Source organism: Tinamus guttatus, unplaced genomic scaffold (genome assembly GCF_059628265.1).
Source record: "Tinamus guttatus ecotype Peru unplaced genomic scaffold, ASM5962826v1 Tinamus_guttatus_pri_ptg000522l, whole genome shotgun sequence".
Classification (NCBI taxonomy): Eukaryota; Metazoa; Chordata; class Aves; order Tinamiformes; family Tinamidae; genus Tinamus; species Tinamus guttatus.
In genome coordinates, this window is record NW_028289056.1 from 1,493,816 (window position 1) to 1,777,227 (window position 283,412).

General features: G+C 49.5%; 7 protein-coding genes and 1 non-coding gene across 8 annotated transcripts; 4 read left to right on the forward strand and 4 right to left on the reverse strand.

The window, feature by feature from the left end:
- Positions 1-527: 527 nt before the first annotated feature.
- MIS18BP1 (MIS18 binding protein 1) lies at positions 528-16,083 on the forward strand. Its single transcript, XM_088533792.1, has 16 exons — positions 528-870; positions 2,702-2,944; positions 3,052-3,560; positions 3,867-3,943; positions 5,258-5,388; positions 5,877-5,967; positions 6,346-6,512; positions 7,670-7,836; positions 8,742-8,829; positions 9,469-10,282; positions 11,526-11,698; positions 12,275-12,417; positions 13,667-13,809; positions 14,895-14,976; positions 15,647-15,707; positions 15,972-16,083. The coding sequence occupies exons 1-16, from the start codon at positions 528-530 to the stop codon at positions 16,067-16,069; spliced, it is 3,330 nt and encodes a 1,109-aa protein (XP_088389918.1). The 3' UTR covers positions 16,070-16,083.
- Positions 16,084-17,367: 1,284 nt separating this feature from the next.
- FANCM (FA complementation group M) lies at positions 17,368-80,384 on the reverse strand. The gene is given in 24 exon segments (XM_088533794.1): positions 17,368-17,497; positions 18,210-18,501; positions 19,686-20,078; positions 20,646-21,216; positions 22,271-22,377; positions 23,389-23,545; positions 24,758-24,886; positions 25,403-25,471; positions 25,575-25,654; positions 26,864-26,975; positions 26,978-28,738; positions 39,519-39,671; positions 40,313-40,470; positions 44,486-44,720; positions 48,801-49,007; positions 49,619-49,803; positions 54,397-54,498; positions 55,034-55,162; positions 56,514-56,646; positions 57,455-57,586; positions 76,954-77,112; positions 77,907-77,984; positions 79,354-79,526; positions 79,937-80,384. Coding segments are annotated over 24 exon segments (6,093 nt in total).
- LOC104569544 (heme-binding protein 1) lies at positions 63,481-72,460 on the forward strand. The gene is made up of 5 exons (XM_088533764.1): positions 63,481-63,729; positions 68,537-68,628; positions 69,777-69,918; positions 71,374-71,557; positions 71,948-72,460. Exons 1-5 carry the CDS (start codon positions 63,501-63,503, stop codon positions 72,117-72,119), a joined length of 819 nt encoding a protein of 272 aa, XP_088389890.1. The 5' UTR covers positions 63,481-63,500; the 3' UTR covers positions 72,120-72,460.
- Positions 80,385-81,472: 1,088 nt separating the features above from the next.
- Positions 81,473-84,354, forward strand: FKBP3 (FKBP prolyl isomerase 3). The gene is made up of 7 exons (XM_088533806.1): positions 81,473-81,577; positions 81,781-81,882; positions 81,953-82,057; positions 82,143-82,278; positions 82,726-82,793; positions 83,197-83,294; positions 84,204-84,354. Exons 1-7 carry the CDS (start codon positions 81,473-81,475, stop codon positions 84,256-84,258), a joined length of 669 nt encoding a protein of 222 aa, XP_088389932.1. The 3' UTR covers positions 84,259-84,354.
- A 1,164-nt stretch (positions 84,355-85,518) lies between these two features.
- On the reverse strand, positions 85,519-103,084 carry PRPF39 (pre-mRNA processing factor 39). Its single transcript, XM_088533777.1, has 15 exons — positions 103,037-103,084; positions 99,446-99,542; positions 99,056-99,316; positions 97,740-97,865; positions 96,982-97,100; positions 96,105-96,272; positions 95,598-95,769; positions 94,928-95,035; positions 92,711-92,875; positions 92,266-92,392; positions 91,904-92,172; positions 91,128-91,312; positions 89,683-89,757; positions 88,128-88,245; positions 85,519-85,807 (listed from the first exon to the last, which is right to left on the reverse strand). The coding sequence occupies exons 2-15, from the start codon at positions 99,503-99,505 to the stop codon at positions 85,757-85,759; spliced, it is 2,004 nt and encodes a 667-aa protein (XP_088389903.1). The 5' UTR covers positions 99,506-99,542; positions 103,037-103,084; the 3' UTR covers positions 85,519-85,756.
- LOC148592799 (small nucleolar RNA SNORD127) lies at positions 91,746-91,831 on the reverse strand. Its single transcript, XR_015913889.1, has one exon. It is a non-coding gene; the product is annotated as a small nucleolar RNA SNORD127 (small nucleolar RNA).
- Positions 103,085-103,695: 611 nt separating the features above from the next.
- TOGARAM1 (TOG array regulator of axonemal microtubules 1) lies at positions 103,696-135,958 on the reverse strand. Its single transcript, XM_088533795.1, has 23 exons — positions 135,889-135,958; positions 133,806-134,908; positions 126,899-127,055; positions 125,609-125,782; positions 123,775-124,002; positions 122,183-122,346; positions 120,631-120,830; positions 118,753-118,853; positions 117,635-117,802; positions 117,035-117,133; positions 116,791-116,927; positions 115,920-116,088; positions 115,484-115,612; positions 114,138-114,291; positions 113,469-113,574; positions 112,841-113,076; positions 109,803-109,961; positions 109,238-109,364; positions 108,859-108,977; positions 107,302-107,491; positions 105,874-106,093; positions 105,229-105,315; positions 103,696-103,960 (listed from the first exon to the last, which is right to left on the reverse strand). The coding sequence occupies exons 1-23, from the start codon at positions 135,956-135,958 to the stop codon at positions 103,707-103,709; spliced, it is 4,551 nt and encodes a 1,516-aa protein (XP_088389921.1). The 3' UTR covers positions 103,696-103,706.
- A 686-nt stretch (positions 135,959-136,644) lies between these two features.
- KLHL28 (kelch like family member 28) lies at positions 136,645-144,510 on the forward strand. The gene is made up of 4 exons (XM_088533770.1): positions 136,645-137,632; positions 139,750-140,193; positions 142,677-142,885; positions 143,594-144,510. Exons 1-4 carry the CDS (start codon positions 136,734-136,736, stop codon positions 143,755-143,757), a joined length of 1,716 nt encoding a protein of 571 aa, XP_088389896.1. The 5' UTR covers positions 136,645-136,733; the 3' UTR covers positions 143,758-144,510.
- The last annotated feature ends 138,902 nt before the right edge of the window (positions 144,511-283,412 follow it).

Consider the following 283,412-nt stretch of genomic DNA (forward strand, 5'->3'; position numbering starts at 1 on the left):
CTGGACCCGCGCAGTTCTGGGGGGGACGGGGCACCCTCTCTCCATTCCAGACCCCATTCCGAAGGCCCGTGCCGCCCAGCGAGGCTGTCGCAGCTCTGCTCCCTCCCGGGCTCGCGCAGGTGACGCCGGTTAGTCCTGCACGAGTCACTTCGCTCCCTCACTTTCACAGCTCGCTCCGTGGCAGCCCGGCTGCACAAGCGTCCTTGCAGGAGCGCCCGGTCCGGGCCCACACGAAGCGCTTCCCGGGGCGTTTTCCTTCGCGCTTCCCGGAGCGTTTTCCTTCGCGCTTCCCGGAGCGTTTTCCTTCGCGCTCCCCTTCGCGACCCCAACGGCCCCGACGGCCGCGCGCGGCGCCCTCAGCGCGGGGGGCGGGGCCTCGGGCTGCCCCGCCCCCCGTCGTCTCCGCCGCTCCGGGCTCCCTCCCGCCCGCTGACGTCACCGCTGACGCCACGCTCTCGCCGCCAATGGGCGCGGGCGGCTCGCGCTCAAACGCGCGCGGCGGGAGCGGCGCTGAGGCGGGAGCGGCCATGGCGGGGAGCAGCGCCCGTCGCGGCGCCTTTCCCTTCAAATCGATCCCGTTGAGCAGCATCCCCGACGGCACCCTCACGCCGCTCAAGGACCTCCTGAAGGCCCACGCGGCCGCCGAGCCCCAGGGCCGCGCCATGCGGCCGGCGGCGGGGCCCAGCTGTGTCTTACAGTCCACGCTGCTGCCGGGCGGCGGCGGCGGCGCCGACATGGAGCGGCTGGAGCTCAGCGAGATCCCCGGCGTTGCCACGGCCCGCCGGCCGCGAGACCCGGCGGCGCTGAAGCGGCGCGCGGCGGAGCCGCCGCACTACGAGTCGCCCGCCAAGCTGGTGCCGCCCGCCCGGGGCCTCGCCCCGCCGCCGCCCGCGGCCCCCGCGCCGCGCACAGGTCGGTGCCGCCGCGGCGCGCGGGGGGAACGCGGCGGCCTTGGAGCGGGACAGTCACCCCCGCCCCCTCATGACCGCAACGGAGGGAGGAGGCCTCCGTAGATGGCGGATTTCTGCGCTAAAACGCGTTTGTGCCGCATATTTCCACTCTTCCCTCCCTTCCTTCGCATTGGCGGGCTCTCCCCTACGAACTCTTCCTCCTTCCCTCGCTGTGTCTCGTTCCCCGCCTCGGCGTGGATGGGGCGGCCCTCGGTGGCCCCTGTCAAGCCCGCCTAAGGCCCAAGGCCGTCTCGGCCTGTCCTGCCGCCAGCCTGGGGAAGGGCAGGGGCGGCGGGAGGCTTCTCCCGGTAAAAGCCTTCCTGGGCAATCCGCTCAGCTCCCTGCGCTTGGAAGCGTTTTCCTGCCTTAGTGACTCCCCCCCAGAGCATTTTTACAATCCAGACCACTCGGCTGAGCTCCTGCACCAAACCTTTACCAGGTTTGGTGGGGTTAGCGAGCTGTCCCATTTGCCAGCGCTCCTCTTGCTGTGTACACAGGAGCATCGCCCGAGCGCTCCGTGGGCTTTACCAGGGCCATGCCAGGGAGAGCTGCCACCGGGGGTGACCCGCTCTGCCCCGAAAGAACGAGCTAGTGTGGAAAATACTGCCTAGCTTTACAGCTGTGTATTATAAAGTTCTCCTAGGTGGCCTCGTTGCAATTCAAGTCCCTTATTACTCTTGCAATCCCTATTGGATATAATTAAAAAGGAGATCAGGCTGTTATTTTCTGTGATAAGTGCAAACTCTTAAACTCTTATATACTTCTTAACCCTGGCTTTCCAAGTGGCACACTTCTGCTTGCATCGTTGTCCCTCAAATTGATAATGACTCTTCAACTGAACTCAGCCCTGTCGAGGGCTTGATAATGCTGTGGTATTGGTCTCTATCCCTTGGTATTGGTCCATATCCCTTCTGCACATTCCCTTAGTCCCCTCTGGGTCAGGTTATGGCCCTGCCATGTGTATATCTCTATGATTCTGGGGACACATTTTTTTTTTACGTGTGGCAAAGCAACATCTGGTTTGCAGGGAGAAGGGAAAGGCCTTATTGCTAAGGAAAATATATGGGAACAAATTAATAGAATCACAGAATGCTCAAGGTTGGCAGGGACCTCTCAAGGTCACCTAGTCCAACCCCTGCACACGCAGGGTCACCTAGAGCACGTGGCACAGGACTGCGTCCAAGCGGGTTTGAAGATCTCCAGAGAAGGAGACTCCACAACCTCTCTGGGCAGCCTGTTCCAGGGCTCTGGCACCCTCACTGGGAAGAAATTTTTCCTTAAGTTCCTGTGGAACTTTTGGTGTTTCAGTTTCCGGCTGTTTCCTCTAGTTCTGTCAGTGGCCACCAGTGAAAAGAGGCCGCCCCATCCTCCTCACTGCCTCCCTTGAGGTACTTCTAGACACTGCTCAGGTCCCCTCTCAGCCTTCTCTTCTCCAGCTGAACAGGCCCAGCTCCCTCAGCCTCTCCTCATAGGGCAGATGTTCCAGGCCCCTGATCATCCTTGTGGCCCTGCGCTGGACTCTCTCCAGCAGCTCCACATCCCTCTTGTCCTGTGGAGCCCAGAACTGGACACAATACTCCAGATGTGGCCTCACCAGGGCTGAGTAGAGAGGCAGGATCACCTCCCTCGACCTGCTGGAGACGCTCTTCTTAACGCACCCCAGGATCCCATTGGCCTTCTTGGCCACAAGGGCAACTGCTGCCTCATGGTCAACTTGTTGTCCACCATGATGCCCAGGTCTTTCTCTGCAGAGCTGAATTGTTGTAAAATGCAACCTAGCATCTTAAGAAGTATGTGTTTTGCTTTTTTTTTCTTCTCCTGTGTGAAAATGTTCTTCCCAAATCCAAAGGATTTTTTTTTTTTTCCCTCAGAATTGCCTTGCACCCAGATTCCTCAGAAGAGACCCGTGAATCGGTTAGCTGTAGACCCTCTTGTACGAGAATCTCCTCAGAAGTTCTTCCTGCGTATGAAACGGAAACTGCAGCAGCAGAAAGGTGGGTGATACTGCTCTTAATAACATTTCTGAAGCTTCCTTGAGATCAGGGCTTCTGCCGTGGTTTGTGTGCTGTGGCAGACAAAGGATTTTTATTTTTATGTGCAGATCCAATACTTTCTAACTCAGTTAAGGAGAATATTCTTCCCTCCACAGCTGCAGAAAAGCCATCAGACAAACCTGCTTTTACTGAGCAGCTCCACAAAGCTCATACAGACTCTGTGACCACTGGTAATGACAATCAGGATAACTTCATCATGGAATCGCTTGATGCTGATGATGAATTGTCTCAGAATACAGTGACTAATACTGTGAATAGAAATTCCCTCCCTTCTGAAAGTGGGGATCTGCTAGAAGAAAGGTATGGACGTGGAGAAACAAAACATGGTAACTTTCTTCAAGAAAGAAGACAATTGCGACCAAGTAGTCCGCAACCAGCTCGTGGAGTAGAAAAGGCACCGGAGACTAATTCTCCGAACCCCCCGCAGTGCTTATGTAGCATTATGCTCTCTTCTCCCAAAGTCTACATACCAAGGAAGGAGAAACCAAGAGAAGACTCCAAGGCCTCTTCGGATAAACCTCATACAGATAAAACATCTGGCAATGGAAGTAAACAGGTGGGAGAACTTAATACTCTAGGGGATTTGGCTATCTCAAAGCTTCCTGGGGGCTGCTCATAGCTCACAGTTCTGGGGGATTTGGTTTTGTTTTTCTGTTGTTGGTTTTGACTTGCTAGAAGTCAATGTTAAATTATAAAAGTGCTTTCAGTAATTTATGACATCACTTGTTCATTAGCTTCTAGCTTGATTGTTTCTCCATAAATGTTTAATAGTCATTTTTAATTTCTCTGACTTGGAACATTTTGCCTGAAAACCTTTTCAATCTAACTCTTTAAAAATGATATGTCTTTATTTTTGTCACAGCGAAAAGCTTGCCTAACCAGCTGGAGAATCAAAGTGATCAGTAATAACACTGCAATATGTGTTGAAGGAGAGCGAACGTAAGTGTCGTGTGTGGGGTGTTGCTTTTTATTTGTTTGGGGGTTTTGTTGTGTGTGGTTTTTTTTTTTTGACACTTAAATGCATAGCTTTTAGTTATATAGCTTTTATAGCTTAGATTCTGAACAGTTTAGCATGTCCATCTCATGGAATATCTGTGGTTCTGAAACTTGTATTTCCTGAAGTATCTTGGTAGCCACTGGGAGCCATTTCACCAGGTCGGAGGGCTACCTGAGCCAGGGCTGTCACAGTTCTGCTGCCCCTGGCCCCAGGGACACGGCCTTTGGCTCATGTCCTCGCTCTTCTGCAGCAGTGACATCTCTCAGACTTGGCTCTTCTTTAAGCTGACTCCCACCTTGCTGCCACCTGTGTGGGCCTGCCCTGCTGCTTGTGCTGGCAGCAGAACCCTGTGCAGTAGCTGATCCAGCTGAGCAGAACTTCTTTTTGGTTAAGGTTTTGATCAGGCTGTTTCTTGTAGCTATTTGAATGCCAATGCCAAAGCAAAGGAGAGGATGGTGGCTCTGCATGGGCCTGTCCCTTCTGGCAACAGCTTGCACTAAGGTTCTCAACGATCCTGTGAAAATGTAGCCTAGGAGAAGCATATTCTGCTCTTTGCCTGCTGCTACAGATAGCCACTTATCTGCTTAAGAGGTAACCCAGAACCTCACTCAACAGTAGTGCTACTACTTAAAGGAAGTAGTTTGGTACTCCTACTGAGACCAAGACATTTCAAGAGACCAAGACATTTCAGGAGACCATCTATCCTGTACATGGCACTTTCCAAACAACTGTTACCTTCCTTTTACTGCTAGCAACATGTCTTCATTTTGCTGCTGCATATCTGGTATTTGCTAATATGTACTATGCCTGATCTGCTTTCTAGACTCTCTGAATGGAGTTGGGTTCATATTTTGTGAAGTTTTGGTCTTTGATACTGTTCTATACCTTAAGTTGTTGTAAAAGTGTATTTAGAAAGAATTATATTGTTTTATATTTTAATATTTGGATCTCTTTTCCTTCTCAGAGAAGTCTCCTAACTATTTTTTTAACAATTCTACTGTTTTCTATTTTCAATTCTACTATTTTCAGTTCTATTCTAATGCCCATTCCAGGAAAAGGGAAGATTCATTTGGCTTTGAACACCAAGGTGGGGCAGCATTTCTGTAGCACTTTCAAGGCCTTATGCTTTGTTTCCTTGCCTGTATCACTCAAACTGCATAACACTCCTGGTCCGATATGGAATTTTAATGTTGTAATTTTTTTCTTTTATGACAAGCATTTTATTTCTTTCTTTTCATGTTATCCCTGTTTATTAGAGATATGAAAGATCTGCCCTGGCATAGTAATGCGATTGTAGAACGTATAGCACGCAACCAAGTTAAAACACTATCTGGCAGTATCTACTTACTGCAAGGAAAGATAGATTCTGCTTCAATGAGAAAAGAAGGTAAGGCACTTGCTGCTACTATTACACTGCAAACTTGAGTACAGCTTAAATAAATGTAGAGATGCATGTGGGGAGAAGCCTGTTTTCTTAGAGAACTGAGTCTCACCACCTCATATGTAAAACCTGAGGAATGAGGCTTGATGGATGTTTCCATTGGAGTATGAGCTTAGTGCTTGGGAGCAGACAAAACCAATCTGGGTACTGGGAAGGAATATAAAAGGAACACACTTTTCCTCACTTAAATGTGCTGCAGAGCCCTCTCACAGGGGTCACTGCTCCCAGTTAAGTGTCCTGGCCAGCAGTGAGCCCACAAGCTGCTGTGGGCACGCACCCACGCGCTTCCCTGCAGGACCAGGGCTATGGGACACCCCGATACCCGTGGGAGTGCTACAGGCCAAACAGCTGGCTCAGGAAGGCCAGTGCTCCAGTGGTGCTGTTCTTCCTTCTCTGTTGCAACTGTTAATGCTGCTCTTTTTTATTTTGAACAGGTTTCCCGTATCAATTCATCAAAAGATTTATGTATGGCTTTTCCAAGAAGTGGAAGGAATATGTTGAGGATTTACTTGAGACAATACGATGGTAACTTCAGAGATGTAGTTTCATTGTGATGCTCTCTTTAGCATTAGTTAAATTATACCCCACTTTTAAGTATGTGATACTAGAAGGCAATAAGGGTGTTAGGTGTGTGTGACACCTGTGTTCAGGCAAGTCCTGGTCGGTGCTTGGAAGGACACCCTTCTACAAACAGCCTTCATTCCAGGGGCTTGTTCCTGCGGTCCCTGCTTGCGTGGCCTCGGCAAGCAGGAGAGCTTTGGCTCCACTCGTGTAGGGGTCCGTTGTGTCTGTGGATGCAGTGGTTTTGCTGGGATGAGAACAAGGCTTTGAATGCACAAGAGCTGCTGACATGTTAAAAGAATGAGATGTTTACATTTTTTTTTTTCTCCACCAAATCACTAGGAAAGAACATAAGCAAACTAATGATGAGGATGAAGATGAAGAGACTGAAAATGACTTGATGAATACAAACGTACGGAAAAATGCAAAAGATTCAGCAGGAGCCCGAAAGAAATCTTCAACTAGAGACACAACTTATGAAGTATTACCGAAGAATGATAAAACCAGTAGTGGGTATTTATACTTCTTTGAAAATTAAAAACTGGTGTTTCTCTTCATCTGCTTTTTCTGGCAAAAAGATATGTAACATGGTTCATCTCTGTTCCCATCTTGTTAATTAGTTGTATGGAAGTGGTAACAAACCACTAGCTTTAGCTTTGATATGTTAAGTTGTTCACTTAGTGCTCTTGATCACTGCAGTCTGACTTGATAATTGCTTATTTTCTAGTTTGCTGACAGACAGTATCTGTAAAAACAGTTTTGTGGCTCTTCAGAGGAATAACCCTGGGAAAGGGGCAGAGTCTGGCTTGCCCTGTTGCAGGGGAAAGGCTGCGGCTTCCAAGGCACTTGCTCTGCAGGCAGAGTTGAGTGCAGTTCCGTGCCGGGGGAGCTCTCCCAGGCTGCTCCTTTTTGGCAGAGGGGGTTTTAACACCAACTTGGCCCTGGAGCTGGTTTGTTTTGCAGCTTCTCAGCCTCACTGACCCAGTAGTGGGTAGGAAGTAAGAGTGAGCATTGGCGGATGAGCCCAACAGCGTATGGGAAATTCCTTAACTAGGTCTAGTTTTATAATTTAGTGTAATAATTTCCAAAGGAAGTTATAAAGTTCTAACTCAAGAATCTAATCAAGAGGCTTTTTCCTTCTCTTGCAAGAGCAAGCCTGGCTTTTCTTTAAGGACACAGATTACTTTTGTTTTTAGCCTTGACTTCTTTTTGATATCTTGTCATAGGGTCCAACAGGCCTCTGTTCAAAATTGAAAGTATCTGTTAATAGTCTAATATTCCTGGTAATACTAAGAAAAGCTGCTTTTCTCATTTCTGTGAGGATTTGTGTGATAATTTTTCATATCACTTTGTTTTCCTGTATGACTTTTAGATTATTCCTAGCCTTCTAAATCATCTGAAAAAAAGAAGCTTCATGAAGTATAAACTTCATTGTTGTGAAAGTTATTCAGTCATTAAACTATGCTTATTTCTAACCTGAACTCTTTTAAAACTATTAATTTGTGTTAAGTTTTCTGTTTCCATGCAGACAGTACAAATTAACTTTCCTTATTCACATGTTATTCTTATGCTTGGGAAGCCTGCAAAGAGATGGACTGTCAGTACAATGTTTGGGGCAAAATTATATTTCTTGTTGCCCCTCCCCCTTTCTTTTTCCCCCCTCTAGATAAAACACCAAAGCACAATCGTCTATCAAATGACCAGAACGAAATTTATACTCGCAGTGGTCGTCTTGTTAAACCACCATTAAGTTTCTGGTGTGGACAACGTGAATTTGTTGATCAGGATCTAAATGTTACTATAGAAGCAGGTGGAGTAGATTATTTGAGTATGGTAAGATTACTTTGTCTCTTTACCTGGTGGTTTAAATGTGTAATTCTTTTTTCTTGAAATGTTGATTTAAAACAAAACAAAACCCTAGGTTTCAGTTCTTTGTAAGTGCTTGAAGATGCAGGAACACAAAACATTTTTTTTTAAAAAAAAAAAAGCCTTAATCTTTTCAGTTACTTTCTGAAAGATGGGATTAGTAGAAACTACTTGTGGGAAAAAATGAGGGTTTTGGAAAGTGAGTATATCAAACAAGAAGCTGCATGTAGGTACTGATGGGGGCCCTGGAGATAGTACCAAGATACCCTGCTTGGCTATTAAAATGCTTATTCCCGCTGTCCTTTAATCACATGAGGGATGCCAGTGCTGTGGGTGAGTTTTTCTGAAGCAATCTCACTCCTCCTTTCTGCATACATCTTCATTAGGACCAAGTATTTTCTCACTTGTGGAAACCATCTCTGCTCTCATCTGTCTCAATCACTCCTGACCTATGGTGGCACTTTACGCTAGCCTGATAACACTCTTGATACTGAACAAAGGAAAGCAGCATTATTGGGGTGGCTGTGCACGGAGCTGTTGTCTTGAAGATCAGCTGGCCCTTTTGGAGTGGGGAGTGCACTAACGCTTCAGTGTTAGTGAAGATTTATGTCTGGCTTATCACTAACTCATGCCTCTCAACCTTGAGACTTTAACCTGCTTTTTGTATAAAAGGGAGCCTGGCTAACCTGCTTTGGTCGCATGCCTATAACTAAGCATCATTGTTGATCAAATACTAAATAGCAGATACTGGGCTATGGAGGTGACTTTTAAATCTCTCCACTCTGTAAATATTTGGCTTTTTCAGAGTTGGTATCAGTACACTTGCTATGTAATCTCTAGCAGGAGTTTAGATTTACTGTTTTATTTTGAAGTTGTATAGTAGTGAAAAACCCCAAAGCAAGAAGAAAAACAGAATGGAATCAGTGAAGACAAGGGAAGAAACAAAAAGCCAACATAAAGGTAAAAAACCTTGTAATTTTACATGTTATTGACAGGACTTGGTGTGATTATGAATTTGGTGTTGGTGCGGTATGGTGGTGTCCTGTTAGTACTAAAAAGAGTAAATAACTATTTAATGGTCACTTGATTTTTCCTATAAGTAATTTCTAAAAAATCCCTTTATTGACATAATAGGAATGAGCAGATTTTCTTCCCAAAAATGGGAGTGAAAAGACATTGTTTGGCTTCCCTGGCGTCGTGGCTGCCGCGCGGGGCGGCCCTTGGCGGGTGCTGCCCCGGGTGGGCGCAGAGCCCCGGTCTCGGGGCACGGCAGCGCGTGCCCGAGGGCAGGGACAGGCCTTTGCCAACCCCTCCGCGAGGGCTGGGAAGGAGGCCGAGAGCCCAGGGAGCTCCCCTGGGTGCTGGTGTTGCTCACGCTCTGTTGGCCCACGTTAGGCACCCCTGGCAGCAGAGATGAGTTTGGAGGTGCTCAGGGGCTGGGTCTTTGAAGTGGGCTGCCAGGTTAGCCCCGCTGCCCTTCTCTGGCACGGGACGGGGCAGCGCTGAATGTGGGTTAATGTCGAGCATCACTGATGTGCCAGAGAGCACAGGAGTGACTTACGTGACTTTATTTGGTAATACTGATGTGCTCTCTTCCAGGGAAAAACCATGAGAAAAAAGTAAGCTCCAAGACAGAGCCCAAGTCCGCTGGGAGCAAGGGGACCAGGCACTATGTTTCAGATAATGAAAGTGATAGTGCAGCTGCTACTAATAAAGCAAAACTTTTTGTTAAGTTGACTCCCTTAAATATTAAAGGACAAAACCACCAAAAACATAATAGCCAAGCTACAAGAATGAGGAAGAAAGGGAAGGGGAGAGAATGTGTGGAATTGGACACACATAAGCAGTCCTGTGTGTACTCTCTAAGGTCAGTTAAACAACTTCAAGACAAGAATTCAGCAAAAGAACCCTCAAGAGAAGATGAGGAAGAGGAATCCAGCGAAGATGTCCCTCTGTCAATCAAAAGGGTAACCAAGCCCCTGTCGTCCCGGGAGACTCGGCACTCCCGATCCCCGTGCGACCCGCGGCGGTCCCGGGATGCCAAGAAGGCCCCAGGCGAGCGCGGGGCAGCGCACAGCGAGGCCTCCTCGGAGCTGCTGCCGGGGCAAACGCCTTCCACGAGCTCCGGCAGCGCTCGCTCCTCCAGGACACTGAGGCCGAGGAGCAGAACCAACCCTCCCCTCTACACGTTTGACTCCGAAAGTGAGCTCGAAACGAGCGAGGAGCGACTCGAAGTGAAAGGAAGGAAATCAAAAGTATCTATGAAAAAAACGAACTGCGCAGCTGCCAACACTAGCAAATCTTCAGCAGCAAAATCAAGAGAAGCAGAGACAGAAAAGGTCCAGAAGTCTCTTGAGCTTTTCCCAGGGAGCGCTGATGATTGGACTCAAAAGGAATTACAGAAGCTATACAGGCAAGTAGTTACTTTCTTGCTATGGCACACTTCCTTATGGACATCAGCAAGGAAAATATACTTGAATCTTAAATTTAGGCTATCCTTCAGAATTCTGCTTTACATTGTGAAATGTGGAAAATTCATTTTTTCACTTTTTTTAAAGGCTTACTTTTTTAACTCCTTTCTTTAAAAACAAAACAAAAAAACACAAATTTAGAAAAATAGTGAAGTAAAGGAAACAGTAGCTACATTTTGTGAGCTGTTACGTGAGCCTCAGGAACCTTTATCTGGGTAAAGAGGAACGCTACAAAAACCCAGAAATCCCTGGATCAGTACTTCCCTACCTGTTTTTTTTTTTTTTTTTTTTTTTTTTAACACGTTTTTATTTCCTTTTATGAAAGGAATAGACATTCCTATAAGTAAAACTGAAAAAGCATGAGAAAGTGAATGATATGCTAAACATACTGAGAGAGCTAGTAAGGTAGTAAAATGTTAGGAAAAGTGTAGTCAAAAATTAAACATGTAGGAAGTTGTTCAGGTTTCATAAAGGGGCCCCAAACCCAGGAATGTTGAACTACTGTACTCTGGCAGTACTTAAACCAGCTCCTGGGCAGTATTTAATACAGTACACTGTATGCATTTGGGTTTTTTGAACCTGAAAGGTTGTGAGCTTGTGTCTCAGTGAAAATACTATAACTGCTGCAAGCAAGAAAGAAATTTCTCATGAAACTGAGGCACTAGCATGACTTGTCAAGGTGAATATTTGCACCTTTCAAAGTGTCCAGATGCAGAGCCAGGACAGTCTGTGCGGGGTGTTCCCCCCGCTGCCTGTCAGGGTGGTGTGACCCGGGTGCTCCGCCAGGACAGTCTGCGCGGGGTGTTCCCCTGCTGCCTGTCAGGGTGGTGTGACCCGGGTGCTCTGCCAGGACAGTCTGCGCAGGGTGTTCCCCTGCTGCCTGTCAGGGTGGTGTGACCCGGGTGCTCTGCCAGGACAGTCTGCGCGGGGTGTTCTCCCCGCCGCCTGTCAGGGTGGCGTGACCCGGGTGCTCCGCCAGGACAGTCTGCGCGGGGTGTTCTCCCCGCCGCCTGTCAGGGTGGCGTGACCCGGGTGCTCTGCCAGGACAGTCTGCGCGGGGTGTTCCCCTGCTGCCTGTCAGGGTGGTGTGACCCGGGTGCTCCCCCAGGACAGTCTGCGCGGGGTGTTCCCCCCGCTGCCTGTCAGGGTGGCACGGTGCAGGTCACGGGTGTTGTTCCCTCGCAGGGCCATGGCAGCGTTTCCCAAGCACAGGAGTGGCTTCTGGCTGGAGGTGGCCCTGGCCGTGGGCTCGCGCTCGGCCGAGGAGTGTCACCGCAAGTACATGGAGCAGCAGCAGGCAAAGGGCACCCGGAGACGCACCGCACAGGCCACGGCTTCGCGGAAAACGGAGGAGAAAGGTACGTACTTCACTGGGAACTTTAAATCAGAGTGTTCTCTGTCCAGAAGAGATGACCTAGGTTGCCCAGTCCTTGGGCTTTAAGGACAGAGAAGGGCACTGTGGCATCTTGTCCATCCCGTGTAACAGCAGCTGCGGGGCTTGCAGCACAGGCGCTGACGTCCCTTCTGCCCTGCAGGCAGCTCTGGGCCAGGTGAGGTCCTGCCCGGGCTGTGTGCGTGGCTGCAGCCCTCGTGCCACAGCACTGCAGCAGAGCTCTGCCCAGCGCGCTTCCACCTCCCCCGCCTTCCTTCACACCCACGTGCATGGGTAGTTCTGTTGAAATGCTAACAAAATCGGTGATGGTCAATATTTGCAAAGGCTGTGGGAGGCTCTAGCATAAACTTTTAATTAAAACATACTGCAGAAATTTCCTCTGAAGGCATAAATTTATATAGATTCAGATGTGCCATAAGAAACCTCCAACGGGACAGGATTTTGTTTCTCTAATGCAGAATGCAATTGATTAAATTGTTACTGCTTTTAAATCCTAAAAACTAATGTCTTTGAATAATTACCACACTTTTGATTAATGTAGATAAGAAAGAGCCAGTTATGGTAACTGCTAAAGTAGGAACCTTCAAGAGAAAGCAGCAGATGAGGGACTTCCTGGAGCACATGCCAAAGGACAACCACGATGACATCTTCACTGCGACGCCCTTCCAGAACAGAAAAGTCAAGGTAAATCTGGGGAAGCAGCGTACGTAGCGCCTGCCTGCTGGTTCCGCGCCGTTCCCGTGCTGAAGAGCTGCGCGTTCTGCTGAGCACCAAGCAGCACTGCTCATGTTGGTGACGCTGGAGTGTGGCCTGGTGCCCTCCGAGCGCGGGGGAGGCCTGGGGACACTCCACGGCCCCGGCTGCCTCTGGGGCTGCTCTCTGCAGCCCCTGCTGCCCGAAGGGGCTCTAACGGGGTGCCAGGTTAAGGAGAGCTGTCCCCGCTGTGTCCTCAGGAGTGCTGCTGCCCTCCTGCTCCTGCCTTGCAAGTTGCTTATTCACCTGCTCGCGTGGTTCATGGGCTGGAAAAGCCTTTTGCCCCGAGCTGCCTGCACTTCTTATTCTGGCCTGCACCCAGAACTGCAGTGCTACTTTAGTAGCACTAACTTGATCCCTTTCTGTAAACTCCAGGGTCCCCATAACCATTATGTGCAGTTTGGCTGCTAAACAATTGATGCATCTGTGTCCAAGATGCCCTGGTTTTGCAGCGGGATCTTCCAGGATCCATCCAATACTGTGTCCTAGCCCCTGGGTTCGAATTCCTTTTGCCCAGCTCAATCTGTGCAAAACCAGCCGGGCTCCTCCTGGAGCTCCTGCTGAGCGCACCCTGCGCTTGCCACCTGCTCAGCCTTGGTGGCCGCCAGGCCCCGTGTCCCAGTTGTCACCCTGTGTGTCTGGTCACGCACTTTGCTTCTGCTCTGAGTCTTTTCAGTTCTTCTGTATCTTCTCAGAGTGAAAGGGCTAGAAGTTCACTGGTCAATGCTGAATTCTCCCTGATCAGTAATGGTCAGCTCCAAGGTTGTAACTTTCATCTGAAGTTATTTTCTGAACGTGTGCTAGCACCAGAAAGTCAGCAAAGAGCTGGGCATCTACAAGAAGAGTAGGAAGAAGGTGGCAGAGGCCTCATTCTGCTGCCGTATGAGGTCCTCGAGTATGTGTCTCCTTAGCACTGTGTGCAGTTGTGGCTCCCATGCCCCTGAGGAGTCAGAAAAAGGTGACTGAGCTCACAGCGGGAACGGAGCACCTCCCTCCTGAGAAGAGGTCTGGGGCTCCTCGTCTTGGAAAAGAGGAAGCTGGGGAAGAGGGATAGAGCCAAGGTGCTCGGAGCCCTAGGGAGCGCTCGCCGTCGCTGCAGGCAGAGGCAGAGCTGCAGGAAGCTTCCCGAGGAGCTTTTTGCTGAACACAAGTTACTGACTGTGCTAATGTGGCTTTACAGCTGCCGCTGCTCGCGGGGAGCCAAGACGACACCAACTTCGCGCTCACGGACAACCCCGTGACGCCGTCGTCGGTCCTGTTCCCGCTGCAGCAGACGCCGCAGTGCGAGCACATCAGCCCGGGGATGCTGGAGCCCATCAACAGGTAGGGGCCAAGGCCAGCGGGCTGCTCCTGGGCGAGCGCAGCCGGGAGCCGCTTCCTCCTGCCGCTCTTCTTGCTTGCCCCTATATCTCTCTTCCGTGTTCATTCTACTGACAGTTACTGGCTTCAAAGTTCCTGTTCTCTTCTGACTAGCAGAACTAAAATTACTGGGCATGCAGGTTTAACTTCCACACTTGAGCTGTCCTGCCGATCAGCCCTGACCTGGGAAACGGAGAGCTAAATCCATAATTTAAGAGGAGATGGACTGAAGTTTATATGGATCAGGGAAGTGAAGGTGCTAAAGTCAAAGTCCATATCTTCTTCCTGATTTAGAGTGGTGATGCAGGAGGTAGTAGGAATGAATTCTAAATAAAAAAAATAAACATGGCATTTGGAAGATTTTAATTTGGCTGTTTTTTATGTCTGAAATCTGGTCAAGCTAGAAATAGTACAAATAGGCTAGCATTTCCTTCCTCATTTTCTGAGTTTTTTGCCTCTTTGTAGAAGGTAGAAGCAAGTTACTAATTCACCTCCAGGCTCAGAGCATGCATTGTAAATACTGCAGTGGCTTAAGTATTTGTTTAGAGAAAATTATTCCATTCAACTGTGTTCAGTCTGAGCTACTAAATGAACTAGGGACTTCCCCCAAAAATTCTCAACTAAACATCCTTTTACACTCAGGATGGTGATTTAGGCTTTGAACTTGGCAGATGTTTCATTGCTCACTTTCTGTATTAAATGTGCTGAGCCCTGTTGCTTCAGACTTTACTGAAAAGCTTGATTCTTCCACATTGGCGGGGGGAAAAAGTAATTTTATCCAGTCTGCAAGGAAGTAACATCTTTGGTAAGGACAAATTCTCTCACACCTAGATCACATGTTTGAATTCTTGATATAACAGATCACTTCTATATTGAGGCATTTTCCCCAAACTATTATTATACTTGTTGATTGAGCATCAGTGGTTCTTAATGACCATGCTCATTTTCTTCCTGAATTAGAGCTGAGTGAATAATAGCTGCACCTTTACCAAGCAGCTTCACTCCACCAGGCACTCTGGCCATGCCAAATACCCTGTTTTTGTTTGCAGGAATGACTGTGACAGGCACGTGTTCCGAATGCAGAACATGTATGGCAAGAAAAGCACCTGGGACAACATCAGGAAGAAATCGGTAACGTCGCTGGGCTTCACCTCTGGCTGCGTCCTCTGGCGGGCAACGTTTTGCTGAACAGTGGGCAAAAAGCACTGGGGTAACAGCCGTATTCAAGAGATGCTCTTGACTAAAAATTTTTCTCCAAAACCTATGTATTTTGGAGAAAAATCTTACTAGACAAGAGCTAATTGCAGATATGATTAAGTACAAAAGCAGTTATAAACTTGGCGGGGGGGAGGGTGGGAAAAGACAAATTTGATCTTTAGCTGCATGAAGCTACTGTTATGCACTCCTCTACCTTCAGAGAGGAAGCAAAATTCCCCCTTATACCACCTAGTCCATGACTGATGCATTTATCCATTTAATATCTTGGATTTAGAAAGTCTCATGCTTTTTGAGGTATTTCCCAAAACTACTCTATTTTTTAACTAAACACTAAGTTTTATGTAAAAAACTGAGGTCTAAAAGTAGGAAAATTGGCCAGTGCTTCTAGATCAGTACCATTTTCTATATTCATTGAATATAGAAATATATTCTATGAATATAGAAAACATTTTATATTCACTGAAAATGCAGTAGAGCAACAGGATACTTCCAGTCTGTTGCAGTACCAAGTCTTTGCCTGTTGTTGTTTCGACATTCACACAGTGTTGCAGCTGTTTAACAATCTTCCTTTCCTGTTGCTCAGGCAGGAGCTGTACCTGCTACCCCAGCTTCACGCAGAACCACCAAGTTCACTTTTGATAAAAGTAAGCACTTGTTTCCTGCCTCCAGTTCTGGCTTATTCCCTGATTGATGCATTTCCTCCCCACCCAGATCTCTGGTTCTGCCATTGATTTGTCTGGTTGCAGATATCCCCAAATATTAAGCTAGACACAGTCTTAAATTTTTCAGCAGTCTTGGGTTGTCTTTAGCATTTTTGCTTTTGGAATTTAAAAATAAATTATAAACAGAAGGGCATTAAATTACAGGCACAGACCCTCACACTGTCCCCACTGTTTTTCTTGTTGCAGATGTGCAGCAGACCTCGGCTATAGGGCAGCTCTTTACACCCAAGGCAGCATATTCATCATCAGAAGAGGAAGAAGATTCTTATTTTTCTGCTGACTAAATTTCCTGGATTTTAATAGGTCAACAGTTCTATACCCTTTCTTACACAGCACAGTTGAACTGAAGCCTTTAGCTATCCCTATACATGATATTCTTGTGGGTGTCAGTTAGTTCAGTTTGGAAATCTTGGTCTGCAGTTATGAGTGTTAAAATACTTGTCTTGCTGCTTTGTCAGTGATGGTTGTACCTTTTCATGTGTACCAAGTGCCACTGTCTTTGCTTGGCTTCTTCCTTTGAGATACCTTTTCTTCTTTCCCCAGGGAAGATTGAGTATCCCTCTTCCCTTCCTGGCAAAGTTTTTGATTGTTTTATTTTAAAGTTAAGAAAAACTTAAAAAGTCTGTAACAACTTGGCCTTATTTTATATTTTCCTCTAAGGTGAGCTAAGCTGACTCTCTTTAGTAATAAAAAGGTACCAAGTATCTGACAGCATCTTTGTGAAGGGGTAGAGGAAACAATTTTTTGAAGTTGAAAGTCTTAAGCAGTCTCTTAAATGCATTTTCATCTTAAAATTACAGGAAGCCCTGTCTCATACGCTGAGTAGTAAGAACAAAGAAAAAGCTTTGAGCAGATACTGCCTAAAGGAGTGATGTGGAGAAGAAGGGTGGGGGGGGGGGGGAAACAAACCTTCTCAGCTTTTGGTGGGGACCAGCCCTCCAGGCTGCCCTGCTCCAAGCTTTGAGCTTCCCCCTCGCTCCTGGAGCTGTGGCCATGACAGCTCTAGAAGGCACAGCCAAAACCGCTGCCAGCACCAGGGCCAGCCTGAGCTCTTTGGTGTTCTTGCAGAGGAGGGGGCTGCATCCTGCCCTGCTCTGTCCCCAACGCAGGGGTTCCAGGCCTCCCTGAGCATTCAGCCCCCAGATTGCAGCAGGCTCCGCTGGCTCACGCCTGCTCGGCCCAGGTCCCGGCTCCCCTTGGGGCAGGCAGGGACGCGGGGACCCACCGTCCTTTTCCCAGGCAGCCACGGCGTGGCAGCACAGCGCTGCAGCGTGGCTGGGCAGGGTTTGGGGACAGCCACTGCCAGCAAGAAGCAGCTCTTGTCCCTCTGCCCTCACCTGCTCCTACAGCCGGGGTCAGGTCGCAACACGGCCACGGACCAGGCGCCTGCGCCGGGGCAGCTGCTGCAGGGACAGGGACACGGCCCCGCACACCTGGAGAAAACCCTGCACGGGTGCAACGCGCCACACAGCGCCCTGCCCTTTCTGCAGGGATTTATTTACATCTTCTACAGAGAATCCGACCTACATAAAGTGCAGTTGAAAGGAGGCAGCCCCCCAGGCGGGAGGCCGGGGCTCCGTCCTCAGCTCCTGGCGCCGGGGCGGAGGGCCGGGGGCAGCATCTGCTCGTCGAAGCCGTAGCGCAGGTAGCGCACGATCTCCTCGCCCTTCTGCTGGCTCACGCGGGCGGCGGCGGCCACGTCCCGCGGGGAGCTGCAACACACCAGGACACCCCCTCGCACGGCCGCTCCGAGCTCCCGGGGACGACACGGAGCCGGGCGGGAAACTCCCTGCCGGGGAGAGCGTCCAGGGCCACAGCTGAGGCCGCACGGCACCCTGCAGGGCTCCAGGGATGGGGCTGCACCGGGACGAGCAGGAGAGCGGCACTGAAAAGGGGAGTGGGGCAGGAGGGACAAACTTCACCTCTTAGGCCGAGGACAGGGCAGATGTGGAGACAGCAGAGCCGTGGGGGAGCAGTGAGGCACAAATGGGCAGCTCAGGGCAATCCTGCCTCCCCTGCAGGCAGCAGGTGCTCCAGGGTGAGACCGAGAAGAAGGGGAGTCAGGGGAGGTTCCCCCTCACCCTGGTCAGCCCCGGGCTGCTTCCCACGAGGAGGCAGCGACGGTCCCAGCCCTGCTGAGGACCAAGCACCTCCGCTAAGCCCAGCCCAGCTACAAGTTGGGGAATGACTAGGGAGACTGGCAGCCTTTCCAAGCACCGTCACTGCTTCCCTCTGCTCCATCACCCCCCCACAGCAGCCACAAAGGCCTCATTGGTGACACAGTGCAAGCCTGATGGCTGGGGTGAAGTCAGAGAGATGGGAAAGGGGCAGGAAGAGGCGCTACAACCTCGAACCAGACAAATTCACCGCTGTGAGGTGTGAGCACCTCCCCATACGGGCAGGTCACCTGCTTGGTGCTGTTACCTGTTGGCCATCTTCTTCACGGAGTCAAAGGAGTGGCACAGGTTGAGCGCGGCCAAGTAGCTGATGTTGGGGATACTCAAGTAGAAGTTGAGCATCTCCTGCCTGTGGCCCTCCACTTCGGCTGGCACCTCGATGGCAGCGTTTTTCCTCTGCTCCACCAAGGCCAGGTCTTTCAGCAAAGCAGCAGTTTCCTCTTGGCAGGAACTAAAAAGGATTCGGATCCCAGCCTGGACCAAGGCAGAGAGCACTCCATCATAGTACTGAGTCCTCTGGAAAAATCTGGATGTTTCCCCTGAGAGTTACAACAGAAAAACTCAGTGAGACTTATCTGTAAACCCTGAATTATGGTGAAGAAATTGAACATCTGTTAAACAATGAATAGCCACCAGGACAGACTAGAGAGGTTTTGTAAAGCCACAAGCAGAAAGTGCTTGAACGGTGGCTTCAAGGGTGGGCAGAAAGGCAACGCAAAGGAAGCGAGGGCAGCGGAGCGTCCTCGGGGCAGTCTGCGTCTTTGGTGACCAGCTCCAGCACCACGTTCACAGTTACTCTAGCACAGATACGACATCTAGGTCATAAAAACAAAGCTACATCCACAATAACTATTTCAATAGCAGGGTTTTGTATCCCCAGATGTCTGTAGTTTATCTGAAGCCGCGAGCTCGAGTTTCATCTTTTTTAAAGCAGGGGCAGGACTTCTTTAAATTACTTAATTTTCTAGATGGCATTGGGAATAGGCAACATTAGGAAAATCACTTGACTACATAATGCAATTAAAGCAAAGGGCTAGTCCAGACTGTAAGAATTAATTGAAGAAATAGCCCAGATTTCCCAGGTGGGATTATCAAGGCGTATCTGAGAATCTCTTCTGCACTTGCTGACATGAAGCAATAACTCAAACAGAGATTTTCCAAAGTAACTCCTTGGACACGGACTCTTTTGTCTTTTTTTCTAAAAAACTGATTACATGCAGCTGATTATATTCCAGTTATTCAAGTACCAGCTAGTATATATTTTAATCCCTACTTTTCCTTTTTTACTACCCTTTGAAGGTAGATTTAATACCTAGCATGGCTTGCTCAGGTGCTACCATTCCCACTGGTTCCACAGGGGAGAACTTTCCGGCGCAATCTGACAGAGCACTTCTTGTTTTCTCCCAAGTTAACTTCTACTTCAGTGCAAGCACCTTCCTCACTCCATCATTCTTGCCCTCTTTATCCTGAAGATGATTTTTGGCATATTAACTCAGCAACCATAATACGGTTACCTTGCTTTCCCTTGCTCCAGTAGAAAGTCCTCTTTAAGCAACTGTGGATGTCAGTGTATACCAAGTACCCTCAACACAAAGCAAACAACTGTAATGTTTAACCTGTGATCTTAATGCAAGGCTCCTATGGAGCTGGAAAATGGGTTTAGACCGTTATTTTGCATGGAGCTGGTGTGGCCCCTGGCATGGAGCTCCCAGGGAACACCCACCTGCTTTAACCCTGTCCTTTTCCACAATCACACATATCCTCTCAAAGATGCTCTGCAGGCGCTGGATCCTCTGGATAACCTTGGTCCTGTTGGCAGCGTTCAGCAATTCCGACTGGCACCTCCTTTCCACCGCCATGCGGTTGCTCACGACGTAGTCGCTGCTGCTCAGCGAGCACACGTGCACCCTGACGCCGTGGGCGGCCTTCAGCGAGGAGATGACGGCCGGGCCCGAGGAGATCTCGCGAGCGTCCACCAGGACGCAGAGGGGAGCCGGTCCCTGCGGCGCGGCGCGGCTCGCGGCTGCCCAGGGCGTCCCGGCAGCGGCTGGAGGGCTCGTCCGGGCGCTCCTCAAGGAACTTTCCGCCTGCAAATGTGGAGAATCGCACGGTATTTCTAAGGGAACTCAGGAGTGCAAGGCCAAAGAACAACACGCCAAATAAATAAATAAATCTCTCAAATTAGCTGAGCATATAACTAGTCAGTGGCTTAAATCACAGGCATGTGCAGCATTCACTAACACTAATAAATTCAACAAAAAGTTGAATGCTGTAAGCAAGAAGTCAGACAGAAAAACATGCGCAGAAGTTCAGGAATCACATCTCCTCAGACTATGCAGGTTTTTAGTTTAGGACAGTGAAGAAGAATTTTATAACCACAAAAGCAAAGTCTTCCCAACCCCAGGTTGCTGGAACCTCTCTGCTAAGTGAAACCAATCCGTACTGCTCCACGCCGGCCGGCTGACCAGCAGCATCTAATCCTCAGCCCTCATTCACCCATCACTAGGACCGTCTCCAGCTCTACTGCAAGCGCCGAAGGTCCCTGCACCAGGGAAAGGGCGTCACTGTAAAGCTGGACGTGGCGCTGCCCGCGCGGAGCACGGCCGCGGGGCTCGGGACGAGGCCCCCACGCTGCTGCAGCAAAGCGGGAGGCGAGAGCCAAGCCTGTGTTTCCAATTAACACCAACCTCAGCGGGAGCCCCCGAATCCTCCTTCCTGGAATCAGGACCAGTGACGGTTGATGAGGAACATCTGCTCCCGACTCGACTTTCTGGGTGAAAATCAAGTGTTTCAGACACTGAAGCCTTCAGGCCAAGAAGCGCCTGACCCTTATTCTCCAGGGGCTGACGAGCACGGACTTCTCCAGCAACTTCTTTGTGCTGTGCTGAAGGGCCCGACGGCAGCGGTGTGGGTAACTGAGCATTTCCCTGTTGCGTCCTGCCACGACCTGTCCCCACGGGCTTCTCCTCACCCACGCTCGCCTCTTCCCCACTGGAGTCATCGAGGACGATAATTCGGGACGGTTTCTTCTTCGGCGCGGGAGCGGCGGAGCCCTCTCCCATCTTGGCCTGGTTCAGCTTTTTCCTACGGCGAGTGAGGTACTGTTTGCTTCCCTTAGCAGAACTCTCACCGATCAGGAGATCAAAATCCACACACACTTCCTCCTCACTAGATCCACTTCTGTGGCAAGTTTCCTCTTGCTCCTCTCCAACACAGAAACTGTCTTCTGTGTAAGCCTCATCTTGCTCAGGAATCTGGGAGGAAAAGTTTGAAATTCTATTAACCCTGCTCTTGCCTTGTGTATCACTGTCTCAGGGCATCCTGTGCACAGGGACCACAGAGCAAAGATGGTCATGAAACAATCTAGCCTTTTCATCAAATACAGACCTCTAATTTTGCAGTGCTGAAGGTGATACAGAATATTTTATTTATATATTTATATACATGCAGGATACAGAAGGAGACCTTGCTGGGACAGAGGGGACTGCCAACCATTCTGAGCATCCAGTTTTCCAATTTTATCAATTACCTACCGTGCTCGGGCTCTGAGAAACGAGAATGGAAAGTTAAAGGCACATAGGGAAAAAGGCAGTGCCAGCAGCGGTTCATGTCCTGGCACGTGCAGCGCAGGGTAAGGCAGAACCAAGTGCAGGCTCCTGCCCACCCCGAGCAGGGCACGGGCAGCCCCGCGGGCCGTGACGCGATGCGGGCACCGGGGCTCAGGAGACGGGAGCGCCGCCCCACGCGCTGCTTCACTCCCTCCTGCTTCCAAACCACGTGCCAGGAGTTGACCTCCAGTTTGTCCAGAGCCAGCGGGACCCCCCTCTCAGCATCGGTGCTTGTCTGGCCTCAAGAGCTCAGGGCAACCCTCCCTGCAGGGGTGACAGGGCCCGAGCTGTCTGCTACCCCTACCCTGCAGAACTGCTTCTCTCCTGAACCTGCAGCCAGCTGGAAACCCCCCCGGCCCAAAGGAACCTTCCTGGCAAGATGCAAGTCAGCACGTTGTGTGACAGCGGCAGGCAGCAGAGGGGCACGAAGGGCTGGCGCAGAGCCCGGCGTGGAGCTGAGCCCCCTCCCGCTGCTCAGCGGAGATGGAAAGGGCCACGGCTGGGACCCTCTCCCGACAAACTGCCCGACACCCCTCTCCAGCAGGAACCTCTCTGCTTTCGCCACCGTGCACCCGTGGGGCAGCTTTTTAGACTGAGACATCAAAAGGAAGCCAAAAGGCACACCCCAAAGTAAGACTGAAACCTAAATGGTTCTGTGCAAACTGAACTGCACACAGACGGCACTCGGGTTATCTCATACCTGTGAGAAAATCGCCCTGCTGCTGAATCCCCGGTGAACCATCTTGTATCTGTTGCCAAGGGCTGGACTACGCACCGATTCCAAGTAAACTCCTTGCATCTCAGACTCTGAATTAAAAGAAAGAAAAGAGAATAAAGTTTTTTATAAATAATTATTTCTTTCATTATTTTGTTACATTATGTTTTCCACAATAAACAATTTCATGATAAGCTCCCCAAAAATCTGTATTTCACAAAAAAAAGGGGGGGAGGCGGGGGGGAAGAATTGGAATTCTCCAGAGGCCTGTAAAGATCCCAGCAGGACAAAGGCCTGGCCTCCCCGGGGAGCCTTCCTCAGAGCTGCCCTGAAGCAGCAATGCTCAGCAGACAGCACAGGCTGCTCCGAGCAGAGGGAAGAGCCCTGGCCCCCGAACACGGACCCAGCGCCTCCCTCCCCCACGGTGCCAGCCCTTCCCAAGCAGAAAGGACAACTTGTTCCAGGGGCGAGAGGGGTGGGCCTACACACAGGATCTTACAAGGAACAGTTCTCAGGGAGGAAGGAAAAGCCTCAGTAAAAACTGCTGAGAACCCCTTTAATGGGAAGAAGAGCTTTTGCATTTCCCATTATCCAAAAAAAAAAAAAGGGGGAAGACAAGGTTCATTAATGCAGTTCACCTCAGCCCCAAATAAAAGCATGAATTCCATCTGTGACAGTGTCAGCACTGTAACTTTACCTTCACATTTCAGACCCTTATTTCAGATCTCTCTCTACCAAAGCCCCGAAAGGCTCCGAGGTTTCTCAGTGCAGGGGGAGCTGCCTCTGTGCAGCCCCACGGGCGCCCGTGGGCTGGTGCTCAGCACAGGGCCAGCTCCCAGGCTCCACATCCTCCGGGAACTCACTGGAGCCTGCACAGAGCTACTGCACCGCAGAGGCCTTTGGGGAGGCACCTGCACACGGAACCCCCGGGAACACCAACGCAGAAGGCACGAACAGAGCATGGAGATGCTGGGTTTAGCACAGCCGAGAGCTCACTGCTTCTAAACTGACACGTGCAGTAACTGACAGAATGACCCTGCCTGCTGTGCACCACCTCACTGATACCTCCCATCTTAAAACCATCAGAATTTTTCTTCATTCACCATTTAATACTTGGGTGAACTCTGAATCATCATTGAGAAACTGGGCAAGTGAAGAGTTCAGCTCATTCTCTGAATCATCACTCTCATCAGATGAAACGCAATCCACATCTTGCTGGGAAAGCTCAGCTTCTTCCTCCAAAAACTGCCTCGCTGCATCCTAAAAAAAGAAGAAAATGCAAACGTTTCGAGTTAGAGAAGTTGGCTCCCAATTAATTAATGTTGCATGTGAGATCCTCAGCCACATCCGTGCAGGACTTCAGAAGATAACTAGTGACCAGACGTGGTAGGAAACAGAACCCAGCACAAGGGAAGCGATGCTAAGAACACAAAGCTCAGTGAAATATCTGAAAGAGCCCGAAGATCAGTCCCACCACAGCAGAAGGTGAAGCTGGAGCCAATGCACAAACGTTACCCAAAGGGTGCGTGTGTGTTGGATCAAGCATGAAAAAACACACAGTGTGCCTCGTAGTGCCCATTGCTGCAATCCCCTCCTGGAGGAATGCATGCCTACCCAAGAGCTTTTCCGTTTACTCTGGATATACACTCCCAGCTCCGCATTCTGGCAAGCTCTTGATGCACTGGTGGATTCAAGTATGAAACACTGCGCTAAGACTTAAGCTTTGGGTGGAGGGAAGCATCTACTCTCTTGAGATGTCCCAAGCCGAAACCACTAGAGTAGGTAATATATTCATATCTCAAGTGTCCTAATAGCGTAAGTTATAGCAAAGAACCTGAGTTTCTCAGATCTAACTAACCTTTGTGTATCTCCCTACTTGCAGTGTAAATTTTTTTTTTTTTTGCATCAGAATGTTATTATGCAGGGACCTGGGGACTCCTCTAAAGTCAGGCAATGGAGGTGAGAGCTGAAATCATTATCCAATGTTCCCAGGTCTCATCTCATCTCCAGTGTGGAGCTAACTTGTGTGAAACAGATATTAACACCAACAGTAATAAATGATGTCCTAAAAGTGAACTGCTGCCCAGCTGCACATCTATTGTTATATCACAGGACTTTAAGATTCTACATAATGCCATAAAAATAGATACATACACACGCAGGCACCGGAATGACTCTATGACACGGTAAGTGTTTGTCCTAAGAATGTGAAATGAGTGTTGAGTTTTTTTGGCTTTTTATAAGGTTTTAAATTTAGACAAATTAGAAAATAGTTGGAGTTTACTCTTGCAGTTTGGACACAAAGTAGAATAACACCAGTTCTAGCTTTGGTTCTTTTCTGAAACGTTGCAAACATCTATACTTACAGACGCAGAGCTCTGGCAAAGCACTTCAGTCACCTAAATGACAACTCAGTGCAAACAGCTCCAACTTTGCCCTTTGGAGTGCTCGGAAGGGCGCGCACGCTCCTACCTTGCGTGTGCGGCTGCTCTTGACCCTCTGCCGTTTCGCACCTCGCGGCTGTTTCTCCTTGCAGGCTGCTGCGCTGCTGTCCCGGGTGCTCCCGGGAAAATCCACGCTCTCGTCGCTGGACACATCTGACTAGAGGAACCAGCCACAGGCACTTTAATAAACAAGGCTGAGGCAAGCAAAGCATTCTAATTACACAGATATCCTTCATCTTTTTTCCATCAATGTCTGAATTTTCAAGCTTGAAATTGCAAAACAATACAATAATGCTAACCATTCTATTAAATAGAAAAGTAGCAGATATTTAGAAAGGAACAAGAAAATGTGTTGTGGGGAAGAAAAACCACGCTAAGTGTGATATGAACAATTTGTTGACTCAAAGCTTGCTGGAATAAAGGTTATTTTAGTGCCTCTCTCAAAGGCTGAGCTCTTATGCCTACAGCAATAATTCACTGCCAAACAAGTACAAATTAATCTTGGGGAATTTGGGAAAGAACTGAAGGAAGGAAAAGATTACATTCAGATAGCACAAAATCTTTTTAGTAAGAGCGCTTGCCTACTGATTGGAGGAAGATTAAACGTTTAAAAATATAATCCCTAAACAAGCTTGTACTATTTTTCCTCCATCTCCCCAAAGTGCACACTCACCATACTAAGGGGGTGTCTACGTTTTCTGATGGCACGAACCGGTGATTCAAAATCACTGTCATTCATAACCTACATAAACAGAAAAGAGTATAATTGCAGAGAGGACTTTTGCTTCTATGTGTGGGCTTTCTCGTCCTCTTTGCTTTTCATCTCCCCCCACAGCAAGACTCACATCAGGAGACTTCAAAACATTTTCTTTTTTCCTATTTTTCACGCGGATAACAACCTCTTCTTCACTTTCACTGCTTGTTCCTACAGAAAAACAGCACACAGCCTTTGTAAGAAACGTATTGTTCACCACACAATATTGCTGCAGCCAACCGCCTCTTACAAAACCTGCCTCTTACAAAAGCACCCACAGGAGAGATTGCTTATTGATCCAGGTGGCCAACGCTGCTCCCGTTGGCCTTGTTAACCACAATAAATAAGCTCCAGCTGAGAGGGAGGATAAATCCTGTTTACAGAATGGCTCTGAGTGATGACCACGGGCAGGAGCAGTAAAGCAAAGGGAAGGTGGAAAACTCTGCGGAAGGGATGGAGCTGCTCTAAGGGGGATAAGAGCCACGAGCCTGGCAGGACGGGGGAAGCTCCCTTCCAGCTCTAGCTCTCGCTGACTTGAATTTCTTCACGGAAAAGCACGGCCGGGCACTGAAACGGAGGGGCCCAACCCGCGACAGCAGCTGGAGCGGAGGGCAGTGCCTGCCGCGCTGCAGGCGCGAGGCCTGAGGGCCCCTGCACGCCCGCACCACCAGTTTGGGGTGCTTTATCAAATACACTTCAAAATTTATGGGTTCCTTATAGTCCACAAACTGAGCGTGATGATTCAGGAAACACTGCGGCTTTGAGCAAACAGGAGGATTCAGGAAATCTACCGACCAGCAGACAAATTCAAAGACGATCAGAAAAAGATGCCTTACCAACCAAACAAGCTATTTGCACTTAATTTCAGTGTTTAAGGACCATAACAAAATCATTTGGGGAAGTTCAGAAAGCCCATTCCCAGGAAGGGAAAGGGGAAGGGATCCACTAGTGTCTGCAGTATAACAGGGCAACGTGATGTGAATAAGATACGCAAGGACTAAGAAAGGGTTTGAAAGACAGCTACAGGCCACACAGTTGTATGGATCATACGTAGCTGCGCTGGGAGCACTCGCAGAGAGATTTCAGACACCAGTCCAGAGCACTCTATCTGATGTGTATGTATGTGCATAGCAACAATACACGTGTGTATATGTCTTCCAGCCTCAAATGGCTGGTTAGTACATGGGATGTGTTAGAAGATGTGATGTTTCTGGAAGGTCTCCTCAATGAGCCAGTTTTTGGTATTATAACCACCACGGTGGTTGTAAGGAACCTCCTTCTAAACTGGTCAAAACTTAGCTGAAGATTCAAGAGAAAGTAGATTCTCCATTCTTATTTAAGCACAAAGCTAGCAACTAAGATTACCGCTGAAATCCCTACCCTCGATAGGAAGTGCATGAGCAATATGCTGGTTTGCACCTTCTCGGATTTCAGTTCTTCCCGAGGGACAATCAAGCGCATCCAAGACTGAACTCTCAAAGTGAGAGTGTTTCTAAGCGGTCCCGTATCTACCTTTTCTGTAAGCGCCATCTCCTGAATCTCCTGCCTGACACTAGAGCAAACATTCACAGCAATTCTTTGGATACCTTCGACGGGCAGGAGCTTTCTCCCTGCTGGGGCAGGGAGTGACACAGCCAAGGCTGCAGGCGAGCCCCTTCCCGCGCTGTCTCCTGGCCTCCGAGCAGCAGCCCCAGCGTCCCGCAGCATTTCCGTGTGCCTTGGCCTCCAGCCCCGGGAGGGCAACGGTGTCGAACTGTTCTCAAGGCTTCCACAGTCCCGTCTGGGTGGTGTTTGAAGCCTGCAGTTATCATTCGGTAATTTATCCTCAGCAGATTGAACAGCTGCATAATCGCCACCGGTTGCTTTTTGGACACTATTAGCATTCCCATCTTCCAAGTGTTCATTCTCGCACTCTTCGAAGGAGAAGCCCAGATCAAAGGTAACAGAAAACAGCTCCTGAGAGCAGTCGTCCAGGCCGCCCTCGTCCAGGAGCGGCTCAGCCGCGCTGGCGGGAACAGCCCGCTCGGAGCCTGCTCCCGACACGGCACCTGCGTCTGGCGTGACCAAGGGCTTTGCATTTGCAGCACAAAAATCATCGCTTATATCATAGATGTGTTCGTCTTCAAATAAATGTATACTCTTCTCTCCATCAGCAACCACTCTTTTCTCATTAATTGGAAGAACTTCTCTATCTTCCTGAAAGCAGCATCTTTTGGATGGGTTGTTTGCTGGAGTGTGATTTATGGTTAGTGTTTTCTCAGGAATTTCTGTGAGTTCTTCACCGTCAAGCACAGCGTCAAAGCTGTCACTCCAGGGAGGCTCCTCCTCGGCTCTCCCAGCAGCAGCCTCAGGAGGTGACGCATTCTTTGCAGGACAGCTCTTTACAGAGACGCACAGTTCTCGGGTGCCTCGCAGTGCAGGAGGATTTTCCAATGGCAGTGGTGAACAATCAGCTTTGGAAGAAGCAGGGGAGACTTCGTCCTGCAGTCTGCCTGGGGAACTGCTGGGAACAGCATTTTGAACAGGACAAATCGCTGCTTCTCCACTTCCCAAGGAGCTTTCAAAATCATCAAGCTGATTCAGAGAGGGAGGAGGTTGTGATAGAAGCCTTTGCACACCAGAGAATACTTCTTTTAACCAAGGAGATTCCTCAGATGGTGTCACAGGTGCAAATGAATCTAACTGTGATTCAGGAAGGTAAAACAAGTCGGCAGAAACAGGTGACTTCTCACTTGTAACACTACCATAACCTGAATCTGCACGGCTGGCGCCCAGCGAGCTATACACGTTATCTACAGATTTACCTTCCTTTATTAGGGCACTTTCATGATTTACAGCACTTTCACAGCTGTCACATAGGTCAGTAAAATCATTTAAGTCAAACGTCACCTTCTCTATTTCATCATCTTCCTGGCTGCCCTGATCAGTATTTTCATCCTGTGCAAGCGCCCTTGCTGTGGCAGAATCTAAAGCACAGGCTTCTGTGGGCACTGCAGGTGCTTCTGAATTTAAACCCAAAGTTCTGAGTGTCTTTGTGTTTGTTATTTTAAAATCAGAAATTAATTCAGTCTCAGCATCATTTATATAAGGCAAAAGTGCTTTTGCTTTTGACCTGTGCACCAGGGTTTTTCCAGCTGATTGTGCTTTCTGACCAAACGTGGTGCTGGGCTTGGAAAAGGGGCTTCTATTCCTTTGGACGTTAACATCCTCAATATGCAAGTAAGGCTGAAGCTCCCGTTCATAGCTGCAATCTCCCTGTTGAAAAAAGAAAGTGCAATATTTATCATGAACACACACAGACTTATACCTGTTAGTAGGAGATAAGTGTCAGGCTTTCTGCCAAAATTTGTTAAGAAGGAAAACAAAACAAAACAGTAAAATCTTTTGCATTCAAGTTCACAAGTTTCAAACAAATACCTGTTGGAAGCTTAACTGCAAATCTGTGCTTGGGTAGTCACACCTGAATGACTAAGATGAGCAGAAGCAGCCAAGCACAGTTAGAGATGGCATTTAGCAGAGCTGCAGTGCACAGTGCTCTGCACAGGCAAACTAAAATACCACCTGACTCAAGTGCGAGTGAGCCTGCAGTTCTCAGGCTCCTTTCTCTTCATACGGCCATTTTTGCTACTGGGATGAATGTTACATTATGAACTTCTAACATATGCAGAAGGTATTTTTTTCAATTGATATTTATTAGTCTTACATTCATAAATACACTTATATGCCTTTTAAAATAAACTTAATATTGGACTTCTAAATAAATGCAGTATTACAGTTCTAGAAATAACATAATATGATATTCTACAATTTACAGCAAATCTACTGGCCCTGCTTAAAGGGAATCAGCTCTAAAATATCCTTGAAAAAGGCAGCTGCAGATTTTGCCGTGACTCCCTACTGGGTACCGTTGGGAAACCTCGTGAGAACTGCCTGGATCGAGAAGTCGTCACAGAGCTGTTCTTGACATGACTCTGCCCCAGCGACTGACACGATAAATCCATAAATGTGTGACCCGGGAATGGAGAGGGGATCTTTCCTGAAAGAGCCTGTGGAGAGACGGAGCAGGCAGAGCTCCCACGGGGCACAGCTGGAGCTGCTGCTACCTGCCCGCAGCTTCTCGGGGAGCCGGGGAAGCCCCTCGAGGAAATAAGAGCAGCCTTATTGCAGCCTCGGGAAGCAGCCGGCAAAGCCAGGCCATGCCAGGCAGACAGGGCAGAGCCCTCAGCCAGCCCTGGCAGCTTGGTGCGAGCCTAATTCCTGCAAACACCATCACATCGCCCATCACATCCCCCAGCCCGAGGTCCCCGACGGGAGGCGTCAGCAGACGAGCCAGGATCAGCACAGCTTGCTCACTCTCCTCCCTCGTAGGAAGTAAAGTGACACTCAATGTTTAGATTTGAACACCGCCTTCGCATGCAGAAGGCCCCAAAGGATCCCAGGCTGAATAAACAACGTGGGAACACGCTGTTTTGGGGCCAGGGCAACGAACCCTGTTTGCGCTCACGACCTCCGTGCCCCAGGGCCGTCCCCTGCCCGTTCTGCAAGGCCGGCAGGGCAGAGCAGGGAAGGAGGCTCCGCGCAGGGAGCTCCAAATGCCTCCTGCTCCCACGGGCAAGGAAGGAGGGCAAGGAAGGAGCAGCCAGGGCACCGCTGCGGCCGCCGGCGCCTCGACGAGCGTGGCCAAGGCCACGGGCAGCGGGAGCGCGGCCAGCAGCGCCCCACGCTGCCAGCGCGGCCCACAGGGCAAGGACGCAAAAGGGATTAAAAGACGATTTTGGCATCGGCAGCTTCCACATGATTAGTTTCTTTCAACCTCAGTCAAAACGAAGAATGCAGATATGGAACTCTTCATACAGAGTAAGAGCAATAACAAACAGCAATCAAAAAGCCCTGGGCAAATTAACTTCCTAAATGTCATCTGAGGGGACCGCATGCTTTGCTGACAAGATAACGGTGCTGACAACGATGCGCTTAGATTTCTCTAAGCAACACGATTGGATGTTACACAATGTTTTGATTCAGTATCCAAGCACTACACAAGCACAACATATATTAAGTGGATTAAAGACTGATTAGCTGCCAAACCACTAAACCACGAAGCGCTGTTCACCAGCCCATCCACTTCTGCTGGGCCCAGCACAGATCATTCTTGGCCCTACATTTTCCGCATTTAGATCAGTGACCCAAATAAAAGAAATTCAGCACTGATGAGACTTGCAAAAAAAGATAGAGGAGGCTGAACAATAATTCAAATGATCTCTGGATCAGGGGTCAACTAGGGAAAAGAAAAAAATCTCTGCTTTAATATGGTCAAACCTGAAGCTGTACATTTAGGAACAAATCACAGACCCGTATCATGACATCTCAGAGACCTAAAGAAACTCAGGAATGAATTCCTGACCTGCTAATAACAGTATGTAACCTCTGGCTTACAGCACACCACATAATTCAGGAACTAGGGCATGGAAAATATGGTGCCTTTTCTTTTAGAAATCCTGGGGAGATTTGGAAAGCCAGAGGTCTCTAACTTCATAAATTTGCAGAAGCTATAATAAATAATCAGTGGACGAGTCTTCTTCAGAAAAGGTTGGTATTACTTTTGAAATAAACCTCATCGGTTTCAAACCCATTAGATTTCTGCAAAGGGGCCAACAAGCAGAAACACGAGCGTGCTCCCAGGCACACAGTCTGCTTGGCTTTCAGAAAGGGTTTCCAAGGCTCTGCCTGTCTGAGGATGCAACAGGGCTTTGCAGAATCACACGTGGCCTAGGAACAGCCGGTAGGAACGAGCTGTTCACCACCGCTTCCAGGACAAGAGCTGGATCAGAAGGACAACCGCCCACATCCACGGCAGAGAAATCCAGCGAGTCACTAAATGCCCCCTTGGAAATCACGTCCACCTCGGGAGTTTCCTGAGGCAGAAAGCGGGTGGGAGAGGCTTAAAGAATGTCACTCCTACCATGTCCCCTGTGGGGACAACAACCAAATTGCCCACATTCAAGCTGAAGTACCTTAAAGACAGCCACCACACCTGCAGTACGGTGCATGAACATGCATTGCCACAATCAGAGGCATTGCATTACAGCAAGGGAACGGCACGTTCCAGCGGGACACGAGTGCCCGTGGGACAGGCAGAGGAGGGCACCAGCAGCTTCCCCTGCCACCAACCACTGCCCAAAGCTGACGGGGGCTCCGGGCAGCCTGAAGCCGTGCAAGTTCCTGCAAACACATCTCAGTGCCAGAGGCTCCAGAGGTTCAATCCACACAGCTCGCCAGGGAAAGGCAAGGGCCGACCTAACTGCAGGCTTTGTCCTTAAATTTGTGTTTACAAGATTTCTGTCCTTTACTGGAAGCCCAAATTACATTCGGCACAACTATCTCAAGAACAAGCAAAAAAATCAACAAGTCATATCAGAAAATAAGTATTAGTCATATCTAGCTCTATTTATGCATATGAACCTTCATTTCTAAAATTACATTGACTACTTTTGGCCTGTAACAGGATTGATAGCCACAGGAAAGAAATAAAAGCTGTGTGTGAAGAAAACAGGCCAGAAGACAAATTTAGCTTCGAGGGCAAACGTTAGTAACCTAATTTCAGGCTTACAAGGGCTTACATAACTGTTCTAATTTGCTTTATTCCACGCGGTTGTACAAAACACTCTCTCCTGTACAAAGGACTTTCTCCTCGAACGTCTCGTCGCTGCGGATGGCGTGCGAGGCCACGGCTGCAGCCAGCACCCCAACCTGCAGGCTCCATCTGTGCGCTGAGCCCTTCCGCCGCGCACCAAGTAGGTCAGGCAGGAGCGGAAACGGCCCCTCGCATTAAAGCGATGACCTTGCTTGGAATTACTAGGGCAGCTCAAAGAGCAACGGCTTTCTTAATATAGAAAATAAAAAAGACAACTTTTAAATACTTAAACTTTACATTTTTAAGGACTTCATATGTATGTACACATATGTGTGTGTGTCTGTATACTTATATATGCAAATAAAGTTTTGCTTATCCCAATTTCACACTCCAGCATTTAAATTTAAGGAAGCTCATGTCAGAAGCGAAATTAACACCACCCTCTCCATCCTCATAAGCTGCTTTGGATATATACATATATTTTTAAAAACTAGATTCAGATGTCTGCTAAAACCCTGCTGGTTTTGCTATTTGAAAATGAAAATGTAAGTCTGTAAATAGATGCTTATACACATTTTGCCAATTTCAACTTTCATAATTTAAATCTTGATTGAAACTAGGGTAAAACCATCAGAATAACTGGCATTCAAGTCTGGTCTGACTCAAAACCTGAAAAATCTGTTTTCTGAACTGTTTATTGGTTAGATTTTGGACAGAAATGTGTTTGTATTTTTAGTTTTAACATCAAGCATTAAACCCTAATAAGGAATAAGTGCAGGTAATGTAGTTAAGTGGGGTTTTTCCTCAAGTGTTGTTTTAACATGCATCTTAATAATAATAATTACAACATGAAGGGTGGTGGTTTTCACTGAGGCTTTTGCCCAAGCAGAGCAGACAGATTATAGACATAGGGGAATATGCTGATCTGCTATTTGAATGACGAGGTTGCAGATTGATCCACTCCCCGCAAGCACATATTTTTGTGGGACTAAGACCATTTTTGGGGCTGGATTTACTCCGTCCTTGGCTGAGCTGCTCTACTCGGAAGCTCCCGAGGATGCTGAACCGCCCGCAGGCCGTTCCCTGCGGCCCCTGCCTGCCCTGGAGGGACGGCGCTGCCCCGGCACCCGGCTCCCCTGGCTGGGCAGCGCGCACAATAAAACGCTCCACGGCTTAACATGAACGCCTTCGCTATTTGGTATTGCCCAGGAATAAGACTGGAGGGAAAGAAAAGGACAAAACTCGCACAGTTGCCAGAGAGCAGCTGCTTTAACCCACGTGTTGCCTCTGTCCAGTGAGAGAGAGGCCATGTAAAAATAAGGATGCTACAAAAATAATCTTGCTGTGGATGTAATTTCCAGTTCTCACCTGTTCCTAGAAGGAATGGTCAACTCCGGCACCCTGCTCCAAAACCAAAGGCCGTGACCGACACCTCCCGCTCCTGTGACACCCAGGGCTGCTTATCCATCACCAGCTCCTGGCATTCTGGAGGAGATCCTCTCTGCTCCTGGCCCCTGGCCACTATGCACTTCTCTTCTTGTCCCTTTTCGGTATATTAATTTCAGGGAGTATTTGACTACACAACAAATACAGCTAAAAAAATCAGGAACATTTATTAGCAAAATATGGTGCACCCGTGCAATCACGGAAACAGGTATCATTAAGAGGGTACAGAGGCAGAGTGGATGTTCAGGGACATCTGAAATGTTAAAACAATCAATTAATCTGTGGTTCAGCAACGGCTTCACTTACTTACAAACATTCTGGGCTAGGGAGAGCCAGGCAGTACTGTAGGTGTCCAACCTGCAACCACAGATTGCTTGGTTAGCTAACCTCACAGATATGTTATAGCCAGCATTTGTTATTTGATTTCTTTTGCCTGTGTGCAAAAGATGCTTAATTTTGTGTTAAGCACTGCAAAAATAAACGGAAGGGTCCTCCTCCCCCCAAGTAAAGGTTGCGGGGGGATAGAGAGCAGTGATTTGGATATCAACATATAATTTCCATCAAAACAGACAGCAAAGGCATTCCGGAAGCCCACCAGCCATAAACATATCCTAAAAATTACGGCATTTCTATATCAACATTAAAAATATAAACAGCACAGCTATAGCCAAGAAAACACCAACCTATTGCATCTAAAAGTAGCTTTCCAATTACAATAGTGCTCCAGTGTTCCAAATAAACAGCACTGTACTGCACTAAGCCTTATCCCTGCAAGCCACTGCAGGACACAGAAAAACAGTGCTGAGATATTATACCCCACATAATGCTCTGCTACCCTCCCGACCATGGGGAGGGCGAAGAAGCACCGACACCCTGGGGATGGGCGCCAGGGCAGGCAGGGAGCTGGACACGCGGTGGAACGGCCACGTAACCCGGAGCGCACACGGAGCTCCTCTGTAGGTTAAGGTGCCACCCTAGGGCACCTACTCGGTATTTGTGTTTGTTTTCCAAGCATGGAATGGAATATTAAGGCATCCCTGCAGAGAACCAAGGCTAGGCTGGAAGGAGCACGTGTAGCTGAGGCCGAGGGCTGGGGAGGCTTTGGCAGTGCTGCCCAGGAGCAGCGAGTGCTCCCAGCACAGGCGGCCCCATCCCGTGTCCCGGAGCAGCGAGTGCTCCAAGGACAGGTGGCCCCGGTCCCATCCCGTGTCCCGGAGCAGCGAGTGCTCCCAGCACAGGCGGCTCCATCCCGTGCCCCGGAGCAGCGAGTGCTCCCAGCACAGGCGGCCCCATCCCGTGTCCCGGAGCAGTGAGTGCTCCAAGGACAGGTGGCCCCGGTCCCATCCCGGTGTCCCACCAGCTGCACTAGCCCTGGCCCTGCCACAGCGACAGCCCAGCCCGCTGCCAGAGCACAAAACTCCCCAGGATTATCGGGAAAAACACAGAGCACCTGCAGCTTCGGGTCTGAGCAATCTAAACAAGCCTTAATTGGAGTTCAGACTTGAACCATCTGGCAACAAGATCAAAAAAAAAATCAATATAGCACAAAAACTGTTTTAATTGGAGGCCAAGGTTTCCAGCCTTGCCGGTTCTCCCTCCCGCAGCCTTAGCGCAAGAAGGACGCGAGCAGCTTTCCTGCCCTGCCCCGCTCTGCACTGGGCTCCCCAGGCTGCTGGACCTGCTGTGGGTGCCTGTCCCCTGCTCCGTGAGCCGCAGCGCCCGAAAAGGGCTCCCGGAGCCCCGGCCAAACCCGCGCTTGCACCGACCCGTTACCCAGCTCTCGTTAACACCACAGCAAAGCGGCACTTGCTGTCCTAAATTGTTTGACCCTGGCTGGGCAAGAAGTCTTGCCATATTTAATATTAGATTTTTCTGACCAAAGTCATACTATCGCCAATGAGGGTCTATTCTTTTCACTGTCCTTACTTGAATTTCTTTCAACTTTGTGTTCAGGATCTCTTGGGAACAAAAAACAGCTGGCTGGAAACCTTGTATTTTCCCCAAGAAGTATATGCAGGTTAAAGCTTTTAAACCAGGGAGAGTAACTTCTGCCTCCTTGCAATTTGAGGACCCTCTGAGACGGTTTTCCCTTTGCCAGGCATTTCATCTAACGAATCGCTCCAAGGCAGATGACACAGGCAGCTTTAGAGGCAGCTCCTTGGGATCATCTTCCAAACTCTGCCTCCCAGGTGTTGCTGTCACAGGTAACAGAGCCAGCCCTGCCTGCGGGAGCCCTTCCCCTGCCTCTCCAGGAAGGATATCGGCTTTGGCTGTAACGGGCCGCTTGGAGCGGGGAGATGGACACTCACAGTGACACCATTTGACAACATCACGACTTCTAAAGAGTCGCTAAGAGTTGTCTAATTCCCAGGGAAAAAAAAAAAAAACACTTTAGTATTTCCTGTTATTGATATTGAGACAAATACATTTTCAGTAAAAATGATTAGTTTGCCCTGACCTTGTGTCCAAACAGTACAATTTAATTTTCAAAATGCTTAAAAGCCACTGAATTATTTTGCATAAGGACAACTTGATTTGTTACCATGTTACACAAAAATCCCTGCCAGCAGTGTGCTGAAAATCCATCCCCATCTGCCCAGCTCTTGTTGCTGTAGTAATAAAGCCACCCAGGCATTAAAGGCTTTTCTGCAGTGGATGTGCCTGTTCCACGGTTCATACTTGGGGTCTCTCTTTTCCTTGTTTTTCCTGAATGCGCCAATTTATTCTCCTAGTTATTAAAAATATATAAATGCAATATAAAAATAACAATTATCCCAAAAATTTTAACTTATTTTTGAAAAGATTATGCAATTCATTGATTTTTTTAAAAAAATCTATTGTGCAAAAACACCTGTAAACGAGGTTTCTTGAAAATCTTTTTTTTTTCAGAACGCCTGCATCCAAGGAGTTTAGAAAGCACTGGGCTTGTATGAGCAATATCCTGACGGGTGGGCTGGACATGCTAGAATGCTACATGTTATATTTCTTCCAGTTTTAGGTTTAAATTGTAAGCTGAAAACCAAACCGTTAATACTCAGGTTTTCAGGACAATGTCCCAATAAGTGCAAAAACACAGGGATCAATGATGCAGGCCTGCCTCTTCTGAAGGGAGCTGGTTCTGGGGCGAGGAGCGCTGCACGCTGCCCACCGCGGCTCCAGCAAGGCTCCCGACACGGTCCCGCAGCAGGGTCCTCCTCGGTGACCGCACGAGGACACAGCTCCCTCAGCGGGGCTGCCCATGACACTGCGGGGACGGCAGCTGGCTCCCTTGGGCAGGGGCCTCGCGGGCTGGCAGACACCCCAGGACCCAAACCGGAGGCAGCAGCGTCCCTTGGGGCACAGGCTGCTCACACCCGGCCGCAGCAGCGGGACCAGCACGAGCGACTCTTCCCCTGTCCCACACCATGAGACCACATCTCAAGTGCTTCATCCAACCTTAGGCCCTCCAACACAAGAACTATTTTGTCAGACCGTAGCAAGCCCTGAGGAGGCCGCAAGCCTGTCCTGGGGCTGGAGCACAAGGATGCGCTGCAGGAAGGTGAGGGGAACGACGTGTTCATCCTTAAGAAGAGAAGGATCTTACTGCCATCTCCAGCTACCCAGTGTGAGGGGACAGGGAAGATGCAGCCAGAACTCCTGCAGGTGAACAGTGGAGGGCCAGAGCTAATAGAAACAACGAGAATCAAGGGAATTCCAATTAGATATTAGAAGGATTTTTTTTTCACCAAGAGCGTAGTCAAATTCTAGACACGGGCCCACCGAAGCTGTAGAATTGCCATCCTAGGGGAGGCCGAAAAATGCCTTGGCAAGACCCTGGGCAGCCTGATCTGTGCTGGCCCTGCACTGAGAAAAGGACTTGGCCCGAGACCTCCAGAAGCCCAAACTAAATTGATCACTCCTAGCAGTCACAACCTCCAACTGCAGCAGAGATGAGTGCTGGGGAGAGGCAGGGGCACGCACCAAGAGAGGCAAGTTAGAACAGAGGCGATTCGAATAACAGTGCATCTATCCTTGTGTAGAAATCTACGGGAGAGCTTTGATGGCCTGGAACCTTGACAGCGTGGTCTAAGTGTACGAACGACCGGCAAGAATTCAGCAGGGTGGAGCGACGTGTCACGCTGCCACCTCTCCTGTGCCGCAGTCACTGGGTGCTCGAGGCATGGGAACGGCCTCCGATTACACGTTTCTCCTGATGAGAAATTTAGCGTCTCCACCTATGACTGGTTAAAAAGCAGAGGGAAAACTGGCTGAAGACCAATCCAGATAACGACTGAAATGCTGAGCAGAGAAGCGGCTGGGACACACAGGGCCAGCTGCGCTCTCTGACCCTGACAACATCAGCTGCAGTGCATCACACGTAGGTGGCATTTAGATGTTCAGTTACAAACAGCTGAAATCAACTGTTCACCATGTGCCGTCCGCCAACAGACCTATCCCTCCCTTTCTGATGTATTTCTTCCAAGATTTTCCCAAGAAGGTGGGCGGCCTCGGGAACGCTGCAGCGCGGTGCACACGGGGCCGCTCTGGAAGCCCTGCAGGAAGGACCTTGTGCCACAAGCAGCTCCTGGCACAGCCCTGCACCAGCGCCTCCCGCCCCGGCCGGCACAGCTCTCTCCTCATCTCCTGCCAGCGTTGGGGGAAGACGACGGATGCCTTCCTTGGTGATCAACAATTTTGTTATCGAAATTATTAAAGGTGCCACATATGGGTTTCTCATCTATGACAGCCTGGAAGGTGTACAAGAACTGGACAGACCACCTGTGCTAACACACGTTCCTAGCAGAAACCCAACTCTCCAATACTGCGAGTGCCTAATTTGGTGGGAGGGAGGGAAGCCCTCGATTAGAAGATCACTTCTAAATTTGTAACCCTTTTCTCCTCCTGGCTTCTTCCAGCATACTGTACCAAGATCCCCTCACAGGGCTCCCTCCCCAGCATCCCGGGCAGGTGCAGGTCCTCAAGGAGGCCCAAGAGGCCCCGTTCTGCGCCGGCGCCAGGAGCTCGGCCGCGCTCCCGAGGCCGCCTGCGCTCCTCCGTTAACGCACCGTCCGAGCAAGGGGCACAACCGCAGCGGCCCTGCGCTCTTCCCCGGTTCCTGCGTTTATTCAGGAAACTCTGGCAGCCTAGCAACGGATTCTCATGACCTGAAAAGCTTCAGCGCACTAAAAAGCAGCGTGTGTGGAACATGCAGAGCTAAACTGGAGGAAAAGCGGTGTAATGTGAATGTCCACAGTCCTCAGGTGCTGCTGACAGACCTGTTTCTACACGCATTTTTCCTACAGACATCAGGTACAGGTGCTATCTACAAATAAACAAAACAAAACTCCCAAAATTGTTTTGAGAATAAAATTCTCATCTCCCAAATGGTTCTTGTCCATTCTTGTTTCACTACACTCCTCTTATCCTGTAATTCTTAGGGGCAATTAGGTTTTTAACTAGAGCTTATACAAAAAAAAAAACTAAAAATCCTCAAAACACAAGCATATTAAACAAGCAACCTACATTCATTATTTTTATTGGATGTATTTAATGCCCATACATGATACAAAATTGCTTTTGATTCCTATTATACTCTGGAATAATACTACTACTACTCTTAGTGACTTTATTCTTTAGTGTGATTCGTTCTTATATCTTACATCTTTTGCAAAGGATTGATGTTTGGATCCATTAAAATAAGAATATTTGTGGGTGTTCTTTTTTTCTTTTTAGGAAAACATGTTTTTAAACAATTTCTGTAGGAAAGATTCATAATAACAGAACACAAGTGACAGACATTCTGTAAACAAAATTAAATGCACATTGCCTCCTTCATAATGCTTGACTTAGCCCAATGAAAACATAACTAACCTTTGTTGCAGCTGATGAGACAGGAGAGCTCTCATTACTTGTTAAATATTCTAAGTGTGCATTAAATACATATGCGTGCTTGCACACAGCAAGGCTTGAGCACCCTACCTGTTCGTGTCTCATCTGCTCTATCATTTCCATAACGCTGATAAAACTGTAGCAACGATCCGAGTGGTCAACCATAGCGGTAGGGAAAGGACGATTCTGCCAAATCCTCCACTCACACAAGGACAGTTCACGAGTTCCCTCCTCTTTAGGCTTCTGCAGTTTGGAATTCAAATAGCAAGGGGATTTTAATCAAGAAATTGTTCACCTTGTTCAATTGTTCAATGTCTACTTCAGGAACAATAAACAATAAATAATCTGAATGCAGGAAAGTTTGTAAACATTATCAGGACAACTTCAGCCTGGTCTAAAATGAAAACAAATGTTTTGTGTGATCATGGTTCTTAATCAAAGATGCGTTGTTTCAAATGGTGAAACAACAGATATAATTTCTCTGGATCAGCACAGGGCTTGCAGAACTGGAGTTTTTCTTTTTGGAACATTATCACAGTTATATAAACAAAGGAATTAAAAAGTATGGATAAAATACCATCATAAATAAACAGCATTCTGTATGAAATTTAGGATGCAAAATAGAAACTGAGTACTGGGAGATTACTCTTTTCAAAAGAAAAAAAAGACAGAAAAGGGACCCAAAAGGCGACTCAAAAGGGGACCCAAAAGGGACAGTATTCTGTTTTCAGACATTTAATTCCTAATTTTTAACTTCAAAAAACAATATACAATTCTGAAAATTGCATTTTTAAGACATCTTTCAAATTCATAGCTAATCTTGTTATCTAATGTTTCCTCTAGCTCTCCTATCAAAGGCAACATTATATTTAGTTTTAACTCACTGGTGCTTCCTCCAGGTTTTCTATGGTTTCAAACTGAATTTGTGGCAATTTCAACTCCTTAACTCCATCACTTTCTTTAAGCCTGTAAAGTCTGTCCCATATTTCAAATTCCTCAGATGACAGAGACCAGTTCTCATGACTGTGTGTTTCCTTAGTGCCTAGGAGGGAAAAAGAAAGAAAACATTTGGGGAAAATAAGTTCTACTTTAAGAAAAGAATAAACAATGAGAACTTTGTGTGGTACCAGTCAAAAAAAAAAAATCCATACTTTCTGCCACAGCCAAAACCAGATATATACAATCTGCTGTTAGAAACAAAATATCAAAACATAGCTCTATGTATTATAAACTGGGATACATCGGTCCATAAATCCATTGTTTTGGGGGAGACCTCATATAAACAAATACAGAGGTATATAAGGATGTGTCAAACCCATGCAGCCTGTGAACAGCACAGCGATCAGGACACAAGGAAAACACATGGTGTAAGTTTGTAGATGTGTTTCTCAAAGGCCTTGGGGAACACTGCAAATATTTTTCAAAGAGTTTTCTTAATATGAAAAACACCTCTTTAAGTACAGGCAATGCCACCAATTTGCTCTGCCGTAGGTATTTTCTCATGCATCCCCCCGCGTGCTGGAGGCAGCTGGTGCAGACAGGGCCCCGGTGCCGCTTGGCTCGAGCCCCGGCAGCTCCAGAGCCCGAGAGGGGCCGGAGGCACCTGCAGCCCGACGGCGGCTCCGGCTCAACCGCTACCGCCCTCCTCGAGGCAGGGAACCACGGCAGGTCCCTACGGGCAGCCACGGATGCAGAGCATGGAATACCCAAAGCACCGGCGTTAAAGAGCAGCTGGAACGCGGCTGCTCTGAGCCCGCACATATGAAGTTCGGGGAAAAACAATTAGGTTAATTTGGCATTCACCTCAGAAAGGATTTGGATGAACCTGTAGCCAACACCCTCTTCCGAATTAATGCCGCTTAAGAGGAATCAGTTTGTATCCCTCAATCCGCTCAAACGATACCTGCTGGAGCCGATGGCGTGACAACGTCTGCTAGGACTCAAACCCAGATCCCGCAAGGTGCTGAGAACTAATGACCGCCAAAACATTTTAAAGCTAATGTTTAAAAAAATAAGAGCGTGCAAGATAACCATTACTGCTAAATATTTCTGACCGAACTCGAGGAGATGTTATATATTTCCTAACTACCACAAGAATGTAGCAGAGAAGGAGAGAGACCTGAGAACAGCCTGTCTCTGGTCAAGGATGGAGCAGGAACGGAGCGGCTCTCCCCATGTCCTCCGCGAGAAACACCGCGAGAAACTGCCTCAAGGCAGGTGATGGTGCACGTTATCAGTTATCGTTCCTGCCCTCTCACACCAAAGCCTTCCCCGCTGCTGCTCTGCGCTGCTCAGAGGAGCCAATGCCACGTACCCCAGCAGGGCCACAATGTCACCGAGCGAGAGCCAACTAAAATGGAGACAATCGGGGACCCAGGCCTGCTAGCAACAAACAGGGAAATGCAATTTCAGATTTAGTGGCTGGTGGGACCAGAGAAACTCTTATATTTTCTATGTTCAGTAATTATAAATTGGAGGATTCATTCTTAGCAGAAAGATGTGTAACTAGGAGAGTTCTGCAGCGCCCTCCAAAACAGCAGCTCGACAAAAATCTGAGCAAGTTGCCTACTGAAATAGGCAGGTATTTGTACTAAATCAGGGATCCTGACATTCAAATCAAGTAGTATAAATTCTGCAAATTATGATGCGTGTTGTTTTTACACAAAGCCACTATTCAGAGCACTGAAACTCACTGTGTGGATGAAGAGCTCTCAAAACTAAAAGCAAACTTCAGAAAGATGCAGAGACATTTCAAAAACAGGCGTATTAAAGTATCAGAAATGAGCAGAGAGGAACATCTACAGCAGCACTGCTCAGTTTGTAGGTAAGCTTAGTGCAACCAACACTGGAGCAAAGGCAGGAAGTCTCCATTTGGGTGATCAGACTCAACACTTGGGGAATGGAAATTATTGAGATGTGGCTGTTGCATTAATACTGCCAAGATCAGCCGTAGTTATTTACATTACGTTGTGTGGACAGCTAAGCTGCATGCTAACAATTAATTGCAAAGTGCCAGAAATTCTTATTCAGCTCTCAGAAAAAAAAAAAGCCCACCGAATGCAGCGTGTTGGGCTGCTGCAGGGCTCTGCTGGCTCCCGGGGCGCAACACGTCCTGGTCACGTTCTTTAAACACAAAACCATTCCTCTTGCTTCTATGCTCGTTTTACTACACTGCCTAAGAAGCCCCTCAGCTTTAGCAAATAAGAGAGAACGAAAAAGACCATCTACAACATATTCACAACTGATTTTCCAACATGGCAGGGAGCACTACAGTAGCAACAAGAAAAATAAAATAGAGGCTTTTCTCTTCAAGATTTATCTCGAGTGTGGCCATCATCAGAAGCAGATTGTCACTTGCTTCAGGCAGCAAAGAACAGGACTTTGATGAATCCATACAAAGCTGGTGCTCAAGATGAGCAGAAGTTCCAAGAATTTGCTCTCGCGTAGCACCTGCGAGACAGCAGTCAGCCGCGTCCCTCCGTGTCCACCCGCGCTCCAGCTGAGCTCCAACCCGTCACACTGGGGACTGCAGCCTCTGAAGCGCTGTTCCCTCTGCAGGGATGTGCTCAGCGCACGGTCCACCTCATGCACTCGCTGCCTCTCATTTCAGCTTCCTGCGACAGATGTTCAGAAACGTTCTGAGATGCTGTTTCTGCCTCCAGGTTTTGCTCCCTTACTTCCCCGCAGGCCGCGTGCCTGTTTGCACGAGCCCAGTGCTGCCTCCTGCTCTGGAACGTGGGGAGATGCTGGAAGCGCCTTGTGCACGAGCCCAGCGCTGCATCCCGCTCCAGGACACGGGGAGACACCGGGAGTGGGATGCTGGGAGGCACCAGGAGCGCCTTGTGCACGAGCCCAGCGCTGCATCCCGCTCCAGGACACGGGGAGACACCGGGAGCGGGATGCGGGGAGGCACCGGGAGCACCTCGTGCACGAGCCCAGCGCTGCTGCCCGCTCCAGGACACGGGGAGACACCGGGAGCGGGATGCGGGGAGGCACCGGGAGCGCCTCGGCGCTGCCCGGCGAGGCTGACCCTGCACACCACGGAGCAGCCTCGGAGCAGCACCAAGCTCCCTCCTCGACAGCTCTACCCTGCTCAATGGGAGATGACATGAGCAAGCCACAGGGAAAGCTGCTTTTTTTTTCCTGCATTATTTCATAGCTTGCTTCCCCTTCCTCTGCTCAGCCTTTTGCTTTCATTGGACAATCTTCAGAAAAAGATCAGATGTATATTTTGATAACAAGAAATTTAAGCTCAGAAGCCCTTAAGAACATTAACCCTTAGGTCTAACTACACGAATACTGAAACACAAAGCTACTGAAGGAGTTCCTTCCTTCACAATAGTTCCTATTGGTCTTTAATACTAGCATAAATCTAGCATGAAAATTTCCAAGTATTTGCAGAACATGAGCTTTTTCCTCCTATCACAGAAGTTATATTTAGATCACTGAGTAGTCCAGTGTCACATGAGGGGATCAGCTGAGAAGCAATTTCTCTTTTTAGACTTTTCTCTAGCACTGGCAGTTCATAAACTACTCTTGCTTCCTCCTTTTTTCCCCCTTCCCCAATAATTCTTTACTTTTAATGCGTTTCTGTACTACCGGCATTTGCAAAGTTAGAAAGAAGCCATTCCTTGCATTAATAAAATTGCTAAGCCCAACTGCTACAGATAAACAACAGACTCAGTACAGAATAATCACTAAACATTTAGTGACAAATATGTCATCCAGCGCAGGTTGTCAGAAGCCTCCAAGGGCATCACTAACATTTGCCTCTTCCAACTGAGCAGCAAGTGGAGTTTCTGGCCCTCACTCACTGGAGAAAATGAAGCAAACATCTGTTTGGAAGCACAGACATTTAGGACAGAACTGTGATCCGAGGCACAGAGGGTGGAATCCAAGCAGCCGCCAGCACAATATCCCCACGGAAAGGTTACAGTGACAGAAAGGACACTTTCACTACAGACCGGGGCCTGGTGAGCACGCAGCTTGGATATGCTGCAATATAACATGAGATTGCAGCTTACACAGTGCTTACAGAAACACCATAATCCTCTTACCAGTGACACAGGAAAAGAGAGCAGATTTATTCTGCAGAGAGCTGGATCTCCTCTCTTTGGAGCGCGCTCTCGAATTGTCTGGCTCGTATTTTTCTGTAGTGATGAACATCTTATGCAGCTTTGGATTTATGCCTTCTGGAATCATACGTGGGCTATGCTGGTAAAAGTGAAGAGTTTTGTTTTCCACAATGGCTTTGTGAATGCTCCTCTTGTTCGACTGGCTTTGATTATATGTCTGCAAAAGACAGAGCAAGTCAGGTGCTGGTGAACAGTTTTCCAGGCAGAACTTTACCAAAAGCAAAAGCGCCCCTGAGGACCCAGGAGGCTTCTCGGCAGTGCACCACGTTCCAGCATGAAGCTGCAAAATCTTTTACAAACACAAGCAGAACAAAATAGGACACAAACGCAGGGAACCCAAGCACATGCCCCCTCTAAGGGAGGCCGCTCAGGTCACTGCAAGCTCCTCGCAGTACGACCCAACCTACGGCAACGAAAACGGGGAAGAAAGGGGATGGCGAAACAGAGAAATAGGGGCGCACTGAAAATACCCGAGTTGCTACCTTAAAAAAAGGAGAACTAGTAACTGCTTTTTTTGATGTTTCCATTACCTAGATCAGATTAAATGTGGATAATCATCTTTGTGTCTAAGTAAAACATTCAAAGCAGTTGTGGTAAAAGAAATAACAAAAAAAAGACTGTTCCTTAAATTGCAAGTGTGTCATAGACTATGAAAGCCTTAAAATACACCAGGCAAAACAAAACCCTTGATGTAGAGCTACTCATAGGCTGAACACAGATCAGAATTGGCACAGCACTGAGAAGAACGGAACACAGAGCCCGTGCCAGGAGGGATCCAGGATCCGCCACGGATCCAGGGTGAGGCAAGCGAGATGACCACAGCCTCAGAAAGGAGGCCAGGCCGAGGGAGGCACAGGGCCACTGCCCTTGTCACCTGCGCCGCCAGCCCTCCAGCTGCGCTCCCCTCGCCCTGGGAACACAAACACGGGCACTGATGGAGACGGGAAGGCGCCCGCGCTTGGAGACGGGAAGGCGCCCGCGCTTCCCGCCCTGCTGCTCCGGGAAGGCTCCTCCGAGCCGGGCACGCCGTGGTGCCCTGTGCCCGGACCTGCTCACAGACGGGCTTAGGAAACTGCAGCAAGGCAGGTGCACAAAGGTGCTCTGAGCACCCGGGAGGGCGGCTAACGGCTGGCTGCGCCAAACCATCCCAGCCGCAGGCCGGTACTTTGGTTTTGAGCCTAACACAGGCACAAAGGGCTCTACAGTACGCAACCCCCTGCTTCCCAGCATTGGGAAAAGCTTTTCCCGTTGCTCCACAGATGGTGCCAGCAGGGCTGACAAGCTGGAGAGGCCCTGGCCTCCCCCATGGACTCTGGGCCTTCACATTTGCATCCATCCAAACCTCTGCTCGCGGCTCCCCTCGGGGCTCAAGCACCTTTACGGGAGTTAATGTGAGAGCACCTGATACTTAGCTACGAGTTACGTGAAACAGGAGAACCTCCACGTTACCAAGAGAGCTGGAAGGAAACTATATTGAAAAAGAAAAAAGGCAATATTCTTTGTCAATAAAAGTTTGATGATGTCAAAACAAACTATTACATAAAATGACTGTTCTACCTGGGGGGAGGTTGTGCGTCAAGGGTTTCTGAGTGAGCTGGAGAACAGCATGGCAACTGCATAAAGGGAAACTTCATGGGATTTAAGGGGCCATGTTAATACCCGCTTGCAGACTGCAGCTTCTAAATGCAACCGGTCTTCCTAAGTAGCACGTGAAAATGTCTATTAAAGACACTATTCACATTTATTGTGTTTACCTCGATGGATCCTTCAAAAAAGCTTGCTTTCCCCGGGGAGGATTCTTTAAGCCCCTCACCTGGAATTAAACCTCTGCTACCTACAAGTTTAAATTGGAGGCACAATCCCAATGGGAACAGATGAAAGAACAGGACGGATTCTGAGCTTACACTTGGCATACACAGATCTCAGGCTTCCCCTCATGGAACGGGATCCAACTAAGATCGCAGCCAGCGACACAAACCCCAGGCGTGCCCAGGCCAGAAGGGGATTTCGTGCCGAGCAGCGAGGTGCACGCGAGGACACTTCCACGCCAAGAGGGGACAGGAGATGGTGAAGCTGCAAGGCTGCTGGTGCGTACTGCAGAGCAGGAGGCCTCGTCCCCACCGCGCAGCGGAGGCCCCGCAGCACGTTCGCTTCCCGAGGGGCAGCCTGCAGCCCAAGAAGATTAACTAACTATACCCCGAGGCGAGCGCCGAGCTCCAGGAATTTAGCAAAAGTAGCTTTCCACTAAGCTGATCTCGTCAGGCCTCACACGCAAGACGCTGCGACTAAGCGCTCGTCTGAGCGCGCGGTGTCGTCAGCAGAGCAGCCCGCGGCCTCCGCTGCCTCCACACGCCATTCTGCAGCCTGGCAACACAGAGGAAAAACCCAAAACCTTCCTCTCGGTTTCAGTTATTTAAAAAAGGAGAATGAAGGCTTAAACACCTTAACGCTGAGAAAGCATGCGGATTTTGGGAATACTGCAGGCGTTCCTGTCCCAAGAGTTAAAACGCTGCTAGAGAGGCCGGGGCTGCCACGGTGTCAAGCCTAGGGAACAGAGCTGTCCAGAAGGGGCTGGAGACACCCCGCTAACCTGAGGAGGCTGGAAACACCCTGCTCTCCCCAGAGCTCCCTGCAAGGGGCTGCAGTGCCCTGCGCTCCCCAGAGCTCTCCCTGCAAGGGGCTGCAGTGCCCTGCTCTCCTCAGAGCTCCCTGCAAGGGGCTGCAGTGCCCTGCTCTCCCCAGAGCTCTCCCTGCAAGGGGCTGCAGTGCCCTGCTCTCCCCAGAGCTCCCTGCAAGGGGCTGCAGTGCCCTGCTCTCCTCAGAGCTCCCTGCAAGGGGCTGCAGTGCCCTGCTCTCCTCAGAGCTCCCTGCAAGGGGCTGCAGTCCCCTGCTCTCCCCAGAGCTCCCTGCAAGGGGCTGCAGTGCCCTGCGCTCCCCAGAGCTCTCCCTGCAAGGGGCTGCAGTGCCCTGCTCTCCCCAGAGCTCCCTGCAAGGGGCTGCAGTGCCCTGCTCTCCCCAGAGCTCTCCCTGGAAGGGGCTGCAGTGCCCTGCTCTCCCCAGAGCTCCCTGCAAGGGGCTGCAGTGCCCTGCTCTCCTCAGAGCTCCCTGCAAGGGGCTGCAGTGCCCTGCTCTCCTCAGAGCTCCCTGCAAGGGGCTGCAGTCCCCTGCTCTCCCCAGAGCTCCCTGCAAGGGGCTGCAGTGCCCTGCGCTCCCCAGAGCTCTCCCTGCAAGGGGCTGCAGTGCCCTGCGCTCCCCAGAGCTCTCCCTGCAAGGGGCTGCAGTGCCCTGCTCTCCCCAGAGCTCCCTGCAAGGGGCTGCAGTGCCCTGCTCTCCCCAGAGCTCTCCCTGGAAGGGGCTGCAGTGCCCTGCTCTCCCCAGAGCTCCCTGCAAGGGGCTGCAGTGCCCTGCTCTCCTCAGAGCTCTCCCTGCAAGGGGCTGCAGTGCCCTGCTCTCCCCAGAGCTCCCTGCAAGGGGCTGCAGTGCCCTGCTCTCCCCAGAGCTCCCTGCAAGGGGCTGCAGTGCCCTGCGCTCCCCAGAGCTCTCCCTGCAAGGGGCTGCAGTGCCCTGCTCTCCTCAGAGCTCCCTGCAAGGGGCTGCAGTGTCCTGCTCTCCCCAGAGCTCCCTGCAAGGGGCTGCAGTGCCCTGCTCTCCTCAGAGCTCCCTGCAAGGGGCTGCCGTGCCCTGCTCTCCTCAGAGCTCCCTGCAAGGGGCTGCAGTGCCCTGCTCTCCCCAGAGCTCCCTGCAAGGGGCTGCAGTGCCCTGCTCTCCTCAGAGCTCCCTGCAAGGGGCTGCCGTGCCCTGCTCTCCCCAGAGCTCCCTGCAAGGGGCTGCAGTGCCCTGCTCTCCCCAGAGCTCTCCCTGCAAGGGGCTGCAGTGCCCTGCTCTCCCCAGAGCTCTCCCTGCAAGGGGCTGCAGTGTCCTGCTCTCCCCAGAGCTCCCTGCAAGGGGCTGCAGTGCCCTGCTCTCCCCAGAGCTCCCTGCAAGGGGCTGCCGTGCCCTGCTCTCCCCAGAGCTCCCTGCAAGGGGCTGCAGTGTCCTGCTCTCCCCAGAGCTCCCTGCAAGGGGCTGCAGTGTCCTGCTCTCCCCAGGGCTCTCTTTGGAAGGGGCTGCCGTGCCCTGCTCTCCCCAGAGCTCTCCCTGCAAGGGGCTGCAGTGCCCTGCTCTCTCTGGAAGGGGCTGCCGTGCCCTGCTCTCTCTGGAAGCGGCTGCCGTGCCCTGCTCTCCCCACGCCGCTCACCCGCTCTTCCCGCCCCTCCGCCAGGATAACCACGATCCGGCCTTCCCGCTTGCGCCCCGTGCGGCCCATGCGCTGCACGAGGCGGATCGGGCTCTTCTGCGCGTCGAAGCAGATGATGAGATCCACCTCTCCGATGTCCAAGCCTTCCTCCCCAACGCAGGTGGAGACCAGGGTGTTATAGCCACCTTCGCGGAAGCGCTTTACCACCTGAATGGGGGATTACAGAGACATCCAACACGTTAGCGAGCTCACACACGTGTAGCAGTGCTCAGAAGCTGAAAAACTGAACTGCATTTTACGGTTACGAATGTGCAGTCAGTTTTTCCAAGTTTGTCAACTACTGCATTCAGAACTGATGATCAAAATACAACACGTGAATTTTATCAGCATCCAATTCTTTTCTTAAAGAGAAAGCATACCTTATTCTGAGTTCAAAATTTATGTTCTCAGCTTTACAATTAAGTACTTCTGTTTAAAAAGCGTTATTACATCAAAATTTAAGGATATCGCTTCTGCATTTACAACAAAAAATCCCCTAAGCAAACGTCTTTCAACAAGCAAATATTTTTCAACATTTTAAAATGCGTAAAATTCAGCATTGCCTAGTATTGTAATTGTATAAAATACTTGCATTTATATATTTGGCTCAGCGAGTATAATCTCAAATACTCCAGGAGCCATTGCATTACCCAGGAATTCACGACTGATACTCCAAGGTTGTGTGTCTGCCATAGACCTGTATCAACAACTCATGCAATCGCTTACACAACGAACACTCTCTCAAACACCATTTCCTGTAACAAATCCCATCCCTCTACCTCAAGCTGCTCCTTCTGGGTGAAGCCTCTGGTGCTCTTCCCTGTGGAATGGCCCACGAAGGTCATGACTCGGACAACGGGACAGAGCCGCGAGAGCATCTCCGCGATTTCTTGCACGCTGTCTCGAAACGATGAGAAGATCATTACCCTGGTATCCACCGATTCGTTTTCAGGTGTGCTTTGATCTGTTTAAATAAATAATGCAAGGAAAGGTCATCCCCTAGGTTACAAATTCACAGCTCTCATCCGGCTCCAGGGCTGGGAGATTTTGTCCAAATATACTCACTTACAAAAACTTTAAAAAATGTATTAAAACAAAATCTAAATAGGTCAATCCAAAGTATCAGTAGTTGATATTAACAGTCAGGAACGTCTCAGGCTGAGGAGACAAACCTCCCTGCTCTCAGAAGATGCTCCAAGACACCGGCTCCTCCCTGCAACCAGCAGTGTTCAGTTTGGCACATTTGCACCAGCTGTGCGGAGAATTTCTCTGAGGTTCATTATTAACATTGCTCTGGAAAGCTCAAGTTTGCAAATAAGTGTCTTGAAGTAAAGCTTAAACAGCTGCTTCCAAGGAGATGCTAATGTGATTTTTAAAGCTGCTACCCCCGTGCCCCGAGGCACCTCGGCGGTTGTCAGTGTGCGGCTGTGTCCATGGACGGCTGTTGTGGGTCTGCGGGAGCAGAGCGGCATCAGCAGTCTGGGATTAGCTGCAAAGTCACCTCCACTTCTACAATTTAGGGTCGTCACGACAGCAGAAAAAGAAACGTCCAAAATCTCCTTTATCTACCCAAATCCACCGGGATCTCTTCCATCTCAAAGATCTGTCATCACCGTTCTTTGTGTTACTCATTTTCACAGTGAAAATAACTTCTGCCTCAAAGAAAAACAACTGTGGACTGATTCACCCTGAAGCTGCAGATAGCAGGACATTTAAAGCAGCTGAGAAAGCGAAATACTGTGCCTCTCTAGCCTGCAGATGGTTTATCTGGACAGCAGCATTAGTCACAGCCACATGTTGCAAGTGGGCAAAAATGCAGCTATTTCCTTAACATCTCTTCAAACAGCAGTTATTTCCCGCTCAGGCATTCAGCTATCAGCCAAACACCACAAGGAAAATAAAATTTCACAAAAAAAAAAACAGGACATTAGCTTTAAAAGATTTTAACAAGACGCCTACCAATTCCTAAAGCCCCCGGTGGTTTCCAGGCCCAGGAGGGTATCATCAACTACTGCACAGCCTCACGGCCTACTCAGACTTAGCACCAGGAGGAATCAAACAGAGTTCAGGAGATAAAGAGCTCCCTCACTACACACTTCTCCAAAAAAGACCTTTACCTCTTCAACAGTGAAAGAAAATTTGGACAAAGAATCCGTTTTCTCAAGTCTGACTCTACAAAAAGCTGTTTTCCTGAATACATGAAGAACAGGCCCTTGGTGTTGACCACAGTCACACGCTACGCCTACAGCTGCGGTAGCGAGGTGTTTCCTGGAGTTAAAGTCCAAGTATGATTTAAATACATACATACACACACACATATAGACACATACACCATATACAACTCTGACCAGCTAACAAAACTCCCAGTCTCCCCTTTCATTCTGCAAGGAGATGCACAGAAATGCTTTGAGCAGCTCAAGCCATCTTTACTGCCTCAAAGAGACAAGCTGCAACTAAGCATCTTCCCCATTTCTTCCTCAGGAAACCCTGAAGTCCCTGGGGGATTAGGACACCCGCTGCCTCGGGACAACGCTCCAGCCAAGGGGGCTGCCAACCAAGGGGGCTGCCGGAGGCGTCCCGGCGCGCTGGCCGCCTGCGGGAGCTGCTCCGCGGTTCCAACGGCTGGTGACACTGCAGGCACGGGTCAAGCAAGGCCTTGAAACAAACAGCGCGGATGAGCACGGTTCTCACCCGGGAACCGGGGAGTTACAACGCTGCTATCCTGCGTTCTCCATAATTTGCCGTGCTGAGCAGACGGATAGGCCGTATACTCTAGAATAAGCGCAGGTTGGATGCATTCTACTTACCTGAGTTCATTTTATTTTCTGCCACCAGCTTCATGTTAAAAAAATAGATATGGATATATGGAATAATGGTGTTGAGCATATCCTCATCACTTGAATAGCCATAACGTTCAGTAGCATCTGCTTTTGTACTGTGAAAGGTCTTGTAGGGCTGCCCTTTCCTCCTTGACCTCACCTGAAAGCAGCCGTGGAAAGCTCAAGGCACTCGCAGCCCATGACGAACCTGGGAAGCGATGCAGGTGCGGCAGAGTAGCCGGGAAGCCACCGCTTCCAAAGCCCTGGTCCCGCAGCGCTGCCCTGAGCTGCTGCCGAGCGCAGGGCGCCACGGCGGCGAGCGCGGCGCGAGGGGCCGGCATTGAGGTCGGCAGGGACCTCTAGGGATCATCCAGTCCAGCCCCTGCTCCAGCAGGGACACCCAGAGCACAGGGCGGCATCCAGGCGGGTTGGAGATCTCCAGAGAAGGAGCCTCCACGGCCTCTCTGGGCAGCCTGTCTAGGGTTTTGTTCCAGAGCCTTCTGAGGGAGCAAAGATCCGTGCAATTAAGTTTGGAATTTTAATAAGCACTCAGGTTTTTATCGACGGGCTTGAGCCAAAGCCCTGTCTGGAGGAGGGCGAAAGGAGGACACGGGTGTGTTCGCGCTCAGCCCAGGAACACGCTCGGGCGCAGCCGCCTGCGCGCGGGGGCTTCGGGATTACTCGCAAGGAACCGGGAGCCGGGGTGGAGGAGCAGCTCTGCGGCTGCTGCACAGATATTATCAAAGATGCTGTGACACAATGAATGACAAGCCAAATAAATAAGATGACACTGTATTTCTGTCCATTGCCCAATACATTGGGTTTGGAAAAGCAAAACTTTGCGATTAGATTGAATGTTGAAGTGTTTTCTGACCTTGCATTATAGGCACAGACTTCACGATCAGCTGCTCGTCCTTGTTTCAAATTTAACTATATGGATCTAGAGAACTGGTGCGAGGAAACTGCTTCCTACTCCCTTTGGCCCAGACAAAAAAGGGATGAGAAAGGAGAATGTAAAAAAGGGTTTTTAATTCCAGTCTGAGGCTTGAGAGGTTGTCACTCCTAGGAGCTGGCTGTGCATCAGGAACTCATCCATACAGTCTCCATTCATTTGAAAACAGAGAAGGAAGTGTATGTAATATTAAAACCAGCTATCATACAGGAAAGCTGGAATATTGGTAGTGGTGGCAAAACAAATGTATTTGCCAGCATCACTAAAAAGCAATTACTTATATGTGTGGGAGGAAGGGAATTAACTTGTAGCTTCACAGAGAATTTTAATTATATGTTTCCCATTCCTATATGCATATAGAAATGACAAAAATTGTATGAAATAAAAAATACCAGCAGCACAAGACTTAACAATTTTTCCATGCTCAAACCCATGAGCTTAATTCTACCCATCTTCATTCAGTTATTTTAGTATCAGGTTAAACAAAATACTAGAAGAATTACATATCTTTATACAGCAGATTAAAAGAAAAATCCATGCTTTGATGACAAAAACTCTAGCATAATCTAACTGCTGTAATAATCAAGATATATAAAATATCTGGAAGCATCTTAAAGCTAAATGTCAAAATGAAACACTCGAAAGATTCTTTTAAGGCCTTTTTACATAAAAATATTTTTCATTTCAGATAAGCACAAATATCCATGTATTACTGATAGTAAGAAACATTTTATGTAGCAGTCCAAACCTATTGGTTGTTTTAGAAGCAAAAGCAGCAAAACAAAACCTCCTTCCTAGTTTGCCATAGTAGAAGCCGCCTCCCTCAAGGATTCACGCCGGAATTTCTATACTGTATCACACAGTAGTTCTCATTCCTTATGAATAATCAGGAGCAGGAAAGTTAATTCACACTGAAACTCTATCCAGTGTATTACATGGTAATAATCAATTTGATGCAACATTCACCTGGATCCACACACCTTATGTACAGCAACTCCCAAGTCGAGCGAGGACTAAGGAGCCACATCATCCCCAGAGAGCCCCCAAGGTTGAGGAGGTCTCTGCGCTGGGCAAAGGCTCTTCCTGGGGCTCAGCTGCTGGGCCCTTGGCCCATCCTCATCCTCACGCACAGCACGGAGACACGGAGAGCCCAGCTGGGCACACGGAGCACCGTCCCCACCAGGAACACCCACAGACCCCTTCCTCTCACATCTACTTCTTATAGGTGCTGCTAGCAAGACATCTCCAAGGAAAAGGTGTAAGACGCTCCAGTACTAAGAACTGAGGGATTTTTTTCCCCCAAGACATTCAATTTCTTTCTTTGAAATTACAGGACAAGATTGAAGAATAAAAGGGATTATTTTGCTACTGTAATTTCTCAACACTGTAGGGATAACCGGTCTATAAAAAAAATCTGAGAGTATATTTTAAATTAAGATAGAATATCTTTCTTCTAAGTACAACCATTTTGGAACTTAATGCAGCTTAACTATTTAAATTAATCAAAACACATACTTCTCATTAGCAGGTATTTTGTATTTGTCCTTTAAGTAGTCATACAACTATTGATTTATGCCCCTTCACATAATCTCCAGCATTTTATCCTTAAACTCTATAAATAGGTTACAGCTTTTTTCTTTTCCTCAAGCAAGTTACCAAGACATCTTCTATTTTTTTTAAACAACAAACAAGCCCCGTATTCCAGATAGGTACACTACAAACACTAATGTAAATATATATTCACACACATATATACATACTTGACAAAAAACAATTTAGCACTTACCAGAACATCCTCGTTTCCAGGATTCAAAGTGCTTTACTACAATTTCCTCCAATTTCCTTAATTTTGGATGACTGTAAATGAATTCTTTTTTGTTTTCAGACACTGGAAAGGACACAAAGCAATTTAAGATAAGTGCACCTGCAGTATCTATACAGGCTCAGTGAACTGCATTTTCTTGCATTCTGACTCTGAGTCAGACATAAAAATTCTCAACGCTAGTTCTAATTAAGTTCACCTAAACAAAAACTTCAGTGAATTACAGAAAAAAAAAAAGTAAAAATGTATTATTATTTTGCTATGACCACATTGTAAAGATACATTGTCAGTCTAATTATATTTAAGAGTTAAATAATATTTTACCCTAATATTTTAATTCAAATTAAAAGCTTCCAATACGCAACACTCATTTGAAGGTCGCTAGAATGACTAAAAGAAGATAAAAAGAAAAGTGAGTCTGCTGAAAACTGAACTTTGAATGAAGAACATGAGCCAGGCATCACCATGAACGCCTTGGTGCATCCACAGAGCCTGCAGCAGCAATTCCTGTTTCATTTAACAGCGACTCTGCTCCGGCAGAGATGGAATTAGGGAAGAGGCAGCGGAGTAAATGGTGGGTCGTGGAAAGGGAAGCACTGACCTGGGCCGTCCTTGCGCAGACCCCCGTTTGCTGCAGTCAGGGACGCGTCTGCAAACATGTCCCTGAGCTGCTGGTACAGCTGCAGGAAGTCCTCGTTGCGGCCAAGTTCGTTTCTTGTACGACTTAATCCTTTGTAAAACGTTTAAATATCTTAGTATTCAACCTCCAGAGTGTATCTAATTTTTGCTACACAAAAGACAGGCTTCTTTGAAGCAACCAGCTCTTTTTGAGAGCTAAAATGTACATGTCAGCTTTAAAAAACAAACATTGTTAGTACCCTTTTTATATTTTTCATATTAATGTATTTTTCAGGTAAGACACCGATATAGAATTTAAACACAAAAATTATATGGATAGAAAAGCAACCTTGGCTCTATTAAGAAACTGAGAAGTTTTATGTCAGCTGCTTTACATCAAAAAAACTCTACAACTACCATCAATGCTTCCAAGGACCCAAAGAAAAGGGAGCTCATTGCAAAAAACAAACCAACCAACCAACCAACAGTTCTTGGATGATTTTACGACAATGCTGGAAAGAATGTTGTCCTGCTGGAAGCAGAAGCCCAGCTCACCAAAACCTGCACGCAGGACACAGCCCCTTCCGTCAGGGACCTGTTGGCCGGGGCCAGGCACTCGGGAGCTGGGAAACTCTGAGGGCTCTTTAGTGCCGAGGGCCAACAGAAGCACGATGCGCTCAGAAATGGCAAAATCTGCACGTGCAAGAGTAATAAAATGCAAAATACCAACGGTATAATCACAAGGGTTATTAGCAAATGCATCTATATGTTGTATATTATGCAGTATCATTAATAAATATTATATGCCGTGCTAATATCCATACTTTGCTCCGCACACAGCCCATGCACAGGGTATAACGCACAGCGGGCGCTGCAGCGCACGGCCCCCCGCAGCGGAACCTCCTCGGGAAGGCGGGAAAGGCCTCGCAGGGGAAGCAAAGCTCCTCCTCGGAGCACGGAGCAGGCCTTGTGCACGCCACAAAACACAAGGACAGGAGGAGCTACACGCGCTTCAGCAGCGAGAGGGAAGATGTTGCGTGCTCAGTGTAAAAATCCTGGAGTGATAACTCTAAATTTGTATTTAAAAAGTCTTTTGGCAAAAATACTTAAAACTGTAACTATTTTTACTAAGAACATGAGCTAACAAAGAGAGGAATTGCTTTAAAAGGTCACACCCTTCCTTGATTTAATTTAATTTGTTCATTTGTTTAGTTTTCTCTCCTAAGATACTGCTATCACTTACCCCAAATTCTATTTGTCTTCCCCATTTTCAAAACTGCTCCCATACTGTATAACTATTTTTAACATTGAATGACATATTTCCAAAGGGGACGAAGAAGAATTAAAAAAAAAAAAAAGTTAAATTTGCAACCTAGTCATTACATTAAATATTTTGATCAAAAGTATTTATACACGAGGTAAATTATGGGTCAAAAGGAAGGATGCTTCTGAAGACTCTTCACCTTTTGATCCATCCATAATTCCACAAAGGTAGATAAATAATGATCGTAACCCCATCTGCAGCAGTAGCTCATAACCATGATATAAACTAATACAAAGTGCAAAATCTCCTTCAATTGTGCCTTGCAGCATTCCCTGTGAAAACAAAAATGACACATTAGATTTCAAAAGTCAATAAGCAGCAGGAATCATATTACAATTCTTATGACAAAAAATAGATTATCATCTGAAAAATGGTACCAAGGAAAAACAATAATGTACAGTACGTGTTTTGTCTGTCAAAAACTCCAGAAAAGGGGTCAGGGAATTCCTGGGGATCAGCCATGGCAATTTTCTCCTGCCATTCAAATTATTTCCAAAATATTTGTATTAGCTTCCCTGGTTAGCTCATTACTTTTCCAATGAAATAAGCTTCCAATGAAAGGCAAAATCTGACAGCTGAACCATCCATCAATATTTGACAAAACTAGGGATTTCTGTCATGTCTATCTAGGCCACCAAGCTTAAGTAAGGGTAGTTGTCTTTGCTCCTGTGAACCATATTTCCCAATATTGTTTTAAGGTACACTTTGTTGTTGTTGTTTTAAGGCAATATTCTAAGTTTTCACCTCCTCAGCAGTTCACCTCAAGTTTCACTCCTCCGTGGCAATTTACAGAAAAACAGGGGGAGCAATGTTGTTTTGAGGTCAAGGTACAGTGCGGGCAGTCAGGAAGTGCACTGCAAGTTCTTACTGTAATTCCAGCTTGCAAATGAACTTCTTTGCTTATTCTCTAAACTTTCCTATATTAGCATCAAGAAATGTGGAACAAGCAAGTGTATGTTATCCCAAGGCTACAAATGGAATATTACAATGGAAATATAAGTTAAAACATTCCAATAAACTTTGTAAACTATGAAATATCACTACTTGCCATGCTAAAACCACAAAAATTAATATATTTACCGCATTTTGTGAAGAAGGGTTTTTTCTAAATTGGTCCCTTGCTAGAATTATCTGATACTTCGTAAGGCTGGGAATCTCCCGCCTCGCTAAAACTCCTATTTTAATCAGGCGGCCAGCAAATGTTTCTAGCACCTGCAAACAGAACAAAAAGCATACATGAGACACGAAGGCAAGGATGACATTGTTAGAAAGGGCTGAATATCCTTATTCCTATTCTTGTCAATATATAAAATAGAACACAAGGGGCTCGTTTCTTTCCTCTGGACGGTATTTTCCCCTCTCTCGTGGGGACCGCTGCTTTCCACGCGTTTTCTAGCAGGTCACCAGCCTGCAGCAGGTCTGCAGGAAGCCGCTGCAGCGCATGCGCAGTGGTTGCAGGAAGCCGCTCCAATGCACATGCAGCAGCTGCAGGAAGCCGCTCAAATGCACATGCAGCGGTTGCAGGAAGCCTCTCCAATGCACATGCAGCAGCTGCAGGAGGCCGCTGCAGCTCCGCAGCGGTTGCAGGAAGCCGCTCCAATGCACATGCAGCAGCTGCAGGAGGCCGCTGCAGCTCCGCAGCGGTTGCAGGAAGCCTCTCCAATGCACATGCAGCAGCTGCAGGAAGCCGCTCAAATGCACATGCAGCGGTTGCAGGAAGCCTCTCCAATGCACATGCAGCAGCTGCAGGAGGCCGCTGCAGCTCCGCAGCGGTGCAGCCCGCAGGCGTGCGCGCGCGGAGGGGCCCGGCAGGCCATGGCCGCTGCGCGGGTGCTGCGCGGGTGCTGCGCGGGGCCTTGTCTCCTTCGCGCTGCGTCCCGCGAGGGGAACGAGGGAAGTGACCCGCACTAACTCACCCTAATCCTGTTTTTCCTCTCTGCTCCCCAGCCTCAGGTGGTCGGGATTTTTTTCAGGACTTAGTTTTGCCTGAGTGCTAACTCGGCAGTAATTGGACTAATGAGATCGGCACTACGGAAATGACTAAATCTGCTGGCCCACCTGGCTAACGGTCCCAAACACGCACTGGTGTGCCCAGCACCACCGCACGCTCCTGCACTTAGCCTGACAGACACACTGCTTCATCCCTGCTCACGCGCAGCATTCCCGGGTTTCCTGAGCCTTTTAAGGGCAGTTGGGCTGAAGCAGCGTCGGGAGGAAAGAGGGCAACACACAGCAAAGCCCTGAATGCCTATTCCTTTCTTTGCTCTTCTTTCAGCTCACTGAAAAGCGAGTCCAACCAGAACAGCAAGTGCAAGTTTGGGACTCAGAGCAAAACTTCAGCTTTTGAACTCAAAACGGCCCAGCAGGAAAAAAAAAAACAAATCTAAAATACAGTGCATGTTCTAACACCAAGTAACACCCCTCTATTTATGCTCTCCACACTTCTAGAGTGTTTGGGGTTCCTGCAGTCTGTTGAGATGCGTTAAGATTCTCAGCAACCACTGCCTCTGTGTGCCCCTCTCTGCAGCAGCCGCTTGGTCCGTCTGGTTTCATTCCTCCCACAACCCGGCCCTGCTTCAGCCTCCTGCTCCGGGTACGGTGCCCGCCTGGCACCGAGTGGGAAGCCCCGAGGAGACGGGCGGGAATGACCACAGCTGCAGCTGCGTTAATCCCGATGGCATCAACAACACAGAGGGCTTCGGAACGGGATGGCGCGAAGGCAGCAGCTCCGCTGGGAACAGGAGGCACTGGGGAATTTCCACAGCGCAGGCTCCGCGTCCGCAGATCCCTCAGGAACAGCGAGCTGGAGCCAACAGGCTGAGCAGATCAGGGCAGGGAGAGGCCGGGGGGTAACGAAGCCGAAACCCTGCCAGCCCCCGAGCGCTCGGCGGCAGCCCGGCCTGCTCCCGCTCCGCGCGCGGCGCCGCTCCGTACCGCGGCGCACGGCAAGGAGTGACGGAGCGGGAGCGGAACGCGGCGCAGCCACCGCCCCGGGACGGGGTGATGGGCCCCAGGCAGCCCCGGGCACGAGGAAGGGGCGCCCTGCAGAGCGCCCACTGCTCGGCGCCCGCGGCACACGCAGGGACGCGCGTTCACGCCGCGGCACACGCAGGGACGCGCATTCTCACCGCGTTCTCACCACGCTCGCCCCACAGCACACACAGGCACGTGCGTTCTCGCTGCGTTCTCGCCACGCTCGCCCCACAGCACACGCACAGACGCGCGTTCTCGCCACGTTCTCACCACGCTCGCCCCACGGCACACGCACAGACGCGCGTTCTCGCCGCGCTCGCCCCACGGCACACGCAGGGACGCGCGTTCTCACCGCGCTCGCCCCACGGCACACGCAGGGACGCGCGTTCTCGCCGCGGCACACGCAGGGACGCGCATTCTCAACGCGTTCTCACCACGCTCGCCCCACGGCACACGCACAGACGCGCGTTCTCGCCACGTTCTCGCCACGCTCGCCCCACGGCACACGCAGGGACGCGCGTTCTCGCCACGTTCTCACCACGCTTGCCCCACAGCACACACGGACGCGCGTTCTCGCCGCGCTGCCCAAGGGCGCACGCGGGTCCCGCGTGACGCCTGGCTCGCCAGCCAGAACCGACAGCATTGCTAAGGAGTGCCAGAGGAAGGAAAAAATCCAGGTTTGTTTGAAAATGCCATCACAACCATCCACCAAGAAAACAGCGTAAAGGTTTAATGTTCCAAACCTGGTCTTTTCCAAGCAGTTTGCTATGCTGCTTTTAAATATAGCTTTTACTCGGGGTAAAAGCTTGGTGTTTTTTGTTTCAATGGGATACCATTAAAATTGCAATTTGCCCTCTCCCCAGCAGTTCAGCGATGAGGATACCAGAGCTACCGCAAATCAGCTTACACTATAGAAACGGAATCAGCCTCTGAATACAAAAATATTTCCTCAAAAAAGGAACGAGTTTTGCATTAAAAGGCAATGCTCACCCCAGTGCGATCCTGCAGCCCAGGTGTATTACGCCTCGCACTGCTTGCATAGCTCTTTCCTAAAATTTTCCATTCCACCTATTTTTATGTTTCATCTCTTGACCTGGTTTATAACATTTAAGAAAATTATATTGCCACAGTGTGCTCGATGTACAACCCCTGTCTGATTTAATCATCTCCCACAAAACGAACCCAGGAAGACTATTATGAAAGACAGCAGGTTCCAGTCACCTGTAGCTTCCAAACTAATCAGGAACAGTAAACATAACCTACTTAGAGGAGGCAGGGAAACGAGCACTACTCAAAGTGATTGCATTTTGCTTCTTTCCATACTTTTATTCTAATTAAAAAGATAATACTTCTGGAAAGTCTCGTCAATCTTTCCAGAACATTTAAGTGTTATGTTACTCGTTTAAAAACAGAACTGTAGCATTCGTTTATACGAATTGCTTGCTAGCACTAATGCCTTTTTTCGAACCTCCCTAAAATGAGCTGGTAAAGCTGACATAGCTCCGAGCGGCACATGGCAGAGGACCTGTGCAGCTGCCCCGTGCTATCCCGTGGTGTTTGCTGCCTTTCTGCAGCTGCTGCTGCACTGCCCTGGGAGCTGCGGAAGCCGCAGCCCCCGGCAGCCTTTGTTTGCTCTCAGCACAAACAAAGAACCGAGGCTCCAAATCTAGTCCCTGGAGACCAGCCGGAAACAAAAGATCTGCCCTCCTTGTTTCACTGCAGGGCTACAACGCTCATGGCTTTTCAGGAGCCAAACCAAAAGGGTTTGGGCTGCACAGAGCGAGGTGCCCTGGGGGGTGGCAGCCGCGGCACCCCGGCTCCTGAACGCAGCCCCCAAGGATCCACAGCCCTGGGAGGCGCTGGGAACGCCGCTCCGCAGGGAGCTCTCCCGGGATCCCTCACCGAGGCGCCCCGGGGCACGCGCACAGATCGGGGCAGGCTGAACAGGCCCCATGAATGCAAGGAAGGGGGGACAGCGAGGGGCCAGCCTCCAAACCAGCTGCGTTATGGCAGGGAGGACACGCTAGGAGCTACCACCAGCGCTACAGTTTGGTTACTCTCCTTGTATAATCTCAGAATCGGGATAGAAGAGCCGCACGCACGAGGGAGAAAAGTGCTATTTTATGTAAGCTTTGGCCTGACACTTACTTATCTTTCCAACAAGATACAGAGCAACGGCGATACAGAAGGGTGCAGTGCTGTTGTTTTTAAAACTTACTCCTTATTTCTTCCAAACTAACAGTGGTCAACTTAGCAGTGATCCTGCTCCTTTGCCAGTTTTACCACATTAACTCATTTGGACCTTCACAGTCTCCCCATGCTCCAAGAATTCTTCCCTGGAAACTGAGGCTGGTGACCGGAAAGCCACATTTCATCCTCTTTCAACATTTAGTTTTTCTCTTCTTATAACATTTTTCACTTAGAAAGACAGCCCACATTTTTTACTTTTGAATTCATTTGGCTAAGGAGTGTTTTCACTTCCCGTTACAAACAGGGATAAAGCAAAAATCAGCGTTTTCAACTGTAATTAGTAACAGGCAGCTATTCTATTAGTCCAAGCTGACAGCATGCCTAGACACAGACCATAACGCGTCTTCGGTACTATATCGAGGTTAGCTCTTTTTGTTTAATTTAAGCGGCCCCCAACACAAAACCAAATCACAAGAGCAGTCACTTCTGACCGATCGATCGAGTACGATCTTAAGGTTTTAAGGATTTAGTGGCACTTCTCACCTGCTGAGAAACTAGGCTGTGATTAAAGCCAAACTTTCTGCTTTCCTCATCCCAGCACCGACGCTTAGCAATCCTCCAAAAAGAAACGGTTCTGCCTGAGCACCGTTTTATTCCGGCAGTACCTGGAGGGAACGGGAGCTTCCCGAGGAGCGGTGCCGGCGGGATGTGGCATTCCCTCGTGCAGCGGTGGTAACAGCACCAGAAGTTACACACGCTCTGTCCACAGAAACGAGCGCAGTGCAAACTCCGTAAATTCAGTTAGGTCCGATTAAGTTAAGCCCAGTTAAGTCTGTGATTTGGACCTGTCGTGACTTACTTCAAGACATCTACCCGGAGCAAGGTAGCTGCCCCGCAACAAAGTTCAGCAGCATCTTTAAGAAGCTGTGAATGATGCTTTAAAACGATGTAAACAACAACAACAGCCCCCCAAATGCAGCCCATTTCTGCACATTTCAGTGAATTTTGTGATTTTATACACCAGGGAGCTGGCCATGAAATCAACACGTAAGGAAGCACCATCTCCAAGCAGCTGCCAAGGGTTTGCCTTCCCTGTGGACGTTCAGGTCCATCAGTCTGTGGTGCTGACAAGGGGTCGGACGTCCTCCATGCAGAACCACCTGGATCAATTACCTCAGCAAAGGAAGTAGAAGAAAAGCTTCACTTTTCTTCAAACAAAACAAAAGTATTACTAATAACAACAATAATACTACTACTAATAATAATAAAAAGCTAAATTCAGTCAGTAAGAAGGGTGCTTTGAGGACATTCCTGCTGGCCTGCGTGTGCAGCTCTCAGAGGAGCAATGTTCTCCGCTGGCCTCTCGGCCGGGAGCAGGAACACACACTTCATGGGAACAGCGGCACTTCAGCCGGGACTGGGTCCCCTCCTTCCTAAAGCGGGTAACGCTCCACTGTCCCCCCATGAGCTGCACCTGGTACCAGGTTACAGAGACTGAGGCAAAGATAACGGGCGGAAAAAGGAGGGGGGATATTGAGCATCCCAGCACAGAAAGCCAAGCGTTGGATCCCTACACTCTGGTCTCCAAATCAGTTTTTCCACTGAAGATTCTCAACCCCAGCAGCTTTCCCATTCCTCCTGAGCACGGAGGATCGCGGTGCCTCTTGCTAAGCCACCATTCAGGCAGCCAGAGAGACCCCCGCCAGCGGATCCCCCGGCTCCAACGCGGACCCGCTCCAAGCCCAGCCTTCCCAGGACAGGGCTGCCCGAGGGGCTCTGCGGGGACGCTGCAGCGCAGCCCCCGAGCAGGCTGGAGGGAGGGCGGGCGGCGGCACCGCGCGCTCCCGGCACGGCCCGGCCCGGCCCGGCACGGCCCCGCCCCGCCCCGCGCTCCAATCCCGGGCAGGACGGGCCCTTCTTAAGGCGCCGCCAGCGCCGCGCCGCTGATCGCAGCGGGCCGGCCATGGAGACGGGCGGCTGCCGCATGGGCGGCGCGGAGCCCGCCGCGGCGCCCGCGATGATCACGCTTGAGGACCTGGACGGCATGGCCGAGGAGAGCCCCGACTCCGCGTACCACAGCAACGGCAGCAGCCTCGAGGAGGAGGCCGAGCGCATGGAGGACGAGGAGCAGGAGCGGCTGCTCAGCTACTGGCAGAGCGTGGGCCGGGGGCACCAGGTGGACGTGCCCCGCGGTAAGAGACCGACCCCCTCCGCCCCTTGTCCTGTCCCTGCCCGTCCCCCCCTTCCACACCGCGGCCGGGCCCGCGGGTCACCCCCGGCTCTGGCCGGGCCAGCAGGTCAACCCCTCCCGCTGGGGCCCGCGGCCGGGCCAGCAGGTCAACCCGCTGCGGTAGCGCGGGCAGCCCCTCTCTGTGCCCCAGAACGGCCGGGGAGGGAGCACAGCTCTGATATGCGGCGTGACGCCCTGTCCAGCCCGTCCCTGCTCCAGCTGCCCCGAGGCTCCCTGCCCAAAGGGCACGCAGCAGTCGAGTCCAACAGAGCGCAGGGCTGCTCTGCCGACCAGGGGCCTCCAGCCCTATGTTGTTAGCAAGGAGCAGTTCACGTTCAATGGCTAGACAGTCTTTCCGATTCTTTTGTAATGAGTCCGTAACTCCTCCCAACAAGCAAAGAGTAACTGCAAACTTGCCTTTCCCCCCCACTCCCAAAATTGTAACACTTGATTCAGAAGCCTTAACTTCTCACCACGAGATAACACAGACAGAGATTTTCAGCACCTCAGCTGTTGAGCTAAACCACCTTCAAGGAGGGACAGAAGTGGGGAAGAAAGGTCCTCCCCCTCTCCCCCAACCCAGTTGCTTGTCCTACTTGAGGTCTCCAAGACCTCAGAAAAATCTTAGGCTGCAGCAGACACTGCCACAATTAAACACCCAGGAATTTAAAGCCTCTTTCTATATCCCAACAGTATATGATCTTATTTTCCCCCTCCTTTTCAAGTCATGCCCGAAGCATCATCTTTCTAATGCTTTAACAAAGGAAGTTAATTAGCAATTACTTTTTTTTTTAAAGACCCTAAAACCTGTGTATGAACAGAGTTTGGCAGGTCCTTGCGGTCCCCACTGCAGGTGTTTCTGAGCAGCGAGCTGCTTTGTAGTGCTAAGCAAATAGTTAAACAAAAAACCCCACACACCCCAAGTGGTGTTTCTGATACTCTGTGACTCTTTTACTAGTTCTGCAGGCTGCACTAACAGAGAGACTAGGACAGTCCATAATCAAAACAGCAGGAAGAGTCAGGTATTGCACTTTGCAAATGGGAAATAAAACAGATCAGAGTCTTGTGGCCTCAGAAAAACAGCCCAGAAACAGTGAGTGCATCAGGACACTTGTGGCTACTTGCTCCCTTAGCACAGAGAAGAAGAAAGGACGAGCGCAGGAGCTGAGGGGACTGCCAGGAGCCCCTCTCTTTCTCGTCACAGTGACATTATTACAGGCAGCAGCAGTTAGCTTGCATGCCCAATATAAGGTCCCGCTGTCTGTTCATTTGGGCTGTTTCCTGGGATTAGGTGCCAGAGGATACTTAGGAGCACTTTAACTCCCACGGGCTTTGGCACCTCTTGTGCTGTGGTGACAACACCTCAAAGATTTGCCTTTTAGCTTTTGTTAATGCTTTTAAGAACGACAGGAACATCATAAGCCTTCTAAAGAACCACACCATTTCATGAGATTTTGACACCAATTTATCAATTATTTTCTGGCCTATCAATTTATCACTGTTAAGAGCAGCTTAACCCTATAGACTGGCTCCATGGACTATACCAAGCTTCTCAACAGAGGGTGGTATAAAGATATAATCTTTCTTGCTTGAAAAAATCCATTTCCTTTTATCCACTACCAGTAGAAGCAGTCAAATTTCTCTAATTTCAATATAAGAGTAACAAACAAGCTCAGAAATGAAAATCAGGCACTCGCTGAAGCATGAAGTTGTCCAGGAAGGTCCGGGCACAAAGCAGGACGCTCTGGGCCCAGGTGTCCTGGCTCCAGATGGAGCTTTGGGTTTGAGCGGCCCGTGTTTTCCCTCCCATGCAGAGGCTGCTGGAGAGCCCCGGGACGGGCTCGTCACGGACGCGTGGGGATATCCGGGCTCCGCGGGGGCAGCCTGCGTCCCCGAGCTGCTCCGCAGACGCACCATGCACCGTCCAGCGGGTCGTTTCCGCGCAGATTTGGTGCCCAGCCTTTACCCTAAAGGCTGGCAGGAACCATCAAGCCCTTGGGGCCTTTACGCCAAGGTGCGGCGGCAGGAACGTGCCCTTGGGTGGCAGCGGGCTGATGGGGCCCTCGCGCACCCTGCGCCTCCCAAACTCGCTGCTCTGGGCAAGCCGCACCAATGCGCCTTACCCCGTAAACCCCTCGGCCAAGATTTGCTGCTTTCGTAACGCCTATCTATAGTGCCAGCTGTAATTACAAAGTTGGAGCTCAGCTATACGCAGCCTTCGCTAGCTATACTGCTGTGCCTCGTTATCAACTTCTTTCATGCTTTTGCAGCAGTATTTAAGGTCAAAAACTTCGACTGAGAGGACAAGTAGCACAAGCAGCTGCCTTGTCTTGGGCAGCGTAACCTTAACTATTTTGCAAGAAATGTCTGATACAAGTGTTAGGACTGAACGATGCAATGGAGCAGCACATGCTTCATTACACTTAGGTGTGTTCCTTGTCCTGGACGCTTCAGACTAAAGCGGGACACCCATATGGGAAGCGTGGCCTCCGAGCCCGCTTCCAGGCCAAGGAAACTGCTTTTCACTCAGAGTCCTGGCTCAGCCACACGCTGCAGCTTCCCCAAGGCCTTCCACTACACTAGTACTTGGGGCTGCAGTTAGGAGTACTGAGAACCCCTTTGCTGTCCCGTTTTGATCTGTGACTAAGCCTGACACAGCAGCAAAAACAGCCCGTCCTCCTCAGGAGCTCATGGATAAACACGACGGGAGCAGCCAGCCCTGGACCTTGCATCACCTCTGCCAGGGCAGCGATGCCCAGCCCAGCTCCTGCCCCATGGGCACGGGGTGGCCGTGCAGCACCCAGCTCCCGGGGCTGCTCCGGTGCTTGTCCCGCTCGCTGCCACCAACGCGCCTGCGCGTGCTGGGGACGTGGCCCCCTTGGGGTTGATGCTACCCCCTCTGTGCATGCCCAGTGCCCAGTCTAACACCGGCAGTCAAATTTAAACTGTTCAACCTCTCCTAACGAGCCAGCAATGGAAGGTCCAATACCTTGAACTCCTGTTGCTCCCAAGGCAAACGGCTAATCCTACCCGTGTGCCGCTCTCGGATAGGACTAATGGAGCGAGTGCTCAACATGGAAATACAAATAAGCTTGTAAGAAAACTAATTTTGTATTCAAAGATGGGTTTTGACATGCACTGAGGCGTAGACCCATGAACTGAAAGATAAAACTCCTGGGTGGACATTTGTTAATCGCAGCCCCATATTCTCTACATTAACATGGAAAGGATGTGACCATATTTATGAATAAAAAAGTCGGAGTTAAAATTTCTAGAGTCTTAACATTTCCTAACTTTCCAGTACTCTGCTGAAAATTCTGTGTTGGACACCTAATTTTTATTTTTATATTCTATTTTTATTCAGCCTCCAAGGAAATCAACTTTAAATGTCACTTATTACTTTTTAAATTTACTTCTTAAATTTATTTATTCTATTAAAAAAACCTTAAGCTACCGTATAGCTACCGTATACCATATAGCATTCTCCCCTCTATTAATAAATCCCTACTACTCCAAATAGTCTTATAGCTAAAACCCTTGCACGGGACACCCGGAGATGGGAGCTTGGTTCCTAGCTCACTTATAGATTCACTAGGCTAAACTGACTCTCCTGCATCTTAATCCTTCTCCTCTCTGAGCCGTGGGTACCGTTCTCTTCCCCACACCATGCTGCTTTTCCCACTTCAGGCGCTTACAATGCCTAAGAGCAGGGATCTCATGTCAGTCAAAGCCTGCACTCCTCCTCGGGCTCGTGTTTGATATCCACCATGAAGCGCTATGGCAGGTTTGCAGATTTCCAAACGTTGTGCAAAAAGGTTTAAGCCCTTATCAGAGTACATATACACATGCGCCCTTGGGAGGCAGCTCTTTGAGGAAAGGCTCCCAACCCAGAGCGAGCCCAGCCCTCGATTCCCAAGACTAAACCCGCAGGCCGGAATGTCGGAGCCCTTGCGCGGGGCTGCGCGGCGCAGGCCGCACGGCGCGAGGTGCCGGAATGTCGGAGCCCTTGCGCGGGGCTGCGCGGCGCAGGCCGCACGGCGCGAGGTGCAGGCCGGCTGGCTGCCCTCCTTGTCCAGGCGGGAGGCAGGTGAACACGAGCAGCGCGCGACACCCCGAGTGTCCGAGCTGGCGCATTCCGCGTAATCCCGATGGCGCTGGGAACACGGAACCACTTGGTGATTTTCAGCCAGGTGTACTGGAGTCTGACAAACACAAAACTAATTATGAAGCTCGCCTTGTTCTACTGCTGTGTTTGTAATTTGTTTCTCCATTTTGCTACAATCTTGATATTCATCATGTATGCTAAAAATTTTAAGTCTTCTGCCTCATCCAAATTGAAATAGTCTTTCATCTAATGTACTTTATATCTCATCAGACACAGCACGTAGACAAAACTGTCTTACAGGGAGAAGTAGCAGTACTAACACACGAATCTGTTCTAACTTCTTTCATTAACCGCCGTAAGATCAGGATAATGAACATGAGGATGCGGTTCCGAGCCGCGCGCAGGGGCCGCGCAGGCGCTCGGCCGGGCTCGCGGGGCACCGGGACACGCACCGGCCCGAGCTGCCCGCGCCGCGGCCGGAGCAGCGCGTGCAGGAACAGCCACCGCGACGGCGGCGCCGGGAGCCTGCAGGGAACGCTCCTGCAGTCGGAGCACGAGGAAAGGACCGGGTCTGCTCTATGCAACACTGCAAGCACAGTGTTAGAAACTCAATCATTCTTATTTCTAGTTTTACTTAAGCTGAAAGCATTTGATTTCATTGCAGACATGGCAGAGCCCATCCAGCAGCTGACGAGAAACAACAGCCCCCAGGAGAGACAGAGCGTCCCCTTCACGGTGCTGCAGCGCAAGGAGAAGGTGAGGGCTGCGCTGCCCCGCGCTCGCAGGGCCGCCCTCCTCCGGGAGGGGATCGTTATCCCTCGGGATCTGGAGGGCTGCAGACGGAGAGCGGCAGGAAAGGCACAAGTTGGGCAGGAATTACAGTTTTTGTGATGATTTTAGAATTAATTTAACAAATGGAACTCATTTTGACATTTCACATAAAATGCTTGTTTTCATCACTAAAATCAACACACTTGCTGCATTATATAGTAATGCTAATTAACGTGCAACAAAGCATAGAGATCAACATCTCAATTTAAACCCGAATTTGCCCTTTTGTACCGTGGATCATCATTAAACAAAGTGCAGTTATCAAAGGCATCGTATCCTCTAATAAGAACCTGGAGTCCTGTCCTGCAGGCCGTTTACAGCTCCGAGTGCACTGCCAACACTCAGCCTTGCAGGAACGACAAACACTAACCGGGCAGGAAGGTCTCCTGTCGCACCAAGTAACCCACATAATTCAAATCTGCCAATACCTCTATTGCAACTGGGCCTTTTATACAAAAGGTTTGGGACTCTTAACTCAATTTTGCTCCAATAAGACACAGAATAATGAAGATAAAGATAGGAACTGCTTGGAAATATTTTCTCAGTAGTATCGTAAGTGATAAAAATGAGGTTTTGCAGTGTTATTTTCAACTAATTATTTAATACTGAAACTGTAAAAGCTGACAGTTCCTTACTTTTCAAGGAAAACCACATACAGAGTCTGCTGAATATTTTTGACTAAGGTTGGCAGCATGTCCTTTCTTCATTTACACAAGGAGGACTACCACATTCAAGATCATTTCACTGACAGCTGAAAAAAGAGGCAGCTGTTTCATATTCAAGATGCATACACACAAATTTTGCATTGTTTGTGTATATCTACATATTATATGCCAATCTGGACCTTGAAATCAAGTACTTGCAAAACTCACTATACTGCGAACTAAATAGTAAACAGAACACACATAAGCTATAGCTGACACAAGCTTAAAGCCATTCCTCTTGCTTGCCATCCTTTGCTTTCAGACAAGCTGATTTCTGTACGTTATGAGCAAAGCACTGAAATCCTGGATAAAGCTTTGTGTTTTAAAGTGATTATCTTAAAATCTAAAATTCTCCTGTTGTGTCTGCAGCTTGGAGATCTGCTTTATGAAAAACGTCAGTATGGAAAAGCCAAGTGGGCTTGTATAAAAATGAAAGAAAAACAGTACGAGCAGAGCATATGCCTGGGATTCATGAAGCTGATGAGGTACATTTGTGAGCAGAACTCCTCAGGTAACTGGCTACCACGATTCTACACTATAATTAAAATACGATCGTATTTGTGCACCAGCTGCTCTTAATTACAGGGATATTTTTATTAACCTTTTCCAAATATACCACCCTCTCCATATTAACCCTTTCCTGCAAAATGACCTTTCCACTTGAATTTAAAATGAAGTGAGTCTCTTTCTGCATGTGCATTAGAAGAGCAAGGGATCTAAAGAAACCTAAAGATCTGAACTGAACTGATTTCCAAAGGCTTTCTGACCACGGCAACTGCTTAGGAACTAAGATGGGCTATTTTTGCAAAGTTTGAGCAGTAAGTAGTGTTTTGTTTCCTATAGAGGTTTAGTAATTTGATTTTTACAACAGTATTTAAGAAGCCTGATCTAAGCACTCGTTCAGTGTTTGATGCTAGAAGAGATGGTACCACCTCGCCTCCCTGATTTTTAGCTTGTAATACTTAATTTGTGCATGTTTGAACGGACACCAAAACCTTGTATGAGTGGCACGTTTTCCCAAAGGACAATCTATTTTAAGTGAAATACTTTAGGAAAATCCACCATATTCTTGGTTGTGCCTGCATCAAAAACATGTAACTAGCTTCCAACCTAAAGTCAGCTGGTTTCAAATCAGTTCTTGTTTCCGACATTCTCCAGGGGATTAAGGGGTACTGCAATATTTTGCAGTCCCTTGTTCTGTAAAGGTGCTTATGTGTTATCAAGTGAACCTTCATGGGGTTTTTTTCCAAGCTAGAAGGATCTCAACTTTTTTCCTCCATCGGGTACTTTCCCCACTCTCTCCATTCTGTTAACATTTTTAACATGGCTTAAAAATCATTTTGTCCCTGGAGCAGTGCAGTTTTGTTTCTGCTCTGCGTCCCGGAGCTAAGTTCTCACTTCAAACCATCCCTGCAATTTGTCCAGTCAAAATCATAACCTTTTCCTGCAGCACTGTGCACGCATGGCAGGGTTCAACAAGCTGCCAGCGAGGCCACGAGGCAGCCGCTTGCCCGGCAGAGATAACCCAACAGCCAAGTGAGGTACCTGCAGTCTGCAAGCACAGGCCTCCGAGGAGGGCAGCATCAGTTAGCAAGAGAAACTCCACGTGGGAGAGCTCCCCAAAGACTGCACTTCACACAGATGTGCACACAGATTTGCACACATGCACATCACAGAATCGTTGAGGTTGGAAGGGACCTCCAGAGATCGTATAGTCCAACCCCTCTGCACACGCAGGGTCACCTACAGCACGTGGCACATGCAGCTTTTATATAAATGTATGTAACATATGTGCACACTACAAGACATAGTAAAAGCTCCTTCCAGCTTGGGATACACAAAGACATTTTCTGAACCATCCTGCTGAACGCCACCTAGCAAGGGGAGCCCTTCTGTTATTCCGTATTTGCTCAGAAGGCGAGCAGCCGCCTCCCGTGGCATTCCTAACAGCCGTGTGTCTCCTCAGGCCTGTACCTGGGGATAACGATCCCCATCGTGACCATCGTGCACACGGACGAGTCTCGCTCGGCGGTGACGCGCGCGGTGACGGTGGCGTACTACCTGCCCGAGGCGCTGCAGGAGGAGCCGCCGCAGCCCTTCGACCACGACATCGTCATCGAGGAGTGGCCTTCCACTATCGTGTACAGCAGGTAAGGAGCGCTGGCCTTGTGCTCTATAGTAACTATGGGAAAATGCAGTTATGAATCCTGCAAGCTAACAGTAACAGATTTTCAGAAACTGTTGAAAGCCGATTGCCCTGTGAAACTGGGACATTCAGGAAATAACAGTCACCAGCTCACTGGAGGAAATAATGCGTCTGTAAATGAGAGATGTAACAGCATCTCAAAACAGAGTGTTGCAGGGAGTGGTGAGCAGAGCCTGACGTAACGTTTTGTATTAACTCAGCATCTGCAGTGCTAGCTGAGATAAATCAGACGGAGTATCATTTGTGAGCTATGACTAAGTAAGAGGAGGAGGAGCCTTGAGGCTCTAAGAAATGTGGCTTTTAACTAGAATTGATATAAAGTTGGTTGTTACAGGAGCTTCAGAGGAATCACCAATGAGGACTCCATAATGAGGGAAATAAACCTGCTGGCAGAAATTCTGGAGAGTCCCGAGCTATGTTTGCAGGATACATTCATCATTGCGGGATATACAAACCCAGCTGCTGCTAACCGGATTAATGAAATATGGTTCCTCCAAAGACCATAGCCTCCCTTTCCTGCTGCCTTTCAAGTACAAGATTTGGGTCTGACTTCGTGACTGGATATTGCAAGTGAATCATGTGAGACTAGAGTACAAACACTCAAAGAAAAGTGGCTTTTAGCAAGACAATCAGCATAGGTTAGTAAGTGTATAGAAGTAACACCTGAAGCATACACTAAATTCCTAAGTCAAATTTTACATTTTTTAAATAATTGCTATGGAGATTTTTAACACCTTAAAAGAATACGGTTAACTCATGTGAAACAAGATAAGGAGATAGAGACCTCTCCCCGTACCCACTTAGTAGCATCCCCAAACTGCCTGTGGCTTGGGACTGTCCTGTGGGAGATCCCGGAGCGGTGGCCTGCAGCAGGCAGTGCTGCAGCAGCTGCAGAAAGGACAGTCACAGTCACAGTAGGGGCTTTACATGGGAGTCACATTAAAACCATCCCTGTGTAGACTATGCGTCAGAAAAAAAGAACTTTCAGATATTCATTTTTTGAAGCAAATTGCCAGATTTAGGCCACTGTGATTAAGCCAAGGAGAAAAACTAGGTCAATGCTGACTGGTTTTGATATTATAACCCATGGAGCACATATTCTTAATGCTTACCTCAAAAAGCATTTAACCAAAGTATCTTTTTTAGCCATGAGAAGAGACCAGGAAGTCAGAACAGTCCTAATCTCATTAAACTTTTGTTAGCCCAAGTTAAGGTATAGCTTAACGACCCCCTCACAGCAACCTCACGGCTGTCCGCGGCGTCCACCACCAGCCCTCCCGGGCGCCCTGCTCCGCTCTCCCCGCTCTGCTGCGCGCTCCTCTGCGGCGGCTGAAGCGATCTGTCAGCTCCTGGTTCTGCCCGACGTTTTTCCCAGCAGCGCTACATAACTAAGGTCAGGAGCAGGACAAGTATTTCCCAAGCCACGCGTGCTGGGTTAGCAGCACCGCGAGGCGCCAGCGGCCCCGGAGCTCTGCTGAGGAAAGGCCCCCCGGCGCGGCAGGGCGGGCGGCCCGCGCTCATCCCGGCGCATGGGGAGCGTCCTCCAGGAGGGGGATTCCCAGGCCCTCCCGGCCACATTCCAACATTTGACCACTCTCACTGGGAGAATCATTTTTCTAGCACCGAATTTTTAGTGTTGAAACTTGCTTCCTTCACCCTTCATCCATGTGGCATATGGTAAATCTTCAAGTTGGAAAAATGCTAGTCTAGCATGCTGTTACCCAAAGAAAAGCCTGTATAATTCTAGATGCATCAAAAGTGTGAAAGCACTTTTGTGTGCAAGCTTGACTGCATATTACAATTAAAGAACACCTAAAGAACTTTAAACACAGATTATTAAATAACTTGGTTCTTAGAAATCCCTTCTTAACCTCTCCACTTATAGATCTGACAGTAGAATCTTATCACATTATTTAATACAATTAAATTAGTTTATAAAGTTTCAAGAATTTTATCACCAGCATTATTTATCAATTGCAAGAAAAAAACAAAAACAGAACCAGTATCTGCTAGTGCCCAGTCCTATTAATTGGCAAACAAAAGGGGTTTATACAGTACTTCTGGAAAGAAGTACAGATCAAGGCCTTTAAGCCTCCTGGCTCCACAAGGCTTTCTGCACAAAGCCCACCTTATTCTGCAAGCTAAAACCTCTTACGGTGAAGCTCAACCACACAAACACAGGCTGGAAGCCGGCGAGCTGATCACACCTACGCGTGGTCCAGGTGCCCTCTAGTGGTTCCTGCCCTCCGAGGTTTGTGGACAAGGAACAAGGACTCCTCATTCCTTCCTCCCAAAACTCTCATTTCTCCAGCTCTTCAGACACCCTGTGCTGGTTCAACAAACATTTGCATTGCCAAAAATGAACCGGCTTCTCTAACCGACCTCACCAGGAGGAAGGGGAGAGGAATCCCCACAGACGGTTGTTGGCTGTTTTCTTGCCCCCAAAGCTGTCTGCTCTACTTGGTTTGCTGGGGGCAACAAAAGTGCTCGTGTCAGCTGTAGCCACAACCAGGAGCCGCTTTTTCTGATGAAGTGACAGTGCAAAGGCACGTCAAGGCGTCCTTTTCGTGACAGGGCGAGATGGTGAAGACCTTGCACCATCCTGCACCTTTCAGTCCTGTGGATCTGCTGAAGAGCTGGGGCTGCAGCCAGGCAGAGCACTCTGCCTTCCTCTGCAGCATCTGCTGGGCTTTCCCGTCTGACCTCCCCCCAACTTACTGATCAACTAGACTACTTACTTCAGCTTTGCTTTTTATTTATTTTTAACATTTCTTCATGTTACTAGTAACGCCAGCCAGTATTAAAGTAAAAGCTAAGAATATAATGGGAAATAATAAGAGCTTTTGATTGAGTTAAACTGGAGATCCAGGGATGCATTAAATAATAGGTTTGCTTTTGGTCCAAAGAAAACATTTTTATATAAAGGCAAATAAAACATACATTTTTGACCTTTGACAAAATTCTATGGCAAATTAAAGAAGTTTTTGCAAATTGATTGTTTTTGACGGTTATAGAAGAAATATAGAAAAAATATGGATGCTTTTGTAAAAGAAATGTCTAATGCTCTAGGAAACAAATTTCTCACCAGAAAGCATCAATTTGTATATATTTTACATAGGAGACTATTGAAGAAAGGTGTTTGCTATATAGTACATCTCTTTCCATAGGCAACCTTCACCTGAATATTTCTGTGACTCAGTTGCTTGTGGGTATGGTATAGAACCATTCTTGTCACTGCGATATAAAGATGAGCTGTTTATCTGAACGTGCTGATATCCTGAGCACGGCCAAGTGTTCCGTGTTGCTGTAGGTGAAGCTGTGAACCCCGAGGTAGTATTTGTTCTGACGCGCGTTAGACCGCTTGCGCTGCCGAGCGAGAACCAGCTCCTCTCCAGTTTGAACATACACTTTATGGCTTGGAGCGCTGGCAACTTCTGCAAACGGCCCTTGCAAAGAAGCGCACCAAGAACTGCGTGGTTTTTCATGGAGACACAGAGCATACCTAATAGTTACACCAATTAATGTCATGGAAATGTTATTATTATTATGATTCAAAAATACCATTTGAGAGAGCCTGAAAACATTCTCAAGCCTGCTTACCTAAATCCTGTTATTGGAATAGGTATTTCTATTATCCATCTATTGCTCTTTGTAACCATTACTCAAAGGATTTTCATTTATAATTTGAAGTACTTGATTTGCACTATTAAAAGGAGATAGTAAAATACAATTCACACATACCTTGAAAAATTAAGTGAAGTAGCCTTAGTACACGATTTCCTGCATATTGTGTATTTTTCAAACACGCATTAGTGCCTAAAAAGTTTATTCCAGTTATTGTGATACTCAGGGCCTTGCTTACTCTACGTATACAGACACCGACGTCTCTGTAATTTTCCCAGTGTTGCCGCATTGTGCTGTTCTACACTGTCCTCCGTTTTCACGGAAATGTTGTCCCATTAACTGTTACTCTTTGCTCAAATTAAAGCTGATGATTCCAGCGTGCAGAGCGTAACTGGTTTTTGTCGCGGGCCCTCCCGCGCTTCTCGGGCGCGCGGGGCAGCGCCGCGGGCTGGGAGCAGCACCGGGCACCCCGGGACGGCCCCGAGCGCACGGCCACGGGCGCAGCCAGCGCGGCACCTCCCAGGAGGAGAACGGGAGCCTCCGACAGGGCCCGCGCGTCCAGGAGCACAGCGTGTTTGCCCAGGTGGTCTGAGCACAGCAGGCTGGGGGAGCCCGAGCGGCCCCTTCCTGCACACACCTCAGGTCGTCACCGCCTGCACCGTCCCATTAAGGCAGCGGCCGAATGCAAATGCCAGATCAAAGAGAGGAAATCGAAACCGCGGAGGCCACCGCGGGACTCACTGAAGGTTTGTCTGCGCTCCGCAGTTGCACCAGATCAGTCAAGCCTACGTGCCAGCCTCAGCTTTAACGTAAAAGCAGGAAACCTCAAACCGTATCCTCGAAATCATACACGCACTGCTGCATCTACAGGGATGCAAAACTAGTTTTGCATCTAGAAACACCTGAAGTCTAGAGAACCAGACTTCTCTAGCCCAGCAGTGTACAGCTACCCGTTTGAAAACGGCTGATGAAAAACCCAGCTCCAAATACAGGAAATGAAAGTGCAGATTTGCCATCTAGTAGGCTTCACACTACTTACAAAAAAAAATCATTAAATATTTTAAACCCAAACATCCTTTAAGGGCAACACTCCCAAGGTAAACTTATTCCTAATTTTTTAGGATTTCTACCAAAAAATAACCCCTCATTTTGAACTTTACAGAGTGATGCTTATACAATACTGTGTGTCCACTAATACCCGACCATGAAGACACACCGTTAGCTTTCCACTGGCTAAGGCTTCTGGTACCTGCTGATCTGCCCTATACTTGAACAGTAGCTACAGAATAAAAATATTCAAAAAAGTACACTTAGAGAGAAATTAAAGTTCTAATGATTATTCTTAACAAGAAAAAAAAATATACAATTTATGCAAGGTTGACAATAACATGAACAAAAACACAGCAACTCCCAACATCTTAATATTTAATATCTTAATACTACTAAATCCCTGACAAATTAAAGAGAGGCTCTCTGTTTAGGTTTCAAATACTATTTTGAAAAGGACTCAAGAAAATTAATTTGATAGTAAACTTCTCATCCATGCTTTAAGTAGTTGAAACCATGTTTTTTTTCTTTGCCTTATATTTAAAGACAATGCGAAATGCATAGGAAAGCCTTTAACCTTTCACATTATTACTAGACTAGAAATGTTGAATAGGAAAGGAGATTATTTCTTTAAGCATTAAGCAATAAAAACAAAATCCAACTACTCACCCGGATGTAAGCGCTCTGAATTTCTACTAATTCTTCGCCAAGTGGAACAACAATTTTTTCAACACGCCGTTCGTGAGAATAAGGCTGAATCTCTGGAGAGTCCTCAGAGCACAGCTCTATCTTCGCAATGAGCAGGTTGGAAACAACCTGCTGCACGGCCTGTTGGAGAAGTCAGAAGAAAAGATCCCATTTGCTTGTTGTCACTCCAATAATGGAAGTCAAGAGCACATGAAAGTAACTATTTCCATATTTTAATAGGCCTTGAATGTTACAGTGAGAAGGTATTCACTCACTATAAAGATGGATGAAAAATGAAAGACTCTCCAATTAAGAACCTTAAGTAGCAGGTAAATAACCTATATGACCAATTTGTGAATGGAAACACCCTGTCATTGCCATCTCGCTGGAGTGAGAGGCCTGGCTGTGCTGGCAGGTCTCGGGAGACGTCCCCAGAGCCGGGTGGCTGACACTAACCCCGCGGCAGCCGAGAACTCCTGCAGCTGCAGGACACGTGGAGCTGACGCTCCGCAGCCTAAACGTGCTCTGCGTGCACGATGACAGAGCCCTGCCGCCGCCACACCGCTCCAGGAGCGCGCCGCTCAGGTCCTGCTGTTTGGGACCAAGAAAAACTAACACAACTCTTCAGGGTTCCCTATTTAGCTCCTCTTTAATATTATAATTCTGAGCAGTAAACAATTCACACAGCACTTGTTTTTCTCAAGCATTCACATCTTGAAAACTACATATAAAAACCAGCTCCATAGCTTTGCCTGGGAGTTTGGATGTTCAGCTGCCTTAGACTGCAAGCTCCAGCCACACTGATATTTAACCAATAAACCATAAGAAAGCCAGTTAGCACTGAGAATAAATTCTTCAGCATCTTCCACATCATTCCGATTTTTTATTATTGGCTTCTGTTAACATCATTCCTCCAGCCTCGCAGCTGGGCCTACCTTGGCATCGCTGCCTGGCGTGGCGCTCAGGGCCAAGATCCGAAACTGGTTCGTGTATTTGCTTAGCTCCTTCACGACCTAAGAGGAGAAAGGTTCATATTAAGACCCTTACAGAGATTATTTGCAGATACAAGCTATACTGGTGAAAATAACAACTGAGGGGTAAAGCCTCAACAAAGTAACCTAAAAGTACATCTAAATTCAAATGGAAACCAGAAATTCCTCAGCTGATAATATTTTTATCCGAGAACATTTCATCGGGATTATACTAGCCCAATTCCACTCAACAGAGGGAATTTGAGAAGTCCTATGAAATGATTTTTCATTTGATTTAACCAGAAGATTAACAGCATGTTAATCCAGATAAGATGCAAAAAGAAATTCAAAGAACTGCTCTAAAAATAAATAAATAAATAAAGTAATTGGAGATGACTAGTTCCATCCAATCGGAACCCAGATTAGATCAAAGTTGCTGTGAGGAGAGGAAAAAAAAATCATCATTCACCCAAGTCTCACTCAAGTTTTTCACAGTCATTAGGGAGACATTTGAACAGTGCATAGCTCCCACCTGCAACCCTCCACAAGAGCAAAAATGTGACAGTCCTGTTAGTTGGTGACTACTCAGGCACTAACCAAACTGCCCCCTTCTTCATTCTGCTGCACAGCTCAGCCCTGCCAGCGCTCCCAGGGAGCAGAACCGGAGCTCCTACCGACCGCCTGCGCTCCCTGCGCGGGGGAGGAAGCCAGCAAAACAACCGCAAGTAGCAGCAAAAATAAAAGCAGTGGGAAAACAAATGAAGACAGAGGAAGCCAATTTACGCTCATAGAAAAGGCAAGAAGAAAGTCTGTCAATATCAAGCTACAGGGACTGCCAAGAGCCGATGAAAGATTTTTTTCCTCTGTAACATAAATCTTGGCTCTATGTCACACAGTGATTAAGAGTAACAGCAAAAAAAGAAATGTTTAGCAATATCAGAAATGTTTTTACAGCATTATGAAAAAAAAAGTTTTTGAAAAAGAACTTATTATGTGTTCTGAAAAGTACCAAGATAGGAAAAGACTGATGACGAAGCAGCATGTACTGCTTTAATTTAGCAAGCAAGCTGAGTTAGGCAAGCACTAAATAACACATACTGGCATTTAAAGATGTAGTAAGCAACCATCTATAAACCACAGACGTTCAATCACTTTCTTTAATACACAAAACAGTGGCTTTTTCTTGAGGCACACGCTGTCAGGAGGAGGTTAAGCCAAGACACTGTAACACCCTATGTCCCAGTCGAGACAAAGGTTTGCGTTAAAGGGAAATTTGGGATTCATTTCACTCAGGATGAAGAACGTGCACTCCAAAGCTAAGGAGCCAAAGCGCAAGGTCTCTACAGCTGCAGCGCCCTTCGGCCTGCCCTGCCACCCCGCGCCGCGGCCGGCGCGCGTCCCGCGGCGTCACCTGGCAGTAGGCGTGATTGCCCAGGGCTTTGTGGGCTTCGTCCACGACCAAACACTTGATGTCCACAGCAGGACAGGTTCCCCGGGAGAGGTCGTTCACCATGACCTGCGGCGTGAGGAAGAAGACTCTCTTGGCAGCCCAGAGTTCCTTCCGATTGAGGACCTGGGTTCCCCCTGCAAACACGACAGGCAGCATTAGCAATGTGCTCAAGAACGAGCAAAGCAGGTAAAAAAAGGAAAGGAGCTAGGAGGGACCCACACAGGGCTGGCTGGGCAGCGTTTGTACATGAGACTATTGTAATAGTCTATTAATAACTAATGCCGTTATCATTTTTTTTGGGGGGGGGGATTGACTGCAACGAACAGCAAGATCTGTTTTGTAACAGACTAGTAAATGCAGAGCTAGGAACATCAGGACGTCGCCCTGTCCTCCCCGGGCACGGCGCCGCGCTGAGCACCTCCCGCGAGGGCTCGCGTTCAGGACGCGGCTACAGGGGCGGCCGCAGCGCAGCGAGCGGCACCCGGGGCCTGCGGAGGCCGCGGGGCACCAGAGCCAACGAGGGGCAGCGGAGCCGGGGCCGTACCCGTCATCTCGGCCATGTGGCGCGGCGGGATGCCCATGAGGCGGGCGCAGGCCTCCATCTGCTGCGCCACGAGCGGCTTGGTGGGCGCCAGGAAGAGCACCTTGCCCGAGGGGAACCAGCGGTAGAAGTTGTACATGACCACGGCGGCCACGAAGGTCTTGCCCAGCCCCGTGGGCAGGCACACGAGCGTGTTGGCCAGCAGCGCCGCGCCCGCCATGCGCAGCTGGTAGCCGCGCACCGGGTAGTTGGTGGGGTAGATCCAGAGCGCCCCGGCGGCCGCGCAGAAACCGCCCGCGGCCGCACCGGGGGCGGCACCGGCGGCGGGCGCCGGGCCGGGGGCCTCGGCCGCCTCGGCCGCCGCCAGCAGCTCCTCATCGTCCGCCTCGTGCCCGCCGCGCGGCGCCCACCAGGCCTGGGGCAGCGAGCGCTGCCGCCCGCCGCCTCTCATGGCGCCGCGGGGCGCCCGGCGGCCGCGGGCAACGGGCGGCGCCACCCGCCCCTCATGGCCGCGCCGCAGCCGCCCCCGCGCGGCCGCTCGAACGCCCCGCGCGTGCGGGCACGGCGGGAGCTGCGGTCCGGTACCGCGGGGCACGGCGGGAGCTGCAGTCCCGGTACCGCGGAGCGCGGCGGGAGCTGCAGTCCGGTACCGCGGAGCGCGGCGGGAGCTGCAGTCCGGTACCGCGGGGCACGGCGGGAACCGCAGTCCCGGTACCGCGGAGCGCGGCGGGAGCTGCAGTCCGGTACCGCGGGGCACGGCGGGAACCGCAGTCCCGGTACCGCGGGGCACGGCGGGAGATGCGGTCCGGTACCGCGGGGCACGGCGGGAGCTGCAGTCCGGTACCGCGGGGCACGGCGGGAACCGCAGTCCCGGTACCGCGGGGCGCGGCGGGAGCTGCGGTCCGGTACCGCGGGGCACGACGGGAGGTGCAGTCCGGTACCGCGGGGCACGGCGGGAGCTGCAGTCCCGGTACCGCGGGGCACGGCGGGAACCGCAGTCCGGTACCGCGGGGCACGGCGGGAGCTGCAGTCCGGTACCGCGGGGCACGGCGGGAGCTGCATCCCGGTACCGCGGGGCACGACGGGAGGTGCAGTCCGGTACCGCGGAGCACGGCGGGAGCTGCAGTCCCGGTACCGCGGGGCACGGCGGGAACCGCAGTCCCGGTACCGCGGGGCACGGCGGGAGCTGCAGTCCGGTACCGCGGGGCACGACGGGAGCTGCAGTCCGGTACCGCGGGGCACGGCGGGAGGTGCAGTCCGGTACCGCGGAGCACGGCGGGAGCTGCAGTCCCGGTACCGCGGGGCACGGCGGGAACCGCAGTCCCGGTACCGCGGGGCACGGCGGGAGCTGCAGTCCGGTACCGCGGGGCACGACGGGAGCTGCAGTCCGGTACCGCGGGGCACGGCGGGACGTGCAGTCCGGTACCGCGGGGCACGACGGGAACCGCAGTCCGGTACCGCGGGGCACGACGGGAGCTGCAGTCCGGTACCGCGGGGCACGGCGGGAGGCGCGCGCGGCAGCGGGGCGGGCGCGGGGAGATGGCGGCGGCGCCGGCGCAGCCGTGGGACGCCGCGGAGCTGCGCAGCGAGGCGCTGCCCAAGAAGGACATCATCGTGTTCCTGCAGGAGCACGCGGCGCACGCGGTGCGCGCCGGGCCGCGCGGGGCGGGGGGCCGGGCAGCGGCAGCACCGGGGGGCCGGGCCGGGCCGGGGGGCTCCCGCGCGTGTCGGGCCGGGCCGGGGCTCCCGCGCGTGTCGGGCCGGGCCGGGGCTCCCGCGCGTGTCGGGCCGGGCCGCGGCTCCCGCGCGTGTCGGGCCGGGCCGCGGCTCACGCGCGTGTCCCGCAGTTCCTGGCGGAGCACAGGCTGCTGGGGCAGGTGAAGAACGTGGCCAAGACGGCGAGCAAGGAGCAGCTCATCGCGGCCTACACGCAGCTCTTCCACACGCAGGTGCCGCGCGGGGCGCGCGGTGCGGGGCGGGCGGCGCGGGAGGGCCGCGCTCACCCCGCCGCCTCCGCAGCGCTTCAGGGGCTCCGAGGACGCCGAGCGCGCGGCCCAGAAGCCGCAGCCGCGGGCGGAGGAGGCCAAGGAGAAGGCGGCCAAGGCCGAGGAGGCCCCCGAGGAGGTAGGAGCCCCGCGCCCGCTCGCGGTGCCCTCGGCGAGCGCCGCCCGGGAGCCGGTCGCCACTCGGTTGTCGCTGCCGCCCGCAGGGCCCGCCCAAGTACAGCAAGTCCGTCCTGAAGAAGGGCGACAAGACCAACTTCCCCAGGAAGGGGGACACCGTTCACTGCTGGTACACGGGCAGGCTGCAGGACGGCACGGTGTTCGACACCAACGTGCAGACGAGTAAGGGCGCCGAGCACGGCGCGGGGCTGCCACTGCCCTGCACAGCTCCCCCGGAGCCGCGGGCAGCGGCCTTGCGCGCAGCTCGTCCACGGGGCGTTACGTGGGACCGGCCGGGTAAAGCGACCTGCCCAGCCGGGCCTGCGCCTTGCCGGGCTGCGCCGTCCGGTCAGCCCGGAGGCTCCCTGGGGAGCGGGGTGGTTCCTGCTCGGTGCTGAAGGTCCTGCAGCCGCTTCTCCAGGGGAGCGCTCAATGTTCATCCAATGAGCTGCTACTCTGTGTGAAAGAACAAATAATAGGAACCACTAGGAAATCTGTTAGAGTGCTATAAATGCAAGTACTGTAAAAACAGGTGCGTATGTAAAGCATGAGCATAGTAGTGATTCTAGATGGAAGTACAGTATGTGCTGGAGTGGCGCTAGAATGAATGAATGTGAAACTGTCTTTCAGGTTCAAAGAAGAAGAAAGCAGCCAAGCCTTTAAGTTTCAAAGTTGGCGTAGGAAAAGTTATCAGAGGTGTAAGTAAGGCCTGGACGCCTCCCTCAGGACACAGGGGGTTTGTCAGTCTGCAGTTTATCACTGGGATGCAAAGTTTGAGCTGCTCTTCTTGTTTGTTCTGGGGGTGAGAAGGCAGCTTGAAGCTTTTGCATCAGCAAGACGTGATATTTTCATGGTTGTGTTCATTGTCTTCCGTGTCCTTTCTCTCTGTACAGTCAAGACTAACTTGGGAAGAGGGAATGTGAGGCAGGGGTGAATATTGCCACGTGTAAACAGTGTATGATCACCCCTCGCAGTGTGTGCTCTTGGGTGGGCGTCCCCGCCGAGGAGAACTGCACCCTCGCACAGGCAGTTACAGGGACGGGGGCAAAGCCTGTGAATTCACGTCTGTCACCGCACTGGGATTCTTGCTTTGTTTTCTAGTGGGATGAAGCTCTCCTGACAATGAGTAAAGGAGAGAAGGCTCAGCTGGAAATTGAACCGGAATGGGCTTATGGCAAGAAAGGGCAGCCCGACGCTAAGTATCCTTTCTCCGTGGAGTACTCCCTGGCGCATTGGGTGCCCTGGGAACGCTGTTCGTGCGGTGCAGGGTGGGGGGACGCGGGGACGCGCTCCCTTTCAGCGCCGAGGACGGCAGCAGACTGCAGTGACCTTGCCCTTGCAGTGACTGCAGTGACCTTGCCCGAGGGACGGCCGCAGCGGCCGCGCGGCGCTCCGGGTCACCGCGGTGCTGGAGAACGGGATCGCTCTGCAGCGAGGGCTGCCCGCTCGCTGCCGCCTGGCAGCCTCGCACTGCTCGTTCCCGCTGCACAAATGGAAGCAGTTAGCAGGGAGAAACCGCTCCTGCTGCCGCTGGACGGAGGAGCGGGAACGGGCTGCGAGCACAGCTGGAACGGGATGGGATCGCGCGATCCCTGCAGCACTCCATGCTGTCCTCTGTATCCATGCCCACCCTTCCTGATGGTTCCAGGAGGACAGAAAGTGAATTTCTCTCCTGCTCTTATATTCCATGCTGAATAGTTGTCTAAAAAGGAAAATCAATGCCACTTAGTATTTATGTGCAAATAGGACATTCTGATTTCCCAGACAAAGCCCAGTGCCAGTGTCCAAAAGGACACTGCTCTTAAGGAGCAAAAGGAGCCAGCTGTTAAGTAGTTAATTCAAACTCGGCTGTTCCTCCTAAGAAGGCTAGACCAGGGAGAAGGGTGCCTGGAGATAAAAGGCTTTTCCTCAGCCCGGGTACTCAATGTCTCTTACGCCCGTGCGTGTCGGACAGCAGCTGTTGGTACAGGCTAAATAGGGGATGTCACAGGGGGGCAGCGAAATGGAAAACTGACACTTGAGAAGCAGCAGGTGCTCAGGCATTTAACTTGATTTATAAAGTGACCTAATCATGTTCTTTATAAGCTTCCATTAACTTGGGCAAACAGGATACCACCAAATGCCAAACTGTTCTTTGAAGTGGAATTGGTGGATATTGAGTGAAATGAAGCATTTTCTCTGCTGCTGGGAATCCATTTTGAGCAAGAAAGCTTCCAACAACTGCAGTTCTGCTCTTGTAACTCCAGGATATAGTTACAACTGTGGCCTTTATTGAAATCAAGTTTTTTTTTCCCTCAACTGCTGTACAGTAAGATCCCACTAAAGAAACATCGTTTATACGTGCAAAGGCTTTGACTTCTTTTTGTGGGGAAGCTCATGGGGCGGGGGGAATAAGTCGCCTAAGTTTCCAGGAACCTCTTCAAGTGGAAAGAGACCCATTTGAACTTCCAGGAGTGGTTTTAGTAGCCCTGCTAGGCCTGAGTGTGTGCAGTAAAAAGAAAACAAACCCAAAAAGCAAAACAAAACCCAAACTCTTTACTTCAATACTTAGCTCAAGGCTTTGGTCATTCATTTTTCGTTTAGCTTGTGCAGCTACTGCATTTTACCACAATGGTACCCCAACAACTTTAGCTGGATATGGAGTATTAGAAGGGGGCAAGAGGCAGAAGTGAAGGAGGAAAAAAATGGCCATTTACACGTTAAATATCGTGCAACCCAAAGACCAGCCCCCCTCACCTGCCCTTCTCCCTGGAAGGCCGGTGGCAGCAGGGACAGGCACCGTGTCCCGCAGGAGCGGGGCTGAACAGCAGAGAGTTCAAACAGCACCTGATCAACTGAGGCTCCACTCTGATCCTTAGCTTGAATGAGAAAATCCAAGAAGGCTCAAAGAACTACCGAATTCCTTGCTTTTATTACGAAAATGAGAATGATCACTCTGATCAAAATGAAAAAGTCTGCTCACACTGTGTACATGAAAAACTCTAGTTACAAAATCCATCCCAAACACAGTTTGTGCTTTTTTAAAAAAGAATGCAACATCATTTTGCACTGCATTTTAATCTCTGACCCCCACATAAAATAGAAAATACATATCACAGCTCACAAAGGCTGCCTTCTTCATCTGAACAATTCAAATCATGACAATATAAACAGTGGTCTGGGCTTTGCTCACTGGGGCATGGGAAAAGAAAAACAAATCTCATGATAGAAGCGGGTTATGAGTTTTTGGTGCAGAGCAGAGCAGGCGGCAGGACGGCCTCGCTCAGGAGCCTGCAGCTGCGGCGAGGCCGCGCTCAGAAACGCTGGGAAAAGGCTACAGAGTTACTGATTTTTTTTTTTTAAGTCTACAGAATCATCATGAAACAGCAAAAAAAAAAAAAAACAACAACAACAAAAAAAACCTTCAAATAATATCTCCATAAGTTAGTGCAGGGAAATAAAGAAATGCATTTATGGTAAACCAGCAGTGTACAGAGATACCATTTATCAGTTACCAACACATGAATCCTGCTTCACACATACCCTGTGAACATCAGCTCATTTCACATGCAAAAGACCAAATTGGTATTACAACAGTTCTTTCACATCCCTAATTTAGAAAAATATATTTTTTACTCCATCTTTGTTGAAACGGCACAGTGAACTCCACTCATTCCTCTGATCAAGGAGGAGGATAATACTGTCCGTAATTCCATGCGTTCTGGTAGTTGTACTAGAAAAAAAAGAGATGCAAGAGAAGGTAAGTGAGAAGCCCTGTGAGGAAGGAGAGGTGATAACTGTCATAGAATCACAGCATGCTCAAGGTTGGCAGGGACCTCTCGAGGTCACCTAGTCCAACCCCCTGCACACGCAGGGTCACCTAGAGCACGTGGCACAGGGCTGCGTCCAAGCGGGTTTGAAGATCTCCAGAGAAGGAGACTCCACAACCTCTCTGGGCAGCCTGTTCCAGGGCTCTGGCACCCTCACTGGGAAGAAATTTTTCCTTAAGTTCCTGGGGAACTTTTGGTGTTTCAGTTTCCAGCCGTTTCCTCTAGTTCTGTCGGTGGCCACCAGTGAAAAGAGGCCGCCCCATCCTCCTCACTGCCTCCCTTGAGGTACTTATAGACACTGCTCAGGTCCCCTCTCAGCCTTCTCTTCTCCAGGCTGAACAGGCCCAGCTCCCTCAGCCTCTCCTCATAGGGCAGATGTTCCAGGCCCCTGATCATCCTTGTAGCCCTGCACTGGACTCTCTCCAGCAGCTCCACATCCCTCTTGTCCTGTCATGCCAAAGCAGCGCCCATCACTCTGCCTGGTTCAGATTTTAACTGATCTAAGCACTGCAGCCCGCCTGGCTCTGGGCCAGTGTCACCATCTCCGCTGGACACCCACAACAGCCCATCTGGGTACCTTTTCCTGCATCCTCTACCTTAATGTGAGCCCCAGGGCAGAACACCAGAGTGTTCCTCCGTAATTCAAAACCTGGAGAGCACCAGGAGCCCTGAAACACCAAGATCCTCTGAAAATCACTTCTATTACTGAAGTAAGATTGTCGCCCAATTTGGCCACAAGTCAACGGTGAGGTTTTCCAGATGACAGGTGTTCTTGCCCATACTGTTTTCAGTCGCTTCACAAAACACGCGTGTGGAGTCTCCAAACACGGGGTTTGCCAGGGTTCAATGCGGGTCCTCACATTCCTCCCTTGGTAGCTCACCTGCAGCTCGCACAGGAGCAGTGATGGGAAGGCCGTGAGCTCTGAGCACGGCGCCCGTGGGAGACTCGCGGCACGAGCTCCCTGCGCAGCCGCCTCGGGGACGTCCCGCAGCGCCGCGACGCTACCCCCTCCGAGCCCGCTGCTCTGAGCCAGCGCGGGGCACGAGGGGGCAGTGACGGCCACCCAGGCTGGGCAGGGGGCACTGCCACCCCCTGCAGCCTCCCCGTCTCTCTAGTGGCACCATGGTCTCGGGGGGCACATGAGCAAGTGTCCCCATCCCTCAGGGCTTCCATGGGGCCTGCCCTTCTGAAGCACACTGCGATGGAAGGCACCGCACGCTGCAGCCGGCAGTTCAACCACAGCACCGAGGTCTTTATAAGCAGCGCAATTTTGTGGCTCCCATGCCGCTGGGTTTGGAAGGTTCCTGGCATTTTTCCTGGCCTACTACTGAGTGCAGCTCCCCACGCTGGGCAAGACACCTCTCTGCCCCGCTGCAGAATGACCTCCTCTGTGGTCCAGACACCTCAAACAGGGCCACAGCGCTGACGAGTGACACCGTGTGGCGTTTGCCTGGTGAGATCAGGCCCCCCACGCCTTCCAGGCTGAACTGCAGCCTCTCGGGTAGCACTGCAGCCCTCAGCCAGCACGGAGGGAGCTCAAGGACATGGCACAAGACTCATCCAGCCGGGGGGGAACCAGCAGTGCCACCCTGAACAGCACTAACTGCCTGCAGAAAGGACAGACGGTGAAGCTCAGACCACCAAAGGAGACTGTCCTAGAAGCAAGCAGAGCCTGTTAACTCAAGGGAGGAGGAAACCTCCTGTATCACTAAAGGAAACTCCTGTGTTACTGATTCAGCCTTTATGCCCCTACAGAGGACAAAATGAAACTGCCCCCAAGAGCCCAAATGGAGAAGCTATTTCACAGGCTGACCTTGCATGCACCATGTACGATGCTGATGTGACAGGAAAAAAAGAAATCCAAAGAAACAACTAAGAACCCTTAGTAAATTGGTTTCCCAAGGTGACTTTCCTGGGCAAAAAGCCAGCACATAACAGGTCTACTGCCCTTAGCCAGCAATGCCCTTAACTGCTGCTATGCTTCCTTTTACATCAGGGGAAGGGCCAGCCACAACAATCTCTCAATCATTCTCCACACTATAGAGAGATTTTATAAATTTACATAAGAGGACAAGGAAAAAGCAACAAAAAGAGGAGCTGAGATTCCCTGCAAGCCTTGCTTGCCAGCTAACACCTGGCCAAAGACAGAGGACAGACACTGAGAAAACAGCGTGTGGACATTGAGCACACCGGTTCCGGAGGACGCGAGCAGCGACACCGACCTGGTACCAGGCGTTGTAGTTGTAGGCGGCCTGGTTGACCTGCATGTCGCCATCCATCATCTGCGCTGCCAACGCCGGGTCATCCGGGTGCATCTTTTTTTCATCTGGCTCCTCCGCTCTGAAAAAATTAATACAATGCTTGTAATACAATGCTTGTCTTTGTTACACTTACTGCTGAGTAAGCGTACACTTACATTAACAAAGATCGGCAGTATTTTCAAAATTGGTGACCTTTCCAAACAGGAAAATAGATTTAGAGAAAGACAAGATTTGGTGCTTCAAAACAATGGTTTCATTTATAAATTGTTATGGTGCTTTAATCTAGATTATCAACACAAGTCTGTTTCAGAGATGGTTATTTTTAGCAATATTATTTAGTGTTTCTATGATACAAAATTTAGAGGTCTGGTTCCAGTTATTTAAGCCAGTTCTACACTCCTACCTGGAGTGCACTTTTAAATTATTAAAAAACAAAATAAACAAACATGCTGCTGTTCTTGCAGTGCTAACTAGAAACGCGAAGGGTCAAGGACCGTCCAAAGCCGTGTCTGTTCAGGCATCAGACAGAACAAAAGTTGCCTAAATAATCACTACCAGGAGACTGAAGAAAATCAGTTTGCCCATGTGAAGCTTTCAGAAGCTATTTCCTACGAGCCCTTTGTTGTTCAGGTGTAACCAGCTGCACACCCAGCTGCTGCACAGGCCTGCTGCACGGCTCTGCGCTCTGCCCAAGCTGCAGCGGTGCTGGCGTTGTGCCCGCTGCAGTCTTACCTGCTGAATTCGGGGGAACTTAAAACAATCATAGAATGCTTAAGGTTGGAAGGGACCTCTAGAGGTCTTCTGGTCCAACCCGCCTGCACACGCAGGGTCACCTAGAGCACCTAGGTCCTCCCCACCAATCCTACATTGACCGTTTCTTTGTATGAACTAAAACTCTACATTTGAAAGTCCTCGTTTCTATTTCACCTCCGTCCCCCTCCATGTTCTGCTAGTCTATGCTAAACCATAAATGATCCGTATAGGAATGATTCTGGTTCCTCATTTTAAACACCCTCAACAACCTGGCATGCATTAAACAAAGAAACAAAAAGCTCAAAACTTAAAGATGCAGTTACTCCTACGGCTGAAATAGACACACCCAGCTTACAGAATTGTAACTGATGGGAGGTCAAACAGCTATTCCTTTTTACAGGTTTGATAACAGCACTTAACTCGCTCAAGTACTTTAAGGCAGATACAAAAAAAACTTCAGGATCACTGTAATCAAGAAGTGTTTAATGATTCTTGTTTTCACATTTAGGGAATATAAACTACAATAATTTCAAGAACTGATGAAATTCAAGTACTATAAGAAAACTGTTACTTACTGTACCCATCCCCTCTCCCTTTCATAGGTCCTAAAAAACATTCTCTCATGATCATTCTCTGAACTATTTTTAAAGCATTTCCCTAACCCTCTGTATCAGATCCAGTCCAGTATAATACATGTTCCCACTAATCCATGTTCCTAACCCACTGTGTTAGCTTAAATTTTCAGGTAAAAAAAAATTCCTACCCATTCTCTGCTTTCCTTTTCAAAGAATCCTGCTCCTGTAGAAGAGCTTGATGTTCATCATAGGCATCCAAAAGCCTAAAGGAAACAAAATAAATTACATTTTTTTCTCACAATTGCCATGCAAACAACTTAAACATCTGAGCAACCATTTAAAAATTGTGTCTTTCACATGGCAAATATATAAAAACATTTTAAATCAAACTCAATTATAACCAAAATTAAAATTGCAAAGTCAGACTGATCCACCATAAACATGTGAAAGCTGAAGTCCACTATTAATTTGAAGGGAAATTCAGCACTGCGTAAAGATGAATTTTATTAGAAGTGTTCGCTCAGAAATCCCCAACTTGCTGAACTTCTGGCGTTCCTAAGGCAGTTGTTTCATAGCGTGACTTTATGAAGAAGTTTCATCAGAATTAGGATACAGCTGCTACTCCCAACAGGGCTGTATCAGGCAGCCTAGCTGCTGATACTGCCCACAGCAGTGCTAATGTTTAGAACACACAGTCATTCACACACCAGAAAGGAGCATTATACAAAATTAAAACAATTCCAAAGTGCTACCTACAGCCTGTCCTCGAGCATCACAATAAAATTCAACGCAGCACGAAAGAGCTATATTATTATTCACATTAATAGTATTTGCATTTTTGAATGTTGCATCTTGCAGTTTACAAAATATCAAATGAAACCTCAATTCTTCTTCTAGTAAGCACAATATTCACTTTTTCTAAATGCACAGTTAGTTGATTCTATCATCTAGACTTTTGGGGAACTTAAAAACCCCACTTTGTTTGGTCTGCTTATGATCCCCGACTTACATGCCTGACTGGCGTGCAAGCCGATACTTTAAGGGTAAGCAGAAATTACGGACAGCTCTTCCTAAAAATACAAAACTAACTCATGGTTAGCTCTTCCAAGAAAATCAGCTGTAAATTGCAAATAGAAAACAAGTGCATATTTTACAGCATGGAACTATAAGGGAAAAGATAAGCATGTCTGGTGTTTAATTAAGAAGTTGCACGTCTAGTATGGGATCTCCATGCACAAAAGTGTTTTTTTTTTTTTTTCTTATGCTTAGAAACATTAAGAAAGTCAGTGGGAGTTTGAGAACTCAAACAGCAGCTCTGACGTTATTTAAGAATAAAATTTTATCTGTAACACAAAACACTTCCTCTCTGAGAAGTACCCCTTTTTTTTTACCCTTTTATAAAACTTAGCAAGAGAAACAATTTTGATCTATAGTGTTAAGTATTTCAGAGAAAAAGCGATTCATTTTCTGAAAAAAAAACCTTCCTTTTTTTAAAAATGCGGAATGTGGTTCTAGCATCTGTCAATTCAGAATTTACAGAACAACAACAAAATCGTTCAGCCTCTCCCCACTCACTTTTATAAGCACGTCTTTTGTTGACAGTAATATGATCATCACACATATCAAAACTTACTGGTTAACATCAGATCCAAAATCTTCAAGAAATTCTACTTTTCGCTGAGAAAACGTAATTCGCATTTTTATGGACAAGGCGCCATGGACAGCTTTATCAAAACAGCTCAAGATGTTTTCTTCATTTTGCTTGAGATCTCCATTGTACTCCATCTCAAGCAAGTTGAGATAAAGTTTCGTATTTTCCTGAAGGGGAAGGAAAACAAAACAAAACAAAAGACTACTTATATTGCAAGTAGTACATCTGCCATGTTACGTATTTAACACTAAATAAAACTACACACCAGAACTTCTGCATCATAAATATATGCTACAGAAGAGAACCCAAGGATCTTGTTGTATTGGTCATTTCTGACCCTATTTGTTTCATAAATAAATGCAAAGCAATCTTACATTAAAAAAATCTAAGTAGTAAGGACTGGAGAGACAAATATTTCCTCTGGTTATACAAAATGATTCAAGAGTATTGCTTATCCTGTCATTTTGTTTGCCTTGAAATGTAAGCACTCCTATGATGTTTGAGTTTCTAGAAGGGAAAAAATTGAGTAGGAAGCATCCTGTGCCTCTGATGAGAAAAGATCTAGGAGCTGTAAACTCGCACGCTCGCGAGCTGCAAGCATGGCAACATCAGTTTAGAGGGACTAGTGTCTCCATGTAGTAATGAAACATTACATGCAGATGGAACATCTGTCATCATTGTTGCCATTATTTCAGAACACAATTCAGATAAAGGAGCAATACTAGTCTGCTTTTATACAGCAGTAAGGAAGCACGTACAGGGTCATGTTCGATGGCTTCTGACAGCACTTCTCTCGCTTTTGGAAGATTTTTCTGTACTTTGAAGAGATGTCGAGCTAATTTGATGGCATAAAACGACGCCTCGCTAATCGATCTGGCGCTCCTAATAGCATCCTGGAGGAGATGTTCAGCTTCTTCCATGTTCCCATGTCTGCGTTCTAAGCTTACTCTTCGCAAGCGAACCATTGCTAGTCCTAGAATAGACTCTTCAAATGCTTTCAAGATTCTTCTGGCCTCATTGATGTTGCCTAAAATACCAGTGAAGATGCTGTAAAACATGACACATCCAACAGTGAATTTAAAGCAGAAGCCCTCCCAGGAGAAAACCTCTTTGCTCTTACCCTGCTGTTCCTCAAAGGCAGCCCACAGCATGTGAACCATTGGTTTCTTAGGAAGATGTATCGTGCAAGCCCTGCTGTAGACATGCCTCACTCCTTCAATACTATGATTCTCCATGTATTTGGCATACTATAGTTGAAAACAGAGCAGAGATTATATAATTTTACAGCTTATCTTTGGTCCTTAATACACGACTGAATGATAAAATTCTTTTGTTTAAACCCATTCAGCACCTTTATTGAACCACTAGACTAGTTTCTGTAAGGAAGGACGTAGAGAGGCAACGAAGTTGGCATATGCAGCAGTCAAATCTGGTTGCAAGCAGACCATCTCCTAATGCAACAGATATAGTTATATATGAACAACATTCAACAAGAGTACAAAAGGTTAGTCACTAGATCAATGTATACAATCACTACGAGGTCATTGGTAAACTACCTCCCTTACCTTAATCCAGAAGTCCTCATAGAGGGCACATGAAATAACACATCTTTCAAAGAGGACCACAACTCGTTCATGAGTTCCATTTTCTATCTCAAATTCTAAGTATTCTCTCCAGTTTTTCAGCTGAGCTTTCTCCAGAGGTTTTACATGGAAGTAAGGCCTCTTTATCTGCAAGAGTCACAGTATGGCAATACATGACTAGTAAGCGTAAAACCAAACTGAATTAAATAACTAAAATTAACCACACACCACGCAAGGAACACCATTTTTCAGACTGTACTTTAGAAAAACACTTGATTATCTATTCAAACAAGCCAAACTGAGTCATCCAAATATTGCTCTGGAAATGTTACTGCCAATTACATTTTAAGCTAGTTTCTTGAGTAAAAGTATTTACAAAACTTAATAATTCAAGCAAACAGTTTTTCCCTTGCAAATCTGCAGTTGCAACATGACAACAAAGAAATTGTAAACAACAGTCAATATTGTCCACATACATATATACAGCCAACTAAAGTACTTACTGTTGTACTAACACACATCCTCCAAATTAAGTTTAAAATTGTGTTGAGAATGATGGGAAGGAAAGACAGAGCATTTAATTGAACTTCATCATAAATGTTTACATTAAGTTGATTATTCAATAGTTGGCAAGGTTGCATGTTCAATGCTGATGACGAAAGGAGTTGGAAGGGACAGAGATCAGAAAAGAATATTGTAAAATCTGCTCTGAACTAAATGCAGTAAAGCATTCCTCCACGGCTCTCTTGCTGCTTTTTCCTCTAATTTATCTGATTTTGTTGTTGTTGTACTGCAATCCCATGTCAGAAACATCAGTATAAGCATCAAAAGAACATATAATAACTATGGGGTAAAAGGCAATGATTCATGGCTGCTTGAAATTGAAAACCCACCATCCCCTTCATGCTCCTCAGTGAATTCTGTTACGGAATGCACTTTTCCCCCCTCCATTTTGGTAATTTCACAGGTAACCTGTTGCTGTTAAAGTAGAACTAAAGCAGGTCTCAATGGCCACCACTACTTATGTCTGGCATCTGCCACATATCTACTTACTTTTAGTGCAATATAAAGACAGCTTTTTAACTTTATACTCCATTCTCCTTAGATATCCAACATATTGGCATCTACTGAGCAGCCATAACTCTCTTGGCAGAGCAGGTGCTGTTTCTGGTGAATAGCAATACTGGATACCCTGTTTCTGATGCATTTTCTGCTACATGTCCACAGTTCTATCACTACCCCACTAAACAAGCTTAAGCTGAAGGGTTGCCTTAATAACTTTACTCACACAACCATTCTGCACTACACATCAGCATATCTGACCCCATCATTCATACTTTGTATGCTTTACTTCCCTCTGGGCTAGCCATCCAGTGCATGAGTGCCCCTGTTAAGTGCAGAACTCGTAACAGCTCTTCAGACTGTTACATATCAAGAAAAGGTCACTTTTGAGTTAAACTGCATACTAGTCTATGGTACTAATGCTGGCCACGTACTAAGTTTTTGAGTTACTTTGGCTTACAAGGCACCAGTCCTACTCTAGCAAAGCGCAACCAGAAACATAACAAAGTTCTGACCTCCCGTACTGCATTTAGGCTTCAGTTGAGAACTTTTCAAAAATCAAGTTACTGTTTCAACAGTAATTGAGTTTAACTTTACACAGAAAAATGTTTTTTCTCTTGATGAAATAATATATCAGTTTATACATATAGGAGTGTGCTGCTTATGGAAAACTGGAAAAAAGCAAGTACGAACTGATTTTGGATGCAAGAGTCTAATGCAACAATATACACATGCATATGAATCTCTCTGTATTCCTCGTTAAGGGCAGGCTTACCTTGTGGATCAGCATTGCCTTCCTCTCATTACCGAATCAGTAATACCCCAGACACATGAAGCAGCATGGTCGTATACCATCCTTTAAGCATATATATTTAAAAGTTGCTTAACAAATGTATTTTTGCATCATCCTGAATCTAACTACTGCTTAAAGACTTTTAAATCCTCAGATGAGAGAACTCACCTTTCTGCAACGAAAAGGGCAGAAGCGTAGAACTAGATCCTTGTTCAAAGCCCCATGAGACTGGAAAGCTTTAACTGTTAAGCTGTTTAATTCTGTTTAACTCAGAATTCGCAGTTCAAGACAGTTCCATTCAATACTCCAATGCATGCTGCCTTGCATTAAAATAACAAACTTACCCCTTCTTCAAATGTCCACCTTTTGCTGACTTCGTGTTCGTTGTGATTGAACATCTCTTGATGAGTCTCAATGATTCTGTGCCTCATGTTTTCAATTTCAGTGATTAGCTAAAAGACAATTTTTAAAGAAAATGTAATATAGGTAATTTATCAGCTTTTAAATACACTGTATGATGACAGCAGTATGAATATATTTAAAAAAGCAAAGATAGCAGAGATGTTGGATGCTATCCAGAACACCAAGGAGTGAGAGATAGTGCCCTGATGGTGCCTTTGCTCTTAGTGCAATACCACTGACTAGCTTTTCTCAGTGAAAATGTCTTAAAGCTGATTAGATTCAAGGTGAATCTGGATCCAAGTCAAGCTTGGTTCCAGCACGTGTATATTTTCAGTTATGAATCTACACATACCACTACCAATGATGAGATTTTTTAGACCACAGCTGTTAATCTGTTAGTCTAGAATGGTTAATATACATTCCAAAAGTTTTCATATTTGAACTCCATTTCTTTGATATCTATGAAATGCTGCAAAGGGATGTTCTGTACGCACAAGCAGTAATTGCATGAGCCAAAGAGCAATCACTGATATGTAAGAGCTACAGAAACATCTACAAATATACTACACTTTCTGCAATTAAGGTCTTTGAAGCGCCAGGGAACGCCCGCACCTTAGCAGGGTCGGTTATGTCTTCAGTCCCAGAGGGCACGTCACCGGCGGGCGCCACGGCTCCGTCTCCTCCACCGTGCCCATTCGCAGACGCCAGCTCTTTGCGAAGCTGAACAAACTGCTCAGAAGACAGAAAGTCTCGGGGTACGTTGTTCTGTACGTGTTCTTTAAACCTAGGAAGAGTTAGAAACAAATAAATGTTAGTTTATATTTTAGTAAATAGTCTGGATAATCAGAACACTGTAACAAATCCTAGTGGAGTTTTGTATTAGTCTAGAGCGATATCGAAGATGCAACTTCGGACAACATAAGCACAAAATGCAATTCTGTTTGTCAGATCCTCATAACCTGCACATTTCAACAAGAAATTCAAGAGTGATGAACAGTGGGGCGGACAGATCACTTCAGCAGACATTTCAAGTTACTATTCTGAGTGTTCATTTCTACATTCTGGATAAACAGACTGAAGTATGCTTAAAAATAATAAAATTAAATGCTTCCTCTTTACCTCTGGAAGTGATGACTGTAGAGCTGTGTTGGAATTCCAAGGATACGATCATATATGGATGTCACTTGTTTTAGGTTCCCCTGCTCATCTTCCCAGTTTATATACATTTCCCACAGTCTGTCGGAACGGAAATCTGTCCCAGCTGCTAAGACTGCATGTTCAAAGGTTCTGAAAGGGGAAGTAATTTCACAGTTGCTTCTTCAATGAGGCAGCACGCTTAAATTCATTATTTAAATTCCTCGAATTATTTTCTAAAGACCTAGAGCAAAACTTCTGAAGTTTAACTTTTCGCTGTTCCCTCCTGCCCAGAACTATCACAAAGTGAGTAAAGATAACACAAAAAGACACATGCAGAAATACAAGATGCTACCAAAAGACAGAACCCTTAAAGCTGAAAAATTACTATGAAAAGCTTTCAAACAACTGCTTTAGTTGCTTATCAGAAAAAAAAAATAGCACCAGCACACAGCTACAAGCTGCTTTGATTTAGTTCAACTAGAGTTTTGGGTTAAACTTCAGTCCAACCCCTTACACAAAGCAGGACCACCACCAGCAACGCGTTAGGTCAGACGTGCTCCAGTCGTACCTTAAAAAACCTCCAAGAAAGGCAATTCCTAGACTTCTCCGAGTAAGCTGTTCCAGTGCTTACCATCCTAGAGCTTACCCAAGTACGTCCTGATGTTTAGTCTCAACCTCCCAATCCACAATTTGGAATCCTTATATACATTATGCCATCTACCCCTACTGACCCTGTAAAAGCTCTTGAAGTGACTGCAGGCTGCTATCAGACTGTCCTTTAGCTTATAGCTATTCATCTGACTCAAATTCTATATAGTTTTATGTGTTTCCTGTATCACTTAGTTTGCTTTCAACTTACCCTCTTAGAGCAGGGGCAGTTTCAGGATCTTCAGAGTCCAAGGTTTCTTTTAAGAAGTTTATATAGTGTATCCAAAGATCAACACTAAGAGGAATTGCCTGAAGCCCTCTGCGATAAACCTATGAAGAGAACATAAACTGTACTTCAAGTACTTAATGGTGTCCTAATAGAGAGGCAACACTGTGTTATCCGGTGAACCTTAGAAATACTAATTACTGGAATTTTGTTTAAATAATCTACCATTACCATTTGGGTGGAGGTTGGATAGAACATGGCAATGTTCTGATCTCCACGTGCAGAGTCTTGATCTTCAAAGCGCAGCGGTCCCTGCATTCTGACCAGGTTGTGTGGGCAGGCTTTGGGGTACAGACCATAGGGCACAGACCCATTAGAGCATCATTGACAGCGTCTGACCAAAAATGCAATAAGATGTAGCAATTGTGACCAGCAAACCAACTATATTGTTTTGAAATGAGTAATAAATGTAAGTGACAGAAAAGCCCTGCCCTACTTGTTAAGCTGCAGTGTAATACAGAGGCTTGCACTGCAAAGCTTGACAAACTGTAGAGGTTTAACGCACCTGCCAACAAAGAGAGAAAACATTAGCTACAAATGCCACAGAAGTGACAAGTGCAAACAAAATCCCTATAAATCTGACCATATACGGTAGGGTCTGGCAGCCAAATGACTTGCAGTCGGTTAGTCATTATTTGGCTAACAGGACCAATGGCAGTAGCTACATCCAGCTACCTACATACCTCATCAGATTGTTTAAAGTTGTCATGTCGCTTTTCAAGATCTGCATACTTTTTCCAGTATCCATAGCAATATGGATAATGAGTGAAAAACTTGTCAAATGCTTTCCTGGCAGCTGGTATATGGTTCTGTGGGAAATAAACAATAAAAAGTAATGAAGCATTTCAACGAGCAGTTTAAAAAACAAAACTAGAGACAGCTTTCTTCTCAGAGAACAACGTGCAATCAAACCATCTTTCCCAGTAAACTGCCCCAAAGAACAACAAACAGGACTACAGGAAGAATAAGAGTGGGACAAAAATCACAGCAAAGCTTCCTCAGAACACTTTCCTAGACGGAAAATTTGCTGCTCAGGAATTTGTCCAGATAGAGTATTTTAATTACAGCCTTCCACTTTTTTGTTTTTTTTTCCCCCATTAATTTCTCCTGTTGTTTTTTGAGAATCCACATAAACTTCTGTACTGACATATTCTGCAGCAAGGAGTTGCACAGCTTAGCTACATCTCCTGTGAAAAGCCACTGACTTCTCTTTGCTTTCATGCAAATGAAACTAACAAATGGCAAGTGGTGCAGACCAAGCCTACTCTTATTCAAAAGCTAAAACGATAAACCAACATCAAACACACCTAACAAGTTCTGTTTAACTTTGATCATGCCCAAGTACAAATAAGTATCTTGAGAAGCTGAACTAGCTGGCTGAACTCCCAGCCTCCAACTTGCAGGCCATCATACCCCACCTTCAACATTTCTTTAAAACCATTTAAATGAATCCAGTGGTCAGTTCAGAGTTTCGGTAACAGCAGTAAATATCAGCATCTGTGTAATTTTACGTAGGTCATGGAAAAACACAAACATTCTTAATTTGCAAAAATAACTACCTTTTTAAAAGCCAGTGAGATTTCTACATTTGTGTTATTGCTGATTATTTACTACCCAAAAACTTGAAGTGCAACACATCACCACTAACAGGCAAGTATTAACTGTTTTTTTTTTTCAAGAGGGGTTATAATCGAAGTACAAAGCCCAGTGGCAAAGGTTTATTTTTACAAAAAAAATTGTTCCAGTTTGTAAGAGACAAAAGCTCTCCAGGATTAACGCTTTTAAAACAAATAGTTTTAACTTTGTCTTAAATACTGTGTTTATTTTGTGATCTCTGCTGATGTGTGCTGTCCATTAAGCACTGTTAAGTGCTCCTGTCTGAAAACTGTATCTATGAACACCAGATCTAAACTTGGAGACTCATTACTGAAATATCCATGACTTTAGTTTGAACTGTTTATGTCTAGAAGGCTGATGGTAAAAGGAGGTATATACTAACCTCTTGCTCTACATACTGTAGCAGATATACCCATCCTGTGAAATCCTGGGGATTGTCCTCTACTACTTTCCAGAACTTGTCATAATCTGGAGGGAAGCAAGACTCGAAATCTGTTTCAATTTCACCCTCCTGTGCGTTCTCTTCATTCAAGTCAACGGAACTATCAGGTGATTGCTCCATCTCTGTCACACTCATAATTTCTGTAGTGAAGTCCATATTCTGCTCGTCTGCTGTGGTCTCCGCGGCGTTTCCTGCACTGTCTGCATCGTGTGTACTGTTTGCACTGCCTGTGTTTCCTGCACTGTCTGCACTCTTTGTGTTGTCTGCGTTGCCTGCACTGTCCGTACTGGCCGCGTTGTTTGCGTTGCCTGCGTTGTTTGTGCTGTCTGCATTGCTTGCAGTGTCGTTAGTCACAGTCTTCTCCTCCTCTGTACTATCTGAGTTCTGCATAGCTGAGGTTAAAGCTGGTTTGCAGTACTATATCCTGCTGGAGGGGAAAAGGAAAAAAAGATTCAATATTCAAGAACTCAGCCCCAAGTTTTAAAATTATGAGCCAGCAGAGATGCTAGCTCAACCACAGTACTGAGAGAAAAAGGCCTTAAAGTATTATAAATACTCCTGCCTAAATGGGGAGGAGGAAGCTCCTATTCCTACACAAACATCACTTAAAACAAAAAGCTGCCCATTGTCTCTGATGTGTGCAGGGGGCAGATGCGTCCATCTACAAGCAAACAGCTCTAGATTATCAGGTGCATCCAATATTGCTGCATTAACGGCAAATGAATCCATATTCATCTTTGTATTATTTTAAGATTGTAAAAAGTTCAGAAAAGCCTTAAACTTTCAGAAAAATACAGGTTTTATCTGAAGAGCCAAACACTTCACCAAAGAGATGAGACTAAACAGATTATTCCAGGATTAGGTTAAACAAACAAGGTTAACCTTTGAGCACAGTTTGGTTCCCTACTTTCAACGCACAAGAAACTCCCGAAAGCCTCATGCATCTATTTATTTCATCACAAACTTCCAGCAATTAGATCTGCTTAACTCACGAGTCTCCTTCACCATTACAGCCGTGTTCATAGCATCCATAAACTTTAACACACACATATCATTGTGAAAATTCTAAATAATTAACAGCCACCAAGGTATAAAAGTGGACCCATATGCTACAACACATCCTCAATACCTAACTGAAACAGCTTAAACAATAACTTTACAAAGAAAAGCATTCCTCTCAGCAGTATTATCAGTCGCTATCAACTATGTCAACACAATCCAGTCAGCATCACGGGGCCCCAAAACAAAAGTTTAGGTATAGTCTTACATGTAGTCACCTGCTTCCACACAAAATAAGACAGATGCTTCCTCCTGCCCCTCAGGACAGACTCCATCTTCCTCCCACTCTTCATTTTGATCTTCCTGCCAAAAGCAGCTGCCCAGCTCTCCCAGCCTCCATAAATCCGAGTCTGGCACAGTTTGGTTGCCAAAAAGTGCTGAGCCCCAGCGCATCTTGGCCTCCAACGCCTGAAGCCTTCGTGTATGGATGCAACGCTGAACCTCCAAATTCAAGCTACAGTCTAATATAACGTCTATCAGTCCCTCTTCCACCTGCAATGCTATCCATACAAAATTTCACCAAACCTCTTAAAAGCATTCTTGTAGATTATTTAGTCTCATGAATAAAACCAGAGAACTGAAATTATCACTCTGATTGTTGCAAACAACAGGGTTCTTTTTCCATCACTAGTGTTTTTAGGTATTACAGTGTACACACTGCACAAGCAACCGGGGTTTTCTCTCTCTAATGCCAGCTTGCAAGTGTAACACAGCCGTGACTCTTGAAAGAACTATCAAATAATATTCAAAAATCACTTCTGAGTTTTCTCCAGCTTGGATAACTCTTCTCTTTGTTCAAATTCCAGTCTTTCAGGGGCGCTGTAGATTCACTGCAGCAGCAGGCTGGCACACAAGGGTGGCTTCACACCCAGGCCCCACCGCTCACGTCAAAGCTGCCTGGAGCAGGTCTCGCCAGCACTGGCGGGCTTGCAGACTGGGAACGTCAAACTATGCAGAATATTTTGCGTACTGCTTAGAGCCCCACAGCTTTATACCACAATCTAAGCTTGGAGCGCACCTGTGTCATAGCTGTAGCACCATACTACAGTAGACATCTTACTACATTAATGTAATAATTAGGTTTATAATAAAGTATATCTAAAATATAGTAACTTAACTGTAACTATACTTTAGAAAAAAATCCAGTTGGGTTGCTTATATAAGACTCTTATCCTCAAATGCACAGAAGCACCCGCCTCTCCTGTTACTCCTAGGTTTTCCTTGGAAAAGAAAGCAAGTAGTTTTTAACTTTAACAAAGCAAGACAAAACAGTAACATCAGGTCCCCTCCCCAAATCTCCCCCAACTCCTGTAATTTATTCCAACCAAAAGTCTGAGAACAGAACGTCTTGCTTTTACTTTAACAAGTACATAGAAATGATAGCTTCAAAGAAAATGAGGGGAAGAATCTAGACAGAAATGTCTTTCACCTTCTAAAGAATACCATTCCTATACTCTAGCTTCAGAGGATTTGAAGCATGAGACAACAGCTCATATTTTTGTAACAGCTCAAGTCAAATAACCCTGGAAGAGTGTAAAAAGCTCTGCATGGCCAACACATGCTGTAAAAGTTCTGCTTGGCAGTTATCTATTTTGAAAAGTCTACATTTTGAACCCACATCTTTTTACATTGCCTGGCAATCTCATTAATACAATTTCTTTCCTCTTCACAAGGTAAACACTTCTTAAGCATGTAAAGTAACAGCTCATCTGCTGACAAATGGCTGACACTATTTTAGTCATACAAACATGATCTGACTGCACAGGGTACTTTACTGCTTTGGTACTTTTTGTACTTTTTTTGTACTTTTTTGTACTACTTTGGTACTTTTGGTACTTTTCTTAGGGAAAAGAGAATGCTGTGCAAGGTGAGCACTTCCTCTCATCAATGATCAGTTCTTCCTCACATCTTAGGTTATTCTAATAATAATCATAATTTTAGAAGTATTAAAAGTCAGTTTTGTTAAGGAATTTTGGGGACGTGTCTTCGGTGTTGATTTCATTAATAAACATCCTTTGTAAGTTAAAAATTAAATATCAAAATAGTAAGACTATAGCTTTGCCAGTAGAGGGTACAGATCTGCACCACTAAAAATCATTATTACCCTTCACAGATAATCTATGTGATTCTTATTAAAAAAAAATCAAGGCAGAAGTGGATTATGCAAAAGAGAAGCCCTGATATGCAGAGTCTTAAACCTTAGAGACAGCTAAAGCAGCTAAACTTATGTGGTAATTCATTCCCTAAAAAATATTCTGAGATATGCCAGATGTTCACCTTTTGCGCAGAATTCAAAAGATGCTATCCAGATAAGAAAAAAAAAAAAAAAACCCTTTTACTTTCTCAGAATCAAAAGAAAAGAAAAGAAAAGAAAAGAAAAGAAAAGAAAAGAAAAGAAAAGAAAAAAGAAAAGCGCGTCTCACACCGCCCCCGTCCCGCTCCAGGCTCTCCCAGCACCGAGGGCCAGGCCGCAAACCCTGCCGCGCCTGGGGCACAGGCCCGAGGCCGCCCGCGTGGCCGGGAGGCGGCAGCTCCGCGGGGCCGGTTTCGTTAACCGCGGCGTTTCCGCGCCCTGCGGGGACACCGCCCGCCGCGCGCGCCGCGCAGCCGCCGCAGCAGCCCGGGGCCCGCTCCCGTCAGGGATCCCCTGCGCACGCGGTAGCGGCGTTTGCCAGCAGAAACGCGGGCACCGGACACGCTCAGGGCCGCTCGCGGCCGGGCCCCTCCCCCTCCCCGGGCCGCCTCCCGGCGCGGCCCGCTCCGCCAGCCAAGGGGCCTCGGCCGGCGCCGCCAGCGCGGCGACCCCTGCGCGCGGCCCGCGGTGCCTCCGGCCTCCCTCCGGCCGCCGCCGCCCGGCCCGACCTGCCGCCGGGCTCGTCACCATCCGCCCGCCGCGCGCGCTGCCGCCGCCGGGCCCGTGAGGAGCTAGCCGCGCTTGCGCGCAACGCCCCGCGCCTGCGCTGCGCCTGCGCGCAACGCCCCGTGCCTGCGCACAACGCCCCGCGCCTGCGCGCGACACCCGCGCGCCCCACGGCGCCTGCGCGCGGCCCCGCATAGCGCATGCGCACGGCCCCCCACCCGCCGCTCCGCGCCTGCGCACGACGCCGTGCGGCCCCGCCCTCGCCGCGCCGCCCCCCCCCCAGGCCGGCGGGAAAGGCAGGCGGCGGCGGGCGCGTGACACAAACAAATCCCTTTATTGCGAGCGGCCGAGCGGGAGCGAAACACCAAAATAAACGTTTTCCCCCAAATCTTCGCTCCTCGCCGTCCTCTGCAGCATTTTTCTTCCACTTAACAGGCGTAAGGCGTGGTGTCGCAACATGTCAAAACGTGATTATGCGATTAAAAAAAAAAAAAAACCACAAGAGTGTGTATAATTCATTACGAATGTCACATCCACGGCCAGGCTGGGCGCGCGGGGCCGGCTCTCCCTCCGCGCCGGGCACGTCCGCTGGCTCTGCAGCGATGCAGCAGCCGGGTCCATGGCGCTGTGCGTGCTCGTGCCCGCGGCTCGGGCCGCACGCGGGCCGCCCCTCTAGGTGATGATGTCCAGGAACTCCTCCAAGCTCCTCTTGATGTGCGGCGGCTGCGCGGCGGCGTGCGCGAGCAGGCTGGGGCCCATCTGCGCGAACAGCGCCCGGGACAGCTTGGCCGTGGCCGTGCGCAGGCTGCCGCCGGCGCCGCACAGGGAGCCGCTGGCGGCCGTGCTGCCCAGCAGGTGCCACAGGACGACGAGCACCTTCTGCTCCACGGCATGCGGCTTGCGCGGGTACAGCTCCGTCACCAGATCTGCGCGACAGCGACAGCGTCAGGCACCCAAACCCACACCCGGAGCCGGGCCAAAGCGGCCAAGCAGCAAAGCGCAGCTGGCATCTTATGACTCCCCATCTATCCCGAAAATATCCGGTCCCTATTTGAGTTCAAGGAACAGAATAGCCGTATATTATAAGTACATACAAGCTGAAGTATTTTCCCCACTTGCACAATAAAATCATGAATTAAGTATTTGCAGGCAAATACCTGTCATTTTGCTAGAACGCATATGTACATAGTCTCCTGATGTCTACTGCAAATTCCATGAAAAAATCCAGAAAGAACTGAACTGTTTAGAGCTGATGATCAGTGCTGTTCACCTAAGTCACACAGTTTAATTTCCTCACTATTATGCAAACGCCTGCCCTCAAAATAAACTCTATAATGCTTGCCCTTGTTCACACCTTGTTCACATCAAAGGAGAAGTCAACATTCTACCATAATTTATTTAATGTTGATAATTTCCACTATTAAAATATGTATGCAAATTCTATTGAATTTTATCTTTCTTTTAAAAAACCCCTTTGAGTACCCGTTTAGGAAGAGCACCACAATGAAGCTTGCAGTTTCTGTGGTGAGTGCAGCTCAGTTTGCCTGCTGAACCCCAGTAAGGAGTATCAAGAGCCCCAGAGGCAAAACCGCAGCGCTCACAGGAGGTATCCTGAGAGAAGAGGGCATCTTCCCTGCTGGGAAACCTGAAAAGAAATCTTTTTTTTTTTGGGGGGGGGGGGCATATTCCACTCTTTTCTTTCTGACAGGGGTATGAAGGAGAAAGAGGGAATATGACCTGGAGCAAGTAAGGGAATTAAGCAAGACAAGGGCTCTCCTCAGCAAGCCCAACTGCCCACATGGAAAATCCTGTGTTTGCCCAGGAGGCAGAGGCAGGCGAGTCAGAAGCCAAGTCGCAGTGCAGCACAACAGTCAGACACCGACAGAATGGAACTCGTTACAAAAACGGACTCAGTCTCTCCATTTCGGTAGTAAAGCCAAGCAAAACTTCAGGTAGTTATGCAACTTGCAGGGGATATCTGACCATATCAAAATCTTTTGTTTTGCCAACACCAGCTTCTATTTACACTGGGAGGAGCTGAAATTTGACATTGCTGCATTATTAGTGCTTGTCACTATTGGGACTGAAGGGCAGATCTGCAGGGCAACAGCCCTGTAACCCTGATCCTGCAGTGAATTTGCATCATGAGGACGTATACAAATAAACAAACATGAAAAGAAAAATGGAACTTTACCAGCGAGCTTTTCTGTCATGTCCTGTTTTGCTTTTCCGTTCAGAAACTGGGCTTTTGTGCAGAATGGCTGGAGAAGCAGATAGTTGTCTAAATTCAAAGAAAAACACATTAGAAATCACAATATCAAAAAATGGAAATAACAACCTTATTTATTATATAGCAACTCCAAGAAACAAGGCAATGTATTTTAAGGGTATAAAAGCATAAAGGCATATTCTTAATGACCCTGAAATTCTCCAACAGTCTGGCAGCATGGAATATTTTCATTTACTGAAAATATTAAGATTCTGCTCCAAAGCCAAGATAGTTGAGAATTAGCTATGGCTTTTAGAAATGAGCAAAAATCCAGTTCTCTGATCTGCTTAGAAGTCTCAGGAGTTTGACAAGCTTCTGAGTAATGAAACACTCACTATGACAACATAACAAAAGCACCTGCACATCTATGATCAATCCAGCTAACTACATTTTTTATTGGATTGGCAAAACACTACAAAATTAAGATGACATGTCTTTTTATGAAACCGAGAATAAACTATTCTTACACAATACAGTGTCTGGATGGGAATCATTTTAAGGACCAAATCTTTACTGTTAAAATTTAGCTAATGCAATTAACTCTTGAAAAAATAATAGTGAGTAAATTACCTAAGTGTTGACATAAAGCCTGAATAACATTTGTAACAGCTGCATAAATCCCTGGATTTTTGGAGTTTAGGTTATTGTCTACCATGGCAGGAATCAGCATGTTGATCACAGGCGACAAGTTGTCTTTCAGCAATGGAATCATCTTGTGCATCGTCTCCAATGCCACCTGATTCACTTTACTATTAGAATCATGCAAGCGAGACTTGAAAGCATCAAAGATCTGAAAACAACAGCCAAACAGCATTCACTGGAATTAAAAACTGATGGTTGAAGTAGATATTAAATTTCCTGCTCTATATTTACTCTTTCATTGTCCATCTTCTCAAGAGACAGCTCAGCTATGCAAAAAAAAATGGGATTTTATTCTGTTACCAAGCAAACCGACATTTGATATTTGCCTTCTGTGTATAATTCAATCGTACCCAATTTAACCTGATTTTGAATCATTCCTAATACATCAGCCAAATGTAATATGACTAGTATTATTCTGCAAAAACCAGTATTTTTAACAAGTCAAACTTCTATTGGGCTAAAAGAACGTTGACCTTGAGCATCTTTGAGCCATACGTTTCATTTCCCCCGCACACCCTGAGGTGGGTCTACTCCGAATCCGTGCGTGTCATTCCGACGTGCCGGAAGGTGCCGAAGTCCGTTTCTGCCTTTCGGAGCTGTAAGTAACAGGTATCCTCACAGAAAAGCTCTTGTCCCAACTTCTCACAATTTGCTCATACTTGGACTATCACCTGACAGTTCCTAGATCACAATTCTAAACTTCACCTCTTTTAGAGGGGTATCCAGTCTTAATTAAAAGATTTCAAAATCATTCGCAGGTGGATACTGGAAAGTTTCACAGCAATATTTGACAGCTTCAAAGCAAAGACATCGTTGTTAAAAAGCAATCTGATTTCTACTTTCAATCCATCTATCCTTAGTTGACAACTGTTGGATCTCACAGTAGTTATTTTTCTTCTACAGAAAGTCCTTTCTTATCGAAAACAGTAAGTTCCTGAAGCTGTTACCACAATGAAGACACTTCCTCATTTTCTTCCTGCGCAAACATGCAGCCAAATTTTAACTGTATGTGTTTCAGAGACAGATTTTCAGATCTTGATTTCTCCTCCTAGACCTTTTTGCGATCTGTTCCAGTATTTTAATCTTTCTTCCGCAGCGGTATAAGAGAAACTGCACACATTATTCCAGAAACAGTCCCGTCAATAGGGACTCTACATGAAAGCTTTCAGACTCCTCCTATTTACTTCCAACTACCTTCGTAGCTCATGTTATCCCTTTTTAAGCATAACTGACCTGTTTCTTGGTGTTTTCTTAGAATCTCTTTCAATGTGCATGTCTGATTAATACGATTTTCAGCAGAAAATTTAGTGGCAGTAATTTCAAGACTGTTGAAGTAGAATGTTTTTGGACAGTTACCTTCACAATGTTTGCAACAACAAGGTCTTGATTGTTCTCTGTATCCGACAGCAGCTGCTTAATTCCATTTATTCGATCACGGAAGTCTTTTGCATTCAATAAATCTGTAATGACTTTAACATATTCCACAGTTTCTAGTGAATTATGAGGGACTGTTTTTCTTGGAACTTCACGAGCTTCTACAGACTCCCTACTGCAAAAGAAAGATGTTAAGTTATTCAGGGCACCCACAAGCAATCTGGAACAGGAGTCTTTAATCAAGACACTGCCTTTCAGCAGAAGTACAGGTGTCAAGAGCATACAGAAATATCTCGTGATGAAGGAGGTCTCTCACTTTAAATATGCTTATTTTAAAAAAGTAACTATTATTTCCTCGGCCTCATCCCACATTCCACTGTAACGCATCCATCCCTCCACACACGAGCAGCTTCAGCTGGGCAGGAGCTTCCCTGGCTGCACGGGCACCCGCCACGAAGGCACCTTCAGGCTGCCGTGAAGTTCAGGCTGCAGTTCAGCTAAGTGGAATGATGAGGCCAAGGATCTAAGCAGGAACAATTTCTTTGACCAATAAGTGCTAACAGATGAATTTTATCATTGTGAAAAACAGCAAGAGTTTGAAGGGTTTCAAAAGTTAAAAGTGATGAAGAGTCTCAAGTGCTGCAGCTTGACTGAACAGACTGAGAATCTCTTCCATTCTGTTAAATGAGTCTGACTAATGAAAGCTTAATGACTCCAATTTATCTGGAGACCAGATGAGTACCTTGTGTCTGCAGACCAGTTCTGATAGATTCCCTAGCTCACTTGTTAACACTTGAGCAAAGCCTTTTATGGGGCATGAAGCATCTTCGAGTTCAAGCCCGTTAGCTCTGAGTACAAAACTCGGCACCAACATCCATCTGCCCTGGGCAGAACGCAGTGAGGAGCATCTCTTATGTGGAAATGGCCATGTAGCTTCACATGCCAAAGCAGGAACACACCATGAAGCCCAGAGTAACCACCTCGAATAGCAGAGAGTGCGTGACAGAAATCTGCTCCTGAATAGGGGCATCTTCCTAAGCCTGGCACTAGTCACAGCCCTACAAACTCTATGTTCTTAGATACAGTGTTTTTTTTTTTTCTTCCTTTTTTTTTTTTCCTAAGTCAAAGGAAGGCCTATTAGAAGAAACGAAAATGGGGACCAATGTGTTCTAGAATTATCATCACCCCAGTTAAAATCTAACTGAATCCTTAGTTGTCCAGATAAGCACACAAAGAAATAACCTGATCTCTCAATGTGCTGCAGCTACCACCATCTGAACAGCAGCATCTTGAGCCAAGTGACACGGGTCAACTGTGAATTCCATGTGCTTTGTACTGTGTATATTTTCATATGCAGCTGATAAAATAGATCGGCTTTAAAATGCACAAAGCAACTTTAATATTAGTAGTTTAAAAGGATTTATCCAGGAAATACTAAGTTTCACCCTTTCCTTCAGGTATGTTTGATTTTCACAAATTTGTCTTGTCTTGTGCAGAGGTCTGTTACTAGCAGGGTAGAACACGCAGTAAGATCATTACCTCTCAGTGACGTTGAGAGCATCTCTGGAAGTAGAGGATGACCTTGAATGTCCAACACTACTGGTATGGGAACGTCTTCCTTTTGCTGAGGGGGTATCTAATGGCATCTCCCCCAGACCCTGCACAGAGATGAAAGGATTTACTAGCGCTGCTGGGGACTCTAACAGAGCCAAGTCTAACAGCTGTGCAAGATGCAACAGCAAAGGGCAGCTCATTCACGTATCTGCAAGGAGCTCAGCTGCTAAGCAGTAACTTGCTCCGCGGCAGTCCCCTGATTACCGGCAATTCTCTGAACACACCTTTCCCTTCCCTGTACCTAACAGCTACTAGCACAAGTTTACACTGCTCACCTGTTCAGCAAAGGTTTTTTTCCACATACCTTTTGACGTAGATTGTTAACAGACTCCTTAATGTAAGGCAAGTCCTTGGCTGGCACACACTTTTCAAGCATTTTATCAAAATCAGGATGAGTCATCATACTGAAGAGCATCTTTCGCCCATAATACCTGCAAGGCAACAACCTGTGATGTACAAATCTGTAACCACAGGTTTGCTCCATGACTCCATTGACAATTAGACCCTTGTCACTTCAAAACATGGAAGTGCAGGAAGATGGTTATCCATACACGCAGCCTTCCTGCGCCCTTCCCATTCCCGGCACTCGTCACCTAAGAGCAGCGGAGCGCGCTGAGGAGTGCGGCCTCCCTTTCGGTGCGGAGGTGCCTGCTGTCTGGACCGGGGCAGCGCAGCCCTGGGGTCCCAGCACGCGGCCCACGGCGGGACTGCCCGCGTGGCCCTGGAGCGCCCTGCGGAGCATGGCCGGGCTGCCCTGACGGCACGCGCCACCCCAGCAGCCACCCCAGCCCTGCCAGGACAGCGCCGGGACGCACGGGGGCTCCGGCTGCCGCGGCGGCCTCCCCCGAGCCCCCGGCACCGTCACCAACCTTGTTTCCTGCGAGCCGTCCTGCGCAAACCTGGCCGTGGCCGCCAAGACCCTGTCGGTGACATCCTTGGTTCCGCAGAGGATCCGCGCCGGGCCCATGCGCTCCACGACGTCCGAGAGGTGCTGCGCTGTGCATCTCCTCACCGCCGTGTGCAGGTGGCTGCGGAAAAGAGAGCGCTGAGCGCGAGGCCGGGCCGCCCGCTGTGCCGAGCGCGGGCCTGCTCCGGCGTCACCCAAAACGCGGGGAAGCGGGAAGGGGCACTGAGCCTTTCTGAAAGGAGAACCCATCGAACCGAACTTCGTTTCAGACACTTAAAGATGTAACTACCAGAACGCAGAATAAGAAGGGAAAAATCAATGTCCTTTTTGTTTAAAGACAGTTTCAGTCTCCTGCCTTCTTACAAGGCAGAATACTGCAGCTCTGGGATTGTTTAAACAGGTTATATTCTTCTTTTTAAAGTCAAAAATTTCATTTGCCTAAAAATAATAGTAGAAATAATTTTAGAAAGATCCTATTAACAAGTTCTTTCCAGATATTTTATGAAAAACAAATTCCTGTGCTCTGACCCACATCTTGTTTATTTTATATCATTTTAAAATTAAATAAACCACTATTCTACTGACTTATAAAAATCTTGCTAAGTTTACTTCATACAAAAAAGAGATAATCAAATACCTATGCCGATGGAAATAACGGAATCAATTTTCAACTTGTGTAGCAAAGTAACCTTGTGTATAAACTATGCTGCTGATCCCACATGAGTTTGGAGTACACAGTTCAATTCCACAAATTCAGAACATTCACATTTTACTTTCATCTTGGATAAAGAATGCTATTTTAAGATGAGTTTTACTGCACAATGAGACATTTGTATGGTTTATCTTTCATAATAATGGAAAAACAGACCTAAAGCAGGGAGCTAAGGAAAAGAACTGACGCGCTAAGTCCCGGCGGAGGCTCCCGGCCTTTCAGACAGACGCAGGATCCAGCGCTCCCCCAATGACTGTTCCTGTTTCGTCAGGATCTCGGTGTTCCGTAACCCCACAGAGCGCCAGGGCCCCTGGAAGTGAGGGCAGCAGGAGCCCCGCACACCCAAGTGGGTCCCACAGGCGGCTCCCGGCTGCGCAGAGGCTGCTGCCCGGATCTGCTAAAACAGCAAAACGCAGCGACTCGGAACCCTGTCCAGGCTGCAAAACCAGCGCCACGACTTGGCTGCCAGGCCGCTGAACTCGCAAACGCAGCGATGCTGCTGGTCATTCCTGAGCAACCTCATCAAAACCAGCCTTGGCACCTGCACTCACATCCGCAGAGCAGGCAGCGCTCTCTGGGGCTTCCGGGAGGGAAAGCAGCACGGAGGATTCCTAGCACGTGAACTGACTGCAGACCAACAACTAAAGCTAAAGAGCTCGCTGGACTGACACGAAAAGCCCCCGCTCCCCACAAATACCTGCTGCTCACGCAAAACAGTTTGAAATTTCAGGGTATGCACAAGAACCTAAAATTAATTGATACAAGAGGAAATAGGACTTCTAGATCTCTGAAATACTAATGCTGAGATTTCAGTTCTAGCCCTGCAATCATAATCTCGGATCAAGCACCTACTTAGAGAGGAGGTTGTTCAGCAGTAAGCCAGTATCTTTAGAGCAGTGTCACAGAAAAGCAATCAAAAATGCTTTTCATCATTCAGAGGATCTGCAAAATTTATTCTGGAGATCTTCAAACCCGCTTGGACGCAGTCCTGTGCCACGTGCTCTAGGTGACCCTGCGTGTGCAGGGGGTTGGACTAGGTGACCTCGAGAGGTCCCTTCCAACCTTAACGATTCTGTGATTCTGATTCTTATTGGCAAAGTCAGAAACCATTTCATAGCTGATCAGGAATCAGTATAGGTACCTCTTTCTGAGTTGCAAGCGCTTATGATCACAGTAGACTTGAAATGTAGGCACCAGAAAATACACACTGGAAAAGATCTTAGGAATTTGTAAGGCAACCCGTAACTGTTAACTTGAATGCAGAAGCTGTGGTGAATCTAAGCAACTCAACCTATAAGCAGCATTTAGTATAATCATGCACGTGCAAAACCTCAAGCTTTCCACGTTAGAGTGAGGAAAGGGATCGTTCTTCTCCCAGATTTCATCTTTGAGTATAATTCCTACATTCCTACTCCAGGCTCAAGACACGAGAGCTCCACGTGGCCCACAGGGGCTTTTCTGCTGGAAGGTCAGAGCTGCATGAAGTCACTGGAGGGAAGCTGCAGCTCCCGGGGCTGCTGAGGCCAGAGCTGGTGGGTCAGGCATTAGAGACACCCCGTGAGCCTTGAGCTCAGCCACCTCTCAGAGCAGAGGCGTCTGAGCTGCGACGCTCCTGCTTCCAATGCTGTATTCAGACTCCCAGCTCAGACCATTTTTTTACACATAAGGTGTAAGAAAATACTATTGCTTCTACTGCAGAGGAAAGGGCTACAGGAAATAATCCAACTACGAAAACATAAATGGGAGCTTGTCAGGTGCAAGGTACTCGAGAACAGTAACAGGCCAGCATCACTTCCAGAGAATTGAAGACAAAAGACTATCAACCAGTTAAGTCTAAGAGAGGAATATTAACTGGACCACCATGACTGCATCCAGAGACATCCAGCTAAAAATCATTATTCTAAAGAAAAAGCGGCGTTGAAGAAGAGATCAAAGAGCCTTTTGGCTGCAGAACGAATGGCAGATGAGAATGCTAGCTGAGCTTTCCTGGACCACGCAAAACAGTTTCTTGGGACTATCATATTAATACTCAACAGAACTACTGAAGTCCTGCAAAACTACAAGGAAATATAAGCAACAGCCTATTTTTTACATAATGCAGAGGAAAGAGTATGTGTGGGGGGAACCTGCATTTTACTTATATACCAAAAGACATATTTCATTGAACAGAAGTTTTGCAGAAATAAGTTACTGTAGTTTTAATTTTGGGGAAAAAAAGATTTAAATAATTACTATACTGTTTAATCTATTGATAGGTTATTTCTCCATGAAGTCTTGGTAAGAATTACCTTTGCCCTCCATTTATCAGAGAACAAAGTGCACGTGCTGGAGTCACGTTATTAACCATAGCCTTCAGTGCTTTGTCTACATCTTCCCTTATAAAAGTGTTGGATTCACCAGCTTTGTGCAAGAGGACTTTTACTGTATTATCTAGTTCTTGATCCATGTTCTTTTTCAGGTAGGTGAACAAATCCCCTAAACAGACCACAGCAGCTCGAGAAACACCTGAGCGTAAATTCTTGACCTGCACACAGAAAAACCCAAACAAACAATGAATATTGCTTATAAATATACTTAAAATTAAGTAAAGCTTAATGTTTCCCATAATAATTTTTAAATAATTTTAAAATCAAGTGAGAAGTAAATTTCTTACTTGATTCACAATGTGTGAGAATTAAAAAGCATTAGAATGTTTTAAAGCATAATCTAAATGCCAGGAATTCACATAAATTGTTGGTAGCTGAAGTAGGAGCTGCTTCGCTGAACTATAAACTCATCCTTTAGAGAAAGTCCAAAACAGAGAAAATGAATACAGATGAATATACTATTTCATGTCAATGTATCTCTGAGGTATAAAATACATATACACACATACACATACATAGTCAGTGCAATATTCTGATACTAAAATTTAACCTCTTGAGCCACAGCCAGACTTGTTTCATGCAGCTTTACAGTCAGAATATCCGCATGGTAGGCAGACAAACATCTCACAAAGTTCAGACCTTCAATTTTCTTCTCCCTAGTTAAAGTAAATATTTAAATTAAATACACTTGCAATTTTCTCACAAAAACTATGAAAGATGTAGAAAAACTAAGGAACCAAAGAGGGAGCAAATTAGCTTGTAAATAGCAATGACATTTAAAACCAGAAATTCTTTCACAGTAGGTCTGTCCTTTGATGTGGTTTTAGGGCTGCGTTAACATACCAGCCTCTAAATCCTTTCCTGCAATTCTGGCCTCACCTTACAGTAGAGTAAGAAAAGGATTATTTTTCTTCGCAAAACTGAAAAGGCAGCGCTGTTCTCACCATGAGAGCTGCAGGAAAACCTTGTATTCCACAGAAAATAAATGAGAGGATACTTACTGGAGGGGACCCTACACAAGGTAGGGCTTAGACTTCAAAAAACAAGTTTCGGAAAATACTAAGCATCATTCTACAATAGTTACAATTTAAAATAAATTCACACTGAAAACTAACTCTGTATCTTTCTCATCTATCCCTTGGAAGGTTGGCAGCGTGCTGGAAGCAGGCCCCGAGCCTCAGGCAGGCCGCTGGGGCTCCGAGCAGAGGTTTGCACTCACCAGTCATCATCAGCTAACAGCCTCAGTGCTTCTGCCAGCGCCGTCTCGGGTCTGGAGAAGGGCTGCAGCTCCGATGGGTCCATTATTTCCGGACTGTGAGTGACCGACGGGGTCCGCTCTTTATACTGCCCTCGAGCTCCAAGAGAAGCTTCATCTGTAGAGCCAGAGAGGACACCGAGTAATTAGCATCATCTGAAGAAATCGGTCCTTCGAAGGAAGGAAATATAAAAAGTTCGAGGTTTATAGCGGTTGCTGCTACTAAAGGACCAAGATGACTACAGGACAACCTCTCTGTTGCATCCTCCACATATTAGCACAGCTGAATGAAAACCTGCATACAACCACCCGCATGCAAATACCTGCACACAACTACCCACCTACAACTACTGCTTTAAAAAGTCACCAACACAAGTGTAGTTTGTTTGTTTAAAAGAAAAACACAAGCACAATGTGTTAAAACATGATGTGGTAAAACAAACAGCCTAGGTAAGAATTTATCTCATAATGTAAATCGAAAATCACTGTGTTTAGTTCAATGCTATTTCAGCTTTCAGAACAAATTTGATGGACTAATCTTGTGCTATAGAACAAATATTATCTAGTTTCTGTTGTTTGAGGAGATGGAAAATTATAATTGCGAGCAATTGGCTACTGAGAAATAATTTTGTAAGGTATATGGTCATAAAAATAAGTAAGCACCACAAAGTAAATGTTGTTAACAGACAATTTTTAGTCCAACGTACAAATGAATTCTATTTTATACACGATAATAATCAGGTTCAGTTTATTGTAGCACAAAGTTCTTCTTATATTTGGAAAACAAATTCTTTTTGACTCATTTTATCGTCTTATTAAAACCAGTACTTTGCCATATTTACAATGCATTTTTATTTCTCCCAGTATTAGAGACGGCTGGGAAATTCCCAAGCCTCTGACCATCATGGACACGAGCTCGTATTCTGAAAAGCTTCCACTGTGCATCCTACAGGCACCTCAGCGAAAACCCAGAAGTGTTTTTCTTGGGTCAGGAAGCATCTAGAGGAAAGCCAATTTTCCACCAGTATTTTACATCATTTAAGTCACTGAGCAAGGAAAGAAACCTCTAGTGTTTCAAACATTTTCCTAACAAATTACAGTTGAAAAATATTTTGAAGTGTCAGTGGTGAGTTCTATTCCCTCTCTCCCCACTCTAATCATTTTCTAGAGCATCTCAGGCCAACCCACTTCACAAATAAATCACACCAAGCCTGATTATAGTTTGGAACTCTCACTCTCCATTCATCCACAAACTTTCTAACACAGCCTTTTACATCTGGTTTGGTCATTTGTGTTCGGTCACAGCTTACCAGTGTCCAGCAAGGGCGAGCATTGTGTCTTCTTCAAACTGGATGTTCTTTTTAACAAAGGGCTCAAGACAATGTTTTCTAATGATGAAGATTCACCTCTTGATGATGCCAATAGATCTCCATAGAAATCTAGAAAACAGAAAGAAATATCCAAGCTAACAACAAAATCGGAAAATGGAAATGGCTCGTATTTTAAGTCCTAACTTGCTTTTTGTATTCTTTACTAATTGCAGGGTTTCAAATATTTCTCCTAATCGCTTTCCATTTTTTGTACTGCAAGACCTATAAAAAACGTTTGGAGAGCACACAGCAATGTAAAAGTCACTGAAGTCATGCCTAAGGGTCATAATCTTTAACAATTATCTCAGAATTATAATTTCAACTTCATCCTCATTTAATAGAACATTATCCACTTAAAAGAAACATTAATTCTCACTTTCTATTGTCATTTTCTCTGGTTCTTTCAGCTTGAGTTTTGCCCAGGGATTTTCTTCTTTTACTTCGAGGTCTTTAACTTCGTGTTGCACTTTGTGATTCTGTTCTTTTTGTTCTTTTTTCTTCTGTCTCATCTTATCCTGGGCAGATTTTGACATGGCAACTTTTATCTGCACAAGATTAGTCCACCCATTAGAAGATGTAATAATAATAATAAAAATCTTATTTTAATCTAAACTAACACAGGATAAATTTAAAAAACCTCGACCTTTAGATAACCAACTTAGCTTGGTATCAGCAGTGTTGCTAATTTGCGTCATTATTAATAGTCCGTTAGAGGAGAATGCAAATTCCATATGGACTATGCCAAGACAGTCAAGTTTATTTCATATGCATTTACAACTCAAAAAAGGTCAGCCCATTCCAGTCCTTTGTTAACATGCATGAAAAATCTGAAGTTGTCAATTTATTGAGGAATATGTAGCCCCCTTTTTATTTAATTATTGAGAAAAAAATAATGCTGAACTACAAAAACTTCTGGGTTAGGCTTAAAGTAACATTCTGCAATGCAACATTTACAAAAAAGAAATTATTCTCATTATAGTTTGCAAAAAAAAAGTTAAATAAGCTGTTCAGAACAATTTGCACAGACAAGCAGATGTTGACAAACGAGTTCCCACTATTAACACAGCTTTAGTCTTCAAAGTGTAACGGGGCTCCATGAGTGACATAAATAAAGGACGTGCGTTGCCGGCCACCTGAGCTATGAATTAACGCTTCCTAATCCAACTCTCCCATAGGTAAAGCTACACCCAGCTGTGTTCATAGCACTAAAACACGCAAGGGGAGGCGCTGACGTGGCCCTGTCTCACCCCTCCGTCGCTGGCAGCGTGCGGAGGAGCGGCGCTGCTCCGGCACACGGCGCCCGCTCTCGCCGCCTGCTCCGCTCCCTTCTCCTCGCGCGGCGCCGCCGGGCTGCACGGTAGGGCAGAGGAGCTCCCAAAAACACCTGAAAGGCAAATCACACCCTGTCCTCACCGGGATAACCACCTCTGGAAAAAGACATCTTTCCCCAGTTTAAAAACACAACAGGAGAGAATTGTGGTTTTGCAATACCTTTACCAACAACTGCTACTGAAGCTTCTGGCAGGACCCTTGGTGACATGAAATCTAGGCTGGTGATTTGCTGAAAACTAGAAGTTGATCCTGTAAAACCTTAAAAAAGAGAAGGAAAAAAAAAAAACACACTGATCATGCAAATCATATACTTAACTCTTTTGTGTTTTATTCTTCTATGCTGACATCTAAATTCTTTATCATATTTATAAATCATTGTTTTTTTCAAGTCACTGAAGTTTGCAAACACTGATATCCTCAGAACACAATAGTTACCATGCAATAAATATAATTTCTTCCATAATTGTAACAAGACCAAATATTTGTACGAGAAGGTAATATATGCTTCTTTTAAAGCTATTAATATTCACACTGAGATAAATAATATTTTTATCTTTTTTTCTCCATGGCATTTACTATCTCCTGACCTTTAATTTTTACTGACACTCTAATTTTAGTTAATACCAACCCTCCTGCATCTGATTAGAATAGACTAGAAGAGAAAAAAAAGAGCTAAACCCCTTGAAAGGTATTTTCTATAAAAGCTGGTCCGCCCTAAATGACAGGTCAGATGAACAGTAATGCAGCAGGCTCACAAACCTTTTGAGTGCTTAAAATTTCTTTGGTGTTCTGTGTTTTGACTTTTAAGAATAGTAGGCGACACTTCACTTTGCTTCTTGTCTTCAGAATCATCACACCCATTGCCACATCTCAAACGCTGCCCAACTATGCTGACATTTGAAGTCCCTTTATCGTGCAGCGTTAGTCCTGTAAGGGAAAAATAGCAGGTGTCTTTTACAAACACTTCTGCGTAATACAAGATTTTGAACTGTATTACATTGACCTTATCAGTAAAGCAAGCTGTCAGCTCTTCACAAGAGGCCTGGTGCTGGGCATTCTGGTTGATTAACTAGTTCAGTCAGCAAAATAATTGCGCTGCTCATTATTTTACACTGAAGGTCAACTTCCCACACAATGTATTTTCATGTAATGAATGCAAAATGGTCAACCACAAAATGGATTATTACGTATCTGCAGTCTTTGCTTTCCAGCCTAAGCTGTTGCTTGACATATTAGCTGACTTATTATAAGAAAAACGTAGTCTTAACTAAACTGAGGGGCCTTGGCAATAATCTCTGAAAAAAGAGCAATAATATCAGTATCCACCGTTGCTTTTTGAATGGGATAGCTTTGCAGATTACAGCCTCGTATAACACCCTCCAACGTTAAGACCACCAAGTTTTCTGAAAAAACACCCAGCTGCCAAGGCTCCAACAGGATGCTCCGGAGCAGGCGCTGGGAAGAGCAACCAGAGAGCTTTGTGGGCTCTGTATTCATAGAATGGAGCAGCACCACCCACCACCAGTTATCCACAAGGATATCAACTGCTTTCAACCTCTCCACCCTCTCCAGCCTTGTCCAGTGAATTTCCAAATGAAACGTTTTTGAATTTCGAAGGACACACACTCACAGGTGGCATTTGTATGAAAACATTTGATCATGACACAGAAGGAAAGAAACCCTTGAATTTCTTCTCACCTGCAGTGTCACAGTATAATCTCAGTTTGATCAAATAAAGTCTAGAAATTATCTTTTAGTGCTCAGGGTATAATATCTCAAAGACCAAGTAAGAACCAAGTCAAGTCAGATACTAGCCAAAGCAATCCCTCTGCTACATCTGCAAAACCAGTTATGCATTTACAAACGCAGTAAAATACCCGTGCTGGAGGTATGTTCTGTCACATTAGTCTCTCTGCTTCTTGCTGAAGATATTCTGGGGGGCTGTGATTTGTTGCCAAGTAGAGGAAAGGTGTCTGACCTGTCACAATACAAAATACACTTTTATAGGTACAATTCTACATGCTAGTCAAAGCCTACCTGAACAACACTTTCTAGCAGAGACACAGATATATTTCAGTTTCTCTTCCCCGCTATATTTTATAGACAAATATCCATATTCCTACAAATGTTTATATCCAACAGGAAAAAAAATCATTAGAAATTATTTCATTAGCAGTTCCACTACTAGGAATGTCATAATGGCAATCTTTAAGAGTAGATTTTAGAGCAGGAGTAAAATTAACACGCATTCAAAAAGCTAAGGAAACATTTATCTAGGGGACTAAGACTGCTGATTGCAATCTGGCAAACAGCAGTAACGGACAAGTGGTCCAAACTTCAGACCTTAAATTTTCAGAAATTAGCTGTGCTTTCAGCTCAGCTTCTAGTGGACCGATATTCACCAGAATAAGTTGCTTTATACCAGACAATATTGACATTTATTTTTTTTAATTATTTATTTGAATATTAAAGATGCTTTATCTTAATGTTCACATTAGTAACTGAAGAGAAACTTCACTGACACCAGTATCAAGTTCCTGTTATTCATGGTGCTGTATCAGTGGATAAAATCCATCTAAAAGTAGATACACAGAAGAAATCTGCAATTTTGTTGCCCACACTGCACCTATTTTGTGCGTAGACAATACCAATTTCCAGTACTGGAGAATGGGCATCGGCACTAACCTCTCTGATCCAGTATCTGTGAGTCCTGTAAAATATTAAGCGTGTGTGGCCACAGCGTAACTGCAACGGTATGTGCTACATTATGCAGCCTTATTCACATCTGTTCTGCTCAAAACCTTGCCTCAAATAACACCATCTGCAGAATTTTATAATCGTTATTTCTTGGGTATTCTTGCATTCTCATGTGTTATTTGAAAGGTTATTCTCAGAGCTACGATTCAGCAGGAATGCATACATGGAAGACAGAAATTACCCCTGAGACTCCACAGCTGTGAAAACCCTGTTTCTGAACCATTTGAGCCTCTCTCTGTCTCAACAATCTTCCTTTTGCACATCCCTTCTTTTCCTTCCTATTTTGGTAGTACAGCTGTATGGCAGTTTTAAAAGGATGCAGTTACTATATAAAAAAGCACAGAGTATTCTTAGAATCAGAGCTACAACAACTTCATCACAGGCTCCAAGAGCGGCGAGAAAATTGTGCGTTGCAGATTAAAAAGAATTTTGTAGAATTTTGCTATATCATAAAAAAGAAACAGTTCATTCTGCTCATAATCAACTGCATCATAACGCTGTGTAATCTGTATAATCAAAATGACTCATACCATCACAATTTCTTTCAGAAGAGTTCAGTGAAGGCATTTTTAGTTTAGTTGGTCAACAAAAAAATTGACACAGTTCGTGCTTTGCAATAAGAAAATTTGACCTTGGTTTCTTCTTATCCAAAAAAAAATCCCTCTTAAATGTCCAAGCTGTAACAAGTAAACCTTATCTCTCCTCTTAACTCATTCACCTTACTCATTTGTTTCAGCTATGGTTCACGTACTTCCTATGCCAGGCTAAAATCCTCATTAAGTATTTACTACCCCTGGCAGGCCTTCCAGGGTATGGAGTTACTATGGCTACACCCTGGGGCTCTTTCCAGCGGAGAGCTGCAGCAAACGAATAAAATATTTAAGCAGCTAGAGTATAGAGCAGTGTTTTCAGGCAGGAAAGTATCTGCCAAGTAAAAGCAGGTTTATAGAAAACAAAGCACGGATTTTGCCCCTTCAGCGCTCTGGTGCTGCACTCACATCACCCTCCTCCGCGGAGGCTCCTGGCTGCAGAGGCTGCTCTCGCTGCAGGAGCTGGCGCTCGGGGAGGACGCGCGGGAGCCCCCGGAGACACGGAGCCTGCGCGCGGAGTCGGGGCTCTCCAGGTCGGAAACGCTGCTGCTCAGCTGGGCCCTCTTCTTGGCCGCGCTGTTCCGCAGGGATCTCAGCGAACTCTGCATCTAGACAGGACCGAAAGCAAACGACGACATTGACTCACTGCACAGGAAAGGGGCTCTCCTGGGCAAAAGCAAGCGTGTTTCCAAACCTTCAGTTCAAACCCCGAGCTCAGCAGCTCCAGCTGGGCAGCACTGCTGAACACCCACATAGGTTATGCACATCTCACCAAGTTTCACTTCAGGAGAATCATCATCATCGTGCAAACAAATGCTAGTACTGCCCAGGGGCTGCATGCAGCCTCGTTTTGCAAGACGCGAGGACAGACTGCTTGCAACGAGCTGCTCTGTGCAAGGGGCTGCAATAACTGTTTGATGGCTGCAGCGCAACGGGGCGACATGCAGGACCTGGGCCTCTTGCAGTCTGGCCTGTGCAAAGCTGAAGACACGCACAAGGGAATCTGCAAAGTCACACATGCAGGAGCACGACTCCGGCCCTAAATCAGCAGGAAAGCTGCAGGAACTCCATGCCACTGCAGATGCTCTCCTCTCTGGCAGAATATATTTGATTGGGAAAAAAAAAAAAAAAAAAAAAAAGGAGCTACTGTTTAGTGACATGAAGGAGAGGATCTGAGGATGGGGGAGAGAAACACTGTTTTTTTCTTCCCCAATCTGTTTGGCACATCAGATTCCTTTGGTTAGTGACTATGGGGTGGCAGGAAAAGGTTGTGAAGCAGAGCCAGTAAGTCCTAATGCAACTGCTTCCGATCCACAGGGAATAACGATGGGATTGGAGAGCTGAGAGAAACAAGCACAGGCTGCCCAGGAGCAGCCTGGCAGATCACAGATACCCAGGCAAATGCAATGGCTTTCTGTGCTATATCTGTGTTAAACTGAAGAAGGTGAGAACTTATTTGTCTAGCTTCACTTCGGATTTTCTCATTTTACCCAGAAATGACTGAACTCTGAGACAGCTAAGACCCCCTGGAGTATCAAAGACAAATTTGAACAAATCTGGAAGACTAGGGAATCTGAATCAAACAAACTCTTCAGTAATAAAGTTATTCTGGGTCCTTTGCTATAACCAAACAAAGAATTACTATTTAAGTCCGACACTAAAGTTAAACTTTAAACAGAAACTGTATAAATGCCTGTAATTCCTGCCTTGGTACTACATGATGATTTCCACCCTCAGGAAAAGACGACCAATTCATGCCTGTCCGGAAAAGCCGCAGGAAGCGTGCTTCAACACGGAGGGCTGCTGCTTCAGTCAGCCTCCATCAGCCACTCTTGCCTATTGAAGACCTGCTGCACTGAGGACAGCCACAGAATTTAAGCGTGCAAATATTTATCCTGGCACGTAAAAAGAAGTAATAAGCACCAATCCCTGGAGCGTGCCAGCTCCCGCTGAAACCCACCTCCTCGGGGTCCACGTCGCTGTCGTCGAGGCCGAGCGCGGCGAGCTGGGCCGTGAGCGCGGCCGTCCCGGTCCCGCCGGCGCGGGCGATGGGCGGCACCGGCCTGCTGGTCCCGCGCCGCGCCAGCGCCGGGCGCAGCGGCAGCGCCGGCGGCTCCTCCGGCCCTGCGGGGACAAGGCTGGCGTCAGGGAGCGCGGCATGGCGCGGCACAGCGCGGCACGGCACGGCGCAGCGCGGCATGGCACGGCACGGCGCAGCACGGCCAGCGCGCGCCGCGCTCCCACCCGCTCCCGGCCAGCGGGTCCTGGCTGCGTGCGCTGCTATACACACACGGCAAGAACACGGTGGGAGCAAATTCAACGCAAGCAGTGAGAACACACAAAGAACCATGCCGGGCTGCGCCACGGCCTGTCCCTCACCAGGTAACACGGGGATTTTTACACCACGCGGCACTTGGAAGGCTTGCAGCATTGCTCCTCCAACATCTACTTTCCAAATGCACCAAAAAGTACCCCAAGTACTCACTCGTGCACACTTTCCAACATTTAATTTTACAAAGTAATTGAAATAGTACCAGATATGCCTTCTCACATGGCCTTTTCTATAACTTCCTGACTCTACATACATAAATAAAATATATATTAGTCTATTTCATGCACATGCACACCAAAGCATACTTAATACCTTTAGAAAGTACCGAAATTTATCTTTCTTAATCCAGAAAAAAAGAACTGCACCCTAGCAAACTCTGCTGTAAGCCGTGCAACAACAATAAAGTTATTCTGAAGAGATGAAAGAAGAAAAATGAAAGTTATATGGAAAATACACAGAACACCAGAGGGTGACTGAACACACATCTGCAGGGTAAGGTGAAATAGCTTCCAAAGAACCAATTTAGAGAATTTCTACAAATACACAAATCCTTGTTTCAACAAAGATTAAACATAAAACTGATTTATTTGAATATATGCAAAACTTCTTGTGGAAAGTCTTGCTTTGCTCAAACCACCTATGCGTTAGATTCATAATGAAGTTATTTTTAACCTCAAGTAAGATTTCATTTAATAAGCATTTGAACCTATTTCAATAAGTGCAGATGAGGTTTTCAAAGACAGAGGAAATCAGATCATGAACAGTAGTTGTCAGTGTAAACTGAGATGAAATTAGCATAGATTCCACTCATTAGAGGTGTAGCTGCTTTAAGTCAGATTTTAAAGTGCTATTCTGAGAGTTAGTAATTTGGTACATAATTTTCCAACTGCAAATAAAAAGGGGAAAAGGCAAAATGCAATGAGTACAATTTCTACACATACATGGATCCAAGTACCGGAGCTAACAGGTCTTTTTTATTGTCTGTCTTTTAAAGTGCTAGATTTTGGGGGTTGGTTTTATTTTAGTGTCATGGTGCCCTCCTCGCTGACACTTCAGCAGTGAGAACACGGTACCATTTCATGCTTCACCCCAGCTAGTTCAGAGAGGGGCCGACCCACGGCAGCGCGCAAAGGGCCGGAGGTGCCATCGGCGGCACGAGCAGCGCAGCGCGGGCACCGCCGCGCTCCCCGCGCCCGCGGCGCGGCCTGCAGCGCTCCTACCTGCGCCGTCCGCCGCGTCCTGCGCCAGCAGCCTCCTCCGCGGGCCGGGCCTCGGCAGCCCCTCGAAGCTCCTGAGCGGCCACGAGCTGGAGAAGCCCCGGGCCGGCTCCGGCGGCGACGGGCGCGGGGGCAGCGCCAGGGCGGCCCGGCCCGCGCTGCAGCCGCGCGAGCGCCGCGCGTCGGCCGAGCCTCGCGGCGCCCGGCCGCACACGGGCAGGCTGGCACCACCTGGGCACGGAGGAGAGAGGGCAGTCAGGGCAACGAGCCTGCGGACACCTCGTGCAACGGGAGCGCACACGAACGAAGGAACGAGAAGGCACACGCAGGAAACGCAGCACCCTCCACAACTGAAAATGAAGGTTAGCACTTCGCCAAGCAACAAACTAACTGAAATCAGTAGATACAAAGCCATTTTTCAAACTGCACTGTCTATCAAAATATAATTCACTTTTTCTGCACCTGAGGACATGAGTTTGAGCCTAAGGCAGGCTTAGCCTAGGTAAGGCAGTGATGCTTTAAGGATTGTATTTAAAAAAGACAGAGGTGCCAGAACACAGCTCTGTTGCTTGCTGCTCTGTACTTCAAGTCTCTATAGCAGAAGATTCACAAACACAATTTTCAAAACTCAGCGACACACAAGTGCAAATAAACAAGCACAAATGCTATAGACACTACTTTCTTTTAAAATCTAAAAGTACAAACAGTTATTTTTCCCTCCAAAAACAGTAGATTAAAAAGGAAATAAACGTGTTAATTTTTAAAATTGTTTTCCAGGAAAAGCAGATGTTGAACTCCAGACCCGAACTGTTTCCCACACACATCCAGACTTTCAACCGCACAAGCTTTAGCAACGAGCCCGGCAGCTCCCGGGAGGAGCATTTCGAGCCGGCCTGTCGCAGCGATCGGATGGACACACAAGCCCCGACGGATCCCTCGTGCCGTAAGCGCCCGCGGGACGCGCGGACGGACGCGGACGGCCTCCCGCCCGGTGCCGCGTCCCCGCACGCCCGCCTGGGCCACGAGCAGGGCACAGAGCAAGGCATGGAAACCCCTTCCCAAGGGGCAGCCCCAAGGCCTCGTGCTGCTGCCTCTCCCCAGGGCGCAGCGCCCTGGAGCTCCCCAGGACCGTCCTGGAAGGCAGCGGAGCCCCCGGGGCGGCCCTACAGGACAAGGCTCCAGCCACGGGAAGGGCTGGCGCAAAACCGGCCTGCAGAGAACAAACCAGCAGCTCCCAAGGACCTGCGGGACTCGGAGCACTGAGGGGACAGGACGCGAGATGGATGGGGAGGCTGCGGAGGCAAAAGGCCAGCGGGGAGCCTCCCCTTGCTTGCCACGGCTGCTAGCAGCCCCCGGCTCGGGAGGGAAGGCCCCAGACGAGCATCTTCCCAGGTCTCAGCACTGCCACTGGTGGCGGCAGCTTCGCGCGCAGATTGGGCATCGCTACGTCTCTCCTGCCGGGCTCTGCTCTGCACGAACACCAGGCATCGCTGTGATTTACAAGCAGGGAGGCTCCTACACGGTACCTCCTGCTTCATCCCCCGCATCCGGAGGGTTAAATCCCACCCGCTCAAGTCCTAGCCTCCCTTTGGAAATGAGTTGCAAACGCTGCCCAAAACAGCTCACACCTGCCCTGCTGCTGGGCGTGCTGCACCCAGCTGCTTTCTGCTATTGACGGAACCCTAAAAAAACAGTTTTTTCAAGAAAAGTTGAGGTTCTGTTACCCTGACGCAGCCAGATGCCAAACAAAGGTGTGGGCTGCAAATTAAATAACCAAAGGTGAAAAACAGCAGTGAGGCACAACCACCTCTGCACAGGCAGGACACAGCATTTTAGCAATGGTTTAAATAATCCAACACAGAAATGTACCACGTACCTTTCTCTTGCTGACCATTATTTAATCCTAAAAATTGTAACTCGGAGTCCACGCTACCACTCTTCCCATTTATCTGTGTGTAGCCAAGTTGCCCACATTTCCCTGAAATATGTGGCTGATGAGAGCCCACAGCACCTTTCAAAAGGAAAACACAAATAACAATAGATAAATACTTAACAGATGGCATAAAACTCAAAACACAGAGTATATTTAATAGTGATTTAAGACTTCTTTTCTAACTTGCCACATAAAACCTAAGCAGTCTGCACATTTTTAATGCTTCCTTCAAGAGTTCCTAAGCAACCCCAGAACACTGTGCACAGGTCCCAGCCCGGCTGGTCGTTCGGCCAGGGCATCGCTCCAACTCCCAGAGGTGGAGGGGGCCAAAGGAAGAAAAAAAAGAAAAAACCCTCCTTTCAATATATGACAATAAAGGCAAGACATCACCTCAAAATCCCCCACAACAGTAAGTTTCTTTAGGATGAGGTCACTTCCAGCATAATAGTAAGTAAACTTTGCATTCCGCACATGTCAGTGCTCCCCGAACCGGCAAGAGGGTGCAGCACCCTGCCAAGCACGGAGCATAAATCAAGTCTGGTCTTGCCCGTTTTTTTCACATGCCTTTTTGCCATTAAGATACAAATCACTGAGTCTACACTGGTACCACAAATTAACTATACTACTAAACCTACAGTCTCTTACAGAACTGGTTTTGAAAAACCCAAAGCAATCTTCAGAGCTTGCCCCTCGGAGAGCTTTCTACCCTAACAGGTTGTATAAAGCAAGAAGAAAATGCTCAAACCAAGAATACCTACGCACTTACCTGCTCTCTGAAGAGCTGACAACACAAATAGCACTTTCTCTGCAGCTGTTTTCCTAAGCAGCTGAACAGGCAGGCTGCACAGTGCTCCCTGCAAACACGCTCCTTTACAGGTCACTCAGATCCTTCTAAGCTAATGAGCATCCGCGTGGGGAAAGCAGCACTGGCAGACGGTGCTTTAAGTTTTTGGATGGTTATACGCTTCTCCAAAGGTAAGAACAAGCTATTACAGCTTGCTTCAGGGGAGACCAAGACCTGGGCCTATCACTCAATTACTCATAGCAAATGAAAATAAATATTAAAACAAATAATCAACAAATGACAGATCGTGTCCATTAGCTACAAAATTACGTTGATGTTTCTTCTAAATCTATTTCATAAATGACACATACTGCCTGTTTAGTCAAACACTTATCCCTGTTGGTACTCACCAGGGCAAACAGAAGAATGTTCCGAGCTCAGATCTACCCGGTTCTGAAATAAATTCCTTGATGGCCTTTTTCTACTAAAAAACAACTCGTCGCTGACTGGCATTCCTTGAGAGGGTCTTAGCTTGGGAGACTGAAGGAAGTCACCGGGTGGAGAGAGCTTTCAAGAAAAAGGAAAACAAAGAAACATTAAACTGTGTGAACACAATGCCCAACCCTTTCCTTTACAACCCCCAAATTACAGAAGCAAATTACGGACATGTAGACCCCAGCGCTGCCCAGAGCTGTCTCGGACAAAACAACCCAGTAGCTAGAGCGGCAGCTATGAAACAAGTCTTTCTTCTACTAATTCTTAAACATACTGTAGGGCATCAGAATTAATATTACAAGTGGTGGATCCGGCAGAAGGATTGAGATCTGCTTCCCCAAGCACGCGGGTTACAGTTTACAAAAGAAACAAACATACCTCCAAAATAGGAGCTTCAGGGGCTACTCAGTAACAATGACATAAAGAGTGAGAAATAAAAAATATGTTTCTAATTCTGTTTCCAACATGAAACTGTTTCATCTAACATTTTATGACAAGGCATGAAGCCCCTCACTGCCCTGAAACCAACACAAGTAGCTGCAGCAGGGACGGGGGAGCAGCTCAAAAACTCAGAGCTCTCACCGATTTTTTTTTTTAACTTCATAATTCAGCACTGATCCCCATACAAATTACTAAGATTTCCTTTGCTAGTAAAGCATAGTTAATTTTTAAATATAAAATATTTTGACAGACATTTCCTTTTCATAGATATCCAATATTTTAAGTAGGTTAAGGATTAAAAAACATTAGTTTTTAGTTCCCATTCAAACATATGTTAACACTAATCACATTCCATCCCCCCTCTTTCCTAAAAAAGAAAACCCGGAATTGTACCATTCCTCATTAAAAAAAAAAAAAAAAAAAAAAAAAAAAGTTATATTTTGAAAAAGTAAGTTAAGCTACATTTCAATAGCCAGCAGCTACTTAAGTTATGAAAAAGCAAGCTGCACATTTAGTCCAAAAGCTGTATTTGGTAAGACTAGTCCTTTGGAATGAGAATCCATTAGAGTTAAGGAAAAACTCTGCAAAATGTAAATACCTAGCAAAATACAGACCACGCTCCAAATAAAGGCTGCTTGCTTTCCGATTAAATATTGCAATCAACAATTTAGGTCACTTCAAGGCTGTAGTAATCAACTCTGTTCTCTCTTTTCATAGGGACGGCTCTACACAGAGGCAAAAGCGTAAGCCCAAACAGAACTGCAAATACTGCATTATGCCAGGGCTAAAAAACTTCCTTTACTTGGTATTCCAGTTGTGGGAGTGGAGGATTCTGTGATTTCTGGCCTAAAACATACACGGTGCAGCTACTTATTAAAAAATATGTATTTTAGGGCCACTGAAGATTTCAGTGCACCCCAAAGATGGGGTCTGAAACGGGAACTCGGCAGAAATTCCTGCAAGCCCAACGGCGCAGGCTATTCCATAGAGGCCGTGCATTTACCAGGCACACACGGTGCTGCCAAAGCAGAAACGCAAACCTCAAGTTGCCAGATTTTTCAGTGAAGCTGGTGACCGAATCTCCAAGGTTTTCATTTCATGTAACTGGACTTTGTGTCCCTGCCCAGCAGGGTCACAGAGCAGCCCTCGCGCCAGGCCCCTCACTGCCCCGGCACCGCAGCGGCTGCCCCGGCGGAGCAGGGAGGGGGCTGGCACGGTGCAAACACGCCAGGCACGGTGCAAACACGCCAGGCACGGTGCAAACACGCCAGGCACGGTGCAAGCACGCCAGGCACGGTGCAAGCACGCCAGGCACGGTGCAAGCACGCCAGGCACGGTGCAAACGCCACGGTGCTGCCCCAAAACACTCTGAGTCCCTGGGAAACTGCGACTCCTCTCCCAAAGACTCACACAGGCAATGAGAGGACAGGTCCTGCCACACGCACAGGGCAGCCTCCACCGACTCGCAATCCTCGTTATCCACCGGGGGAAACAAGACTGCTTTTCCAAAGCATTTCAGACACGCTTTGGTCTTGATGAAACCCAGCTATTAAACAAGCTGTGCGGTGGATTCTCGACGGGCCGGTGGCAGAAGGCCTCGCGCAGCCCCAGCCAAGGAAGGCTCATGGAGGCGCACGCGGCGCGCACGCCGCTGACGCACCCGCTCGCGCCCCCCGGAGCGCGGCGCTCGGACGGGCTGCGCGGCGGCACCCCTGCGCGCCAGGGCTGAACTGCAATACTAACAGAACAAGCACTGCTCGGGTGTTTTTGTAAAGTGCTTCTGTACCCGAAACTGCCAACTGTTGTTATCGAACTCGGGGTTTTTTTGATAGTTAACCCAAAGAATGTGACACGTTTGCTTAGAGTGAGTTAACCTCAATAACTCAAAGCAAGCACCTAAAGGACCAGTAGGATTGTATCAAGTCTTAAAAAAGTAAAATAAATATTTATTTGGGGGTAGGATCCGGTTCCATTCAGACTGGAATTGTTTACATCTTCCAAGGCTTAAACCAAGGAATCGGAGGAGCCCCCATGCACCAGTGGCTCTAGGAAGCGAAGAGCGAATTCAAACAACGTTAAACGTTTAATTTGCAGATGGCGACACGGCGCCGAGCGCGGCCCTGCCGGCTGCGGCTGCACGGGGAGCAGTGCCACGGGGAGCTGCGCTCGCCCCGCGGAACTCGCGTTCTGCTTTCCAAACGAGGAGTGGAAAGCGGAGGTGCTGCGAACGGCGACTCCGTTCTGCTACGCAAAGCTGTGAACCGTGAAACCTGCCAGCTTTAGCAAAGAGGAGCCGCTGGGCGTTCCAGGGCCCCGCGAGCGCCCGCTCCGGAGGGACCCCGGCCCAGCGCTCCGGCCACGCGGAGGGGAGCCCTGCGCCTGCATCCGCAGCGCAAGCGCCACCCTCGGAGCAGGGTGTCTCCTCCGCACAGCCGCGCGCGGCGCTACAGCCGCCCGACACGTACCGGTGGGCGCTCGCGGTGCCGTGTCGCGCACCGGGTCGCGCACTCCTCGCGGGCGCAGGCAGCCAGCGGAGCTGCTGCCTCCACGCCTGCAGGTGGATGCGGCATCAAACCCGTCTCCAAGCATGTCAGCAGCGACAGGAGCGTTTCATCCAGCTGCCAATTTATCAGCACGGACAGGAGCTGCACTTGGACAAACAACCCCAGTGTGCTTTATCTACGCTACATTTTAGTACATATTAACTCATGCACGTTTAACCTCACATCTTATCACATCAGCAGCGTCTAGACGTGGCCTTGGACAATTACAGTATAGCAGGCTCCTAAAAATGTGAATAAAAATTGTTTTTAAACATTAACCTAATTTCATGCATCCTTTCAGCCGCAGAATGACTCCGAGAGTTAATTTTTAAACAAAATCATCTCAAAGGAATGTCTGAATTAATTATTAGTTTTTACATTTCCACGAGCAAGTGAGCTCCTCAAACCCGCAGCAGGACACGCGCAGGCAGCCACGCGACGTCCCGGGGCTGGCCAGGTGGACACCTCCACGTGGACAGTGACCCGGGTGTGCAGCAGCACAGCAGCCTCTCCAGCCAACAAGGACAGTCTGCAGGTACTGCCCGAGCTGGGGCAAGGAGAGCGTCTCGAGCACAAACGCACCCGTGCTCATCGCAGACCACTCTACAGCACAGGGCAACTTCTTTGTACTCACGTAACAAAACAAGAACAAAACCCACAGATACTGAACCAAAAATCAGAGACAGTCCCCAGCTTACGGGGCTTTAAATCTATGCTGAGACACGCAACAGCAGAATCACATGAATGCCGAGGATGTGAAGGTGCAGTAACAAAGCTGTCAGCCTAGAGCAATCCCGTAGCTGCTTCAATACTCCCGTTGCTTAAACTTCCATTTTGGTAAATGGAGATGGAGCCAGTGACACCCACGACCCAACGCAGTCCCGTGAGCGATCCATCTCACCCCAGCGAGGCGCCTGGTCAGCAGAAAAGCCCTCGGTGCTCTGCTGAGTGCCAAAGGGGGCGGGAAGCCGCCCGCCCCGGGGGCGCCGGGAGCAGGGCCGCATTCCGCGCGCCCCGCGCGTCTCCACGGCCGCTGCTGGAGGCCCCGCGCGCTGCGGAGGCTGCGCGGGCACCGGCGCAGAGCGGCGGCTCCCCAAGCCAGGCTGAGCTCCCCTGCGCTAGGGAGCCCTGGGGGAGCTTCGCGGGGGGCAGCTGCTAACCCAGGGACACAAAACGCAGTAAAACCTGGTGCCAAGCGTTGTTCTTGCAGCACTTGTTTGTAGGCAAGCACAAGGATATGTGGAGAGAAGCTGTACCCCAATACAAAACGAGTCCTGGCTTACAGGAGGTTTCTGGCTACACAAGCAAGCCTGCAAAAGCAGCTTTCACATTTTTCCCTCTGGTAGAGCACAGTTGATGTCTTCAAATTCTGACACCTCAGAGTTATTGATCTGCTTTCTACCAACTTAAATATGAAAGAAAACAACATAAAATAGAACTGAGGCAAGGAGAACAAAGTCAGAAAGTAGAGGAGAAAGGCAGGAGCTGGCAGTGTCACCAGGAGGCACAGGGTGCCTTAGAAAACAGTCATTAAAAGCCAAAAATTGTTCTTATTACAACGGAGTAAACATACTATATGATAATCAGTATTTTCTCTCTGAAAAGCCTCTTCATGGCAGCCTCTGTACCCTACATAGCAGAAGGGAAAGCCAAGGCAGACTGGTTAACTTCAGTTTGGACCCCTGAAGAGCAGGAAAGGAAAATAAATGCAGGAAAGTTCCCTAGACTGATATCCACACAGAGCTCACGCTGGAAACGCTGTTCCCCAACACAGGCTGAAACAGGTTCTGCTCCGATTCTGCAGAAATAGACAGTGCGAACACAAGTTCTGTATCCGTGCATAAGGAGGAACAAACACAGACAGTCAGCACAACACAGAAGGATGTAAGAAAAAATCACCACGACAGGAAAGCCCTAATGTGGGTATCTGCATGATGTTATGCAACTGGAAAGGGAGTCGCTGCCACACGCGGGCACGGACAGCACGGAGAGGAAGGGACAAGCCCGTGGTCAGGAGGGCGAAGGAGCCAATCTGGAGGTTTATGCTGGCTTCCACCCCAACGTTGTGAGACGGGGCTGAGACCCAAGAGCTTTACGCTACGTGTGTGCACCGAGAAGTTTTCACCGCACCAGTGTGGAGGATGTTACTTACTAAACAGCGACTCGTCACCACTGAATTGAAGCCACGAGGCTGCTCCTCCAGGCCACGTTTAAGTTCATGCCATTGCTAAATACACTGCACGCACACAACGGCACAGAACGGATAACTACAAACCACTCGCTCCTTTCTGCCCCTCAGTCCAGCCGAGGAGACCTCGGGCACCCCGCCAGGCTACAGGAGCAAATGTAGCTGCATGTGCAGGAGGGCCCCAGACACCTGAACCATGGGCAGCCGCTGGGAGCTCGAGAGGGGTTTCTCTCCGGAGGAACCCTCCAGCGCTCCGAGAGGGCGCGAGGGGCTCTCGGAGCACGGGCTGCCTGCCCCGGGCAGCCCCTAAAGGACCAGCCGCTCTCTGGCTGCCTCTCCCGCGGGGCCAGGGCTGGCGCGGTCGCTTCTCCCCGAGGGGCCAGCGCCGACACGGTCACAGCACAGCAGAGCGCAGCCCCGTCCATGCAGCGAGCACCGGCAGCGCTGCCGCTCGTGCGGGCTCACAGCGAGGCGCTGTGCAGGACGAACGGGGAGAGGCTCCTTGTGCGCCCACCATCCGGACCTAGCCGGAACCAAAACGGTGCCAGGCCTCCGAGTCCGGCGAAAAAGGAGACGCTGGGGAGCCTGGACGAAGACATCGCACACGGCAGCTAAGGACGGCAGGCGCACGCGTGCACGAATGCTTCCAAGGCCTTCCTGGACAGAACTGCTCATTAACATTCCCTTATTAAGGGACCTCATTAAAATGCAGCCTCTCTAAGCAAGAACGCACAGTGCTGCTGACGAGCAAGTTACTAAGTGGCCAAGTACTAAACTCGGAGTAAGTAAATAATTGGAGTGCGGAAATCAGCTCTGAACAGATTCTCATTTTCCAGCAAGAGCCGCTTGCTTAAATTCCGTTACTAGAGAGCAAGTTCTGCCGAGCTGCACCACCTGTCCTGTTAAAATCGCTCCCGTCCCCGGGAGGTGTTAAACGCTTGGCTCTCCAAGCACACGCGAGGGAGCACAACCGCGGCCATGGTCAGAAGGACCTGAATCACTTCTCCAAAGTCTCCTCTGCTCACGGGTGCTGGTGTGGCCGGTCAGCAGCACCATCTAAACCGGGCTCAGGCAGAAGCGCTCCCTGTGCCCACGCGGCCTCGCTCCCAGTGAAACGGGGCTGGGTCACGAGCGCAGCCAACAACGCATGGGCTCCATCCCGGGGCAGCGCGCGGCCAAGGAGCGCGACCCGCACCGCCTGCAAGGAGGCCGCCTGTGTGTCCCTTGGAACAGCGTCTGTACCCGGGAAAGCCAAAACTCCCGCTTAATTCCTTGCTGCCTGCCAGGTACTCTCAAACACAAACACACAAACATAACCCCTAAGTAGTACACCCCCAGGCTTCTGCTAGCTGCTGTCTGATACAGGTCACTACGGTTGGACACAAGAAGTGCCTTGCAGAGCCCATCGACATTCAGAAACAATGTTCTCTTTGCCAGTGATGAGTTTTCAGGTTTCTCTGAGCATTAGATCTGCCAAAAGGAGCTCTTGAACGAGATGTCCCAGAGCACGCACTTGCACAGATCCTTGCACGGAGAATACCGGCAGTGTTAGCCATAGGTCAAAACACCCATGTGAACCCAAAACGCCTTCCCCACCGGCCTTGGTGGGACCCTGGGTGCGTTAAACCGCGGTGCCGCACGTGTCCCTACCTGCTCCATGCAGCCCGCGCTGCCCTCCTGGGCCCCGGCGCTCCTGCTCTCCCAGGGCAGCTTGTTCCTTCCCTTGCCCGCGCTGAGCACCCTGCGGGGGCCCCGCGCCGTGCGGGCGTCGCGGGGCTGGGGGCCGCCGTGCGCGTGGGCGCTGCGGGACCTGCGGCCGCCCAGCAGCCAGTCGGTGTCGGCGCCGCGGGGCAGCGGCACCGCGTACTCCACGAGGCCGTGCTCGGTGAGACGCGGCAGCGCCCCGCGGGCCAGGCGGGCCTGCACGGCGCGCACGACGCCCGCGCCGCCGTCCTGCAGCTCCACGGCGTCCACGGCCGCCAGCAGCGCGCGGGCGCCGCCGGGGCCCATGCGCCACGCGAGCAGCGCGAAGGCCTCGAGGGCCGCGTGCCGCACGCGCCGCTTGCCGTCGGCCAGCGCGGGCGCCAGGGCGAGCGCCAGCTGCGGCAGGTCGGGCTGCGGGTGCGCGGGCGCGGCGAGCAGCGCGGCCATGCACGCGTTGAGCGCGTCCTCGCGCACGCGGGCGCTGCGGTGCCGCAGCGGCGGCAGCAGCGCGGGCAGCACGCGCCGCGGCCCCGCCGCCTCGAGCAGCGCGCGCAGCAGCCGCCCGCGCTCCCGCCGCACGGCCGCCTTGGGGTCGCCCAGCGCCTTGGCGGCGGCCGAGGCCAGCGGCGCCGCGAAGGCCTCGGCGCGGCGGCCCAGGCGCTGCGCCAGCAGCCGCGTGGCCTCCAGCGCGCTCAGCGCCACCTCGAAGTTGCGGTCGTCGAGCAGCGCGTGCAGGAGGCCGAGCAGCGCGAGCAGCGCGGCGGGCGGCGCGGCGGCCACGGCGGCGGCGCCCAGCGCGGCCCGCAGCTCCCGCGCCGCCTGCGCGCGGCCGCGGTAGTCGTGCGGGTCGAGCAGGCGCGCGCGCAGCTCCGCGGGCACCAGCTCCCCCTCGGCGGCGGCGGGGGACAGCGGCCGCTCGTCCCCGGGGCTCGCGGCGCGGGGCGGATCCGGACCCTCCTCCTCCTCCGTCGCCTCCTCCCCGCTGCTGTCCTCGCGCGGCGCCGCGGCAGCGGGCGGGGGGCAGCACGGCGCGCGGCGCCCCCCCCCGCCTTGCCGGGCCCGCCCGCCCCGCCGCGCGCCCCCCTCCCCGCGCTCAGCCCCCGCCGCCGCCGGCGGCTCCATGGCGGGCGCGGGGCGGCCCGCGCCGCCGCCGCCCCCCCGCCCCGCCGCGCCGCGCGCGCGCGCCCCGCCGCATCGCCGTCGCCAGGGAGCGGCGCGCGCTGCGCCTGCGCGGCTCCGCCCACCGCGCCGGGCCGGGGCGGGGCCTGCGCGGCACCACCCCCTTGTGCCCCGCCCCCTCCCCCCCCGCTCCGCGCGCGGTGGCACGGCCCGCGCGGGGCACGCTGGGAGCGCGAGCTCCGCGCCGCCGCCCGCCGGAAGTGACGCGGGCGCTGCCGGGGAGCGCAGCAGCGAGGAGCGGCCGAGGCGCCCGCGCGGGGCCGCGCAGGTGAGCGGGGGGCGGGGCCCGGGGCCCGGGCCGCGCGCGGAGGGGCCGCCGGGGCCGCGCTCCGGGACGGGGGCGCGCGCGGAGGGGCCGCCGGGGCCGCGCTCCGGGTCGGGGCCGCGCGCGGAGGGGCCGCCGGGGCCGCGTTCCGGGTCGGGACCGCGCGCGGAGGGGCCGCCGGGGCTCCTCGGCGCTCCCAGGCAGCGGCCCCGGGGAGCTTCCCCTCGGCGCGGCCGGGTTCCTTCCCCGCCGCAGGGCTGTGCGCGGAGAGCGGCGCTGTCCCCGGGAGGACGTGTTCTTCGTGCAGCTCCACGTCCGCGCGTCCTTGTGAGCGCCGCTGGGTTCTGCGGCCGGGTGTCGGCGGCGGGTTGTGTTCCTCCGGTTAAAGCACTCGCCGAGCAGGACAGTTGCAGATTGGGTGTCAGTTCAGGAGCTGTAAAAATGATGAAATTTTTAAGGGTAAAATAAAGGAAGTGATGTTTTGAAGTCTGTGTAATTATTTAGCAAAATAAAATTTAATCATCTTTTTAACTGCAAAAACAAACGGTTTGGGGGCTGTGATGCTCTTTGCAGAACAGCCGTTACGGCCCTTCGTGGCACCCTTAGTGCCGAGGAAGGGGCGCTGAGCCTGGAGCACCGTCGTGCCCGCGGGCATCACCGCGCAGCCCCGGCGTGGGGACCCGCCGGGAGGGCCTTCTGAGGCCTCAGAAACCTGGGGACCCGCCGGGAGGGCCTTCTGAGGCCTCAGAAACCTCCTCGCCTCCTAAAGCAGTGCAATTGATGCAGAGATCCTGCGGGAAGAGGAGGACACGTCGCGTCCTTCCAGAGAGCTTCGCTCTGAGCAGGGCCAGGCTCCCCCTCCCTGGCCAGGCACAGAGGTGCTGCTTTCCTCTCTGCCTGGCGTTTCATTGGAGAGAATTATAAGGGCAGTTCAGTGATGCAGAGCTCTGAGCAGGTTTTTGCAGACGTTGCACATCACACTGACGAGGGCCTCTGTAGTTAGCAGCACAAATTAGTTTAAGAACTTTTAGAAGTTTGTTTCAGTTAAACCAGACCTTTATTTTTATTCCAGTTGCTGTGCAATTCTCTTAAATATCTGATGCAGACTCCTGCCAGGTAGTCTAGACTCCAGATAACATCACGCGGCACAAAAAGTCTTCCTTTCTTCCTTTTTCATTTCGTAATAAAAGCTTAAAATAGCATATGCGATTAATAAACATTGGGATTGTCCTACATTTAACTTGTGTTTAAAAAAAACATAGAGCATAAGGATTTAAAAGTAAATTGGGAAGTAATATACTAATTAAGAAAAGAAAAACCTAAATGGAAACATTTTTTAAATGTTATATGTAGCGTGTCTAAGTTCTGTGAGTAATGAAACTGTTGAAAATGAAACCCTGAGTAATACGTTAAAAATTCTGTTTCCGCAGATGGACCAGCCGTCTCCAACCTACATGCTTGCCAACCTAACCCACTTGCATTCCGAGCAGCTTCTGCAAGGCCTGAACCTCCTTCGCCAGCATCACGAGCTCTGTGACATTGTCCTGAGAGTCGGCGATGTCAAGATCCACGCGCACAAGGTGGTGCTCGCCAGCATCAGCCCCTACTTCAAGGCCATGTTCACGGGGAACCTGTCGGAGAAGGAGAACGCGGAGGTGGAGTTCCAGTGCATGGACGAGGCGGCGCTGCAGGCCATAGTGGAGTACGCCTACACGGGCACCGTGTTCATCTCGCAGGACACCGTGGAGTCCCTCCTGCCGGCGGCCAACCTCCTGCAGGTGAAGCTGGTGGTGAAGGAGTGCTGCGCCTTCCTCGAGAGCCAGCTCGACCCTGGCAACTGCATCGGCATTGCCCGCTTCGCCGAGACCTACGGCTGCCATGACCTCTACCTGGCTGCCAACAAATACGTTTGTCAGAACTTTGAAGATGTGTGCCAGACGGAAGAATTTTTTGAGCTTACGCACTCGGAATTGGATGAAATTGTTTCCAATGACTGCTTGAATGTCGTGACAGAAGAGACAGTTTTTTACGCGCTGGAGTCCTGGATCAAATACGACGTGCAGGAGCGGCAGAAGTACCTGGCGCAGCTGCTGCACTGCGTGCGGTTGCCGCTGCTGAGCGTGAAGTTCCTCACGCGGCTGTACGAAGCCAACCATCTCATCCGTGACGACCACACCTGCAAGCACCTGCTGAACGAGGCCCTCAAGTACCACTTCATGCCCGAGCACAGGCTCTCCCACCAGACCATGCTGATGACGAGACCTCGCTGCGCCCCCAAAGTCCTCTGTGCCGTCGGAGGCAAAGCTGGGCTGTTCGCCTGTTTGGAGAGGTGAGTAGCAGTAAGAGGCTGTGAAGCCTTACCACTCTGGGTCTGTTGATGGATAATTTTGATAATAAATGTCACTATTTTCAGTATGTGTTTTATTGATTTTTTTCCATTTTATGTAACTTTCACTTGTCTACTAATGTTATAGACTCTCAAATCATAAAGTTTTAGCTACATTTTTTTTTTGAAAAATGGGGAAGAGGGAGTGGAAAACACGCTTCCTGATAACTCAAAAGTGCTTGGAATTAATCAGAGCTAGGAGGTAATTCTTAGTAACATTAAATTCTTGGCTGCAGTATAGCCATGAATATAACCCTTGCTGCTGAGCAGATGCCCATATCCATGCTGGCCGAGACAGGTAAGGGTGCATCTTTCTTCTTAGCCCTATTTCTTAGACCACATCCCTTCCAATAATTGAAGTTATTGGAGACCCAGTAGACTGTTACATCAGTGAAACTCACCTGAGCAAAAGAAATTAAATACATAAAACACAGTAGTATTGAGTTAAGCTGTACCACTGTATTAACACTTGCAGAAGTGAGGGTTAGACTTTGTGGGGGTGTGTATATATAGGTGCATATTTACACCTACACATGTAATACCTTGATGTCGAACGTGCTCTTACTAACACTAAGGAAGAGTTTACTGTGCCTTTGAAAGCCAGGGAGTATCTGTGTATTTCTGTGTTTATATAAGTTCCTAGATGTTAACTTATTAAAAGTTAGCTTTCCTGATCAATAGTGACCAACAGTGAACTAGACTTTGGGCCCAGGAGTTGAGTTTAAAGATTTAGAAAACACAAAGGATTTTGTGAGTCTAATAACAAATCCATTTCTGTTTGAGTGAAGTAGTCCAACGACAATGAATCTTCAGCCCTATCCTTTATAGATTCTGTAATGATCGTGTCAATATTACACTCCAATGTGTTTTTTAAACCAAAACATTTATTTGTGGCTATTTACTCTTGCTAATGCATGCTGGACTGACTTTCCCTTATTACTTACACTAATCTCTCTCAAGCTGTCATTTAAATAAGTCTAAGCAATTGCTCTTGATGTATAAAAATGTTACAGATCAGTAAAATTAGTCAAAATTTAGCTCCCCAATTTTCTCACAATTCAAAGTGGCAATTAGGAAACACTATTCCACTATTCTGATTTTAATTTTCATCTGTACTTACAGGAAGGCTATTTTTTTTCACTTATTGCCAACCACTGCCACCTAGTACCAGAATTACAGAGTTACTTAGCAGACTTTTAGACCCAGGCGTTTCTGCCTGGCTGCTGCTGCCAAGAGCCAGGCTGGTGTTTCAGCAGTTGTTGCTTCTGGGCTTCTAGTTGTGGCTTCCTCTCCTCAATGGCTTCATTTTTGTGTTCTTTATTTTTGTACATATTTTCTTGAAAACTAGACATTCATTTCAATTAACTAGAGCATTAACTGAACTGTTTAGATAGGTTAACTATATTATATACACTGTGGCCTAGATTGTTCTTATTTTAAAACCGGGTATAATTTAAAAAGAATACATACAGGCTTAGTTTTTCAAATATAAATATTCCAAACTTAAGATGCTGTGCTTTGTGATGTTTCCTTAAATTATACAGTGTATGTAAAAGATGTAATTACAAAGCTACCCATTATACTTTCTAAGTGTGTGTTTGTACGTGTGTATATATAGACATGGGCTCCTCCCTTTCTTACTCTCATCTTCTCTCTCTCTCATCTCTGTGGCTGTCCGGAATTTTGTTTGTGTGGGTTGTTTTTCTCTTGTTTCTTTTTTTTTTTTTTTTTTTTTTAACCCCTCCTGTGCTCATGCATTAGCCCGGCGTCGTGTTCCCTCGCGCTGTCCGCGACGTTCTCGTGCCATCTCAGTGTGCCTGGCTGGCACTTGTCACGGTCTCCTTCGGGTGCTGGGCTCGCCGTGGTCCCTGCCTCGTGGCCGCGCAGCGCTTTGCCCTGGGCAGCCCTGGCCTCTGGCCTCAAGAGCAGCAAATGGCCTTTGATAGGGCCGGTGCTGGGCAAACGTGGGACGGGAAATACGAGCTACGCCATTAGAACCATGCTCCTTTGCTGTTGAGAGATCTGGCTTTGCTCATGTAGTCTTCGTTTTCCTATTTCAGCCTTGAGATGTATTTTCCTCAGAATGACTCCTGGATCGGCCTGGCACCTCTTAGCATCCCCCGCTGCGAGTTTGGAATATGTGTCCTAGACCAGAAGATCTACGTCGTAGGAGGGATCGCCACCCACATGTGTCAAGGCATCAGCTACCGAAAGCACGAGAACTCAGTGGAGTGTTGGGACCCCGACACGAACACGTGGACGTCTCTGGAGAGGATGTTTGAGAGCCGGAGTAATCTGGGAGTGGTGGTCCTAGCAGGAGAGCTCTATGCCCTAGGGGGCTATGACGGGCAGTCCTACCTGCGCACCGTGGAGAAATACATCCCCAAAGTGAAGGAGTGGCAGCTGGTGGCCCCTATGAACAAAACGCGAAGCTGTTTTGCTGCAGCTGTCCTGGATGGAATGATATATGCCATTGGTGGCTATGGTCCTGCCCACATGAACAGGTATGTGCTTCTGATAGTGCATCTCAGTAGCATAAGCGAGAAATCAGCAGAGCTCGTTGTGAAGCTTGTGTTCAGCAGTCAGTTAAAAAATATTCTGAGATCCGCAGTGGCCTTCACTATTGCTTGATCTACAGGGTAAGCCTGGCGATTCAGCTGGGAAACCTCTGTATGGTCTTAACTGTGTTCTTGCTCAGAGCTGCTGCTTTTTCCTTGTCTTCTTTTTGCCTAAATGCTCGAGGAAGGAAGGTTGGTGCAGAGGTGTATCCACGTAGCGCGGTGCTGCGGGGTGCCCTGCGCCCCTGGAGCGGGTTAGCTGGGCAGAGCAGTGTGTGCAGGCACGAGCTGCGGCCCCGCGGCAGCGGCAGAGCCGCGTGCGCAGCGCGGTGCCCGCGCAGCTCCCCGGAGAGCCCGGCCTGGCACAGCCCCGCTGCTGCTGCGCGGGCCCCTGCAGCCGGCTCTGCACAGCGCGAGGTTGCACGGGTCACTTAAACACCTAAAACATGACGAGAAACGGGCGGGATGGCTCGTGTGCCCAACGTTCCCAAACAAACACGCGTCTGCGCCGGGAACTTGCCTTGGTGGTGACCCCGGGATGCAGCTCGTGGGCAGAGCGGGGCGTCAGGGCCCTGGCACGCGTGGAGGTTCCTGGCAGCAGCGCCGTGCGTCGCCGCGTGCCACGGTGCTCGCACCGATGCTCTGGAGCACTTAGTGGTGCAAAGGAGTGATTTTTACTCTCTTTCCATCATAAGCAGTGGGAGTACCTCAGCTTTGTGTCCCTCCAGGAAGCAAATTTAAGTTAAAGTCCAAAGGGCTGAATGAAAGGTAAAATGAAAGCTCCTGCTTGTAGGAAAGCAGGGCTTACGTTTGATAACGGGATACATCAGTCTTTTAACCACTTGACCATTTACAGTAAAATACTGCATTGGTCATTAATTCTGCTTATTTTTTCGTACTTGATATGCTGTTATCTTCTTCAGAAATGCCTTAATATAAAATAGCTCATGAAGCAAAGGATAGAAATAGAAAAGTATAGCTATGTAATTTTCAGATGGAAAATAAGGAGCATCTTTTAAATTCCTGAAACATGTAATAACTTACACAGCTTGCTATGGTTGTGATGGGATTTTTTTTAAACTCAGTATGTTTTTTTTAAGAAATCAGAATTATACTTCAGATTGTAAACCGTAGTAACAAGTGAAGGTGCTTAATAGACAAGAAAAACATCTCTGAAATGTTCTCCATCCAGCTAGGCTTTCTTCTCATGGGAGGCAAACCTGGAATAACTGCAGCTCCCTGTTCTCCTGCGGTCCCTCCTGGCTCTGTGTGGCCCTTGTTGCTCAGAGCTGTCCCCAATAGCAGCAGGTCAGGCAGAGCTCACGCGGCCCCTCCATGACACCACTCTGCTGTCACCTCATTGCACGAGGGGACCTAAAGGGCAAGCAATCAAGCTCCTGCTGCTGTCAGAAGTGGTGCCCAAAAGATGAATGCTCAGGGTGCGCGCGGGCCTCTGAAGGCCAAATTCATTTACCTCCTTTCAGGAAATAAAGGTCATCTCTGGGAAAATAGGAAGTGTCTTTAATAAACGGGCATCTTTAAAGGCGAAAGTCTTAACATTAAAATTCTGCAGCAGCCTCACTCCTGTGTCATGTTTATCTTTTCTTCAGTCAAAAAGGAATTGCTAGCAACTCCTAAAGCATTATAGAGTTGGTGGATATTTCAGCATATTCCCTTTTTATTGAATATTTTTGGTGTTCCTAACTTTCAAGCACACGAGTCACGCGCTGCATTGCGCCCTCGGGGGACTCCCCCAAGCTGCAGGAGTTGCAGGAAGCCGCCTGCGCCTTTCGTGCTCCTGCTGCTCCCTGCTCTGCCCTCGTGTCCGCGGGCTGCGCGGGTGGCAGGCACGGCGGCTGCGCTCGCAGCTCCTCTCGTCTGTTAGCTCGTTTCTGCCCGCCCCGAGAGCTGGCGGCGTCGGCGCCCTCCGCGCAGCTTTCCTGAGGGATGTGCTCTGCAAGCTTTCTTTCCTCCGTCTGCTGTTTCCAGGCAAGCCACAGGGAAGCCTTTCGGTTTGGAGTCTTCCCCTAATAAATTCACTTCCGAGCTGCATTATGTTCAGTTTTCCATGGGTTGCTTTTATAAATAGTAGCAGTAATTTGTCTCAAAATGTAACCTGGCGTTGGAGAAGAGGCAGCCCGGCAGCTGCCCTGTCAGGAGAAAGTCCTTCCAGCTTTCTGGCACCTTGGGCCGCGCTGGCTCCACGGTGCTCCGGGAGTCTGGGCTGCACGCGCGTGCGCTGAGCATCGTGCAAGGCGGCCGCGCACCCCGTGGCACGAGCACCTTTGCTTCGTGCTACCTTGTTAGTCTGTGTAACAGTACTAGTTGGCAGAACCCGGCGAGTCTTTGGCAAATGCAGATTTCTTGTGGAGTGAGATACAAATGTTGTTGAAATCCAGGTCTCACAAGGTGTGTGTTTGCATTCGCAGCATGGAGCGTTACGATCCGAGCAAGAACTCCTGGGAGACGGTAGCTTCGATGGCCGATAAACGGATCAACTTCGGCGTCGGCGTCATGCTGGGCTTCATCTTCGTCGTGGGAGGGCACAACGGAGTGTCTCACTTGTCCAGCATCGAGAGATACGATCCCCACCAAAACCAGTGGACGGTGTGCAGGCCCATGAAGGAGCCCAGGACAGGTGGGGACACTGGGCGGTTACCTCGGGAGAAGGAAACGACCGTTTGATGCAGTGGAGGTTGTAGCAAACCAGGGCTGTGGTGACTTCTCTGTAGAGCATTTTTAATCTGTCACTTGGGCTGCAGATCCATAAATCAGTTCAATGAACAAATATATAAATTACTCAAGTACACACTTCTCTAGTTTTTTAATGAAAGTCTGATTTAGTTTTTGAGCTGTACATAACATGAAGTGGTATTTTTACTCAATTTGCTGTTGTGTTTTTGCCGATTTTGAGTGAAGTGCAGCAATCCTCTAGTTCCTGCCTGATTGTACCTGGCTTTGTGTGGGGCCCCGGTAACCCCTTCCCTGCTGGCTGCCTGGCAGCTGCCGTGGGGCAGCAGAGCAGGGTCTGCAATGAGCAGGAGGAACCTCCTCGCTCAGGTGCCTGCTGCGGGGCTGCAAGGAGACAGATCCTGGCTCATTAGTGAATGATATCACCACGAGGGTGGTCGAATGCTCGATGGGGGCCCGGGGCTGCTGTGGGGTCTCTGTGGCCCCGTTTGACCCTGAGCAGCATGGCCCGAGTTGGCCCCGTGTCGAGCTGAGGAGCCACACGGCCCCCACAAGACCCTTTAACTTAATTCAGTGACTTGTTAGGAACGGAAGTCCCACTTATTTCCCCGCGTGCTGACTGTGTGTCTATCTTTTTGTCTCTCCTTTTCCACAGGAGTGGGTGCAGCTGTAATCGATAACTACCTGTATGTAGTAGGAGGACATTCGGGCTCGTCCTACCTGAACACTGTACAGAAATACGACCCGATCGCGGACACCTGGCTGGACTCTGCGGGTATGATGTACTGTCGCTGCAATTTTGGTTTGACTGCACTTTGAAAGACAGGAATTTACAGACCTGATGTGAAGAAGGAACTTAATCTGCTAGGAAGGATACCTTGCTCATGGAGACCATAAGCTTCATTTTCTGAAGTTCCGAAGGAAGAATGTAGTAAAGTTATGACTGAAATGAGGAAGGTTTGGTTTTCTTCCAGTAACTGGCCTGTTATTTTAGCAGCACAAGCAAAAGGAGCGGAAGACTTATTGCCAGCTGGGTTTAGAGAGCATCCTGCCAACAGCAGAGCCACTTAGTGAGTACTGTACCTGCCTGGGGTATGGTCAGAAACTTCACTCTCTATCTAACCCGATCACTTTCTGGAGCTTTTCTCTTCCTCCTGCCTACTCTGAAACATGAAGTTTACTGTGCTTGGGGTGCGAGGCGTGCGAGTGCGTCGTGTGACTGGGCCGCTTGCCGATAGCAGTCTGGTTGTGTCCTCATATTAAGAATATGACAATGCTTCATATTTTTTTTTTATGAACAGTAACTAAAGGGCTGCCTTGTTTCTGTATCTCAAGGTTTGTAAATAGTAGATGCTGTAGTATGTTGCCTGTACATTCCTCTGTTACCCTCTTACCAGTATGGGGGCTGGGATGATAATTGGTAACTACTTAAAGAAATAAATTTACAAGGCAAATTTATTGCCTCTTATGACATTTTTGGACCTGATAAAGATAAATCACATTTTTAACTTTCCCTTCTATTTTTTTGTGGATAAATAAGTAGTAGATCAAATTACTTAATCTTGCTAGACTGCTGTGTCTGTAATTGTAACGCAAAGAAAAATTCCTGCAGTAAGACATCAGGAAGCGTCCCAGCAGCCTTCAGAGCGTGGTGTAGAATCCTGCAGAGGAGCCCCCTTCCCTGGCCCAGCGCCGGGGTGCCCGCGCTCCGTACGACCACCCTTTGCAGCAGAGAGTGCGAGTGCTTTTGTCGAGCGTTCGGTATGAAAATGGTGCTACAGGCGGGACTCGGGCGGAAGGCTGTTACCGGGGTCGCGCAGTCTGCGTTCCGCATGGTCCTTTTGATCCTTCTGCTGTTTTGTTTCTAACCTGCTTGGAACATTGTGCCTATGAAGACTGTCAGGAGGGACGCCGTGTCCTCAGCGAGCCCTGCACTCGTTATGTGTCTCCATAAGATCTGGTTTGACCGTCCCAGGCTCTCAAACCCGTGAGTACGGAGCCCTTGGTGCTCCAGCACCACACGGGGCCCGTGCTGCCCGCCGCGGAGCGGAGAGCCGTGCCAGGGCTAGCGGCGTTTTAAAAAGAGCTAATACATATTAATTCTAGCTAACTTAGCATGTTTTCGTGTTGTCTTCTGATTTTTAACTAGGAATCATGATTATCTTCAATTTCTGTTTTGTTGTCTATACGTGTATTGCCAGACTGGGTACTTAAGAAATTTTCTGCCTCTGGAGTTATTTTCCTCTTGTTTTATTGCGTTAAATTGTTTGTTTCCCCTTGTTTTTCAAACCCATATAGTATTATTTTTGAAGGTGCAATAATATTCAAAATAGTTGCTTTAAAAGCCATTTCTTTATAAGTATGCTAAGTGGAGGTTTCTTCATGTACTTTATTTATTCTGAGTTCCTGCAAAACTCATTGCAGCCAGGCAAGCAGTAGTTTTCCCTGTTCTTCCATAAGCTAACGTTCAGATTTTAAACAGTGAAGGAGACGAGGGTGTTTTCATCATAAAACATCATTCACAGATCACAGGCGTTTGCACAAACTGTATAAAATCCTGCGCGTATTCTTCAAATTTAGTAGAATGAAGCAGGACTTGAAGAGCAAATAAAAATAACCAATTCAGCATTTTTATGCTGCTTATCTGACCCTCTAAGGATTCTTGTTGTGTAGCAATAACAGCGTGAGTAACTCCGGCAGCAAATCCGCGGCTGGGCGGGACGGGATGCGCTCCGCCGGCTGCGCTCCGCTCCCGCCGGGCGCAAGGGGAGCCTCTCCGTGCGCCCTTTCACTTTGCGCTTGCAGCTTCCCCGAGAGGCCAACGATTGTCGCTTCCAATAAGCACCAGGTAATAAAGACGCTTAAACTACTATTTAAACTAAAAAAAAAAAGAAAAAACCCTTTAACCCTGTCCTCAGTCAGGCGTCCAGCTCAGGGCTTGGCGCGGCGGGAGGCTTTCCGGGCAGCTCGTGCGCAGTGTGGCCACCCCGGAGCCCAGGAGCAGGGATGTGGCTGCCCGCGCCTCGACTGGACGCATCGGTAAGCAGCGTTTTGGGGAGGTACACAGCAGGGTGAGCTACAGAAATGCCTTTAGCATCAGCAGAACAAAAATGCTATGTTCAGAGGGGTGCGGATGGTTACTTGCTGTTGTATAAATATCTTGCATTTATGGATCTGAAGACACTTTCAAAGTGCAAAATATTTCACTCCCTGGAACTAGGCAGTAGTGACGTTAAATTAGGCTATAGAGTTTGACCAAACTTGTGTAATGTGGTTTTGCTGAACTTGATAGGTGCATAAGCAAGATTCCAGTAAGCAGGATTGGTATTGGGAATTGGAAGCAAACCTCATGGAGAGCGCTGCCGTGCTCAGATGAACTGTTAGTGTGTCAGCCGTAGGGATCGCTCACTTCAAAACATGCCAGCTTTATTTTCTGTTCTGGGTGCTTGTTGTCCTCTTCACTGAAGTGCTTGGTTGTAGGAGATCAGACACAACAATCCGTTGCGATGAGCGTTTAAAGTACAATACTCCAATGTCTGTCTTGCAGTTCAAAAATTAAGGATCCTCAAATATGATGTCACACCTATAAATTATCATCCAGTTCTATTTCTTAGTCACTCAAATTACTTGTAAAGCACTTTAAAATGACTAGTGAGTTTATATGTGTACATATAGTTCCAGGATTTCTGCTTTCAGGTTTTTTTTCTTTAAATTAAGATGTGTAAGCTTCCTGAAGTCGCTCCCGATAGGAATGCTTTTCTTTTGGAAAGTCTAGTGGGAATTTCTAAGGGGGCAGAGACGCCCAGGCACGTTACAAGCAGTTAACTCTTCCTGGGAGATAGCGTGTTACCTTTGTGAATTTGCCATCTGTTAGTCCCCACTCATTCTATGAAACAATGCAAAATGCCCAAGCTTGCCTTAAATTCTTGGTATTTAACTGCAACTCAAAGAACTGGATGATAATTCCTATTTTTTGCCTTATGCGCTGTGCTGTATTTTAAACCCAAGAATAAATAATTTTTAGCAGGATTTAATAATTGTACAGAGAATACCAAATTGTACTCGGGCTTGACCAGAGTGCTTTGGTTGGGAGTGTAAAATGATGTAAGTAGTTTTGTGTACGTGGAGTGTTTTTATGTGTACATCTTTCTAAGCAGCAATGTTCTGGTTTTGTTACTGTTTACAAAAATGGCGTTTGAGTTTAACAGGAAAATAACTGTAACTTGCATTCTGGTTCTTTACTAGTGTTCCCAAAGTGTTTGCTGTTGTGATAATGCTCTGTAATTAATGTTGTAACAATATTTCGTTGAATGTGAAATAATTTAGTAAATAAACCTGGGGAAAAGCTTATTTTTACACTTTGCTGGATGATGTGTTCAACTGCGCTGTAGCTTTGTTTTGTTTTTCCCCCTGCCCAGCACTCGCAGGCGCTGCTCAAAAGCAGCAGCAGCCCCACGGCCTGTGCGAAGGGAGAGGGTGTCCCTGCCTCTTAAATCTCAGTCTATCCATTCTAACATACAACCATATTATTTAACGGAAAACACCATCCTCATGGCCCGTTTTGTCTCCCTGGTAATGAGGGGAGCAATGCTCTTAAGGATAAGGTTGCTCTTGATGCATCAGGCAGCCAGGCCTTGCATAGCCCCTGGGCAGCTGCTACTCAGCTTTGACTGAACGGTTTGTGTTAAAAACGTGGTAACTAAACTGTGAGAACTGGACTAGCATTCACTGAAATTTCTCGGGGTGATTTTTTGTGGCTTTTTTTTTTCCTTGTCATTAAAGCTCTAGTTTAGAAATAAATAAATAAATAAAGTTTACTGCCCACCCATAGCTACATTCACACCTCTACTCAGATACTTAAAAATCCTGGATGAACAAACTGCTCCAGTGGATTAAACCATATGTTTATCTTTGCTACTGCTGTGCGGTCTCCCTGAGTAAGGGCATTGCCACAGGCACAGTTCAGTGAAAAAAAAGAATCCTCAAGTTTCTTCCTTAACTCCTAGAGCCCATGGTGCTCGTTTGCTCTTCCTGGGTCCAGGCCCGTCTGCCTCGTTCAGGCCAGACCCCCTTTTCCGCAGCCTGCTTGGAGCAGGAGAGAGGGAAAACAGTGCAGGCTCCTTCAGTCAAAACCCTCATTTTTTCCCTGACATCTAATGCTTATTCATGCTTCATCTTCAGTTACCCTGATTAGGGAATGATGTTTCTTCTTTTCTGCTCTGCACACTGATAAACCAACACTTTTTTTTTTTTTTGTACAATGATGGGACAGCCATCTACCCACAGAAATCTTTTGAAAAATCATCCACAAAAATCATCCACTTTATGATTGTTTTTTAATAAGGAAATTTTGAAATACATTTATTTCTTGCCCATATTCCAGCTGCTTTGAAATTAGAGGGGAAAAAAATGTTAGCTGGTAAGTTACGAGTCCAATTTTCTTGTCTGGTTGAATTTACCCTGCCATGAATTATCCAGCTCCGGAACACACCTCCGGGCACACAAAGCGCGGCCGCACCGTGGAAGAGGCGCAGCTCTCCCGCCGCCGCCGCAGCCCGAGCGCGGGTGAGGGGGACGCCGGGGACGGGACCGCCGAGGCCTGCCCGGCCGCGGCCGCTTTGGGCGCGTTTGCCCCTTTTCGCCCACATGAGGGCGGGACGTTTCCCCCAGGCGCCCCGCGAGCCTCAGGGGCGGGCGCGGGAGGCGCCGCTCCGAGCCCCGTCGTGGGCGAGACGCTGCCCACGGGAGCCCCCGCCGCGGGCAAGGCCCGCAGGAAGCAGCGCACGGAGCCGCCGCGCCGGCACCGGGTGAGCTCCCGCCTCGGGGACCCGCCATCCCCTCCCGCCCAACGGCCGCTCGGCCATCACCCCCCACCGCCTCAGCGCGTCCCTTCCCGCCCAGCGGCCGCCTCGGGGCGGCGCTGCGCGGCCCCGCCTCCGCGCGCCCTTTGGTTTTGCTTCGCTTTGTTTCGTTTTACTTCGTTTTGCTTGTTTTGTGTTGTGGAAAACGCTCCTCTCGGGTCCCTCGCGGGGTCCGTTTCGCAGGCACGAGGTTTCGGTGCGTGCGCCGCCCTGCTCGCCGTGCCGGGGGCCGCTGCGCTTTCACCCCCGGCTGGAGACGGGGTCAAGCACGTATCTGCGATCTGGGATGTGGGGTGAAAATACTCTTTGCAGTGGTGCATTTGAGTAGATATTGTGGGGGAGGAAAAAAAAAAAAAGTGGAATACATAGCTCTTCTCCTAGCCTTCAAGCATGGGCAAATAGCCCTGACCAGCTTCAGGCTTTCAGTGATGCACGCACTGCCCTGAAAATGTGACCATTTGTCTCCGAGAACGTAGCTGATCCGGGGTCAAGTAGTTTTTTCTTCTGAAATGAAATAATGAAGTCAGTTATTTGCGTGCTAACATCTGTAACCAGGTGCAATCTCTTGCCTTTTTTTTTCTGCTTTAGCATGGTTTAATTTTGAAGATAATTATCAAATCTCTCCCAGAAATTAAACTAGTGTATTTCCATCCAATCCAGCACGTACGGGCTGAGAGCGCTCTAAGACTGCATCGTAAAAGCAGTGATGCCAGTGAAAGAGGTGGGCGGCGTTCCCAGAATCCTGCTCCGTGCACAGCCCCGGCGGTCCCGGCGACCGCCCGCTCCGGCGCCTGTTCGGGCAGGCTCCTCTCCAGCACGGGGCTCGGGATCGCGTCCGGGTGGGATTGGACATCTCCTGGCACGGAGACTCCACAGCCTCTGCGGGCTCCAGTGCTCTGTCACCTGCATAGGAGGAAAGCGGGGGATTTTTTTTATGTTCAGGTGGAATTGCCTATATTTCAGCTTGTGCCCATTGCCTCTCATCGCGTCACTGGGCGCCCCTGAGAAGAGTCCGCTCCATCCTCTTTATATCTGGGCATCAGGTATTTATTTCAGATGCTCCAGTCCTTTAATCATCTTTGTGGCCCTTTTCCAGACTCCCATGTCAACTCCTTGTTCGCCTGTGTTGGGAACTTGTTGCCAAAGCACCTGGGCCGCTTGTGCCCTGCTGGGTTGTCCCTCCAGAGCCTCCTGTCCCCTCCGTGAGGAGCAGGTTTGTGCCCACGAGGCTGCTTCTCCCGGTGCTCCGCAGAAGCGCTCGGAGGTCTAGAGCAGGTGTCCCCATCGCGGCGTCCCCCTTACGGCGTCCCCATCGCGGTCCCCGCGTCAGCCCGGGCCCCTCTGCTCAGCCCTTTGCTGGTGCCAGGCTGAGCTCTGTGTCCCCTCGCTGACGGGTGAGTCCCCTCCTCGCCTCCCTGGCCTGTCCTCGAGACCCACGTCACCCGCACCAGCGACACCCTCCTCGAGGCTCTCCTGGCCCAAATCCTGCTGCTGACCCGGCCGCACAGCCGCGGCTGCGCAGCGAGCGCTCATTTAAAGGCTCTTCCCGTCATCTCCAGCTTTGTCAATGTGCAAAGCTGGTGTCTTACTGACTCTGAAATGTAATTTTTAAGGGCTAGAGAAAACTGTCTGATCCTGTCAGCTGCAGCACTGGGAGACCGCCTTGCCTGAGGATTTTCCATTTTTGCAATTTTGAAATGCCGTTGGCAAAAGAGAAAAATGATTGGAAACTTTATTACACAGTCTTCATTCTGAATATAAGTTGGAAGCACACGTTCACTTTCCACTGACTAGCAGAGAGTAGTTTTCCATAATTAACATTATCAGCCGCAAAAATAGGCTAGTGACAATGCTTAAATCATTCGACTATACAAAATACTTGAAAATATAAATATTCCATAGGCAATTTCACTGCTTCCTTAACAACAATCAAAGCAGCCATGAACTACTCTCCTTTCAGCTGCGCTGTAATGAGCATTTCTCAGAAGTGTGTTGGTATTTCTGTCACATGAACGAATCAGCCGTCACTGAGGAAAAAAATGTTCATTTGTGCTTAGTCTACAAGCGCCCTTGCCCTGCTGAGGTGTTGCATTTCGATGGGATTAGCTCTTGCAAGCCCCGCTTTGCTGCGGCTCTCCCGTCAGCTGGACTGCAGCCCGGCCACATCACCTGAGCCCGGCTTTTTTTTTTATGGATTTTTTTCTCCATTTCTTTTGAATGCAACATTTTGCAATCCTCAATAAGTAAATCTAGAAACTTCCGCATAAAGTGCAGTGTCTCTTACAGCAATTGTTGCTGTCTCTACAGAGCTGTACAAAAATGTTTCTTTGCTGATTTAGAAAATCGAAGTCTCTTCAGGTATCCGCTGGCCTCAGTGGAGTCTCCCCTTGAAGTGTCTGTGGCAGCTTTGGTTAAAACCTGAGCCTGCGAAAGGTGTGAGTAGGGTCACCCTTAGCCCGGGCTGCGCCGAGGCCGCGCGCTCCCTCCCTGCCGAGGCTCTGCACACCTGCAGCTGCAGCTCTGTGGTTGTGCAGCTCCCTGGCTCCGTAGCTCCATGGCTCCGTGGTTATGCAGCTCCATGGCTCCGTGGTTATGTGGCTCCGCAGCTCCGTGGCTCTGTGGTTATGCAGCTCCGCAGCTTCCTGGCTGCACAGCTCCGCAGCTCCATAGTTATGCAGTTCCATGGCTCCATGGCTCCGTGCTTGTGCGGCTCCGCAGCTCCGTGGCTCCATGGTTATGCAGCTCCATGGCTCCGTGGTTATGCACCTCTGCGGCTGCACAACTTCAGCGTTATGCAGTTCCGTGGCTCCGTGGCTCCATGGCTCTGTGGTTATGCAGCTCCGCAGCTCCCTGGCTGCACAGCTCCGCAGCTCCATAGTTATGCAGTTCCATGGCTCCATGGCTCCGTGCTTGTGTGGCTCTGCGGCTCCGTGGCTCCGTGGCTCCATGGTTATGCAGCTCCACAGCCCCGTGGTTATGCAGCTCCGCAGCTCCATGGCTCCGTGGTTATGCAGCTCTGCGGCTGCACAACTCCATGGTTATGCAGTTCCACGGCTCCATGGAGCGGCGGGACGCGGCTGTAGACACCGCTGTAGCTCGGCTCCGGCCCAGCTCTTGGCTAGGTGGTCACTGCGGTTTGGGTACCTGCGAGGCACCCCTCTGTCACCACCCTGCAAACCAGGAAGCCGTTTCCCTCTGGGTGGCGTTTTAAAGCAGGAAGCAGCCCAGCCTCCATGCGAACCCACACAGGCAGCACGATTTCCGAGCAGTTTGTGAGGGGAGAGCTCTCATAACCTGGGGAATCCATCCTGCCCCGTCCCCTCTCCGCTGCAGGTGCCAGGCCCAAGGCAGAGCGATGCACAGCAGCTCGCCGCAAGCCGAGCTCTGCTGCGCCTTGCCGAGAGACGTTCCGCTTTCTGCGGACGTGGGAGAAGGCTCCTGCCCAGCGCGCCGCGACCCTGCGCCGCGGGCGCGGGACTCGTGAGCACGTGTCACCGGGAGGAGCCGCGAGCGGGAGCCCGGGCACGCGGCACGGGCCGGGGACCCACCGTGGTGGCCCGAGACCCACAGCGCAGTGCCGCCTCTGCCCGCGACTGCGGCGGGACTGCTCTGCAGTTGGGGAGCCGGGCACTGGATGTCACTGTTGGTCTGTGCTGGGAGCCCGTGCAGCCAGGCCAGGCCAGGTGGGGCTGGGGGACACGTGCCCATGCCAGGATGCACCGTGCTGGGAATGCCGGGCCACGCGGGGCCACACTGTGCTCGGATGCGCCATGCCATGAGGCACTGTGCCAGGAACGCTAGGCCACACCATGCCAGGATGCACTATGCCAGGATGCACCGTGCATGCACCATGCTGGGATGCACCGTGCCATGATGCGCCGTGCTGGGAACACCAGGCCACACCATGCCAGGATGCACCGCGCCAGGATGCACCGTGCATGCACCGTGCTGGGATGCGCCGTACCAGGAACAGAGGGCCGCACGGTGCCCTCCCACCCAGGAGGGACATAGAGTGACACCTGAGCAGGAGCTCTCGCTCCCGAGGGCTTTTGGGGCCCATCCACGGGGTGCCAGCTTGCCGCAGGCGGCTCCCGTCACCCCGGTGCCCGCTATTTTGCATTGCCACAGGAGCGCCGGGAGCGGGGGGAAGAGGAGGAATTTTTGCGAGATTTTCTGCAATTACAGTGACTCACTGCAGCACTTACAATACTTGTCCTGCCTTTGATAAGATGAATAATGTGCCACGGTCAAGTATTAGCATTCCGGCTCAGTAGCGGGAGGGCAGGGTTTGGGCTGTGGGAATCCAGCCGGAGACAGGCTGTTCCGGCAGCTGGGAAGAGCGCAGGCAGCGGCTGGCGCGGCGCGTTGCAGCGCGGGGAATGGTGACGTGTGGGAGCCGCGCAGAGCCGCGGGAAGGGCCTCGGAGCAGGGACAGGGAGCGGGGACCTGGAGTGGGGACCTGGTGCAGGGACCTGGAGCGGGGACCTGGAGCCATGACGCAGAGCTGGACACCGGAGCAGGGCCCCGGAGCTGTGACCTGGAGTGGGGACCTGAAGCCGTGACCTGGAGCGGGGACCTGGAGCTGGCACCTGAAGCGGGGTCCCGGAGTGGCTCCCACCCTGGGCCCGCGGGGTCGGGATGGCTGCACGGGGCCGCGATGCCGGGGGCTCCAAGTCCCGCTGGCCGTTCCCGGGGTTTTGGGGGAGGTGTGAGGGGTTTCGAAGGCCCGGCCGCCTGGCTCGGCGCTGGCCCCGCTGCAGCCCTGCGCAGCCCTCGCGCTCCTGACCCAGCGCCGCGGTTCCCGGCGCTGCCAGCAGCGGAGGGGCGAGGGGCGGCCCTGCCGCAGCCCCCGGCTCCGCACGGGCCCTGCAGCCGTCCCGGAGCCTGCCCGGCCCCGTGGGGCTGCCCTGCCGGAGCGGGGTGCGCGGCTGCAGGGGGTCACCCCGCGCGGCGCGAGGGCAGGTTGTGGCGCACGGCGTCCCCACGGCGGTGACAAGGGCTGTGCGGCCCAGCCCGGATGGACTCCCAGGCGAGTGTGCCCTGCACAGGCCGTTGTGGGGTGCACAACCCTCCTTGGGTGTTGGGGGGGTGCACAACCTTCCACGGCTGTAGGGGGATGCACAACCCTCCTTGGTTGTTCGGGAGGTGCACAACCCTCCACAGGCTGTAGGGGGATGCACAACTCCCATGGGTGTTGGGGGGGATGCACAACCCTCCACAGGCTGTAGGGGGATGCACAACCCTCCAAGGGTGTTGGGGGGGATGCACAACCCTCCATGGGTGTTGGGGAGGATGCACAGCCGCCTGCAGGCTGTTGCGGGGGGAAGCACAACCGGCCCGCAGAGCACTCGAGCGCTGCGGGGCCGGAGGAGGCCGGGCAGGGGCACCCGCCTGTGGCGCCCGCCCGGCGCCCTCCTCCCATCCCACGATATCGCTCCTCGTCTGTGTTCACATCATTTCGGCTATGGAGCGCCGCAGGGTTAATCCGAAGTGACAGGCTCCAGCGCGGGGTGTCAGCCTGCATTTCCAGGAGGAAACGCCGGAATGGAGGGAGAAAAGGGAGAAATCATCCTGGCGTTCCCGCAGGGCGCTGCGGGCCAGGCAGCTGGACCTGTGCGCTGGCCCCTTTGTTTCCTCATTTCCTCTAAATTTCCTGCATAAAAGACAGCAGCGGCGACACTGATGACTCGTTAGATCATTCATATTGAGCAGCTTGCCGCGATACGATATTTCCGCTCGCAGGCACTGACGCCAGCGCTCGGCTGTGGCAGCCGCGCGGGGGCTCCCAGGGCCTGTGTGCGACCGCACTCATCCAGCCCCAAAGCGGCACGTGGAGCCCCCGGCCCCGACCCTGAGCTGTGGGACCGGAGCACGGGGCCGGGGCTGGAGGCACCTGGGCAGCGCCTGGAGCCTCCTGCAGAGCCGGAGCGGCTCCCGCGTGGGCCTGCGGCTGCGTGCGGCCTCCTCCAGACAGCAACGGCCCCTGCGTGGGAGCCTCTCCCGGGTGGGAGCCTCTCCTGGATGAGACCCCTGCAGAACGGGAGCGTCTCCTGCGTGGGAGCCTCTCCTGGGTGGGAGCCTCTCCTGGATGAGACCCCTGCAGAACGGGAGCGTCTCCTGCGTGGGAGCCTCTCCTGGGTGGGAGCCTCTCCTGCGTGGGAGCCTCTCCCGGGTGGGACCCCTGCAGAATGCGAGCGTCTCCTCCGTGCAGCTTGTCCCGGGCGGGACCTCCTCCTGGTCAAGACCAGCTCCTGGATGGGGCCTCTTCCTGAACGGAACCAGCTCCTGCACAGGACCTCCTCCCGCACGGGACTGTCTCCTGGATGGGACCCCCCACAAACAGGGGCTCCTCCTGCTCCTGGTCACTTCATTTCTGCCGCCTTTACAGCCGTGACGCGAGGTGACACGAGGAGCGCTCCGTGCGGGAGCCGCTGCCGCCAGCCCGAGCGCCCGGCCGGAGCGTTGGCCCTGCCGCAGGGCCGGGCGCTGCATGCGCTGTGCTCGCGGGGCTCCGGAGCGCCGGGAGCGCCCTGCCCGCGGGGCCGCCACGCCGGGAGCGCACGGCGATCCCTACCTGTGCCGCGCTGCTGCGGGAAAGGCGGAAAAATGAGCCCTTGTGAAAATTAAAGGAGTTCTTCAATAGGGTAGATAAATATCAGCACTCTCGAGGTGGTGCTTGAGCAGGCAGGAACCATTTCAGTTAGGGAACGTAAAGCAAGAAGGAAGAGGCGCGTGGCGGCTGGGCGGGCATGGGCAGCCGTGGGCAGACCCAGCCTGGGAGCCCCGTGAGCGCGGCCCGAGGTCCCCTCTGTGCTGGCAGCCCCATGAGCGCGGCCCGAGGTCCCCATGCACTGGGAGCCCTGTGAGCGCAGCCTGAGGTCCCCGCTGCCCTGGGAGCCCCGTGAGCACAGCCTGAGGTCCCCGCTGCCCTGGGAACCCCGTGAGCGTGGCCCAAGGTCCCCATGCACTGGGAGCCCCGTGAGCGCAGCCTGACGTCCCCGTGTGCTGGGAGCCCTGTGAGCACAGCCGAGGTCCCCTCTGTGCTGGCAGCCCCGTGAGCACAGCCCGAGGTCCCCGTGTGCTGGGAGCCCCGCGTGCATTGCAGCGGATCCCCGGGGGCATCGCGGCGGCTCCCTGCGCTGCTCCGTCTCCCCCTTCCTTCCCCGTGTCACGCAGCTTCCTTGGCAGCGGCAGGGAAAGCGGGTCGCGCGGTGGAGCCGGGCTCTGCAAACCCCACTGTGTGCGCTCGCTGCACGGCGACGATCCCACCCAGGCGTTGCAGGCCCCCGCATCCCTCAGCTCTTGAGAAGGGAGCGGCTTGTTTGTGCCAGGGCCACGTCCTTTAACCCCCGCGAGGCCTTGGCTGTGCGCGAGGCAAGGCCGAGCTGCCTTGCTCCTGCCGCCCTGGTACTCGAGCACTGAACCTGCACCGGGACACCAAGTCTGGAGCTCCTGTGGTTTAATAAACCATAGCTCCTCTAGCCAAAAAGCAGAGGCTTTCATGGGATGCCACCCTTTTCATTACTGCATACATCTTACATTTAATTGGGCACAGGACGCATCAACCTTGGCTTTGGGAGACAAGGTTGGAGCCTGCAGAGCATGAAAATGAGTTCTTCTGAACACTGCTCCTTGTGTCGCTTGCTGCTCTACCGAGCGCCGGTCTCCAGAGAACGCGGCAGCAGGGGTTACTTCCCACACGGCAGCGCGAAGTCCCTGCGGGAGCGGAATTCCCTGGCGGCCGCCGGGAAACGTGCCGCGTTTCCGCCGAAACGAAGCTCCAGCACGAAGCGGGAGCTGCGGCCTGGCCGCGTGGCGGGACGCGCTCCGAGACGGTCCTGTTCTGGAGCGCTGCTGCAGGCCCGCTCTGCAAAACGTGTTTCGCTAGTTGTTACCAGGTTATTGCTAGAAGAAACATTTATGATGTTTTCAAATGCTAAAATGTAAAAAAAATGTTAAAAACATCCCCTGGGAGCAAGTAAACGGAGCAGAGTGTTGACTCGGGCGTTCGCGGTGCTCTCGCTGCCGTCCTGGTGACCTGCGCGGGCGCCAGGCCCCATACGGGCTCTGTCCGCTGTCTGCCCTTGCATGTCCCAGCACCCTGCGGTCCCGGTTTGGTCCCAAACGCGGCCAGAAGCAGCTTACGAAACCCACCCCCCGTGTTACCTTGGGGAGCAGCCGTTGGGTTCACGAGGGCGCCCGGCCCTGCTGCAGGTGGCCCCGGGCCGTCCCCGCGGCCGCTCGGGCTGCCCGTGCACAGCGCCAGCCCTCTCCCCCGCGCGCCCCGCGTCCCGTCCCGCGCCGGCCAGCAGCACGGCCCAGCACGGCCTGGCACGGCCAGGCAGAGCCGCCAGCAGAATCGTGTCCACGCGCTGCCCGCCGCGCCGTCCTCGCGGGTGTCCTCGTGCCTGGCAGGAGCTGTCCCCAGCCCCGCTCCGCAGAGCGTCTCCGGAGCTCCCAGCTCCCTCGGTGCACACAAGGCTCTCCCTTCTTCTTCTTTTTCTCTCACGTGTGCCACATGCTGTATGGATTGTCCCGATATTCTGTCGGCACTTGTTTGCAACAAGAACATGGGCATTGGGAGCAGGTGTGGTGCTCGTTTTGCAGGGAACGAACAGGCTCTTTGCGGGCGACGCCGTGCGCTGCAAGGCCACGGGCCCGTCCTGCTGTCCCGGGGCAGTGTCCTCCCGCGCTCCCCCGTCCATCCTGCCCGGCAGCAGCGGAAAGGCTCCGCAGTGGAACAAAATCCTCCTCGCCAAGGCGTGAGGTCAGACTTCGGTCTTCAAAGGCAAGAATTTACCCGCTGTGAAACAGCACGGTCCCGGCCATGGTTCCCGCTGCCTGGGAGTGTGCGGCCTCCTGGCATGTCCCTGGGGCTGCTGCTGATGGGTTTGGAGACCCTTGGATCACTGCAGGAAATAACAGGAATTTCTGTATCCTCCATCCACGTGCAGGTGCGTCTCGCTGCAGCACGGCGCCGTGGTTTAGAGCCCTCCCTGGGGCATGCGGCAGGGCCAGCCGGGCCGAGACTGCCTCACTGTCCACAGCGTCTCCTCGGAGCAAACACCCCCGGGAACAACAGGCTTCTGTTCCGTTCTCGATGCTTCGTTTCCAAATGCCCAGCGTGACGTCTCCCTCCCTTCCGGGGCTGAGGAAGTGTCCAAGCAAAAGGGCCTCGTGCTGACTGGCCCCCTGCTCTCAGTGCTGCCGCGTTCCCCGCGGGAAGCCCCGTTTCCAGCCAAAGGGGCCCGTCCACCTCTCCCGTGATAGCCAAGCCCGGCCTTCTTGCTCCCCTGGAAGCCGGGAACGCGTGTGGGTGCTCGCCGGCCGCCGCAGCCGGGTTGTCCCTTCCCACCTCCGAGCGCGTGTTGGGGCTTGGCTTGAGGCTGGACGCTCCGTCCTGGCCCCCTCAGTGGAAGGTGCGCAAGGCAAGGTGTGCTCGTGCTCGTGCTCGTGCTTGTGCTCGTGCAGAAGCAGCCTTTCTTAAGGGGTAGAATCCCCACAGAGGAACAAATCCCGCGGGGCCACTACTGCAGGTTTGTGGAGCCTGAAAACGGGACTAGTCCCTGGCTACAAGGGAAAATCCCATCCTCCGAATCCCTCCTGGGTGCGTCTCCTAGGCTGGCTGATACGGGAACGCGTGTTTGCAGGAGAACAGCTAAGAGCAGGATTAGCCACGCGCCGCTGGGCCAGGGCAGAATTCCTGCCCGAGCCTGGGCCCGGGCCCGGTTCTTCCTTTCCAGAGTTGAGGTGCGACCTTTGCGCCGGCAGCCCCGTGCTCCGTGCCGGGACGCTCGCTCTGCGCCGCGCTCCGGAGACGGGTTTCCTTGGAAACGGGCTGCGCTCCGCTTCCCGCTCCGGGAATGGCTGCGGCTGCTCGGCGCCCAGCCGGGAGCTGGGAACTTTGTTCCTCTCGCCCCATGAAACGACGTTTTGAACCAGATACCGCCCTAAAATGCTGTGCTTTCTTCTTACCATTCACTCTAGTGGATTTCATAGAATCATAGAATCATAGAATGCTTAGGGTTGGAAGGGACCTCTAGAGATCATCTAGTCCAACCCCCCTGCATACGCAGGGACACCTAAAGCACGTGGCACAGGACTGCATCCAAGCGGGTTTTGAAGATCTCCAGAGAAGGAGACTCCACAACCTCTCTGGGCAGCCTGTTCCAGTGCTCTGTCACCCTCACTGTTAAGAAATTATGAAAATTAGAAGAATTTAGAAGAATTAGAAGAATTAAGAATTTATGAAAATTAAGAAATTTATCTGAGCCTTAGCGAGCGCGGATCAGAGGCGCTTGCGAACACGCTTTCCCAAACAAGCCCCATCAGCCAAAATGCAGAAAAACTGGCACGAAAAAGCATGGAGGCCTGCAGAGAGGATGTGTGGGTTTTCTGCGGCCCAGGGTACAGTGTCCAGAGGGGGTTCACCGGCTTCGGCGCAGCCTGGCTGCCTGGGGGGCCCTTAGCTCGCCAGCAAGACGGAGCGGAGCAAACAGAAGTGGTCGTTTACCCAAACCTTTCAAAACCGTAATTTATTGTTCAGCTAGGCAAAATGATTGTTTTTTTGTTTAGTTCTGTGTTTTTCTTGTCAGTCGAGGCCTTGGCCACCCTCCCTGTCACCGTATGTCCCTCCACTGCCCCAAGTGGCCCCTGCTCCAAGACAAAGACCCCCGGGAAGCGTTGGGCAATGAGGAGCGGAGGGCCGAGATCCCCCAGCAGGAGGTGCTTCCTGCAGAGCTACAGCAAAGCCTTTGCGTTCAGTCATTTTGTCTGGAAAAACACAGATTTGGCAGCACAAAAAGAGGATTATGAGGGCAAAACGGGACGGGAGCTGACGGACAGCGAGGCAGCGTGCAAGCGTCATGCTGCCAGGGCGAGCGGTGCCAGCACCGTCCTGCCCACGCGATCCTCACTCCAGCGGCATCCGCAGCGGATTTGCATTGCAACGAGGTGTTCGTGCACTAACTCGAAAGGGGAAACAACAACACAGGCTTCGTGTGGAACGGCCATGCTCCAGAAGCGTTGGAACGGGCGCCGCTCTGTGCGTGTCGGTGCCCAGCGCGGGAAGGGGCTGCCGGGGTCGCGGCGTCCGCCCGCGGCCGCTCTCGAGGGGGAGCCGGGAAACATCCCGCAGCGCGGGGCTTCCCTCGGGCAGGGTTAGGTAACCTCGAGGCTTTTCCAACCTTTATGTTTCTAGATTCTGCACTGCACAAAATGTCAAGAAGTGAGCAAAACTTCATAGAAAATGGTTTTCCACTTCTACCCGTCACTGCTCGTTGCCCTCGGAGGAATGCATTGACAAAAGCAGATGGTGCATTTCTCTAGAAATAACCGATCAACATATGTTTACTTTATACATGAAGACTATGTTTGAAATGTTCAAGAAGTATTTCATGTATGTAGAAAGAAACACACTTTTCAAAAGACTTCATTCCCAGGGGGCACAATTAGCGGATTCAGATCTGTAGGTGCAAATCAAAGTTTTGCATCTGTACCTGATTTTCACTCCTTTGAGTTAGGGCTGTGATGGGAAATAATTTTTTTTTGTTGTTTTTTTGCTAAAAATTACTTTGGGTTAGAAAAATTCCCCGTTCTTCCTGCGTATTCTTTTCCTTCCCCTGCTCCTAACAATTCTCCTCACTGTTCTGCTCTGGTAGGACGTAAACCCCAGGCAGAGCAGGCGGCTGGCAGTGGCAGGCCCGACCTCCCTAGGAGGCCGTGAGCATCCTGGGGACGCGAGGACGACGCAGCTCAGGGCCGTAAGGAAAAGGCGTGAACCGCGGCGCCGTTCCTCCTCCCTGTGCTTGCACTGGGTTGGCAGGTTGCTCCCGGCCCGTTTTGCCCCTTTCTCGGGCAGACAGCAGGGTGTGCATCGACGAAGCAGCGCAGGTGACATGCAGCCGCGTGCGTGTCGTCTCGGGGTGTCTCTGGAGTGGGTGACGGCAGCAGCGGGGCCCCTCGCTCGCGCTGCCGCGCGGGTGACAGCAGCGGGACGGCGCTCCGGCCCCTGCTCCAGCCACGCAGCTCCAGCATCCCCAGGGCTCCGCGCTCGGGATTCAGCTGAGTTTGGTTCTGCTGCTGCTTTCTGGTCATACGTATCAGCAGGATCACAGGCTTAGGAGGATTTCCAGCCACAGCAGATTTCTCTCTCTCTCTCTCTCTTTTTTTTTTTTTTTTTTGCCAGAAACGCATACCTAAAAGACACCTTATTCTCCCTGCCCCACCGGCTTGCTCCACATAGCTGCATGTGCCCTGACCGGTGCCTCTTCCTTCCCCATTCCTGAGGTTTTCAGGCCTTATTTTCTGTCTCCTAAAACCCATGGCAGGCGAGAGCCGTTTGCCAGCAAAGGAGAAGAAAGCCCTTAGGAACAACGGGGATGCAGCCGCGGGCCGTCGCTGGGCTCGCGCGCGGCCTGGGGCCCTGCTCGGCGGCGCTCCACGGATGTGCCCCAAAGCGGTGAGCGAAATAGCCCCGCGGGTTCCAGTCCTGGGAACAACCGCATCGGGTCTGCGCGTTCGAGGATGTTTCCTCTCACCCGCAAAAGGAGTTTTCGAGAAGAGAGTAAGAACCAAACACCTACCAGCGACCGCTCCTCTAGCACTTGCGCACAGCACTCTGGAGGTTAAGGGCACTTGTACCGTGTTTCATATCCATCCATGGCTCTACCCTTCAGGATGTCGTCTAGGCCTTTGGAAACTACTTATAATTTGGTGAATAATATTCCCACGGAATGTTGCACCTCAATATTGTGCTTCGTCATAAGTAGTAGTTCCTAAGCTTTAAACTTCCCTTAATGTCTAATAATTTCATCGCACAACCTATAACCCTTGTCATGAAAGATTGTTCTCACTCTCCATGTGTTTCCCCAAGCCGCAGAGCTTCCCTCTCTGCTCTGCTGTGTTGCATCCCCATGTCATTCCTTTTCCAACTAAGAAACGTCTCATCCCCTGTGAGAGGAGCCTGTCAATGAACCTGTGTTGGCAATGGGTAGTTTTGTTTCTTTTGCAAGTTTTGGCCCCTTGCACTTCTCCTGGTCCAGACGCTGTGCTGGGATGAGGAGCGACCTTGGCCCTCCTCCTGCCTCGTCTTCTCCGCCTGAATCCCCGTTTGCCCAGAGCTAGGCGCTCCCTTTGCTCTCGCCCTGTGACGGGTTCCTTTCTCAAAATCCCCAGGTGAATCCCCTCTTAACGACAAGGTTGCTCCTGACCCACTCATCACAATCCACAGGGTTCTTGGCTTCCCCCAAGGACAGCGACAGGCCTTTAGGACCTGATGGCCCTTTGGAAAGGCTGTGTTGACACCTCTGGGATAGTGGCCATGAACGTACTCATTTTACTCTTTTTGCTTTGTCCTCTTACTCTCCCTAGTTCCTAGCGGGGCCAGCGCTTTGCCCCTTCTGCCCCATCTTGTTGGGCTTCTCTGGGCATCGCCTGCTGCCGCAGCCACGTTTTGTCCCTGGGCTCCCGTCCCACGAGCGCAGGAGGGAGACGTGCAGGAGAAGATCACGCTCGTCCCCATTCAGCGCGGGGCTGGTTCGTTTGCAGTGTGAGGCCTGCGGTTGTGCTAACGGGGGAATTGCTCTTGCTTAAAGCCCACACCAACGCGTCTGGGGGTTTCTAATTGAAGCGCCTCAGGCCTTGATTTTCATGTAACCTTTGGGGAGGTTAGAACTAGGTCACGAGGTGCTTTCTCAGCGTGTTCCAGGGAAAGGCAGTGGGCTCATTTCTGCCCTGTTTCCTCCATATCCAAGTTGTACCGTTTCACAAATGCAACACCGAGCTCTGACCGCGGCCTCTGCACTGCGGTTGTAATTGGATTCCCAAATCCCATTTCAGCGGTTTATGGGCAGCACACCTTCCTCGCACGTTTCCCTCTCTCATCATTTTCGTGCTGCCGTCCCCGCGTCGGAGGCTGTGGGGTCGAGGGTGGCAGCACGGCTGCCCCATGCACCACGTCAGCCCTCCGGCAGCGCTTTCCCTGGAGACACCCCTGCCAAGAGCATCGCTGGGGACGGAGCCGAGGAGAAAGCCTGGAGCCTGCCTTTGCCTTCTGAGCAACGCGTGCCTGGGAACAGCTCTGCCTTGGTACCGAATACCCGTTTAACAAGGGCCTATCGTGGCAAACTGGTATATTTCCCTCTGTGGAAATGTTGAAGGCCTCCTTTGCCCCGCCGTGGGGCTGGGGCCTTGCTGCACGGCGATGCTGCGCTGTGCTCGTGGCTCACACCGCTCTTGCACAGCTCCTGATTAGTCCTGCTGCCTTACAGCAAGGGCACAAGTTGGTGGCATGTGGGGGAATCCCTTCCCTTTTGTTTCAAACGGGTTGGCACAGAGTATTCCAAAGACTCAAGTCTCTCAAAAGTTTTCCTACATTTTTTTTCATGTCATTTAGTTAAAATACAAAGTAATGGTTAAAAAAAGGTGAAATATATGATATAAAATCATTCCACATGCAAACCTAATATAATATAGTAACTTTTCATGTGCAAACCTACTAAGATTGTTTCCAAATGCTTTTGTAATTTATCTCCTAGAGAGAAGCCCTGGACTTAACCAAACCAAAAAATCCAAACAACCTCCCAAAGGCCCCGTCCATTCCTCATGGATATTCTTTTCTCCTGTGCTTACTGAAGAGCAAACCCCTGAGGGGGTTTCCTGCAAACAGTAAACTTAATCTTCTTGCCATAACTTGAAAGCAGGAATTAGGTTTGATATCCTTGACACTGAAGTTATTTCATAAGGAGATGAGAAAAACAGATATCGCTCTTGGCCTCATTTCTAAATCCAAAATCCCAAAGTGATTGATATATATTTCATATATATTTATATACATATATATATGCATATATACATCCAGCCTGAAACTAAAATAGCCAATTGTAATAACTCTGGGGAGAAGACAGAAGAAAATGGAAATATTCCTGGTGTTATTCTTATTCTATAGGGGGAAAGTACAAGTCAGGACCATAGTCCCAGTAAAAGCATTTTTCAGAATTCCCTAGCTGAGGAATTGAAATTTATTATACAGCAAACACAACCTAATTTCCACAAAGTGTCACACAAAAAGATTATCCTGTTCCCCACAGGTCTCCTGAAATACAAAACAAAAGAGCAACGATAAACACAGCAGGGAGCACTCGCAAAGTCCTGCTCAGCAAGGCCTGCTGTGGCTGCGGGCAGCAGCGAGGCGCGCGCGGCCGAGCACGAGGGAAGGGCTGCCCGGAACTCCGTGGAGCTTCGGCATTTCCCTGGGGATACGCAGGGGTACAGGCATAGGCACAGGCATGGGCATAGGTATAGGTACAGGAACAGGCATAGGCACAGGCATGGGCATAGGTATAGGCAATAGGTATAGGTATAGGCATAGGCATAGGTATAAGCATAGGCTAAGGGGGACTCAGGCAGCGTTGCAGAACTAAACGCAATTAATCGTCATTCCGAACACCCACAACCACAGAGGGTCCTGTCGCTCCTGGCAGGAATTATGGAGATTTGGGGTTCACGCTGGGCACATATCAGTGCTGCAGCACAGAGCATTCACTTGCACACCTTAAAACAAAGTTATTGCTTCCTTCCTGGGGCATTTTTCTTTCCAGTTATTTAGATTCCTGACTTTGTTAATTCACCAAAACCTCTTTTAGCAGCAACTCTATTATACCTGTATGTATATGGGCTGATTAATAAAACCTTGAATATGTACCACAAACAAGGAATGGGGCTTTGTTTGCTTTGGGTGGCAATTTGTTTCACTGCTTCTTTTATCCAAATTATTTTTTGTCTTACTGCAGTAAAAGATATTATATGCAGCGAGAGCTGTAATATTTAACTGTGACAGAGCAAATTAAAAAGGGAATTTCGGCTCTACATACAGCACCAGTGAGGTACACAGTTCATCTCCGTCTTAGCATGCAGCCGCAGGGCTCCTTATTTACTTGTTTATTTATTTATTTTTAAAATTATGTGCTTAAGAGAGCAAGATTGTTAAAGAGGAGTATTGGATTATGAATTACCATGTCCCTGGCAGCCAACGGGTGCGAGCTGCGGCCGTCCCCGCCGAAGTGCTGCCGGGTAGGGTAGATTTTGGTCCAGGAGAGGCCGAGTGCAACCAAGCAGCCAGGCCACACGCTCCCATTTTCAAACTGAGCTAATTTGACGATGGAGCGCAGACGTGGGCCGACGCCGAGTGGTCAGTGCAGCTTCGGGCCGGCGGCGGCGGCTCCCTGCGCAGGCCGCGGGTGGCCTGGGGCAGCGTGGCCACGCGATGGGCAGCGTGGGCCGTGTGGTGGGGCCTTGTGGGCCAGGCTGGGGGGCCTTGACCATGCCGTGAGGTGTTGTTGGCCGTGCTGTAGGGCGTTATTGACCATGCTGTGAGGTGTTGTTGGCCGTGCTGTAGGGCGCTATTGACTGTGCTGCAAGGTGTTGTTGGCCATGCTGCGGGGTGTTGTTGGCCATGCCGTAGGGGTGTTGTTGGCCATGCTGTGGGGTGTTGTTGGCTATGCTGTGGGGTGTTATTGGTCATGCCAAAGGGTATTATTGACCATGCTGTGAGGTGTTGTTGGCCGTGCTGTAGGGTATTATTGACTGTGCTGCGGGGTGTTGTTGGCCATGCCGTGGGGTGTTGTTGGCTATGCTGTGGGGTGTTATTGGTCATGCCACAGGGTATTATTGACCATGCTGTGAGGTGTTGTTGGCCATGCCATAGGGTGTTATTGGTTGTGCTGTGGGGTGTCGTTGGCCGTGCTGTGGGGCAGCCTGGGCCATTCTGTGGCGCAGCCTGGGCAAGCTGTGGAGTGGTGACCTCACAGGCTCCGGTGGCTTCTAGATGGCGAGCGCCATGGCGCCGACCCCGGAAGCGCTCCCTGCGCCGCCCCACAGCCTGCCGCCGCCGCGGCCCCGCAGTCGCCGCCATGGGGCCGCCCCACACCACCTGGCAGGCCTGAAGGAGGCCCGGCCCGGCCCGGCCCACGACGGGACGGCCTGCCCGGGACCAGCAGCACACCGACCCCCACCGGCCATTGGCCAGCAAGGGGCCAACCCAGCACCATCGGCCTTGGAGGGTCTCAGTAGGTACCGCTGTCCATCAAGGTCTTGTCCCGGTATCATTGACCATCAAGGTCTTGTCCCGGCACCATTGACCATCCAGGGGTCTGACCAGGCCATCAAGGCCCTGCCCCAGGACCATCGGCCATCTAGGGGCTGCCTCAGGACCGTTGGCTATCAAGAGTGTGACAAGGCACCGTTGGTCACCAAGGTCTTGCCCTGGCACCATCAGCCGTCAAGGATCTCAGCAGGCACCGTCATCTGTCAAAGGTCTGTCCCGGCAACAGCAGCCATTGAGGGCCTGCAGTGGTCGCCGCAGCCGTTAAGGAGGTGTCCCAGCACCACTCACTGGCGCTGGTTGCGTCCCAGGACCACCAGCCCTTCGGGAGGACACACTGCAGGGGGACATCAGAGTGGAGCCCGGGTAGACACAGGGAACCAGATGGGCGACGCAGAGTCACCACAGCACCACGAGGCAAATGACAACCAACAGCCGAGTGGCACCGAGAGCACTGGTGAAGTGGGTGAAGGACAGGGCGCAGTGAACCCCAGTGGGGAGAAAGAAAGAAGTGGGTCACAGCAAAAATGCAGGAAGAGGAAGAAGAGGAGTCAGGCTGAGCAGACCTCCAGCTCCATCAGCGTTTTCAGAATCAAGGAGCTGGTGGACTGCATGCAGCAGACGGACGAGGTGGGGAGCGATGCAGTGAGCAGCCCGCGACGCCTGTCCCAGCAGAGCCAGCCCAGATCCGCGTCCTCGAGGACCTCCATGGAGCTCCCAGCAGCGCAGGACCAGAGCCCCGAGGAGGGCATCACGTGGATCAACCCCCGCACAAACGCGGAGGTGGCCAGCAGGAGCCAGCAGACGAGCCTCGTCTGGAGCAGGAAAGCTCTTGCGGAAGTCCTGGGGTTGCCCGCCAAGACATCGGGGAGCAGCATCGATGCAGGCAGCGAGCCGGGGAGCCCGGCCGCGGAGGCAGTGCCGGATGCGTCTCCCGAGCGCGACTCGCGGCGCGGCAGCGAGCAGGGCCCAGCGGAGGAGAGTCAGCACGCAGCTGGAGCGGAATCTGAGGATAACATCCCAGAAATGGGGGCACAAGAAACCGAGGAAAATGAGGATTTCCCCAGTGAAATCGTCCATAAGACTCAACAGACAGACAGTAATGTGAGTGTTTTTTCAAAGAAAGAGTATGTGGATCAAGTTTTTCAGACGGAGAAAACGAGCTTGTCGAGCCTGGGGCAGGAGCTGGAGCGCGCCAGCAGCCACACGCTGCGGGCAGAGTCCCAGCAGAGCGGCCAGCAGCTCTCCCGACGAGGGTCGCAGCTGAGCGCGCAGGAGGCCGCGTCGCGGGAGGGCAGCCTGTCCTGCCGGCAGGAATCCTCGTACAGCATCCCGGAGGAGGAGCCCTGGCAGAGCAGCTCCCACTCCCTGCGGCAGGAGTCACCGCTGAGCGGCGACAGCGCCGAGCGAGGGGAGCACGGCCACGCTGTGAACTATTGCCCCGAGGAGGGGGCCGTCTGGATCAGTCGAAGAACCAGCAGGGAGGTGATCAACAGGAGCCAGCAGACAAGCGTTGTCTGGAGCCGGAAGGCTCTTGCGGATATCCTGCGGCTGCCCGCTGGAGAATCGGAGAGCAGCATGGATGCGGGGAAGGAGCCGGGTGACGAGGGAGCAGCAGATGCACCTCCCGAAGCAGCAGCACAAGAGGGGCAGCCGGCGCGCCGGGAGTCGCGGCGCAGCAGCCAGGAATCGCGGCGCAGCAGCCAGGAGGTGCCGGCAGAGGAGACGCGACGGGGCAGCGGGCAGGCGTCCCGGCGGGACTCGCGGCGTGCCAGCCAGGACGCCCCGGGACAGGCGTCGCGGCGCAGCAGTCAGGGTGCCGCGGAGCAGGGGTCGCGGCGCGGCAGCGAGCAGGCGCCGCGCCGAGAGTCGTGGCCCGGCAGCCAGGAGATCCCGGGAGAGGAGCTGAGACGCGGCAGCGTCCCGGGCCAGGGGGCACGGCCGGGCGCCGAGCAGCTCCCCGGCCGAGGCTCCCAGGAGATCGTCACCTGGCACAACCCCCGCACAAACGCAGAGGTGGCCAGCAGGGGCCAGCAGACGAGTCTCGTCTGGAGCAGGAAACCTCTTGCGGAAATCCTGGCGTCTCCCGCTGAGAAACCGGAGAGCGCCATGGATGCAGGGAAGGAGCCAGGAAGCCCGGCTGCAGAGGACGCCTCCGACGTGCCTCCCGAGGCAGCCGCGCCGGAGGGGCACCCGGCACGGCGGGAGTCGCAGCCTGCAGACGCGGAGGCAGAGCCGCCCGGCCCCGTCCCGGAGGACTCTGCATTGCCTTGTAGCGATGACCTGCGCCTGGTGAAAGACCTGGACTTAGCTACTCTCCACGGAGAAGAGGTTGTGGTGGAGGAAAGCAAACAAGACCACACGGTGCACGGGGGCTTCAGAAACAAAGCTGAGCAGACCTACACTTTTGTCTCTCTGGGTGGAGACGCTTGGGAAAGCAGAAGAACAGGTAATGAAATGACGAGTCATAGCCAGCAAACAAGTGAAACCTGCTTAGAAGAAGGTCAGGCTACAGTGGACAACTATGTGTTGCAGCAGTCCTACTGCACCATAGTTAGGCGAGACAAGGCTCAGCAGACATACAGCTTTGTGTCTCTAGGCGGAGGGAACTGGGTCGACACGAGAACAGGGAAAATAATGATCAGCCATGGAGAGCAAACCAGTGACACCTTAATGCAGAGAGCTAAAGCAGCTCAGCAAGCTGCGAGGCGAAAATCCCAGTGCAGCAGAGAGTCGAGCAAAGAGGGGATGAACACCATCCCCGAGACGTGCGATGACACAGAGGCAGAGACAGCTCAGGTGGCCGAGCATGAGTCTTGGCATGATGCTGACCTAGAGAAAACTTCATCTAGGCTCTCAGTTACCTCTGAGAGCCTGAAAGATATTCAGAGCACCCTCTCATCCACAGAAGTGGTCGATGAGGTTCAGCAGACATACAGCATAGTTTCTATAGAGGAAGGGGTGTGGATCAAGAGAAGAACGGGCAAATTATTGAAGAGTAAGAGCCAACAGACAAATATCTCTATCTTCCAGAAAGTTATCATGACAGCACAGGAGCCTGGGGGACGAGGATCCCGGTGCAGCAGCGAGGGAGTCGAAAGCCGTTCGCAGGAGGAGCGCGAGGGCAGCGAGCCCATGAGTGAGCCCTCCGACGCGGACCTGCCGGGGGCAGCGGCTGCGCAGGGCTCGCGCTGCAGCAACCTCAGCGTCAAGAGCGAAGGCAGCGGCTCCCTGAGCGTCTCTGCGAGCAGCACGACGCTGCAGAGCCTGCCCTCGTCCATAGAAGTGCTTGAGGAGGCGCAGCAGACGTTCAGCATTATCTCCCTAGAGAAAGGGATCTGGATGAACAGGAGAACAGGCGCATTACTGCAGAGTAAAAGCATACAGGCAAATGAGACTGGTATTGCTAGTGAACTTGCATGCTTAGAAAAAGAACCTGAGCCGTCAGGGAGCTCAGAGTGGAACTCATAGAAATTCCTGACTCGTCCTTCTGTAGGTGTGATCAAAGAGGTGCAGATTGCAGTAGCCCATAGGTGATGCATTCCTGAGCAGTGGTGGTGCAGCTACAAGGAGGGGACCGGAGAAGCCCCGGAGCTATCCCTGCCTGTGAGGATCAGGATTACAGCAGCTTGGAGAGCAGGACATCCTGGGAGCAGCGAAAGGACCAGTGGCCAAAGGATCTGACACCAAAGAGCCAAGCCGCCCAGCTAGTAAGGAACCAGGCAACCAGAATATGCAGCCTGAAGAGAATCATGTGAATAATCCCCTCCGGAAAGTGGGAGGTCTCTTCTCATATCAGCCACACCAGGAGGAGAGTAGGTTTAGAGATAGCAGGTTGGAAATGCAGAGGAAAGGACAGAATTTGCTTTCAGCACTCGTTTCCAGATGCTCTGTGCTCCTCATGGCCCAGCTGGGCACCCTGATTCCCACGCACAGGTCAGAGCTCGTAGCATCTGCCGGGTTCATAACCACCCACCAGCCTTAGCTCGTGCCATTAAGCTGCTGCGGAGGTCAGTATGTCAGCAGAGCTCATCCTGCTCAACAAATTTCTGCAGACTCACGTTAGGAAGGGAGGAGACGTTTACCGTCTGGCTCCAAGTACTCGCGGGAGGTTGGACGATGCCGCTGCCTGCGCTGCCTGCGCTGCCGCTCGCCGGGCGCCCTCGTCCCAGCCTCGTCCTGCAGGGGCACCAGGGCCCATCCCCGAGCACGTCCCCGTGTTGCGCTGGTGTCTGCCGCCTTCAGCCACGGGCACCAGGAGCTGCTTCCAGCCAGACCCCCGGAGGAGCGGGGCGGAGAGGGGACACTCAGAGGAGACGAGGAAGAGGAGCCGGCAGGGACAGGGGCACTGCCACCGCTGCCCGGGACGAGGAGACAGAACAGCGGCGTGCGAGGAGGCGAAGGGCGGGCTGAGAAGAAAGGTGCCTAAAGGAGTAAGGAACACGCGAGGCAGAAAAAACGAAACAATAAAAAGGCTGGAAAAGCAGGTCTGTGTGGTCACTGCAGGGCTCGGTGCCCCCTCCGTGCGCGGCGTGGAGCAGTGGGGCTTCCTGTCGTTGCTCTGCCTTCTCCCTGAACAGCCTTTCTCTGCAGTCTTGCTATATTTAATATTTTCCTAAAGCACCAGCTCTCAAACTCTTAAGATGATGTGAGCTTTTTACCTCCCAGGTGTCTTAAAGGTAGGCTTTCCCTGTCTGAATCCTAAGGAAACCCTGTGCTTGCAGCATCCAACCTGAAAATGCAACATCCCAGGACTTCAATTCCAGAGGGAGAGCAGAAAGGCCTGGGAGTTACTGTTGTTTTCTTAAATCTCATGGCTTCAAGCCAATTTCACAAATTTTAGCAGCCTTTTGACTTGATTTCATACACTTTGATATGGCAGAGCTACATCTGAGTGTCTTTCTAAAGGCTTGCAAAGAGCTCTTGGTTTCTTTCTGTGAATCTGCATTTTTGTGTTTAAAGGGAAATGCACAACAGCACTAAGCGATTGCTTTTTGAGGTAGGGGTTTCGGAGAAAAAATCAGATTAAAAGTGTATTTTGTGCAGGAAACCTACACCCCACTCCATGTTTTGAAGCTTCATAAATGACCAAATGTTAGAAGCTTGCAGCATGAAATGAGACTGATCAGAAATACATTCAAAGTATTTCTTAATGAGGTCTCACCAGGTTGTTGCCAATCTTCCAGATATCCCAGGAACCAGCACTGCTGAACCCTGTCCTTCAACTTTAAGCTGAGAGCTCTGTTAATAAAGTATTTCTTTTCCTGTCTGTTGGCCAGTTTGGGAGGTTTGTGACCCATTTGTGATGGGTTGCAGCCTGGGCACCAGTGGCTTGACCTATCTCCATGAGCTCATCTAATCTTCCATCAAGGATAGTCCCTTGGGCCGTATACAGCCAGCTCGTTGTGGGCCAAGGGTGTCCAGGAACAGGAGTTTGGCATTACCTTGACACACAGCACCGCTGTTAGCGCCGATGCGACCGTCGTGCAAAGGTAGACGAGCCTGAGTCCAAGCTGAGCACTACCCCATCTGCTCAAAGTTCACTCTTTCTAGAATTGCTATTCTAGAAATTCCTAGTTTCTAGAGTTTGGATTTGTAGAATTAGGATCTGGAGATAGTTCCTTGCAAACAGCTCTCTTTGGGACGGGAATTTCGGCTGTTATTTCTCGTTGTGGTCACATGTTTTAGAAAGATCGCTTAAACGTTATGACCTTGCCGCAGAGCTGCTGGGTCTGGCAGTCCTGCCCGAACCTTCCTCAGGATCCTCCGCTGGTGCTTTGTGCGGTGGTTCCCAGCTGGACGGGGAGGGTTTTGAGGGGCAGGCCGAGACGCCGGTGTCCCCGCGGCTCCGGCTCTCCGGGTGGCAGCGACGTCCCCGGGCCTCCCTGGGCGCCCTCCCTCTGCCCCCTGCCCCTGCGCACGGACTCCACACGGGGACATTTTGCTGCACGTGAACGTTTCTGTGTAGTGGATCCGTTTATGTACCTGGTGTTACCATATCCCTGGTGACGGAAGTAGGAATAACCATAAAGTATATAAGAAAGGCCAACATTTTAGGTAAAATCAGTCTTAATTGTGGTCTGGATGCTAATAGATCTTTTGTTTTATAAATAACCAGGAAATTTAGAGCTAAGCTTCTTTGCCCGTGTTTTCCTGTGAGTTTCCAGAGCTTCGTGGATACCACCTGACACTTTGCTGTGAAATAAAGTGGCCGGTGGCCTGCACTTGGTGGCATGAAGTGACAGCCAACATGGCACAACCAGCTCACACGTCATCTTGCCACCAGTTGCATGTAGAAGCCGTATACACTGATAGACAGTCCTGGTCAGTTGGTCACGTACACCAAATATCAAGATGCAGCTCATAGTCCCCAGAGGGAATTAGAAGCATTTTGAGAAAATCTCCTGCATTTCGTATGCAACGAGGAGGCCAAGCCTCCGCTCTGGAGGAGCGTAAACCTCCCCAGATGGCTCAGTGCAAGAGCTGTGTGAAGAGCCCCTTCCCTTGAAGACGATGGGGAGGTTTCATGGCGATTGATATTCAAAACGGGGAATTTAGACTCAAACAAATAAAGAGGGATGGATTAAAGTATCCATGGGATTATTCCTTTGCAGCTGGCAATCTAAATTATTAATTGGCAATGGATCAGACTTTGATTCAAGGGCTCTCTCGCAGCTGAATCCTAATGAAGAGTCTCCAGCTCCAGTTGAGAGGGAAGTGGGAGACGTTTCCTGAGGTCTGAGGAGGGCCGTGCCGGAGCGCAGGGCATGGCCAACGCGTGCCGCGCTCCTGCGAGTGCCGCCGAGCGCGGCCGGCTCGCGCCCGCGTGCCGCGCTCCGCCGCGGAGCCGCGCGGGTGTCCCGGGAAGAGTCGGGGCTGCTCCGGGCCCTGGCCACGAGCTGGGGGAATGGTGGCAGCTCGTGAGCCTTCCCAATTTTGCAGCTAGAATTTATTTTTTTAGAAACTTTCAGATTATGATGGGTTGAGTTTAAGTGGGTTTATGTAGGCAGAATGGTATCATGTTACCTCCTGGGAGCCATGTTTTTCAAAGATGAGTTTTTCTGAAATAGTTATGGTGCTGGAGGGCTGCTCATTTTAACAAATACGCCTGCCGTAGTAGTCGATGGTCTTGCCCTGAACAATATGAACCAAAAAAGCAATCCACGCAACAGCATTTTGAGGAGATCTGCACTTGTCATTTCACTCACAGCCCTGGAGAACATTTGTGGACCAGACCCATGGAGTTTGTGCAGGGGGAGGCAGGAGGGGGCCTTTGTGCAGCCTTAGGGCGAGAGACCCTTGTCCTGTCCTGTTGACGAGGGAGTGAAGATGTGGCTTCACGGTGCCCTGGAAGCCAATAAACTAATGTGGGTGGTTTAGATGTAAATCCACCTGTGGATCTCATTCCTAGGGGACCAAAAAGTTAAATACATATTTTACTGATCTGCTGTATTAAAAATACGTATTTAGCACTTATTTTGTTGAGAGGCAACTGTCTACGTTTTTCTGCATCTTGCCATAATGGAGTAGTCAAAGGGATGGGAATGATCCCCAGAACGTTTCCGTGGAAGCCGAGGCGGATGCAGCCGCCTGTGGAAGCTCCCCAGGCTGCCGTGGGCTCCGGTGAGCGTGTTGCAGAGCAGGGCCTTCTGCTCCGCTGCGGTGGGCACGTGCAGCTGCAGCACATGCAGATGCAGCACGTGCAGATGCAGCACGTGCAGTCGCAGCACGAGGAGCCGGCCCTGCCGACGTGCTCGGGCCCCGCGGTTTGCTCCGGCGGCGCTGGTTGCGAGCGGAGCAGCGGCGCCTTCGTGAGCGCCCGTTGAACTGCGCCGTGTGGGAGCGAGGGAGCAGTCACGGGTGCTGTGGAAGGTGGCAGGCAGACATTGGCAGCGTGGTTTTCTTTCCGTAATGTTGCAGATCATGGCCCGTAAGTGAGGGTGGGAATTGCTCTTCTTCTCTTCCTATTTCTGAGCATGGACAGAATGCAAAATCCCTGGAGCAGCTGCAAGAGCTGGCAGCCTGGAGCCGAGGGCAGGGAAGCAGCGAGGTGCCCGGGGCCGCACGGTGCGTGGAAGGAGCAAGCAGCTGCGCTGGGCTGGGCAGGGGCTGCAGGAATCACCACCGCGTGTTTGATAGCTGCCTTAATAGCTGCCAGCCGCGTGTTCCCGTCGCGGTCACTTCTCTGCCGGAGGGGAGCAAAGGTGACGCAGTGTTTGATAAGGAGACAGGGAAAAGTCCCTCTAGCAGCGGTGACCGTGCTGAGCCGTGGAACACGTCACTGCTGGACTCCCGAAGCCCTGCAGGTGATGGGCTGTCCGAGCACAGGATTTTCCTGCGTGTTTATAGGGTGTTCTCAGAAAGGTTGGAAAACGACTGTTGCGCCGAAGCTCCTCTCTGACCTTGGGAATGGGCTAAGGTCCTGAGCTCTGGGGCTGCAGCAGTTCCACGCTTAGGGGGGGTAGTTTCATGGAGTTGTTTAATGTGTTTCCTGATTCTTTTTCTGGCGTTCAAAGGAAAACAGTGGCTTATCAGACGCTGAGCACTCAGCAGTCCCAGGCTTGCCCGCGGGCCTGTCGAATTTAAGGAAAAGCACCTTTTGATCTCGGGATCTGGGCCATCGGGTTTTTTTAGCAGCTCCAAGGGTTTGTTAACCACACGGGTGCTATGGCAGGAGGATCTGGAGGCGCTCGCATGGTGACGGGCACCACCCGGGCCCTGTTCCTGTCGCTGGAGAAGCAGCAGCGCGCGGTAGAAAGGCAGGTTGCTGCTCTGCCCGTGCCGTCCCTCCTGACCTCCACAAACACACGTGTGCGCGTGGGCATCATCTTCAGGTGCATTAGATGTCAAAATAACGATTCTGAACAAGTCTCCAGCCTTTTTAGGTGCTCGAGAGCAAATGAGGTAGTCGGTAATCTTGGAGCTGCTGCTTTATTATGGAGGAGTGCCTTAAGTGCTGGACACACGGCTCGCAGCGCAGTCATCTAATCTGCTGCTAATTAAGAGCCCCCGGCCCGTTTTTCCTGCTTCCTCCTGCCCTTCCCAGCAGGAGGGGGTCGGCTGCTGGAGGCCCTGCGGAGCGTCGCTTCCCGGGAGGTGCTGCGTGCGGGAGCAGCAGGCTCCCTCCCGGCCCCGCATCCCGGGGGACCCGCTGCTCGAGCCCCCCATCCTGCAGGACCCGCTGCTCGAGATCCCCCGTCCCGCAGGACCAGCTGCTCGAGATCCCCCATCCCGCAGGACCCGCTGCTCGAGACCCCCATTCCATGGGATCTGCTGCTCCAGCCCCCCCATCCCACAGGACCTGCTGCTCCAGCCCCCCCATCCCACAGGACCCGCCGCGCGTCGGGAGCATCCCCCAGGCAGGGAGCGCTGCCTGCGCGGGATCCGACTGCCCGCAGAGGTGCCCGAGTCCCCATCCTTGCTGCCCTGGAGCGGGGACATGGGAGAGGCCCCTGCCGACCACGGCCCTTCTGTGCAGGACTGGCAAGAAAACCCCACAGAGGGGGAAACGTCACGGTGGGAACGGATGAAAGGGCAGATGGAAGCTGGATGAACTGCGGTGTCTCTAGCGGGGAAAAAAGCAGCTCGCCAACCTCTGCCAGGCGGTAAGGGAGGCTTTCAGATGCTCCGGGGTCTCTGCAGTGCCCTGAAGTGTTAAACTAATCAAGGTTGTTGAATAATTAAGCGCAGATTTATTTTTCTTCTGTGGTTCATTATCATTTCATGGTTTCTTATCTTCCTGCCTCTCTCTCTGACTGAGGACCAGATAATTAATTGCAGAGCAGGAGAGGCTCACGGAGGATCCTCGGGCTGCCCGGCACGCGGGGCTGCTCCGCGCCGACCAACACTCCTGCTCTCTGCAGCTGGTTCTCCCTCCACGAGGGAGCTCGTCCCGGGTCCATAGGAAGCTCAGACCACACTGGGGGTCCCTGTCCCAGATCCGGAAAACGAGACGAGTGACCCCGTTTCGCAGCAAACTGAGCTCCGGGTGCCCGAACCGCGCGGTCGTGGGGGGCTGCTCAGCCCAGGAGGCTGGGCAGGGTCTCCGCGTGTCCTCGTCCCGCTCCGCGCGGCGGGGACGGGCCGGGGCCCCGCGGCGGCTCCCGTGGAGCCGGTGCGACATCCCCGCGCGGACGGGCTGGTCTGGCTGCCCTCCCGCCGTGGCCAGCCCCGGGGCCGCGGGGACCCGTCCAGGCCGCTCGGCTCGTGCCGCGCCGCAGCCCGCGCTCCCGCGCACGGTCTGGCTGTGCCCCAGCGCCGCGGGGCAGCGGTCAACGCGCTCGCTGCTCGACACCAGCGCAGTGAGCTGGGGGACTGCTCTCCACGCGGCCCGTGAGCGGAGCCAAGCGTTACCCACCTTGGCTAACGGCGTTAGGGGTGTTTATCTGTAACAGTGCAACGAGTGCTGCGGCCACAGAGCAGCTCCCACCTGCCGGTGCCCACAGGCAAGTCCGGGGTCGATCCAGGGAAGCAAAGTTGGCGTCTGCTGCCGGCTGGAAGGGTGTAAAACCCACTGTGGGCCAGATTCAGGATACAGGGAGGGAAGGGAAAGCGTTTTGCTCCGGAAGAAATAGTGATGCTGGCTGCCATTAGCATCGCAGAGCTGTGGCAAGGACGGAGCTGTTACATAACGTGTTTTATTAAGAGCGTTTCAGGGCGCTTGGCAGGTAATAAACTGGATGTCACCGCGCTGCCGTGATGCTGGCGCTGCTGCGGCGCCGGGTCGCGGACGGGCCCGGCCGCCTTCCCCGGCAGCGGCTCCCGGCGCCCGCACCGGGTCCCCGCTGCCGGCTGCTCCGCGGGCGCTGCTGCCGCCGGAGCGCCGCTGCTCCACGGGCTGCAGCTCCCTGCGGGACGAGGATTCCCTGTGATGAGAAAATAAATATTCATGTGTCTCCCTCTTAGGAAGATGCAAATCCATGTCCAGGCAGCTCGCAGGCAGCAGCGGGCAGGAAGGCGGTGATTTCCCAAACGTCTCAAGCGGAGCTGGCGGAGGCACAAACCGCGTCTTTATTTCCGAGTCCTAGTTCGAGGCCTTGCTGCCGAATTCTCCAAACTTTATATCCTGATAAACAAAAGTTACAGAAGGGCTGAGAACTTACCAGGGCAAAGCATCTTTAAACAAGTCTATTTGCTGCTGCTGGTCCCCAGGGCTGGCGTGGGGACACGGACCTGCCTCCCCCTGCCCAGGTCCTGCCGCTGCGTTCTGGGCCGCACTGACCGGCTGGTGCTGAAGGGAGGAGAAAGCCGAGCGCCGCCGGGACCTCTTAGAGCAATTCTGCATCCTGATTTAACGTGTGCTTCAGCGGGTCCTGCTCGAGAGCTGGGATGGAGCTTGCTGTGCGAGTGCTGCGTGGTCAGCACTGCCCGCGGGGCCCGTGGCTCTCCACGCCCCGGAATAAAACACAAGTACCTTTGAATTCCCCCCTTTATGCTTCGCCCAGCAGTTATTAGTGAATCGAGCGCATTGTTTTCATCAGTCTCTGCTATTATTTTACAACTACCTGTGTTTAACTGATCGCCTTTCTCTTCTCCCCAGATCCCTGCACTCTCGGCACCCCAAGCAGCAGTTTGCCCCATCCTCCCCAGGCGGATGCGCTTGCCCTGCCGCTGCCCCGGGCGGGAAGGTGGGTGCTCCGCTCGTGCTTGGGTGGCCCTGCTCCCTGCTCGTCTCAGGCAGCGCCTCCACACTCCTGGTTAACCCCCTGGGCACCCCCGTGCCTGCGGTGTCCCCGTGTGGGCGGACGAGCTGCTGCTCCGCTCGCTGAGAACGGAGCTGCGGGGCGGCCCCGTGCTAGCGCGCGAGCCCCGATACGTTAAATGTTTAATTAGCAACATTTCCCTGCATTACTCATGGCTCCTGCCTCAACCCAGCGCTGTGCTTCATGAATGATACTGAGAAGTCAGCGCCTGTTTTGTCATGTTTGTCACAAAGCCTAAGCAGATTTTTGCTGTCGAGCAGGAGGCGCTGAGGATTATTTACTGCAGCGGCTCTGGAAAGGTTTTTCGCTTCTTCCTCGTTATAACGGAGCGTTCGGTGTCCTCGGCGGCGCTGGCCGGCAGGTCTGCGCTCTCCCGGCGCTGCCCGGAGCCGCTGCGCGAGCGGGGCCGCCGCGCCGGTGACGCCGTCCCGCGAGCGCCGCGCGGCCCGGGCGGCTGCAGGGCCTCCTCCCCCTGCGCGGGCATCGCCCTGGCCAAGGCGCACAGAAATTCCTTGTTTTAGCCCTTCTCTTCCGGAAGGAAGACTTTGAGCAGTGGTTTGAACACAGACTCTGAAGATCAGAGCGGAGAGGAAGCCGCCGTTTCGTTGTGTTTGGGTGAAATTCTGAAGTACGTCTCTATTTGAGGAGCCTTTTGAAAGCTCCCCATTTGTTCCACAAACAGCTTCCTATTGCAATGGGAAAAGCATTCCCATTTCTTTCCACAGCTTACAAGGGACTCTTGCTTAGAGCTAAGGGACATTTTATTCACCAATAATAAGTAGTCCCTTAAGAAAGGCTCATTTTGTACCCGAAAGGCTTTGGCTATACGTGACTGGCCTCCTGGGGCAGCAACCTCCCTGCAGATCCGCTGCGGAACAGCGAGCTGGCCGCCCGGCAGCGGCTCCGTCAAGCGGATCCTGGCCCTCCGGATGGGCAGGAGCTTTGGGAAGGGCTCGAACTGGATCCTGCACTTCCCAGTGAAGGACCCAGTGAAGAAGTGAGAACAGAAGCTGCGAGCGCAAGGGTGGCAGAGACAGAAACCTCCTTTATTCCATCACTCGCTGTGCATGTATAATGTACTGGGATTTGGAGCTGTTTTTAGGGAAATACAGCATTTGCTGGAAGCGCCGGTGCCTGCGGATGGTGCCTGGCAGACGTGGGCGCAGTAGCAGCAGGCACCCTGCCCAAAGGGGCCTTTCTGCCGATATCCCATCCCTTTTTCCTGCTCCCGTGGGAGCTGCAGCGCACAAGGACACGCTGGGCTGCCGCGCGCGGCGCTGGCACCGCTGCCGTCCCCGGCTGCGCCGCTGCAGAGCTCGTGGCCGCCAGCCTCGGGGTGCCCGGGATCGGCTCCCTGCTGGCATCCGCTTGGATCTCGCTTGGTGCCTGGAATCCGCTGCCTGCTCGGATCCGCCTTTCTTGTTGTACCTCGTTAAAGGTGAATCGGGGAGCAGACTTGGGCGCAGCACAGGCAATAACAGGGCAGAGGCTGCAGTTCTCTTATGAAGAAAATGCATCACGTTTATTGATGCAATGCCTGTACACAGGGGAAAGCGTCCGGGAAGGTGGAAGGTGTCCCGGGCCACACTGCTGGGAATGGGGGGATTTTCTTGGCACGGTCCCATCGGGTGCCCCGCAGCAGTGCAATTTCAGTGACTCGAGGCAATATTGGTGCCACTCACAGCACCAAGAACGCACCCGGGGACACTCGTTGCCCTGGGGCTGCTAAATTTCCCTCTGAACGTGAGATCTTGGGTTTCAGCTCGGAAAGGGGTGTCCGAGCAGCGCGGTGGGTCCCGCCGGGTCCGTCGGCCGGGCCTGGCGGCAGCAGGACGGGCTGCAGGGCTCTCCAGGAGCCGCCGACCCGCTCGTCGCTGCTCCCGGGCTCATCCGCCTCCTTCCTCCCCGGGGAACTGGTTCTTTTTGACCCTCTTCCCTCTGCTTTGAATTGCTGCAGGATAAAAAGGAAATCTACTTTGTTTCTACTCCTTCTACCTTTGCAGGGCGTCCTGGAGACAGCGACACGTCAGCATCTTATATCCTGCTGCTAAGAGACCGTTTGAAATATAAGAGCCTATATCCCGGTGAGGGCTTTGCAGCGGGCAGCGTTCTGCAGCTCTGCCTTCCCCCGAGGAGCAGCTTAGAGTAATCGTAATATAAATCACGAGCTGGTGCACTGCTCTTAAGCCGTGTTTTTATCCATTTCGCTGTGTATTTTAATGAGGATTTGGTGTCTAATGACGAGCCAAGGAAGGCAGAGCCGGGCTCCCGCGCTCTTCCTGCCCGTCCCCCGGGGCGCCTGGGAAGACGCCGGCCACCGACGTCTCCAAACGCGCGGAGCGAGGACTTGATCCTCATCCGCCTCCCGGGGACGGGAGGGCAATTAACGTCTGCGACGGGTTTTAAGCTCTTCAGATGAAAGATGCTGGCAGAAAGGAGGCGGTTACTTATTGAGTTGCTCTTTTCCTTGAGTACCCTTGGATCTTCCTCCCCCGAAAGCCGCAGCAGTCTGTACAGCCCGCGCAGCGCTGCGGTCAGAGAGGAGCCTGCCCTGCGCGCCGGGGCCGCGCGGCCCGGCAGGACGGCCCCGCGGAGCGCCCCGGGGGCACGGCCGGCCCTGCTGCCCCGCGCACGTCCCGCTGCCGTTAACGCACACCAGCAGGTAGCCGGGGCGGCGGGAGGCAGCGCAATGGGACAGCGTGGAGCTCTCTGCAGGAGCGGGGGAATGGGAGCAGGTTCCGCTGGAAGTGGCTCATGTGCTGCCCCTCTTGCAGGAGCTGGCGGGGCAGCAGTGCCTCTGAACCCAGCTGTTTCTTTCATGCAGTGGTATTTTTTCAGTGAGACGGTGCAGGTTTTGTTCCTGCTTTTCCTCGTTAAAAGTGGAAGGCAGAAGCTCATCGGGGCACAGTCTGCACCCGGGAGGGATGACCACGGTGCGAGGGAGGACAGCCCGTCGCTCCGTGGATTTTAGCTACAGCCTTTGCGCAGTGCTGGCCTTGGTTTGGCGTCCGGGTGCCAACCCGCAGACAACCCGAGCGGTGGGTTTGGAGCCGCGGCAGCGTGTTGGAGGGGAAGGAAAGGCAGTTCCAGGCCCGGAGCTTTGCGGATGTCCAGCTTTGCGTGCGGCATCGGCCAGGACTGGCCCTGCGCAGCCCACGGAGAGCGCCGGGGAAGCACCCAGGGCTATGGCTTGGGAACGGTGAAACACCCCGAACCCGGTACCTCGGCCTCCCCGCAGGATTTTCCATCAGGAAAAGCACGGGGCGCCGCAGAGCCCTAAAGCAATGTGCGTGTGCTGCCCGCGCGCAGCTCTGCGCTCCCCACCGGTAACAATTAATTCCAGCTGAAGCAAGTTCAAAGAAAGTGGATTAAGAAATGGAGAATTTATCCCCTGATAAGAGGCTAAGAGTATGGCTTAATTAGAGGAGCAAAACAGGAGCTGCAAGAGGAGACGCCTGCCCTGTAGGAATGCGCGGAGGGCAAAACACCAGGGAGGGAAGGGAATATTTAACGTGGCGGACAGCGCTGGCACAAGGACGAGTGGGTTTAAAATCTCCATGAATAAGTTTAGGCTGGAAAATACAACAAAGTTTCTACCATTCAGATGAATGAATTGCAGAATAGTTCCCAAGAAGAAAAGAGGGGGGGAAATGAGTTTTTTATACTAAGGTACAGCAGTTTATGAAGACTTTTCCATGGGAAATGCATCAAGCGCCGCCGGTGGCTCCAGTGTCTCCAGGAGGAGGTTTACTGCACATCTGCCATCAGTGGTCTGGGGTCCTAAAGAAACGTTAATACAGCATAATTACTCTGTGTGCTCTAAGTTAATAAAATTTTCCCAAAGACATTACCTTAGCAAGTAACTATTTTCAAAAGTATCTCAGAGTACCACTAAAATAGTCAGCGCTGTCCAATATTACACTTTTTTTTCTTACTTTCATATGCCTGAACTTTATTCTTAAAAAAATAAATATTCTTTGTCATATATGCACAGTGAAAGTAGCATATTAAAAAGGATTGAACATTTAACTGAAATCTAAACCTGTCATTCAAAGATCTTACAATAAATGTCGTCAGTTATTCAACTTTAAAATTAAATCCTTGAGCAAATGTTTTGAAAGAATGAGCGGGTTTGTCAATGTGCACTACTTTATTTGCTGGAAAATTTCAATAACTAAATCATAGCTCTTTTGCACAAAATACTAAATCAAAATTTTTTCTTTGACAAGATGATATAGTAATATAGGTTGATGAAGATGGTCTCATGTCCTGAATATTGAGTTATTTTATAGTGTTTTATTTTTCTTGCTTTGAAATTGTCTCTTATCTACACTCTAAATAGCCATTTTTATTGTGTTGGGATTTTATTTTCAAATATTTTTGCAGGTTATTTATCGTAAATGAGAAGAGAATGAGTTTTAGAGAGATGTGCTGGGTGCATGATGTGTGCTCCTCCTGAGTGTGTGTTTTTCCTTTTGCAGTTAAAAATAACAAGTAATGCTCTGTTTCTGGTGAGATGAGGAGAATCCCAGTAAGAGATGCCCGGGGATGCCTCTCCAGAACCCTCCGTGCAGCTGGTAAGCGGGGGAAGATCCGGCCTGCCCTGTGTTCACGTCTCTTGCATGCCATTTCCAGCGGGCCGACGTTCTGCCTCTCCCTGCGGCTGGGGACGGAGGAAACCGCAGCCGGCGGCAGCAGCTCGGGAGGATCTGCCGCGAGCGGGAGCCGGCCCCGAGGCGCTGCGGGAGCCCCGCACGGCGCTGGGTTGGCTCCAAGACACTGGGTCGGTTCCGAGGCGCTGCGGCAGCCCCGCACGGCGCTGGGTCGGTTCCAAGACACTGGGTCGGTTCTGAGGCGCTGCGGGAGCCCCGCACGGTGCTGGGTTGGCTCCAAGACGCTGGGTCGGTTCCGAGGCCCTGCGGCAGCCCCGCACGGCGCTGGGTCGGTTCCAAGACGCTGGGTCGGTTCCGAGGCCCTGCGGCAGCCCCGCACGGCGCTGGGTCGGTTCCAAGACGCTGGGTCGGTTCCGAGGCGCTGCGGCAGCCCCGCACGGCACTGGGTTGGCTCCAAGACGCTGGGTCGGTTCCGAGGCGCTGCGGGAGCCCCGCACGGCACTGGGTCGGCGCTGCGGCTGCACCGCAGCCCCTTTCATCCACTCCCGGGTCAGAGAGGGAATTTCCTCTGCAGCGCCCGGATGCACAGGCCTCTGCAAGCCGCAGTCATCGTGGTGTTACGGGGTCAGGGTCTGCGAAGGGAGAGAAAACGAGCAGTTTAGCAGCGTTTCCTCTTCCGTGGGCAGCTGAGCCCAGGCACGGCCGCTCTCCCTTCTCCCTCCCACACCTTATTCTGCACTGTGTCTCCCGACGGGCGCAGGAAGCTCCTTGGCTAAAAGGAGACTCCAGATAGGAGAGCATTTAAAGCAAGCTCAAAAACAGAGAAGTTCTTTTTTTCCTCCCTATGAAATTCATAAGAAATGTGCTCAAACCACATCCTCATGCGCAGGCTGCAGCGTTAGGAGGCAGCCTGACAGCCCAGGTTCCTCTCCGTCTCTAGTTCCTGTCACAAAACTAAACAGACTGTCTATGATAAAAAGAGCAGTGTGGAAGAAAGGCCTGTGTCAGGTTTATCGGCCTGTTTATTATTCAGCACGCAATGGCTCTGAGCGCTTCGTGTTTCTTGTCTTTGCTGTTGTGGCTGCAAAGAAGCACGTTTGCAGAACTGCTCCTGGCGCGGTTCCTACGCCGGCTGCAAAGAGGCGCCCGGGCCGCGGAGCGCCGCGGTGGGAGCTGCCTCCCCGAGCCCTGGCGCTCGGCGCCGCGTTGGCACTGTCACCCGAGAGCCGGATCCTCCTCCCGCAGCCCGCGCTCCGGAGCTGCTCCCTCCAGGGCTCTTCCCATTGCCCAGGAGGCGGCTGGTCTCTCCTGTCCTCGCTAATCTGTTCTTTTTGGCGTTTGCAGGTGGCTGGTTCCGAGGAGGGGTGTTAAGGGGCCACCTCGCTGGCTGAAGTCGCCGTCACCTCCAGCCGTGCTCTGCTATGGGCACGGGCACGCGCTGCCAGCTCCCTGCTGCACCGCAGCTTGGCACCAACTTCTCAAAGATGGACAAAATCGCTGAGCCTCAACTGCTTCAGCAGAGTACAGATCAAACCAATCAAGGGGCCAGTAAATAGGAAATTGATTTCAGAGGCTTCTGCTTTTGGGGCTGATGGATTTCACATTATACAAGTGACAGGAGGAGCCTTTGATGGATTGATGGAGTGTGACACTGATGGACAATGTGACCTCCTCTGCTTGCACGGAGGTCAGCAGCTCGGCATGTTGGGAACATAGAGATCATCATGGCAAAGAAGGGTATATGAGGGGAAATTTGGTGGCTTGGATGCTTCAAATAGCAACATGTACCATAGAAAGAATGTGTACTTGGGTAGATACACACGTATATATGGGTATCTACGAATATATGGGGCTTGAAGTTGTCCTAAGAGCCTAGCAGACCATGGCACAGCACAGCCCCTCTGCTAGCAGCGGTACTTGTGCAGATGCAAGAGTCTGCCCAAGGTAGAGATCGTTGCAGGGTCAAGACCTCAGCATATGTCTATGACAGTGAACACATGTCCCCAGGCAGGCAGCAAAGCTGGAGCTGAACCGCTTGTTTGGATGCTCACTAGAATCTGCCCTCTCAGAACGCCAGAACACACATTAAGCAATCAGAAACATTTTAAACAACTTAATGTATTTATACGACACGGCATGAAAAAGAGCCTCTTTAGTGAGTAGATACAGGCAGTTAAGAAAGAGACGTAGTCTCATTTTCATACTCATTCTTCTCAAGGTGAGCTAATGGATGCTTCTTGTAATGACCTAAATAAAACCTCAATTCCTTATGCCTGTAAGCACTCTGTAATTTTTATAATTCATTTAGGTTTGTTACAGGGAAATCAGTGGAGCCACAAACCAAACACTTTGTGCTGTGTTCTCTCGTAATTTCAACACAAATAGCAGATGTTTGTACAGTGTGGCATGAAGCAAACGGGAAAAGTAGTAATGATTTGATAAGAATTTCTTAAGTATTCTCAGGCTTATCTCTGCTATTAGCTAATTTGAGATCAGACCGTTGCCATGGCGATACCACTAAGCAGGCAGGAGAGTCGATGCTGAATGAGACCCAGTTTGAGGGAAGGGGGAGCCAGGGGTTTGTTCCAGCCATGGGCATAATCCCGATAGCAAGAAGCCTCCTTGCCTTGTTGGTGCTGGTGCTGGTGTTCATGCTGGGATCATTCACTGTTGTCTCGGGCCTTGCTCCCCATCAGTCCGAGTTCTCTGTGCTCCGTGACCTCCCGAGCGGCCCCATTAAGCGTGTTCCACGTGCTTCCCACCCACGGGGCCCACGCAAACGCGGTTGTCACCTTCAGGAGGGTCATGCACCAAGGAAGTGACACCTTTGGGGTGCAACAGCTGGCAGAGGAACCTGGAATGTTGTTCGTGACAGGCAAAGAAAGGGAAGAGGGGAGGAAGAGGCCGCTCTGAGCCCTGGTGTGGGCCAGGCTGGCAGATTCTTGAGAGAAACTGTCTTGGGCTTGCAGGAGGAGCCGTCCAAAAGCTTCATCGAAGGGTCGCGGGGAGAAGACAACTTCATTCTGCACGAGAAGCAGGTGGAACCAGTGCAGGAGGGAGGCTGTGAGCAAATCCACGTCCTGGAGCTGCAGGACCGTGGACACAAGCACATCCCCGCAGACTGCGCAAAGTTAAAGACCACTTTGCTTCATTGAAGCATGAGCAAATGCACCTGCCATCAAGATAAAACCTCTCCAGGGACTTTGGGTACTGCAAGCAGCTTATTTCAGCACTAAGCTTTTCTAAGTGGGTGAGTGCTGTTTCTTTAGCCTGTTATTGGTGTCCAGCTGCAGGGTGGCATTCGTGTTGTAGTGATGAAGAGCTTCAGAGGAGGAAGGCAGAAACTGGGCAATTAGTGTTGAGTCCAGTGACCAGATGAGCAGTGCAAGGGCTCCTAGGTGCAATGGCTATTGCTGCGCATGGTGATGGACAATGTTACGATGACAATAATGGGAAAAAGCGAATAGTAAATGGTTCCTAAAAATAATCTTAAATGGTTTTAGTGAATCATTTTTTGCTACAGAGAAGGCTTCTGGTGACAAGAACCAGAAAGTAATAATAAGGATATACATCTACAAAATAATAAGGCATCTGATAAGCAAGAGGATGGAGGTTATGTTAGCCCATGTTAAGCAATGATGTGATTGGCATCTGATATCCAGCTTTGATATCCATTAGTCAGGAAAGATGCTGGGTCAGAAGAGAGCCAGCAGCATCAACAGCTAGTATGTCTCATACAAAGGGGCGTTCAGTTCAACAGAGGGTTAAGAAATAACCTGATCCTTGCCCCAGGCACTGACACAAGAGTAGGAGTGCTAATAATGCAGAGCTCTTCCACCCAGGAGACAAATGTCTAATGAGATGCAGTGACAGAAGCTGAAACTAGACCAAAAATTCAAACCAGGAATAAGAAATCACTGCTGCTAATGAAGGACTGGAATGCATTAAAAAAAGTTGAATGGATCGCCCATCACTGGAAATTAATAAAATCAAGAGTGGATGCTTTCTTAAAAGCTACATGGGAATGAACTGAAGGAAGTGGTATCGTTATCCTTGTTCCTTCTGGCACTGAGATTTAAGACTGGGATTTTTTTCCATGGAGTGCATGCTTTGGGGAGGGGATCTTGGAGCACCTCCCATGCCGAGTCGACGTGGAAGACAAGGGCACATGCTGCAGCATCGAGAGCGGGGCTGCAAGTGTCTTCCAAAACCGTCCGTGATTCCCGAATCTCGGAAGTGTGTGAGCCAAGGGGCGTGGAGAGGGAACACAGGGAACACCAACACTCCCAGAAGCGCAGCACAAGATACTTCAGCCAATCTGTTGCAGAGCGGTAGGTGTTTTTGCAGCTCTAATAATTAGTAGAGCTTTAACTACCTGCACTTATCACAGCAGTTTTCTTTTTTACAGAATCAAAGGCTATTCCTGAGCAATTACATTTCTGTTGACAATTTGGTTTTGTTTGAGGGAAGAGCAGCTGGGTTTCAGAGGAGCTCATTCTAAAGCAGTCCAGGAAGGATTTCAATATTCATCACGGAGACGCGCTGCGATAGGAAAGGAGCTCGCTGACTCAGCGGATCCTGCTCTCTGCTTTCATGGGGCTCGCAGGTACATCACAGAGCGCCTCTGCGATACCTCTCTTCCCTGCTAATTGATTTGCAGCTCAGGCTGCTCCATGCTCGAGTTCCTACTCAGCTAATAAGCAGGACAGCGAGTTCCTTCGCGCAGAGTCAGTAGTTTGTCTAGCGAACGCCATCAGTCTTCTCCAGCCACCCGAACCGGCCTGGGAGCGCCCGGCTGCTCCGAGGCCTGGCTGGGAGGCTTCCCAGGGACGCCCTTTCGGAAAGGCCGGTTCAGGCGGGAACCTGCCTTGTTTTGGAGAACGTGTCCCCGGCAGACCTTCCACCCGAGGAGGCAGCAGCAGGCAGCCAAGGGGGAAGGAGCTCCTGTTTCCAGAGGGTTTAATCTAGGAGATTGCAAACAATGCAAGAGTTTGCAAGTAGCAATGCTATTTTTCAGCTATTTTCTTGGAAGCCAGGGCCAAAATCTGCTGAGCTGCAGCATCCATTCAATGCAGTTGAGTGGCACCTCAAGGGGAGACATGTGCAGGGCAAAGTAGGACCTCTGGGCTGCAGTGGAAAGTGTGGAAAGTCCTATGCACATTTGAAACAACCATAACAATCTGGTCCTCACCAGAGTGGATGGGAATTCATATGTGTATCTGGGAAAGTCCTGGCATTTCTGAAGACACTTCGGGAGCAAAAGTGCAAAATTCAGTTGTTTGGTCAAAGCATAGAATCATTATGGATGGAAAAGACCTTCATCTCTTCACCAAGGCTATGAAATTAAATTAAGGGCCTGAAAATACCATTCTACTTAGAGTGGAATTAGACGCTCAACTTCCCAGTGAGGTAGAGCAGTTGAGGGTGACCTTCATGAGACCGACCTAGAATGAAAGGCTGCAAATGCCCGGGGTGTTTCTGTTCGTGTCACTGCCTAGGGGCCAGGGCCTGACTCAGAAGGGAAGGGTTCAAAGTCTCAACCTTTGTAGTAACTATGAGGATTTAATCTTGTTTCTCAATTCCGCGGTACTTTCCAGTGAGCCGTTCTGGCTGTCACTGGGAAGGTGCTTCTTGTGACCTCTCCTTGTGCCAGTTCCAGGTTTATCTTGGGAAGATGCAGGTGGCACGGGGGAGCAGCGTGTTGGGGACCCACAGACGGCCCTCCTGTTTCTTACAAAACTTTGCTTCTTGCAATTGGACATTTTTTGCATCACTTGAGAGCACAAGGAGATTACAGATTGTCCTCTCCTCTTCAGGATTTTTTAATTAACATTTCTATTATCAAACTTAATTAGCACATCTCTGGCTTCCATCTGCTTTTCGCTGTTACAGCCTGCTGAAAACACATTGCTACAACATTGTGCGTCCTGTCATGAGGAATGGTAAATGGACATCGCCGTGTTCCTGTTCCACAGCTTGGGCTGAAAGGCCAGTCCCTTGGCTCGGGAGAGAGACGCTTGCTGTTTTAGTTCACAGTTTATTTATGGAGTAGAGTAAAGCCTGGGTCGTTTTCTTTCCGCTGGCCAAACAAATTGGGTCTGTAAGCTGTAAGTATTGGGTCGACCGCACTGCTAAGTGCTGGGAGGGCAGGTGGTTGTTTTCCCTCTCGCCTGGCTCCACTTCGGAAGCTCTTGGATCGCACCAGGCTGCTGATGCCTTTTGCTGGCAAGGTCCACGGGTTGCATCCAGGCCATCGAATCCGGCGCTGTCCCTCTGCAGTGGCAGGAGGAGGACGGAGGCACTGATGCTCAGTGACCTTTTCATGGTGTTCTGCGAGGACTGGGACCCGCCAGCTCCAGCGCTTGGAGCCTGGCGCGCGCGGACGCATCCGGGGAGGTCTGGGCTCCCTTGTCACCTCCCGTTAACAAGACGCAGCTCGCGGCACCGCAGGGCGTCTCTGGAAAACCTCCCCGGGAATGGCAGCAAGGGGGGCTCGAGTGTGGCAGTAGCTGCGAGAGCCCACGCGAGCACGGGAGGCCTTCAGGGCTCGGGCTGGGCTGGCACGAGGCCGGGGCCGTAGCCCCTTTCCTTCCCGTGCTGCAGGTTCCCTGCCTCTGCAGAAAGAGGAATTTATCGTTACGCTCCTGCAGAACGTGAGGATTTGAGAATGGATCACTTCTTTTTCCATAAGTGAGTGTCCATGTTGGTATGTGCATATATTTGTGTAGAGAAACACAGTATATTTGTGTGTATATACATATGCCTATGTACATAAGTAGTGAACCCAAGTAGTCCCTTAGTCAGGACTTTCTTAGTTCTGGCCACTAATTTTGTGGCCCCGGTATCTGCGGCATCTGTTTTAATTGATTGTTTTGCACCTGAAACTTTTTTTTTCCCCCTGCAAACTTCCAATGGAGCATCTCTGTGCATTTGAAGTGTGTTCCAGCCTAGATAATGAACCGCCGCGGAGGGCCGTGCACTGGTTGTACTTCCCTCGCGTGCTGGAGGGCCGTGCACTGATTACACCTCCCTCGCGTGCTCCGCGATGCGCGCTCTCCGCAGCGCGGGACGAGCTCCCGCAGATCCCCGTGGCACCGCTCGCGGCTCCGTGTCCCAGCCCCGCGTGCGGCCGCTCGCGCATGTCCCTGCGGAGGGGCCGGGGCAGCTCCCCTGGTTGCGCCTGGTTTAACCACCCCTTCTCCTGCCGGGGCACGCTGCCATCGGACACATAATTCTGAAGAGATTGTCCCTTGATAAGTTTTTTTCTCATATCTTCTCCAGTTGTTTCTCTTCTGCAGAATTTGTTGTAGCTGTACCAAAAACGTATACAGATGAGGAGGGCTCTTATAATTAAGAAGCAGTATTTGAAGGAACGACCTGTTGCAGGGGCCTGATGGCTACCCCTGGAGCACCCTAATTCTGCTGAAATTCCTTCAGGGATGCGCTGGACCCCCCAGATGGTCCCGGCGGGAGCGCCCCCGGCATCGCCTCCTCTGATACATGGAGCTGGGAAAAAGGGGAAGGGGAGGGCTTTGCTTTGGTGAGATTTTTACTCTGTGAAAGAGCACATGCCCTAACTTGGTGAGGTTAAAACCAGGCTGCTTTCTGCTGCGTGGCCGGCGGCAGGGACATGGGCACAGCGAGCCCTCGGCTCTGCCCGGGGATCCATACGGAATGCGTAACTCCTTCGGTTGCAGCTGCTTTCTACCCTCACATCAGGATAATCCGAGTGCTTTTTGTTTCCTCTTCAACAGAAATTAATACATTTTGCAGCAACATCAAATATTCAGTATAACTAAGCGGAGAGAAGCACCTTTGCACAAGATAAAGCCGTTGGGCTGGATGACAGAGATAGATGCAGCACGGGAGATATTTCTTATTAAACAGCTGGCCAACATGATTTGCTTCCTGCGTTAGCGATGATGCATGGCTCCTATTCACATTAAAATGCAACCATAAAGTATCTTTGTCAGCGGAGTTTTACTCAGAGTTAAATAAAATATTACAGTGTATGACGGGCTTAACAACAGGCGTCAACGCTGGAGCACCCTGTTGCTCCTTTAGTGCACACTGAACATATGCTTTTTAAAACCAGTCCAACTCACGGCACACGCCGCCCCGGCGCTGACACGGCCTCGGAGCAGGGCCACGTGGCGAGATGAGCTGCAGGCCTTTACCAGAGCGCCGTAAGGGCAGCAGCGGGATGAAACACCGAAGCAGAGAGCAAAGACTGGTCGTGGCTGAGCTTTGTTGAGGGATAAACGCGTGTTGTTAAGCTGCTTGATGGCCATGGAGAGCGGAGCTGCCTGGGGCGAGCGCGGACGGCGGCACCTGCGCGCTGGGAAGAGCCTCCCTGGCAGCTGGGACAGCCGGAGCCTCTGGTGACGCTGCCCAGGGAGGAGGAACGAGCGGCCTCTGCGCGGCCCCTGCGGACGGTCCGGCTCGGGGCCGCGATGGGAAAGCGCGCTGAGCGCGGCGGGTCATGGCCTGCGGCTGCACGGCGCAAAGGATGGCAGGGAGAGGAGACCTTCCTGCCCTCCATAACGATGGCAGGGAGAGGAGACCTTCCTGCCCTCCACAACCACGGCAGGGAGAGGAGACCTTCCTGCCCTCACAACGATGGGGAGAGGAGACCTTCCTGCCCTCACAACGATGGGGAGAGGAGACCTTCCTGCCCTCACAACGATGGCAGGGAGAGGAGACCTTCCTGCCCTCACAACGATGGGGAGAGGAGACCTTCCTGCCCTCCACAACGATGGGGAGAGGAGACCTTCCTGCCCTCCACAACGACGGCGGGGAGAGGAGACCTTCCTGCCCTCCACAACGATGGGGAGAGGAGACCTTCCTGCCCTCCATAACGATGGGGAGAGGAGACCTTCCTGCCCTCCACAACGATGGGGAGAGGAGACCTTCCTGCCCTCACAACGATGGGGAGAGGAGACCTTCCTGCCCTCCACAACGATGGGGAGAGGAGACCTTCCTGCCCTCCACAACGACGGCGGGGAGAGGAGACCTTCCTGCCCTCCATAACGATGGGGAGAGGAGACCTTCCTGCCCTCCATAACGATGGCGGGGAGAGGAGACCTTCCTGCCCTCCACAACGAGGGGGAGAGGAGACCTTCCTGCCCTCCACAACGACGGCGGGGAGAGGAGACCTTCCTGCCCTCCACAACGAGGGGGAGAGGAGACCTTCCTGCCCTCCACAACGACGGCGGGGAGAGGAGACCTTCCTGCCCTCCATAACGATGGGGAGAGGAGACCTTCCTGCCCTCCATAACGATGGCGGGGAGAGGAGACCTTCCTGCCCTCCACAACGAGGGGGAGAGGAGACCTTCCTGCCCTCCACAACGACGGCGGGGAGAGGAGACCTTCCTGCCCTCCATAACGATGGCAGGGAGAGGAGACCTTCCTGCCCTCCACAACGAGGGGGAGAGGAGACCTTCCTGCCCTCCACAACGACGGCGGGGAGAGGAGACCTTCCTGCCCTCCACAACGACGGCGGGGAGAGGAGACCTTCCTCCCTTCCACAACGAGGGGGAGAGGAGACCTTCCTGCCCTCCATAACGATGACAGGGAGAGGAGACCTTCCTGCCCTCCACAACGACGGCAGGGAGAGGAGACCTTCCTGCCCTCCACAACGACGGCAGGGAGAGGAGACCTTCCTCCCCTCCACAACAATGCGGGGAGAGGAGACCTTCCTGCCCTCCATAACGATGGCAGGGAGAGGAGACCTTCCTGCCCTCCACAACGAGGGGGAGAGGAGACCTTCCTGCCCTCCACAACGACGGCGGGGAGAGGAGACCTTCCTGCCCTCCACAACGACGGCGGGGAGAGGAGACCTTCCTCCCTTCCACAACGAGGGGGAGAGGAGACCTTCCTGCCCTCCATAACGATGACAGGGAGAGGAGACCTTCCTGCCCTCCACAACGACGGCAGGGAGAGGAGACCTTCCTGCCCTCCACAACGACGGCAGGGAGAGGAGACCTTCCTCCCCTCCACAACAATGCGGGGAGAGGAGACCTTCCTCCCTTCCACAACGATGGTGGGGAGAGGAGACCTTCCTGCCCTCCATAACGATGGCGGGGAGAGGAGACCTTCCTCCCCTCACAACGACGGCGGGGAGAGGAGACCTTCCTCCCCCTCCAGCATTTGCCATGGACGCGCTTCCACCGTGCTGCCTCCGGATGGGCACAGGGCGCGTGCGGGAGCAGCCCTGCCCGGCTCCGGGGCACCCTGCGCCGCTCGGCTCCGCTCGGCTCCTCTGCCACGTCCCGCCACGCCGGGCTGCGCTCTCGGATCCCCGTGGGGCTGCGAGCCCGGCGCGAATCGCAGATAGCACCATCCTGCAGGCCTGCGTCCCTCCCCGTTAACGTTTGTGGTGGTCACAACCAAATCCTGAAGTTGCTGGGCACAGGATACGATTTGTTCTTTTTGCAGGAAAAAAAAAAAAAAGAGTGAGAACTCTGTTTCATTTGCAACCGCGATCAATAAGCAAAGCAAACTTGGCAGGCCGAAGAGGCATTCACTCAGAGGACACTGTGAACGGCCTCCACTCCCTCCACTTAGAACACTGTTTCTGAGGTATTTAAAGAGCGTTAAGTATTTTATTTTGTGTCGCTCGCCCCTGTAAAGTTATATTAGTGGTTCAGTGATTAAGAGGCCTGGGCTAATGAGGGTGCAAAGCAAATAAGGGGAGGCTGAGGGGCTTCGTGCAGGGATAGAGAAGGAAGTGATAGTGTAGAAATGCTGGAGGAATGAGGGAATGCAGGCGGGGAGCGGGCACACTGCGAGGGCTCCGGCTGCCGCGAGGTCTGGTCCCGCTCAGCGCAGTAACGGGAATGGGAATGCTCCGGAGTCACCGAGGGGCGGCCCTGGACCCCGGGAGGTGCGTGGATGCGCTGAGGTGTATTGACCTCATCTGGCTGCGTGAGAATCACGTCACTGAGAGGGAGTTTATCTTCCCGGGAGAATATGACAGAAATTGTCGCTGATAATGGCAAGTCCACGTTGCTGCAGAGCGCAGCAGTCAAATGAGTTATTTACCTAGCAGTCAGTTGATCAATAAGAGATAATGACATTTTGAGTGGGTAATTAGGGAGAAGAGCCTTGTGGAAAGCTGGCTTTGGAAAAAAAAAAAAAAAGCTGTGAACTGAATGCTCATAAATCGTTTCAGCTTAAAAAACAATATTTGAAAAAATGAAAAGGGTAGGCTGTGTATTTAACAGTGTATGCTGTTAACTAAGAGCACAAGCTTTCAATGACGCTTTACATTTCAAAGAGACACACTGAGGAATTAAGAGGGTTTTCTAGCAAAGTTATGTCTTGGAAGAACTAAGGGAGCTGAAGAGGGGTAAACACCGAATTTGCTTGAGTCCACAGTGGCAAAACTGAGAAATTGTGTCTCAAAGGAAAAAAAGCACAGATCCACCCCAGAAAGTGTTCAGGATAAGCGGCGGCTCTCCAAGGAGTTAAAAAAAAGAAACAACCATCAAATCCAGCCATTCCGCAGCCAGGAGTGTGGGAGCCTCGAGACCAACACGGCCCTGTTGCATCCGGGGTAGGAAACATTAAATGTTTGGGCAGATAAAAAGCAATAACAAGAGATGGTGGTTCTGTGTGTTGAGGATGGAAAGGATTTAAAGATCGTTTACCAATTGGCCAAAAGTAGGTACCAATATTACTTTCATTTTCAGTAATGATGTTAATTTAAACATAGGGACCAAGGGGACAAAGCAAGTGACACTGTGCCACATGGGCTGTTACAGCTTAAACTAGAGAAATTGGGTAGGAACAAAAAGTCACTATATGTCCAAGCAGATGAATAACTGGCTAGAGACGAGACGGAAAACGCTGCCTTCCTCCCCCTTTAGGCCTCCGCTCTGCATCCAGGCCCGGCTCCACCTGCTCCAGCCCTCACCCTCCCGGCAAAGGCAGAACCACGATACCTTCTCTGTCCTCTCGGATCTGGGCACTTCTCCTTACTGACCAGCACAAATATTTACCTTCCTATGGATCTCTGATGTATTCCAGCATGGAGGTGGAATCAGGCGCAGGGAAAGCTGTGGAGTTGGAGGCTTTGCTCACAGAGGTAAGTGCCCTCCCGTGAATGTGCTTGCAGAGCATCCTCAGTGGGAATCTAAGCAGCTTTTTCGCAGCTATCACGTGCCTCTGCTTGCAGGGTAATTGCAGAGCATTGCACTTGCTCACTTTCCTGGCAATCTTTCTGCATATGTGAGTTGCAAGGAAATCTATTAATAGCAGCACTAGCTAAATCACTTTCCATTCGTAGGTGCCTCTTTGCAAGGTCGAGTTGGTACCAGCACCTCTCCCCTCTCCTTGCTCGTGGCGATGTGTCAGCGCGAGGCCCGGCTCTCCCAGGGGATGCAACCCCCGGGCAGGCCGTGCAGTGCTGCGACGGATCAGCCCGCGGGAGCAGGGAGGCTTCTGCTGCTGCTCCTCAGCCACATGCACATGGATATTCATATATGCATGAAGGAGCTGGATGTGGAGAGCGAGCAGCTTCTGCTCATGCAGGAGCCTGCGCCGAGCCCGCTGTGGCACCTCCACATTCCCCATTGCTGCAGGAAGCAGCTCGTCCTGCCGCAGGTGCCGTTGTCCAACACCGTCATCATCCCCACAGCGGTGCTGGGAAAACCCAAGGCTATTAGCAACCCCGGGTGTGAGGAAATACGAGCAAGGATGGTGTGAGGAGCAACTGCCGCCTCGGAAGCAATGAGAAATGTGAAACAGCCGCCCCAAAGGAAAAGCTTGAGGCAGGAATGCGGCTTGGTGCACGTGTTTTATTGGGCTTTGGAAGAAGGTTGGTGTTTTGTCGATACGGCAATTTCACTCAATCTAATTAGATATGTTTGCATATTCATAGATGACGCCTAAAAAGTACAGCCAGCCCAGGAGACTGCTAAGAAAAATAAGAGCTGAGTGAAAAGCAGAAACTTGGAATTACAGGTTTTCCAGTTTGCGCTCACTATGCTGTAAAAACTTGTCTAACCCTCAGAACGTGAGTGTCTGGGGTCAAGAGCGGCAGGGTTAAGAACATGAGGTGCCTTTGAGGGATAAAGGCACCACGGGAGGGACGTGTGGCCCCGCGGGGATGCCCAGCGGGTGCGTTGGCGTGCCATGGCCACAGCCTGCGCCCGGCACACGGTGTCCCCTCGTCCTGACCCCACCTGGCCCTGTTTGTCCTGAAAATCACACGTTTATTTTGCACGTGCAGAGGCAGGTGCCTGTGCTTGCACCGCGCGCTCTGAGGCCGCTCCGGAGTGCCCCATCTGTGGATACCCACGCAGGCCGGTGTTTCCATCCTTGTATTGACGAGAAAAAGGGCAGCAAAGGTTGTCATTTTTAGCAGTGAATTGGAGAACTGACAGTAGGGAAATCTTTGCAGGCCAGCTTTCTAGTGTGAAGAGAAATTTATCAAATGCTGGCTTTTATTTAGAGAACATTTTAATTTGTCCTCCTTAATGGCATGTATATTTGACAAGTGACCCAGATTTTGATTAATGAATTGAATGTTATATATCTTGTTTCTTGCTGGAAGCTACTGGGTTATTTTTGTTTTCCTCTTTAATCCTGAAAATGGGTTATCCATTATGTGGATATATAGATCGCGAAACAGCAAGCTCGTGGTTCAGTGGGGTTGCAGCTGAAGGAATTTTCTATGCATGTGTTTTTTGTTTTTTTGCGGCGGATAATTGAGCGCAGCAGGATCGGAGGCGATGCCTACACGGCCCGTGCTTCCGCAGGGACGTGCAGGGGTCCATCCAGGAGGGCTGTCCAAACGACCCCTTGTGAGTACTGTGGAGAACTCCCTTATTCCTGATTGCTGCTACATTCGTTACTTCTTGCACATTCATCATTCACTGCTGGAAACAAGGAGTTCAGGGGAAGGTGGAACATGAGCCCAGGACAGGCCTCAGAAGAGACAGGGTTTTTTGGCTAAACTAAGGAGAAGCAAGCAGCTGGGTCCTTTTTGTTTGCATTTAAAAGAGAAAAGAAAAGAAAAGAAAAGCAGAACAGGTGATGGCGTAGCAGGTGATGGCGTAGCAGGTGATTCCATGCTGTCATCTGTGAGGGAACGTTCATCTAGAAGCCCCCATGAAGAGGTGCTGGCCCATGAGCCCGGCGGTGCTGCCGGCCCACGTGGCTCCCTGCGGCAGGACAATGGCCGAGGACGCGGATGCTGCTCCCAGGTGCACAACGGAGCAGCACCCGCTGCCCCGGGAGCCTCCCCGTGCCCAAGCGGGGCCTTGTGAGGGTGCAGAGGGCGCTCATGGCCCCGACGAGCTGCACCTGGGGCTCCCTGCCCACCCCTGAGCCTGGCTCCATTTCAGCTCAGGCTTGAGCAGGGCTCTGGTTTGGGCTCTGTTGGGGGCTGTGTGCCTTACCTGCTGTCCTGGGTGCACCCAGGCCCCAGGGACACGTCCTGGATGGTCCCCAGCCCTGGCTGTCTCTCTTGCTGCAGCTCAGGGCTCTCAACGGCACCTCCTGCTCTCCCCAAGCTGCCTTTGCTGTGATGCTCTGGAGCTGCGCCCTGGCTGGTGAGGGCACTGCTTGTGCTGCGGGTGGAATCCTGTCCACATTCCACAGCAAAGTCTGGCTTTCTGCAGCACCCTAAGGAAACCACAGCTCTTGCGTTCCCCCAGCTCTTCTGCTGGCCCCGTGTGCTCGGCACGGCTGCTGGTGCTCGCAGGATCCGTCAGACGAGGCCCTGTGAGCGGTAAGAAAGTGAAGCACTGGGGTAAGAGATGAGGGCATGAGCCTGGTGCCAAACTGGAGGGTTGGGCTGTGGTTTGCACCCCTGCAGCCGGCTTCCCAGGCCGGTAAGGTCTCTTTAATACAACCATTCAAAGTCCGATTTCAAGAGAACCTTCAACCCTGCGCTCCAGGGGCAGAGGCAAGATTGCAAATATAATTAGTTGCCAGGCATAAGCACAAGATGATTAGGAGAAACAGCTTTGGCTTTGCAGCAAGTGCAGGTGCTGTGAATCTCCCCTTTGGAGGGAGGGAGATGTATTGGTCCAAGGTCTTGTGTTTGGGTTTTCCTTTGTGTGCGTGCCCAGGCTGTGCTGCATGTGCACGTATGGGCTGCAGGCAGTGCACAAGGACCTGGGCAATGTCACAGCTGCTGCCAGGGCCACCGGAGCTGCCTGGGGAACGTCTGCAGACCCAGCACCACCTTGGCTTGGGGGACCAAAGCTCAGATCTTCCCGGCTTGTTTTCTCCTGTGCCGTTTCAGGTCGGAAGGTGGGACAGAACGAGCTCTCCGAGGCTCTGCCCGTGGGTATTCCGAGCAGCTGGACAGCTTTTCTACCTGTGCTCCAATGGGAACCGGAGCCGCTCGTGCGGCAGGGCGGGAGGGAGCCCCTTCCCAGGCACCTCCGAGCCGGCCGCGCTGGGAAGCGGCTCCTCCGGGCTCCTCTCTGCGCCCTGCGGGGAAGGTGGCTGGAAAAGCTGCCCTGTGAGCACAGGCAGCACAGGACGCTTACAGCCAGGGTGCTTTTTTGGTCGTCTTTCTGACTGGAAGACTTAGGAAATGGCCCCAGACCAGAGCGTGTGGAGGTGCGAAGCTTTGTCTCCTGGGCACGTGCATTGTGGGTGTTCGTGCCGGCGTTCTCGTGTGTGGTTTACTTGGCGTGGTGCTCACTTGTCAGCACTGGCTGCCAAGGAGAGGCAACTGGGGCAGGGCTGGTGGGCAGCGCTGTTCTGCCCTGGAAAATGAGAATATGGAGGTGGGTTAATGGGCCTTGGGAAAGAGTGTGGATCTGGAGGTGTTTGACTCTTGCTGTCTGTCTCCCAGGCCTCTGGGCTGTGAGCTGGCTCTTGGAACTTGTATGGATAAAGCTATACAGAGCTATTAATAATTAAACATACTATATAGATTTTTTTTAAGTTTTAGCTTTTTTTTTTTTAGTTATAGATTTTGGAAATACTTGCCTGGAAGAGAAATACTTGCAGCTTGACTGAAATCCCCAGCAGTTTCCTGCATTTCCTAATCCTCCGACACCTGTAGGAGTTTCTAGGCTCCTTTTTCAGAGTCCTGGGTCCTGCATGGACCAGATGGATGGAGCAGCTCAAAGTGTAGCAGTGCGGGGTGCTGACCTCCGTGTGGTTTGGGATGGGTCTTGCTGAATCTATGGCACTTCAGCTCTTTGTCCCTTGGGAAAGTAGTCGTTAGGCTGTGGGGTAAATAACCTGGGAAACATGATGGCGGTTTTGCTCGTTTTCCCTTTCCTCTGTGAACAGATCCAGGCAAAGTCGATCCTGGGGCACCTCAGTGGGTTCGGTGGTGACTGTGGGCCAGGAGCAGCCAGTTTGCAATGTTGGCTATGGATGCAGTCAATCCCCAAGGAGGGAGAGCGGGTGGATTGCGGGAGCAGCATCCCAGGTGCTCGTGATGCGGAGCCCTGCAGGAGCCCGTTCCCTTTCCAGCCCAGAGGCTCTGTTTGGAAGCGCTTTCTGCAGCCTCGTTTTTCAGGCTCAAAAAGAGAATCTTGGCCTTGGAGCTTGCTAGGTAGCAAATCCCAGTCTTGTTCAAACAGATTTTAACTGTAATGGAAATGAGCAAATAAATTGCCATTTTTATGCATTTTGCTTTTTATTACTGCTAAAGGCTACACTGAATATTTCTAGCATGATGATAACTGTGTGCCATGGTCACTGCTGAGCTCAGGTCTATATAGATAATAATAGCTGTTATAAAATTCCAAACACATTTTATAGTCCTAATATTATATTAATCTAGCCTGAACATTTCAAATTTCACCGTATTAAGAGTGCTTGGTTTAAACAAGTTCTTTAACAGTAAATATTTAATAACTCAGACCCTGCATGAAGCTGGAAATGAGGAAGAGTTGGGGTGAGTTTCTCGGAGGATCTTGGATTTTGTCCCTAAAGGGGAGGCGTGGGAGGGATCCCGGCGTTCTGCTGCGGGTGCTGGGTGGGCAGGGGCTCGGGGAGCTCTTGCTGGGGCCGGGGGGTCCCAGGCCGCCGGTGCCCTCCTCTCCGCTCTGCCAGCAGCACCTAAAACGGGTGGTTCTGCTGCACTTCCCGACTCCTGAGCACCCTGCTGCCTTTTGAGGTGTTTCAGGTCTGTTAATTTTTTAGATGCTCTAAAAATTTCCCCTGAAAACATTCTTGTCGTTATAAAGGGGGGAGAGGAGACGCATGGCAGGAAAGGGAGATGTTTCAAAGCAGAGGCAGAACAGTGTGAAAAACAACTCGACGTTCTTCAAAGGCTCTTCATCCCTATGGAGAGTTTCTGTAGGCACTAACCTCTTGGAGCTCAGATATTTGCTTTCATATTTTCTTTAATTAAAAAGCTAAGCTGAGAGGATTACATATCTTAAACCATTCAGCTGGAGTATTAAGTCATGCTATTAAAAAAGCAGCCGTCAATCAGAGCAGAGGAATCCAGCGGGGGAAGGAGAAATGTCAGTGATGTTTATAAATGTATTTACATAGCCTTGAAAATTCCGGGCATCCCAGTTCCTACTGCTCCAGTCCTGGACCGTCGCGGTGTTACCTTGCTGGAAGGGGTAGTATATTATTATTTATTAAGTTACAGTCAATTCCCAAGGCAGCAGAGCTGGGATAAAGGTCTGGAGGAAGCAGGTAGCAGCGCGTGGATGATCAGACCACCGGAGAGCTTGGAGCCTTCTTTGAATTTTTTTGTCCCATTTTAATTATGCCTTTGCCTGAGTCCCCTTTTCTCCTTGGCCACCGATCTGTGCCCAAAGCAGCATGTTGGGTGCTCAGAGCCTTTTGTTGTTTTCTTTCCTGCTGTTTTGTCTCTTAAGGAGATTTTTTCCACCTGGCAACACAGATATCTTATTGACTTGGCAGCTGTCAGTGTGAGGACTCACCGGTGTGGATGCCCATTGCATAACTCTGGGCCTCTTATGTAAAATTCCCAACGGAGAAATTTTGCAATGTGGGAAAATGCTGGTGCTGCAGCCTGGGCACCTGCACGGCTCAGGCTGCAGGGCAAAACCCTGGTTTGTCACAAGGGTTTTGCTGCCAGCTGAGGTTTGTGTGCTGTTAATTCCCTGTATGATCCTTGGAATTTTATCTCTGTATATTTACACATACGCATATGCTGTGTTAAGGTAGTTTAAAGATAAAAAATTAGCATAAACTGATGAACTGTGTTTGGCTTCAGGCAAACGGAGCTGGGAAAATATTTATAACAACTAAGCATTGCAAATAGCATTATTATAAACAAAATTACCAGCCTTTTTATGTATCAAAACAAACATATTGGCTTTCTAATAAGGTGTAAGCGTGGACTGCTGTCTGTGCCCATCTGCATGTGCACACGGGCTGCCGCTCGCGAGCTGCTTCCTGCACCTTCTGCAGGTTGTCATCATCGCGTTGCAGTAGGGCCGCTGCGTGCGGTGGCCCCGAGGGACCAGCGTCGCCTTCTCCCTCATGGCACCCTTGCTCCGAAAGCCCTCAGCGAGCTTGTTTTAGTTTGGAAAGAGCTTTGGAAAGAGAAAGGTCTTTGTAGCTCAGGGCAGGATCCTGGCAGATAAGTTGTATGCTTTCAAGCTTCAAGAACAGAGGCTCAAACTGATTAATTCCATGTGAAAAATTGAAGTTTTAAAACAAACGAACATAAACTTATAGAGGGAGGAAAAATTTAAAGCACTTGAATTACAAAGGGTTAAATCCTTTATTTTTTTTTTCTGTCGGTGGCCAAGGTTTCAGTAAGGAGCATCTCTGTATCTGTGTTTTAAAGAAAACAACCTAGTCGAGTGGGGCTGGCGGGCTGACCCTGTGCTGCTGTGGAAACTCCTGTTTCTGCACAGATAAGACTATGGAGAAGGTGGCAGATGGCAAAGCTACAGGCTGTCTTTTACCATAAAATATGTTTTTTCCTTGTGCTTGCTCTTAGCTCCTTCCTGCTGTAGAAGAACCATTATTGCAATAAGAAAGCATGTTGACCATCAAAATTAGAAGCTATGTTACCAAGCTTGGGCTATTTCAAGCATTGATTTATCTGTCTTTTGGTCCAGATCTGGGGCAATTTTGCAGATGTCTTTAACACCAAGGTTGTGTGAAGACTTTTTTAAAAATATGACAAAAAAAGAGGAGAAAAAAAAAAAAAAAGAAAACCTGGGGCAAGGAAACCTGTACAGGAGTGTGAGAGGATGCTGAGGCACTTGCTGGCCGCGGCACTGAGCGGTGATGTCGCCGGGGTGTCTGGTCCTTGGCTCCATGGAGACCTGGCTAATGTCATCTTAGATTTCGACATTTCAGAATGTAATTGGGCTGGCAACTGCAATGTGAAAACCAACCCTTTTAAGGCACCCTTTTCCTGCTGCTGTTACTGACAACGGCACTGGGAGTCCGCACAGAGTGGGCTTTCCTATAGCTATTCCTCTCTACCAATTAAATTTAAATTTTGACATCTTATCTTTTTGCAGTGGTTGCTGCTCTCACATTCCTCATGTCTCTGCTTGCAAGCGCGATCTGGCTCGTGTGCTGCTCTTGGGGATCAAACTTTCCAGTTGTCATTAAATTCCACTTTTTGCTTTTGCTGCGAGCGCTTGTATGTGACACCGAGGAGGACTCTCACGTTTGACGGCATGGAGCCGGTTGTTTAAACCCCTTGTCTGCAGCAGCAAGTGAGGAGCAGCCGGCAGGAGGGCGGCTGGTGAAGTTCTGGGTGGGAAAGAGCCGTTTCTGCAAACATGGGGAGGGAGAAGGGGCCAGCGCTGCCGAGACCCCCAGCAGCTCCTGCTGCCCGCGTGAATAAGTCTCGAATGAGACTTCTCAGGTCTGTGGTGTTCCTTGAAGCTAGTGATAATCTAATGTTCCCTTTTTCCTGCACAATGATGTATGTTGGCCTTTGCGCTCCTTGCACCCAAGATGACCCCATGTCTTTTAAACCCTGACGCAGAGGTGACATCCCCACCCTGCTAGAGCCTTGCCTGGGCACCCAGGATGCAGCTCCGAAATGCAATTGCTGCCTTGAAGCTGAGGAGAGCAGGGCTGACGGGAGCCAGGGAAGCATTTTGCTCAGATTTATTGTGGAACTAAATCTCCGCATGAAAAGGCTGGTGTGCGATACAGGCTGCTTTCAGCCGGAACGTCAGCCCGTTGTAGGTCAGGAGACAAAGCGCCGAGCTGCTGCTTGGTTAAGTCATCCTTTCCCAGTGCTCCTGTTCTTAGTTTCCAGCTCCAGCGTTTCTTAAGTGCTGGCTTTCCAAGCACACCTGGGCTGAAACAGCTCAACTATTTACCTTAACCTCTGCTGTCCTTGGTGCCCCCGGGACCAGCACCGAGGGGCATTTGGTGTCACAGGAGGGTTTGGGTGCTCTCCAGCACCGGGAGGTGCCTGTGCAATCTGTACCCTTATAAAAGGGGGAAAAGCCGGGTTCGGTGGGGCAGTGCGTGCTGGAATCTGCTTCTTGGTAACCGGCCTGTGCTCTTAAATAATCTACCACGCTGCAGACCCGCCAGGAGGAAGGTGCACTATCCCATTATATATATGTAATTTATTATATATTATAAATATAAGTGAGTATATATATAATTTTAGTTACCAGTCTTGAGCCTGCTGCAGTAATTCTGTTAGCTGAAAGTTAGAGATTTTTGCTTTGGCTTGGCTGGTTGCCTCTTGGAGGAAGGATCTTCTTGGCCCCGTTGACCGGCCCCCTCACTGGATGACTCATGTTGGCCAACCCTGTAGGTCCATAACTGCACAAGCAAGAAAGCATTTAGAATCACTGCAGAAAAACAAAAACAGTGTTTGATGTTTTCTGAACAATGCCAGCTATGTGTTTGCTTGAGAAATGCTTATAGAAATGTGAAAGACCTAGCTAATTATAGTTGATTTAAAGCATTCTTGCTTGATAACTAACACAACGCAGCCAAGCTAAAAAGGTAGAAATGTCCTTCATTTCATACAGTACTTGGACAAAAAGACAGGTACTTAGAGTGTATGAAATGGATGCTGTTTTATTTCAGTTTAGGAATTGAGACTTGGTTCCGAATGGGAAAAGCATGAATCATTCTTGATGGATTCATCATCGCCGTTTGTGTTCCAAATACTCAGTTCTCCCCTGCAGCTACCTCGGGTTGCCTGAAGACTGTTCATGCGACAATGGCTTTAAATGCCAAATTTTTGGAGAGCTATTTGTTTTGTTATCTTAAATATAGCCTTCAGTGGCCTTACTTTTTCTGCAAGGTACATGGGAAACGGTAAATTCTGTCCCTGCTTATACAGATTGCTCAGATTTGATAATAAAAGTTGATTGTCTCATCACAGCAGCAGAGAATAGTGCCCAGGTGGGAATCTCTCAGCATTTGCCATTCGGGCATATTGCAACCTGCCAGGAAGGGTTTTTTCCGAGCATTACTGAGCAAACACAACAAGAGCAGAGCTGGCAGTTGCATCTTCAATTTCTGTCTCTCTTCTTAAATCAATAATGTTATTGACCAAACTTGACAAATTTACATTCCTTATTTTGTCTGTTGTCAGCACAATAAACCTGGAGACAGTGATTTATGTGGGCCCTAGTGATCCATGGCACGGAACGCGAATATCCGGAGCAGCCACCTTTGTGTGCTGCTGCTGCTGCTCCTTTGGCTTGGCTTAGCCTGCTTTAGGGTTGTTAAAGCTCTGTTATGCAGCATCACTTAAATGGTATTTTTAAAGGACATTTAAATAACGTTACTGATGAGAAGTAGGGCAATGGCATAATCTTTCAAGGGACAGTTAGTTAGCAATTTAATCTCTCTTGGAATTGATGGGGAGTGTGTCCCCTCCTCTGAGCATTGAGGATGGACCAACGCGCTTGGGTTTCTCCCTGCAAATTGGCCTGAGCACCTCAGCAGATGGAAAAGCAGAATATATGCTGTTGAATTTGACAGATGTTGAAGAAAGTCTGAAAATGGAATAAGTGGTACAATAGAATATCATAAAGCTGAGAGGAATTGCCAGGCCACCCCTTGGGATGCTGCTGAACTCAATTTATGGTGGAATTAACTTTAAGATTCCCAGAATGGGAGTTCACAGGGTTTTGACAGTGCATGTCCTGCAGGGCTGGTTAGCACGTCTGTTGGATGGACCATGCAACTGAAGTGTAGGAAACATCCTATGCACTTAAATAATAGAAAAACACCTAAGGAGACAGATAAATTGATACCACCTGATTAGCATAATACCTTCTCATAATACCCTTTTTTTCTGGTGTCAGAAGCACAGATTATTAAATCTGTATTTCAGTAAGCTTTCAGATGTACAAAACATTTGTTTTGAGATGTAAGCAAAGTTCTGGAAGCTTCAGTAAAAGTAGCAAAAATTGAACAAAATTAGTGACCTTTTATACTTGTGTGATATTTCCCCCCAGCCCAAACGCTGGCAAACCGGCCGTGAATAAGGGCTCCTTCTGGTCCTGTGCCCTCCGCTCTGATGCTCAAGGAGAGGCCACGGGGCTCCCCGAGCGGGGCGGTTTGGGCAGCGCAGAGGAGACCGCGCGGGTTGAGAAACCCCTTCACGTTTCAGCCCATCCACTTGAGGGGGTCTCTGTGACCGGCTTGGCTTTGCCAGGTGTTTCTTGCCATTTATTACTGTCCTTTTAAAATATATGCCCTGAAATTCAGATGCGTATATAATGGGAATGATATGCAGTTGTACTTCAGCCTGAATGTGAGCCATCTGTCAAAAACAAAAGCTAAATCCTGTGTAATAAAAGCCACAAAATGATTGATATTTCACATTAAAGAGAGAGCTGAAAAAAGCAATTTTGTTTATGGGTAAACCTGTGTCTGGCACATTTTTCATGTCATATAAAGATGGAAATCTCACCTTATGGCTATAGATTGCAGCTATATTTTAGTCTTTATAATTGTGGACAAATATGCATGTGCTTCTACGTAAAAAGTGGTAATTCCCTATGTACTGTTGATAACGAGTCCATCTGAACATGTCTCTCCTCATCGCTTCCCAAAGGTGCAGTATTTCTCATTTGCTGCCCTTGGCCTCGCTGGTGAAGCACATTCCTTGAGTGATTTGATTGGTATGTGCAGCTTTTTGGCACTTTGGTTCATTTCAGAACAGATCTGAGTCCCTGAGGAGGACGGAGGTTTGGACTGGGCTGTGGAAGGGATGCGTGGGCAGGTCCTGTGTCCTCACCTTAGATCAGAGCACGTGCAGCCCGGGGGAAACAGCTCTGAGTGCTTCTGACTTGTGCAAAACCTTTAATTATTGGCTGCTGGGTTTTGTAAACCATTTTTACATGAGACCGCAAAGCTGCTGTGGAGCTGGGGCTGTGGACCAGGCCTCTGGATCAGGCACCCGCGTGTTCGGAGCCCAGCCCTGGGTTGACGTCTGGGTTGAACACACCGGAGCTCTGGCAGCTCTTGTTGGTTGTCACAGTGCAGGACAGACTTCTTGCATGTTCACACAGCTCTTCTGCAGGGTAGTTGTGTTTTGACCATACAGCTGTTGCATATGTTGGGTAGCTCTTGCTAGGCAATGGGATGGAGGTACCAGCTGGGCTCTGCCCCAGGCTCGTAACATCCAAAAGCTGTTCAAGTTCCATTATTTATAGCATAAAGTTAGCATATTCATCAGCCAACTGGAAAGGGAGATATTATTCTTTCTGCCCCAAGTAATTTGTGCAGTCTCAGTACATTCAGATGGCACATCTGAGACGTGTCATCCACCGCAGCTGCTATCCGGGGAGTCCTGCAGGAGTACATGGAGCTGGAACATCTTGTTCCCCTGACGGTTTGGTTCGAGTTCATTAGTTTTTGCCTTCAGAGAGGATCATCGCGCAGGGAGCGGTTTGCGGGGGAGCTGAACACGGGTAAACGCTCTGCCTTCACGCACCGCGGCGCGTGTGCCGGGGAGGCCGGGCGCCGCGCGAGCGCTCAGCTCTGCGCCGTGGGAAAACGGGGCGTGCGGATGGGGTGCGAGCGGGGCTTTCAGTAAAGGGTCTTTGTTCTTTGAGTAATAACGGACACGTTTAATGAAAAATACCTAGATTGAGTGACGCATATTCCCTCTTGCCCCTGTTCCCAGAACCATGCTTTCCTAATGGAGATGAATCCATCAGCTGGGAGACGGGGAGCAGAGCAGGAGATGCTGAGACATCGATGAGTGATGTTCAGCAACTGTGGGCTGAAATGGTCTGGGCTTGGCCAGGATGAGCCCCAAAGGTCCTTTCCCACCAACGCTACAGCGTGCCTTTGCTTTAAACACGCTGCTTTTTGCTCCATATCACCATCTGGTGAAACCTCTTACAATCATTTATTTTTTTCAGAAATTGGCTAGCAAATGCTATTATACAGAGTCATGTAAAATACCAAGATATTTTTGCTATGAAGAAAACAGAAAATTAAGAGTCAGAAGAGATTTTCAGGTATTGAAAACCGTGTTAATACTACGTAATGGGGAAGTAATGTAGGAATGTACATAAAGTTCAGATAGCTGGATAAGAAGCATGAAAATAAAAGTAGGCTAATTTTGGCTTCCTATGAGTAGCGAGCTGTAGATTTTAAGCATGTGGATTCTTGTCAGTTAAGCAGTCTGAGATATTTTTTGATGTCATAAGTGTAAAAGTCCAGAATCCAAATTTGGTCTGGAAAATGTGACTGTTTTTCAGTAAGGAAGAGGCCCAGGGACAGAACAGGAATGCAAAGTTGTGTATGAATTTGCACGGTGACTGAATCAGCACCTGGTTTTGAGTTATATGTTGCCGGAATATTTCAATTCTGCCTGTGCAAACCAATCCTGGAAAAGAGATTTCTTTTCATGGTCAGTGCCCGTAGCTATGTGTAGAAGAGCTGTACTTGACTTTGTTTCCATCCTCAGTTTTCAGTGCAGACCAAGTTCTGATATCAGGCCATCAGCAACTCCCTATTTTCAAAGTAGTTTTTTTTGTTTGTGGCTGGCGTATGACCAGGAGAAATTTTTGGTTGCATCTACTTTTGCTTGGCTTGTTATCAAATATACTCACTTTTGTTAACCATCTCAGAGAAATGCCTTCTGTCTTTTACAGCAATGCTGTGAAACCAAACCAAAAGCATCCTGCTGAACAGCTTTATGCACACAAAATTTCCAAGTCTTTGGCACTTGGACTGTGGGTTTATATCTGAGCAACTTAGCAGTGTGAAAGTGTAATGTATTTTAAGCAGGATATTCCTGTCTGAAGTGGTATTAAACAAAAGCTGCATCGTAACTGGTTTCTCTGTGACCTTCACCTGCTTCACGAGCGGAGCCTGCCCCGTATCTGCTTGCTCCTCTTGTTGCTGCAGGAGTTATCTCAGCAAACCTGTGTGCAGGAGAGCGCTTTTGTAATGACGTGGAGGTTTTGATCTCCGGAGCCTGGCTCAGAGGAGAACGAGCCTCTTCCCAGCAGAAAAGGTGGGTTTACAGGAGGCCCAAAGCAGCAAAGCAACCGCAGGGTTGTGCTGGGGGCTGCGGGTCTGCGCCGCGGCGCCGGCAGGAGGGAGCCCGTGCCCGGCGGGGCCTTCTCCAGACCCAGGGCTGTTCTCCAAATGGAAATTTTCCCGAGCTGGAGCTTCCCCTATATTTCCTCTGCCGCTGAAGTTTTGGGGATGCTTCGACCTCGTTCCAGCACATCCCATTCCCCTGCGGGAGCGTGTGTCCATGCTCTGCAATGGAGGATGTTGTACCTGGGGGCCACACTAGCACTAGGGACTTTTTTTTTTCCCTCAGAAATAGCGTTTTCTGAGCTGCGGAAAAACAGGATTTTACCTGGGCAGTCGTACATCCAGCAGTGGTGGGGCACACCAAAACCATTTGCCTTTTGATGGCTATGCCCAAGGCTGCTAAGAATAACAGGGATTTGCTCATACTGATCCAAGCAGCAGCTCCATGAAAGCTCTCTTTGAAAAAATACTGTCCACCCTGTGTAACCATAATTTGAAGTGGTAACATTGCACTTTTCTGCATCTTCAGGAAAGATGTACTTGCTCCTAGTCACCAGGGTTATAAGCCTTAGGTCAGCAGCTTGCTGGTTTTATTAGTACTTTCAGCTTGGAGCTGGAGAACAGCAACTTTAACAGTTTCCATTTGGTTGAAAAATGGATGATAGACTCAATGGGGAGGGTTACTACGGCAGAGGTGTTAACGTTTATGTTCCATTTCGGTAATAACTTCTCATTGCTAGTGGACGAGGTGGAAGTCAAGAGGAGGTGGTTTGGTTGTAGCTCGCAAGGGGATGGCCATGGGCTCACCATGAGCTCCCTGTTAGCTCAGCTGGTCCTGAGGAGCTCCAGTAAAAGGTGCTGAGCCGACTGCTTGGCTGTGTGTGCAAATACCCTTTCTGAAACGAAAAGGCAAATAGCTGCGGAACGAGGATCTTATTTTGGGCCATGAGGTCTTGTTTGATGGCCTGTGCATTGCTGAGCAATTCAGTCTCGCTTCTGTCTCTTTTCTCCATCTGAAACTGCTCCGTCTCCCAGCAGAGGAAGCAGGGACACTCTGAGGATGAGGAGCTCAGGTTGTGCCGAGGATATGGACCTAAACATTTCAGATGGCAAAAGTGCTGCCCTTTCGGGAGGCTGCCGTGGTTCTCATGTTTTCCTGACTCATATTAGATATTGCTGGGTTGGGACCGTGTTTCTCCTTGGCTTTGGGCAGATTTCTGTTGCGTGTGGGAAGCCCTGCTGTGCACTTCTGTTTGTCCTGCCTCCCCCAGGCCAGGCCCTGTTCTCATGGGACGGTCTCCGTTATAAAACCCGCGGCTCCGGGACACCGAGGTGATGCTGGAGGGCAGCGAAGCCGCCTGCAAAGGGCCGGTGCGAGCGCCGAGGGAGCTGCGGCTGCCCCTGCAACGCGTCCCCGGCCGTGGGGACCCGCGTGGGGCGGGCGGTGCAGCCCGTGGGGCGGCGGGTGCAGCCCGTGGGGCGGCGGGTGCAGCCCGTGGGGCGGAAGGTGCAGCCCGTGGGGCGGACGGTGCAGCCCGTGGGGCGGCCGGTGCAGCCCGTGGGGCGGAGGGCGCAGCCCGTGGGGCGGAGGGCGCAGCCCGTGGGGCGGAGGGCGCAGCCCGTGGGGCGGCCGGTGCAGCCCGTGGGGGGGAGGGCGCAGCCCGTGGGGCGGAGGGCGCAGCCCGTGGGGCGGCCGGTGCAGCCCGTGGGGGGGAGGGCGCAGCCCGTGGGGCGGCCGGTGCAGCCCGTGGGGCGGGCGGTGCAGCCCGTGGGGCGGAGGGTGCAGCCCGTGGGGCGGAGGGTGCAGCCCGTGGGGCGGGCGGTGCAGCCCGTGGCCGGCCGGGCCTCGCTGCCGCGTTGGGGCCGCGCTCGCTGCCCGCGTGGCTGCCTGGCTTGGGCCAACGCTGCTTTGGGTAACCTCTGCCTGTGGATACAGGCACTGCTTGTTAGCAGGGAGAGGAAAAAGGGATTAATGCTTCTGTGCCTCTAGTCGACACGTCTGATGCAGCCTTATGCATCCCATCTGTCAGCAAGCCCTTCGGGATGGGTAAATGCATGAGGGGTGACGTTTCATGCATTTTAGCATAGTTTGCGGGAGGGGGTTGGTATTTTCAGCTGCGGAGGTGGCAGGAAGAGGCAGGACGGGGCCCTTGGGTCATTGCTCTTGCAAGGGGCAAGGGGCCCCGTTGGGGCCGCGGCTCCGCTCGCCTTTGCAGACCACCCCCGAGTTGCACCACTCGTTGGGTTGTTCTGTGGACAGGGTCTGAGGAGACAGATTGAACTGCTGATAGGAGATTTGGGGGTTGCAGACTGAGCCGTGAGCAGCCCCTGCTCTTCCTCGGCCGCAGGGACCGTCCCGGGAGCAGCGTCTCCCATATCGAAATATGTCCTGGTGCTCATCTCCTTGCGTGGAGAAAGTTTGGGAAGGGTCAGAGCAAGCTACGAGCTACGTCTCAGTGATAGCAAACCTCCAATATCCTCACTCGGAAGCTACAGAATATTCTGTGAATTAAAATTTCTTTTTACTCTAAGGCGCAGATTGGGTTTCCAGCCTCTCAGTGCAGCAGGGGACAGTCGTGCTGGGGGTCCCAGGCAACTGGGAGAAACTATGAAACTTTGCCATGGAATTAGCTGAAAAAAATACACCCTTGGTCCAAAACTCAGGGTTGATCCAAAGCAAGGCCTTCTTTACAAGGAAGCTTTAGCTGCTATTTATGAAGTTAAATATTTATGAGAAAGAGTGGCAAAGATGCCGAAAGCACCAAAGACAGCATAAACAAGTAAAAAATACGAAGGAAAATCTGCAGATTTGTTGGTTGAAAGTGCAGGCAAAGTTTTTTTATTCAATTTTTAATTTTGGTGAATTTAAAAATTTTTTTGATTGTTTAAGGATCTTTTCAAAGATGTATTACCACTCTCAATTTTTCTCATCATTGAAGCAATCCAGAACATGTTGGATTTGGAAAGCTGCTTATCATCATAATGTCCTGCAGTGTTTTTCTAATTAGCAGTCAATGTTAGTTCAGGACTGTTACTACCCTAGCAAGTCTAAATTACATTCTCAGTGCAGCTAACCATGTATTTAGCAGGTGAATTTTAAATCTTGGTCTGCAGTGCCTTCTCTGTCATAATCTTTATACATCTAATTTTGCAATAGATTAGAACTGGGATAGTTGTAGAGGGAAATCCAGCGGCAGCTGCATCCCAGCTCCGATTTGCATTCCCCTTGGGTGGTTTCGCTTCACTAGGAATTCTTTTTCAAAGCCTGTTCTGAATTGAAAAATTTAAAAATAAAAATAGATGAGACAAGAGCGCATCTCCTTTGTGCAGTGGGTTCTGTTGTATCCTAATCATTTGGTGGATAAAACATTGGGCCGGCTCCCCGATGCCATAGACTGTGCTTGGGCAAAAATATTTTAAATGGCCACGTGTCTAGAACATGGATTGTTTGATTTAACTTAAAAATGTAAAAGTCTTCGGCAAAGGAGAAGCAGGTTGGGCATCCAGAGTCTCATGGAATGATGCAGAGCAAGTTGTGGCAACAGGACTGCTCTGAATAGACGCAGGGCAGTTTCTCCTAGGGCTTTGCAATGGGTGCTCAGGTTAAACCTGGGCTGTGGTTAAGCTGCAGGAGGGGGGTCCCCTCTCCGCAGAGCCGCCCCAGCGCTGCCGTGGACCCGGAGCCCGGGCGCAGCGCGAACCCCCTTGGACGAGCCGCGATTCCTGCGGGAGCCGCCGCGCCAGGGGCGCCCGTCCCCGTCCCGTGCCCGGTTCCGCGGGCGCCGCCGCCCGGGCCACCGCGTCGGCGCGCGGCCGCGCTCGTGGCGCTCGTGAGGCCTCACAGGGTGTTTACCGGAACCTGTTTATCTGATAGCTAGCCCCAAAAACATTCCGTAACTTTTAGAATTTATTCATTTTGCTCTTGCCCTGAAGCTTGACTAGCTGGGATCAGAGGAAAAGATCAAGTTGCAGCTTGAGCACTTGCGTGTCTTCCCGTTCGGTATCTTCCTGATACCTGAGTACAATAACAACCTCCAGGCAAGCGACCAGCATGCAAAAATTAGAGTTTTGCTGCACATAGAAATGTTTGTAATGTTGACTTTTCCTTATTCTCTGAGCGTTTTCTTGCCTAGGCTTTTCGGATAAGGACTTGCAGAGGTCCAGATCTACCTACTGAGAGGAGTGACCCAGGAGCCTGAAGCTCTGTCATGGAGAGTGGTTAGAGGCAACTTTTTGACTCAAATAATTCACTTATAGTCTTGGAACAGCAATAAAAGAAAAAAATAAATGGTATTTAATAATTATTTATCATAAGAAATTCAGTACAAATTGATTTAAAAACAGAATTATAGACTATGATCAAGATTAAAGGTATTATCATTCCTTTCCAGCTCTAACAAGCCAGTTCTGGATCTGGGACATTAGGGTGCCCAGGGTCAGAGAAGAAAGCGCTTGTGCTTCTATGTGTGTTTTGAGTCGTTCTCAGGCAGCAACTTAGTTCCAGTTTCTGCTCATAAATTAAAACTGATTAGTGACAATATGCAGGAAGGCCCCAAAATAAAGAAAGGAACTATTTCAGGTAGTGCTAAGTGGTAGAATCGTCTCTGACCAGCCTCCTTCCAGCCTGCTTCCAGCCTCCTGTTACTGGGGGAAGTGTGAGGGTGAAGGTGACTGTGTTCACCCCAGGAACCACCCCAATCACTTCTATATTCTTGCTAACACAGTTTTATCTCTCTTCTCTTTCTACTTTGGGCTGTAGCTCCACATTTGATCTGAATTTACAATACAGCGTTCTGGATCAGTCATACGGGTCTTGCTCTGCACTGAGTAATGTCTTCTTACTGCTCCAAAAAGATACACTATAACCTCGTGGTCTTTTTTCTTCATGTAATGAATGTCTCGGTTGATGAAAATATTAGAAAATGGAGCAGAAATGGTGCTGTGAAAACACATCAGTATTACAGCTTGCTTAACATCAAAGGACTTTTTGTAATAATAAAGTGGAGAAGAGAGATTTGGGCCAGCCAGTTGGAAATTTACCTAATCACACATAGCTGAAATAACATGGATGACGTACCTTTGACAAGGAAGAAGCATTTGTTTTGGCTAACTGGGTAAAGGCCATGAAAAATTGTGACATGTTTGGTTTTGGACCTGGAAATGTATAGACTGAATTTCACAGACTTTTTGACATTAGACAGTGTAATGATACTGTTACTGAGATGGTTGTAATGTAATGACATTCAGCCTTTTACTGAGATATTGGTAGAATTCCCAAGGGCCAATTAACAAGGACTTTTTCCTAGTATGAGAGAGATGAAAAGTCAATAAATGGAATTAAGTATGCTATATGGATATGTGGCCACATATGGATTTCAGTGTTTATAGGAAGAAAATGGTTTGAGGTATAAAAGAGCAATTCAGAACTTCCTCCAAGGCAACACCTTTGTAACAAGGATTGACCTTGTGTTTTGCAAGGCCAAAGGATTATGAATATGAGGGATAACAAATGCTAGAAAGATTTTAAATGGAAAAATAACTACTTTCATTTTAATCATAGCAAAAGTTAATTTTGTCTCTTTTAGAATAAATTTGTGGCTTTTTGAAGTAATTTCAGTACGATTGGACATCTGTGAACTTAACAAGAGTAAAAAAGGCATCCTTGGAGCTCCATCTAACTGTGGTGTAATCCTATGTATACCTAATATAATCCAATTCTTCTGGAAAAAATATAGTTGAATCATATTGAATTTGAATATACATTTCCATAAAAATTGAAATGCTTTTAAAACTAGGTATTTCCCACTCTGGAATCAAACTGGTAGTAGAAGGTCAGGGTCAGTTCTCTGTGGTGATGAATTTGGAATATAATATCTTATAAGCGTGTGGCTTTTTTTTCTCTCTAATAATATATACTTTTTATTGAAACAAGAATTTCTGATATCTCTGTCCCTAGTCCCAAATTATCAATATTCCAGAATATTATTTTGGGGGGAATTTGAATATTGTCGTGTTTCATTCTAATTAAGGATGAATACAAGCATAAAGATCTTTCAGAAAACTGAGCCTCAACCCCATCTGGGTTATATCTACTCAATAATATCTCCTGCTTAATTGCTGGTCATTGGAGACCTTTTATCATGCAATTCACAGGCGTGTTCAACAGCCAGTTGATGAACAGTTAATCAGAAAGACCAAAGGAAAACTGTGGAACATGAATGAAATTTATAGATAGAATAAGCTTTATATGTCTTATCGTGGTTTGTGAGAAATCCCATTTTAAGGATGTAGATATATTAAGGAAAGAGGTAAAAGTATGCATTATTATTTATATGTTATTTATTTCCTTGTTGGAAAAAAACATGCTACAATTTCAACAAAGGGGCAGGCTCAAGCTGAAACGTAAATGAATGCCCGTTTACCACTCTGAATGTGTTACAAGGAAAAGTAATGAACCATACATTAAATTGTGTTTTGTATCATTAGCTGATGTTTATTTTATGACTTGTATCACTTTAAAGGTTTTCAGCCTGTAGAGTCTGACTATTATCTGGAATCATTTCCAGAGGAATAAATTCAAATAAAGATCCAAGATTAACAGCTGCTGAACTATAAACCTCTGCAAAGCTTGCAAGATCACTTATTCAAATGAAGCGTTGTTTGCACTTCGTCAGATAAACTGTGACTGGTTATGAGCAAAGGGCTCATAGATGCGTAGGGCAGAAATAACACACCTTTTGGTTTGGAACGGACCCTCTGATACCCAGCATGTGCACGGGGGTGCGCTGGGATCCTCTTTTAGGGTGCCCAAGGTACAGTGATCCCAATGGAGAAATGCTCCGTAAGGATGAGGACTGTTGGGCTGCCCAAAGCGTGTTGTTCTCCACGGGGAAGCGTCCTGCACGGCTGTGCTGGATGCAGGCAAGCACTAAAACCCGAAACGCGGAGCGCTGGTAACATCCCCCCAGGTGGGTATTTTCTATCTGTTCTGCGTGTAGTGCCCGTGGTGGGAGGATGGGACAGCCCTCCCTTCCCTCGCTTCTGTGGCTGGCTTGGAGTTCTCACTGGCAGCTGGAAGCCCTTTCCAAGCCTTGTTTCTAGCTCTGGGCTTCTTTATAACCATTTTCAGATGGTTTACTTTCCCCTTTTGTTTATATTTTGCTTTTATTTTTTCTCTGTTCTTTTTCTTCTTTTATGAGTTGCTCAAAGCAGATGGTCTTCAAACTCTGTCTTTCTTTCAAGAGACATATTCTGTCGTCTAAAAGAGAATTTCTCTCATCTGAAGAGCACATAAGAAGACTTTATTGCCTTCAGGAGGAATATATAGCCAGAAAATGCACACTTTGCAGTGGCCTGCTGCAAGAAGGAGAGACTGTGCTTGCTGTTAATTGTTGGGCAGTCCCATTTTTCTTTCTTAGATCTAGGAAATCTTGGATTTGGGGGATCTATCTTAGTGTGCAATTCCTGAAAATGGATTTCTAGGTTTTTTTAGGGCTTTTTTTTTTTTTTTTTTTTTGGTACCTAACTCTAACTCCCACTTCCTGCTGCTTGTTTCTTAATTTCCATTCCAGCTGTTCTGTGCAGACAAACACTTGGGTCTTTGCATACCTATGGAAATTCCTATATCCATGCATATTTTGGGTGAACTTCATTGCAGGTAGTCTCACCTGTTGTTGCAGTTGACTGGTTTTGCAAAGGAGCATTGGCATTTCTTACCTGAGTCAATGAGCAGAAGCTGTGCTAGCGTGTATGAAATGAACTCCAATATCAGAGTATTTTAGTCTGGGGTAATATAGGTTGTGATCATTCTGGATCAGCTATTTGTGAATGCAGAAGTTTCTCATCTATTCACTCAACTATTTAAATAAATTCATTTCAAGCGTTTTCTACCTGCTTCGGAAATAAGCAAATAAATTTTGCATGTAACAATAAATTTCACCCAGAAAACAAATGACACAACCAGTGGGAAAAATGGTGGAGGAATAAAGGGTTTTTCAATGCATATGCACAACTATGGATGCCAAAAGAGCCTATCAGTTTGCTCAGTCACAACAGCAAGTACAAATAATATCCTCAGCTGGAGAGCAAAGCATACATTTCAAATACTTATGAATCTAAAGAATAGCAATTGGTAAATTGTTATAAAAAATACATTTTCAGATGGTCATGGAAATTCAGTGAGCAGACAGACTGGATTCACTGAACTGCTTGATATAAACTGGTTATTTTAGTAGGTATGATTATGTATGTATATATGCACAATTTGATAATAGGACTGAAATGTTTGTGCTGCAATTGAATGCTTTTTTTTTCTGCTTAAATATTGCCAGAGGGCTTTTTCTGGTCAGTGATAGCTAAAATGAAGTTGCACTTTTCCTGAGGAAGAAATTAAACTTTCAGATGAAAAATTGTGTGGGCGTGTGAGGCCCGTGCGGCGTCTGGCAAGAGAGACTCGCTGAGCGTTGAAGGGAGTTTGGGGAGTACGAGGTACCGCAAACGAAAGCGGCAGGTTTATCAGCTCTTCCTCTGCAGGTCCACGAATAAAAAGCAACGTGGCTTTTTGCGCTTCTGCAAGCTTGAAGCTTGCTTTTGCATTTTGTATTGCTAAGTGCAGTGTCGCATATTATATATGCAGCAATCTTAATTGTGTGAAGGGGAGGCCAGCTTGCTTACTGGTGCATCAGAGGTTCATATTGAGCTCTTGCACCTTTGCCATGACATTTTGGTTTTATGTCATTTCTCCTATAAAAACTGCTGTCAGACAGTTTTCAGTGTGGCATCAGGTCCCTAATTTTCAGATATGTTTGCGCATAAGACATAGGCATCTGAAAAGGGTCCCTCAGAGTTATGCCTGGTATCGTGGTTGAAGCTGCTGCATCTGCAGAAAGCTTCAGTTTTGCAGTTCTTGCCCAGGCAGGATCCCAAACTGGAATTAATGGTTGATTTGTCTCAGTTTTATCTCAATGCCCTTTTTTGAAGATTTAGCTATTCTTGTTCTTCTGATCCAGGCTGGTAGTTTGTGGTTACAAGTTCATGATCCTTGTTGCCAACAAGCTGAGCGAAGGCATCCCGCAGTCTTTACCAAACGTCTTTGGGGAAACAAGGGGAATTCTTGTGCCCTGCTGTGCCTCGAGTGCGAGAGCAGATGGGGAGTGAACTGCTGCTACCTCCTGTCACTGCACAGCGTTCCCGGGAGAGGGGGAGGCTGCTCCGTGCAGCGTCTGCAGCCCTCGAGGACGCGCACGGAGGAGCCACCTCTGCAGAGGGCGCAGGGTGCCCCTTTACGTGAGTGCTGTTATACTCCCTGGGGGATCCTGCACTGTGGCTTTATGGCATCTTTTGCATCTTTCACACTTGGGGTTGATGGAGAATTTGGAAAAGGTCATCGACTCGGATGCTTCGATTCCAGCAGCCTCGCGGGCTGTTCTGCACACCTGGGGACCTCGGTAGGGTCAAGCCACTCCTAGAAAGTGGCTTCATAATGTTCTCTTCATGACAAAATCAGCAAAGTAGTAAAAAAACCTAGAGTCAGAAGTGGGGATTTTTTTCAGAAATCGGTACCCACTGCTTGGACGAGTCGATGTCACGGATGAATTGCTGTGCGAACGGCCTCCAAGGACGAGCTTCCTAATTCCCCCGAGTGCTTTCCGTGGCAGAGGTGCAGTTAAACGTGTCTGTTGTGGCCGGCTGTGCCCGCGGCTGCTGCTCCATGAACGGAGGAACAACGCCGTCCCGCGCCACGTCTGGCTTGGGGAAAAGGCCTCTGCTTTGAGCGGGTGGAGCTTTCCGTTAGTTTACTGTAGGAATATTGTGAAAAAGATGTTACTTGCCAGCTGATCCCTGACTCCCTGACTTGCTGAAAGGAGATGGGGTGTAGCAGAGGTGAAAGGAAACCAAGTGCAGTGCAAATCCTCGCTGTTACCTTCATGGCAACCGTGGTTGCTGTAGGGGCTCTCCTGCACGGGGCTCGTCTGGCTGTTCCTTCATGTGACATCTGAGACATCCAGGTGATGGACTGTGGTCTGTGCCCAACGTGACCAAAGACCCCCTTGGCCAGAGCCTTATTTGGGCCATGGTCACCAGCAAATGCCCTGGAAGAGCATGAGCATGGGGTGAGAGGACAGTGGTACCTGCTGGTGTGACTCCTGGCTCCGGAGATCTGTCCTGATGGGCTTTCCTGAGCCGGGCAGTATTTTTCTCTTTAAAAAGTTCCTGATGAGTTACTCTTCAGTGAATTTACCTAATTGCTTTTCAAGCTTAATCGTCTTTTTAACTCAAAGTAAGTGCTCGTTGTCCAACTCCGCTCTGAGCGCGAGCTGCTGTAAAATTTGCCTCCCACGCGGATACAGGCGAACATGGATACCAATGATTAGTTTCCCTGGGGGATGGCACACAGGGTGATTCAGGATGGAAGCTTGGCTCCAGTGACTGGCTCTTGTGCTTAGAGGTATCTTGGACGTAGAGGTGGCTGTTTCTGGTCACCCAAGGGGGCTGTCCGTGGTGTCGAGCCAGCCCGGCTGCCGTTGGGGCCACGGTCCCAGCTGACCCGTGTGCTCCGCGCACCGGCCCGGCGCTGCCGAGACCCCCGGCCCGGCCGAGCGCGGGGGTTTCTGCCGTGCTCCGTGGCGGGCTATGAAATCCCCTGTCGGATGCCGAATCCTCGGAGCTGGTGCTGGTGCCCTCTGTGCCCGGGCAGGTCCCGACCGCGGCCGGTCGCCTCTCAGCCACGGCGTTTCACTCGCTAATTGCTCCCTAAACGCTTAAATTCGTTTATAAGTCGTATCGCCATGGAGACAACAGTTTTGATGCATTACGAATATCAGACACCTCTCAAATCCATTTGTTTTTCCTTGTTGCCATAGGGACAGACATTTTGCCAGCCTTATTTAGGTTGGGAAGAATCTGCAGATCTTTACGGAGCGCCGAGGACCCGCAGGGATCCCGGCCGGCTGCCCCATCTCTCGCTTCCCTGTCGGATCTCGGCGGCTCCAGCGTCGGCGGTGCCCTCGGCTCCGTCCTCTCCATCCCCGAGCTCGAGCACGTAGCCCGTCCGCTGCCTAATCGCTCCCTGTAACCAGCTCTGCTTTGGAGCTCCTCCAGTCTGGCAGCTTTTAGTGCCTTTCCTCTCTGCAGTCTCTAATGATTTCCCCATTTAGAGCTGGACTTTTTCCTCCCACCTCAGCCCTTTTAGCCTCTGGGTTTTTTTTTTTTTAAGCATTGTCTATTTGAAGAAAAAAAAAAAAAAAGGTTGAAATGCAACCTAAATGTGTGCGTGTTTGCTATAATCATTAGTAGTGCAGAGTAGGTGCGTTTTGAAAAATCTCAGCACTTCATTTAATAGCCTAAGTGGCAGCCGAGGTCTTTGGAGAGCCTGGCTTGCTAAATCTAGCATGTAACCTAGTTTTTATTATTCCCGATCAGTGCTGCTTTGCGGTGGCAGCTCGGTGATGATCTCTGCAGCCTGTTTAGCAGCCTGTCCCGGGATGCTCTGCCCTTGGTGTCCCGCTTGTCCAGCGTTCCCCGTTGGGATTCACCACCCTTGAGCAGGTGGGTTCTTGGGTGTTGCTGTTGCAGTCACTGTTACCCTTAGTTCTTAGACTGCATAAAACTCCTGAGATGCGGGAAAAGTCACAAGCTGAGGAAACCGGAGCATTGCCGCTTTAGATCATCTGTATTTTCCTGGTTCCCCTAATCTCCTGTTTGGAGAAAAACTGTGTCATTTTTAGATCCTAGTCCATAGAATCCATCTATATTTGGTAATCTAGGAAATAAATATGTTTGAAATGAGCTGCTATTCAACATGCGAGTGGTCAAAATATATGTGAACTTTGGAATGTAAATTAATCTCCTAAGTGTTAGGAGCCTGCAGTGGATGTGCGGGCTCCAGCGAGGCCGTAGGACCGTGTTCTTGGATGCTGTGCTCCTGCCGAGCGTTTCTGCTCACTTACCTGCTCTGCACTGGGGAAAGGTATCATCTTCTTGCAAAACAACACACAAAACCTCCTGTGTTAAAAATGCCCAGGCAGAGGAGCAAGCACATTGAAGCAGCAAGCTGACATCTGGCAAACAAACTGAGCAGAATACCTTGGGGCGCACAAGTGCTCTTCCGTGCCCAAATTTCCATAAATCCATCCATCCGCTGGGTATGTCCATGCATGCGGAGCGGCTCTGCGTGGTCCTACACCCCATATAGCGCTGCTGAACTACGAACATCAGCAAGGTGGAGGAGAAAATCCACCAAAGAGGAAGTTCTGCTTCTATATAGAAGATGCCCAGATAAATATAATGTGGGGGTTTATTCTTCCCAGATAAGTCACTGGGAGCAGCGTGGGGCTCGCAGGGCCCGTCTGCGCCTGCTCTGCCCTTCTCCCGCTGCCGCTGCTTCCCTGCGTACTTCCCTCCACTTGGTGGTAGCATTTTCTTTTTCTTCTCTCCCTGCTCAGGCTTTTTGAGTAACTCTGCGTGTGTGCAAGGAGACAGTGCCCTACAAATACATGGCTGAAGTTTCCCCGAATATTTACTTTTCCTTTACAATGCAGTGAAGTTTGGCGCTCAGATCCTTCCTGCACTGGGTTTCCTGGAGTTCAAAAGACTTTTTACTAATGTGGAAGGCAGGAAAAAGAAACAAATCCCAAAATTGCCACTGCATGATTGACTTTGCCTTGTCCTCAGGCAGGTTTGCTGTCCTGTACAGACAGAGCTGTCCTGAGAGGAAGTCAGGAGAGCACTCTGTGCTGCAACGAGACTGGAATCGGATCCAGGTTAAGGTGAAACTTGTCTGTGAGGAGCTGCCGTCGCGTCTCAATCCCAGATGATCCTTTACAGGCAGGCATGTTTCCAGCAGAGCAAAGCAGCACAGGATGGCTGGGATGGAATGGGACCTCTGGAAATCATCTAATCCAACCCTCTGCTCGAGCAGGGTCACCTCGAGCACACTGCACCGGATTGTGTCCAGGTTGGTCCCTGATGATGGCCCCAGTGATGCCCCTTTTTTCCTGGTGGGAGTTGAAGTGGAATAATTTTAGCTAAGAGTGATTGCATAGGATTTTTTAGGAGCGATCCCCCTGCGAGGTTGGGAGACACAAGCAGGGGTCAAACCTCCCAGGTCCGTGGTGCACGAGCGCGCTGCCGTGCCCTCCTGCTCCGGAGGGGACCCGCTGGCCTGCAAGGAGCTGCAGATTGCCGAGGGACCCATTTCCTTGCATGATGAGGCAGAACGGGATTATTCCCGCTGAGAGGAGCGGTGGGAAGGCTGTTGGGAAGGCGCCGTGGAGCTGCTGGGGCAGCGCAGCGCAGTGCAGGCAAGTTTCCCACCGCAGGTTCAGCTTGCTTGGATCGAGGCAGCAAGAGATGATGTCAGTGCTCACTGTATTTTTAATTCCAGCTGTTACGTATCTACAGAAATGCTCCACCTTGATAATGGGCTGTGCTTATTTTCCTATTGCTATTTTTGGCTGCCCTTAACCTTTTGTGTTCTGAGCAAAACGGCAATCCCGCTGCCTGGCGAGGTCTGTTGTGCCCGGGCATTTGCTCCTGCTACCAGGCTGCACAGGTATGGCTCATTTTCTGCTGAGAAAAATTGCAGCACCACCTGCTGTAAATAAAATCATTGTAACATTTCCCCCTGCCTCCCCCGAATTGAAGAGTGCCATTTATAAATAGCTTATCTGAATGCCTTTCACTGCTGTTTTCTTTTCCAACAGCAGCAGGCTCCCAATCACTGGAAACTCGTCATTATTAAAACATAGTAAATTGGATTGCAAGTTAAAAACTCTTAGTCTTTTCTAAAGAATTGATTGCCATAAGGGCTTGCTGAATTGTCAAGCTAGAAGGAAAGGGAACATTTTCATCTCCGTGTAGCTCAGAGACACTAACAAGCTTGGTTCTGCTGACTGTGCCTCGGGTCGTGCCGTGCTTGCGGAGCGCCGCCCGCGACTCGTGTCTCTGCTTTCCCCAGGGCGGGATGGTAGAAGCGATGGCTGAGGACTCGACCTCCCGCTCGAACCCGGCGCTGGCAGCGTCTGCCAGGACGCACGGCTGCAGCGCCGAGCTCGGAGCCAGCCCGGCTCGGCTCGAGGGTGTTCCTGCTCGGAGATGTCCGGGCAGCTCCCGGCACCGTCCTGTGGCACGGGTGGCCCAGCAGCAGCTGTAGGGACCGGCCGTGGGTCCTGCGTCCTACGTCTCTCCCTTGCTGTGAGTAACTCTCACGTTTCAGAAAATCACCATTCCTCTGTGACCTTAGCTCTGAAACAAAACACTGTGAAGATTGCAATAGCTCACTGGTTGCATCTGAGGGCAGAAATATTGTTTGAAGGATAGCATTGAAGGGTGGAAGATGCTCAAGAAAACACGAAAATTGCCCACATTTCACCTCCCAAAGACCATCCCCGAGGCCCATAAATGCTGAAAACCACCCTGAAACCAGGGTGCCGGGGGCTGTCCCAGGGGTGCTGAGCTGCAGCTGATTTCCAGGATTCCCCAGAAAAGGGGAAGCAGAGCAGAGAGGCTGCGGGGGCTGCACTGAGTGCTTGGGATGCCCGGGAATCTCTGGGAAGCTCCGGAAGAGCCGATCCGGAGCGTGGCGGCTGCGCCCAGCGCATGCCTAGGGTAGGTCGAGTCCCGCAGCCTGGAGATGACTTTGAAATTGCCCGGGCCGCCCGCTCTAATGCTGTGCACTAGGAATCATTATCTAGGGTGAGACATAAACCTCTTATCAGATTACTGTGGCAAAATTATATGTATGATACTTGGCTTTCTTGGAAGCAGCTGGCTTCAGTATCCGTCAAGAGTAGTGTAATTACTGTAATGAGCTTTCGGCAGGTGTTTTTTTTGTTTTTGGAAGTGCGATTCTATTCATTCTTCTATTAAGCAAGCAAAACAAATATGCAGCTCCAGAAAGGGAAGGTCTCCTCCAAAGCCTGTGCTCCCCACCTTCCCAACACCCACGCGCGTACGGAGAGGAGAGGGTTTGTAAATGTCTTGCTAATGACAGCTCTTCTTCCAAAGTGATGTCTGGAACGCAAGCAGCTGCTTTTGGAGAATTCAACCTTGACAAGGCATCTGCTCCAACTGCTTTCGATGTGGCAAAGCTGTGTGGCGAGAAGGGTTTTCTTGTAGGAATTGTCTAAACTGCTGGAATGTTAAAGGCAGAATAAAGCAGGAGGCAGATGGCCCATGTCCTCTGAATCAGCGTGGCCAGAGCGAGCAGAGACAGAGCAAAGGAGCCGTTTGGATCGCAGGGTCCCAGAGAGCTCGGAACGGCCCTGGGCCTCCTCCAGCCCTGCTCGCTCATTCCCGCTGAAGCGTGCACGGCTGGCGGGAATGCCGACACGGCTGGCGGGAATGCCGGCACGGCTGGCGGGAATGCCGGCACGGCTTGCGGCATGCATGAGAAATACTCTGGTAGCAGTGCCTGGGCATTGCCCATCTCCAGCAGGAATGGTTTGCACATCAGCTTTTACAGAGTTGTTTGTTATGTGCTTGGGGAATAGCTGGAGAAACTCACGTTTTGCTGGCTGGGGTCTCCCCGGAGGAGGAGGAGGAGGAAGAGGTGATTTCTGCAGTTGAGCTCCTGGAGGCAGCAGGGCTGGCCCGGGCTGGGGACAGGGCAGCTGCCATGGTGGATCCTCTCCCCTCTCGCTAGCTCCTCAGCTAGGGGTTGGATAGAAGAGCTTGAGAGGTTCTTCAGCAGCTGTATAGACCAAAAACTGGAGAGAGGATGGTTTCTGAAGAGGCCATGGAAAAAAATAGTGGGAAACAGGAGCGGGAAGAGCTTTTTCTGAGGAGCGGTTCACCTTGCCAGCCTGACCTCTCCGTTCAGTTGCAGTCATGGAGTTCCAGAAAGGGAGTTTTCCCACCACGTCCTGGGGTTTTCTCTGCCCTGAAAGCGCCTGGGCCGGGCTGGGGAGCTTGGCAGCCCTGGCCCTGCTCTCCTCCGTCACCTGCAGATCCCATGGTTTATGAGCACTTTTCTGCTGTAGGTCCGGCTCTGCAGACCTCTGAGCAATACTCATAACAGAAGAGATTGACAGAAAATAAAGGATGCTAGTGCATTTCTAGCAGCTGATGTATTTCCCCCCGCCTTGTGCTCCCCGCTCTGTTTTCAGGCTGGTGAAAGGCTCTGCTCCCACAGCACCGAGCTGGGATGGCAGCGGGTTAGCCGCAGCCTTGCGGGAGGAAGAGCTCGGGAGCATCCCGGGGCTCCTGAGCAGCTCCTGCACCCGCGGCACCGGCCCAAGCGGGTCCTGCACCCGCGGCATGAGCCCGAGCAGCTCCTGCACCCGCGGCACCGGCCCGAGCGGGTCCTGCACCCGCGGCACCGGTCTGAGCAGCTCCTGCACCCACGGCACCGGCCCGAGCGGGTCCTGCACCCGCGGCACTGGCCCGAGCGGGTCCTGCACCCGCAGCATGAGCCCGAGCGGGTCCTGCACCCGCGGCACCGGTCTGAGCAGCTCCTGCACCCACGGCACCGGCCTGAGCGGGTCCTGCACCCGCGGCACCGGCCCGAGCGGGTCCTGCACCCGCGGCACCGGTCTGAGCAGGTCCTGCATCCGCGGCACCGGCCCAAGTGGGTCCTGCACCCACGGCACCGGCCCGTCCCGTCCACTGCCCATGTCCGGGCTGCTGGCGTGCACTGCAAGTACCGTTGTTCACAAGCACATCTAGCATGGGGGATGCCATAGGATGCAGGGAGCATCCTAACCCTCCCTGCCAGGGTGCAGGAATGCAGGTTGTAGATCCGTCAATCCACGCACCGCTCGGCCCCATGCGGAATAACAGTTATGGGGAAAAACCTGCAGTTTTTATCGGCTGATATTGACACTTCTTCATGTTGACTGCTTTTGTTTGAAGCCTTAATGTCCTGCTACGGAGCCAGGAGCGCTCATATTTCAGCATGAGATTACTTTTAAGGGAATGCTGCAAATTCGTGGAGTAGGATAACCCTTCATCATGGAGTTTGAGGAAGGAAAAAGTGCTGTGAACATGGTGGTGTTCATGCCTTGCATGCTTCTCAGACCTTGAAAACAAATTTTTGTACTTTCTAGTACAACAAACGCTTCCCAGAGCTTTGATTCGCCTGATAAAGGGTAATTGCTCCAGCAATTGTGCGTTAGGAATGCTTTCCAGGGCAAGAAACATCTTGTTTGTGCAACTAACTTGAAAAAGCAGAAGCTGCGGGCTACTCAAAGACTGATAAAACCCTATGTAAAAATGTACCTTTCTCATTACCTTCACCTTTATTCAAAACTGGAAAGTGATTGTTTTGCAGTTAAGTATATTCTAATAGTTGTCTGCATTTTTGCTTGTGACAAATCGTTTTCTGGTTCCATATGCTGGGTGAAAAGATTCCACATTTTGAAAATGAAGCTGTCTCTGTATGATGTGCATAAGCCACCAATTTGCACAGATGCTGCCAGTGCTTTAAGAGCATTCGGGTGCCGTGCAGCCCGTGCTGCTCCTGTGACCTTGGTGCCTTTGGCATCCCCTCCTCTAGCTGTGTTTGCATCTTGCTGCAGGCGCTGCTGGCTTGCTGCAGGCAGATGAAGCATGTGCTTTTCTCCGGGGATGTGGCCTTTCCTATCAGACTGGGGCTTGGGAAGCTCTAGCCCTTAAAGCAGACCTCCGCTCGCAGGGATATTGCAGGGATCCCATGCCCATCTCCTCCGCTCGGCACTCGTCGTCTCTGCTGCTCTGGCTCTGCTGAACCAGGCGCAACCCCATCCTTGACCGCATCCCGATGGACCTGTCGCTCGTGCTCCTTGGGGTCTCTCCTTGGCTCCGGCGCTCACCCGTCCCTCCTGCGCCGTGCGGGGTGGCTGCTCTCCTGGGGATGTGCCGCTTCTCCACGGTGTCCTGTGCGGTTCCCAGGTGGATGGATGGCGCTCCCAGGGGACGGTCTCCTCTGGGCACACGGAGGCGGCTGTGAGAGGTGGCCGGAGGAGAAGTCCCTTTGGAATAGTGGGAGGAGCAGTGGTCAGGGCCCGAGCAGCGCCGGGGGCTGCACCGTGTGTCCCCAAACCAGCCCTCAGGTCGCGTGCTGCAGCTTTGCATGGCAGAGCGGGTCTGCAGGGCTCCCGTGTCCCTTGCCCCCAGCTCGCTGTCCGTTGCTGAGCTGGCGGCATGGAGAAAAATCCTTCTTTCAAAAAAAAAAAAAAAAAAAAGAACTGGACTTTGTCCTCAAAGCACAGATGAAAGAGATGGGGGAAAGAATCAAGCTGTGTAAATTGCATACAGGGAAGGGATGTGGCTGTGCAGCCGGGCTCGGGCAGCTGCTGCTCAGCCCCGTGCAGCAAAGCCCTGTGTGTCCTGCGGGGTGGAGAGTTGGGATCCTCCCGGCCATCCCATGGAGCCAGAGCTAGGACAGGGCGATGGGAATGGGATGGAGAAAGTCAAGCAAAACTAATGCCAGGCAGGTTTGGGGAAGGGCATGAGCAAACAAAAGCTCCTTCCCTTGTAAAAACATTTGGCCTCCTGCAGCAGGGCAGTTTGCACAGGGCTGCCGAGCGCAATTAAGGAGGTGGTTTTTGTGGGAAGGCAGTGAGTGCTGGGGACGGCTGTCAGGGCTGGACGGATGAGCTCGCATCTTCCTCGGCTTATTGGTCCCCGTGGGCCCTGCAGAGCAGGAGCAGCGGGCAGGGAGGTCCCGGGCTGCGCGAGGTCAGCGGCTGTGCCGGATCCCTGATCAATCTTTAAGCACGCAGCCTCGGCCCAGCCTCATTTATCGCTCCTCGTGCTGCCGTGCAGGACACAAGGTCGTGCTCGGAGCTCGCGTATCCTCCGTGCTGCTCCCTGGCCAAGCGTGGTGTCTCGGCAAGGTCAAACCCAACTTCCCCAAGCAAGAGCCAGGCTGCGGTGGGAAAGGGAAGGCAAAGCAGCTGTGTGCTGTGATGCCCTTGGAAAACGTAACGCATATGGATGCTGCACGTTTGCACAAGGATGCAAACGCAAAAATGCAAGACCTCAGCTGTGGTGACCTGTGCTCGGCTTCTTCCTTTTGCTGCCCATCCCTGCAGAGCGCGAGGGTAAAGATTTCCCTTGCAGCCCCTCTAGTGCCATTAAGAACCTGTTCCCAGCCATGGCAAAGTGGCAGAGTCACAAATGCAATGAGCTCATGGTGCACAAAATTGCAGTCGATAGAGATGGCGTCACTGGGCTTCACACAGTCTGCGGCAGGGGCCCAAGCTCCAGGTTTTTGATACTGATGGGCCCTTGCAGCAAACCGCTGAGATCTGCATCTCCAAAGGCTTTTGCCTCTTTGCGCTTAGCAGAGCCCAGCGGAGCACGTGAGGCTGCTCCCTCGGCCCTTTCCCTAGGGCACTTCAGTGCATGATATGGCTGAGCCAGGCTCAGCTCTTAACTCCCCACTCCAACAGGTAGCTTTGAAGCTTTGGACCTCCAGATGTAGCTGGAACAGTTTTCTGCTGTTTAAAACTGGAAAAAAATTACTCTTGTAATACAAACTCTCATATTATTCTCCATGCATGAGTAGTACTGAGAAGCTTTCTCATGATACAGCTACCTTAATCACTGTACTTAGATCATCTTCAGTAACCTACAGGAGGGAAATGGGCTTTCTAGTCTATGGAGGGGTTAGGAAATAATGTGTGGTCACCTTTGCAAAGCAATTTGGGTTCTGTCTATGGAATTATAAGTACTAGATGAGAGCTATGCGTTATTAGCCATCTCTTATCTGCAATTGACCTTTCCCAGTCAGTTGAACACCCAGTCAAAAGAAGTCAGAACTTGCATTTTATGTTAACTTGGCAATGCGCCTTTGTCATCTATTATCACGTCCCAGAGCATGCACTCACTGATCACAGGGACCAGTGTGGCCTGTTGTTAAAACCAGGAGTAGAAGCGGGGTAAAACCGTGCTAGGTGGACGGGGCTGGCGGATGGAGTCAGGCTGGGGAGGTGCTGGAGGAGAGGAAGCTCCAGCGTGCGGCTACGGCCCTGGGCACAGCCCTGCCATCCCAAAGGGAGACGCTGGATCATCTCGGTGGCGCTGACGGGGCGAGCTCTGCTCCACGAGCCGGTCTGTCGAGGTGCCCTGTTTGGTGGCAGGACTCCTCGAGCTGCATGGCAGGTTTCTCTTTAGTCACGTTTTCTCGCCACTTGGCCTGTCTAGATGCTGAATGGCACGTGAGCTGGAAATTAGGTTTCCGTTTTGGTGGATTGCATGCAGCTCAAATAGTTCAGGTGTTACAGATGGTTCTGGAAAGCCTTGAGATGTTCCTCCTGATGTTCCGGTCACTGCGAGTGTGGCTCCTGTGGTTAGTGCAGCCCATCAGATCCCTTGCTGGTTCCTGAGCTGAACCATCAAGTCCATAAAAAGAGGTATCTTAATGGTGGTTATTCTTGGTGGGTCTTCTTAGACCTTTTCTGAAGTAAAGGGTCTGTTTTCTTTTGTTTTTCAGTTGAAGATTTTTCCCTTTGACCCATTCTGGGCTCCTTCCCTGTGCGTGCTGCCCTCGGCCGGAGTCCCGGCCCAGGGCCCTGGTTTGAGCGCGTGGGCACGTGCAGCCCTGGCAGTGCGAGCTGCCGCATTGCGCCCTGTGCTCGTTCCTGCTGCGTGTTTTGCAGGCCCTGCAGCATGCCGAGGTTTGTCACCCTGCCGAGGCCTCCCTGGCGCTGCATTGCCCATAGCCCAGCACGCAGGATCCGTGCTGAGGCCTTGCACGTCCCTGTTAAAACAATCACAGGCAGCCAGCCTGGGGGCATGGGAATTGCCTTGGCCCAAACCAGTGTTTTCCTCCTGGAAACCACATGTCCAACACGCAGCTCAGTCTCAGCTTTGCAAAACACAAACTGGTTTGAAGGCCGCCTTGGTCCCGGTTCCTGCCGCGTTGCTGCCTGCTTGCAGCTGGGTTTTTGCTGGCTCCCGGGCCATGCTGACCTTTCCCAAAGGGCAGCTCACTCTGGCATTTCCAAACGGAAACAAAGGCCACAAAACGTTTCCTTTCTCCGCAGTCTCCTTATTGCGCAGATCTTCAAGGGAATAATTGTTGTGTAATGAGTAACGTCAAGTCATGCTGTTTTATGTTCATGTCGGTTCCTGTTTTGATTAATATTCAGCGCACACTTGAAACAAGAAGTCTGCCACAGAATTAATTCTATTAAACTGTCTCTGATGAAAAATTTTCAACTCTATTATGGCTCGAAGTGGAAAGGAGGAGGAGATCTGTGGAGTGAGGGCAGCTGATACAGGCTTGGTGCCATCCCAATATGCCTGTCACTGGAGAGGGGGATTAGGGAAGAGGGGACCTGGATGCAGCGTTTGCACCGCGCAGGGCTATGGAGAGAAGAGGAGCTTCATTCTGTGGCTGGTGGGCCCGGCAGGTGCTGATGGATTGACTGATTCCCAGGCTGGGGATAAAGGAGCAAATTCTGGCCGCCCTGCAGAGCAGCGGTGGGTGAACGTGGCAGAAACACCCTGGGCCCTCGGCCAGGGCTTGGTAATGCAGAGCTGCAGTGATCACAGACGCTTTGCTGTCCTCTCTTGCAGGATGCTGGAGTGCTGAGGGTTTCTTCTTTGGTTTCACTCAGCTTTCTGCCTGGTTTGAATAAGACTTCTGCCAACAAAATTCCACGTTGACATGTGTTTATGCTCTTACATGCCACGTGCTCTAGGTGTCCCCTGCTTGAGCAGGGGGTCGTTCATAGAATTATTCACAGAATGCTCCAGGTTGGCAGGGACCTCTCGAGATCACCCAGTCCAACCCCTGCACACGCAGGGTCACCTAGAGCACGTGGCACAGGACTGCGTCGTTTGGAAGATCTCCAGAGAAGGAGACTCCACAACCTCTCTGGGCAGCCTGTTCCAGGGCTCTGGCACCCTCACTGGGAAGAAATTTTTCCTGATGTTCCTTAAGTTGTACTAGATGATCCAAACTCAACCATTCTGTGATTCTGCGTTTACGAAAGTTTCACTTTTGCATCATCCAGGAAAAAAGTCACGATAAAACATCCAGGGACAGGTAAGGAACAGAGGGAAGGGTCTTGGTGGGAAAGCATCTGGGAAGATACCCAGGCTTTGCACCTCGCTGTGTCATTCAGGACAGCAGCTAAGCAGAAGTAACTCTTTGGTGAGATGCAGAGGTCCCCCCTGCCTTTGGCGGCTCCGCGGCAGTGGCCCGTGCGGAGCCCGTCTCCCTCCGGACTGGACGTTCTCCGTGGGTCGGAATGTGCGTGTCACGGCCCCGCGGTGCAGCTGGCAGGGCTCCGAGCGAGGCCACGCAGGACGGGAGGTGGCTGCTCGGCGCGTTTGCACACCGGCGAGGCCGACGTCCATGCAATGCGTGCAACCTGGCAGCTGCTTTTTGGGACGTCTAGCATTTGCAGACAGAGCTCTGTCTCGCGTGCGCTCTGCTGCTTTGGAGGCCTGCAAGAGATGAAAAGAGCACCGCGGAGCTCTGAGACCAATCAACTGATTATCCCAATTAAGATGAAAGAAGCTGGGATAAAGGCAGTTGCAGAGCGATGCCTCCAAGCGTGGGGAGAGCCTGCCATAGCGTGCATTGACGGCACTGCGGGTGGCTCTGCAGGAGGAGGGTGAGGATGGTCCTCAGGGACTGGAAAGCAGCACGGTGTCCCGTCTGCCCCGCTCCTTGTGCTGGGATGGAGGTACCTGCCAGGCAGCATCCTGTCGGGAAGTGCTCAGATCCGAGGCTGATGGGCAGTAAAGGTGACGGTGCCCGGCTGCCTGCATGGGCACTGTACAAAATCTGCAAGTGGGGGGCACAGCGATGGTTCAAACGGGGCTTTGATCTGCTGCGCCAGCAAGTTCACTCAGTGCAGGCCTGTTTTATCCTTGGGGCAGACACGAGCAGTCTAAGAGCCATCCCTGCCTCTCTTCTATTTGCCTTTTCTTCTGTATATTGTCATGGTGCAAGGCCTCCATGGCTCCACTTCAACTGTCCCCAGGGAAATGCAGATTCTATATTTTCTTTTAATTTGCCGTGTTTTCGATGACATTAATAGTATTTCTTTGGACAAGGGACATCTCAGAAGAGAATTAATTGTTTTTCTGCTTCCATTTAATCCAATTTTCACAGTAGACATCCCACTCACTATCCCATAAATAAATGGGAGTTAAAATCTCATTGCAGTCTCTCTGGCTGTGCTAGGAATTCGCCTTTGCGCTACGTTATGCTCTAGGTGGAATTGCAGCAGGAAGCTGGTAACTCACGATTACTACCCTAATAAATTATTTAATCAGATTAATCAATGTGGCTTCATTAGTCAATGTGCTCCTTAGACTGGTACCAGGTACCGCTGGTTTCTCAGTCCTTTTGTCACGCGCTCTGGGAAGCTCAAGTTATTTATCTCCAGCGTCTCCTCCGTTGTGTCCGAGCTGCTGCAGCTGGACTGCAAAACCTGTCGCGCATTGATTGGCTTCAGGGGAAGCAGGTACAAGAGCTGTCTGGGAAGGAGCTGCTGTGTGATTAGACTGCAATCAAAGCTGCATCCGCGTTCATTAGAGGTTCCCGAGGTGCTACAAGGCGACCTCGCCGTGGGCACTCACGTGTGCTCCAAGACTGAGTCGTGGACCAGGGCCGAGGAGCTCAAAGTAGATAACGTCAGAGAGGGACGGGGGAAATGCAGAGGGCTCAAGGTGTGCGTGCAACGGGAATGCACTGTCATTTTGAAGGGAAGGTTTGTGTTCAGATTGGGCTGGAAGGTCTTTGGTGGAGCTGGACGTGCTCTGCGAGAGCCGCTCGCTGTGTCAGCAGCATCATGGTGCTCGCTGCCCAGGCGCTGGCTGTCCTAGGTGTTGGTCTTGATGCAACTGGTACCATAAGTTTTGGTAAAAGTGCAGCTATGAATAAATTTAGGCACAGCTGGAGGCTTGTGGAAGGGAGAGGTTTTGGCTCAGGCTGCTTTAAAATCAAAATGGAGACGCTTAAGAAATCTTTTTTTCCCCTGCCCATGGAGGTAGCAGCCTCGGTGCAGCGAGGAGCGGGTGCTCCGCAGCGCGTGGTCGCTGCCGCTGCGCTGTGCAGATGCGAGCAGTAAATTAACCACCCGAGACGGGAGGGAGATTTATCCCCATGCCCGTTCTGACATGGAAACGGGCAGTATATCCTTGTCCCCGATTTCCCGTTGTGAGCAGTGTTTGCTTTCTGCCAAGCGCTAGGATCCCGTGTCACGCAGAATCTGTTTCACTTTGACTAAATCCTTTGGGAAGCGTCTCTTGCGTCTCTTGCGTCTCTTCAGCCATGCCCTGAGCTGCCCTGTGCACCTGGAGCAGTAGTTTCACCTCCGAGCTCCACAAGCCAGCCCCTGTTTTCCTACTTTTCCTGTAGATGTGTGGCTGTTCGGCACCGCTGCTCCCGAGCTCTTGCTGAGCAATGGAGAGCGCGCCTTAAAAACCAGGTCTCCTTACGCCGCGGTGCCTGTTCCCTTGGAGTCAACTGACCTCCATTTGCAGTTGGTAGTTTCTGCAAGCTCGGTAGGTTTGATATTTCTATTAAATCGCCCGCATTAACGTTGAACAAAAGCACGCGAGCCGGCGCCGGCAGCTCGTCCCGCTCCGCTCGCAGCGCGTGGGGACGGTGCCATGGGCAGGGCTCCCCAGCACGCACGTTGCTGCCTGCAAGGTCTGCTGGCAGGCGCAGAATTGATTTCCGTGGCTGATTTTACAGCTGCGTGTCGCCAATGAGCATAGGCAGGATACAACCACAGCTACTGATTTCTTGGCAACTGGTAATTTGAAGTTTTACTATACATTATATTACACTACAAAGTCGTCGGCTTCCTCTGGCTGATCTAAAATGTACTTAAATCATGGATGAATGAACATATTTTTCTAAGATAAGCCCGGAGCAAATGAATTGGATTCATTTTTAATGCTGACTTGTTTCTAAAGCCCAGTGACACATGAACAAATGATTGCCATCCGTTGTCCTTTCTCTCTGTAGGGTAATGCTTTGGGCAGGATAATACTGGTGCATTTAGTACGATAAATCATCCTTCCAGCTTGATATTCCTTCTTTAAGGAAATGGCTTGGGTTCATCCTCCGGAAGATAGATCAACCTTCTTTTTTTATTGTCGTGGTACCATTAAAGTCAACAACCAAATTCACTGACTTGACTGATTCAAGGACATGTCTGCCCTGCGGTGTCTGGTGGCACCCAGCCACCACGAGTACAGCTGTGACCAGAGGTCGTGGTATTTTAGACCTCCATCACGCTCCGTTCTCTCTTTCATCCTGACAATTGCTGATCTGTTTAGTTTCTTGCATAAAACGTGTCTGCATGCTTGGTCATCTTTGGTGCTTTCCTTGTAGCGTTTCAGTTTGGCTGTACCGGTGTTGCAGCTGGGGCACAGTGACAAGAATTTCATGTCAGTGTGTACAGGCACCACTGATTTGCAGAGGCCTAATAACGTCCTGGCTTTCCATCCCTTTCCGTCCCTTTCCATATACTTCCCCTTTGCTTTTTTTTTTTTTGATATCTGCTAAGCGCAATGCTCATATATTCACAGAACTCTCTCTTATGGCACATAATACCTTAATACCTGTAGCAAGCTTAGAGCTCATTGATGTGTAAGTCGAGCTGGGATTTTTTTCCCCGTGCATGTTATTTTGCATTTATCAACACTGAATTTCATCTGCTCTTTTGTTATCTAGTCATGTAGCACTGAGAAGCCTCCCTGCACGTCCTCGCCGCTGTCCTTTGCTGCGAGCCGCGTTCTGTGCGCGCTGGACACGCTCCCATGGGAGCCCTTTGGGAGGGGGACGCTTCTCCACCGGGACAATTCATTGCCCATTCCATAGCTTTTCCTATCTTTTAACCAAGTGTTTGTTCATGGGAGGACCTTTGCTTTTATACAGTATCATAGCTCCTTCAGACATTGAGAAATGTGGGGTTTTTGCGGGGGAGAAATGCAAGTAAACTATCTAAGTCGTATCTCCCTTATCCACATGCTTTTGGGAGGATTTACCACTGCTCAGTTACATATTTCATTTACAATTTTTCCTTTCCTCCTTCAAATTTGAAATAACTGTGAAAGTACTTGGATGTTCATATACTTCTTCAAGTATCAACTGCTGCTCCTCTTTAACAGCTTTCCTTCAGGTATGTGTCTCATGGGCCTGTCCCTGAGGTTTTGGAGGCTGGTCATCTTGGAATCCATTGTTTTTATTTTATTTATTTTTAATTATTTATTTCGTGAGGTTGTGAGCCCTGCAGTCCTTGAGACACTCTGACTAACATTGATTTTTGCTTTCTGTCTCAGCCTAGTTGCCTGTGCTGCAGCTTGCTCTGGTGTTTCTCATAAAGATGCTGTTGAACAGTCTGTGTCACCAGTTCCTTTCTGTTCAGCTACTTGAGTAAATCCCTATTTCTGCTGTGTTTCGCATAGCTTGGCTTGTTTCTCCATTCACGTTCTCTTTCAAGCTTGGATTTTTTTTTAAATCTTTTTTTTTTTTTTGGTATTTCTCTTGTTCATTCTCCTTACCTCTACACTAGTATGTAGACCACAGTGGTTAGTGACTTGTCTCATTTTACTCTTCTCTGTTCCTCAATGACTTTACAATAAATATTTATCCTCTCTTCCTGTTTCCCCCACCAGGACTAGGTTCTTGCTGTTCATTAATTCATCCTACTTATGCAGTCTTTTTTGTCACTCATCAGCCTGATCCCAAGTCAAGATCCCTTTTGCTACACTCGAGATGTTTTGCTACGTCTTCGCTCTTGCAGGGTCAGCTCCTTGTTTGCCTAACTCATCAGGCTATGATCAAGGATCATCTCTGGTCCCTGGGATCAGGGATGATCACCTCTCTTCCGGCAACAAAAACGGTGCATCAAAATATTCACCTTCAGGATGTGTCTGCTGGGTTCTTGAGGCCCGGAGACATTAATCAGTCGTCGTTCATTCAGGATTATTCCCTGCTGTTGGTGCCCATATGGATAAATCAGCGAGGCAAGTGAAGTTCCTGGTGAGGGAGACCCAAGCATGAACCTGATCAGAGACGTCGTTAGGGAGGGAGTAATGAATCCTAATCAATTAGACCACTTCTCTTCCACCACGTGTAGTTTGGTGCTTTGCTGCCAAGATAGTGCACTGCTCCTAAGCTGGTGGAGCAACCAGCTTGCAGGCTACATCCATCACCTTCCTCCCAAGGAAGACTGTCATTGACTCGCAGAGGGAAAATGAGCATTTTGCTAGACCTGTAAATATAAAAGATTATAGGAACATTTAAATAATGTTAAAATTATTTTCCTTATGAATATCTCAAAAGCACAAAAAGTAGATCTCCAAGAGTTGTCTCATAGTTCAGCTAAACTTGGAACTTAGAGACTGATTTACTCATCATCTGGCCATGATATCCAAGGGAAATAAGAAGTCCTCACTGAAGGGAAGGTGCGTGCAGCCTTCCTGAATATTGCTTGATGCGTGATGTGTAGTCATAATCCCACTGTGAATTCAGTGCATTTCGGGTAACGCTGCCTTTGAAAAGAAGGACAAAGACCTACGTGTGATTCCAGAATACAGATGATGGAGGCTGCCCTTGCAGCCCCTGGGGTCCGGCATGCTGAAGGAGACGCAGAGATGAACAGACCTGCCCGGCTCTCCGGAAACCCGGAGCTGCAGAGGGCTAATGTGCTTTGCGCTGTCTTCAGTGCAGGAAAGCGCTGCCCCTCCAGGACATGGCCGGGCACGGGCCGGACGCGGTGCCCGTGGGCCGGGCAGGCCGTGGCCGCCGCGGCAGCAGGAGCGCGCGGGGCTCTGCGAGCGCAGCGGCCGCTCCGCGCGTCGCCCGGAGGCTCTCGTTTTCCACGAGAGGCTGTTTTCCCGACATTTGGGCGCCTGGTGCCATATGTTGTTTTCTGCGGTGTAATGACGCGGGCAGCTCCGTGGTGAGACGCTGGCATCCTTCCCGACGGCGGCGCGGACCCTGCGCACGGTGCGGCCCCGCGTCTCGCCCGCCGTCAGCGATAAAGGCAAGGAGAAACCTGGGGCAGGTTCCAAATATGAGAAACTGTCATCACTTGGAGTGCACCAGCGAGTGCCATTACGGCAGCCCAGGTTTCGTCTCCACCCTGGGGATGCAGTATCTGTTCAGCTTTAACTGAACAAATTAACGAGGAAAAAAATCTATATAAGGAGACTTTGCACGAACAAGATCAGAGCAGTAGGTCTCTCGGTTCAATCCTTTTTCATTTGTTGTAATGAGACTAAGAAAACACCGTTCGTGTTTAGCTGAGGTGTGTCATTCCTGGGGTTCAAGTTCATATTATTACAAATTATTTTTAAAGAAATATCACTTAAGGTACAATTTGCTTCATAACCAAGGTTCCTCTGTTTTGCATAGGGTAGTTGTTCCACTTGTCTCTCATGATTGATTTTGTTCACACTATTAGTAAAATGAAGGAAATGATAAATTTTAAGATCCCATATATCCCGTCTTCCAGCCATGCAGGCTTAATGCCCTGGACAAGCGAGATAGAAGTCTTGTGTTGGGCTAGTGCAAATTTCAGACTAATATAGGCCTGAACATTGACCTTGAAACAGTGATCAGACACCAAATGTCTCTAATCTCATGGCTTATTGGGCTTTTTCTTACCACAAGAAAGTTGATATTTTTACAGAACTTTTAATTCAAAAATAAGGATTTTCTTGTGCCATTTTTTTTCTTTATCATTTTGGTCATCACATTTCTATCTTTTGTCCCCTTCTTTATCCCAAGCATCTCTTTTAGTGCTGTAATAGAAAAGGGGAGAAAAATCAGAAATCTTTATGTTTCCATTGACATCTACAATGTTATGAGGTGGAAAAAAGGAAAAATGCATGGCAAGGTTAACCTGAAAATCAAGAAGAAGGGAACTGATTTGACGTGCATTGAGAGCCTGTCTCTTTCTCAGCTGCTCTGTTTGTGGCTCTGGTGGAATTCCCCGTGCTCGTCTGCATCGGTGCATGAAACCACCATGGCCAGGAGCAGCAGCCGCGGGGCTGCAGAGCAGACTGGCTAACAGGAAAATCCTTTCGTGGCTGTCAGGTGATGGCCGATTTTGTCTGTCTTTCACATTACCGAGTTTATTACTGGAGTCTCTCGGGCACCTAATGCGGACTCCTGGGCACGCCGTCCTCGGTGCTGCTGGAGCATCCTCTGCAGTCTCTGTGCTCCAGTCCCCAGTAAATGTCTATGGTAACGCAGCTGTAACTCAGTGCATTTCCAACAAGAAGTCGGACCCGGAAGCATCCGCTTCCTCGGTTAAAATTCAGTGCTAGGAGCATGTTTCCCTGTAGCTCGGCTTCCCCCGGGCTGAGCGCATCAGCATTGCTTTGAGCATGCAGCTTTTTGGTGCCTAGAAATATTATTTTATGTACCTGACATAGTCTAAATATACCCATCCTGTGATGTTCTGCACCAACTATGTGAGGCTCTTCAGTGGCAACTAAGTCTAATCCTTTCCTTTCTGCTGCCTGCTCCCCGGCTTGGATTCATCGGGAACCCTCCCGAACGGCTCCTGCTCCTGAGCCCAGCACCTTGCTATCTGCACTCCTCGCTTTTGTGTTTGGGAAAGTGTTCATCCTACCCAAGAATGCAAGCAACAGGACATCCATTCAGACCTGAGCTAGGTGGTTTTGATGATTACTTAGTCTTAATTACTGAAGAACGGGTGCATTAATCATGCTTTGTGCTGCCACCTTCATGCTCTGCGTGCGGGTTCCCAGCCTGGGGAGCAGCCCCGCTCCAGCCCTGCGTAGCGGCTCAGCTCAGCCTGCTCTCCTGCCCCATCCATCCCCACTTTGCCAGGCAGGGAAAACCAGAGGAATACACGGATAGAGGACTTGCTCTGTGCAATGATTTGCTGCTCCCATTTGATCCAGTTGGCCGAAGACTCTTGAATGTGAAAACTCAAGTGTGCATATCCTCTTGAGACATATCTGTGTGCATAGGTTTATGTGTAATATATAAGCCATATACATTTTTTTTTGTGTAATTGTAGGCACAGAGGCCGTATATATTTATAAAATAGCCTAATGTTTAATAACCCATTGTTTTTTTTTTGCAATGGTAACAACTGCTTTTTATGAAACATGCAGAGATCATAGGTCTCAGAGCTAGTAGAAAATGCAGAATTATTCAGGTTATCAAATTAGAGCTGAATGTTAAATGCTGCAGAAGGCTCTTAATGTACTGACTAGTACTGAATAACTGTGAAATAAAACGGTTGATGAAATTTCATTTAACAGTGAACAGTGGTGCTCATGAGGGGAAAAAAAAACTTTGTTGTACATCTGCAGGATTTTTTTTCCTGCAAAAAGATTGCAGGAAAAACAATCTTTCCTGGATAGAAAAATAAGCCATTTTTCTGCAAACCAAGAATGCCTGCACGGCACTGACCGAGCTTACAATTCATCTCCAAAAGAACAGAAACCTACGTGGTGAGGAGCAGCCAAGCCGACCTCATCTCTGGTGATGTCTGAGTTTTGCATGCAGAGAAAGTGATATAGAGCATCTCTTTTTGGAAAGGAGAATATGGAGAGGGAAGGTGTGATAGCTCTGAAGTCACATCCAGCTGAAAGGATGTGACTATTGCTCACAGGAGGCTCAGGCAGCCCCTGTTACAGTATGGAGGAGCTGACCTAAAAGAAACAACAGGAAACAACTATTTTTCCCATTTTTTTTCTCCCACACAATGCTAAATTGTAACACAAGCTTGCTTGTGTGGGATGTTACAAAGATCAAGAAAATAGAGATTATGAGGAAGTATCCATATTCTCAGGGAACAGATCTACCAGGTCCCTAGACCAAGAGGTCTAGGGGTTCCCTAGACATCATTGTCTGCTGAGGGTACAAATGTTGTCTTGCTTCCCAGGGCCTTGCTTATCCCTGATCTCATCCTTTCTCATTACTCATCTGCTGCCATTCTGCAAGATCTGCCCTGATTCATGTGCGTTATAAGCCCCCATTGCACGGGAAAAGCGCAACTCTTTTGAGGTGCTGGTGAACTGTTTATCTGGGTGACAGTAAAAGCTTTGTGCCGTTTGCAGCAGAGGTCTGTTTAGCAAATGGGTGCATTAAGAATAAGTGTTGTGAAAACTCACAAGCGGATTGTACAATTATAAGCAGGCTTTATTGCAGTGATGTGCCCAGCACTTTGCAGACTGGCTCTTGCAAACCTTGCTTGCTTGTTTATTAACTAGCCCTACTGCTTGCAGATGTGTGGAGCAGTGAAGTCAATACTTATCAGCCTGCCATAAACACCAGTCTCTCAAGAAACTTATGGTGTGCTTAATCACTTGGAGGTATTTAACTTGAGAAATTAATCTGCAGGCCAGGAGCAGATTTACTGCGACTTGCCAATTGCTGTGCATCTCGCACCACCACAACTCCACCAAGGCAGCAAAACCTGCCTGCTGGACTTGCAGCTTTTCTCCCCTCTGCATGAACAGCTTCTTCCTGGATTCAGGACTGCTCTTAACCACAGAGTGATAGTTTACCTGTCTGGTTATTCAAACATCTTGTGCTCTTATGGCCTTTTATTTCTTAAGTATTGTAAACTTGCTGCAGTTTTTGTGGCTTCAAATTTATATTGCACTAGTTGGATAATTTAATCCCACGAGTAAATACTTCACTTGGAAATTCAGACTTTTTATGTCATCATAAAATCTATCATGGATGACTTAAGTGGAGACGGTGGGTGCAGATTAAGAGTACTCTGGTCTTAGTGCAAATTGCACTTGCAGGCTGTAGGTTAATGATGCAATCTCCCATCTTTAGGTGTTTTAGGGCTTGTATGTGTTAGCATTTTTTTCTTGAAGTGGTTATTTAGATTGATGCCTCTAATGGCAGCTCTGCGTCTGTTGCTCTGGTAGCGTCACCACGCAGGGCTGGGGATGGCCACGCAGTGCCCGCTCTGGGAGCAGGGCCCGAGGAGATGGAGCTCTGTCCCTCGAGAGGGCCCAAGGAGACGGAGCTCTGTCCCTTGAGAGGGCCTGAGGAGATGGAGCTCTGTCCCTCGAGAGGGCCTGAGGAGATGGAGCTCTGTCCCTCAAGAGGGCCCAAGGTGATGGAGCTCTGTCCCTCGAGAGGGCCCGAGGAGACGGAGCTCTGTCCCTCAAGAGGGCCCAAGGTGATGGAGCTCTGTCCCTCGAGAGGGCCTGAGGAGACGGAGCTCTGTCCCTCGAGAGGGCCCGAGGAGACGGAGCTCTGTCCCTCGAGAGGGCCCGAGGAGATGGAGCTCTGTCCCTCGAGAGGGCCCAAGGAGACGGAGCTCTGTCCCTCGAGAGGGTCCGAGGTGATGGAGCTCTGTCCCTCGAGAGGGCCCAAGGAGACGGAGCTCTGTCCCTCGAGAGGGCCCGAGGTGATGGAGCTCTGTCCCTCGAGAGGGCCCGAGGTGATGGAGCTCTGTCCCTCCAGAGCCTTGGGCCGAGCAGCCCTGCGGCTCCGGCTGTGCCCGGAGCTGGGCCACAGCCAGTGGGAAGTTTATCTGCTCCTCAACTCCAAGACTTTCCCCGGCCATTAGGACGGTGAGCTGGAAGGAGAGGTTTTATGAAGGAGGGGCTGGAAAGCATTTCCTATCACACACATTTCCATGGGAAAAGCACCACTGACCTGCGTCACGGAGCGGCTCTTGCGCAGGTTTGGCGAGCGTGTCCCCATGCCCCGTGCTGCTTGCCAACGTGCTGACCTCCCCAGCTGTGGCTCTGCTCAGCAGGGCTCAACTCCGGCTACAGTTGCTCATTTCGTTCTTGTCCCGCTGTGAGAACGCTCACAAAGGTGTTTCCTTGCAAACGCACTGGCTTTGAATGGTTCAGTAGGAAAAACAAGAAGCAGCTAGAAGACAAAGCACACCCTTGAGGGCTTGCTCCTGCGAGCGCTTTCTAGCAACCTTAACTCCTTGTTAAGCAGTTATGTTATATGCCACAGGCCTCCTGAGGGATGGTAGTTACATTTGCATAGGAAATGAGCATGGTTGAAAATTTCTGCTAGGTTTTCCAATGCACAGCAGGACTCTGATGGTGAAGAACACATCCAAGAGATTGCAAGGCGACTAGACTTTCTCAAAAAACAAAACCCTTAGGCAAATTTTGAGGAACAACCTGCTACGTGAATGCAGGTGTTGCCAGCATGGTTGCAAAACGACATTGTAAGTAATTCATAGTCTTCCTGAAAAGCAGGCAAAAAGAAAGAACAAAATGTTTTGCCAAAAAAAAAAAAAAAAAAGGTTGTTGGCTTGATAAACCTCTTTGAGCAAAAGTTCCTACTTTGGCAAGTGTTCATGTGCATCTCTGCAGCTATTGGGAATTCAGGCTTTCATGGGATGACTAAGTTTGTTCATGTTGCAAGACTGAATCCAAAGACCAGGTGAGGGTGTGTGGTTCAACAACCAGGGAGCTCCGGTAAATTCCCCGCTAATAACTGGACCCACACGTTTTGGAAAGCTAATGGAAGCCGAAGTCAGTCACAGCACAGGAGAAGTCCTAACGAGAGAATTTACAGTATATTGATTTGCATTCTTTAAACTGGAAAATAGAACTTCAGTGGCAGGAATCAAGCACCATTTGACAGCCGTGGCCTGCACTGCACTAGTCTGCCAAGGCTTTGAGGAGGAAGAGGAAACAGCAGCAGCAAGAAGCTTGCACCGAGCTTGAACGCCAGCTGGAGGTGCAGCAGGTTTCGCTCCAAACAGGTAGAATGGTTTTAGAAATGAGAAGTCTGCTCATGTCCTTACCCAGTGAGCAGCACACTGGGTGCTGTGGGTGGAGTTGCACTGTTCTTGATTGACAAGGATTGTTCTCCTGGGAATTGTCTTTCCAAGGACCACTTGGCCTAGGAGTGGAAAAAAAATATTAACTGTAGACCAGTTAGTTATAGACCTTTTATTTTTTTTTTCCAATCACTTAAGCAAGCAGTTCAGTTGGTGCATGAAAGGGCTGGGTTGCTTTGAGGATTAAACCTAGTCTTCCTGTTTGCTTTTCCTTTAAAGTTCTTAAATAGCTCAATGAAACCAATCAATTGCTGCAGATTTAGAGGGCTTGCAGGCGGCTAAAGGCTATGAATTCCTACATAAGCTTCTGTGACACAAGGCCTTGACTCTTAATAGTGCCATCTTCCACCTGAAGCCTGTGGGAGGTACCCAGAGCGTGTGGACATTTTTTCTGCATATCCCCCTGCGTGTCTTTGGTCGGTTTTCACTTTTCTTTTCCCTTGATAGTTATAATACAGAAAATTGAGCAGCCAGAAGCATACAGAAATGCCCATAAGACCTTGGGTGTTTTATGAGCCCCGATGAACAGCAATCCCTGAAAAATATATTCAATGGAATATATTTTACAGCTTTTTCCACAGAAAGAGATTTTGAGCTTAAAAATACCGGATGGGTGGATATTTCCCGTGAGAGATGCTGTGTTACTGGGCTTTTTCCAAGAGCAGACTGGAAGATGGTGACCAGTTTGGAAGGAAGAGCCAGCTCAGGTGGTGGCCAAGGGTCCAGGGCTTGCAGCCCATGGCTGCTCTCCCCCTTGGTACCAGCTCTTCCTCTCGGTCCCGTGCTCTCTTTCTCCTTCGCATTAGTTCGGGATAGGGATTAATAATTCCAGTTGTTAATTAGGCAGGTCTAGCACGCTCGCTCCTGCTTGGCTAGGGGACTCAGCTGGGCCTCTTTGCACCGCGACACTTGGGCACTTAAAACCATCACTTTATCAGCCAGAAATGGCTGAAGCATGGGTTAATTACCAGGATGCTTTTATAAGAGGGCACTAAAAGTCTGCATTTTAGAGGACTGATTTATATTCTTACTGTAGCCAGGAACACCTTCTTTGATCTCTCCCTGAATTTATTTTCATGTGGATGACTGCAGTTATCTTGTTTTCTGATCATGCTTTGCTGTCAGGGAATGTGTTGCTAAAGAAACAGTAATTATGCTAGAAAACCTGTTAGATAACGGCGGGCTGCTGCATTAATAGTTTTGAGACTCAGCCCTGGGAGTAATTTGGTGATGGCTGGAAGGGGCATTCGCGGCGCTGGAAGCGAAAGCTGCGTCGAGCGCCGGGAGGGACCGCGCGGAGGGGCTGCTCTTCCCCAGCGCGAGCAGGGAGCATATCCAGCCGTGCAGCCGTGGTGGCCCCAATCCCGCCTCTTTGAGCTCATTTTGGTGCAGGTTAGCGTGGGTTCCTTTTGGCAAACCTTGGCCCGAAACTGCCCCAAACAAGCGGCAGGACACGGTGCCTTGGTGGCTGTCACCGTGGCACTCTGCCCATCTCCCACCACCCCGCTCCACGGTGGAGAAACCAACACACCTCAAGGGCACAAAAAGCATCTTGGGGTGCTTTGAAAAACAATAGCAAAGGTATAGGTGCACCAGCACGTGAATAAGGATGCTGCCATAGAACTGGTAGTGATCAAATTTGCTGCTAAATTCTTCTTAAGCTAACTATTTTTGGTACTTCATTTTTTAGTAGTACTTTTTTAAAAAGCTGCTTTAAAATGCATGTTATTTCATCCAGGTGTCTGGTATGATGGCTTGCTCACACACATATTTAGACAGCTTCTTAAATGGTAGTATTTGTCTGAAAATGAATTACAACACTAGATAAATAGTGTGCGCTTATTTTAAAGTATGTATTGTTATTTTCACCAACAGCCAGCTGCTCCTATCAATTAGATAAATATTTTTGACAGTTTCAGAGAGGGATCCTTGCATATTTCTGTGCTCTGCGTTTTCTCTTGTAAGCAGTGAGCAGGCAGGAAAAGGGCGACATGAGGAAAATATATGGAATCACCCGACTGTCCCTGAGGGGAGGTTTTTCTGTGCATAAACTTTTCTTTCCAAAAAGGTGAGGGGAAAGCAAGCAAAGCAAAGCTTCACCACGGAAGACCACGAATGACCCATGGTTAGGGCAGGGGGAAACCTGCACGGGAAACCCTTTGGATGCTCCAGAGCCTGCAGGGGCTTTGGATTATAACCCCTCCCCACCAGCTTTTTTTTTTTTAGCAGTGAAATTTTTATATGGGTTTGCCATTAAAAAATAAATAAAGAGATGCTGTTGCCCTCAAGAGTAAAAGGTTCAGCCAAAACATCAGGCCATGACATGAAGGGAATGGGATAACTTGTGTTACTGCTGCTGTCCCTCTCTGCCTTTCAAACACAGCTAGTCTCAGCACTAGTGCTCCCAAATATTAAAATATTTCACCTATATTTACTTTCCAGTTTCTAGTTGTGTCAATGTATTTCTTATTTTCCTATTATGCTCCTTTATGTAACATTCATATGTGTTGCATCCAGATCTAATTCTCTGGATTTCCCCAGCTTGGAAACCTGTGACAAGCGCCTTGTCTGACACCATTTTTTTTGATACTGAAATGCAAAGGGACAAAAAGAAATTGCATAATGAAGTATCTAAAATGGATGAAAGGAAGCATGTTTTCCTCAATGCCCTGTTACCATGTGTGTTTTTATTGATGAGCCTCATTATAGGAGGATATTGTTGAAGTAAAGGGTTTGTTAGGATTCGAGGTGGTTTGAAATCTCTGTGGGTACAAAGACCATCCCTGTAATATTAGGTAGAATAAAAAATGATGAGATGCAAGCTCTTTTGCTATGAAGTATAAATTGGTCACAATTTGATGAGCAACTAAGAGGAAAATGCCTTTTATAGACAACTGTTCTAATAATTCCCCCTCTTTTTTTTGTGAAGTCAGGTTCTCTTTGGAAACATGATGTTATCTCCTGGTATCATTCTCATATCCTCATCGTTGCCTCCCAATGACTCTGTGTGTGGGCAAAATATTTGGAGTGGTCAGTGATTTTTTTTCTCTGTGACAGGTCAAACTGCCCTGTAAACCCAGCCTGGAGAACTCTGCTTGGTGCTTTGGGTCATTTTTGAGTCTCCCCTCGTATAACATCTCCACGCAGAGGGAATTTCCACCCGGATCAGGATCTTGGGATGGTATTTGCAATGATTAGCTCCTAGAAGACCTTGTTGAATAAACAAGGTGAATTTAGGGAAAAGAATAAGTGTGTGTTCAGCAGACAAAATCCCGTTCACACTGTTCGTGACGTTCAACGGGTCACTGTCCAGGTGAGCAATATATATAGACAACTTTGTGTTTAGTCTCTAAGCACGTGCTTCTAGCTAATTCCCTTAGTTTGCCAGTTTGCCTTTTGAAATTGAAGGTTTTTCCATTATAATGGAATTCTTTGAGGTATTTATTGCACTAATAATATTCTATGGATTTCACTAGATATCCAACCTTGATCTTGGCAGTTGCAAGCAGTCTCCCAGCAGCAACAGGCTCCTTGTTAAGCTCCCTTATAACTCTTCCCCAGTCAGGTTGTGCCCAAGATGATTCTGCTTTATCCAGGCTGCTCTTTATTATTTCCCTATGAAAAATAGCCTTAATTCACTCTCCTGCCCCAGCACCTCTTCCTCTGGGTTGCTCTTTGCAGAGCAGATTGTGTTCCTTGAACCTTAGTGTCTGCAGCTTGCAACATTTTGACCAGAGCTTTGCAGTGACCCAAATTTTGGCTGCATCAAGGCACCCGCTGTGCGTGCTCTGCTGTGCACGTGGGCTGCTTGTGCATGGCCGTGGCTCCTCACCGTGAGGCTCGGGGCTCTCCTCTTTAAATGCTTCCTCTTTTATTTTGAAACTTCCCAAACCCAGCAATAATGCCGCGTGTCTCTGTAGTTTTGCTTCATTTTTTTGCAGCTGTAACAGTTACCTGACGTCTTCATCCACAATCCAGCCGCTTTGCTTGCTTTCATGCTCCAGATCCAGTACAATGGGAAAGGCATGCTAATTACTTCTATCCATGGATATTAATTGCTCAGCTTTACAGAGTGCTTTACGGAGATCGCATTCTCGCTTCCTTGCTTGCACACACCTTGTCTGGAATCCAGCAGCGCGGGGCCCTGCGTCCCCTGCACCGAGGGCTCGGTCTCCTCTGGTGCCGCTGGGTTCGGCCTCCCTCGCGTTACGTCTCCGTGGTCTGGCTGCTCCTCGGGCTCGATGGAGGCCGTGGGCTTTGCAGATGGCAGCAAATTCCACCCGGCCTCCGTGGTGGAAAGAGCAGATCCATCTGGGGAGAAGTGACAGCTGGCGTGGAGGAAGCCCATTCTGAGTGCTGGGGATTAGCAGCGTCTGATGCTCTCCACAGTCACCAGCTCGGTGGTTATTCTTCCCTCATATCGCCTTTTCTGGCCAAATTGCTGCAGAAGTTTCTGGGATTGCCCCTAAAGCACCAAGGTCTGGTGCATCAGGCAGCTGTGGGACCATCAGGCTGCCTGGTGGCTTGGTGATGGCTTGGCAAGACCTCTGGTTGCCTGGTGGCTCTTTCTTCTCTGCAGCCCCTGGGATTGCCACAGGATCAGGACGTGGATTTACTCTGGGACAGCTTTTCTGGGGCTGAAACCCCAAAACGAGCCCTGGTAGTGCAGTCTTGTTACCTGCTACAAAGGGCACCAGTGAAGGTCTAATGACTATCAAGAGTTGCTAGAACATGTATGGTCGTGCAGAAATGCCATCAAAACCCCTTAAACCGTAACTGGCATTGCTTGTATTCATTCAGACTTGGGGGTTATTAAACTGACAAATTGCAGCGACGTCTTGTTACCTGCCCACTTCAGATAAGCCCAAAAGGTCCTGCTGGGCTTCCTCGTGCCCCTCTTCCTGCTGCCCTTTGGGACCGAGCCCAATTAGGGGAAATGCAGGAGGCTCCAAGGAGCCTGTAAAAATCCAGCTGTCAGAAAGGCCAGGAACAGCGCAAGCTGCCTAATGGAGTTTTTAAACTGGAGGAGTTGGGAAACAGCTCTGTGAGGCCAAAGGAGAGCTCTCTTCACACTGCAGTCATTGCCGTTACACAATCTTCTGTTTTTCTGCCTTTTTTTTCTTGTGAATTGCAAGAAACAATAAATGCATTCTGCTGCATAATGATTAATTCATGCTGGCAGATATTGATATATACATATATGCAGATGTATAATATAAAACCCTCGGTGCTGTGAATTTTAACTCAGCTTGGAATTATTTCCTGTTTTTTGTGCAGCTATACAAACAATTTTTCCAATGTTTTTTTTTGTGATTCTTATTAAAAAGAGAGAACCTGCAGCACAGATGCCCAGTGTTGTCTCACCTGCAAATAGGAGAACAGTTTGTTCAAAATCCAGCTAACAGTACAAAAAGTTCTGAGAACCTAGGGCAAAATAAATTGAAAATGATTTGGCTCAAGTTGAATAAATTGTGTTCACTGGCAGTTAGCTCAAAAAACAGTAACAGAAGTTATCACAGTTTATATACCTTCCAGCCAAATTCATTCCTATTCAGAGAGGCAAGGATAAGATTGTTTCTATGTAGTTCATTTAAGACTTGTGTGTTTTAATGTTGCAAAGCAATGCAGAAGTTTGCAAAACAATCGGCTGCACCTGGCAATGAGCTGAGGGCCTCAGATTCTTCTTTTGGATTAAAAGAGGAGCTGCTCTCGTTTGGTACCAACCAACCTGCCGCAGCAGCACAGTCCCTTGCTGTGGCGGGTCATGGGTTGTATATTTGGAGCTATTTTCCATGATGCTTCTTAAGCATCCTAAGATTTTGTTCCTATGTCCAAGTGAAATCAAGAGTTTATACACCCATGATAATCCGGTGCAAATGTATGTTTTATTATTGAGTGGATGATAAAGTTGAAATTTCTTGAATGCAAAATGGAATGCAAAAATTATTACAAATGAAATAAAAAAAAAGCAAAGCAAAGCCTTCACTGTTGCAAGCTATCACATAAATCCAGAATATGTCAGTTCAGTGTTCTTCCAAGTGGTCCAGTAATGGTATATTGAATCATCATACTCAAAGTGAAATGCCCTTTAGTGTTTTGAAGGAAAATATATTAAGTCAGTTACAAAACGAGAAATTTTTTGATCGAGTGGGATGAATACTAGTCATTTTTTTCACAAGAAAACAAAATGCTTTCTGCAACTTACATATATGTTTTTCTTTTTCCTCCTATGGGAGTAGAAGCCCTTGTTCAACCATGATGCCCAGTGTGCTTCCTTGGGTTGGTCTCAGTCCCTCTAAACCCCACAGAGATGTAGTGACTGCCCTTGTCACTGCAAAACACGATGCTTTATAATTGTTTATGTTGATGCTTTTTTTTTCATTTGTTCTTTACAAATCTTGATATTCACTGAGGCTCTTCTGTGTCAGCCAAGCTAAATATGGGTTTATTGCTGTGAAATCTCTTGTCTTGGACTATCAAGTTTTCACCTTTGAACAAAGGTAGAAGTGATCTAGCTGTTATGAATGCTGTGAAGTTTTAACATATATGCTATTAACTTCCCCTCAATGAGGATGGGAATGCAACACAGGGTAAAAAAAAATCCCAGCAAACAAAAGTGGTTAACATTCCCTATTTCTTTCTACAAGTGGGTTTTTTATTTTATTCTGATTTTAAGTTTAAATACCGAGTTGTTACCATGTGCTGTTTTTTTCATGAGACCCTTAGGTCCTCAGTTCTCTGGTTGCCCAGATTTGCAGATTAACCAAGTCTGACTGCGGTCGGTGGCAGCTGGAAGTGCTTGGATGTGACCCGAACCAAATGTCGAGGCGATAATAAGCTTCTCTGCAGCCCCTGAGCCTGAGACAGCTGCTCCATTAAGCATCTAAAACCCCTTGCAAGTTTGGGGATAGCTTTCTGAAGTTCGTCTTTCTGGAGTAACTTCTGTAACGTGAAAAGATGTGGGAACTTTAACAGTGTATAAAGATTAATATGCTGCAGTAAGTCTAGTGGGCATTTGATGACGGAGCGCTCTTCTCCAACCTGGAAAAACAAAAGTGAAGCTAGAAGAAATCCAAGGTGCATTTCTTTGCTCTTCTTCCCCTTTCTCTAATTTCCCCAGAAGTTGGTGACCGTTTCTTTTGGATGGATATACATGGAAGAGGTGCAATTTAGTGAACATTGCAATCTGAACCTAGAGCAAAGGCTTCCTCTTGCAGAACCCCTGCAAAAGGCAAACATCAAGAGTATAATCAGTAGCATATGAAACTGATATCTTTTTAACATAAAATCTGAATAACATTGGAAAAACACGGAAACAATGCAGTGGAAAAGATAACTAATTTTAAAATTTGCAACTGTGAAAAGGTGTGAAAAGCAATATGTGATTGTTGATATTTGTAAAAGCACAATTCATTTTGTTAAACGTGTTCGGAAATTTGGGTGACCACAGGGTGACCACAGGACCGCCATGCATGCAGGGATCGGTATGGGAAATGTGGCGAACTGGAGGTGAAATGATCAAATTGGGAGAACTTTCCCCAAGTTCTGCAGTGGTGTCTAAGCAGAACGAGGAGCAGGTGGGATGGGGTTTGCTGTGTCAGGCTGTAATGCTGCCCGGAGCCAGTTGCCGGGACCGGATCCTTTCTGCTAATGGTGATCAGGTTTGTGCATGGAAATTGCGTGCAAACTCCTTGGGTAATTGCCATCTGCAAATTCCTCCCTGTGTGTTAATGACCTCTGAGAGCACGGCTAAAACGTGCTAATGCAGTAGTGCAGGTTCGAGCAATGAGGCGAGCGGTTAGCGTCTTGTTTGCGAAGGGACGACAGAGCTGGGGCATTTACATTAACACGGAGCTGTAAAACATAAATATTGATGGAAATCTATCAGAGAAAGGAGCAGCCACTGAGCTGCAACCCTCTCTGAGACAGCAGCTATTTCTCTTGCTGAATGGCAGTGAAATACCAAGCCCCAGAGCTTCAAAATATTGATGGCATTATTAAAATGGGACCTTTATGTTTCGTTAAAATCATTTTAAAATTGGAATTCTGGAATTTAATTATGTATAAACCCTAGTCTCGGTGCTTTGCTGAGGTCAGCCTGCAGGTTTTGTTTATTCTCCTGCACTTACAGTGTAATTTGGAAGGTTACGAAGGAAACTCGTCTTGTGCCAATGGGTCCCACGCGTTCCGCGGGCTGGTGGCAGTTTTACGGCAGGATTTCTGGTTTTGCTGGGAACGTTGGGTGTCGCTTTTCCTTCTGCTGCAAGTTTTCCTCTTTGTAATTTATATTAAGTTTTGGCAAACCCAGTCAGGATATTTTTCATGCTTTCCTCCTACATATTTGGGTAGGAATCTTTAACATTGCGTATTTATTTATATAGCGTTTTTCCTATGGAAACTAAAATTTTCTCCCCAGAAGCAGTGCTTGTGAGAAAGGAAGGAGAGGAATTGCTGCAGAATCAAAGCTCTGCGCTTGAAAACAGAGTGCAGAGAGAGAAAATTAGATCCAGTTATGTTAGATAGGAAAAGAGATAGTAGCAGAGCTAGGAGAAAAAGGGAAGCGAGCTGAAAGAAACAGAAACGTTTGTGCCCAGGCAGTAATCTGCACGCACCATGTTCACTTTGAGCACTGGGAGGGTATCTGTAGAAGTAAAATCTGTAAAAATACCAACCATGAGTTCTCAGAGAAATATTCAGAGTTCACTTCTGAAAGAAGGATGAGAGAGGGCTCTGAATCCCTTCAACTGGGTAATGACTGCCAAAGTGCAAAACTAGAAGTCTGTGATAAGGATCCATTTCTAAAACCAGATTTTTCCCTCTATACCAGCATCTGTGTTTAACTGTTTTGCAGCCTTTCTGTGCAGGCTTGAGGAAAGCTTTGAAGGCCGTGCTCAGATGCGAAGTTTTCTGCTGTTCATTTCCCCTGGTCCTGCAGGAATCCTGCCACTTCCACCTGCCTGTTTGCCCCAAATTGTTCTGATGAAGGGGACTGAACTAGACACTTCTCCCCTTCCAAGCACAGTTGCTGTAACTGACTCATTTCCATCTTCATTTTGATGAGCAAAGCAGTTAAATTCAGTTGCACAAGAGGAGTTTTGAGGAGCCCTTTCTGCCCTGGGAGGCTTCTTGCAACAGCTTGGCCATACTTGGCCCTGCCGACGTGGCCTGCTCTGCACGCACCCACCTAACCACGAGTTTGCAGGCCTGGGATTTATATATATATATTTATATATGTGCCTTTGAGCATGGATACTGCTCATAGCCTTAATGCAGGACTGGTATTTCTTGGTTGAACCTGCATTCCCAGGGCTGCTTTGGAAGTCTCATCTCCCCTCGTTGTCCTTGCTGCATTACTGAGCAGCTGACTACGAGTCCCTCTGCGTCAGCGCCGTCTGTTAGACCTTGGCTGCACCTTGACAGCCCTTTTCCTGGTACCTTTTTTTTTTAGGTTAACAAGGTAAAGTTGGACTTTAAACTATTTAATCATTGCTTGTGTGGACTTTCCATTTTTTTATGTTAAGTATCGCTTACACCTGTGGCATTTTTGTAATAATTACATTTCTGGTGTTTTAGCAAGTAGTTGCAAATTAAAGAAGCACATACTGAAGTCAGAGCAGATGGGCTGAATACATTTATTGATTTGGGAAGAGTACCAAGAGAAATAACCTCCCTTTTTAGGGCAAGGAGGAAAAGAAGAGACAAGTGAAATGAATAGAATAGGCGCATTGTCGTCTTCAAATGCCAAGAGGAAGCTGTGAGGAAGAGGAGCCCCCAGCTCAGCTGCAGGAGCTGCCAAGAGGAGGGTCCAGGCCCCATGGCAGAGCCCAGGAGGCCGCGACGGAGCCCAGGACGCCATGGTGGAGCCCAGGAGGCCGTGGTGGAGCCCAGGAGGCCGTGGCGGAGCCATGCTTCGTTCCGCCTTGCGGCGCCGGCTCCGATTGCCAGTGGGATGGATCTTGCCCTGCGGATTCGGCAGCCCTGGAGTGGCGCGATGGGCGCTCCAAAGGCACGGGGCTCCGTGGCAGCGGCAGGGAGCCCTGTCCCACAGCCCTGTCCGTCCGCGCATTCCCAGCGCTTGCGAGCCGGGCTCCCCTGGAGTCACCCTGCATGATTCTCTGCTCTCCTAAGAGCCCATCTTTACACCTGGGCACATCACACCTTGAATCCTTCCCCTCCACACCTTCTACCCAAAGCATGGCCTTCAGCTAGAGCTGAGAGTTTCCTTTTTCAGTTCCACACGTTTCTTGTTTTAGTTCAAACAGCATTTCACCTTTCCTGTGTTTCCCTGTTGCAATGTTCCTAGGCAGTAGTAGCATCCATAATATCATGCAAAAAGTAGGTAAAATAAATAGCCTCTGAAGGAAAACACTGGATGTTTGGTCTTTCTGACATGTCTCGTGCCCCATGCGTCAGTGAAGGCCTTGAGCTCACTCTTGTTTGCACAGACAGCATTAGGCAAAGGGAACAGGGATGTGGCTCCCACAACAGAAAATGGCAAATTGCTGTGATTTCAGCCTACATGTAAACTGGGATGCGCAGCTACTGCCAGATGCTTTTTTCCATGCCAAACAGCACAAGTTTAAAGCACCCATTAAATAAATTTTATGAGGATTAAAATTTCCAATTGCCTGCCCTAGTTTGGGAAGGAACAGGAGACTCGCAGGAGCTGCGCTGGGGTGAGGGGTCACCACGCAGGGCCAGCTCATCGTACTTCCTTCATATGAAGGGCCTTCGAGGCTATTTGCCAGTCTCAAAGATCAAAATGTTTTGTGCGTTTCTGTAGGACAGAGCTTGAGAGAAGAAATCAGTGCATCCGGCTCTTCCTCCTTTCCTTTGGAGAACTGCAGGAAGTGTGAAGTTCGTGGCTTGCCAAGGCCACGTGGACTCATCTCCTTCAGTTCAGCCAAGCCTTCAGAAGCAGCCGGAAAATGGTTTTCCTTGCGGTTCGAACCAGTGTTTATTGCACAGAGCTCAAGGCACTAAATCAGCAGAATTGCTGAAATGCTCAAGCCAAACTGGTGGCTGGATCTATACATTAATTTTCAAGTTCATTAGGGAATGGCTTAAATCTGGAGCAGATGAGGTTAGAAAAGGAATGAAAAGAAGGGGTATGTGTTTCCTGAAAAATATCTTTTAATGCTGTTATTCAGACAGTTTTGCAAGAGTTTAGTAGCAGATTGCCAATAGGCATAGATGGATTTTATAAAAAGGCTATGAAACGAGTTAAGAATATGAATTAAACATGCTTAATCTTTCTATTGTACACTCTGAAAGAAAGACTTCTTTTGTTCACTAAAAAAGCATAAAATGTGCAGATTGCTTACAGTTTTGTGTTTAGTTAATTGTATTTTAATTGAACAAATTATTTTCTGTGGTCTAGTTATAGAAACATGTAAGTACGTACTGTGATGCTGGCGTGTATATATACATGCGTAAAGAGAAGGACGTGCACATATGGAGGAGGTGCCAAGGAGAATTTTTTTGAAGGTGAAAGCTGCTTTTTGCATAATGATTTTTAAACTGAAGCACTGTAATCGCATAACACCTAAGAGGATTAAACGATTTCTGCGTATAATATTTTCAGAGAGGAATTGTTGTAGATGTGAGCACAAGCTTTGGGAATGGGTTTTGTTTTGCCAAGTAGAGAGCTTCAGCGAGCTTTATTTTGCTTTTGAATAGAATGCTGTCTTCTTTGGAAGCTGATATTTTATGGTTTTGAGTTCTCACGTTATCTTGGGGGATTAGGAGGACAGACGGAGCCCCGGGACAGGGAGCTGGATGCCCCGTGCCAACCGCGGCGCCGGCTCCTCCGGCGCTGACGTCCCCTTGGAAGGACCCTGCTCCGGGCCGGGGCAGCAGGGCTGGTCCCACTTTGGTTGTTTCTAATGAGAGCTTGATGCGGGCAGGGTGCGGGCAGAGCTTTCTAACTGCTGTACAACTGTGTCACATATTCTGTATTGGTTTGTGATGTTGTGGCATAGCTGCGATGAATGTTTTAAGGGCAGAAAGCCCCTTGGGTCATGCTCATCACTCCAATATTAAAATAATGGTCAGATCAACTGTAGGGCTGCATAAAGGAAAGAGAAACTCTAATCTTCCAGGTATCTCTCATATTTATATCTATTTAAATATCATTTACCTAATTTGCTAACTACAAAAGGCAAAAGTCTTTTACTATGTCTATAGCTATGTTACTATAGGGTCTCTTTTTTTTTTTTTTTGGATGAGTTGCTTATTCTGAAAACGTCTCTGTGGGAGAGTTTTTTGTAGATGGAAAAAGGGATCTGGAGTGCCAAAAAAGAGTGCGGATTAAAAGCCCATTGGCACGTACCGGAGCTTGTCTGGGAAGGTGTTTGTATCTGTGTTACCCCTAGATTGCTGAGGTTGCTTCACTCAAAGTTTGCTTTGGTCTTCTTAAATTTCAGGAGTGCCGAGAGACCTTTACCACCTGCATATGACCCTCAAAGTAGCAAAAAAAGAGGAAAAGTGCAAAGTAGCACTGTACTCAAACGGCGAAGAACGACCCCATTCCCAGAGCCGCAGGGGAAGCTCGTGCTGTGCAAAGCTGCCTGGAGAGCTGCACGGGGCAGGACATCCCTACCCTCCCTTGGGATCCTCCAACGCTCCTCCCAGCCGTTGCTCCCATGCCCAACATTTAGTGTGTGGCTATTCTAGTGAAAGCCCTTGCCACCGTGAGCTTAGGAAATGAAATATATCAGACTGCCTTTCCATCTGCCTTCCTCCTGCAGGAAGAAAATGGGTCTGAAGTGGATGGTCTGTTGCTGCGTGTTCTCACCCACTAAACTGAAAAATACCTGTCGTCAGATTTGCGTCCTGGTCCTGGTTGGCTTTCCGTGACACACCAGCCTGGGTGGAGAAACCCTACAGTGACAAGCATTTGCACATGGATTCACCGAGGCATTTTGCTAAGCTGCAGATGATGGGTTTCCATTTAATCTTCGGTAGCAGGGAAAGCTTCAGTGTTCCTACCTCCCTCCTGCTTAAACTCTGGCAATCTTCCATGCGAAGATATTTTAGGGAAGTATGTTTCACTTCTGAAAGACAGTTTTTCTCATATTTTGGTCATTAAGCTGTTCAAAAAAAATTAACAAATGAGACTATTTGACGGAAGAATTGTGGAGCTGGTGTTTGTTAGCCCTGGAGGGGCTTTTATGGAGGAAATCTTGTTGTTAACTCCTCATAGAAAACTTGGAACTGCGCCTCCTTCCCGGCAGCACGCATCACCCTGGCCGAGCTTCTCCTCCCGGAGCTTCCCTTGTTCCTTCCTTCATTTCTCTCTTTATTCCCGAGTTTGTGCGTAGGGCTGGTGCCTCCCGCCCGGACGCTGCGGTGCAGATTGCAGCATGTGTCTCGGCATTCCGGAGCGCTCCCGCGATCTGCAGATCCCAGCGGTGCCGTGCGGGGAGCTCCGCGCTGGGATGCAGCACTTTGCTGCTTTGCAGAGGCTCAAACCTCTGCTGCTGCGAGCTGGTCCACTCGGGCGCTCTGCGGCCGCCGTGTCCTTCCCCTTGCATGGAAGGAGCTGCCTTGCCTGGTCCTTGCTGCGTGGGGACCCCCTCGTCAGCCTGCGGCGGGGGGCTTGGAGCCAGCGCCAGCTGCGAGTTTGGGCTCAGAAACGTGCGGAGCCGTCAAATCGCATGGGTGCAACTGCTGGGTGGGTGCAAACACGAGAAACACCTTTCCCATGAGGGTTGGCCATGCCTCCGGTCAGCGCAAAGATTTTTGTGAGTACAGGGTCCTGCTCACATAAAGCAGCTTCCGAGCAGTTCCTGAGGCTTGGGCAAGGTGTCCTGCGCCAGATATGTTCCCAAACCATGGATGATTGGGAATTTATGCCACCTGTTAACTGAACAAAACTCAGATTTTTCTTGAAAAGATTGAAGAGAACATAGTACTTGCTGATAAGAATGAAAAGAGGAGAGAGAAAGAGATGATATCTTGTATTTCGCTTACTTTTCAGCTCCCCAAAACAAAGCGAAGGCTTCATTCAAAGGAAGGCATAGCAAAAATGTTTGCTTTAATTTCTTTATGAAATTTCTATTGAAAACTTTTTTTTTCTTCATCTTAGGTCTTCCTGGAACTATATTTTTGACCTAGAAATCTTACAATCTATTAGTTTAAATTATTATCTGCCTGAAATAATAGGAAATACTTTGAATTATGAAGTGAGGATGTATCCTACAAAGGTAAAATGAATACATAAATTTCATAAAAATCTCTGCTTTTAAAATGTACCTAAACCATTGTAAAATTTTATAGTGTATTGGTTACAGGTACACCAATTTGCATTTTAGGCTGCATAAATGATGCATATAAATGCATCATAAAAAGCCATCTCCTGTGAGCTTGATTTAATGCGTTTGCGCTGAGATAAGCTATCTACCATATTTTCTTCTTTATGATTATTCAAAGACTCAACAACCCGATTGAACAGCCTGATTCTGGAATTCCTGAGCGTTATGAAAGATTTGCAGGAGGATGACAAAGATAATTTAAAGCTGATGAGGAAAGAAAACTCCTGCTCTTAAAAGAATAATTAACTTAAACTCTGAACTGAGCAGGAGTTAATCAGTGAGGTCAGGAGGAATTGTTTTAAACTCTGCTCTTAAAAGGGCTCTACCTTCATTATCCAAGTCCTGATGACTGGTCGCAAATTAGACATTGCTCTGGGTTCTCAGCAGGGCTGCAGGCATCGCCAAGGGGGCTGCAGGGATGAGTGGGCCACAACACTTACCCAAACCTGCCCTTATGAAATCATTCTGAGCGGTGAGACGTTGTCAAGAGGTTGTGGTGGTGGCCACCTAGAGATACCTAGAGTGACCTGGGGGGTCTCTGGCTGTGAAGGAAAGACAACGGGACACGGATGGGGAAAGGAGAGCTCGTGTCTCACAGGCAGGCATGGTCCACCAGAAGGTGCATTGTGTCAGTCAAACAAATTTCTGGAGACAGGCTGGTTTTGACAGTTTTCCCTCTCTCAGAGAAAAAAGAAAAATACCTAACAGATAATTTCAGCTGTCTCATTTTATTTCCAATTTTTCATGTAGAAGACTTACAATTAGGTATCCTATAAGATCCTGCCCTGAGGCATCAAATGGGCCACATGGCCTCTTCAGGAATCTTCAACCTGTCCATTTGAACATTCTGCTCTCTTATATTGCTCTTATGTTGTTGAAGCAGTGAAATATTGCCTAAGTGAAGGTTTCTACTCTCCTGCACACATGGCCTCCTTCACCACCTGGCCTGTGGCTCTTCAAAGCCCAGGGCCTCTGCACCTCTTCTGCTCCTCTTCCTCTGGGGCCAAGGATGTTTATTTTGTGTCTGGGCAGGGGTCAGAGCAAGGGGAACCCAACTTAGTGTTGCCAACAAGCAGAACTGATAATACCCTCATTCCTTAACTGTAGTGAAATTTGTATCTGAACTAAGTCAGGATGAGCTGTTGAACCCTTGTGGGTCAATAAAATGTGTTATTATGTGGGACAACTGTCTTTGCACTCCGTAATGCATCTGACAATAAAGCTGCCGTGAAGAGGTGACGGTATGTGGAAAGTGCTGCTCCTGTAATGCGGAGGCACATCTTGGTAGAACCAGGGCCAGGAGGAATCATCAATGCTGAAGATTTTCCTCTGACCACCAAAGACCTGAACGGGATGACATGAGCCCTGGACATCCCAGCCAAGTTTATTTAGAAGGTGGGAGATCACTGGAGCAAACAGGGAGAGATGGAGGTGCATAGCTGCTGATGGGCTTGTTTGACTGCATCTTGACCAATGCTTGACCAACCAGGCTGCCTTGGGGTGGTAGAGAGCTCTGCAGAAGAGCGGCACGGAGCATTTGCAGACCTGTGACACAGAAACACAGCAAGAGCCAGGCCATCTCAGAGCACAGAGAGGGAAAAGGGAGCGGAGGAGAGCCTTGCTGGTGTGCTTCGCACTGGAAGTGCTGGAGACGTGTATTGAATCAAAATGCACTTGGAAATGGAAAGGCAAAATTTTGTCCGTAGTATATGAGCCAGGAGGGACTGTTTCCTTCGTGCTCTTGCTCTGGATTATATATGAGCAGAAGGCGAAAACTTTTAAGGCATTAAGTGTATTAGCTAGAGCAGATGTATGGAGACATCTCCCCACCCTTGCCTACCCACAGCGATCTGTGAAACTACTCCCTTGGGGGAGTTGCAACCAGATGTGAAAACATTTTATTTTCAATTTATTTTAGCTATATTAGCAGAAATGCAGTGCTCTGTTTTCACTTTCTTATCCTTTGCTTCTTATCCTGATACAGTGCAGGATCTGTTGCAAATATAACATTCTCAACCCTTTGCCACGTGGCCTCATTGAAAACTTCATATAGGTAGGAGTAGGAAAAATAAACACTTTTTTATTGCATCTTCTTTTCTAAAATGACTCATCCATGACAATAAAAAACAGAAAATTACAAGCCAGGATGAGATTTAATACACAAAATGTAGCAGTAGAGATTATTATGCTTTTAAAGGTAAACACAACTTGCAGAAAATTCCCTCTCTCTCTTTTTTTTTTTTTTCCTCTAAGTTATTGTTCCACAGCATTGCTTTAATATAACATTTACTTCCATTATGAATAGTCCAAATCTGTGCAAAGGTACCAATTATGTCTGGAATTGTCATTGGCATGGGAAATTCTTCTTTTTGTTTCCTCCCGGGACTTTAGGGGCTGCTACATGTCTAAATACTGTCATACTGACAATAGGATGTCCAATAATGTAGCAACAATACTCAACTTTTAAAATATTTTCCGAAACTCAATTTTATTCGACACAGTTCAATAGCATAAATAGATCTAAATATGTATTTACTCATTGTGTGCCTAAAATTGCCAAAGAGAAGTCAAGGTCTGGGTCAGGGAACTCCAGATGGACAAGGGCCTCAGCAGGAGTCCACGTGGCTGCAGGGCTCTGCAGACTCTGATGTGCTGATTTTAGGGCAAGACGTGACTACTTTGATGCTCTCATTTGACTTCTTTCATGATGGAGACCAGAGAAGAGGAAAGCATGCCCTAGATTGCTAGTGGTGGAAGAAGTAGAAGTGTGTCTCCAAAGACTTATGTCTTGGCTTAAAGGTTTTAAATAGTGGTGAGTCAGCTGGATCGCTGGTGAAGAGCGCTCATCATAATTATCCTGGTAACTGGCGTGAACAAAATGGTTTCTTAATAGTTTTTGCCTGAAAAAAATCAGGAAAGTGTTCTTGCTGGAAAATAATGAGTTTGGATGGATTAAATGTTTATTTTGTCCTTCTTTTACTCCCTATGGAACATGTAGCTGTACATCACTTTGGTGCTAAGTGACTTCTAGTGCGTGGCTGTCCATGCACCCATCCTGGGCACGGTTTCAGCCACACCATTCGCTTTTATCTGTTTCTTCTCTGGGGCCGGTTGATCGGCATCGTGGCTGGGGGTGGTGATGGTCCTGCCCTTCCATTTCTTCCACAGTTGGCTGGTGTAGGAAGAGAAGCACTCTGGAAAGCATCAGTTCAGATGGTGGAGAGTAAGAAGGGCTTCAGCTTGGGCATAGCCTTATTTTGCAAGGAGCTATACAACAATTTCTGCTCTTCTTGTCTGCCCAGATGTCTTTAATTTCATTTACAGAAATGCAAACGTCTCCTCTGCCCCAAACTCCATGGACCTTGTGTAGGTGGGAGCTCCTACAGCGCAATGTTGCAGTCGCAGAAGAAGTGCTGGCATCTTGGTTTGGACTCCTTCACAATTTTGCTGCTCATGAGGGCAGCAGTGGGTCCCGGCCCTTGTCTGTGGCCTGGTGTGTGATGTTGGCATCCTGTGCTTCCAGCAGCGGGGAAGGGAGCCTTTGGGAGCGGGCACGCTTTCCTGCGTGCCAACCGCCATAGCCTGGGAGCTGCTGCTCCCAATCCATGGGGTTTGCAGAGCTGCGTCCTTCCGGTCTTCAGGGTTGGAGCCGAAAAGAGATATGCATAAAATATGGGGTTTTAACCTTTTCTTTGCAAACCGAATCCAGGATTATGTGGGCGTCACGTAGCCTGTTGGAAAGCAGCAGGATGTGTGTCATTGCTGGTGTGCCTTAAGCAGAGTGCTCAATGCTTATTATTTATTGACTGGTGATGGGCTTATTAAATTATAAATATACATGTTCCTGCCTGGAAGTGTTTTGAATGGCCTAGAGGAGAAGCAGCGCGTGGGTCTGCAAAGGGCTGGCCAGGCTGTGCAACCCGGGCTCCTTTACAAGTGATTCTCCCCTTCCCCCCTTGCCCTCAAGGACTTTCAGAGAGGTTTTAGGCAAGATCAGGCAAATCCAAAAATTTGTATTTTCACCAAAAGCTTACAGGAGTTTTGTGAATCTGGTTGTTTTGATGACAAATTGCTCCCCACACGTTAGTTCTTTAAGTGAGATGTATTCGGTCCTCATAGTGTTGGGATTTCTGCACAAGGAGTTTGCTCCTAAAAATGCTCCAGGAATAATGCTCAGCAGAAACCTGTGTGATCATAAGACAAAAAACGGCAACATTTCTTATGTGACAATAGGGATGAAGATTAGAAGTGATTTGGGGCACGGGGGAGATGCAGGAGCATCCAGTTAGTGATATTTAAAATACCAACAATTAAGCAAAAGAAAGTGTTTTTGCACATCCGATTTAATTGCTATCTTGCTATAATTTTTGAGTTTAGAGGACGGCTGCCTTCATCAGGAGTCAACACAAACCCAGTTCTGAGCAGAAGAGGAAGTAACTGCTGTATCAGTAATAAATTAGATTAATTTTCAGGAAATGAGCTGGCAGTGGAGTTGCCATAAATTATTGTGTCTTGAGGCTGGACCTGCTGCTGTTGCACACGGGAGCCGCGTCCTGGCTGCGGGGCTGAAACGCGTCTCGGCAGGCAGAAAGAGCCAGCTCTGTGTCAAGGCTGCTACTAAATGCTAGTAACAGAGCAGGCCCTTAAAGTTTCCTAAGGAATCGTTCTTTGAAAGGGCTGATGAGAAGCACAGCTAGGGGATTTTGGTTAAACCGCCACAAGTGCTGGTTTGTTCTGACAGTGTAGCCAGATATCCCACGCCTGGTTCCCTGGCTCCGCTCCGCAGATCCACCAGGCATGTGCATGAGTAGGGCAATGGAAATATTGCACAAGAAAAGTAATTTTGGATAAATGTTTTGTTTGTGTTCATACTTCATATCGTGAATGCTAAGTTCACCATATGATTTTTTTTTCCAGTTCTCTAATCTGTTTCCCCCAGAATAGTGATACATATATATATTGTTTTTGGAGGGGGGAGTAATTGTAGGTCAGGTAAAGTACTTAGTTTTGTTTCCAACTTTTGAATTTTGCTTTTATTTTTAAGATCTATTTATTTTTTAAAATAAGGGCTTTTTAGAATTGCGTGCTATTTCTAAAAACATCAACTTTTTTTTTTTTTTTTTTTCTCTAGAGAGAAGCTGACAGAATGCAATGCTTTGGTTATTTCCATGTTATTTTGCTTATTATTATTTTGGTAATTTTTGTTTTTCAGCCAGAATGGTTGTCTGAGATGTAGATCACGGTGCTGTTGGAGGGCCATGACTGAGCTCCTCAGAGCAGCTCCAGAAACCATGGACCTCCTGCCTGAGCTTATGGATGCTCCTGTTGGCCTGGAATCTGAGGTGGGATTTTGCCTGGGAAAAGCAGCAATTTAGGGCGCTTTCCTGCTCTACTGTTTCCCATTACATAATAAGATTTTAGACTGTTAGGTAATAAGATTTTAGGCCGTTTTCCCTCTGATTTCTTCCCGTCAATGCAGTGCTCTGCATCCCTGTTGTCTGTGCAGTGTCTCCTTGTCTCTCCCCAGTTTCTGTGGGTAGATTACGATCTTGAAATGGTCAATCCTGAGTATGGATTCAGGTAGGGTTTACTCGTCTGCAGCATCCCAGCATCTCTCTCTTGCTTGGAAGGTCGTAGAGGGAGTCCTACCAAAGGCACCTACTGTTTACATGTAGGGCTGAGCAGAGCAAGACCAAGCTTTTGGTTTAAAGGAGGAGAGGCAGGATGATGAGCACTTTCGTTCAGCACCTTAGCATGCCATACAGGTAAAATACACTGGTAGTGGTTTTTTTTTTTCTCCGAAAAAAGTCATTGAATTATTTTGCAAGTGTAACATCAATGAAGCGTTATAAATACTTCAATATTTACACATACTGATCTATTAAATTATTCTTATTGCAAATGCACTTTCTACCAGTCAGATGAAGGAACATACTCCATTAAAAAGTTAACTCTAATTTCCAATGTAATATCATCATTAAATTACTGTAAATTAAAATGGGACCCCCGCAGGATTTTAAAGAGATCATATGTCAGAAGGAAGATGCTGCAGTGAATAAAACCTGCATCTGTTTAGCCGATATCAGCAGGCTGTTAAAACTGAAATACGCTGCCATAATTCTGCATAGTTTCCATTTCCTTGAAATATTTTATACTCTGTGAGTGTAGTAAGTAATCACTAGACAATGGAGTCCAGGATAGATGGGATTTATTTGTGGAGGAAGCTATGAACACTTGAGCAGGTGGATGCTGTGTGGGTTCGTGCTGTTTTTTCCGCATCCCAGCAAGCCACCGGGAGCAGACGGGACGTTGGTGGCTCCTGATGCTCCTGATGCTCCTGATGCTCCTGTGATGCCTCCTTCTGCTCCTGCCCTGCGGGGTCACGGCTGCTGCTCCCGTCATGGGGAAGAGCAGGGAAGTGGCCTGGTGTCATGGACATGTTACCCTCCCGAGGGGCCTGCCTTTGAAATCGTCTCGTTCTTTGAGTCCATGGAAAGTGTACCTGTGTCTGTGAGCATCCAAAATAGCCCAACAGAGAAAATTAATGTATTTCTATCTTGGGTGAGCACATTTTTTGTACAGATTAGGAAAAGCATTGTCTGACCGCAGCTGGAAATGGCATATACATTTGAAGTAAAGGGCAAATTCATCTGTGTTATTAGTCATGTAAATGCTGCCTTTGACATGAGAGTAAACCAAGTCATGCCAGACAAGTACAGATGAGCATGAGTAAATTTTCCACTTTACAATGTTCCAGAAATCTGTCAAAGAATAAAGTGAATGCTATCTTTCATCTACTGAGCATCTAAATATTTTGGAGAGTTGCAGTCCTAGGAATTTGAACACAATTTGGCATATTGTTGGCCAAGGCTTAATTTTGACCAATGGAAAATTTGTCAAGCTGTGACAAAACAATGTTGTTAGAAAAAGTCTGGAGGTGAAATGTTTTGATTGGTGGACTCTCTCCTGCTAAAAAAAAAAAAGAAAAAAGAAAAAAAAAAAGATAAAGAGGCAAATTATCGTGGCATTTTCATGGAATAAAAAATTCCCCGGGATTGATTTGGTAAGAAGCAAGAACAGTGGCACATGGAGAAAAGTGTTTATGTAGGATAGGCAAGGCTGTAAGGGAGAATGAGTGCCCAAAACGGACCAAAACAGCAGCTCATGTGTAAGTGGGGAATAACATTGCCTCCAGCTAGACATGCCCTATTTCACCTTGTCTCAATGAATAAATCTTCTTGGAAGGAGAAAAATCAGCAAGGTCCCATTTCATTTCTGCTGCACTTTCAGCTCCTTGGCCCAAAGGCCCTGTGCTCTGACAAGGAAAGGCTGGAGCTGCTCCAAGCCTGGGCACATGTTATTCCCTAGCTGTGGAGGCAGTCAGGGCCCTGCTTGCTCTCCTTGCCCATACCGAGATCCTCCTGCTTGAGGAGCTTGAGGAAGGCGTAAGGGGCCGAGGTACTTGCCAGCCAATCCATCAGCCAGTCAGTGTGGGCATCAACGGATGGAAGAGGACGGCGGTGTGAGCTGGGAAAGGTCCTGAGGAACTACGGGACGTGAACCAGAAGCGGGCCAAGGCAGACCTCAGGGGGAGCTCAGGTGTCCCTCCGAGGAGGTGGGGACACCACTGCTCCGACTCGTGAGAGCTGCAGGAACACCAGCCAGTGCTCCTCACTGCACATGGGGATTTCAGAGCTTGGGTCCCTTCCAAAGACCAGGAACAGCAGCAGCACCCTGGCTGCCTCCAGAAGGGCATCATCAGAAACCACTGTCCAGTGGACAGACCTCCTAAGTTAGAGACGGCCTAAGAGGATGAACTTGCATATTTAGGATGCTCCCAGGGAAGGCAAGAGTTTCCTCAGGAACAGGGCAATGAGTTCTGTAGTTTTTCACTCTAGGGGTTTGCGATGTTATTACCAGAATTCAATTACATCCTTGTTAACTTGAGCACATTGTGAGGGAGGCAATGAGAAGGTTGTATTTCTTTGGGGTGATTTGGGACGTACCTTCTGGTTGTCTGTCCTTGGCAGAGTGGCAGGAGTGGGAACACCTACGACCATCATTCCAGCTTTGCAGGCGTTTACATGTCTCGCTGTAGCCCTCACCTTGAATGCAGGGAGCAAAAGTGGAATTGCTTTCGCTGTAGAGTGGTTTCCAAGGGCCTCTAATGATACTGTAAACACAGAACCTCTGTAGTATCTTCAAAACATGATATTGAAGTCCATAGGAATTCATCATGCATTGGCTCCATTTGTAAATGGCAAAAGAGGTTCTACAGTCCCATCAATGATGACATGTACCCCAAAACCTGAGTTGGGAAGATGTAATGAAGCCAAGGAGAAGATCCAGTGGCTGATGCAGCGTGCTGGCTGTCTTCAAGCTGCGCTGTCTTTTTTTATTGTGTTTGTAGAAAACTGGGTAAGATGTAATGCCACTGGGAAGTAATATCATAGAAGAAGGAGATGCCTTTTCTGTATCGGGGAGCAATCTGCTGAAACTCCAGCTGAAGTGAGAAGTGTTGCCTATTGCTTTGCAGAGTGAGAAACAGTAGATTTTGGTAGCAGGAATTGCTGAGTTGTTCATGTTCTTCCTACGATCTGGAAACAGAATATGTTCAATGGAGCCATGAAGAGGCTGGTACCTGGAGAGGGAGCTGTGTGCTCGCCAGCACCTTGGATGGCTCTTAAAGCAAGGCTAGATTTATAGTTGCAAATGACCTTTCCATTTTTTTTTTCCTCCTGCTACAATATGAAGTTCAGAAGCTGCGTACCGGGTTTGGGAAGCGAAATAATGAGGTGCCTTATTAGCCACCTGCATCTGGCTTGACTCCCAGGATTTGGGGTGCTTTGCCCAGATTAGCTCCGCTGGGCGGGTTTACGCCTTGCTAGGGCTGGGGCCGAGGCGTTCCCTGTGCTCACGAGCCTCCGTCCTTGCTGGGGTCCCCGGCGTGCTGATCGCTCCGTCAATGAGGGCATGGATTGATTGGCCTCCCGCTAACGAAGCGTTGGCTGACGCAGCGGTAGCTCCCGATACTTGGAGCTTTTTCAAGCACTGCCTCACCGTGGGAGGCTCCGTTGCCGGCGGGTGGTTTGCATACACCGTCCAAAAGTGTCTTTGATGGGCGAAGCGATGTCAAGCTACTTTAAAGGTTTAACAGCGCTGATAAATGGGATGGCAAAGGTGCAGCGTGTAGCTGTAGGACATGCGCACGGGTGCCTGGAAGGGCAGCATGTCATCCGTGTGGCACGGCTGTGCCTGCACGGAGGAGCCGTGCTGGATGCACCTCTCCGCTGGGCAGCGAGCGCGAGTGCCCAGGGAACACCTGGCTGCTGCGCTGCCCTGGCCGGGAAGGCTCGCGGCATCTCCTGCGCTCCCCGCGCCGCGGGGGTCGCATCCACGCGGGATGGCACGGGGGACAGCGGCAAGACAACGGGTGCAGCGCTGCGGCGACAGGATGGAGGGCTCCAGAGGTGCTTTTATTTGTGCATTTCTAGAGATAAAGGGATTGAGCCACACATTAAATCACATACACATTGCATATGATGAATAAATTCTATTTTGTGTCACTGGCAGTGGAGCTAGGTGCCAGCTTTTCAAAGAACTGGGAATAGCTTAATTGTTTCTTTTTTTTTTTTCTCATGGAAGAAGTTAAAAATGGAAATGGAAGCTCTTGTATGTTTTTCCCAATTATGAATCTTCAAGCTGTTTACGAGGCAAGATGACAATAAACTTACTTTCCATTTAATGAGCTAAAGATAACTGTAATTGGTATATGAGTCGGTTTGTAGAGCCATTAAAACAGGAGTATTGCACCTGCATTTTTAATGGTCTGCAATATGGTGGCACTAAGGATGCCTTTCTGCAGCTTCTTATAGGTTCAGAGGCACCAGTCTGATGATAGTTATCTGTGTGCTTAATTTAAAACAAATTTCATCCCCATTCAGCAGAACTGACATTACTTTAAGTCTCACAGGGTAGCTGGAACTTCGGCAGTGCTCACAGCATATGACTTTCCTGCGAAAGGGTGAACATAAGTTCATACCTAAAGTAAAGAATGAATTTGAGCAGTTTGAGCTTAAAGATGGACTATTTAACAGTTCTTACTTTTCACTTTTTTGATTATGTGAAATGTAGTCATTTTGAATGTCTGAATGGTTCAACCTTTATAACATCTTTTAAAGATATGTTAATAAGTAATACGAAGAAAAGGTCTTTCAGGGCTTTTCTTTCTTCCCCCCAAAGATGAATTAATGTTAAAGTATGTTTTATAAGAGGACTACCAGGAGTGTGACATTTTGTGGAGAACTACTTCTTTGCAATTATTAATTTATTTTTTCCCAACCTTGTCTTGGGATATTGAAGACTGGAAGGATCATCTGGTGGCTGTCCTAGAGAGGGGTGGTGTTCGCTGTGGTCACGCTTGGAGCCTCGGTGGCCTCCCTGGAGTTTCCCGTGCGAGTGCCGGCGCCACCAGCACTGACGGATTTGCCACTGCAACCAGGCAAGCTTGTGAGGAGAGATGAGTTCGCAGAAAGCACCGCAAAGGGACTAATTAAGGTGAGCAATTTCCCTTTGTTTCCATTCCTCACGTCGCCTAATTGGGAGGCAGGAGCATTTTCACTTGAAGAAGGAATAATTTTAACTGATAAATGTCCTGGTCACAAATAATTTTCTGCAGACTGCTGCAGTGACATTACTCAGCAAGAAGACAGCTCAGACTGCAGCCTACAAGGCACCTGCACAAAACATCAGCATTCCAGCCTTCAGGAAGCCCCAATTAATATGAAATGCTTAAAGCTAGCAGAAGTGGAAAACGCTTCCCGACGCAGAATATTTGTTCTGTGGATTCTCTATTAAGTTCTCCAGGGCTTGTTCACAAAAGCAGTGCCCTTCAACAGGAGAGTTGAGAAATACTATTGAGGATGAGCTAGTCCCTGCTGACGGAGCAGACGCTGGCGCAGCTGTCCTGGAGGCGGGTGCTGGAGCCCAGGGAGCTGCACGCAGGCTCTGGGCTGCTCTCCAGGTTGTGCAGGAGGACACCGTGGCCATGCAGGAGGACACCGTGACCATGCTCGTGCAGGAGGAGACGCGTGCGCTCACTGCCCAGCTCGCGGGTGCATCCTCACCCGTCCCTGGTCCAGGCTCTCCCGGGTGCTCGCTGAGTGCTTGCTGGTTTGCAAGGGCAAGGGAGGAGGCAAAGAGCTGCTGGGCGCTCTTGTCCTGGTGCTGCAGCCGTACCCAACCTGCTCGTCTTGCTGAATGCTGTGCAAGGCCTCTCTGCTCCTATGTTATAACACTGCACTTTTTAAACACTGTTTTTAATCGGCTGCAAGATCAAATTAGTTACATATTTTACTGTTTCATCATCATCCCTGTGTTTTATGGGAAAAATTTATTATTTCATTTTCTTCTTAATGCAGAGGAGGGAAAATCTTTTGCTATTTTATGGCTTGACACTAGCCTTAGTCCTTAAGAAGTGAGTGTTGGCTATATCATCCCGTGCTGGTTTGTTCCGATGGCTTTCCAAGGGCACAGCTGCTGTGGGGACACGTAGCCTGTGGTGTGTGGTTGCAGTGATTGGCACGATGTGTGCTGTGTTTCTGACCTGCTTTGGCACTGCTGAGCATGGGATGGCCAACACCCCTGAGCAGCCATTGCAGGCAATGATGGGACCTCCTTTGCCCTCTCCTCCTGGGCTCCTGTTCTGACTGTGACCTGTGGGACCTGTTGCATTTTTGCAGAGCTTCTTTCCTGCCCATTGGCCCTGTCCTCTTCTTTTGCACGGGCATCTCCATCCTGGCTGTTCCCAAACATCTCCTCATCTTTCATGTGCCTGCACATGGCTCTAAGGAGGACATGCTCCATCCATCACTCCTGGAAAAGATAATGTCTCTTTTGGGATATGCTTTTTAATAAGCTGTGTTGACACAATGAAACTGATGCAGCTAAAACTTTGTTGTGTGTCATTCTGCCCATTCTGAACATTTTACTTTCTTTTTTCTCTCTAGACAGAAAAGGCGAGTAGACTTTGCTTCTTCCTTCCTCTCCTAGAAACAGTTTTTCTGGAATTACTGAAAATGACTGTAGGAGTTAATATTTTTAAGGTTAGACAGAAGTCGCATGAATAAGGTATTCCCTACCTTGCAGAGAGGCCGCTTTCAGGAAGGCTTCATGGTCAATCTAAAGTCAATTCTGTTTTATACGTAAACCCTGATTATGACTCCTAAAAACGACTGTCTGCTAGGTGCACATTGGTGACCTGTAGGGATTTTCCTCAGCATTTCTGTTGAATTTGTAGTTAATTGGTGCACACTGGAAGGATTTCCTTGGGTCATTGGTGAAGATGATAACATATTCCACCTAAGACTTTGGGTTTTTACCGGATCAGGATACAAAACTCATAACCAAAAGTTATCAGTCCATGGTGTAAAATACTGCAGGTATTTCCTCAAGTAATTTTCTTAAAGATGAGGAAGGGCACACTTTTTGCATGTGCACTCCAATTTTGTTGCGGTCGCAATGGCCTCAAGGCTGCAATAGCAGCTGGAATCCAGGGGTCAGCACTTAGAAATCGGAATAAAGGGTATATTGCTGTAAGGATAGGTCCTCTGTCTATCCCGCTAGTGATAATAATAATAAATGTGCCAATAGTGGAAATATTTTGGACTTCAGCAGACCATAGAGGCACCTTTGTGGTGCCAAGCTTTGGCTGGTCTTTGGACCCGCTCCTGCACATTTGCTGCTGGCCTTGGCTGGCTCCTCTTGTGCACCATTATGTGGTAGGCCCCTCTGTTGAGGGGCCCTTTTCTCTTTATAAAGCACATTTTTGCACTTCTCCATCACAAGGAAAGCTTTCCTGGATGTAACATATGTGCATGACACTTGGAACCCAGTTTTTCACTTTTATTCCTTGTTTTTAACATACTTTGAAGTGTTAAGTAAAAACTCTGCTAAAGTTTTTGAGCTTTCCTCTAGCGAGGAGTTGTTTCCTATAGCTTCTCTTACAAGCACCGTATGCCATTTCAAGAGAGCAATTTGGCTGAAGGCGTGTGTTTGACAGGAAGGCACGGCCGTAATTTCTCAGGACTAGCAAGGGCTGCCAAATAAATCTATATGTGCTTGACAATTATATCTTTACAAAAGCTTTGAAAAGAACAGATAGAAAGTGAAGCTATTGACAAGCTTTCTTATTAGAGGAAAGTACTTTGGCAAAAGTCCTTTGAATGCAGCATTTTATGATGCTTCCTACAGAAGAAGCAGATGTGGGAGGCCAGTAGAAAGAGTTTTATATTGACAAATTTTTATTTTAGAGGAAATTCTTCTAAAAAAACAGTCTTAGCCTGAGTCATTTTGTGGTGGAGCTGTATGAAATATATATAATTTTTACTTAAGTCAAACCAGAGAAGTAAATTGGTCTAAATGCTTGTGCTGATAGGATGTTGACATCAGTTAAAGAAAGGGGCCCGGTTCTAGTGGAGCTGGCTGATGTGAATGCATTTTGACACTTTTTTTTTTCCCTTTAAATTGCTCAGAACAATAAGGAATCATGGGATATGGAAAACTGATTGAGACAGCTTTTAACACGGGTGCTTTTGCCAGAAAGCTGCCCCTCTCCCCGTGTGTGAGCCGCTGCTGACAGCTAGTGAGGGATTTGCACCGGGGCAACAGCTCCTTGGAAATTAATGACTGGTAAAAGGGAATGATGACTGGGAGAAAGAACAGGACTCGCTAATAACTCCTAGGAATAATGCTACAAGCCAGGCGGGAAGCATTTCCAGAGTCAAATATGAGATTAATTAACATGACTCATGATCCAGCTACACAGGAGAGCCAAAGCCTCTAATTTTGCTGCCTGCTCTGTGTTTGTGACTCCCTCATAGCTGAGCTGTCAGAAAGGACAAATGCAGCTTAATTTGTTTTGCTATCTAGGACATCTATATATAAACTTACAACAGGAATATAGGATGGGGCTCTGGGGGGACCCTTTTGCGCTCCTCTATTTGGCCTACTTCTGGTAACTATTTTCTCAGATTTGGTACTTATCCATTTAGCCCAGCCCTCATCTCATCATGCGCCTGCTTGTTTTCGGGCATTTTGTTGAAGGGACTCTCAAACCTGCACGGATTTATTTTACCGTTAGCTTCCAGCCGTGCCAAACGTGGTTTGTGCAAGGCTGCGGGAAATGCTCTGGCTTGGATGCTGGATGCTCTCCTTGCTGAAGTCCTGTCCTGGGTCCGAGGGCTGCATCCCACATCCTCCCGTTCCCCCGCTTGCAGGTTGGCCCAGGCTGTCCCGGGCCGGGGGAGCTGCAGCAGGATGCAGGTGCATGCGGCGCTGCAGCTCATGCACACGCAGATGTGCAGGGTGCCACGGGCTGCGCTGCCGCACGGCGACGCTGCGCCTTGACGAAGGCAGGCAGACCTGAAGGTGCTCGTACCCGTGTGCATCACGGTGCATCCACTGAAATCCCAGGCCTAACCAGCAAAAACATAGACTTAAGTCTAGTTTTAACCTTCTGACCAGGGTGATGGCTGTAAAATGCTAAGGAGGATTAGTGAGGCTGTGAAGACTTAAATAATAAAAGATTTCAGTTATTTATGGATCAGCTATTTCACACAGGCGGCCCGTTTTTAGACACGATAAAGGAATTGTAATTTAATCCTGAGCAGTGCTAAAATGGGGTTGTAGATAAGGCTATCGAAGAGCCTTATTGTAGGCGAGATCATAACAAGCCTAACTAAAACATCCTTATGGATGACCAGAAGACAAAAATATCCATGATAGCAATACTTAACTTTAAAAAGAGAGCTATATAAAGTGAAGTAACATAATTAAAGGATCAGATAATACAGCAAAATGCTTGCAGAAAATATAGAGATCATTTAAAATATACCAGGCTGGAGGCTCGTAGGTGTGTTGTACCCATCAAAGAGAACTCTCCAAGGGGACATGGTCCCCTTTTGTATCCCTCTCTCCTTTCCAGCTTGACCCCCATGAGAGATGGTGCATTTAAAAAGGAAAGAAAAAGTGAGGTCATTTTTCAAACAGTAGATTTTTTTTCCCAAAATCCTGTTTAAAGGAGGAAAAGAGAAAAAAAGTGTAAACAGTAGAAAATTATTGCACATTTACATTTAACAGAGCTCATTTTTTTTTCCTATGCAGGAAAAGGCTGGGAAATGGAAAATAAAACTCTCTGTGGACCAGGATGGAGGGAGTATATCTGGAAAGTTGTTGAGGCCAATAGGTAATCAAGGCATGAAAGGGAAAGGAGGACACCGGGGAGAGCCCGGTGACCGGTGCCAGCGCCCCGGGAGCGGCGAGGGCTCCCGCACCGCAGCTGCTCTTTGCAGACAAAGAGCCGCAGAAACCGCCTCGCACGAGTCCTCTAAAAGACCTTGTAGAACAAGCTGATAAACACAGCGGCATCGGGGCCAGATGGCACGTGCCCAAGAGCCAAGGGAGCCAAGCGCCGGGCCTCTTAGCACTGCTAACTAGCCCGTGGCCGGCTCCTTGCTCCAGCCTCGGCGCAGGGAAGGGAAACGGGGCTAATCGCACTCCAGCTCTTCGACAGGATGGCAGAGAGGAGCCTGGAAGCTGACGAAGGGCAGTCTGGCTTCTGCAGAAGCAATTTAATAGAAATGGTGCTGAAGAATGGAAGACCAGATTCTCAGATAAAGGTGAAATAGTCTCCCTGGCTTCCACAGATAGAAATTAAACACTTTTCTATGTGTCAATCTCCCTTAAGGCAGTTAGTCACCACGGTCCTTTCCTCAGCAGAGGAACATTGACATTTTCTTTTATATGTGCTCACTGCACACACAGTTCCCATTTTTCTTTTCCCTCTCCAACCAGTCTGCCTCTTTTTTAGGCAGAAGTCTATCAAAACCATGGACAGTGCTGCAGATTGGAGCTGTCCAGCGCTGGAGCTGACGAGGATGCTGTGAGCAGACCTAAAATCCCGTGGATGAGTGTGTGGATCCTCAGAGCTACCCAGTGCTGCCCAGGTGCTGGGGTACATGCAAGAAGGGTTCCTCCTGGGGGTGAGCATCCTCTCCTTCCCGTGTGCTGCGCAGGGTGGTCTGAGATGCTCCCCAGACCAGTCTGCCTTTTAGCTGCATGTCTGAAAGGTTTCCACCCCTGGGATCTGCCCTGCTCCCCTAGTTTTAGTTCCCTGCATGTGGTACTTTGGCAAGTTCAGGTGACCGCTGTCCTTACTGGACAGCTAAGTGCTTGGCAGTATTTAGACTTTCTGTGCCTGGGGAGGTGAAAGGACAGAGCAGCTACCCCCATTTTAAGGACCTCACTGTCTACAAACCTTCGCATGTGCTGGTTGCACCTGGGACAAGGCAGCTCCTTGCAGGGTGAAAAGCAGGTGCCAGTCCAGACCAAACCCAGAGCGTGGCCCTATGGGCAGGCCTACCTGCCTGGGGTCCACACACTTTCTAAAGTCACTTAGACATTGATTCATTCAGAAGTACCAGTTAAAAATCATTTAGATGGCCCGTTGCCACTTTTAGAAGTGACTTCAGTGATGAGTCCTAGAGTTGCTCTTGTCTTCTGCACACTTATAAAAGGCTTAGCGTGGATTTCTCCTTGTTATCTAGGGAGATTTGGGCAGAGGAGAGAGCTGACCAGGCTCCGTAGTCCTGCGTGTGGATGCTGCAGCAGTGAGAAACCAGGGAGGACCATCGGGGTGGTCCAGCACACAACCCTGTTGGCCACTGCCACTGGAGAGATGCCCATGAAGCCCGTAGTCACCAAGCCAGGACAGCACTTAATCAAGGCTTCAAATGCTAGGGAATCTGCTCCCTACTTAGATTTGCTGCCTCGCTGCTTAATTAACTTTATTCCTACTCTCAATTTGCTTAGTTTCATCTTCCAGCCTTTGGCTCTCATTAGGACTTTTTTTTTCCTAAATTAAAAAGCTGTCTAGGATGAGAATCACCTCCCTCTGACAGTACTAGAGACCACAACAAAATCAGCTGTTACTCTTCCCTTGGATAAATTAAAAAGGTCAAGTGCCTGTAGCCTGTCTCTCGCTATAGAGCTCCTTTTCCAGGCTTCAAATCCTTCTTGTGATTATTGGAGCTGTATTTGTCAAGCCGAGCATTGGCGCGCTGGTTTGGTGATGCACGGCTCCCCGTCGACCCCTCGCGTCCCGTCTGGCACGTGGGCTCGGTTGGTATTCACCGTGGTGCCTCGGCCCTTGTGAGGATCACAGCTTTCCGGAAAAAAACAGCATCATGAATAAACATCATGAATAATTTCCCAAGAAAAGCGTAACTTTATCACTGACTCTGAGGAGAGGGGCAGGATGAGAGCGGTGATTAGAATATTTATGCGAGCCCTTGTTGATGAGAACCATCTATACAGAATAGCCATAGGTCGCTCCATTTTAATTTCATGCAAATGCCCTGTTTTCCAGAGCAGCTTACTACAGTTAATTGCCAAATGTGACCCACATCCCCTAATTTTGTGAGGCTTTTCTCAAGGTTTGTAGGGCCCCGGGAGGAGGACGGTTCTCGTGCTGAGCTGGTTGCTCAGCCAGGACCTGCAGTTCTCCAGGACATTGGCACAGAGCAGGACAACTGATTTAGCAGAAGACACAGTCTTTGGAAAGCGCTTTTAGCCTCAGCATGCTAGACCTCGACTCTGGTGGTGCTGGGGGTGGCGAGACCTCTCACCAGGGCCAAGGGTGCCTGCCTGCTAACTAGTCTCTTCTGCAGCAACTTTGAGTAATTTTTGTTAGCTGTGGAGAAAAAGAAAAAAAAAACTCTAAATTTTTAATCCTTTAGTGTCCCCGTTTCCAATAAAATCTTGTAGCAAAGGATTAGAGCTAATTATATGTTTTAGGGAAGAGAATAATCATCTTAGTGCCCTGAGTTTGCCACCTTTTTGATCAAATGATTTTCTCATTTATTTTTCACCCTCTGCTTTATTTTGTTCCTACTCTTTGTATCCATTTTTAGCTTACTCTTCTGACTCTTATGGTCGACATTTCTTTTCCAGTAGTGCCAGTCATCCCAGTCGAGACGAAACTCTGGCAGAGAGGAAACCCATGGCCTGAGCAATTTACAGTTTAAAGGGGTGAAGATGAGCAATTTCACTTTGGAAATGTGCAGGACAAGTGAGCATGGTGGATAATTACCTCTGCGTTTCCAGGCACTTAGTCAGTGAAGCTAAGCATGCAAAAATAAACCTGGCCAGGTGAATATTTGACAGGAGAGGGGCAGCAGCATGGGGAAGATGCATTGCCTGGGGTTCTGCTGGCCACTGCAGCCCGTGGAAAAGGTGAGGCGGAATGAAAGCAGGAATGGGTCTCTTTTTCTGAATCTTTTTGGGTTACTAGTTATTTTTGCTGAAATCTCTGATGCTCCCGTTAGCAAGGAGAGGGTACGGATGGGGCAGTCGGGGCTGAGCTCAGAACTAAGGTGATGGTGCTGGGTTTACTCTTCACGCTGCCTTCAGGATACGGAGATGCCCTCGTTTCGAGGGGTCCAGCACATCAGCAGGACGGTGGTGCTCAGAGGAACGGCACCTGTGGACGCACCTCGTGCTGCTTGGAAGGTGGGAAATAGCGGAGAAGCAGGAACTGAGCAACAAGCCAGATCCATGGTGTGCGTAGCAGGAGGAAATCTGCTAGCAGAAAAAAAAGACAAGGCAGATGTACCTTCCTGTCAGCTGGGAAAAGGAGTCAATAATGCTCATTTTTAGCAAGCATCCTTACTTCTGGTTAGGAGATGTACAGCTCGTGTGATAACAGGGCTTCTAACTGCACTGCCCTGGTTTGTGCCTGCTGTGCAAATCTGCCAGTAGCCCTTTAGCTCTTTCCAAGGCTCTTGAAGTCTTTTTTTTTTTTTTTTTTAGGAATAGGAGCTGAAAGAAACCTAAAGCATTTGATATATGTGCAGGAGCTATGTTGTGCATCAAGAATTGGCGCTCTGCTGCAAGCAGGTTTGGTCCCTCTTCTAACTAGGAGCCTGGAAATGTCACTCTTTATTCCTTTTCCATCATTTTTGCAGAGGTAGAAACATTTATTATTCTGGTGCCACACAAATATTCCCCAAATGTCTTTAGCTAAATAACGAAGCAGCACAAAGCTTGGCAGGAGGTTAGTTTCTTCTTTGCTAATTAAGTTTAAAACTGAAAGTGGTCCATTACTGAGAAACTAATTTTAAATGAAAACTGAGAGTTGAGAAACAAGGAAAAATATATTTTCCTTGAAGAATCAGAAGAAATATGTTATGCTCACAAAGGCACTCCATATATTTTCCATGCGATGTCTACGAATGATTCTGAAAGTGATGAATATTGTCCTGGGCATGAGCAGTTGCAGATGGGAATGGTGATTTTGTGTGTGCTCTTCACCTTCTCCAGCTCTCAGGACTTTCACAGCAATCTCGGAGTTCATCTGGGATGATGGTAGGAAGCACAGAGGTGGAGGTACCAAAAGGCCGTGTGATTCATCTCCAAGAAAAATAAGCACGAGGTTTTGGAGCTCAGGGAAGAAAGTGGCTGGACCTAATGTTGCCTGTTGTCCAGATCTCTGCGTGGCCGGAGACAGGGAGAGAGCGGGAGCAGCCCCTGCGAGGTGAATCCCTCCGGAGAGCAGGGCTCCCGCCAGCAGGAGCTGCTGTCACAACCCTGCAACCACCGCGGGTCGAGGGCCCAGCGGAACACCCGGAACAACCGCGGGAATGTGTCACCCAACAACGCGTCATCCTGCGGGAATGTGTCACCCAACAACGCGTCATCCTGCGGGAACGTGTCACCCCACAACACGTCGTCTGCTTGAGCGGGACCTAGGGAGAAGAGGACAACAGGGCTGAGGGCCTGGGCTCTGCTTTGGCTTCCATTGCCCTGGTCTGAGACACTTCCACACATGGTGCTTGTAGGTGGGACAGGATCCTCAAACTGGCACCTCACATTGCACTCCTGTTGTCTAAACCTGTTTGCAGCTTTTACATTTTAAAAACAGGGACATAATGTTCACTCTGAAATTGGCCACCTATTCAAGATTCTCCGATATACAAGAAAGCTGATCTACAAAAATAGAAAAAAAAAAGGTAGTTTTCACCTTCCCACATACCTTGTAGAAACTCCCTTATGTGTACAAGCACCATAGGATATTTTCTGCTGGGAATATTTTGTTCCAAGCTGCACAAGAGTGCTCCACTAAAGAACAAATCATGCTATTAGACTTGCACTTTAATCTTCCCTCTGGGAACACAGAGCTTCCTAATGTAATCTTGATGGTACCAAAAAGCATTATTATAATTTTAATGCACATAACAAATTATCACTGTCCCCTATTTGCAGAGGTGAAGGGAGATATATTTTATGCATATGCTAGAATGAATGCAAAAAACCCTCTTGTTTATCTTGCTTCAGATCCTGCCTTACCCCAGTAAAACCTGTTTTTTAAAGTAGATGCGCTCTGGATTCTCTCTGCAATATAAAAATTTAAAACATGTCCCTACAGATTGTTCAGGACACAACTGTATCCATGGAGCATTATCCTGGATTTCATGATGAAAATAGCAACTCAGCCCATACTTCCCAGCCGTGCTGGAAATCCTCAGGTGCATGTGGATTCATCCAAACCCTGGTGCAGCTTTTGTGAAGGTACCTGAGAATCTGCCTCTGATTTCCCTTCTCTGCTAGCATGGGGTTGCAGGGACTCTGTAGCTCGGCACCGTTGAGGCCTGGAGCGACTACGTTGACTCCAACATGCGGAACAGTTAGCTGGGAAGAGCCGTGCGCGGAGCAGGGCTTCTGTACCATGGTCTACCACCGGCCAAGGAAAAGGAATGACTAAAATGACTTTCTTTTGAGCTACAAAAAGTACATATAACTCTTCAGGACTATTTAACCCCTCTTTCTTTCATAATATCTGCACATAAAAAGGGAGAGAAGAAAGCAATGGGCATTCCATGGTGTGCAAGTCCTTCAATCTGATCACAGGAAAGGGAAACGAGCTTTGTAAACATCCAGTTAGGCTCGTGGTAGATCCTTTCCTGCATTTTTTAATCAAGAATAGATGTTTTTCTGCTAGTTGTGCGGTGATTCAAGCAGCCTATGGTCTGTAAAAGTTGTATGGTCTGGATGGCTGATCATTTTGACCCAAGGGTCTAGTACTTACTTTTCCAGCAAAGAGTGAGGATATTCGTGGGTCGGATTTGGTAGCTGGGCTGCATGGAAAGCATACGTTCTTCTTCTTCTATCCTTCCTGGAAGAAATGGAGGGAAAGGGGCTCCCCCAGTGGGAGGGAGATGGGAGGAAAAGCGGTGTTCGAGACGTGCTCTCTGTGTAATGCCCTGGTGCTATGTGATACGTTCCCAAGAGACCATCGCTGAACGTGCATTGCTTTACCTATCACCAGCAAGAAGTCTCGGCAACAGCAGGGTTTGGAAATGGAGATATTTGTCAAGTTGTCTCAGCAAATATGGTTTCCTCATACCCAACTCTTCTGTCCGGCCAGACTGCTCAGAAGAACATCTCCTCCAGGCCAATTTATTTGCTTCTTGTCTGCAAGTCAAGGTCTTGTCATCCAGCTCCCCTGTAATTGCTCACTGTGTGCTTTTGCAGTGGTGCACAGAGCCTTTAGTGTCTTCAACAACCACACTGGTTAAGGTCTGGCATCAAAACTAAAAGAAGCAAAACTAAGGGAAGCCAGCAAGAAAAGTGTGAATGCATCCATAGAAGGTGGGGGCTCCTTATGCCTGTAGATGAACCCTGTGCTTGTGGGATGACACTGTGACAGCTCTTCCGTATCATGGATCCCTATCTCAAAGACCAGGAGAAATGTCTTCCTTGTGTGGACCAGGTTGGAGCACACGGCCACCTTGCTGAGACCTGGCTGTCCACGAGACTCTTTATGGCCGTGCTTCAAATGCAGCAACATTTACTTAGAAGAAAATTTTATAAATTGATCATTGTTCAGAAAACCACCAGTGCAGGACAGGTTGGGCTGGAGATTGTCATCTTCTGTAGTCTCTCGCGGTGGCACCGGCAGGCTGGGGAGACGTTTTGAGCAACGCGAAAGCACCAGCAGGCAGGATAATTTGTAGCTGGGAAATGGAACAGAAAGCAATACAGTGCTTATCTCCCCAGTGCAGATACAGAAGCACAACGCGCCATACAACTGATTTTAACACAGGGAATATGTTAAAACGTATTGATTTGACCCAGCCTTGCATGGTGCAGCATTACAAAAATAGCACGGCGCAGTATCAGCAGAGTGCCCTCGCATGGATTAAAAGCTGGCTGTAAGGCAGATCTCTGAAATACAAGTTTTCAAGGGGGAAACATATCAGTGAGGAATAATTCGAGGATCCTTACCTATTTTAGGGCTCTTCTGGATTTTCTTTGCTGATCTGGAAGCCGGCACAGAACGCGTGGCTGGTGGCAGGGGCGCCTGGCAGGGATCAGCTAATCCGCCGCGACATCTGAGGCAGGATTAGGCGTAATTAGACCAGGCCGGACAGATGTCAAGCCATGTCAAATCCGTCTCCAAACAGGCAAATGAGATTTCCACCTCCGCCCGTGGGGAGGGTATTCCGTTCCCTCCCTAATTACCTTCTCCTGGATAGTTGAAGCTTTTTTCTAACAGCTAATCTAAACTTTAATCCTCTTTGCTTTGAGTAAAGCAGAATTTGCGTCTCTTCCCAGCAGCTGGAGAGTGATTGCTCACCAGCCTTCCTCCATGATCCGCTTCCACACCTCTGGCTGGGGACACTTTGTTCCAGTCTTTGCAAAGCCCACGGGTCCCGTCCCCCGGGGCTCCTGGAGCTTCTCCAGGGTTTCCAGAGTGCAGGGCCCCAGCAGAGCACCCTGTGCCAGCTGACGTGTTGCCAGCCCCAGGGAGTTTCCTTGCATATCTTGCGCACTGTGCTGGCTTTTACGGGCCCCGGTGTGTTATTTGACAACCAGATGGTGTTATTAACTCATGTCCAGTTTGTTTTCTTTACTGCTTTTCTCAGTCCTCCTGGCTAGACAGCAATCCCCATTCTGCTATCTGAATATTAGGGGTTTTTTTTTTCTCTCTCATTTGTATGTGCAGCTCTTTGCACTTGTCTGTACTGGATTTTATCTCTTTGATTTCAGACCATTTTCCAATTTATCAAGGTCACTTTGGATTCCAGTCCTGTCCTCCAAAGCACTTGTACTCATTCCTAGATTGATGTCCTTCGTCTTTCTCAGTTGTTGTCGAAATCATTAATATTTAACAGAACCACGAGCAGGAGGGTCCCTGCTAGACGGCCCTTACTGTGTCCTTTGCCATGTTCATAGCAGCTTTGGCATGTGCTGCTATGGGCATCTGCCCTCAAAGCCAATCGCTAATTACTCAGCAAATGCTTTAGTTGGTTTCTTAGTATTTTATGATAAATCCAGATGATTCCTAGTAATCTCAAAGGACTTCTCTGATGTCTTTTTTTTTGACCTGATCCTGTGCTGCTGTCATTCTGAAAGGAATGTTATTGTTTTTTGTTAGTATGTAAAAACATTCAGCCTTTTCCGTGGCATTTTTATAAATTGTGCCCCTTTTTAGTTAATGAATGACCTCATACTTCTTTATTCTTCCCTTCTATCTGCAGGTCGCACAGGCCTTGGATTTAGGATTGCTGTGTCCCTGCCTTGATGTATGTCCTTGCTTTCACAACCTACATGCCACAAAGATGCTGCACAGCAGGTAGAGAGGGAAATGATGGGAAAGAAGCAAAAAGCACTTCGGTATTTCTGCATCTGCACCCTAGAGAAGCGAGGGCCGTGTCCTCCCCGTGCTCGAGGGGACCTGCTTGCTCCGGGGTTGGAGCGGGTGGTGTCCGGAGGTCCCTGCTGTCCCCAGCGCGGCCGCGGTCCTGCCCGCGCGGCCCCGTCGGCTGGGGACGATGGCAGCGGCCGCCCTTGCTGCAGCTCCTGCCCCCGGAGGCACCTCTGCCTCGTATCCTCGTGCCTGGTGAGTACAAGATGGGAGTTTTACTCTTTTAACTGCATCCTTCTTTCCTGTGGACAAGAAGAATGGCTTTTTTTCTACCTTTATGTATAACCCACAAATATTTCTGACTGCTGCACCTTATCCTCTTGCAGCTGGTTGTGAAATTGCAAGGCAAGCCTTTAAAAAGCAACATTTAACCCTCATTCAGCTTCAGTATTTCAAACCAGGTTATTTTCCTAGCAATCCTCCTGCGCGTCCCCCTCGAGGGTTTTCAGCTCCTGAGTTAGCGCGGTGCCAGCTCGGCCGCGCTGCGCGGTCTGTCTCGCGGTTCGCAGCTCCGTCGCGGCTGCTCATCACACAATGCTCATTAAAACTGGGCAGAAAGGTAATTTCCAGCCCGTGAAAGATTCCAGCTTCTCAGTATCTGTTCTGCAAGCTGAGCTGGAAGAGAAACTCCCATCTTGGGATCACTTGGGGAATTTGCTCAATGATTTTGCAAGGAAACATGACATTGTTCAGTGACCTCTCGCTGAACCGTCCGCCCTGCATGGACTTGGCTGTGCAAAGCAAAGCACAGAAAAAGTGAGAGACCATTTAACCCTAAAAAGTGGAGTATATTGGAATTACCAGTTAATACAGGGCTATACATTATGCTGACTTCAGTGCACCAAATCTGCACGAGCAATGCCAGAGTTCATTAAAGAGTGAGGGAGTTCATTCTGATTGCAAAGGTGAATCTGCAAAAGGGTGAGAAATAATCAGTTTTATAATATCAACTGGGAACATTAACTAGTTTTAGGATGAATATTACACAGAATTAAATGAATAGCTAATGACTTTATTGCTTTAATTACTGTAGGAAAGGTTACGCCGTAGGTTATCTAAGGTGTTTTCCCGGCTAAATGAATATTACAGCTGCGACTGGAGAAGTGTTATTATCACCATCTATCATAAAATGCATATGACATGACAAGGCAGTACATAGTTCAGCTTTCATTAACGGTGGCTCAGAGCAACCGAGCCAGGTTCACACATTTTGAATAAAACCCCTGTCTGTTGCAGGGCTGGTTGCATAAGGCTGTTCTCATGTAGGAGTCCTTCTCTTTGAGCCGCTGACTGACAGCGTTGACAAGGGAGATGCGGGTTTGCAGGCAGTATTTTCAGGCTGTGGATTGCAGCTTTACTGTGTATGTTCTGGCTTTTTTAGTGCTAATGCATTTGCCTATTGTACTGCTGAGTGAAGGATATATGGAGAAGCGGTTGGTGGTGAATCCAGCGCAGCAGGGAAGGGAAGGACTGTGGTGCGGTACTTAGACTTTAAAGTAAACTTTCTTTGGAAAAATAAATTCTTACTGCGCAGTTTGTAAAGTGCAGCTGCTAGAAGCGAAGGGTGGTTTGAAACGGAGCTAGAGGGTGCGATGCTCCCCGACGAGCGGAGCTTACCCGTGGGGACCCGGGTGTCCGGGCGCCAGCCTGGCCTGGGCACGAGGCCCTGGGCAGCAGCAAAGCGGCTGCCCTTCTGCTCCGTTCAGCGCTTTTCCAGGCAGCACTGGGCTAAACGACAGCAAAGGTGAAATATCCTTGCAGGGTACTTCAGTTAGTCTCAGGAACTGCTGCACAAGTGAGGAGCTTCATGGGGACAAAACTGAAGCTTGATGTGCTTAAGGCCAGCCCAACTCCTTGCTCCGTACCGTGGCCTTCGTTCCTTCCCTTGACAAAGAAGCGCTCTAAGTAACTCCAGGATTAATTTGTTTCCAATAGCTATTATTCTCTCAGATCTTGGTGGGGGAAGGGTACCTAGCAAGAAGAGAAAACTAGAAATTGTACCTTTTCTTCTCTTTTGGAGTGGGAGGTCATGTTCTAAAAACATAAAACAAAGAAATATTAATTTGTGCCTGCCATGGGCTATTCTTGCTTGAAAATCAGAAAAGCTGGGGCACTCCTGGAGTCTGGCCAGTAGTTCTACTTGTCCTGCAGAGCATTTAAGAACTGATAATATGGATTTAAGCAATTATACTGCAGTATTGCTCAGACTTAATCTCATCTCCTGGACATGTTTAATCTGCCTTTCCCTGGGTGCTGTTGGGCTTTGTCAGGTAGGATGCTGGGTTTTCAGATGCCTTTTACTTGCTGGAAGTTTGTTTGGCCCTAACCTGGTCTATGGCTGCTACTCATTTCCCTTGAAAGACCAGATTCTGCAAAAGTTTTTGATAACTCTTCCAAAATCAGCTTGTGTTGTAATTTCATGGTATGGAGGACGAAAGCTAATTGCAGAACCTAACGTGTACTGACGCATTAACAGTGAGAAATGAATCTTACAGTTGGTTGCAAATGCGATATAGTAAATGACCGCAGCACCTGGCTCCATCTTATTACAGTGGTTTGCTTGCACGTTGTACCCCGTTTGCGTAGATCACAATCTAGTTCTCTTTTTGACCTCATACACTACAGCTGCACTTGTTGGTATCTAGTCGTTATGAGATAAACATCCTTAAATCTTCTATTAAACTTACATTTTCCATGGAAATTCCATGAAACAGGGTATTCCTGTGAACTGTTCAAAACCCCATCAGTGCTGGAGCAGCCAGGCATGACTGTTTTCCATAGTCCTATGGAGAATGGAGGATGCTGTGCAGGGGATGTGAACTATGTGAGCAGGACTCGGTGGTCCGTGACCGCAGCAGGAGGCAGGGTGCTCCGCAGCACGCGCGAGGGGAAGGAGCCCGTTTTTCAGCAGGTTGAATACCCCACGCGATGAGGTTACATGGGGCCTGGTGACTCATGAGGGGTTCTCAAGGGCTGCGAATAACGGCGTGTGCAGAGGGTGAAAGGAGCTGCTCAGGGCTTCCTACGAGCGCAGTCCTGCTCCTCTCCGCGCATCTGCATCCTATCCTGTATGCATTAGGTCTTTGCCTAGGGAGAGTTTTGGGATATCCTCTTGGAGGAGCTGCACGGTGATGGATCAATGGAGTGGTCTTTGTGAAGTGACTTGAAGCTCTGTGGACAGGAAAATCCCCAATCCTGTCTTACTAATAGCTCATATTTAATTTGCAGGGGGGCGAGGGGAAGGGAGGGGGAAAGCCTTTCCCTCTCTTTTTATGTCTCGGATCAAAGCTTGCTCGTTTTAACTGCTCCCTTGATATTCTGTTTTGTCCTTTCACCTTCAGAAGCACATTATACTCATGCAACTGTTGCTCTGGCTTTGAAATTCACCCAGCGCATGATCCCATGATCACAGGACTTGCACAAACCTGCAATTAGAGCAGCCCTGCGCTCCCTTCACAACAAGGTCGGACACGTGAACTCACCACGGCCCTTACAAGTTGCTTATGGCGAGCTTTAATAACCAAGCTGCTTCAAGATGTTAGCAATTTAGAGCCATGCAAAGGGGAAAAAAAAAAAAAAAAAAAAAAAAGAGAGAGAAGAGGGGAATTTACAGCCCTGTCTGCATTTTCGGTAGTCTAGAGAGGCTGTGTTGGACGGGCGCAGAGGTGGGACCTGCACCCCAAGCAGAGCCCCCAAAGTGCTGCCCGCGGCTTGACGACCACAGCGCTATTTCTCCTCCAAACATCTTTCTCCCAAAGCTCCTCCTGCCAACGTGCAGACTGCGGACAGGAGGAAGACCAAATTTTTAAAGCCAACGATCAAAGCGGCGTGTGGGCTGCGGGGCTGGCGCTGCAGTGAGATCAAATCTGCACATCAAGGCGGCCGTCGGAGAGCCTCGTTCAGGGGAGAGCGGCCGTCAGAAAGCGCTCGTGCCTGCCCTGAGGATGCAGGAGCCCCCGGCCAGCTGG

Coding starts and splice junctions, on each gene's coding strand:
- MIS18BP1 (XM_088533792.1), top strand. CDS start 528: ATGGCGGGGAGCAGCGCCCGTCGCGGCGCCTTTCCCTTCAAATCGATC. Junction 8,830..9,468: donor AACAAAAAGCCAACATAAAG/GTAAAAAACCTT, acceptor GCTCTCTTCCAG/GGAAAAACCATGAGAAAAAA. Junction 13,810..14,894: donor ATGCTGGAGCCCATCAACAG/GTAGGGGCCAAG, acceptor TTTTGTTTGCAG/GAATGACTGTGACAGGCACG.
- LOC104569544 (XM_088533764.1), top strand. CDS start 63,501: ATGGAGACGGGCGGCTGCCGCATGGGCGGCGCGGAGCCCGCCGCGGCG. Junction 69,919..71,373: donor TTGTGAGCAGAACTCCTCAG/GTAACTGGCTAC, acceptor GTGTCTCCTCAG/GCCTGTACCTGGGGATAACG. Junction 71,558..71,947: donor TCCACTATCGTGTACAGCAG/GTAAGGAGCGCT, acceptor TGGTTGTTACAG/GAGCTTCAGAGGAATCACCA.
- FKBP3 (XM_088533806.1), top strand. CDS start 81,473: ATGGCGGCGGCGCCGGCGCAGCCGTGGGACGCCGCGGAGCTGCGCAGC. Junction 81,883..81,952: donor CGCAGCTCTTCCACACGCAG/GTGCCGCGCGGG, acceptor CCGCCTCCGCAG/CGCTTCAGGGGCTCCGAGGA. Junction 83,295..84,203: donor AAAGGGCAGCCCGACGCTAA/GTATCCTTTCTC, acceptor TTGGGCAAACAG/GATACCACCAAATGCCAAAC.
- PRPF39 (XM_088533777.1), bottom strand. CDS start 99,505: ATGCAGAACTCAGATAGTACAGAGGAGGAGAAGACTGTGACTAACGAC. Junction 99,317..99,445: donor CTAACGACACTGCAAGCAAT/GCAGACAGCACA, acceptor ACACACGATGCA/GACAGTGCAGGAAACGCCGC. Junction 95,036..95,597: donor ACATAACCGACCCTGCTAAG/GTGCGGGCGTTC, acceptor ATTGTCTTTTAG/CTAATCACTGAAATTGAAAA.
- TOGARAM1 (XM_088533795.1), bottom strand. CDS start 135,958: ATGCCCGCGGGCACGACGGTGCTCCAGGCTCAGCGCCCCTTCCTCGGC. Junction 109,365..109,802: donor GACGGCTCGCAGGAAACAAG/GTTGGTGACGGT, acceptor GTTGCCTTGCAG/GTATTATGGGCGAAAGATGC. Junction 103,961..105,228: donor CATGACAGAAAAGCTCGCTG/GTAAAGTTCCAT, acceptor GCTGTCGCGCAG/ATCTGGTGACGGAGCTGTAC.
- KLHL28 (XM_088533770.1), top strand. CDS start 136,734: ATGGACCAGCCGTCTCCAACCTACATGCTTGCCAACCTAACCCACTTG. Junction 137,633..139,749: donor CTGTTCGCCTGTTTGGAGAG/GTGAGTAGCAGT, acceptor TTCCTATTTCAG/CCTTGAGATGTATTTTCCTC. Junction 142,886..143,593: donor CATGAAGGAGCCCAGGACAG/GTGGGGACACTG, acceptor CCTTTTCCACAG/GAGTGGGTGCAGCTGTAATC.